The sequence below is a fragment of the Giraffa tippelskirchi genome, chromosome 3 (assembly GCF_054371585.1).
Source record: "Giraffa tippelskirchi isolate mGirTip1 chromosome 3, T2T-mGirTip1v1.2.pri, whole genome shotgun sequence".
Taxonomy (NCBI): domain Eukaryota; kingdom Metazoa; phylum Chordata; class Mammalia; order Artiodactyla; family Giraffidae; genus Giraffa; species Giraffa tippelskirchi.
The window spans coordinates 158,938,268-159,226,625 of NC_137277.1; the positions used below are offsets into that span (position 1 = coordinate 158,938,268).

The 288,358-nt window shown below is 37.3% G+C and overlaps 1 protein-coding gene and 5 long non-coding RNA genes across 44 annotated transcripts; 5 read left to right on the forward strand and 1 right to left on the reverse strand.

Annotated features, from left to right (window-relative positions):
* Positions 1-24,366: 24,366 nt before the first annotated feature.
* Positions 24,367-213,107, reverse strand: IKZF2 (IKAROS family zinc finger 2). Of its 39 annotated transcripts, none has more exons than XM_081582981.1 (11): positions 212,794-213,107; positions 207,098-207,282; positions 198,915-199,188; positions 197,000-197,066; positions 195,426-195,474; positions 194,524-194,628; positions 88,102-88,368; positions 81,469-81,636; positions 42,911-43,048; positions 34,415-34,558; positions 24,367-27,898 (listed from the first exon to the last, which is right to left on the reverse strand). In XM_081582981.1, the coding sequence occupies exons 4-11, from the start codon at positions 197,000-197,002 to the stop codon at positions 27,174-27,176; spliced, it is 1,599 nt and encodes a 532-aa protein (XP_081439107.1). In that variant the 5' UTR covers positions 197,003-197,066; positions 198,915-199,188; positions 207,098-207,282; positions 212,794-213,107; the 3' UTR covers positions 24,367-27,173. The 39 variants fall into 39 exon arrangements, with proteins under 39 accessions (XP_081439107.1, XP_081439122.1, XP_081439134.1 ...); XM_081582996.1 differs by lacking the exon at positions 207,098-207,282 and adding an exon at positions 212,015-212,134 and having other exon boundaries at positions 88,180-88,368; XM_081583008.1 differs by lacking the exon at positions 207,098-207,282 and adding an exon at positions 212,015-212,134 and having other exon boundaries at positions 88,180-88,368; positions 196,963-197,066.
* LOC145542966 (uncharacterized) lies at positions 27,183-31,253 on the forward strand. The gene is made up of 2 exons (XR_014080318.1): positions 27,183-27,446; positions 27,682-31,253. It is a non-coding gene; the product is annotated as an uncharacterized LOC145542966 (long non-coding RNA).
* Positions 56,234-63,625, forward strand: LOC145542967 (uncharacterized). Its single transcript, XR_014080319.1, has 2 exons — positions 56,234-56,299; positions 57,776-63,625. It is a non-coding gene; the product is annotated as an uncharacterized LOC145542967 (long non-coding RNA).
* LOC145542964 (uncharacterized) lies at positions 198,733-204,489 on the forward strand. The gene is made up of 2 exons (XR_014080316.1): positions 198,733-200,176; positions 200,841-204,489. It is a non-coding gene; the product is annotated as an uncharacterized LOC145542964 (long non-coding RNA).
* On the forward strand, positions 205,871-213,197 carry LOC145542968 (uncharacterized). Its single transcript, XR_014080320.1, has 2 exons — positions 205,871-208,007; positions 208,152-213,197. It is a non-coding gene; the product is annotated as an uncharacterized LOC145542968 (long non-coding RNA).
* A 2-nt stretch (positions 213,198-213,199) lies between these two features.
* Positions 213,200-217,848, forward strand: LOC145542965 (uncharacterized). Its single transcript, XR_014080317.1, has 3 exons — positions 213,200-214,801; positions 215,647-215,735; positions 217,233-217,848. It is a non-coding gene; the product is annotated as an uncharacterized LOC145542965 (long non-coding RNA).
* Positions 217,849-288,358: the final 70,510 nt, after the last annotated feature.

The window sequence follows — 288,358 nt, forward strand, 5'->3', positions numbered from 1 at the left end:
CTTTACCACTGCACCACCTGGGAAGTAGCAAAAGGTACACTGATGGTAGTTATCATCGTTGTGTGTTATCATAAAGCATAGATTTCTTAAATCAATCTCAAGCCATTAGATACTTTAATTATTTTTGTCTATATTTAACAAACACTCAATATATAGTATTTATTCACTTAATTCTTGTCAAACTCAATTAAGCTATGACAGTCTTTTCTGATTATGGTAATCCTTTTACTATAGTACAGATAAGGAAGTTGAAACACAGAACAGTTAAGTAACTTACCCAAGGTCACAGAGCTAGTAAGTGGCAGATTTACATTCAAGTTTAGACAAAAGAGCCTAACAGGCTACAGTCCATGGAGTGCAAAGGGCAGGACTCAACTAAGCGACTGAGCATGCACGCACGTCTGGCTCTAAAGTGAGTGCTCTTAACTACTGTGATATAGTTACTATCATAAATAATGCTGCAATGAATCTCCTCATTTCTTTTTTTTTTTTTTCTTTTTTGAGAAAATCCCTAGAATGGGAAGGCTGAATGCTGGCTTTTCAAATGCATTGGCAATTGACCTTCAAAAAGTTGATACTTTTCTTTCCCACAAGCTGTATATTTCTAGACCTTAGATAAAACTGAGCATTTTAATTTAAAATGAAATCTCCTGCTGTTGCAGTTCTCATTTGCAATCCTCTTGATTTAGTGGACTTTGTTCAGTCGCCTTTGAGCACCCTTGGCCTTGGGTTATTTTCCCTCACTTGCTTCTCATGCAACTGTTTGCTGTTCAGTGTGAGATCACCCTCTGCTACTCCCCTCTAACCTGTGTTAACATTCCTTCTCTGTTTCCTTCACTGATACTTTCCCCTGACCTCCTTTTTAATTTTAGTGTTTCTTAACTCTCCACTTGATTCTCTTCTTATGTTACAGTCTCCCTGGGAAATCTCATCCACCCCCATGACTTTAACAATTTAAATGCTAATACCATGCAAATCTTATCTCTTCCCAGACATCACCCCTAAATTCTAGACTTATATATGTAACTATCTGTTAGACATCTTTACCAGGGATGTTCTCCAGGCTTTAAAAAACAGAATATATTTAAAATTGAACTCAACATTTTCCTCCTAAACTTCCTCTTCATCTTGTATTTACCATTTGAATTTGATGTTACCATCACACAACCAAATATTTAATGTGAGATTCATTGTAAGCTAGCACTTACGTAGGGTAAGGATGAAGAGCAATGATTGTGAATCAAGTAAATCTGGATTTGAACCTTACCTATGCTACTTAAAATCTGAAAGACTCTGGAAAAGTTGTTTAAACTCTCTAAACTCCAATTTTATTTTCTATAAAATGAGGATAAAAATACCCACTCTGTAAGGCTATTGAGAAGAAGAAATGGGATGGTATATGTTACAGATGTTCTTACTGGAGTACCTGATACACTAAAACACTTAATAAAGAGTATTGCTATTGGGGGAATAATGTCTCACCTCTCGATAGGCAGGAAGTTAACCAAGAGCAATGAGAGGCGGTCCCTTCAGCTAACCATCCAATCACTTCCTAATCCCACTAAGAAATTTATCAGACCTGCAGCTAATATGCCCCCTAATATACTCCAAATTTGGAGCTAATATACTCCAAAAATAGTCAGGGACCATAAAAATCCCCCACCTGCTGACTGGTAGGACCTTCCCTACTCTAGCACACATGGCACTATCCTGTACTAAAGTAACCTTTGGTGGCTATTGGACTCATTAACTGCTCATAAATATCCCATGGATACATACATCTAATTATAACCAACCGAATTATGGGAAACACATGCGTGGTAGAGCATCTTGTTATATAACCTGCAGCTGTCAATCAAGAATCCCATGGATTATGCAAATGACCTGGCTTTAAAAACTCTGTATCCAAGCCCTCCAGGGCCATTTGCCTCCCTTGGCATGGCACACCTCTCTCTTGAGGTGTCTCTCTGTTCGTTCTTTGTGTGTGCATTCAGTCGTGTCCCACTCTTTGCGACCTGTTCTTTCTCTCCTTATTGATAATAAACTCTCTTGCAATGGGTAAGACCTTAGATTCTTCTTTGTCCTTACCAAGAACCGAGGCCCACCAGAGGAAAAGTCTCCAGACTCTCCTTCTGCTAACACTCTCACATGCAGTTGTTTTCTAAATCCTGTTGTTTCTAACTCTGTAACTTCACTCCAACAATCCTCTCTCTACCATCACTACTGACAACGCCTAATTAGGATCTAGTCATGTCTGCCTCAGTGATTGCAATTTTCTCTAACTCAGTGGTCCTCTCCATTTTGTCCTGACATCATCACATAGGGTGATGTTCACATATGATTCATTCCCTCAAATGCAGTCAATGTCAAGTATAATTCTAGAAGTGTAGGCTAGAATTCTATTCCTTTCTTTGCCATGCCATGAGAAACATACTAGAATAATAGTTAAGAGTGGTGCTGCTAAAGAGGGTAACTTAAATCTGCTCCCGTTTATTTCAGTCTGATACAAATTTGAACACTAGATTTTCAGTAGCAAACTGCTTATAGTACATCTGTGTGCAACTACATCATTGTCGAAAGCTTTGTGTTCACCAGTTTCCTTTCCTAGTTTTCTTACCCTACACTAATCCCATCTTCCTCTTTATTGTCAAAGTGAGCTAGTTTCTATTACGTAGACTTGACAAATGTTATGCATCTTCTATGGTGTAAAATACAACTTCCTTTGGTTTGGCACACAAGACCCTTCAGACCTGGCCCTGTTTACCTTCTTCAGGCTTTCCCCTTCCTATACTTCACCTTGTATATGACTCTTGAAACAGCAAAATAATGGCATTCTCATCTCCCTTTCTTCATCTCCCCCTCACTTCTCATCCCACTGTAGTCTGCTTGAGTCTCCAGATACTCCCTTGATGGAGACTTTCATCCTGGGAGCTCATGACCTATGTGTTACTAAGTCCATCGGGTATCTTCACTCAAAAGTGATGGACACTTGGAACACTCCCCTTCCTCCTGATTCTTTGGCTGCTCCTTTATTAACTGCATTTTGGGTTCTTTTTTTTTTTTCCCTACCCATACTACAACATTCTTCCCCAGGATGCTTTCCTATGCAGCTTTCTTTTATTTTTTTTGTTTTTCTTTAATATTCTACTATCTTTGGGAGATCCTCTTTATGCTTTTTGGTTTTGGTTTCAGTTACCATCTGTATGCAAGTATCAACAAATCTTTTTTTTTTCCTTCTAAGCCTTACCTCTTTCCTGAACTCTAAATACTCAGTTGCTATAGGACTTTCCCACTTGATGGTCTTATAAGTAATGTTACTTATATGTTACTTATTATGCACAGTGTCTCCAGAAGGACTTCATTATTCCCCTCACCCTCCCAAACCAACTGTTTGCTCATTCAAGTTGCACACTTCTATAAGTGGAATCATCCACCAAATTTCTAAGCCAGAAATCTAGGAGAATCTATACTTGATCTCTGATACTCTTTTATGAAACCTACATTTCAACCAGTTATCATATCTTGATTATACCTCATTAGCATCTCTAAACCCCACCACATGTCTCCGAATCCACTGCTACACCTTAATCCAAGCTGCCATCATTTCCTACTTAGATTAATTTATCTTCTTCCTCCAACTCTGCTGCTCACTAACTGATTATTCTCAACCCTCAACCAGTTATTGGACTCCAATTCAAATCTGATAATATAACCCTCATAACTTAAAACCCTTCAAGATAAAGTTCAAAGATTTAACATGATTGATAAGGCTTTCCAAGACTTGGGTCTGGCCCCTCCTTCCAGCCCAGATTACTTGCCATGTTCATTCTCACACTATATAGTCCAGCTACACTGAACTTTTTTCAGTTCCTCATATCTTTGTTGTTGTTTATATTTTGTCTTTGTTTTTATCTGCATAGGATCCTCTCCTTACCTGGTCTCTTCCTTTGCCTGGTTGCCTGGCTTAGTCCTACTCCAGAGCTCAGGTTCTCTAGGACTGATTATGTCCATCCACTATAGATTACTAAGGTCCCAGTACTTTCCCTATCATTATATCACATTTCTTTGCTAAAAGTTTTCATTGTGTATGACTGCTAGTAATTAGATGCAAATTGGGGAACTATAAAGTGCCATCTATACACCTTAATTTTTTGGCCTAGTACTTTAAATGTGCAATCATTCACCAGTTTTCTGATGTAGGGCTATGACTCTTGATTTGAAGACGAGTATGTTGACTGAGGAGTATGTTAGCCATCATTTTTCTTTACCACAGTGCTCTCTGTGTAAGTTTTAGTTTCACCTTACTCAAAGTGCAGTGATGACTTAGAGTGAAAAGTTAAAAGACTTTGCCAACCAAGTCTGAATGCAAAATTTTCTGGATTTTTTTTTTTTTTCTTTGAGTCTTTTCTGCTTTCCATCCTTTACCTGATTTTGATAGAAATGTTTTCAATGATTTCTCTTTACTGAGTCTTTCCAAAATACTCAACTGAATTTTCAAAGAAACAACTCTTTCATTTTACAGTCTATTTCACTGAATTATGTAAGCAGTGTTTAATTATATTACATGGTTACAATAATAAATCAACTGTCATAAATAGTTTGGGCATAAACACAACTCATTCTTGGCAAGCATGCAATTCAACCAGTGAGAGAAGCGTGTAGGCTTACTGGAGCACAGCCTACTAGCTGAGAGCTTTCACTGAACTCAGAGTATTAATCAGTTTGTTTTGCAAAGGCAATTGATAGTATTAGTTAGCCAAGTCAGTTAAGTGGAGGTCTGTTAAGAGTGCTCTCTTCACATTTCTCTCTTCACATTGACTGTATGCATTGTGAGGACAGGAGAAGTATGCATATATTAGAAACAAACCACCTCTTTTTTTTTTTTTCCACCATGATGTGTTCACCACCTTGTGGTGGCCACATAATAAATATTTGCTGAAGGAATGACTATACATAAATAGGTGGAATACCTACTCTTCATAGGTATTTCCTCCAGTATAGTTCAAGTGTCAACATCTTAATTTACAGACTGACTCCCCTGACTTACCTTTCCATCTTCCAAAGCAAAATGTATCACTTCCCTTTTCCTGCCTCCACCGTACTTGACCTCCACTTTCAACCTATCTCTTTTAAATACTCTTACAAACATTTTGTTTCTCATTGCCTTTAATCTATTGAATACCTCTTGTAGTCAGGAAATTATTTTTATGTCAAGTTTAGTATATAAATGGCAAATATAATATTTCCAAGAAAAATAAATAAATAGCTCTGCCATGTACATATACTTGTCATCACTTTAGATGAAGAACCTGAGCCAGAAAGATTAAATAGTGTAATATTACAAGGCAAATAAATCTTGGGGTCTCCTTGGTCCGTGGACCCCAAAGCTCATTTTCTATTTCAACTCTGTCTCCTTTAACCACCTAGTAAGTTAAAACCTCTTCCAGGAATAGAAGTAAAGTATTTCCTGGCCTCGATCAATTTTTGTTACTTGCCAGCTATCTGTGAATATTAATATTCTGTTTGCTCAATTCTTTTATAGATGCATAGGTGAATAGCAAGGAGGAAGTGCAGATGATGAATGGCAAGGAAAAATGATACAAACTTGAGCAATAAGGTGGAGTATGTGGTCTGAATTAGAGGAATGTGGAAATTGAGGTGGGAAAGATTATATAGAGCAAATCAGACCCAAGGATACAGATTTACCCTATGGCATTACTTAACCCATGGAATGAGAACATTCATATAAATTATCCATTCCATTGTTTCTCTCCATGGGGGATACTGTTATTTCCCCTATGTGGTTTGGGAAGTCTTCTGGAGTAGATTGATCTCAAGTGGTATCTTGGATAATAGGAAAAAAATAGCTTAGGGTTTGGAAAAAGAGATCTAATTTGCAGGCTGAAAAGTCAGTGTTATGGAAGGAACTGGCACAAATTAAAAAAGGCAAACATGGATGATGAATAGAGTGAAGAAAGTACCACTGCAATGTTGTAGTTTGTAGAGAAGCTCTGCACAATCATGCAAGAAAGGCACAATATCTTTATATTAAAGATTTTCCTACCTCCAACTCCAGACCACTGACTCTTAGAGTCACCTTTGACTTTGTCCAAATCAGACATGCCCAATACTCATCTTAGTTATTCAGACATCATGTCTAATATAAAATTTCTTAGTTGTCAAACTCATAGCTTCATATTTTTATAAAAATTCAGACATAAAATCAATTCTCCAGTTTTCTAAACACTTATAGCTGATTTACTCTCAGTATATTGAATAATGTAGCAGTTCAACAACATTTTGTGTTTTACCACAAATTCTTTCATAATCTGATTAAAACTCATCCAGAATATACTACTATCTTTTCTACTGCTACTCATTTTTAGCTTTATTCATAAAAGATGTATATCTTGTGGTTAATGTCTTCAATATCATTATCTCTGTAACATCATCTCTTTTATTTTTCTGTATTATTTATAAATTCTTAATCCACAAGCAAGGTGGGTGTGGTCAGTGGTCTCTCACTTTCCAACTATCAACTTATTTCAATTACTTTACCACAAATTTCCTTCCCCTAAAATAAAATTGGCTATCTTCAATGAAAATTAAAAATACAAAATTACCTAAAAAATAAAATAATTATAAATATTATCTCAATATATTTTATCTTCATATTTGTATCGCCAGATCATCACTTGTTAATGCCATAGGTTTAGGCAATTCATTAAACTCTTTTAAGTCTCTTGTCACTCCAACTAGAAAATGAGGTGGATAACAGCATCTACGTCATATGATTGTTTTTTGGATTAAAGAAGAAAAACATGGAAATCACCACAGTGACTTTTATATAACTTAATAAAAGGTAACTGCGTTCATTATTACAACACAGGATTATTTATATAGTTGAGTTTATCCATTAGGATAGATCAAATATCTGCTACTGAATCCTTGGAAATGTGGCTATTGAAATATGTCAAGTCCAAATTGAGATGGATTATAAATGTAAAATACAAACTAGATTGCAAAGGCCATGAAAAATAAAGAAGGGAAAATATTTGATAAGTTTTCATGTGCTAATATTAGGTATGTTGGAATAAATAACAAATACTATTAAGATTAATTTCACTTGTATATTTTAAATGCGGCTACTAGAAAAATTTTTTATCAACATATGAAACTAGTATTTGTGGCACATATTGCATTTCTATTGCACAGCACTATGATACATCATAATCACCAAGTCATGAATGGGTTTAGGTTTACCTAGAAGTACTGTCATAAATTTTCTATTTCAGGTGAAATGTTGATGCCCATAATTAACTTTATTAATTTTTATAATATACACACATTTAATATATGTTGAGACCTGTTATAAAGTATCATAGAAGATGTTCTCTGTTAGTATAACAGATTTTAAATAATGTATCCATTTTTTATGATGTGAAATTGTTTCCATATTGCATTTGTAAGTGTCTTCCTACATAGCTTGCAAAAAAATAATATCAGGCATCATATATTTTATGCATCCAGTTAATTTATATATGTGTGCATAGCTAAAGATTTATATGATAATAAATGGGAAAACTTAGTTAATTTTACTACAAGGCCGGGAGGTTACCAGAAGACCAATAATAGAATGTGGTTAAAAAGTGGTCCCAGAGAAGCCTATTTAAGTAAAAGAGATCGTCTAAAAGCTGTGTTGGGCTATAGGGTAGTTCTATAACTGTACATCCTGCCTTAGTGTGACCTTGAACATCATCTGACTGTGATGAAACCCCAGTTCCCAGTCGTGTGATTAGCTGGTAGTGGAGAAAAAAGACTTATGTAAATAAATTCACCGAAGCCTCGTGGTGAGGACTCCTGTTTCTGTCGCTGTAAATTAAGATGAAACGTCTAGCTCAAAATGAGATGATAATACATGGTAGATGTATTATCATGTAAGTGCAAACATACACCTTTTTTTTTTTTAACACATATATGCCACATTTATTTAAAAAAAAAAACAAACTAACTAAATGGTAGTCTATTGCATACATCAGAAAGAAAAACAAAAAAACTGCTGAACCCTTCATGAGAGGAGACACACATGACTGGATACCACACACCACCCCACTTGAGGGACATGGGGGTTCACTCTCTGGCCAAGTGGTGTCTGTGTCCGTGCCTGTTTGAGGTCTTTGGTTCTGCTCTGTGTTTCTCCTAGACACATTCAAATTCAGAGGAACTGAAAATTGAGGAATATTTCCCTTAGAATTTTTTTGTAGCACAATTTCAACCTTTTTGGTTATCTTTCTGAGAACTTCCCAACAGAATTTTCAAAACCTTTCTTAAATCCCACCTTTTCTATGAGGCTATTCCTGGCCCCAACACGTTTCACCAGGACCTGCATTTTGATTCTTTGTCACAGATTTTCTTTATAGTCATTTCTGTACATCTCATTCCTTCTATTGTTGTATGCATTCCTCTTCCTACACTTTAATCTCTTGAGTTTGACTTTGTGGTGGTGGTGGTGATTTGGTTGCTGTCATATCAAACTCTTGTGACCCCATGGACAGAGGAGCCTACCAGGCAAGAATACTAGAAGGGGTTGTCAATTTCCTTCTCCAGGGGATCTTCCCGACCCAGGGATTGAACCCAGGTCTCCTGCACTGCAGATGGGTTCTTTACTGACTGAGCCACCAGGGATGCTTTTTTACTGTACACTTTCTCTAGATGATCTCATCCACCCTGTGGTTTCATGTTACTATATATATGGTGTGTGTGTGTGTGTGTGTGTGTGTGTGTGTGTGTGTGTGCACGTGTGTGCATGAGTGTGTGTGTGTGTGTGAATGTGTATATATATATATATACATATATATATATATAGTATATACAACATATACTTTATATGTTACATTGTGTGAAATATCAAGTGGGGTTTATATGAACTTAAGCTTAGATCTCTCTCCTGATATTTAACTAGTATCTTTGATTCCCTATTAGACATCTCCACTTGGATGTCACATTGGTATTTCAACTTCAACTTGTTTAATATATTCCTCATCTTTCTACCCCTAAAATCTGTTTCTCCCAACTGTGATTTTGATGTCAATAAAGAAAGGGGTGATAGAAGGTGAGATGGTTGGATAACATCACACACTCAATGAACTGTAGTTTGAACAAACTCTGGGAGATAGTGAAGGACAGGGAAGCCTGGTGTGCCGCAGTCCATGGGGTCCCAAAGAGTTGGACATGGCTTAACAACTAAACAACAACAACAAAGTCGCCACCAGGTACTTACTTTTCTGACTCAGAGACTAGGCTATCATCCTCAATTTAACCCTCTTCTTCACCACCTACATACAACCAATCACCGGTCCCACACTTCTAGTTTTTAAGTATCTTTGGAGTCTAAGCACATCTGTCCATTTCCGGCCCACTCCCTTAGCATCAGTCACCATTACATTTTTACAGTATTTACTAGAGCAGCGTCTACTTTCTGCCTGGCATCCCTCCAACCTAGTCTCATATTAAAGCCCAAGCAACTTTGCAAATCTAACCATGTCACTCCCCAATAGAATCTTCACTAGTTCTTATTTCCCTTGGTATAAATTCAAATTCCTTGAATTAAAACAAAAACAAAAGCCCTAAAAAATGACTCTACTCACCTCTCCAGTTTTATCACTTGCTATGTCCCTATTCTCATCCTATACTCCAGCCATATTGAGCATGCAATTTCCTGAAGATTCAGTTCAGTTCAGTCGCTCAGTCGTGTCCAACTCTTTGCGATCCCATGGACTGCAGCATGCCAGGCTTCCCTGTCCATCAACAACTTCTGGAACTTACTCAAACTCATGTCCATTGAGTTGGTGATGCCATCCAACCATTTCATCCTCTGTAGTCCCCTTCTCCTCCTGTCTTCAATCTTTCCCAGCATCAGAGTCTTTTCCAATGAGTCAGTTCTTTGCATTAGGTGGCCAGAGTATTGGAGTTTCAGCTTCAGCATCAGTCCTTCCAATGAATATTCAGGACTGGTTTCCTTTAGGATTGACTGGGCTTCCCTGATAGTTCAATTGGTAAAGAATCCTCCTACAATGCAGGAGACCCTGGTTCGATTTCTGGGTCTGTCTGGAAGATCCCCTGGAGAAGGCAAAGGCTACCCACTCCAGTATTCTGGCCTGGAGAATTCCATGGACTGTACAGTCCCTGGGGTTTCAAAGAGTCGGACACGACTGAGCAACTTTCACTTTCTTTCTTTCATCATATGACTTAATGAAAATGTAAGGCAATATGCTCCTGAAGGTTACTGTTCACTTTTATTCTCTTTCTGACTCTCCTTAGTCCTCTCCCTCTTGTCCATCTGTCTGTTGGTTTCTCTCCACCCTTCTCTCCAGGAGTTTGTAAATGTCTTCCCTCTGCATAGAGTCTCCTTTCCTCTCTCACTTTTCCACATTCATTAAATTTACTTCTGTTTATCCTTTTGGACTCAGCTTAGATGTCACTTTTACTGGACTGTTTTTATTTTTTTCCCACTCCAGAGCTAAACTAGGTTTACCTTCTACTTATTTTCACAGCATTTTACTTTTACATTTATAGTAATAACTGTCCCTGGTGGCTCAGTTCAGTTCAGTTCAGTCACTCAGTCATTTCCGACCTTTGCGACCTCATGAATAGCAGCATGCCAGGCCTCCCTGTCCATCACCAACTCCCGGAGCCCACCCAAACTCATGTCCATCGAGTTGGTGATGCCACCCAACCATCTCATCCTCTGTCATCCCCTTCTCTTCCTGCCCCCAACCCTTCCCAGCATTAGGGTCTTTTCCAATGAATCAACTGTTCGCATGAGGTGGCCAAAGTATTGGAGTTTCAGCTTCAACATCAGTCCTTCCAATGAACAACCAGGACTGATCTCCTTTAGAAGGGACTGGTTGGATCTCCTTGCAGTCCAAGGGACTCTCAAGAGTCTTCTCCAACACCACAGTTCAAAAGCATCAATTCTTCGGCACTCAGCTTTCTTCACCGTCCAACTCTCACATCCACACAGACCACTGGAAAAACCATAGCCTTGACTAGACGGACCTTTGTTGGCAAAGTAATGACTCTGCTTTTAAATATGCTATCTAGGTTGGTCATAACCTTCCTTCCAAGGAGTAAGCGTCTTTTAATTTCATGGCTGCAATCACCATCTGCAGTTATTTTGGAGCCCCCAAAAATAAAGTCTGACACTGTTTCCACTGTTTCCCCATCTAGTTCCCATGAAGTGATGGGACCAGATGCCATGATCTTAGTTTTCTGAACATTGAGCTTCAAGTCAACTTTTTCACTCTGCTCTTTCACTTTCATCAAGAGGCTCTTTAGTTCTTCTTCACTTTCTGCCATAAGGGTGGTGTCATCTGCATATCTGAGGTTATTGATATTTCTCCCGGCAATCTTGATTCCAGCTTGTGTTTCTTCCAGCCCAGCGTTTCTCATGATGTACTCTGTATATAAGTTAAATAAGCAGGGTGACAATATACAGCCTTGACGTACTCCTTTTCCTGTTTGGAACCAGTCTGGTGTTCCATGTCCAGTTCTAACTATTGCTTCCTGACCTGTATACAGGTTTCCCAAGAGACAGGTCAGATGGTCTGGTATTCCCATCTCTTGAAGAATCTTCCACAGTTTATTGTGATCCACACAGTCAAAGGCTTTGGCATAGTCAATAAAGCAGAAATGGATGTTTTTCTGGAACTCTCTTGCTTTTTCAATGATCCCGCGGATGTTGGCAATTTGATCTCTGGTTCCTCTGCCTTTTCTAAAACCAGCTTGAACATCTGGAAGTTCACGGTTCACATATTGCTGAAGCCTGGCTTGGAGAATTTTGAGCATTACTTTACTAGCGTGTGAGATGAGTGCAATTGTGCGGTAGTTTGAGCATTCTTTGGCATTGCCTTTCTTTGGGATTGGAATGAAAACTGAGCTTTTCCAGTCCTGTGGCCACTGCTGAGTTTTCCAGATGTGCTGGCATATTGAGTGCAGCACTTTCACAGCATCATCTTTCAGGATTTGAAATAGCTCAACTGGAATTCCATCACCTCCACTAGCTTTGTTTGTAGTGATGCTTTCTAAGGCCCACTTGACTTCACATTCCAGGATGTCTGGCTCTAAGTGAGTGATCACTGTGGCTCAGTCAGGAAAAAAAAAAAAAAGCTACCTACAATGCAGGAGACCTGAGTTCGATCCCTGGGTTGGGAAGATCCCCTGGAGAAGGGAATGGCAACCCACTCCAATATTCTTGCCTTGAGAATTCAATGGACAGAGAAGCCTGGTGGGCTACAGTCCGCGGGGTCACAAAGAACTGGGCATGACTGAGCGACTAATACACATCATGTTTTATTCCTGTTTTCTTCCTCCCTGTAAGATAATTTCTTTGAGTACACAGTATGTGTCATATTCAATATTATGCCCTAAGCACACAATCTGACATATTGGAAGTATTGAATAAAAGAATGAAATCCCTACGCGTGCTAAGTCACTTAGCACTTAGCACAGACTAAGCCATGTCTGACTCTCTGTGACCCTATGTACTGCAGCCTGCCAGGCTCCGCTGTCCATGGGGATTCTCCAAGCAAGAATACTGGAGTGGGATGCCATGCCCTCCTCCAGGAGATTTTCCTGACCCAGGAATTGAACCTGCATCTCCTGCGGCTCCTGCCTTGCAGGAGGATTCTTTACCCCTGAAACACCAGGAAACTCTCTATAGTACTCAGCAAAGTGGCTTGCCTGCAGTAGGCATTCTAATCCCTTAAATTTTAATTGATCTTACTGCTGCTGCTGCTGCTAAGTCACATCAGTAGTGTCCAACTCTGTGCGACCCATAGATGGAAGCCCACCAGGCTCCCGTCCCTGGGATTCTCCAGGCAAGAACACTGGAGTGGGTTGCCATTTCCTTCTCCAGTGCATGAAAGTGAAAAGTGAAAGTGAAGTTGCTCTATCGTGTCCGACTCTTAGCGACCCCATGGACTGCAGCCCACCAGGCTCCTCCATTCATGGGATCTCCCAGGCAAGAGGACTGGAGTGGGTTGCCACTAGTGAATACAGTAACAGGAACCAAACATGCACAAAAGAAAAAGATGGTATAGAAAGGGATAGAGCTTATAGTCTCCTCAAACTTTCCAAGTAGATTCTAATGTTGGACACAGAAAACAGCAAAATTCTATAAAGCAATTATCCTTCAATAAAAAATAAATTAATTAAAAAAAAAGCATCTACATATTCTATCATCTTAAAGCTTCATCCTAAAGGCTAATTCTGTAGACATTTGCTTAAATTTCTCCAAGGACACAAGTGGTATCACCAAGAATCCCAGAATAAGTAACATTCACTGAGTCAGAATCGTAAAATGAAAATATGTTGTTCATATGAAAATATGTTGTTTCATACTTGTTTTTGTTCTTCTAGAAGTATTTACCAAGTAATTTCTTCAGAGTTCTCAAAAGAAAAACAAAAAAACAAAAAACCTTACATCTTCAAATGATAATAATTTACTTCCTTCACCTTGACAGAATCAGGTTTAAATCTAGGTTTTGAAAGGTGTACATGATTCCATAACTACAGCTTCTAAATATTCCATGTTTAATATTAATAAAATGATCAAGGACTTAGACCCACATGTAGCCTAACTTTACTTGTAGTAAAACATCAAAAGACCTTGCTGTGTCATGAATTAGGTGTTACTACATATCAATCAGGCCTGTTTCATACAGTGATAAATGCAGTGGGATAGGTCATTCATTCTTACTGTCATTCAGATGGCCAATGATGTCGCTGTCCTTGTTTCTCCGGATTAGTTTTATTATGGAGTTCGGCCATAATAGCTGGGCAAATGGGATGAATTTAGATCTCACAGACCAAAACAAATTTAGAAGTTAAAGCTCTTTTCCCATTCTAGACTATTGCATTTGTAATTTACACGGGCTCGAAATAGTGAAAGTAACTCTTACTTAAAAATGAGAAAAGTTGAAAGTCTTTGCTTCTGAGAAATACAAGGGTTATTTATAACTCAGCCTACAGAGAAATAAAGAACAAATAGTAGATCAATAGAAACCAGAGTTTACAGACTTAAAATATAACAAGTAAACAAATTATACTAGTGTATAATTATACTAGTGTATAATAATACTGGTGTATTATTACAGGTGACATGTGCTATCCAAAAGCAGAAGGCTAAGAGATCACCATCCCTAATTCTTAGATATGCCAGGTTACCATGGAACACTAGCATTGTCCAAAGATACTTATAAATGTCTATGTGGTGACTAATAATTGTAGTTGGATTATACACATTTTGGAAATGTGGCTGGCAAGGCATACTGACATCAGGCAAGAATACTGAAATGTGTAGCCATTCCCTTCTCCAGGGGATCTTCCCGACCTAGGGATTGAAACTGGGTCTCCTGCATTGCAGGTGGATTCTTTAACACCTGAGCCACCATGGAAGCACAATAAGAGCCACATGATCATACAAAAGAAAACACATGCTCTCCATTAACTTGGTCATTTGGGGAGGATTTTTTTTTTTTAAAAAACTGGGATTATTGTACCATGTTTTCTGAGTTACATACAGGAGTTTCAAATAACTCTTCCAAGCATATCTAACATAATTCATCTTAAAAAAAACCTACACCATGAAGATAATCTACGTTGATAAAACTATACATTAGCAAATTTTTACATGGCTTCAAAATCACACAATATCAAACTCTTCCATGTTAAGTTTTCTATAGTTTAGAAACTATAACCAGGATAAATTAAGAGGAGTTCAAAATGTAGTACAAAGGAGCATGTTACTGATGCTGAACAATATCATATTTAATATGGCGGCAGGTATCTCAGGATGTTTAATAATTTTTAAAAAGCCAAAACCATAGTTTTATAATTATGGCAAAGAATGGTTTTCAGTATACTATACTTTAATTATATAATGTCATGTGTACATTTTAGAATTTCAATTTTAAAAAAGTATATATAATAACACAGTGCTAATTCAAAAGGATTAAGCAATAGCTCACTTCATATCTCAAAGGCCTGAGAAAGCTACTCAAATTCTTCTTGGCGAATAAATGCTGTTGTCCCTTTACATATGCCTGAAGCAGAATTTTTCTCCTGCTCATTATGTGATGATCAAGTGATCACATTCTTAGCTATAATCAGACCTGTCAGAACATTAAAGAAGAAGGCAGAAGACTCTGGGCTTATACTTGTAACTTGGAAAATATATTAGTGTTATACATTGGTTATAGCCAACCTCTACCGTTTGTTAGGATGACTACAAAGTAATTTGGCTAAGAGTTTGGGAAAACCTGAGTCATTGACTGTCCCAGTTATTTTTTTTCCCCTGAGTGTTATCAAATGATAGTAATATATATGCATGTTACAATCTGATACAAATAAAACAAGAAAGGAGGTGGGGTGGGGTGGGGAGACAAAGGATAGACTGTTTGAAGTCCAAAATATCAAGTTACTTACTTACATCATAGAAGACAAGAGAACATGATGGTCGGCGTAACTACAGCAACCATTCCTGAAGACTGGGGAACTTGTCAGGTCAAAGCCAAGAAATTCCAGGTGGTTGTACATGTCTCAATCCTGAGGATACACAACATGAAGTTGGATTTTATCATAAATATATCACTCACTTCACGATCACTAGAGTTGAAACTGGGTTGGATCTTGGAAACTCCCTTATGTTACAGAATTAATAATGTTATAACTTAGTGGATAGATTTTAGCACCTGGCAAGAATAAGCACAATGTCCAGGCCACTTGCTGAGTTTTGTAAGATACCATAAAGTGACAACTTTTCTTTGCAAACACTTGAATATCATGGACGGTGCTTCCAGTACAAATATCTTCCTATTACTCATGACAAGTTAGCTCAAGGTTTTTTTTTTTTTAAATAGAGAAGAGTTGGAAAACAAAGTGTAAATACTAGACATTACATTCTGCAATAAGAAAAGAAAATGAGTATGGGGTTATGGATAGTGTGATTTAGAAACAGGCAAAGAATGCCATTAATTATGGGGGAAATTTGGTAAATAAGCAAAAGTCCACACTTGTAAAAATCAAGTATGAAAGCAGTCTTCAGAAGACCATATTTAGGATAATTGATCCATCCTTAAAATTTCTGCAGAAAAATTTTGATTCCAGATTATTTTTGCCCTGCTACTTAATGCTGTTTCTTAGCCTTCCTGACTGCGTCAAGGAGTTTTATCTGGAATCATTCTGTTTAAATATAACAATTAGCAAAACATTACTTATAAGGTATGTCTGTTGAAACATTATTTTTTGTTATCACTACCTTGTAATATTTGCTGTCCTTGTCCATTTGGGCTGATATAACCAAATACCACAGCCTGGGTAGCTTATAGTACAACAGAAATTTCTCACAATTCTGAAAGTCCAAGATCAAGGAAACAGTTTGTTCCCATTCTGGTGAAGGCTCTCTTCCTGGTTCATAGCTGGTGACTTCTTGCTGTGTGGAAGGGACTAAGGGGCTCTGGGAGGCCTCTTTTTTTAAGGGAATTAATCCTTCATGAGGCTCTACTCTCATGACCTAATCACTTCCCAAAGGCCCCACCTCCTAAGATCATCAAACTGGATTTCAACTTATGAATTTTAGGGGGGACACAAACATTCAGACTGTAAATTTATTGTTCCTGTTTATGAATGGGATTTATCAATCAAATGCTGAACAAATCTCTTTTGGAAATGAAACACTGAACTAAGTATAGCTGGACTAGTTTTAGCTTTTTCACTTATTGGGGGTGTTTATGAAGAAAAATCACAACTAACCTGAACCTATTTCATTATTAATAAAATATCAGGTAGATGACACTTTCCATGATAATTTTGAGAGTAAACCAATTTTGAGATAAAGCCATTTACAACTGTGCTAATTTTTAAGGTATTTTTTTAAAGGCACAGTTAAAACTCATATTCTGTTTGCACTAAATTATTTATATTAAAAGTGATTTTAAAAAGTGATTGTCCAGGAAGGGGAACACATGTAAACCCATGGCTGATTCATGTCAATGTATGGCAAAAACTATTACAATATTGTAAAGTAATTAGCCCCCAACTAAAATAAATAAATTTATAAAAAATAAAAAAAAAAAGTGATTGTACTTCAGGTTAATAAGAATTGTGACAGGATGAATAACAGGTATCGAATGGTACAACAGGTTATTTGAAACAAGTAGGGAAAGAGAAAAAAGGTTGGTATAGACGCAGATAAGGAGGGAGTTGTGGACACGGATGAGGAGGGAGGTGAGAAAGAAGCTGGAAAGAGATGTAGATGAACTATGTGACATCATGAGAAAAAACAGGGAGTACAGGAAAAAAATAGGACAGAAAAAAAAGGCCACTTACTCCCTACACTGGGATATTCCTCTTCCAAGAAACACGTCCACTTTGACTGCTCAAATGCCCCCCATTCTGATTTTGAATGGGTAATATTAGAGTTAGAAACTCTCCCATCATTTGCAAAAGCTGTATGGGTCACCATCTCTTCAGCTTTTATATCCACCAAACCAGAACCAATACATGGGCCAGGTCACTGAGACAATAGGGGCTTTATTCCCATTCCCTCTTGGTTAAATTCTCCTCCTTTCCCATCAAGGGATTTCATAAAACCCTCCCAGTGGAGACAACCTGATTCTGATCCCAATTTCCATTAGCTCAGGCACCGTGACTATGCTGCATAACTATTGTTTCTTTGCTTACCTAAGGCCCAGAAGAGCCCCAAACATACACCCTTACCTTACTTCATTTCTATCTTTGGTTCTTCCTGTGCATTTAAAAATCTTGCTTCTTTGCATATGTTCCAATGGGTCAGATGATCAGGCTCATACAGCTCTTCTAAGGGCTTCTAAAACAAACAACTCAACACCAATATGGGCAGTAAATGTTTTTACTGTTTTGAGGGATTTGTCCTGTGCCCTGACAAAACTTCAAGTTAGAAGCAGTTGGTCTGATATTTTGGGATAAAAGAACAGCAGTAAAGACAAAAAGAAAAAGGCTGTTTTTCTCAAACTGAGCATGTATCTATTTTCTGGGATCTCCTTTCACTTTCTCCATTTTAATATGGAATTATGGGCACATTATCCTGTTTGTCAATTCCTCCTCTCTGCCTGGTAGGCTAGTTTATGGGAGCACCTCCCTCAAGTTTTGTGTCAAACCACAGAAGGGGAGCAAAATTCAATTTTACCAGTTGTTATCCTTGTTGTTATCTCCAGAGAGAAGTTAAAAACAAACAGACAAACATGGGAAACTGTTAGAAGAGTTATTAACAAAACATGAGGTTTTGTTGAATGTTTCATGGATCCATCTTAGCACTCCCTAATAGCAAGAGTCAGAGTTGCTAAATGCTAAAAATGAACCTCCTTCACCAGGTGGCTCGCACCTTTGGGCTTGAGCATGTTGATAAAAAGTCTTACAAGCATATTAAGATTTCAATTATTTATTATTTCTCTGATGCTACTGCAATAGAAAAACCAAGCACAAATGGCAGGCTTAAAAAATCTTTTTCATTTCGCTTTTGTCAGTACTACAGGAGAATTTAACATTTCTGGCTGATCTTGAAGGAATTCTTCATAAAGTTAACACTGGGAGTAATTTATTAAGTTCATCTTTTTTATTTTTCTAAAAATTAGGGTTAGGGTATTCTGGATGAAAGGTTGGTCAATGAAATAATATTTCATTTGAATTTGTAGCTGTTTTCCTTCTCTGTGGCATGTGGAAGTGAAATTTTGGGGGAATGTGATAAATATCCATAAAATTCTAAAACTTATGAAGGAAAATTCTAATAGCCATCTCAAATGTGATGGTGGACTTTAACATGGAGTGGGGGATAAATGATAGCTAAAGCTCAGTAAAATGATCTTATAATCATATGTGCTCTTTTACATTCCCAGTTATGGGGACATTTGTAACAACAAACTTCTTATGTTAAAACAAACCATATTTGTAAAATCTGAGTCAATTATGACTCACGCAATGGTGGTAAAACATGAAGCAGAACAGACAACCCTTGTTTGCCAATGTGACTGAACAATCTTTATGACTTAATCCTTGATTTCTTGGTCTGACTCCTAAGAAAAGCTAGTTTTGAATATGGTGATTGACCATTACTTGGACTGCTTGTGTAATTCACTCTGTACTCCGGAGCAAATCACAGCTTTCTTCCCTCAGGGTTTACTTTTTTCTTTTGTAAATAGGGTATAGGCTCTGACATACATAATTTTAAAATTTGTTTTAAGGGTAAAATCAGATATATATGAAATCTGCCTGAAGAGAAAAGAGATGTCATCCTTAACAAACCGTAGATTATTCTGTTCTCTGCTCTAGTAGACTGCACAGTAGTGATGGAGGTTTCTGATTTCATGCATCCACATCTCTGGGTCAGGTAGTGTGACACATATATACAATGGCAGTGATAACTAAAGTCTAATATGATTCAACAGTTTTCTGTATTTGAACAACATGCTTGTGTACAGAATTTTCACCAGAAAGTTTTTATAGCAAACTTTTTATGTCAGAAGTTTATTTTATTGGTAAAATATTAAATAATATACAGAATTAAAAACTGCACTTACACTTCTGAGAAGAAATAAATCTTGGACAAATTATATGCTTGTTCCTGAGATTCCCTAAATTTATTCCAGTAGCTGTGCACTCAGACAGTACAAACCTTTATAATATAATCCTTTTCACAAAGTATTACAAAGTTTCTGCAGCTTCTTTAGTTGTACTCACATACACGCACTCACACATGCATATTACAACACTCATACACGTATACACAATACCCACATACATGCACAGAACATGTATGTGTGTGCATTAAAAACAGATGAAATACAAGTCCCACATTTTAGTCTGCAGTGATAGAACTGTTAGCGGAGGTCTCCAAATTGGTATATAGCAGGGTGACTTGTCACACAACTGCAAAGACTGTTTCAGTATTTCCATAGTAAACCTCATTTTCTGAGGTATGGTATTTGAGCCTTAAAAAAAACTACATTACACTGAGCAAACCTGACATACAAGGTCTGGAATTTTAATTTTACATATATATTTATATATATATATATATATATCTTTTTTAAACAATAGTTTTTATTTTCCCAAATTATTAGTTTGAAAAAAAAATGAGGTTTACTGGTTTGACCTATCTTTTTTTTTCGCTTCTAAAACTTAAAATATCCTAGAAACTGTCAAGCAATTAGTTTTTAAAGTAGTCTAATTACCTTTGGTATTGTTAAAGAAAAAAAAAAAATTCTAAAATGGCCAAGACATATACTGTACAAATGCAGTAACTGCCTTTAAAAAAATGCCAAAGAAATGTTACCTTTTTAAACAAAATATGTATCTACATTACAGCAGTTTTACTACAGGGACACAGATATAAAAAAAGAAAATCAGAATACTACATATAAATATGTAGGATATGAAAAATATCTCTTACTTAAGTGTATGAAAACAGGAGCGCTCCAAATATTTCTTAAAAATTTTCTCCAATAGGTGATAAGTGTTTAAAATTGAGCTAAGTGCTTTACTTTTATTTTAAAGTTTGTTTCCAAAGGAGAAAAGAGAAATAAAAAAATATATTAGGTTCTTAATTTAAAACACTGGACAAGGGTCTAAGGAAAAAAAATTCAGTCTCTAAGATCAACTTTAGGATACATTTCTCGGGCAAAAGATTACTAATTTCAACAAAAATTTAGTCTAAATAAAGATACCATGAGATTAGACCAGTAGTTTCCACATTCTCTAATCTTTTGACTGTGGTGTGTTTTTCTTTTTTCTTGTTGTGTCCTTTAACATACCATAATTTTCAAGGGTTTCTTTTTGTCTTTAACTAAAGAAAGAATAAGAAAAATAACCGTCATTTTTAAGACTTCAAGGAAAGTATTGCACTTGTACAGAAAGTAAAGAAAAACATATTTTAAACTAAGTAGCAGAAGCAATCGCTCTGGGATTGCAAATAACACATGGTCTAAAAGGTTCAACTATTAAGAGCAAATGGGGAGCCTGGAGAGCCCACTCCAAACCTGGAATATTATTATAGTAATGTTAAAGCATTTTCTCCCAGATGGGAGACAGTTAAGACTTTTTGCTTTCGATTTTTAACATCTTTCTAAATTCTTGCAAAAAAATTGTTTAATCTCTCATAACACACATTTTAGGAGAACAACCAAATCAGAACATAAGATCCAGCAAGAAAGGAAGGAAACATATCACGTTCTTAATGATTACATAATCTCTGAAGTCATATTTTAGATACCCAATATTTGAAAGTGAAAGTAACACAAGGGTTATATACCTTACTTGTTTTAATCCAACTACTTTTTTAAAAAATAGAAAACTACACTTGAATATAAAAACATGTCAGCAGATTATACAGCTAACAAAAATTATACACAAAAAATTAAGACTTAAGAGACCTATGAACTGGAAATAAAAACTTGACCTAATCCTCAAACTAGTAGGGGGAAAGAGAGACAGAGACAATGATGGAGGGAACATGAACAGAAAAAAAGAAAGGAGGTGGAGAAAGCAGGCAAAATTTAAGAGATCACAAAGAACTTCGATACACACAAGGGGACGTGATTTATGTTCAATATGCAAGAGTATACTTGACAAGTCAAAATGTTTTATCACAGTTTCAGAAACTGAACAATTTAAAAAACAAACAAACACAAAAGAATAACAAAAAACCCAGAGTCTTTCCCTTGTTACAGTGTATTCATGAAAAAAAAAAAAAATCCATTTCCAGTAAATTAAGTAGAATCCTGGTAAGTGCATAGTTGGGGAATCAGTGACCTCCACCCATTGAAGAAGCTTTTCTTACTGTGTGTCACTTGAGGTAATTTAAAGGGCCAGATTAACTGCAAACTGGCTTATCTAAACCTATAAGAAGTTTTATGCTGTACTTTATGTGGCTTAGCAGAGGGCCTCTAACTTTTATATTTTATTCACAATAAAAAGGACATCTTAGAAAACTAGTCATTCACGTACCATTTTGTATGGGATAAAGGTTAATTCACAATAAATTTATACAGAAAATATACAAATACAATGTTATGGGAGAAAAACCCCATAAACAGAATTAGGAACTTATTTTCAAAGAGTGTGTGTGAAAAATACCCATAAACTTACAGTACAGGCAAGAGAAAACTAAAAAGCTAGAAATATAATGTTACATAAAAAACCTTATGGAAATTCCAAAATTTTAGGTTTCTGCAATAAATGTAAAAATATTCAAGGTGTCATTATTTGGCCTAGCAATACACTATGATAAAAAGAAACACTAGCATATCACAGCTTCTTGGTCATATGACATTTGCTTTGAATAACAAGCAGCTCATTTTTTTAAAAAGCTGTCATATTCTAACACATCCATTGCAAGTAATACACAACCATGGTAGGAAACCATTTGAGATTATGCTTTGGAGAATAGCAATATGATATGACTCTTCAATTCTGTTTTGTTCAAGGAGAATTAATGACCTGCTTCTTTACATCATTCCACAAAACATTAACAGGTTAGAAGAGGAGGTTCTAAGACTAGTAGAACACTAGATTATAGGTGAAATTCCAAAACAACACTGTATTTTATTGATTCAAAATTCAAAAAGCCTTGTTTGATACTAGAACTTATTCTTCCTTAAAAACAAAACAAAAATACATACCATACCATAATGCAATTCACAGCTACAATTTCCCTCCACCTCATATACTACCTGCATTATCTTGTAATGGTATTCAGAAATACTATCAAACTAAAAAGATAGCAACATCTGGTTTCAAAGTTTTCTTTTACTTTAAGTAGATGAGCTGACAGTCTCTGTATGGGAAATTCCTCTAATGGTTTTGACCTAAGAACACGAAGATGAATTATATAGTAATTTTAAGTGATTTTTAAAAATGCATAATACAAGTGTTGTAGAACTAAACAGCTAACCAACACTCTCTCAATGCATTTTAAAAAGGCACAAACATAAATAAATTTTATAAGTATTTGATACATTAAATTCAGGATCTTAAGACCAGTTACTGTATATTTTAATTATTTTGCAGAAACTGGAGGTTTAAAAACATTTCTAAGATAACTTTTGTATATATAAACTTCAATTTCACCCCCCACTCTTTTTTTCTTTTGCCTCTGGGGAATTTTCTGTTTTAGAATAATTTTCATACAGATAGTAATTACTAAAATAATATATAAAATAGAACTAAAGATGATCACAAATTGTAACTTATCCCTTTTTGTAAAATGAATAATTCAAAATTAAAAAATAACACAGCCAATACCTCCTATAATCTAACTTCTGTCTTGAAACCAGGAGCATAGAGTTTTTCATTTGTATTTTTGCAGACTTTTCTGTTCTTTTTTCATCCACCTTAAGGAATCACTTTAGAGATAACAAAGTAAAACATCATTTTCATCTAAATGCCTCCACTGATATAATTTTTGTCAAACATTTATAAAATATCATAAAAACTTCATGGTTTTGTGACGTCTAAGACTGAAACACAAAAACCATAAATAAAAACAATACCGAGCTCACTATAACATTCTTGCCTTTCTCCATTTGCCAACAAATAAAAGTTGAAAACTTTTCCATATCTTCCTATTTAAGAGTAATTTGTGTTTTTTTACCTTTAGAGTTTATGTGAAATCAGCTTAAAAGTTTTTTTTTTGATTCATTGTTTTGATTTGTTCTGGAAGTACATGGTAAAGACTCAAGGTTTAAGTTGAACAGTTGTGACTACTCCTAAAGATAGGCTAGTAACTTTAATATTTCTCTATACAGTCTGATAAAGTAAACCTATTAAGTTGCTCAGGTATTAATCATAATTTTAACTTTCTATAGGCTCCTATAATACACCTGATTACTCTAATTTCTTTTTTTTATGAATTTTCTTTAAAAGAATGTGTATGTGTACTATGATGCATGCACACAGCAGCTTGTATGTATGTAGGAGATACAGTCCCTACTTTTAGCCAAATCTGAATCCTAGTCTCTCATTCTCCCATTTTGTCCCTCCAGAAAATTCACAACAGAATGTTTCAACAACTTGAAATCTCTTCCAATTTGCTTATTGGTCACTTTCACTATTGTAAAAAGCCAGATTATAATGGTTTTAAAAAAGTGATTGACCACTTTTAGAGAGAGGCAATACATGTCTCTTAACATGAGCTGGATATAAAATTCTGGGCAAAATTAGGGCAAAACAACATGATGAATTTTTGCCAAACTGGAAAATACAGAGGCTAACCCATTTTCATGCCCCTCAAATACTCTAATGTGAAATCTCACCTAAATAAACTGAGCACATAACTGTTATGTAAAACTTGATTTATTTGGTGTCTGACCCTCATATTTATTTTTAGGTGCAACCATCTTGCATATTTCCTTTTGTGAAGAAGCATGCAAATATAGCCATCCAAGTTTCCCAGAAAGCACTGTGTCCACAAAAATTTTATCTAACTTACACATTCGAATTGACCTTGTCATCATCTGCCCCTGCCACACCCTAAGCCATCTTTATCCCTAGTTGTTCCTCCTATGAAGCTAAGAAAGTACAAGTAATATACTGGTAGCAACTTTTTGAAAAAGGATTTTCAAGAAGATGGAATCAGAAAGGGAGAATGCCATTAGTACTGTCCTCAGGGGGTAACTCTACAATTCTGTAGGTCCACTGAATTCAGTTTCATCCCTGGCCAGGTAGGTACATGATTGTTCATACACTGAAAAAAAAATTAGTAAGCAGGAAAAAAATTCATAGATGATGCCAGCAGAAATTCACACATAGCCAAAATTATGAACATATTGACTGCCATCCAAATGTTTCCTTAAATTATAGTAAAACACAAAATCACTAACCTTAAATTATTTACCTCCCTCCAAAAGGAAAAAAAATGAAATTCCAATTATATATGAGTGGTTGGGATAGATGGGGTAAGTCTCAAAGACATGCTTCACCTATGAATAATACATTGTATGTTCACAATGTGGTAATGCACCAGAGCATGCAGGAAAAAAAGTGACAGTTAAGATTCTATTTAAAACATTTCACATCTCCGATTTGGTGCTTTCTCTTAGATGTAAAGGAATAGTTTGGGTATTTCTCCAAAAATAATTGGCACAGAGGGCCAGTGAAAGAGAGCTGAGTTGTAACCATTTTTTGCCTAGCTCTAGCTGTGTCAGTACTTAGATGTTGCTTACACAAGTGAATGGCAAACTGAAAATGGGTGATGAACAGTATTGGGGCCACACCTGCTTATCCATCATAGTTCTCTAGTGTTGCTAATTCTCACATCATTCTGCACTAAGAAACACGGTTTTAATATCCCACTGAATGGTTTTTTTAGAGAAGTTATCACTTACTGCTTAATGTAATTTTAACATTCAGAAAGGGTTTTCAGACAATCCAGTCATGGTCAGGCCTGTCCTCTCTAAACACAAGCAGTGAATTCTCCTTCCAATTGGGCCCCCCACAAATGAATTTAATCAGTTTCACTCAGTTCCTCCTCTCTAATCTGTTAGACTGCAAAGAAAAAACAGAACATCCATATAAATGAAATGAAAATCTGTCCACGAAATATGGCAACGTATATATGAATTAGAAGAAGAAAAATTCTTTAGTAAGGGACTGAGATTCATAAGAGCTTATATATATTAATAGTTTCATGTTTTCGAGACAGAAAAGTGTGGACATGAACACTTTAGCTTGGAGGTTTGGTTGCATTCTAGACTCCAAGAAGAGTAAAAATAAGTTTTTGTTTGTGTCTGTTTTATCTGTAATGCACCGGTTACAAAGAAGTTGCTTTTTCCTTGTACCGAAAGTGGTCAATATTATTATTGAAGAAATACTAGAATAAATAGCCCTAGTTCCATAACCTTATGTGGTTCAAGTTACCATACTTGGGTCAAATTAGCAACTGCTCTGAGGAGATTTTGAAAGAAATAGCCTGCAGCAAGATTTTTAAGACCTTCCATCAGAAGAATAAAAGATGAACAGACTATGGACAAAACACTGGGGGGTCAAAGCTTGAAAAATAAAACCAGTGAAAAGAGAAATACCAGAAAAGGGGTTTCTGAGTGGGTTTTTTTTCCCCCTACTGTTAGCCTAATTATATCGATATTTTTCTGCTGACTGGTTAACACTGATTAAATGCTGATAAAGTGACAATCGTAAGCATACTTTTTAGAAAGGACTACGTATACTATGCTGCCATCACATTAAAGTTGTAAAAGAAAACTTCCCAAACAAATTTAAGGAAAGTAGAGGTCCCTTCTGAAAACTACTGAATGCCTCTTAGCCACTCTTAGACCATATGTTATTCTGAAAACTAGATAAAAACACTATTTGTTAAAGGTGTTCAAAGTAAGGCTGCCAGGGTGTCTATAAAATGCCAGTCATCAAAACTATGGAAAAACAGTGCTTAAGTTTAGAAAAATAAGATCATAGGACCTCAGATGTATTGTAACTGTCCTTAACTACCTGTAGTTTATAAGTTTTGCTATATGGTACAGGGTACAACATACCATATTATAAATTCCACAGGGGAAGTAAACATAGAACCCACAACAACTACTCATCCAAGGAGTTATCATGGAAAATAATGTGTGTGTGTTCCATGATCTCTAGAAGAAAAACAATTTACATCTTGAAACAAATTCTTCTTTGACCAATAAAATTACTTATCCCATTTAAAACTGTGAAAGTCCAACCCAGAAAATGCTAATCTTTCCTGCCTTCGCACAATCCTGAACATCAGTGGCAAATTAGAATCCTTAGATGAATCTTTATGAATCAAGTGATTTTTTTTTTCTCAAAGCATGATATCAATACCTTATATCTATGCATGGCAGAAATGAACTGCTCTTAAATTTCCACACAATAAACAAGTCAAACTGTCAAGAAACAATGTCCCCTGTCCCTTCTCTCTTCCTTTTCTTCCTTATTGTAATCAGGCAGAGCAAATGACACTGCGTCCACAAAATAAGAATTAATGACAGTAACAATATTAACAAACAAAAAAAAAGGGTATGTCAACATCTGAGGAAGGTGGGATTGTAAGTGCAGTATTTCTTCATGTGCAGTTTGTTACTTCATAGGGGTCCCCTTTGGAATGAAAAGGCCTAGTGGAATGTGTGCTCCCCTCGAACAATGTGTGATGAAAACTCATAACGGTCCTGGCTTCTGTAGCCACAGATGTTGCATTCCAGTGGGTCCCGGTAGCCATGGCAACCCATGTGAATGGTGTACATGACATGGTCTAGGAAAAGCACTCGGCAGTGCTCACACTTGAAGGCTCTTATCTGTTCACCTTCTCCATTGAAGACCTTGTAAATGTCCTTCAGTGAGCCCTTAGGAGCCTTGGTGGTATCCAAAGCCTTGACATCCTCCTTCATGTAAGCTGGGCTTTGTTTTCTCTTGGGATTTAAGGCAGGGTTTCCTTGGTAAGACTGGTGGTCATCATGGCTGCTTTCTGAGTCAGTAGAATCTAGGCAGCTATTGCTGGGAGAGGCCTCTCTTTCCTGGGGTCGACTCTTTGGTCTGATGAGAGAGATAGGGCCATCCATGTTGTTTTCATGACTATCGGAGGTTTCCCTGCTAATGGGTCTTTCTATCCTATTTGGATGATAGACCTGAGAATAAGCTGAGCTTATAACCGGGGCCACCTCAGCGATTGTGCTTGGCGGGTGCTGCATCAGAGGGTGAAGGGCCTCAGCTCCAAGGTAGGTGATTGCATTGTTGATGGCTTGGTCCATCATATGAGACTGCATCAGCTCAGCCTCCTTCTCATATGTTAAGTTCATATCAAAGTGAATGTCTGGGTAGCTGAATCGCATGATCTTTTCGCCTGAATGGAAGAGGGGGAGAAAAGGAAAAAGGGAAAAAAAAAAAGAATACAACATAATGAATAGCTGGACTAAAGATATATACATACAAAATTAACTAATCACTTTCATTTTCCATAATATGGTATATCTTATTCTTTAGATCAAGTATTTAGGCTCTTTAATTCTGCTAAGACTCACAAATACTCTTAACCTACAGAGAGGATTAGTAATAAAAATGGCACAAGCCATTTGCACTTGTTCTAATGCCATCATGAAAATGCATATAGCCTGAAATGATTGAGTGTGTGTTATCTTATTTTCATTCTCTATCAAAGTTTCCACTTGTCTAGAGCTCAGAAACTATAGAAGAAAGAAGAAATACTAGGTAAAACTAGTCAGAGATTTACTTGTTTTTGCATATTTTAAATATCACTGACCAAGACTCAAAGATCATAAAAACGAGAGTGTTATGGTTATAACACCTGTGTTATCTCACTATCATGTATGGTTAATTTGGTTGATTTAGCTGCTATGTTAGAGAAAGATTATAGACCAAATATATGTCATTCTGGAAAAATTTTAAATGCCACAATTAAAATACTTTTAACACTTTAATTGATAAATTGAATGAAATTTAGGGCTATATAAAAATAAGGTATTTCCCAAAGCACTTACTTATTATAAACTTGAAAATGATTGTTTCATTGTTTTGCTTCTTGAAATGGATAATCATTCATTTTTACATCACCCCTTTCTTATTTAGACACATATGCTATTAATATATGAACACCCACTTTTAGTTTTCTATATATTTTCTTGACTGAGAGAGATTTGTAGTTTTACTTTTTAACATTTACCTCAACTAATTTAATTTTACTTCAATATTGTATATCAACATAATATCTAAGCTTAACCAATTAAAGAGTTTGGTGCATAAAACAGAAGTTTAAGTTTTTCTCCTTCAAATATTGCCAGCTTTGGACAGAGTATTTTATCTTTTAAAAATTCTGCCATTAAATCAATGTGTTCTCCTACTAATGCTTACTTTGACTAACATGTACACTGATCCATAGAACTGTATTCTGGAAAAATACTTTCATGTGGCTACTATTATTTCAGGTTTGAAGGAAGGTCTCCCAGATGAGAGGAAGGTAATGATCAGAGTAATGAAAATTGAAAAAAAATATGAGTAATTATTTCATAGCACACAATTAAGATACTGCAATGTCAAGAGTTTAAAAGTTAAGCTGTGCTGTGCTCAGTCACTCAGTTGTGTCCAACTCTTTGTGACCCCATGGACTGTAGCCCACCAGTCTCCTCTGGGGATTCTCTAGGTAAGAATACTGGAGTGGGTTGTCTTTCCCTTTTCCAGGGGATCTTCCCAGCCCAGGCATCGAACCCAGGTCTCCAACATTGCAGGCAGATTCTTTACCGACTGAGCCACCAGGGAAGCACAGTTTAGAGGATGTGACAGCAACTTAGGGATATTTATCATACAGTGTGATATGTGGTATGGGGTCAATTAAGGAATACAAAACTCACAGTGTTAATAAAAGAAAGCTTCCTGAAGAAAGTGACATCACAGAATGAATGTGATGACAAATGTTAGCCAAGTAAAGGAAGGGTAAGGGTTGAAGGAGCTGGTAGGAAGGCTCAGAGGCAGGAGGGCATGACTCATCCTAGGGATTACTAACACTGCATAAGGCTGAGAATGGAAACAGATGAGAAAGTTGCTATCTGATAATAAAGGGTTTATTCAAGAGCTAAGGAATTTGAAATCTATCCTGAGAGAGGTAAGAACTGAAAGGGTTAAACAGGAAAGTGACTAACTAGATAATTATTTAGCAAGATGATTTAGGAAGTTGTTGCTACAGGGATGTAGAGATCATGGGTGGCTTCAACTAGTAGAGTAGCAGTGGAAATGGAGAAAACTGGATGGAATGGAGAAAATTTTAGAAAATGTTGCTAGAACTTGTTGATTATCTACATACAGAAAGAGAAAAAGAAAGAGGTTAAGTATTAAGCCCAGGTTTCTGGCCTGGGAAACTTAGTGGATGGCAATGGGATAGAAAAGATGGTGAATTCAGATTGGGGAAGACTATGAGTAATAGTCATGTCTAATAAATACTGAGATACAGTCTCAAATTCAGGAGAGAGATTTAAGCTTGAGATACAGACATAAGAATCATCAGTTAATAGAAATTAGCTTCTGAAGCCATGGGAATAGATGATATCATAAAGGCATACATAAAATGTGAAAAAGAGAAGGTCAAAAATGGAACCAGGAAGAACATCAAGATTTTTACACCTGCCCATAGACTAGGGCAAGTGAGATTAGTTTCCCATGCTTAGAGAGCTCTGGGTCTCACTCCTTATGAAGGAATAAGGAATGTGCAGGGCCAAGGGAATGTGCCAGTCTGGAGCTTACACCCTAGACTATACTCTGGGTGCCCAGCATGCCAGAATTCTTTGTCCCAATGGCCCAGAACTTACACTGAGGGTTGCAGAGTCCTCTTCATAGGGTCCGTTCCCTGAGTACCAACTTTGTTGCTGGTAGATACAAAGGCCTGAAAAATAGTCAGTACACTACTCTTTATGTGCTGTGAGTGGGGTGGGGCGTGGAAAGAATTTGGATGTGCAGGCCAAAGTGTCTACACATGCATGCATGAGGCCCCTCTTTGGTGCTGGACACAATCAGGAGGGGGTTTAAAAGAGGGGACTGACTTCACAGCAGGGGAGTTTGTTCTGCTCATGCCTTCAAGGTCTGGGGAGGAACTCTGAGGAATCTGAGAATTCTATATTATTTGAACTCAGTCTTCCAGATTAGGAGGTTAGAACACAATAGTTTTTAAGCCTGGTTTATAATATTAAAATAATTAGGCATATGAATTGAGGCCTCCATTAGGACTGTTGAACCATTTGCATAACTGTTAGGAGGAATCCATTATGAAGATTGAGAAGGAGCAGTCAGAGAAGCTGGAAGAAATGCAAGAGAGATCAGTGTCACTGAAACCAGGGAGTGAGTGTTTCTAAGGGTATTAACTATTCAGTAGTGAAAATATGCTCCAGTTGTGTAAAATGGTCTGAAAGTCCTCTGGACTTGGCACTATAAAGAATAATTTCAGTAGAACATGAGGACAAAAGCCAGACTGTGTAGACTGGAGAATGAGTAGAAAGAAAAAAAATTATAGAAAGCAATCACAGAGAACTCTTGCAACAATTACATCTTTGAAGAGAAGGAGAAGGTAGGTAGTAGCTGGAAAAAGATCTGGGTTTGAGGTTAGATTGTTTTTTTTTAATGATGAGAATTTATCACATTGAATGCCAAAAGAAAAATGCCAATAGAAGGGACATGTTAAAAATATATGTGAGAAAGGGGGAAAACAATAGTGCAAGTTATTTGAAGGGCTGGGATAGGAGAATTCCAGGGAACAAGAAGAAGCATTAATTAGAAAGAAGGATGCTGCTTTCATCCATCAAAGAAGAGAGCATTCATGTGGGTGCACATATCTTACAGGATTAGTGATAGTTTAAATTATGTCAACTGTTTTTATTTCCAAAGAATCTAGATGTAATATCACCAAGGTGTGAGATACCTACCATATTTTGGGAGAGTAGATAAAAGTTGAAATGGTCCTACATGTTGAATATGAGAGAAGACTGTTCAGGGATGGATAAAAGGAAGGCCACTATACAGTAAGGGTGGGACAATTGGTATTTGAGATCAGTTACTCATTTATTTACAGCAATGCCAATTTGTAAGGCTGTGGGATTTTCTCTAAAATTACTAGCAGCTATGTAGATGCGGAAAAGAGGTTCAGTTGGCTTCATTAGAGGGTAGGCATTTTACTAGTCAAAAGACAGAAGGACAGTAAGACAACAGAGTCATGGAATCCAAACCAGATAAGAGAGGATGAAACAAATACACAGCAAGTTCAAGGATCACTGGCCTGGAGAGCTTGATAAAATCAAAGGAGAGTATTTAACTGAGGAAAGTGATAGAAAAATTTATAGTAAGTGAGGAATGATGATATTTCTCATTTCAAAAGGCATCAAAAAAAAGTACTATGCAATTGTTTGTTATACAGTTGACCCTTGAAGAACATGGGTTTGAATTGCACAGGTCCACTTATAGGAGGATTTTTTCCAACAGTAAATAGTATAGTACTGCATGATCCATGGTTGGTTGAATCTATGGATGCAGAATGGTGCATATGGACAACTGTGTGTAAGGAGAGTCATCTGTAAGTCATATGCAAAGTTTCCACTGCGTGAAGGCCATTGCCCCAAACCCTGTGTTGTTCAAGGGTCAATTGTGTATTACCACTAGGACAGAATCCAAATAAAGAAAAAAATATCATCAATTTCTAATAAAAATCTAATGTTCTTATTTTAGAATAAAAAAAATTTTTTAATGTATCCCTCTTTTCTAAGGGATGCAATTAAATCAAGAGTAGCATCTAAGTCATAGGAAACATGAAAACATTACAAAGATGAGAACTAAGTAAATTCAGAAAACAGAATAGTAATAAATTTCATCATTTTCCAATGACATAGACATTTAATAGACATCCAGCAAATTAATAAATTTTGTAAAACAGAGGAACTGGCATTTTAAAAAGGTTATTTATAAGCAGAAAGAAAGAGAGACAGAAGTAAAAGTGACTCAGGGCCCAAAACAGATCTGAGTATACTCTCGGGGCTAGTTTTAAACTGTATGTGCTGCTAAGTCACTTCATTCATGTCCGCCTCTTTGAGACCCTATGGACCACAGCCTGCCAGGCTGCTCTGTCCATGGGATTCTCCAGGCAAGGATACTGGAGTGGTTGCCATGCCCTCACCCAGGGGATCTTCCTGACCCAGTGATCGAACCCACCCACATCTCTTAAGTCTCTTGCATTGGCAGGTGGGTACTTTACCACTAGCGCCATCCGGGAAGCCCTAGTTTTAAACTGACCTAGCATAAACTATGATCGTTGGGCTTCTTTCAATGAACTTTGTCAGTTAACTTCTCCAGCTTGTCTTAAATGCATATTTTGGTGATTTGTTAGTTCTTCAATTTTAGATTGAAAAGAAATCTTCTCTAAGTGTTTACTGGAATAGGAGAATTTTATTACCCTTCCCCCTATGAAATAACCAAAGCAAAGGTTTTCTCTCAGTTACTACTCAACCCTCATAAAGATGTTCCACTATGTATTTTGACACTAGAATGTGAGAATCTGCTTATTGTTTTTATCTCTTCTAATTTTTACTCTATATAAGTCTATAAGAATATATATTATACATATAAATAATGAAAATTCTTTATATTGAGTCTGTTATTCATTCAGCTCTTTTTGAAAATAGCTAGATAATTCTGGAACTTCAGAGATAATTTACGACTATAGTATTATAGTATGCTGAATGATGCCAACTCTGAATGTAACAAAGAATATCTGAGGGCTTGGAAATGAAAGTCTAATATATCACACCTAATCTTTTCAGTTCAAAACATAAGCTACATGAAAACAAAGTTCAAAATATGAACTGTAGCTCCAAATATGAAACATCTTGAATGCAGATTTCTGAATTACTTATTTTAATGCAAAATTGAAAAAAAAATTTCTCTTCATTCTAGATTAAATACTCGGGGGGGAGGGGGGGATGTGTGCTCAGTTGTGTCTGACTCTTCGTGCAACCCCATGGATTGTGGCCCTCCAGGCTCCTCTGTCCATAGGACTTCCCAGGCAAGAATACTGGAGTGGGTTGCCATTTCCTCCTGCAGGGGAATCCTCCCAACCCAGGGATCGAATTCATATCTCCTGCATCTCTGGCACTGGTAGACAGATTCTTTAAAAGCATTAATTTTGTGGAAAGAAAATGGATTAAAAACCTGGCTAATAGGCTACATCATTTTCCGTAAGTATTGTTATTTGTTATTATACTTTATGTAAGTATGGGCCATGAGGGCTACTTTGGGTTTCCCTGATAGTTCAGTTGGTAAAGAATCTGCCTGCAATGCAGGAGACCCTGGTTTGATTCCTGGGTCGGGAAGATCCTCTGGAGAAGGGATAGGCTACCCACTCCAGTATTCTTGGGCTTCCCTTGTGGCTCAGCTGGTAAAGAATCTGCCTGCAATGCGGGAGACCTGGGTTCAATCCCTGGGTTGGGAAAAACCCCTGGAGAATGGAAAGGCTACCCACTCTAGTATTCTGGCCTGGAGAATTCCATGGACTAGCCCATGGGATTGCAAAGAACTGGACACGACTGACCGACTCTCACTTCCTTTATATAAGGCTTCATTTTGAGATAACAATAGAGTCCTATCACTCTTTCCTTCATTTCTCTTTCTTAGGCCCACATGCCTAAGGGTATTTAGTGTGTGTGTGTGTCTGTGTGTAAGGTCATACATACTTTGTGTGTAGTATAATGGAGAAAAGAGATGACCATTTATTTCATGAATTGAAACATACCATATATATTCATATATACATGGGAACATGCCTTTGCTCATTAAAATCAGCTTTTACAGAAATAAAACTCTTTGTAATGCTTACCCACAAACTTTTGTGGAGTGGAGCTTTTACGTTTTCCCATATTCCCTGTGAGCTTCTCTATGACAGCAGGTCTCTCAAAAGGCACCAGAGAAATATTGTTGTCCATAATAGGCTCTTGTTCCTTACAATCTTCCATAGGAGGTACTATATAAAACCATACAAAAAATGTAATCTGATAATTTCTGCAACATTTAAAAAGATGCAAAGCTGGACTTTCCACCTCAACATGTGTTATACAAACAAAAACTAGCATGCTAGAGTAAAAGCAATTAGACAGAATAACCTCTAGTGTTAAAGTATACTCTTAATTTTACACACACACACACACACACACACACACACACACACACACACACACAGAGGACTTGTTTTTATCCAAGACTCTCTTAGATCAATGACATACACTGTTGCCACTACTGGTGGCCAACATGTTCTTTTTTCTCATTTTATTCCTCTGAAAGTGTTTTTAACACTGATTAGAATCAATACTAACTTTAAGACTGCACAATTCTCAAGGCTTTTGGAGTTTATTTTTCTAAAACAATTTAAGCAAGTCAATTTGTTTCAGAGGAAAGCTTATACAGACACACAGAAGAGCAGCATATTTAATCAGTTTTTTTCACCCATGTATTTTCTTGTAGCAGATTTTCTATCTGATGAGCTGAAAGGGCTGTGAGCCCTGTTGGCTGTGGCTACCTACCTGCACAAAGCAGCCTTCATGAAGGAGATCCGATTCTGAACATGTCCGTGCATAGTAAACGGTGACAGCTTTATGATTGTAATTTATTTTAAAAAGAGCTCTTCAGCAGGATAAAAGAATCCATTTCCAAATTGGCATACTTGCTCACTAAACTACTGCTCTAATTCATCTGACATAAACTCTCCTGTGCTGCTCCCTTTTCATCCCATCTGTCTAAGTGGCTGTAGGTTAATATATTAGCTCATAGATACTGACATGAGATATTGATGTGTATGGTATGGACACAGAACTTCAAGTTATTTTTGAACAGAAATACTTTCAAAGGACATTTAACTAAAGATAGAGTAACACTGGAGACAGACTGCACGTGCGTGCTAAATCGCTTCAGTCGTGTCTGACTCTTTGTGACCCTATGGACTGGAGAGCACCGCCTGGCTCGTCTGTCCATGAGATTCTCCAGGCAACAATACTAGAGTGGGTTGCCATGCCTTCCTCAAGGGGATCTTCCCTACCCAGGGACTGAACTTGTGTCTCTTATGTCTCCCGCATTGGCAGGTGAGTTCTTTACCACTATCACCACCTGGGAAGCCTATCAGTGGATTAAAACCAACATTTGCAGAAAAGACCATAACTTATTATTTCTTGATTACTGTTACTTTTTAACAATTGAACTGTGTCAGCACTGTTTGGAAATCTAAAGGTTTCATATCAGGATATCTTGTTCATCATGCACTGTAAAATGATTTACAGAGGGATAGCTCTACTGTGTGAAACACAATGCATTATCCTTTATAGCGGCAGACACTAAAAGTAAGAAGGCAAGAGATTAAAGTTAAGAAAATCCAGTGCACAATTCAGGTGACCTATTTAATAATCAATAAAGGTTATAGATTTTGAAGAAATGAAAAATGGCATCAGAAGATGTTTTTGTAATTCAGACATACTTAAAGATATCGACATTCAATCTAAGTTTTGGGTTAACCTAGTATAGGCAGGTGGATGGGCCAGAAAAATTCAATCTTCAATCTCTATTTTAATGACAAGGGATCTTATAATTCGTAAATGTTAATTTGGAAAAATTTCCAAGATGAGACTTAGAAACAAAGAAACACTTGTATACTGATATAATTCATGATATACAAATGCAAAAAGAATGTCCTTAGACATTACTTAAAACATGTCCTCTCTTAGCAACAACTAAATAAGGAAAAAAAAAAAAAATCAAAGAATGAATGTCCATAGGAATTCAGATAAGGGGGTCCAGCAAGATATGGTGGGTATTCATATAATTAGATATAGATTACTGTCAAAATTTTAACTTTTGTTTTAGATGTTGAATTCACGGGCACCTACTACATCATCAAAAAATGACTATTTAATTGAAATGCAGGCCATGAATGGGCCCAAGATGAAGATATGTCATGAACCAAGATCCGAAATAAAATAAGGAAAGGAAAAAATGTTTGTTGTTGTAAATTTTGCTAAAAAATAGCAAAACTGGTTAACAGGGTTTGTCCCAAAATTGAATATACTAATTAGTTTTGAAATGAGTTGTCTAGAACTTGGCAGTTTTGCTCAAGTCTCACCTTGAATTTTCACATTTGCACACATTTAACACTCAAAACGAAACCTGGGTGTGGGAACTGTCCCACACCACATCCACCTCAATTCAGGTGATTTGTCCCAAGTTCAATGAAGCTCGTGTGAACTGAAAACTATGACTGGCAGAGCTCTAGTCTTACTTCTACTTCACAACAGACTTTTACATCTCAAATAATAGTCTTGCTTCTACCATACTGGCGATAATAAGAACAACAGACTCACCCTATATACTAAGTACTGTTTTAAGGCTTTCCACTCGATAATCTAATAATGCTTTCAACAACCCCCTGAGACAGGTACAATTACCATTTCCATTTTACAGATGAGGAAACAAAGACCCAAAGATGTAATTTTCTCACTGTGCTTTAAAAAATATTGTAGTTGATTTACAATGTGTTTTAAATTGAAGTACAGTTCATTTACACTTTTTTTTAAACTGAAGTATAGTTGATTTACAATGTGTTTTTTTTTTCAAAAAAATTTAATTGAACTATTTTCTCAGTGTTTATATCTAGGTAGAACCTAAGTGGTGTGACTCCAGAGCAGCGCTCTTAGTCACTATTTGAGTACTGACTTTGTATAAACAAGTTTGAAATACATTTAAGGTTTCCACTGAGAGAAGATCTGGTACATTTTTATATATTATGTAACTTATCTTCTCAATTATTTGCTTTCATGAATCTGGGTGCAACTCATCAAAATGTTTCTAGATATACATTGCTTGAAACACAAAACAAGTTCTCTAGTTAGTGATGTATTAATAGTATTGTGTGACATTCAACTAGGCTAAGAAAATATCAACTTCACTTATTAGAACAAATTTCATAACCAAATATCTTTCTTGACCTTGTTTTTGAAGTTATAACCAGCAAAAAATGTATTTATCCTTGCATTATTTCATTATTTCATCATATTGATAAATCACAAAGATAGAACCATACAAGTGTTTCCAACATTGCTATTTTGCCAAACAATCCACTCAAATTTCAAATTCCAGGAAGACACGGTCTGAAAGACCTAGACTAGGTCATATGTCCACATCCCCCAGAAGAAGGCAGGGCACTTAGACTGACAGTCCCACTGTGCCTTCACCCAATGGGAGAGGACAGCTCTTGACAGGAAAATGGAGGCTTTGTTAACTACAGGAGAAGAAGGGCAAGTATGATAAAGACAACACATGTCTTCTATTTTATCACAAATTTTCTCCATGTTGTAGAACATAAAAATAAACTTATCATTTATCTTAATTATAGTCTTGACAACAGTGGACGGTGCCCATACTTGAAATTACTCTTTCCATTTTCCTATCCTCTAGTCTCACTCAGCTTCATTGCACTTCCTTTTTTCCCCCCTTCTTAATGTGTCCTTGTCTTTCTAGATGTCTCATTCCATACTTACCTGTATAACCTTATAAAACCTCTTATTTTAGATTACTACCTATACAGGGATAGATCCCACATCTTTATTGCCTACTGAGACTTCTCTTAAGAGCTCAAGATCTATATATTCAACTTCTTTCTAGACAGTTTTACTTGGCTGTCTCTCACAGGTGCATAAAAGATAATGTGTTCAAAAACTGAAATCTCTATTTCCCTCCCCAAACTTTCTCTTATTTTCCTAATTTCCATCTCAGTGAAGAGCACTATCTACATGGTCATCCATACTGGAGACTTGTGGCAAATCCTAGATTTCTGCCCATTCATTCAGTCTCCTCCTCCCTCCTCAGATATACACTCATGGAGATACCAAATGTCTTAGATGCTACATTTATAGTTGCTCTCAGTGTTTTAAGGGTTCTGAATATTGATGGCTACTAAGCCTAACTCAACCAATCAGGAGACTGTTGCCATGGTCTACATGGTCTTATCTTGAGTCTTCTGATCTCCTGCCCACATTTCTAGCAATGAAATGTAAGCGTAATACTATTTTTGAGGATAAAGAATAAAATTCATAAAATTCTTTGCTTAGCACAATAGGTCCTTCACTGCCTCTCTCTCTCAGGCCTCATCACCTTCCAATTTTTCTTGCCTTTACCAACCAGGCTCTAATTATACATAAGTACTTGGAGGTTCTTAACCCACCATGCTCTTTTAGACTTCTATTTCTTCACACATGCTGTTCTCTCCACATGAAACACCCCGTTCCATTTATTTAGCTTGCTCTTCTGCCTTTCAAAACTCCACTCAAACATAATTTTCCCTAGAAATTCCTCTTGGACACCCACTGTGACTTAGATACCTGTCCTCTGTGCTCCCATAATGCCTATCACTCAGTGCTGTAACTGTTGGTTGACCGGTCTGTTTCTTCTAATAGTTGGTAAGTGACCTCAAGTAGGGACTGCATTTTATTTGACTCTCTGTCTTCAGATGATGTGAGACAAATAAGAGTCAATGGATGTTTACTAAACAAACATTTTGAAATGCTGTCACTCATTAGAAACCAGTGAAAGAAGCTTACTAGGAAGTTTATTTGTACCAATTATGCCTCTATCCTTACAGTAAAGAAATTCCCTTTATCAAATAATTCAAAACATAAACCTAAGAATATTCATTCTTGCTTTAAATTCATTCTTGCTTTAAACTTGGCCATCTTTCTGGTTCACACTTTCATTTTTGTCTTCAGGCAAGGAGGAAAAGCTAATTACATACTTCGCTTTTTAAAGCTTTTTCTTCAAGCTGAGAAGACTTGAAAAATGAGCATAAAATAACTTTTAAATAAGATAATCTGCCATAAAATGCAATTCATTATTATCTTTACTTCTAAAAGTGCAAGTCATTAATTTCCTCCTTTTTATCAAACTTGAGAACTTTTGATCCTAACTTGTAAATATATACTTTTCTCCTGCTGCTCCTCTTTATCTTTTCCTTGGCATTCTCACTCCTAGTCTCTCCTCACACTCCAGTCAGGCATCTATCCTATGTTCTACATTGGTGATGCTGTTTTTTAGAAGACCAGATTTGATTACCCCAGTGAAATTTAAAAACTGGATTAGCATGTAAAACTCTATCTCTGCATCACAATCTACCATTTTAGTCTCATTTCCTACCATCCCTTGAACTCCAACTGTGTTCAGTATCCAGAAACTTGTTAATGCTCATTTATACCTCTAAGTCTTAGCTTATGACAACTTCTCATCCTAGAATGTATACTTTTTGTGAATCTGATCTGTGCAATTTTTCTCATCCTTATGTACGGATCAAAAACTTCATTTAAGAAACTTTCCTTGATTTCCCCAGAGTTAGGTGACTTTTGCATCTGTGCTTCAGAAGAAGTGTTTATACACCTTTATTAGGGCATTTGCTTCATTTTGTTTATCTTTTATGTATTTTCTATGAGACTATAAATATAAGAACAAAACTATGTCCATGTATCTTTATGTACTCAGATCATTCCATAGAGCTTGGCACACAGCAAGCCCATGATATGTGTTTTCCTGAATTGAAGTGAAAGAAAGTCTCTTTGACTTCAGACTTCCTCACTAGAAGAAGCCAACATGGGGAAGAACATGTTTTGGAAAAGAGAGGCTAGGAAATATAACAATGTCAGTTACAAAAACGAAAGAATAGTCATTAATTTCAACAAGCTAATGGGTAACCACAGTGATGGCAACCCCCATATCTACAGCTAAAAGAAATAGGCAAAATAATAGACACAGTGTAATAGACACTGTGGCTCTGGCAAAAACGAGACACATGCCAAGCCATGTATATGAGACAGGTTAATAATGATCACTAGTAGCATTTTTACCTATATTGTCTCTCTTATGGCAATTATCAACTCCTACCTCAGACATTACACATGTTAACAAAAGGAAGCAGAGGTTAAGGATAATCTCAATTTATTATTGCAACACATTTAGAAAAAGTGCAGCATGAAATAGCAGTAATATAAACTTACATGGTTTATATTGGATGGTTAAAACTCCATCCATCATTGAAGAACAAATATTTGGGTCTATCAATGATACCAAAACCTATGAGCCCCTGCCACACAGACACACACACTCCATCTTGCTTTATCCCCTGTCCTACCCAGTACCCAAGTGTCTTTCCAATTTTCCTCACTCTTTCAGTTTCAAACCATCTGTAAAGGCATTTGCCTGTCAAAGGCTAAGCAATCTGGGGAATAGAGGTTGATGCTGAGGCTGCAATTGTTTAGAACTCTTTTCACCCCAGAATACATCTGTTAAAACTGTTTGGCACCACTGATTCTGTAGCTGATTAATCTCTCAACAGATAGTTACATGCTGACTATAATTACTTATGTATACCTTACCTCCCCAGAAAAATAGATGGCCTTTAAGGAGAGATTCTATTTCATATACACGTGTTTGCAACACAGTTTCATAAATAACTGTGAATGGAAAATTAGTTCATAAAACTAATAATCCAGTCAAATATCAAAATCACAATGAAAGAACATTACACAGAAAAATTAGAAGTAGTGCCATAAGGTGTCTTAAGAAAACTCTGGCATGCCCCAAGCCTCCATCTGCTACCTTGCCTCAAGTCACCTCTAAAAGCAACAATTTGAACAGAAACAATGTGCTCGTAAATGAAACCTCAAAGGTCTAAGTTAATGTCATAAGTAACATAACTTTATAGGGGTTGCAATATTTATTATTTCTTAATATTTAATTACCTGAAATAGTAAAAATAACTATTTATTGGGCTTTTATTGCCCATCCAATCACATTTAATTGTCACACCAAGACTAGGAGTGACACAGACACACACCACACAGCCAGACCAGAGTTGTTGGACTTCTAGGTCCGCAATTTTAACCTCAATGCTCTGGATCCTATGTTGCCATCATAAGCCCAGTAATGCAAGCTTACAATACCAAGTTTACAAAGACTTAAAACACAGGTTTTCAAAAATGTTAATTAACAATAATATAAAAACAAAAAGACTCATCCACAATAATGACAGAATTGATATTATAAACTACCTTCAATACAAAGAAAATTTTCAATTATTCAAGGTAACAAAATAATAACTAAAAAAATTCCTGACTCATCAAAAGGTAATCACTAGCTGTCCAATAAACACAACTCCACAGTTCCACAATTTCCCATAAATAATCTATCAGCTGTCTGTAAATACAAAAGAGATGCTTATATTTTAAAGGTGACTACAGGATTTCTCAACTGTACTAATTAATACTGACCAAATCTTTCCTAAATGAAAGGTATAAATGTATCAATAAGTTACCATTTTTGTATATGCTTATGTGAATAATAAAATCAGTCAGTATAAAAATGAAATTTGTAGGACCAAACAGATGCTCCAAATCTAAAGAATTAAAATTCATAACACTTTGTGAGGCTGACTGACTTAAAATTATTTTTTATTTTTTAGTTATAGAGAATTTTTTAAAGATTTTTTTGATGTGGGCCATTTAAAAAATCTACACGAACTTGTTGCAATATTTTTCTGTTTTCTGTTTTGTTTTTGGCCTAGAGAAATATGGGATCTTAGCTCCCCAACCAGGGATTGAAACTGCACTCCCTGTATTGGAAGGCAAAGTTCTAATCACTGGATCACCAGGCAAGTCTATGGTAATAGAGAATTATTAGTCGAATAAACCTGAGGGACTGCTTGCCTACTTGTTATTGTATATTGTAGAGGTCCAGATGTTTTGTTTGGGTTTTGATTTTTGTGGAGGGCAGTGGTACCTAATTTTGGTCTAGATTGTTTGCGATACTTGTAGAAAGCAAAATCAGTAACTTCCAAGATAAACCACAGACAAACTGGAGACATTTTCAATTATATCACTGATTACTTACCTAAGAGAAATGTAAATATACAAGTAACCAATTACTTATTTTAGAAAACCTATAGACTTACGTGAAACCATCTTGAACTATTTGATGCAGCGGATGAAAAAGACCAAACAGTACTGTACTTTGGTGTATTCAAGGCCATCTGCCATTATGATATTAATTCAAACACAGGCTATCAGAAATAAACTGGGTGTATCACAAAAACTCAATATAGCTTGTTTGTCCCAAAGCTGAACTCATTTCAAGCTCTTAAGAAGAAAATCCCATACAAAGTGAGTATGATCTACAATTGCTCTAAAACAGAGTAAAACTTAACCTTCATGCTGAAGGGTAGACAGAACTGTTTAACCCATAATAAACGACAAAAGCAGCAGGGGAGAATGAAAATGGTGAATGCCATGCTACCCACCATGGTGACTTATGACCTGCCCGGCAGCCTCCATGCTGACATTCTGGAGATAGTTGTGGCAGCGTTCCTTATGCTCCTCCAGTGAACTGCGCTGCTTGTAGCTTCGTCCACAGTAGTTGCACTTGTGAGGTTTACCCACTGTGAAGAGAACTCAGGGTTAGTGTGCTGTCAGGTCTCAATCCAAAGCAAAATTACCAGCTAACTTTTGATAGTCTGGAGGAAGCAGTTATATACTTTTCAGACTTAAATCTCTTCCTCCTCCACACTCTGATTTAGGTGATTAAAGATAATAAACTTCTACCAAGATTAAGCGACAGCAAACAAAGGCAGAGTGTACCTTTGGCGACAGGGGAAATACTGAATCAAAATCATGCTCTGACTGTCTCCTAGATCAGGAGAGGCTGATGATCAGTCTTCAAAGTATCAGATTCTTAACATTTACACAATTCTCAAAGCTTTGACTCATTCAAAAGACAAATCATGAGTGTCCTAGATACATGATGAGAATTATTTTTATTTATTCGGGGTGGGGGGGTGGTTAAGGATAGAGGATTTTACTGAGGGAAACTAAAATGCAACAACTCGAAATGTCATTGACTAATGAAAAGGTTATTCACCAGTACCAAGAAGACTAGAAAGAACTCAAAGGATGAGAAAAAGTACAGATAAAAGCAGAGTTTCTCTTTTCTTTCCACCTTGGTAATAACTATTCACACATGCAAAACTATGCAGCACAACAGTTTATTCTCCCACCGCAGCACTGTTCTTATATTACCAAGAATGTAGGTGCTTCAAGTCAAGGTTATTAATAACCACTGAAGCCCTAACGTATTTAGTTATACGACGATAGTGATACTTAATTATGTATTTCACATTCAGGAAGTGAATTATTTTCTAATAGCCATATCTCATGATACTGGTGAATTACTTCAATGTTCACATTAAAGAAAAAAAACTTTAAAAATTTAAGAAGGAAAAAACATACATTTAGGGAAAGAGATGTGTTTTAATATATGACTATTCACAAGGGTATCACAAAATACTCTGATTCTTTGTTTTGAATGGATGCAGAAAAACCATAAAACGCCAGGGGGTCTGTTGGCAGAGCCCTTGGTAAAGCACACTGAATCAGGTGAGCTGCTCTCATTTGACTCCCTTAGGAATCATTCTGTTTTGCCCAGAGGACAGACAGACAACTCTTTTTCATGGTCCAAGAAAGCATCCCTAATTCCAGGTCCCTTACAAACCCATGCTATGATACTGGTCATAAACAAACTGAAATACTTTAACAAGACACGGTATTCACAGCTACATAAAATTTCACTACACTGATTTAAGAAACCAAACAAACCTTTAGATTGTATTTGAGGGGCATATAAACTCATATCAGTTGTTTCACAGTCACAATTTTTTCTAAACTGTCTCAAAAAACAAAACTATCTAAGGCAGGATTAGTCATTTCTAAAAATACCAGGCAAAGTAACTTCTATTCATCAGAACCAAGAATTTCTGGGAAGTGAAAACCAGGTAGCTTTGTATATCATGAAGTGTTGTATGTAGCACTGTGAGAGAGAGCATTAGGAAATACAAGAAATACTTTAGTCAAAAACATTAGTGTAAATGATATAAATATATTTACAGGTAAGTGCATTCCAAGACATGTGGCTTGGGGCTACATATGACAAAAATCTTTGATGAATCTGCTTTGAACAAGTCTATTGAGCAATTAAAACTTAAGCATATACACTGTATTTAATAGCCCACTATAAACTAGTCCCACCAGCTCTGTCTACCCCTTTGTAAGTCCTGTTGTATTGTGTCCTATGATACCTATGTTTTACTGTGAACATATCCTCCTATAATTTCTTCCTCTTAATTCTCTAAGCAACTTGACACCTTTTTAACTTAATTAAAACATAGTTCCAGTCCACTTGCCCTGGTTCACAACTCTTTATAAACACACAACTCCCCAGATAAGGAAAAAGAGACAGTATACATTTTACCTCCTCATTGTAAAACTCTATCCCATCAGCTTCTCTTACTTTGTTATCAGTTTGTTTAAAAACATCACTCTCTTTTTCATCCCATCCTTGTTCTCTGTGAGTGTAACAGGTATTTGAGTAAACTGCTCTTCATTTCCTCAAATCTTCATCTGCATTCCATTCCAGCAATCCACATATTAGGTCACAGGCTGGACTTTCACGTCTCGTGTAACTATTCTATATTCAAGAAATTTGTTGTGTAAATGCCCCACTTTATCCTTCTACTTCTCTCAGGTGATACATCTTTACTGAAAGCCTACCTTGTACCAACCCTGGGATGAGGCTGGAGTGTAAAGTGGATAGAAAATTGCCATGGTGCCTACCCTCATGCAAACAACAGTCTACTGAGGAAGACAGACATTAAAGAAATACACAAGCAATATATTACAAATTGTAGATTCTATGGATCTAAAGAACGGTACGCTAGTATAATAGGGGTACCCTGATTTAGTTTGAGAAGGTTGGCCGGTATGGTCTGCCTGAGGTTGAACATTTAGGTTGATAGCTGAAGAAAAAACAGAACTTAGATAATGGGGATGGGGCGGAGGGCAGAGGAGAGTGTTTCCGGGAACTGCCGTCATCTCTTTCTATTTACTCTCATGTTCTTAGCTCCTTCAAAGTCTAGATTGTGTTCCTGCTACTCTTTTTGAAAATTATTTTCAAACATCATTAACAGTCCCTGCCAAATCCGATGGCTCTACTATCCCTACAAGATCATTTCCTGTTAGTTCTTTGATATTTCTTTGTTCTTTCTTTCAGTTTTACGGAGATATAATTGACAGACAATACTGTGTAAGTTTAAAGGGTACAGCAGAATGATCCACTTACATACACCATGAAATGATTACGATAGGTTTAGTGGACATCCGTATTTCCTAAAAATCAAGGTCATGAAAATATGGTTTATATTTATTCCCTATATATGATGAGTTTAACTGTATAATAGTTATCAACTCTATGAGTTAAAATGTATAACATAGGTATATACACAGAAAAGGACCGCTCTTTTGCTACTTTTCTTTTTACAATTATTATTTATACAGTCTCACTATCTGAAACAGCTTCATTTAGTATTACTGAAATTTTTTCTTTGAAAAGTCATCCATAGTCTCTGACAGGCTAAATCTGGTAGACTTTAATCATTCCTAAATCTTCCTAATTCTTTGGACTATCAAAATTTCAAGAGTCTTGAATCTTCTGATTTTAGCCTCTGGCATCAGTTTTTGGGTCTTTACTCCGTGGCTTCTCAACCTTCTCCTGCCTGACAAATATATATGAACCTATGGGTTTTGCTCTTAGAACAGTAGTCTCCTACTTTTCCCTCTACATTAACCCTTCATTTCTATGAAATATCCAAATCAAGTCTTGAATAATTTCCCCCTGTTTGGAAGCTTTTATTTGTCACAAGTATTTTAAAAGTGATCATGGTCATGGGAAACTATGACCAAGGACATAGTTTCCCCTCTGTGCTCTCACAGCACTCTGTCCACGTTACTTTTGATAATTGCATTGTAATTATCCATTTGATCTTTGCTTCCCTTATCCAAACAACAAGCTCTGTCATGAGGACAGAGGTTGTGTTTTACTCAATTTGGAATTATAGTGGTGGTGCAATGGTAAAGAATCTGTCTGCTGATGCAGGAGACGCTGGTTCAATCCCTGGGTCAGGAAGATCCCCTGGAGGAGGAAATGGCAACCCACTCCAGTATCCTTGCCTGGGAAATCTCATGGCCAGAGAAGTCTGGAGGGCTACAGTCCATGGGTCACAAAGAGACAGACAAGACTGAGCACAGAAGCAGCAGCATGTCTTGTATTATTAAACATAAGAGGTGCTCAGTATGTATTTGCTGAATGACTGCATTTTGAATTTTTCCTTCCAAATACCTTTGTAGCATGGTCTCATGCATATTCCTCAGAAATCTAAGATTCAACATATTCAACATTATCTTCTTCTATGAAATTAATTCTTTATTCTGACTGGTCTTTTGTGCAAGAATTACCATTGTTTTAATAAACCGGACTCACGACAAGGAACCACTACTGCTGCCTCCTACTTCATTTCTCACATCCAACTATTGTTCAAGTTTATCCCTCCCTTTTCACCCTCAGAACCAATATCTGAGTAAAAGTCTTCATTATCATGAACCTAAGTGAGCTTAATAAGACTTCAAAGCAGGTGTTCTCTTCCCTTGTGTATTATTTTACTCCTCTCCTCAACAATGTTATTGAACAAAGTCCACATCCCTGTACCTGGAATCAGCATCCTACTCTGGTCCAAATGGAAACATTCCATCTTCTATCCCAGGATCCAGCCAAGATTACCCTGTACCTTTACACTTTTGAGTCTTAGTTCTTTCTGGAATGGCTTCATACAACTTCTGCCTCTTGAAATCCTACTCATCCTTTCAATCTCCTAACCATGTTCTGTCCAAAAGCAATCTTTCTCACTAAAGACCTGTAACTGTAACACACTTGGGAAACTTAAAACATTCTGTCTTGAGTTATTTGCGGTTATATTTGCCTCATGAACAACACTGGTTTGTACTGCATGGGCCCACTTATATGTGATTTTTTTTTTTTCTGGATAAATATATACTACAGTTCCATAGGTTTCCCTGGTGGGTCAGTGGTAAAGAATCTTCCTACCAATGCAGGAGATGTAGGTTTGATCCCAGGGTCAAGAAGAAGGAAGGAAATGGCAACCTGGAGAAAGAAACGGCAACCCATTCCAGCAGTCTTCCCTGGGAAATCCCATGACAGAGGAGCCTGGTGGGCTACAGTCCATGGGGTTGTTAAAGAGTCGGATATGACTGAGCAACTAAAGCAACAACAACAGTACCACACAATCTGAAGTGGGTTGAATCCACAAATACGGAACCTTGGATATGCAGGACTGACGTAAAGTTATAGGTGGATTTTCCACTGCAAGGAAGGAGGGGTTGGTTCTCCTAACCCCTGTGTTGTTTAAGAATTGAGTTTCTTGAGAAATTGAAGTAATGTCTTATATCTTTGTAACCTCAAAGAGTTTAGTAAGATGATTTGTTCAAAAGCAAGGACTAGTAAGTGGTGTTTTCATGAATGACATCATTTCCTAACTTGCTAAATATTTTCCTCTCACTGGTTTTTGCTGAATCTTTTTCTAATTTTAAAAGCAATGCATCCACATAGAAAATTTTAAAAGTTACCAAAAAAATATTCATAATTACATCATTTCCACATAGGTATCTTTAACAATTTTATATTATCCTACTATAATTTTTAAACATGCACAGACATGTTATGAAACTGGGTTATTTTATACATTGTATCATACAATCTGTTTATTTAACTGAAAAATACATCTTGAACATTTCCCCATGTTATAAAATAATATTGTTAGTGCTCCCACTAGGTAACAATTTATTCCCCAGATTCTAGAATTATGATATGTTGATTTAGTTTGCCTTAGCATCCTTAGTCCTTTTCTTATTTACTTTAATAATTATTTTTTTCCTTTTTACCATAGTTATTATGCCCATACTTAAGAAAATAAAGTAGTTTTACAGGGCACTTAATAAAATAAGTCTTCCTCTCACCCCACCCCCATCTAATAACAATCTATTTCTTTGTCTTCTCTCTTTAGAGTTTCTATTAATTTGATATTAGACCTTCTATATTGATTCTTGAAATATCTTTTCCCTTTGTATTAACTATCCTTTTAGCATTTTAACTTAAAAAAAATTCCTCCATTTTTCTTTGAATCTTACTGGGAAGTATTTTCTGGCTAACATAAATGTTTATGACCTCTTTCCTTTTTCTTAAAAATAGTATTGTTTTCTTCATGGATATAACAACATTTATCTGAGCAAAATATTTTCATTTTAAAAAAGTTCTTTTTTCTATTGTCTCCTTTCTCTGGCTTTTTTTCTTTTTATATGGGTGTATTTGAGGCTTTCCCTAAGTGTCTTGTGCCTGAATGTTTATTGTCCATTCATATTTAATAGAGAGGCACAAAAAGGTTAACTGGAAGCCCAGGAAACACATGTGAGGTTTGTGAACTATTGTAGAGTGACCAAGTAACAAAGCAATCTTTTTATTGTCAGACCCCTAAAAATAAATATCCATGTCTTTTCTCTATAACCTTTCAATTTCCTTTGAGAAGATGCCTCCAATTTCCAGCCCCTGTGGGGCCGGGCAGGGGAGGGAGTGTTGGGGAATAAGGGGGATATGAAGCTAGATAGTATTTTGGAAGTAAGGCAAGATATGGGGCCAAGAATCTAAATGTACAGTTGCAGTCTTTTACATAATACCCCTGCTTTCAGTTTGCTTTACCCCTGTGCTTAGTCCTTAGTCACTCAGTCGTGTCCGACTCTTTGTGACCCCATGGATTGCAGCCCGTCAGGCTCCTCGTCCATGGGTCCATGGGGATTCTCCAGGCAAAAATACTGGAGTGGGTTGCCATGCCCTCCTCCAGGGGATCTTCCCAACCCAGAATCAAACCCAGGTCTCCTGCATTGCAGGCGGATTCTTTACCATCTGAGCCACCAGGGAAGCCCAAGAATACTGGAGTGGGTAAGCTATCCCTTCTCCAGGGGAACTTCCTGACCCCAGAATCGAACCAGGGTCTCCTGCATTGCTGGTGGATTCTTTACCAGCTGAGCTACCAGGGAAGAATTTTTCCCTACTCTCTACTTTTCCTGGAGTCCCTAAGGTAGAACCTTCCAATTCAATATCTCCAAAAAATAAATGCTATTTTCTTATAGTTGGTTGAATGTAGCGAGAGAGACTGGGCTGTGTGGTCTGTTTTGTATTCAGATTTTGAAATCCTTTTATATTTAATCCAGAGTTTCATCCCTACCATTAACAGTCCTGTTTCTTCCAAGCTCAGAGATTTTTCAGGATTCTCTAGCATCAGATGGCTTTGCTACTCATCTCTTTTTTTTTTTTTCCACTTTTATTTTTATTTATTTATTTATTTATTTAAATAAATTTATTTATTTTAGTTGGGGGCTAATTACTTTACAATAGTCATCTTTTATTCCCTTCTATAATCACTCAAAGTTCCAGAGCTTCTGGAACTCCCTCTATCTTCTTTCCAGCTTCCCCTTGGCTGCTATTCAATCCTTTCCATTGTCTTTGATCTTATGGGTTTATACCTCAATAAATGTCTACTGTGATTTCAGCAGAGCTTAAAGAGTAGAGACAGATGTAGGTTTTCATTTCATCATGTTTAGACATCAATAGACAATATCACCTTTAATTCTGGAATCCTATGGCTCTGGAAGAAAGTGCCATAACTCTCTATTTTGATAAATAGAAGCATGACATGTTATTAATGCTTAGCCTCCAAAAAGTATTCACGTATTTGTAAGACAAAGGAATGTGTGGAAATGTAAAACTGTTTCCTCTATTCTCTTCTAATCTGCTATTTATTTAACTGTTATAAACAAGATTCCCAACCCACATTCAACCATTATCATTTGCAATGATTCTTAAAGTATGAACTGCATGCTACCTTATATTAGAATGACCTGGACTGCTTTTAATGTGCAGATGTTTGGGTACCATTCAGTTTAGTTCAGTCGCTCAGTCGTGTCTGACTCTTTGTGACCCATGAACTGCATGCAGCATGCCAGGCCTCCCTGTTCATCACCAATTCCCGGAGTTTACCCAAACTCATGTCCATTGAGTCAGTGATACCATCCAACCATCTCATCCTCTGTCGTCCCCTTCTCCTCCTGCCCTCAATCTTTCACAGCATCAGGGTCTTTTCAAATGAGTCAGCTCTTCGCATCAGGTGGCCAAAGTATTGGAGCTTCAGCCTCAACATCAGTCCCTTCAATGAATATTCTGGACTGATTTCCTTTAGGATGGAATGGTTGGATCTCCCTGAAGCCCAAGGGACTCTCAAGAGTCTTCTCCAACACCACAGTTCAAAAGCAGCAATTCTTCGGCACTCAGCTTTCTTTATAGTCCAACTCTCAATCCATACATGACCACTGGAAAAACCATAGCCTTGACTACACGGACCTTTCTTAGCAAAGTAATGTCTCTGCTTTTTAATATGCTGTCTATGTTGGTCATAACTTTCCTTCCAAGGAGTAAGCATCTTTTAATTTGCATGGCTGCAATCACCATCTGCAGTGATTTTGGAGCCCCAAAAAATAAAGTCTGACATTGTTTCCCCATCTATTTGCCATGAAGTGATGGGACCGGATGCCATGATCTTAGTTATCTGAATGTTGAGCTTTAAGCCAACTTTTTCACTCTCCTCTTTCACTTTCCTCAAGAGGCTCTTTAGTTCTTCACTTTCTGCCATAACGGTGGTGTCATCTGCATATCTGAGGTTATTGATATTTCTCCCAACAATCTTGATTCCAGCTTGTACTTCATCCAGCCCAGTGTTTTTCATGATGTGCTCTGCCTATAAGTTAAATAAGCAGGGTGACAACATACAGACTTGACGTATTCCTTTTCCTATTTGGAACCAGTCTGTTTTTCCATGTCCAGTTCTAACTGTTGCTTCCTGACCAGCATACAGATTTCTCAAGAGGCAGGTCAGGTGGTCTGGTATTCCCATCTCTTTCAGAATTTTCCACAGTTTGTTGTGATCCACACAGTCAAAGGCTTTGGCATAATCAATAAAGCAGAAATAGATGTTTTTCTGGAACTCTCTTGTTTTTTCGATGATCCAGTGGATGTTGGCAATTTGATCTGTGTTTCCTCTGCCTTTTCTATGCTGAACCTAGAATTTATGGGAGTCCGCTGAGGTGCCCATGCTTAAGAAGCTTGCCAGGTGGTTGCCTACATACTGAAGTTAAAAAACAGTGGTCTGTAGAAACTCATAAATCATCATGTTCTCTAGGTCTGATACTGAGTTAAAATTTCTTAAAGTGAATACTGTTCTTAACTCTACCATAATGATTGTAATTATATTAGTAAGGGAATTAAAATTAATTTTGCTATATAAGAAATTTTGGAATTAAAATTTTAAAGCCTATTAATGAAGCATCATTTTATTACTGGTAATAATATTTAAAAAGTATTAATTTTGATATGGGAGTTTACCACTGTATGTTGATAATGTCTTTCGATAGCAATGATCCAGTTTAAACTTTGTATCAGTTTGATTTCAAACTGATCTGTGTGTCTGAATTTTAAAATTCAGGTGGAAAAACTTACATTGACCAATTTCTCTTAGACTGCTGGTCATGCTGCTGAAGTCTTTTAAGAGGATTATATAGTGTTATTTCATATAAGAAAGAATAGCATGGAAATTAATCATCTCTATTAGTAAAAGATAAATGATTTGCCAGGGTATTGATTGTGGGAGACTATCACTTTAAGTACACAATTCAAGGAGTCTGGAAGTGTATATGTTGTATAACCATCACCACAATTAAAATATTTTCATTTCCATCACCCCAAAAAACTCCCTTTCCCACAGTTGGCTCTTGGAAACCACTGATCTGCTTGTCAGTACAATTTTGCCTTTTTTAGGATTTCATATAAACTGAATCATGCAGTATATAGTCTTTTCTTTGTATTTTAGTTTCTTTAACTCTGCATAATGATTTTGAAATTCAACAATCCTATTGTATATATTGGTAGTTTATTACTTTTTATTTCATCATACGAATACTCCACAGTTCATCCATTTACTAGTTTGGGTGGTTTCTGGTCTATCAGTACGGTTCAGTTGGTCAGTTGTGTCTGACTCTTTGCCATGCCATGAACTGCATGCAGCACGCCAGGGCTCCCTGTCCATCACCAACTCCCGGAGTCCACCCAAACCCATGTCCATTGAATCAGTGTGGCCATCCAACCATCTCATCCTCTGTCATCCCCTTCTCCTTCTGCCCTCAATCTTTCCCAACATCAGGGTCTTTTCAAATGAGTCAGCTCTTCGCATCAGGTGGCCAAAGTATTGGAGCTTCAGCTTCAACGTCAGTCCTTGCAATGAACACCCAGGACTGATCTCCTTTAGGATGGACTGGTTGGATCTCCTTGCAGTCCAAGGGACTCTCAAGAGTCTTCTCCAACACCACAGTTCAAAAGCATCAATTCTTCGGTGCTCAGCTTTGTTTATAGTCCAACTCTCACATCCATACATGACTACTGGAAAAACCATAGCCTTGACTAGATGGACCTTTGTTGGCAAAGTAATGTCTCTGCTTTTTAACATGCTGTCTATGTTGGTCATAACTTTCCTTCCAAGGAGTAAGCGTCTTTTAATTTGCATGGCTGCAATCACCATCTGCAGTGATTTTGGAGCCCCCAAAATAAAGTCAGCCACTGTTTCCACTGTTTCCCCATCTATTTGCCATTCTGGTCTATGGTTACTAGGAATAAAGCTTCTACAAACCTCTGCAGGCAAGTCTTTGTGTATATGCATGTTTTTATTTCTCTTGGTTAAAACCTAGAAGTGGAATTCCTGGGTCATATGACAAGTACCTGATTCACTTTCTAAGAAACAACTTAACTGTTTCTCAAAACAGCTGTATCACTGAGCATTTTCATTATAAACTTCTTCGTAATATATCTGCATTATAGTTCCCTACAGCTGTAGGAGCTTTAGCAATGTCCTGTTTTCATCTTGGATGATGGTAAATTGAATGTTCATTCTTTGTACTGGTTAACCTTGGCTAGAGGTTTACTCATTTTATTGACCTTTTCACAGAATCAGCCTTTGATTTCATTGATTTTCTCTATTTGTTCTTGCTTTCATTATTATTTCCTTTCTTAATATACTCTAGACTTATTTTACTCCTCTTTCATAACCTCTAAAGAAGCAAGTTTAATTGGTTTGAGACCTTTCCTCTTTTTTAATACAAGCACTTGATTCTATATGTGCTCCTCCAAGTACCACTTCTATTCTCATCACGTTCACATTTCCTTTATATTCCTGAACATAAGTACCATATTTATTATAGCTGTTTTATCAACCCTATCTATTAATCCCACAATTTGGTCATTTCTGGATCTCTTTCAACTGACTGATTTTTCTACTGACTGTGGGTAATAATTTCCACCTTCTTTGCATATCTCTTCATTTTTTAATGGGTAATGGACATTGTAAATTTTACATTAGTAGGTTCTAGATTTTGCTGCATTTCTTTAAAGTATGGTTTACTTGTTCTGCCATGAAGTTACATTACTCTGATTCAGTTAGATCCTTCTGGTATTTGCTTTTATCAAGGCAGATCTAGAGAACTCTTTCATCTCTAGGCTAATGTAGCCTCAGGACTATGGCAGTACCCTTCTGAGGACTTAACTCAATGCCCTGCACATGACAAAGTCTTTCCACATCTGCTGCTGAGAATGAACTCCTTTTCAGCTCTGTAAGAGCTCCAGGAATTGTTTGGCCTTCTGTTTTCTGGTGTTTCTTTCCCCAGCTGCAGGAAGTTTCCTAATACCTATAGGTAGATCATTATTTAACCAAAGAGTAAAAGAAGGCCCTCTGAAAAACTTGTTTTGTTTCCTGTGCAGTTTCCCCCATCTGATACTCTGCCTCGCATGTCTAAGTACAGAGGTCTCCCTGAACTCTGATCTCTGTCTCCTCACAGTAAGACTGCGTAGCTCTATTTGGGTTTGCAGATTCTGCACTGTGGCCTAGAAACTGCTTCTAGGAAGTAAGCTGGGGTTATCATAGCCCTCACTACCTTTGTTCTCCGTGTCTAAAAGTCATATAATATATTTTGTCTGGTATTCTAGTTGTTCAAAGCAGGAGGGTAAAATCTGATCCCTAATCCTTATCATGATTGGAAGCAAAATTTATATTAGTGTGTGGTGTGTTTAGTCGCTAAGTCATGTCTGACTCTTTTGTGATTCCATGTACTGTGGCCTGCCAGGCTCCTCTGTCCATGGGATTTTCCAGGCAAAGACACTGGAGTGGGTTGCCATTTCCTTCTCCAGATTTATATTAGCAATTAGGTTAAATACAAAGAAATGAAATACCAGTAACTTTGTAAGTTTTACTGTGACTACACTTCAGGTAACTGAAATAAAGTTTCTTATAAATGTAATTCTAAGAATATGTTATAAAACCAAGTGTCCTAAAACACAGCAGAGAGCAGGGTCAATGTTCCAACCATCTCAAAAGTTAACATATAGTCTCTTCTTTGACATACTGTTCCTCACAAAAATCCTACACTAATCAAAAAGGAAAGAATTATCACTATAATCTGTCAGAGATATACAGACTACTGACCTGAACAAGGAATTAAAAATAAAAGATGCGGTAAAGAGAACTTGAGGCTTCCCTTGTGGCTCAGTGGTAAAGAATACACCTGCCAAGGCAGGAGACATAGGTTCAATCCCTGGGTCAGGAAGAACCCATGGAGAAGGCAACAATAACCCACTCCAGTATTCTTGCCTGGGAAATCCCATGGACAGAGGAGCCTGGCCAGGCTATAGACCATGAGGTCGCAAGAGTCAGACATGACTTAGTGATTAAACAACAATAACAAAAGAGAACTTGACAATTCTGACAACTATTCAGTTAGAAAAATATTTGCTAGTATTTTCTCCATCTGTCATTATGAGAAACTAGAAATAAGAAATATTGCACCTATACTCCTAAGAATCCCACATACCTACCCAAAAGAAAGAGCAAATCAAATAGCCATAAAGAATTGTGAAGTAGAAATGTTTACCATAAATTCATAGGGTGTTATGAAGTTACATAGCACAACCAAGTCTTGTTCACTTATATTTTCTTGAAATATGTCACTTCAAGAGTAATCCTAGTGAAACCTATAAAACAAATTACAGTAGCACTAATTCAAGTAGTAAAGGTTTTATTCTTTATATAGATGTATGTCTGTTTACACATACAGAAACATGCTAAGAAACACATCTATATACAGAAAATATATTTACCATTTGTCATCAAACACATAAAATCAGGAACACAGCATTATGCACATATCACATTCATTTTCCTTTAATAAAACTAAATATAGCCATTTCCTATAAATAAATGCTCAAAATAAATTTGGTATATTTTTCTCGGTCATTTCTTGTGCTTTGTTGCTCAGTCATGTCCGACTCTTTGTGACCCCATGGACTGTAGCTCACCAGGCTCCTCTGTGCATGAGGATTCTCTAGGCAAGAATACTGCAATGGGTTGCCATGCCCTCCTTCAGGGGATCTTCTGAACCCCATGGATCAAACCCAGGTCTCCCACATTGCAAGCAGATTCTTTACTGTCTGAGCCACCAGGAAAGCTGAATATTTCTTACAGAATTATAAAACAATCTAAAGAAAGATAAGCCCTGAAATATGGCAAAATTGTCATTAATTTTTTTTCTGTTTTTAGTACCCATAAGTTATACTTGACTGGTGGAGAACATGACAACCCATTCCAGTATTCTTGCCTGGAGAATTCCATGGACAGAGGAGCCTAGTGGGCTACAGTCCACAGGGTCGCAAAGAGTTGGACACGACTGAAGCAACTTAGCACGCACACACAAGTTATACCTGACCTGAATTAGTGGTCAGTTTTACTGTATGAACCTTGAATATAAACAATTTTAATGTTCTTGATCCCTTCTGCTATATTGTTGCCTCAGAAAAGGTTTTACCAATTCATATTCAGTCTAGTAGTATATAAGAGAACCATTTCACCATATTCTCAACAATGAGTACTCTCATTAAAATAATAAATTCTCCACTAATTTGCTAGCTTGTGACCCTTGAGTTATAGCAACGTACTCCTGGGACCTAGAAGCACATTCTTAGGCAGGCTATTTTAAAGCAAGATAGGCACAGGATATTTTAAATTTTGAGGGAAAATAATAATACTCAGCTGACTGATTGGAATAATTGGAATAATAACAGCCGACTCATTGGAAGAGATGCTGATGCTGGGGAAGATTGAAGGCAAAAGGAGAAGAGGGTGGCAGCAGACAAGATGATTGGATAGCATCACTGATTCAATGGACACAAACTTGAGCAAACTCCCGGAGATAGTGAGGGACAAGGAGGCCTGGTGTGCTGCAGTCCACAGGGTGTAAAGACTCGGACACAACTTAGCAAATGAACAACGAAAATGAAAGTTAATTATGCAATAGCTGGGCATTTCATAGAGATTAATGACTAACAAGGAGTGGATGGCCCAAAGTACAGCCAAGGACCATTAACATCCACTGGCCATTAATTCCCAGAAAATTCCCAGCATCAAAGTCATTATTGCTATTATGAATTGAAAATGGAAAAGAAATATACACATATGGATTTTTTTAAGGATGATGCAGTTTTAATTAATATGTACAAGACATTCATGGAGAACTTAATTTTTGTACATTATCCAATCTCATTGCTGTTCTCATCTCTCATGGTTCCAAAGAAGCAGGCACAGCTTAGCGACTGAACAACAACAAATAATACTCAACACCCCTCAGGTGCCACGTGAATTACTTGCTCACAATTTCAACATGACATCACATTACATTTCTTTCATTGACATCATCTTTGTCAAGCTAAGTTTCAGCAGTTGCTGCAAGACAAGGCAAGTACCCTGTGAAAATCAGTGTGGAACAGGAAATGAGAGAGATCATGTTGAACCCGATTCCCAAATTGGGGAAGTTGTGCAGTTCCCAACAAGGTGTGCAATCCCATTAGTAACCACGACTGTTGGAAGAATGAAATGAAAACATTTTGTCTTTCAGTTTAGTGTTAGTTGTTTAGTCATGCCCAACACTTTGCAACCCCATGAACAATAGACTGCCAGGCTCCTCTGTCCATGGGATTCTCTAGGCAAGAATACTGGAGTAGGTAGCCATTCTGTTCTTCAAGCGATCATCCCAATCTAGGGACTGAACCCAGGTCTCCCTCATTGCAGGTATATTCTTTACTGTCTGAGCCATCAGGGAAGCCTCAGCTTCCTCAATTTAGGTATACTATTTTTCAAATGGCTATTAAGTGGTTGGGACAGAAATACTTGAGTCGTTTTGAACTCGACTACTTAATAAATGAAACTGTTAGATATATATATTTTAGGACTAAAGGTACTGGAAAATCTTACTGAAACACCAAGGGCACTGTGAACCAAGAAAGTTTTGGGAATCTCTGTGCTAAACAACTTCAATATAATCATATTTCCTTTTAACTTGCATTAGTGAAACTGAACATTCAACAAAAACACTCATTTGTATGCCATTCTTTCAAATTATCTATTCAATACCTTTACTTATTTATCAATTACATTATTATTGTTATTGTCTTTCTCATCAATTTGTTCAATCTCTGTATTTATTAAGGCTAATAAACCTTTGACTTACTTCTTACAAATACTTACATTATGGCTTTTTGATGTTTAGATGTTTTTCATTTTTATGAGATGAAACTGTTAGTCATTTTCCTCTCTGTGATTTATTTCACTGTTTCAAAATTCTGCCTGATACAGAATTTTTGAGAAATATCTACAACTATTTTTCTAAACCTTTAAGAAATCTTAATGACTCTAGATTTTTTATAGATTAAGCAGAAAGAGAATATTTTAGGAAGAAAACAAATTCCTATCTGAAAGTGAGCTATTTTCCAAAGAGAACCTGTTATGTTAAATCATTTCAGTATAATTAGGTGCCCATCAAAAATTATTACAGTAAAATAACTTTTATGTCTGAAGGCAGAGATTATCAATGACAAGGAAGGAGAATGTTAGATATTCAAATATATTCATGAATTAGTACAATTAGGTGGACTTCACAGAGATCCACAATGTATATATGAGGATACAAGGTTCTTTTAGATGATTAGATTCAGTAACAACCAAATAAAATCTGTTTAACCCAATGTTTTTCCCAAATTATTTTGAATATAAAAATATTTTATAATACTTTTAATACAATAACAACTATTAATTTCCCAAGTAACTATTTTTCTATAGATGTACACTGAGCACCACTGCACAATGATAATAAAATAGGCACACTTTGCCATAATTAATGTATTTTATTGTTTGTTCTTTTATAGGATTTGCCAAGTATTGAACAAGGACATTTAATTCTTTTATCATTCATTTAACATACATTTATTGAGAGTTTTCAAGTGCAGTGGATACAACCCTGAATAAGACAGACATTAGCCTTGATTTCACAGAGCTGACATTCTTTAACCATTCAAATATTTCCATTTGCTTTCTAATGTAGTATGATTAATTTTCAAGTTAAATTAAAACCTTAGTATAAGGACACAGACACCATGGAAAATAGTATGTAAGTGTGGATGAGTCTTTTAAATGAAAACTATCACAGATAATTGAAAGCAAGATAATCTTTTATTTTTAGCTCATGGTGGAAAAACAATAAGCATAATTATAAAAAGAAAAAGTCTCATGTAAGGTTACTTTCATAAGAGTGTATATTGTTGACATCTACTTTTCTATCATTCTGTTTAAGTAACAAGTTTCACAACATCACTTTAACTGGACACCTGAAATAAGGAACCTAAATGGAACTGAACAAAATATACACTGTAAAATATTTTGGCAGTGTTAACAGTTCTGATTTTCAGCTCTTCTTTATCATATAGAATGTAATTACTACTTATTTCTATCTCTGACTATAAACTACTTAAAAAACAAAGATGTTAGAATCTCAGAATTTCTGTAGCTGTTAAAAGTATATACCAGTCAGTTGTACACCACACATATTTACCAACTATCTAAAGTGTGGTATGTACAGTTACAATAATAACCATAATATTCATATACCATTGAACTCAGAGGTATGCCTACTTCTTGCATAACAATTGTAATAATAATTATTTAACTGATTGATGGATGAATAGAAGAAAAGGAGCTACTGAAATTATAAACATGAAAAAGTTATAATACAGCAAGGACATGGTAGAAGAGAAATCTAAGACACAAGACAAACAGATATATTTGATACTGTTTCAATATTACAAATATGCAAAACAGTTATTATGGGAATAAAATAGATAAAGCCAAAGAAGAACTTTCTGGGCTTATAGAATAAATAAATAATCCCATGACAGAAGTATTTCTTTTTGATATGATTTCTATTCTCTTTAAACTACTTTTCTTATCTGATTTTCCAATATTATAATAACTCAGGAAAGTAAGCAAGGCTTTCAAATATTGTAATAACACAAATAAGAAAGAAATTTGGTTATCAAAGAGATCCAATTATATTCAAAGTAGGTAACCTGTTATAATTTATGGAGTATTCACACAGGATAAAGAATGATATATATACATATATCCATACTATGGTTTCAACTTAGTTTTCTAATAAGAGCCCTAACACTTACCACCTATGTATGAACCCTAGGCTAAGCTAAATAAGGGACTAGTCGTACCTTAGTCATAGCATTTTTGTGAAAATTATAAAAATATGCATATAGAAAACTTAACAAGGTACTTAACATAGTAGATGCTCAATAAATGACAACTTTTCTTCTGCCTGTAGCCTTCATCAGCTTATACATTATATAGTTAACTTATTATGTTTATTATTAAACATAATAATTATCAATCTTGCTTCATTGAAAGGTTAACTTTCACAGGGCAAGATATTTTTTCTTCATTGCTGTATCTCAAGCACCTAAAAAAATGCCTGACATATAAATAAGGGCTTCTCAGGTGGCACTAGTGGTAAAGAATACATTTGTCAATGTGGAAGATGCAAAAGACACAGGTTTGATCCCTGAGTCAGGGAGATCTCCTGGAGTAGGAAATGGCATCCCACTCCAGTACTCTTGCCTGGAGAATCCCATGGACAGAGGAGCCTGGTAGGCTATGGGCCACAGGGCGCAAAGAGTTGGACATGACTAAAGTGACTTAGGATGGATGGGTGGAGAGCATTTTAAAATTTCTTCACATGGTACCAAGGATTTTCAACTGAGAGAGGCCATCACTTAGGTGTGTTATGTTTATTATCCATAAGTGAGTTAAAAGGAGAAGTCTTGAGCTACATATAATTTCACAAGAAAAAAAAATATATGTATGTATACTATGTAATTGACAAATGTGAAAAATATGTATTAGCTGACTCTATAGAAATTAGAATAGGTCAGTGTTTTCTTTCCTTTTCTTTTGATGAGAATTTTTTTAGAGTAGGTACATTATACCGTAAGACCCTCATCATTCGATTAATCAACAAGTATTTTTTGCCAAACACCATTCAAGGAGCTGGGAACACCTTAATAAGTAAGACAGAAGAGACAGTCTCAGAAACTTATATTCAAGTGGAAGGAGACAGGTAACATAGGCATAAACAAACAAAAAAGATAACCACAGATTCTGATTCAAGTTTTATAAGACTCTAGGCTAGAGACAGCAAGACAGAGGGGAGCTAAGAGGATGCTTTAGATAGGGTGTTTATGGAACCCCATTATCTCCAAGGAGACAGCACTGAAGCAAATATCTGAAGGATAATCAAGCAACCATGCCAAGAACTGGGGGAAGAGGTGAAGGTAGAGACGTCAAGGGTCATTAGTAGAAAACCCCAAGAGTAGGATAAAAATTAAGAAACCTCAGGCAGCAAAGAACACAGAATGAGGGGTAGAGCGGTATATGCTTAAACAGGAGAGGTGGGCAGAACTTCTACTGGCCATGATTAACAGCTTAATTTTATTATAAGAACAATGCAAAGCCATTAAAAGATTTTAAGCAGAGAAATAGCATGATTTAAACTGTGCTTTAAAATAACAATCTGGCTGTTATATGAGGAATAGATTGAAAACAGGGGTATGGCGGCTGAGAGCAAGGACTCTGGAGTCAGGGAAAACAATCCATATCTGAGCTTTTCCTGAATATATTGGGAATCATGTGAAATATGCACATGTAGTTATAATGGTAAGATTTTTACTATAGCATAGCATAATTCTGAAAAGCATTCTCACATAGATACTTTATTCTATTCTTAGATTTATTTTATTCTAAATTTTTATATGTCCTCCAGCATTATGGGACACTTTTGTTTATTTAAGCATGATATGTTTCTTTGGTTTTATTATGTTGAACATTTTTGTGTGCTTGTGTGTGCGTGTTTAAAATCTAATTCAAGCAAGAAGCTCAAACCTAGCGCTCCGTGACAACCTAGAGGGGTGGGATGGGGTGGGAACTGTGAGAGAGGTTCAAGAGGAAGGGGACATATGTGTACCTATGGCTGATTCATGTTGGTTTATGACAGAAGCAACTATCCTCCAATTAAAAATAAATTAAAAATCTAATCTAAATAATACATTGTTGGCGAAATGTAAATTTAAAAAGTAATGTAAAAGAATAATAAACTTACTAAGATAAAACTTGACATAAGGGATCATACACATAATATTCCAAACTATAGATTGTGGCAATATTAGCATCTCTCTCTAAATTTGACTCTACTTAACTGTAAAATAAGCCCCTTAAAATAGTGCTTGTCACAAAATAAGAGCCTGTTAAATGTTAGCAGGTAATTTTAATTTTTACAATAGCCTGACATTTATCATCTGCTAGGAAACATAACCATAACTGATCTCCAGTAATTTTAAAAAACTAACTTCCTAGTTAATGTAAGAATTTTCAACCGAAAGCACCTGTAGATTCTTTCATTCATTCAATCGATACAGTATAAGGGATACAGATGCACAAGAGAATACAGTAATGTCTTTCAAGATGCAGAATTTAGGATCTTCCATTTTTATCATATGAGTATTATCACCATATTTTTTTATAATTTAAAGAGAAACCATGTTGATAGATGATTTATGATACCTTAAATAAAAATTTAATTATATCCTAAATATATTTTATATAACAAATGATACTGGGTTATAATATTTACCTCATTTGTATGGTTATCTGCCATTTGGGAATTTTCTTACAAGATTTGGCAAGACAGTACAGGCTGTGGATGAACAAGTTTCTTTGACTCACATGCATGGATCAAGTAGGAAAAATAAAAGGAGAGGGTGGAGGTTAGCTTACAAAAAAAAAAAAAAAAACCCTCAACAAAACAGAAAACAGTGTGATGTGCCTTTTTGGACACTGGGTGAGTAAAGAAGCTGGCGTGCTGCCCTTACATTTTTGCCATGGAGTTCCAAACATGCCAGGCCTGCAGATTTCGCACTGTGCAAGGAATAACATGAAATAGCCACAAGCTCACACCGTCCACAGTAACAAACAAGTAGGATGCAAAACTGAATTACTAAAGCTGTCTGCAGAAAACTGAGAATGAGAAATAGGTCCATGGTTCCTGCTTACTTCTTTAGAACTCCTGAGAACAGAAAAAGGTAAGGAGGCAAGGTTCCAGCAGTCAACTAATCTGACTTGGTCTTTGAGCCAAAGTGGAGAGCTATATCAGATGAGAATGTGTTAGAGAAGAAAGACTGCTTTTCCATTACTCCTTCTAGAAATAAGTGTCTAATTAAAAAAAAAAACTTTTTATTTTATATTGGAGGAACTCCCATGGACAAAGGAGCCTGGCAGGCTACAATCCATGGGGTCGCAAAAGAGTCAGACAGAACTTAGTGACTAAACAACAATAGCCAACTAACAATGCTTTCGTAGTCTCTGGCAGGCAGCGAAAGGACTCAGCCATATGTATATAAGTATTGTTCTTCCCCAAACTCCCCTCCCATCCAGGCTGCCACATAACATTAAGCAGAGTTCCCTGTATTATACGGCAGGACCTTGTTGGTTATCCATTTTAAACACAGTAGTGTACATATGTTGATCCCAAACTCCCGAACTATCCTTTGCCCCCATCCTCCTCCCACTCTGAAACCATAAGTTCTCTAAGTCTGTGAGGCCGTTTCTGTTTTGTAAATAAGTTCATTTGTGTCATTTCTTTTTAGATTCCTCATATAAAGGCTATCATACAATATTTCTCCTTCTTTGTCTGAATAAGTGTCTAAAATTTAAAGAAGCATGTTGTGTATACTGCTGCTTGAAAATTTAATGCTATTAAAATTTTAATTTCTTTTATGAGGAACATATAAGGAAGAGTATATAATGATTATTTTGGGGAAAATATGTTCTTCTGGGTAGAAGTCACATGAATTGTCACTGCAGCTGGCCTGACTGAAAGTGGTTTCTCCCTCCATGGGCAGGGTGTTACATGTGTGTTTGAGTCAGTAATGAAGACACTAATCCCATTCCCTCTCTTCAGTGTTTATTGCAAAGCATACAGAGAGGCTCCAGGGGCTAAGTGTCAGGACTTGATGGGTGAAATCAGCAGAGCACAGTTATGCAAATCAAGTGTGCAACTGACACTGCTTGTGTAATTATCAATGTAATCCTCCTCTATCAACCACCTCCAGGAAGGAAAGGAGGGGTAGAGGGTGGGGAAAGTTCACACTTGGGAGATCACCCAGAAATTGGGCCAGGTGCCAGGTCTACAATCAGGTGAAAACAGTTTCTTCTCAAGGGAAGTCTGCAGTACAAATTATACTACACTTTATGCACCATCACAACTATGAATGAGCTGCACTAGACTCAATTTCTATAACCAGCAAAATTTAATCCAATATGTCTTATCAGTATACTGGTCTTTGACTTAGATTTTTTAAATGGATCTCTTTAGCAAATCTGGCAGAAAAGTCATGGTGATCTGGTTTTAAAATAATGTCAATATGGAAATAACTGATAATGATAGTCTTTTGGCCACATACCCAACTTTCAGACATTTAAACTCCTTCTTTAACAAAATAATCAGTCCTATTAATATCTAAAGGTCTATAACCTGTAGCAAATCCATGTTATAAAAAGTAGTTCATATGTAACAGAAACTTAAAGTACTTAATTATATACTTGTTTACCTCAAAAAATAAAGTGGGATAATATTTAAGCAAACATTGAAGGATTAGGGGGAAAATTTTATTAGAAAAACAGAGTGGAAGGCAGAGGAGAGACAAGAGGGGAAGGTAACTTAAAAAAATATATATATATATATAAGAAGGAAAGGGGGTATTTCAGGAGACAGTTAGTGATTATAAATGCCACACTGCTTTGGAGGACAGTGGAATGGAATTACTGTTTATTCCACAGTTTATGGAATTACTGATCAGGCAGGAATTTAAGGAAATGATGTGACAGCCCCTTAATAAGGAATGATAGTATATCTGAAGGCATAATCACTCTTATAGCAAATTAACAGATTGTCCCATATGAGAATACAAAACTAGAACATTTGACATTCACTTGTTTAACAATATGGTCAAAGGTTAGCACTATCTCAAACCTAGCAAGACGTCACTTTTGAACTTCATATTCAAGAAACTTGAAGAGAATGAGAAAGCTATATTTTCTTACCAGCTTCTCTGACAGCATGTAGTTTATACTTCAAAAATGCCTGCTAGTTGGTTTAATATTTTACTAATGTGAATATCCAAATATATTCAAAAGCATGGAAACAGTCCTTATGTAAAACAATTAAAAATGGTGGATGTTATTGTTTTAACAGATGGATTCTTATATGTCACATCTGGTCCAGTTGCTTTTTATAGGACAAAATAGCTTTAACCTGACAATTAGATATAAAGAACAAACTTCTTAAGCAAAATTCGTCAAACATTGAATAGATTACAAAACTGTGTTGTGAAAATCAACATAATTGAGGCATTTTGGAAATAAAGTAGGCATCTGTTCAGAATAATGTAGGCTTTTGATCCTAAGTCAAAAGACGGTGACACTGGATTGAACCCGCATCTCCTGTGTCTCCTGCATTGGCAGGTGGATTCTTAACCACTAGCACTACCTGGGAAGCCCAAATGATCCTAAGTCAAAAGACTGTGACACTGGAAGGGTCCTCAAATAGCTCTTACTCTAGGGTTATATGCTACAGATATATCACATAAACTAACTTTACAAAGTGTTTATTTTTAGGTGATGTATTCAAGTAATTATATAATAAATACTGATTTAATTGAAAGCTAAAATCAGAAAAAAAAATTCCTACACTTCTCTGCTTACTCAAGGGTATTTTATTTATAGATTTCTGAACAATACTTCGATGTTATAATAAACAAGGAACAAGAGACAATGAATATGCTTCCTTGGGATATTAGGACTTTTCACTTTCAAATGAAAAGATTCCCTTTTTAGCAATGACTTTTTTTTTTTTGGTAAGAATGTAAGTGTAGTACAGGCTTTCCTGGTGACTCAGTGCTAAAGAATCTACCTGCCATTGCAGGAGACCCAGGTCTGATCCCTGGGTCAGGAAGATCCCCTGGAGAAGTAAATGGCAACCCACTTCAGTATTCTTGTCTTAGAAATCCTCTGGACAGAGGAGCCTGGTGGGCTACAGACCACGGGGTGGCAAAAGAGTCGGACGTGACTTAGCGGCTAAACAACAACAAAGCCGGGTACAATTTCATGGCCAAAACTGAATTTTAGATACGGCATAAAAACATTTGAGACCATGAAAAAGGCATTTTCACTTACTTTTTTCTCTTTACAATTTATACAAAGGAATTTATAAAGCATATATATTACATGAGTTTCCATACATTAAAAACACATACTCTTCTATGATATTTTAAATATGTAATTTGAGCACTGTATTAAAGTACATGAGAAATATACCTGAAGTGCTAATTAGGAAAAAAATATTCACCTTTCATTCCTCCTTGGTTTACAAAATAAGTATGGTGAGTATTGTTTTGATTAATAGGGGTCCAGGGCTTAATTGAAACACTATTTCCCCAGTGTACTGGGTAAATAAAGACAATTAAAAGAAGTAATATATAACGTATGAAGCACACTAATTAAATTTCTAAGAATGAAAGGACTATAATCACTTGTTAAACTAAAAATCTAATAGACAAAACTAGTAAAATAATTTTTTGTAGCAGGGGCACTGATTCTCTGATTCGTTACTAAAAATTGACAGAAATACCATGTTATATTATAAACTTATACAAAGGGAAGTAGGCAATTTGTGTGGTAAATCTAAGGTTAATGGGTAGAGTTTACATTTTGCCAACATACTGCCATAAAATAAAGCAATTCTAATGAAATACCCAGCATCAAGACCAGTAGAATAGCTCTACACCATAATAAATGAAAATAGTTTTAAAAAACAAAGAAATAAACACTAATGATTGTTGTACAGACAAAATTTAGATTGCATTATTTCACTTTTTTTCCCCTGAATGGACAATATTTCAGAAATGAAATATAGCACTGCCATAACAAATATAAGAAAAGTTCTGATTTTTCCCATTATTATCTTAAGTTGGGAATAAACTTTAGGAGTTGTTAACAGGAATTATCTACTCCTGAGAAAAGATGATCATATCAATCTATTTCTAGAAATAATATTATACTGCTTAAAAATTATTGTTAGAAAACAAACTTTTCCATGTCAAATGCTGGAAAATACCACCAAAATATCTGTGCTCTTTAAGGAGCCCAGATTTATCAATTATTTATAAAATTGGGCATCCTTTCAAAATTAAAAAATGTTATCAATGACTGTAATCAAAATTTAAAACAAGCAATCAAATCAATTAATCAGGGCTTTGTACACTTAAGCCCATCTTTCATTCCAGTGAGAAAAATTTCATTCAGGTACTAACTGATAAAAGAGAAGGAGGGAAAATTCAACACTGTTTTACACCTCCACTGGTATTCAGCAACACAGAGAGAGCTTTTTCAAAAATATTCTTTAAAAAGAAATATACTTTATGTGAACAAACTATATCTGGAATTAGAATGAAAAATCAGAAACTCTCTATATCAAGGTTTTCTCTGATATTTATGTTAGCAGATAGTTGTAGAGAAGTGATGCTGGTCCTATGCAGGTCATCTGAAAATCTTTTAAGACCTCTTCAATTTTATGCAAATCTGTTTTGAAAGTTAAAACAAACAACAGCAAACGAACAAACAAAAAATAAGTTGGGAGTGGAGAATACTCTATTACCCTGTAAGGTTTGGTCTCAGTGACTAACGAGCAGCAAAATCCCAGGAGAAAAGATAACGAATTATATAATATGAGCAGCACAGGGAGATTAAAGATTAAGTGATATGACAAAGTCACACAGCTAATTTGCAATGAGCCTATTCTTAAACCCAGATGTCTTGACTTTTTGACTTCCAGATAGTATTCATTTTATCACTTGGAGTTAATTTTACAGAGTTTAGCAGTGAGTGAGTGAGTGAAAGTCGCTCAGTTGCGTCCAACTCTTTGCGACCCCATGGACTATACAGTCCGTGGAATTCTCCAGGCCAGAATACTAGAGAGGGTAGCCTTTCCCTTATCCAGGGGATCTTCCCAACCCAGAGATCGAACCCAGGTCTCCCACATTGCAGGCAAATTCTTTACCAGCTGAGCCACAAGGGAAGCCCAGAGTTTACCAAGACAGAGGATAAAATAAACATATGGGGTTGAATCATTTATTCCATAGCATGGAGTACAGATTTTGGAGTTTGACTGTCTTGGTTTGAATCCAGGCTCTGCCTGTATGATTTCTCTGTGCCTCAGTCTCCTCACCTGTAAACTAGGAATAATATTAACAAGAAGCTTTCCTGTCTCTTCAATCCTTTGAAAAACACTGAAATGCTGGTGCTCACAGGCTGCTCTTTGGTATGCCCACATAGACACTTCTGGCAGTTGAACTGGTTACTTACACTGAGTCAGTTATGATTCCATCCAAACTTATTTATGCCAGCTGTATCTATTACTATAATTAAATAAATTAACCAAATACACATATTCTAATAAAATAAGTACAGAAAGAAAGTTATTTCTATAAAAACTAATTTTACCACTCTGGAAAGATTCAATAAAAATGAGTTGAAAATAATGCTGATAAATTGGAGGTAGGCAAAGGAAATCTTAAAAATTAGTGACAAAAATCTGATAAATTTAATAGAAGTCTGATTGTTTCACAAGGTCTTCAAGTTTTTAAAGAAACTGAAAATGGAATTAGAGATGATGTATTATGAGTGTGGTTTAGGTCAGATAAACTACATGGAATTCCAAAACCAAATTCCTCACCGAAAGGAAAGGGCTTGGCCTTTTTATCAAAAGCTTCCCATATTGCTAGATTTACTGTTTTTAATTGATAAACTACCTGGTTTTGCTCTGTCAGGTAGGAAATTTAATTAAATGAATAATCCATAGGATGTGCCTTGTACAAGGCTATAGAGAGTTCAATAAATTCCAGACATGACCTGTCATAACCTAACTATTGGGATTATACATCACAATCAAAACACTGCCTTGTGTCCTCTAGAGCAGCGGTCCCCAACTTTTTGTACCAGAGACTGGTTTTATGGAAGACACTTTTTCCACAAACCAGGGGTGAGGGTATGGTTTCAGGATGATTCAAGCATGTTAACACTTGTTGTGCAACTTATTTCTATTATTATTAAGATCATCAGGCATTAGATCATGGAGGTTGGGGACCCCTTCTCTAGAGTATGCAAGAGTATTCCAAATAGAACCTTTCAGTTTGCATGGGACTTTATAGGGCTTTTAAAAAAAAAAAAAGAGGAAGAAAGAAAAGAGCTAACATTTATTGCTGCTGCTGCTGCTAAGTTGCATCAATCATGTCTGACTCTGTGCAACCCCACAGACGGCAGCCTACCAGGCTCCGCCATCCCTGGGATTTTCCAGGCAAGAGTACTGGAGTGGGTTGCCATTGCCTTCTCCGAACATTTACTGAATGTATACTATAGTGGATGTATCCATCCTAAAGGAAATCAGTCCTGAATATTCATTGGAAGGACTGATGCTGAAGCTGACACTGCAATACTTTGGCCACCTGAAGTGAAGGACGGACTCACTGGAAAGACTCTGATGCTGGGAATGATTGAAGGCGGGAGGAGAAGGGGACGACAGAGGATGAGACGGTTGGATGGCATCACCATCTCAACGCACATGAGTTTGAGTAAGCTCCGGGAGTTGGTGATGGACAGGGAAGCCTGGCGTGCTGCAGTCCATGGGGTCACAGAGAGTCAGACATGACTGAGCAACTGAACTGATACTGAACTGATACTGATACTATATCCCAGATATTTTTCTAAGTGTTTTCTCATATTTCTCTATGACATCTAAAATGTCATAGAGAAATATGTAAGTGCACATCAAAACCAACCTCATTATTAACCAATCTACTGGAAGGAAAATGTTCTAATCTAAAACAAAGGAAACAAAGATGCAGTATGAATACTCTAGAACATAACAGCTAACTAAAGAAAGTAAAACAATGAGCACTCATTACCCATAGTAAGGGTTGGTACGGAGGAGGAGGAAGCAAGTTACTTTGTACTAATAATAATATTCATACACTGAAATTCAAATTAAAATCATTACATTACACTTAATACCCTATACTAGTAAGTTTAAGCACTAGTTCTTATATTTAGCTTATCTGTGACATATTCTCTTTCATCTCCATAGCCATTTTTCACCTTTTTCTGCTCTGCTTCTGCAAAAAGCTAATTTCTATCAGCTTCATCCATAGGCTCCTTTGTCTCCTGGCTTCTGGTCATGCTCATTTAACTAAGGTATTAGCAAAGAGACAGTAAAGAAGCCGCCTGCCAATGCAGGAGACATAAGAGATGCAGGTTCGATCACAGGGTTGGGAAGATCCTCTGGAGAAGGAAATGGCAACCCACTCCAGTATTCTTGCCTATAGAATCCCATGGACAGAGAAGCCTGAGGGCTATATAGACCATGGGGTCACAAAAAGTCAGACACGACTGGGTGACTAACATACATCAGCAAAAGAGGAGAGATGGAAAGAGTGAGGCCAAGCTGTTTTTTCCTCAGTCACAGGTTAGTAAGGGTATATTCCTCCACTGAAAGTCAGGTTCGAAACCATCTCCTACCTCTCCTAATTTCAGTGACCTCTTCCAGATGGCACAGTTGGTAAAGAATCTGCCTGTTAAGGCAGGAGACACAGTACATGTGGGTTCGATCCCTGTATTGTGGATACATCTCCTTCCCGACAGGAGATGTCGGGAAGATCTCCTGGAGGAGGAAATGGCAACCCACTCCAGTATTCTTGCCTGTAAAATTCTATGGACAGAGGAGCCTGGCAGGATGCAGTCCATGGAGTCACAAAGAGTCGGACATGACTGAGTGCAAGCACACACACACACACAACACACACTTTAGACATGGGATTGCTAATGGCTTCCTAATGCTGCAGCCTTAGAGTATTTCAACTGTCCCTTGTTGGTTTCTTTTATGCCTACTCATTCTCCTGTAAATTTTAGTGATTTGTCAATGGCTCCTGAAAATTTTAGTGATTCGTCAATGTCTCCTGCATGTTCTCCATTTGAGTGTCTCACTGCTTTCCTATCAAGGCCCTGATGCTAGTTATTGGTAGCAGGAGTGGCCCAAGGCCTCAGAGAGTCCACAAGGCATTTTGGCATTGAGTTTCTCACGCTTGAAGAGAACAGGAGGGCCACCTATCAGGAAGTTAGTGAAATCCTAGAAATTCTATGCATGTGCTGGCAACCTGATTACTCAGATTATCACCGATGGTATCATAGAACTAAGTGCAGATGAAAGGAAGACTTCTGGAGCTGTGGTCTTTATTTGCTAAAAGGACAGTAGTGGTGTCTGTGTGAAGACTGTAGTGTTACATGGCTACTTCTGTTAGCCCAAAGGATTATATGAAGGAGAAAGAACAAATTGAAGGTCCTAAATGTTTAAGTTCAAATGGAGGTGAAACAGTAAAGTTCTCCATTATCTTTAAAACAGTCCTTATTTACTTAAGGCTCAGGGTAAATAAGGCTGAAGATCAACTCCAGAATATGATTTGAAGGGTGATGGGATTGCTGTACTGAATAAAACGGGCAAAACCAATACCATTAGGTCTTTTTCTAAATCTACTCTTAATAATTTTATTTATTTTTTAATTTACTGTCTGTGCTGGATTTTCATTGCTTTTCTCTAGTTGTGGCAAGTGGGGCTATGCTCTAGTTCCAGTGCATGGGCTTCTCACTGTGGTGGCTTCTCTTGTTGCTGAGCACTGGCTCTGGGGCATGTGGGCTCAGTAGTTGTGGCACACGGGCTTAGTTGCTCCATGGCATGTGAGATCTTCCCAGACCAGGGGTCAAACTGGTGACTCCTGCATTGGCAGGCAGATTCCACACCACTGGACCACCAGACGGGCCCACGGTTAGTTCCTGATAATGGGGTAATGATGGGGAAAGAGTGAAACACATGTTGATACTATGTGATGAAATATTGAGGCTCAGAATGTTGAACTCTTAAAACCCTACAGAACCTGACTTGCCAGAAGACACATTTGTCTTCACCCTTCCCCATTCCATTTAAGGAAACCAACACTCACATAAATCAGCATTCCCATATAGTAAGGGGACTTCCAATTGGTTCGGAGAATGGCAGTTCTTTTCAGAACTCATTTCTATTACCGTTCACAATCCCCAGGCTCATGACAAGTTAGATCCTAATATAGCCAAAGTCAAGGGATATCCAGGAGGTGACAACCTTATACACTGAAATAACTGCAAAGCTTTACCAATTTTTATCAGTAGGAGTCCAGTTAGCATGTAAAGGAATGGATTGATTCTAAGGATTTTAAATCAAGAAGGTGAACTACAATGTTGGATCAGGCCAATTTATCTATAGGAACATTCATCTGAGATTTAGTATTTTATTGTCTTGAGCAGGTGGGAGTAACTGGATAATTGAACCTTTAATTCAATGATAGCTTACATAGTAAAAAAGTTGAAATGGCAGAATGTTCTTGGCATAGCGAAGTAAAATTCCAAAATATCAAGAAAGTAAGAATATTGGAAAAGATCTATCATAAATAACAATACCGCACAAGGGCCTGTGGGACACCTCCTTCACCAAAGAATTACACTGGTGAGAAAATAACCAGCATGTTTGAGAAGCTTCCTGGTAACTGTCTTCTCTAGGCTGGAGAGAACAATGATAGATGTTGCAAACAGATCTGAGCTTCTTATTTTAAAGGTATCTATTGTGATCTTCTGAGATGGCAGAAGCTATGTGGTAGAAATTAATTTCAGGAAGGTGAGGTTACCTTACCAAGCCACAGGGATGAGATGAAAATCAATGTGTTTTGTGCCACAGGGTTCTATGGAAATGGCTAATGGGTTTCAGATTCTCCAAGAATGAAAAAGACACTTAGAATACCAAGCTGCTAGCTGTCTTACATGGACAGAAACACTCTAGGTCATATGGGCAAAAATCCAACTTCAGTCACCATACTGGGATTCATGATCTCTTATCCACTGCCTAGACCTAAGTATATTCACATATCCAGAGTCATATAATTTTAGGTGGAGACAGAGTCCGTGAAACCTGGCCATAGCTGTATGCTATGAATTTTCCTCAAAGCCATTTCAGAGCCACCTGTGGCTATTTATGACAGTGACTGTGAACTGGGAGAACGATAATACCAAATCCTTCCACAGGTTATTAGACAGTTGTATTATATTAGCTCTGAATTGCCATTAATCCCTGGAACCCAAAATACGACTGTGGCCCACCAAAGTGGGAGCTTATGGAGGCCAAGATATATATGGAGACTTCACCCAAGCCCATCTTACAGCATGATAGGAATAAGTGCACTCAGTAATGGAAAGAATCCTTACATTGGTTCCCTGACCCAGGGTAGGAGGGCTATTATAAAGACAAGAACAGTGCTGTCTAATGCAAAAGGAATCACATATATAATTTAAAATTTTCTAATAGCCACATTTTAAAAAGGTGGAATTAATTTTCATAATATATTTAATAAATACCATTTCAACATGTGGTATTAACCATACGTGTGTGCTCAGTCTCTTAGTCATATCGGACTCTTTGTGACACTATGGACTGTAGCCCAGCTGGCTCCCCTATCCATGGGATTTCCTGGCAAGAATACTGGACAGGGGTTGCCATTTCCTCCTCCACGGGATCTTCCCAACCCAGGGATTGAACCTGTGTCTCCTGTATTGTAGGCAGATTATTTACCACTGGGCCACCGGGACACCCATATGTATAGGTGCTTAATAGCCACAGATGACTAGTGGCTACCACACTGGAGATCACAGCCCTAGAACTGTCACTTCTTCCAAGACAGTAAACTAAAACCGAAAGATGCTGGGGTGGTCATTCCTACTACAAATCCATTTAAACTGTTTGTTACGCTAATGCAAGACCTAGATGGTTCCGTGTATGAATGAAGATTTAGTTACACCAAGATTTAGTTACACCAGAATGGCAAATACAGAAGCAGTTCCAACTATAGTATCTTTGTTGAAGAATATTAACATAGCCCCTGACACCATGTATGGAACTACCAACTTAATTTCTTTTAAAAGTAATTCCTTATCAATAAAGATAATCAGAAGCAGTTTGCCGTTACAATGCAGGGACAGCATACTTTCACCATCTTACCCTGAGGCTAGGTCAACTCGCCTCTCTTTGACATAGCACTGGTCATAGCAAACACTCTCTTCCAACAACACAAGAGAAGACTCTACACATGGACATCACCAGATGGTCAACACTGAAATCAGATTGATTATATACTTTGCAGCCAAAGATGGAGATGCTTTATTCAATCAGCAAAAACAAGACCGGGAGCTGACTGTGGCTCAGATCATGAACTTCTTATTGCCAAATTCAGAATGAAATTGAAGAAAGTGGAGAAAACCACTAGACCTTTCAGGTATGACCTAAATCAAATCCCTTATGACTATACAGTGGAAGTGAGAAATAGATTTAAGGGACTAGATCTGATAGACAGAGTGCCTGATGAACTATGGACGGAGGTTCGTGACATTGTACAGGAGACAGGAATAAAGACCATCCCCAAGAAAAAGAAATGCAAAAAAGCAAAATGGCTGTCTGAGGAGGCCTTACAAATAGCTGTGAAAAGAAGTCAAGCGAAAAGCAAGGGAGAAAAGGAAAGATATACCCATTTGAATGCAGAGTTCCAAAGAAGAGCAAGGAGAGATAAGAAAGCCTTCCTCAGCAATCAGTGCAAAGAAATAGAGCAAAACAATAGAATAGGAAAGACTAGAGATCTCTTCAAGAAAATTAGAGATACCAAGGGAACATTTCATGCAAAGATGGGCTCAATAAAGGACAGAAATGTTAGGGACCTAACAGAAGCAGAAGATATTAAGAAGAGGTGGCAAGAATACACAGAAGAACTGTACAAAAAAGATCTTCATGACCCAGATAATCACGATGGTGTGATCACTCACCTAGAGCCAGACATCCTGGAATGTGAAGTCAAGTGGGCCTTAGGAAGCATCACTACGAACAAAGCTAGTGGAGGTGATGCAATTCCAGTTGAGCCATTTCAAATCCTAAAAGATGATGCTGTGAAATTGCTGCACTCGATAGGTCAGCAAATCTGGAAAACTCAGCAGTGGCCACAGGACTGGAAAAGGTCAGTTTTCATTCCGATCCCAAAGAAAGGCAATGCCAAAGAATGCTCAAACTAACACACAGTTGCACTCATCTCACATTGCTAGTCAAGTAATGCTTAAAATTCTCCAAGCCAGGCTTCAACAATACATGAACCGTGAACTTCCAGATGTTCAAGCTGGTTTTAGAAAAGGCAGAGGAACCAGAGATCAAATTGCCAACATCTGCTGGATCATCGAAAAAGCAAGAGAGTTTCAGAAAAACATCTATTGCTGCTTAATTGACTATGCCAAAGCCTTTGACTGTGTGGATCACAATAAACTGTGGAAAATTCTTCAAGAGATGGGAATACCAGACCACCTGACCTGCCTCTTGAGAAACCTGTATGCAGGTCAGGAAGCAACAGTTAGAACTGGACATGGAAAAACAGACTGGTTCCAAATAGGAAAAGGAGCACGTCAAGGCTATATATTGTCACCCTGCAATTGTACATGCAGAGTACATTATGAGAAATGCTGGGCTGGATGAAGCACAAGCTGAAGTCAAGATTGCCAGTAGAAATATCAATAACCTCAGATATGCAGATGCTGCTGCTGTTGCTGCTAAGTTGCATCAGTCGTGTCCGACTCTGTGCAACCCCATAGAGGGCAGGCAACCAGGCTCCTCTGTCCCTGGGATTCTCCAGGCAAGAATACTGGAGTGGGTTGCTATTTCCTTCTCCAATGCATGAAAGTAAAGTTGCTCAGTCGTGTTCGACTCTTCGCGACCCCTTGTACCGTAGCCCACCAGGCTTCTCCCTCCATGGGATTTTCCAGGCAAGAGTACTGGAGTGGGTTGCCATTGCCTTCTCCTGATATGCAGATGGCACCATCCTTATGGTAGAAAGTGAAGAAGAACTCAAGAGCCTCTTGATGAAAGTGAAAGAGGAGAGTGAAAAAGTTGGCTTAAAGCTCAACATTCAGAAAACTAAGATCATGGCATTTGGTCCCATCACTTCATGGCAAATAGATGGGGAAACAGTGAAAACAGCGTCAGACTTTATTTTTCTGGGCTCCAAAATCACTGCAGATGGTCACTGCAGCCATGAAATTAAAAGATGCTTACTCCTTGGAAGGAAAATTATGACCACCCTAGACAGCATATTTAAAAGCAGAGCCATTACTTTGCCATCCAAGGTCTGTCTAGTCATGGCTATGGTTTTTCCGGTGGTCATGTATGTTGGACTATAAAGAAAGCTGAGTGCTGAAGAACTGACGCTTTTGAACTGTGGTGTTGAAGACTCTTGCGAGTTCCCTGGACTGCAAGGAGATCCAACCAGTCCATCCTAAAGGAGATCAGTCCTAGGTGTTCATTGGAAGGACTGATGTTCAAGCTGCAACTCCAATACTTTGGCCACCTGATGCGAAGAGCTGACTCACTGGAAAAGACCCTGATGCTGAGAAAGATTGAGGGCAGGAGGAGAAGGGGACGACAGAGGATGAGATGGTTGGATGGCATCACCGACTCAATGGACATGGGTTTGGGTGGACTCCGGGAGTTGGTGATGGACAGGGAGGCCTGGCGTGCTGCAGCTCATGGGGTTGCAAAGAGTCGGACATGACTGAGTGACTGAACTGAACTGAACTGATGGCAAAGAAATCTTGTTCATGTTGATATCTCACATAACATCAACCTGGGGCATTACCTTCATGGTTTTATACTAATTGGATTTGGTGAGCCGGAAGTAGTAAACACTAAAATGTCTCATTAAGATATATGCGGGAGGATAGGAGGTGATCTCTATGAACAGTTTAGACACCTGCAGCACTGGTGAAATTTCTGGGGCCCAGCGATGCAGGCATGTGGAAACAGAGCCTCTACAGTAAATGATAAGTTGCTATACCTTGTACCTTTCATCATGAAGGAAGAGGCAGAAAATGTGGTGTCCCCTCTTTGAATTTTAGAAACAAGATATACTATGTTTGGGTCTTCTGCTCTAATGCACGTATTCGATAATCCACAAGGCTGTCCACCTTGAGAGTGGACTGGGGCAAGAAAGGCCTACTGGGACTGCAGTATACCTCTCCTGCAATGAAAGCTGCCATGTAGACCTCTGGCTCTAGGATCCAGCAATGCCATGATTTTTGGAAATACATGTGTCAAGCAAAGATGGTATGTGATGTAATTGTTACTGCAGCATTGGAGTGCAGATCCCCAATGGAGGAAATATATGTGATCTTCTCAATAATGATCTGCCATTTGAAAAGCAGATCCTAATTTGCTATTGGACTCTTGTTAAGACTGAGTATTAGGACGTGAAACTCCAAATGACTGTGTGGCTCAAACTATACAAAATGAACTATGTGTTAATCTGATTCAACATACAAAATAAGATGTGCACACGAGCATTTCATTATTAAATGAAATGGACCACACAGGTCTGGGGAGTATATACTTTCCAAGTATATACTTCATGAGAAAGTAACTCATGTGTCTCTGATACCTGCCGCTACTGCTTCACAATCTCTCACAATCTGGCCTCATGGGGTGTTCTCAATGACCAATTAACATAGGATAAAACTGCATGAATCCAGCCTGTGAATGGACTGCATGGCATTTGGTACTAGCTGCAACTATTGTACTAGAGGCCCAATGAAGAGGGCTCCCCCTAAATCCTAGTAGTGAAAAGATAACCTCTCCGGCTGTACAATTTGCATGTAAGAAAAGATAGATGAGGAAATGATGGATGGCATGGCCATATAGTCAAGGACTTGGAAAAACAAGACTGGAAGATTGGAGATAGAAGGTTGGGGGGAGAGTTATGCATATGTGACTCTCAGAACTGGTACAGTGTGACAATATGGTATCTTACGTGAATTTCCTCCAGAGGGCATCCATTGTGGAGGAGGCTCTGAGTAGTCTGGAAAAGATTATGTGATGGGTGACTCAAAACAATCAGATAATCTATACTATGGGTATCAGATTCTTTACCTGGCCACCCTAGTGCCTGCTTAAGTGGCCCACGTACAAAGTGAAAAGAGGGGCAGTGATGGAAACTCTATAGACTTCAACAACATAGATTTCCCCCTCTCTGTGACTAATTTAACTACCACAACTCCTGAGTTCACCACCTTCCAATGGGACCCTGATATGGCACTATTGGATGGTGGATTACAATGGACTTCTTTCCACCTGAAGGAGGGAGAAATTTATTCTCATAGGAATTGATAGATATTCAGGATATAGATTTACTTCCCCTTCCTTTGGTGCTTTTGTATGCTCCTCCTCACCTGGATGTAATAGAATGCCTTTAAGAACCACTACAGTATTCCTTAAAATATTGACTTTAAGCAGGAAATTCTTTTCAAGGCAAAGGAAATATAGCAATGGTCCCAAACCGTTTCTAGATTTCACTAGCCATATCTCATGCCACATTATCCAGAATCATTTGGCCAAATAGAGTATACTGGCTCACAAGTGGCATGGTTCATGTATGACTGCTAGCTGGGAGAAGTTTGAGTATGTTCTATAGGATATGATAAATGCCTAAAGTCATCTATCTCCCCCGTTGCCACAGTGCATAAGTTTGATTACAAAGAGGTTAAAGTAGTAGTGGCCACAATACATCATATAATCCATTTAAAGGGTTTTCGCTTCCTGTGCTGAAACCTTGGGATTGCTGGCTTTGGAGATCTCAATGCCCAAAAGTTTCCACCAGGGATCAGAGTTCTGTTACTGTTTTATTGACAGCTGAGACTACTCCCTGCCTATATGGGGGCATTTCAAGCTGCTGAATTAACAGAAAGAGAAGGAGGCTATTGGCTGGTAAATTTTCCAGATTACCAAAATGATTTGGGGTTGTTGCTATATGATACGGGCAAGGACAAGTAAGTTAGAAGCTCAGCAGATTTACCGGGACATCTCTAGCAAAAACTTGCCCAGTAATTCTGGTTATTGAAAAGCTATAGTGATCCAAGGAAGAAAAGGTCACCAAATACTCAAAATGTTTAGGAATTAGGCTGTGGATCACCCATCAAAGAACCTTGTCCAGCCCAGGTGCTAAAAAGAGGGTGAAAGTAAGGGGAAATGGAATCAGCAGTGGAAGAAGAAAGTTATAATGACCAACTCGAGCTTTCTGATCAGTTAGAGAAGGGTGGACCTTGGCAGCTATCTCTTATGCTTCATCTATTATGAACACCGTTGGTGATGGCTAGTATTTCAAATTCAAAGTATGTCTGAGCTGATATCACACCTTAATGAAGCAGTAGGTGGATGACACCCATCTGTCCATTTCATCTCTCTATTAAACTCTCCTTATTAGCCAATTTGAGCATATCTATTTATATATCTGCAAAAGCCATAACTTAGTATACTAAATTGCAAAATCATAATGGCAATTATAGAGACATATCTTTTTTTTGAACCTCAAAGTAGCAAAGTATTTATTTACAAAATTTACAGTTTCATAGGGAATGCCCTTAGCTGTCAAGTGGTTAGGACTCTGTGTTTTCACTGCAGGGTCACAGGTTTGATCCCTGGTACAGGAACTAAGATCTTGTAAGCCATATAGAATAGTTAAAAAAAAAAATTACAATTTCTTAGAAACAGCTTTGCTCTGTGCACATAAACTTTATAATTATACTGAACCATATAAATTATGGTGTCTGGCCTTGTCAAAGCCAATGTAAGGGGTTTACTATTGAGCACCATCTTTCCCTCCCCTCACTCCACTAGACACCAAATAGGAGCCCCAAGATGAGCCATGCCTGCCTATATGTATAAAAAAACTGAGTGTAGCTTAGCTGCCCAGCTCAGTCTAATACGGAAACCAAGGTGTCTTGACTTCTTAGACACTACCCACAGGGATAAACCTCTTAAAAGAGCAAAAAAGAAATCAAGGAGACAGAAATTGAGATGAAGGTTAAATGCCTTCTGGAGGTGTCATCAGACAATGAACCTTCTAGAAGCAATCTAGCAGTCACCAGGTAGAGTAAATGTATACACCAAATCACAATACTAAACACAACACAATTCTGTAAATTTTGTAAAGAGTGAAGTACATGCTTACAGCTATATTTTTGCCTCAACTTCATTCCCATGGAAAGCTATGTTTTATATTAATATAATCCTTGGTCAACTGACTAATGCTTTAATAAGCCAGAGCTCATGGCCAGCTAAAGGAAATAACTTTAGGGAAGAATATAAAGCACATGCTTAAAATATTTTAATATTCATTAATTTTATTTTTTAACCAAGTTAATGTCTAGAATAGTTTTACATATTTCACATTCATGTTAAAAAACTGGGTAAAGCCTTAAGGATTAACAGGAAAAACGTAAAGAAAGATAATACAAGCATTATCTCACAACCCACAGTACTCTGTCAATTTGTCAATGTAGATGAAGATATCACTTTCATCATATCTTCATATTAAAATTAAATTTTAATATGTCATTATGAACAGAAGGAGCATATAAAACTCACTTGAGAGTATTCTATATTAATTTTCCACCTTTAACTTCTTGGTTATGGCAATTCATGCTAAAAGTCAAATGAAATTCATTCAGATTTCTAATCATTCTTTTGCTTTTATGTACTATATTCTGGTATTTAAAAAAAAATCAAACAGTCTAGATTTTTGTAATGATGATTTATGAAGCAGAGAAAAGTTTCAGAGAGCATCCAAGACTATAGTTTGAAAGTTAAAGAAACACGGAGGATTAAAATTAAATATAAAATACTCTCACAGCCAATTTCTTAATGAACATAATATTTTCAAATTTAAAATAGTTATATTTGACACCCTCTGAAGTCCCAGCCCAGGTACTCTATCAGTCAAAAAAAAATCACAGCTTTCCTCTCCTCTATGCTAACATCAACATGTAACTATATTTTTTACTGGGTTTTCCATTATTCTGGATTAACCATAATTACTTCATTAATAATTATAAAATTTAAAAATTATAGAAAATTTATGTAACATCTGTTTTCATCAATGGCTTGAAACTCTTCAGTTGACAGTACTCCTTTCTGCCAAGTCTATAAACCTAAAAAAGAAGGGCCAAATGCATCCTGCAAAATCTGTCAGTTATTCAATGTGTACAAAAAAAAAATCATCTACCTCATTCTCAGCTATGCACCAAAGCTATAAGTTACTTTGAATTATTCTATAGCACACTTCTGAATTCCCACATTTTAGTTTTCTTCTTAAAGAGCTGGTGGCACTTACCAGAGTGGGTCCTGAGGTGTCCTGTGAGGGCGTCCCTTCTTCTACAGGCATAGCTACAGAAAGGACATTTGAACGGCTTCTCTCCAGAGTGTAACTTTATGTGTCTCAGAAGGTTGCCCTTCTGAGTAAAAGAAGCTCCACACTGGTTACAATGGAAGGGACGTTCACCTGCAGAAGGGTAAAGAGGTGGGGAAGATCAAGTAGGTTATGTGCAAGTGACTAATTGGCTCTACAGTGTTAACCAGAGCCAGTTCTCTGTGCTGAGAATGTCCATCTCCCTCCTATGTCCTCTAAACCTTTATCTTCCTTGAATTTGCTTTGCTAATACCAAAGTCCCAAACTTTAGGTCAAGTGCCCTTTCCTTTCTTCATATAAATTTTACAGGATTCTTGTCACTGACTGAAAAGAACAACAATCAGAACTTTGGCCACTGGTTGAACAACTAGGTGCCATCAATTAACTGGTTTTACAGGTTGCTTTACATACAATATTTCAAACCACAGGATGGCATTACTAATTTGGTATTAATAACTTCCACTTACAAATAAACAAATGGAAGTTCAAATATCAAAGCATCTGATTATAGTCACAGATAATAGGTACCGGAGCTGATCATGACTCTTGGTCAATCTGACTGCAAAATTTTGCTCTCTTTATTGTACCATATTATTATCTCTTAAAAAAAATGACAAACTTTGAGCTGAAAAGGACCTACAGTCTGACTCTCTAGCTGATCATTTTCTTACTGGGGGCCAAAGAGGTTCAATGAATGAACTGGGTTACAAAGCTCATTATCACAAAAATCTCAAAATAGAGCTTAGGCCTATTGATTTTCCCAGTCACTAACAATAAAACCTGTGGCAAAATTTCCTGATAGAATCAGAGAAAATCCAAAAAAAATTATTCGCCCAGATATTTCCCGTACATATATTCTCTTTTTCTTGTGAAAATAATTTATTTGATGGGAACATTTTATACTATTACTGATATTGCTCTAAAATTGTTTAAGCCAGAATTATCAGTTGTCTGTCAACCAATAGCCATCAATTGGCTGTCAACAGAGTCATCAAAAGTAAAAACATGTAGTTTGGTGAGGGTGTGAAACTGGCAAGTAGGATCAAACTAATAACATCACCAAACCATCATGAACTACTCCCTTTAAATATGTCTATCTCAAGATAGACATAAAATAAAGTATAAATATATAAATAACACAAATATGTTAAAACTCAACACTAGAATAAGAATTAAATTAAAAAACAATTCCCTTTTGGTTGAACTAGACCATGTCTGTACTTGAGGTTAGATAATGACTATAATTTTAATAGGTCTCAAAAAATTTTACACTGAATTTTCATGTTTCTCATCCTTAGCTGAAACATTCATAATAACAGTGAACAATGAAACCACAATATATTTGGGAGAGGCCTTTAAAATAACACAAACTCAATGATTCTTTTTATTAAAGAAAGCTAGGAGGAATAAATAAAATAAACTATAGTCACCTTCTAGCAGTTACCACTGCACATTCTATCATATAGATTATAAAGCCTAAAGAAAAATTGACAGATCAGATGTATCTTGAATTCTGTAGTGCTTGCTCATTTCGGAATTTAATGAGATATATTCCAAAAAAAAGTAACCTGTGTGTGTGTGGGTACCAAATTTTAGGTTCTTTTCTTTGGAGATCTTATGATGTAAGTTTACAAAAAGTCCCTAAATTGATGGTTGAAAAAGAATTATCCATAATGTTAAAGTTACCTTAAATTTTATCTAGTTTAATTTGTTTGATTCATTTGGTAAAACTGAAAAATTAGCACTAAATACAGGTTAAAATGGAAACATTTAACTTAAAACCTCTCATATGATATTTTATAAAATAATCAAAGTTTAAAAATAAATCTAATTTTGGTAAATCATTTTTAAAATTTTATACACACAGACATACATACATATACAACTTAATTCTTTGACTTTTTTCAATGGGCTAACAGCCTAAAGGTTTTTAAAATCAGAATATTCTACTTCCCACTCCTGTCATGGAATTAGTAATAAAAAGGAAAGAGGATTTTATTATTGAAATTAACTTCTTAGAGAGTAAAAAAAATAGCAAATGCAAATTACACATCTTAATAAAAATATTTGATTTAACTTTTGAAATCTATGTAAGGTTTCCCAGGCAATAACAAATTAGTACTCAATAACTTTAAAACAAATTAATATTTTGACCAAAAATATTTGAAATCACATTTGCCTTGGGAAAATACTCCTGGTAGAATGCTAAATTTGATTTTATTTAAGCCTCCTGCAATCTTTGAGTTGAAATATTTTAAAATCCCTAATTTAGGCTACTGAATTCCTCATTCAAAATAATGCTAATCTGAAAAATAACAGTAAGGATCACTTTTTAAAAATAACTGTTAATTCACTTAATTATGAGACTAATGACAGGATAATTTAGTTGTTACATTTACAAAATACTCCAGATATCCTCAAATATTTTTAATAAGAATTATTTCTGTATTTATATAATCATCCTAAAGGGGTAGGAGAAATGTCTAATTATAGCCAGAAACATTGCCCTGTTGCTGAGTAAGTCTTAGTGAGAAGGCGTTTGCTAATTCTGTTCCCATGGCCATGGGAAGGGAAGAAAGAGGCATGAAGAAGGTAACGGTCATGAGCCCACTTTTGGTAAGAGGAAAGAGACTATGGCAATAATGCACTTTGATTTCAAGCAAATGAAGCTTTGAGAAATAATGATTTTCCTGGCCTACACCTTACAGAGATATGTGTAAAATTATCTGATAATTAACTGAAAGGTTCAGTTGACTAACTGTATTGTCTATGTAACTTGAAACAATACACCTCAGTTATTTTTTAATAATTTGTTTTTCTTTTAATACATAGACTGAATCAATTGGTCCTTTTCAAGTTGGTTTAAATATATATTAAATATTACATATTGTCTAAAATATACATATTAATCATATTCTTCACATGTAAACAAAAACAACTTTCAGGAGAAAGTTACAAACTTAATAAACACATCAGTAACACTATAGGGTAAATTCAATTCAAAAACATTAAGTAGGCTATTGTATCTGTGATAATCTTCTGATGTGTGGGCACTGAAGTCTGGATTAAGAACTCTGGATTCAGGAGAACAATTAAGATGTAGTCATGCAGCCACATTATTGTTCATTTCCATCCTAAATCCATTTCTTTTTTTTAAATCAATCTACTCATCTAGTCAAGGACCATTTTTATACACTGAGTGAAGTTATCTACTATTCTTATTATGGAATAAATTATATTTCAATATTTTATGTATTTTCATAAACACATTTTTAGATTTATGTTTATTCAATTGAAATGCAAATATACATGCATCAGTTTACTTTGGTGAATCAAAGGCAGAGGGTATGCCTGTGTTGCTGGAACCACCACCTACAAATACGAAAAATCCCAACTATGTGTAGAGAGGGCCTTGGAGCAAGAAAATGGCTCCACAAAGCTGCAATGGACAAAATATGGTGTTGAAAACTTAAGTTACAAAGATGTGAGTACTCTACCCCAAAGAGAGGCAAAATTAAGAATATTCTATATTTATAGTGTTTGTATCAATTTGTGTTCATTCATGAATTGATTTACTACCCCTACTTCTTTTCTTCTCACTCCGTTCCCAGTGAAGAGTGCCTGGAGTATCCGATGACAATATTACCTGATTACCTACTAAAGTAGCAATACCAAAGAGGTAACACCAAGCCGTTAATAAGGCACTGGAATTGACACTTTAGTAGAGTATGAAAGAGGAAGAAAAAGAAGTGAATTAGAGCTGATACTCCATGTCATTTTAACAAATTGGGTGATTGATTGTGTATTTTTTCCACTATCAATTTTATATTAGACATTCTGTGAGCTAAAAACACAGAAGCTTATGTTTCTCAAAGGGATTTAAGGATTGAAGACAGTGTCTTTTATACTAGCAAGCTATAAATAGTTGGTGAAAGGGGGAAGTTCTAAAATGAAGATAGTTCATCAAATTAAGGAGAAAACATTTGCTTAATGTCTATATTTCAACTACATTTTTTGCCAATCTAAAGAAACACAAATAGACTTTCTATTCTCACAGTGCTAAAATGGAATTGAAAATGTCATGACCCACTAAGACACATAAACTGGGTCATCAGAAATACACATAAAAATGGCTAATTTAAAGACACATCACAATTTCATGGTTAACAATGTATGGCAGGTAGCTCAAGCACCTCTATGAATTGCTAGTAACTTTCAACAAAAAACCACCCAGATCTGAGAAAAGTGTAAAAATTTCCCAATACTCTAATAAATATTTATTAATATTAAAAATTCATAGCGTTTCAAGAATATTTTTAAAAAGTCTGTTTAGTCTATTTCCTTGCCTTTACCAGCTGAGTGAATCCTATATTCCCAGGACTCATGAAAATCTGTGTAACTATTTAGAAATAGTTTCCTGGTGGCTCAGACGGTAAAGTGTCTGCCTACAATGCGGGAGACCTCGGTTCAATCCCTGGGTTGGGAAGATCTCCTGGAGAAGGAAATGGCAACCCACTCCAGTATTCTTGCCTGGAAAATCCCATGGACGGAGGAGTCTGGTAGGCTGTAGTCCATGGGGTCGCACAGAGTCAGACACAACTGAAGCGACTTAGCAGCAGCAGCAACTCTACTTTACCATAGTAAATATTGAATGGACAGTACAGTAGGTGGGTAATTATTTCTGTATTTATAAACCAACAATCCTCATGAAAGTCACTGTAGATACAGTGAAACATCAATTAACCTAAATTTTCAAGAGTACACTCAGATTTTTTGAATGTTCTAAACTCAAACCAAAAAAGGTTTATTAAAAATGTTACAAAAATTTTTAAAATATATTTTTCAGCCTTAAAATACTATTTGCAATTCAACTGAAAAGTCACTCTACTAATTTTATTGAGTTTCTACATTGTTAGGTGTGAGATGGAGACATCCCAAAGTGTGTTATCTCCCTCAATATAATCTCTCTGAGATGACGGGTACGTCAGAACTTTGTGGATCTCTTCTTTTAGAACTGCAGTTAGAATAACTTCATGAGCATAGAAACAAAGTAGACTCATGTTTTACAGTCTTTTTCTTTTTTTCTTATCAAACATGATACTTAGCTTGATCTTTTAATTTTTTCCATGAGACATTTCTAACAATTAAAAGAAAAACCATCTTCACTAGTAATACAAATATTACTATAAATTCTAAAAAATATTTTAAAAATATGATGCTATTTAAAAAGGAAATTCAAAATAAAAAGTAAAAATGTAACTGACTGTATGGCTGGATAAGAGTGTAGGCCCTGAAGTTGATGATTTCACTTAAGGTACAGTGATTCTAATGTGTAGTTTCTCACTGTAATGAAACTATCAGCCTTAGAGTATTGATACACGAAGCACAGAATATTTGAACAAAACCACTTTGGACATCAGGAAACACTGAGCCTAACCTCAAAATGCTCTTAACTACATAAGGGATGATGGATAAATTACTTAACTGTTTTGGGCTTCATTTTCTTCATATGTAAATGAGAAGTTTGGACTAAGAAGACATCAATGTTCCCAGGATCTCTCATGTTTTAAGCATCTACTTACTAAATTGATTACTTAGAAGTCTTTTAAATCAATGTCTTTACTGTGATTTATCTCTCTTCCAAAAGAGTGTCATATTTTAAAACTCTGAGTGTATGACTTATTACTATTTTGCTCTATAATACCTCTCTGAATTATAGTTAAAGCTATCATTACCTTTAAATCAAATTTCACAGGAATTTGAAACTTTTTAAGAGTCAACGATCCACCTACTTTATCACAGTATCATTTCTTGTGTTTACATCAAAAGGAACTTAAATTTTTTACCAAAGGATTTAGAGATTTAAATAAAGCCTTCTCACTGAGTTGGTTTTTCACATTACTCAGATGTCTAAAAGTATATTAATCTGAGGTCCTTTTCCTCATCTGATTCTATGATTACACATTCCTACCACCCTTTGTTACATTCTACCCTATGTTATCTCCTTGCAGGAGTTATAGTTAAAAATTAAAGGAAAAGGGTGATGACCTGGAACTGGGGAAAAATAAGTATATGCCTCCTACACAGACCCATGGAAGGCAAAGACTGATTGAAAATTGAATTTCAAGAAGTTAATTAGATAAGGTGAAAATGATCCACTATTATATAAATGCATGAGGACCACATTATAGGATAAACGTTTAGCTAGCAAACTCTATTCTCTGCCCATGGGTATGGTAAAATATGTATAGGAGTACAAAAAGATCAAGTTACACAACGAAATTCTCCTATACCTTTTGAACCCTCATCATATTATTGCTATATTAAGAACTGTGGAAACTGAATCCCAAACAACTTTTTGATATGCTATTCAGATCTGAAGGCTGGAAGTCAAGACCCAGGCTACTTGCTGCTTTACAGCAATCCAATACTAGCAGAATTCTGAAAAAGGAGTTTCACCATTGCCACCCCTGAATAAAAAGGAAAGAGAATAGATGTCAGGTAATATCAACATCAGATGTCACAGGCAGTCATCAGGTTATTCTTTCAGCTGCTTACCAGTGTGACTCCTTTTATGTACCATAAGCACATTGGGCCCAATGCAAACCATGCCACAGACGTCACATTTCAGTTTACCATTCGGAAGCCGGATTCCTCCCTCGCCTTGAAGCTCCTGGACTTTCCTGTTGTCGGCCACCTCGCTGCTTTCAATTAGGGGTTCTTCTAGGCTGCTACCCTCATCATGGCCCCTGATCTCATCTTCGCGGCTCAGGGGTTTCCTGTCACACTCTTCATCACTCTGCATTTCTAGCTTTACTGAATTTGCTGTAATTTAAAGAAGAAAGGAAGACATTTTGAGTGCATGTTATATGTTGTCACCTACATCTCTTTCCCACATATTGCCATTCTATTAACATGATTGGAAATACTGTAGAATACAGCATATTCTCTATAGAATAAAGTCCATCCCTCATGCAACATTATACGTGCTTTGCTCCAAGTTATTCCAGTGAAGCTTTGGTATGAAAGTGAAGATGACCTAGGGAAGCTCAAGGTAAACAGAATGATGCTTTATTTTTACACACATGTTTTTCTTAAATTCAGGGGTACACTTTTTAAGCAAGTCATTAAACAATTGGTATTGTTAGACTTTTGAGTTTGTCACTAAGGTGACTGAGACTGAGACAGGATTATGAAAGGGACAAGATGAGATACTACTTAACCCACCCCACTGAGCTACACCTATTCTTAACATAACAACACACACACACACACACACATATACACACACAATTCATAGTCTCTGTTTTCCATTAGAGCACTTGTGTAAACCTGCCTTTGAAATGAGCAAGAGAAACAACTTGGGATGCTAAGCCAGCAAATGTCTTGGACACATGAAGTCACCCAGGCAAGGCAAATATTCTAAAAATCAGACTAAATACATACAGTCAGTTGACAGCTATATAGATGAAGGGCAGAGTACACAGAACTCACATGCTCTTAAGCTACTCTGCTTTTTTATTTCCTGTGTGAAAAAAGTTCTCCATAGAACATATTAGTCTGCAAATCAAAGTATTCCAACTTTAATCTATGCACACCAAAAAGCAGTGAATGACAGGAATGGCATAGCATGCGTGCACGCACTTGTGACTGTTAAGAAATTTAATGCCTTCTGTTTGCTGTTTTTGGATCATCCCACAGAAAAGTTGGAATTTTGTTAGCACAGCCCTCATGCTGGATAGCTGACAGAGTCCTTTCACAGAGCAGAAGCAAGCTTTAAGAGAATACCAGGTTTTATCCACTGATCTTGAAAATTTCTCAAGAAACCATATCAAAGTTACTAAGCAAAACAAATTATTTGGTATTACTTGAATAGAGGAAATATTTTCATAAAAAGGAAGTACATTTTTTTTTACTGCAATTGTTTTCTTAGAGAAACCACCCCTTCTCTGCCTCATTGTTAGTTCTTATGATAGGTAGCACATACTATCAAAATGACTCCTCCATACTCCCTCCATGGAACTCCCCTGTGAGCCACAGGCAGTGTGGTACAACGTGGGGATCACTAGTTTAGTTAGGAGAACTGGCTTTGACATTTACCGCAGTATAATCTTGAACCAGTTATTTAACCTCTGAATCTTATGTCTTTCATTTACAAAGTGGAGATGAATTCAGATTACAGAATAAAGTTTAAGCACAATAGTTTAGCTACTAAGAGCAAAGTTTCTAGCAGTGGCACTTAGTATTATAAAAGGAGTGTCATGTTGTGCATATTACTAAGTTCTCCATGTCCTCTATAAAATCGGAATGATAATGGCACCCACTTCCTAGGATAGATGTAAGCATTAAATGTCTAAATATAAAAAATGGGCTTACTATTATTTTTCTTTGGACAAAAGTGCTCTTTTTATTCCATAAGGTTTTTGTAAAGATCAATTAACTTAACAGTACGAAAACTAACCTAAGAACTACAAAGGGATATACAGCCTCTTTGCCTCATCTCTAATAGAATATGTATACCTTGGGTTTTACCCTATTTACAAATTAGCACTGCTTTACTGGGTTTTGAGAAGAGTATGGAAAATATTTTTCCATCTTAATATTTCCAATATGCTAAGACATTTGTGGCATACAAGAGGTATTTCAGGTAGTATTCCCTGAAGCATTTTAATTAATTGATTAAGAATTTTCTTTCTTTAAGTTGTTTCCTTATACGTTTAAAGAATCCATTAACAGAGTAACAAAAAATTAATCATCATAAAGGATTAGATTTAGAAAAGGTAGAGGAACCAGAGATCAAACTGCTGACATCCACTGGATCGTCAAAAAAGCAAGAGAGTTCCAAAAAAACATCTACTTCTGCTTTAGTGACTATGCCAAAGCCTTTGTGTGGGTCACAACAAACTGTGGAAAATTCCTAAAGAGATGGGAATACCAGGCCACCTGACCTGTCTCCTGAGAAATCTCTATGCAGGTCAGGAAGCAACAGTTAGAACTGGACATGGAACAACAGACTCGTTCCAAATTGGGAAAGCAGTATGTCAAGGCTGTATATCGTCACCCTGCTTATTTAACATATATGCAGAGTACATCATGAGAAATGCTGGGCTTGATGAAGCACAAGCTGGAATTAAGATTGCCAGAAGAAATATCAATAACCTCAGATATGCAGATGACACCACCCTTATAGCAGAAAGCGAAGAAGAACTAAAGAGCCTCTTGATGAAAGTGAAAAAGGAGAGTGAAAAAGCTGGCTTAAAAACTCAACATTCAGAAAACTAAGATCACGGCATCCGGTCCCATCACTTCATGGCAAATAGATGAGGAAACAATGCAAACAGTGAGAAACTTTATTTTCGGGGCTCCAAAATCACTGCAGATGGTCACTGCAGCCATGAAATTAAAAGATGTTTGCTCTTTGGAAGAAAAGTTATGACCAACCTAGACAAGATATTAAAAAGCAGAGACATTACGTTGTCAACAAAGGTCCGTCTAGTCAAAGCTATGGTTTTTCCAGTAGTCATGTATGGATGTGAGAGTTAGACTATAAAGAAAGCTAAGTGCCAAAGAATTGATGCTTTTGAACTATGGTGTTGGAGAAGACTTCTGAGAGATCCTTAGACTGCAAGGAGATCCAACCAGTCCATCCTAAAGGAGATCAGTCCTGAATATTTGTTGGAAGGACTCATGCTGAAGCTGAAACTTCAATACTTTGGCCACCTGATGCGAAGAACTGACTGATTTGAAAAGACCCTGATGCTGGGAAAGATTGAGGGCCAGAGAAGAAGGGGACAAAAGAGGATGAGATGGTTGGATGGCATCACCGACTCAATGGACATGAGTCTGAGTAAACTCCAAGAGTTGGTAATGGACAGGGAAGCCTGGCGTGCTGCAGTCCATGGAGTCGCAAAGAGTCAGACACGATTGAGCGACTGAACTGAACTGAGCTGAAAGGATAAAAAATGAAAATTATGTCCTTTTCTACCTAAAGTTCACCCATTCCTCAGTTCTGGTCTCAAAATCAACCATAATCCATGTTGTCTATTTAGAACTGTGTGTGTACATGTACGTGTATAATACATGTTATACATGTTATACATGTATAACATGTATTTCTTCAGTTAATAATATCTGTTCAATATTTTCCACATTAGTACAAAGAAATCCAGGCTGCTCAGGTGGCTCAGTGATATAAAGAATCCTTTGCAGGAGCTGCAGAAGATGTGGGTTCCATCCTTGAGTCAGGAAGATTCCCTGGAGAAGGAAATGGCAACCCACTCCACTATTCTTGCCTGGGAAAACCCACGGACAGAGGAGCCTCGTGAGCTATAGTCCATGGGTCACAAAAGTGTCAGATACAACTGAGCAACTGAGCACACAGGCACAAACACAGAAATCTACACTGTTCTTTTCTAATACCTGCATAAAGTCTATTTTACAAACATAATATATTCACCCAGGCTATTAAGATTATTTCTTTAATGCTACTATAGACATTATTGTATAATATACCACACAAAACTGTTAATCTGATAAAAACTAGTTATTTTACTTTAGACTTTTAATCTGCATTTTTTATTGTGAATGAAGTCGGGTATCTTTTTCATGTTTAAATGTGTTCTCTCTCTCTCTTTTTTTTAGAAATGCCTATCAAAATTCTTTGCCCATTTTTCCACTAGGTTGTCAGCCTTTCTCACTGAATTTAAATGCTTTATATACTAAGGAACTTAGCCCTGTGTCTGATATGTATTGTAAAAACTTTGGTATATCTTTTCACTCCAGGGTATTTTTTTGGCATGTATGTTAAATTTTTTACATTTTGAATTTTAACATTTTTGTTAAACATATTTAAGCCATAACAATTATGACTTCTGGATTCTGTATCTTGATGCAATAGTTTTTCCATATTCCGAGAAATTCTTCCATTTTTTTCTGAGAAGGAAAACTTTTCTAATCAGTGTAAAAATACTACTGGTTACCCTACATAGTCCCATGTTTCATTTGTAACTGTCACATAAAGGAAAAATTAAGAATAAAAGAAAACAAATGAAAATATGACTTAATGTAGCATGATTTCATATACCAGCCTGTGAGCAAATTTTCCTGCACATTAAAGTCATGTACTAAAGATCACAAATTTCATGGCAATGCTATCACTTACATTCTTGAACTAGTCAACATCTGATAAGCTGCCTTTAATGAGTATAAAGTCTACCCACATTTCATTTCGGGAACTGAAGAACTGTATATCTAAAAGAGGTTAAGTCTGAACGTATGGGCCTCTTCAATTTGAAAATAGTACAAAATTATGACTTGATGTTCTACTAAATTATCATCTTTTCCCTAGTGAGAATATTAGAATATGGACAGTAAAACAACATTAAACATTAGTAAAAATGTCATTTAACAATTTATCAGGGCTTCCCTGCTGGCTCAGTGGTAAAAGAATCCGCCTGCCAATGCAGGAGACATGGGTTTGATCTCTGGTCCAGGAAGATCACACATGCAACAGAGCAGATAAGCCCAAGTGCCACAACTATTGAGCCTGTGCTTAACAGCCCAGGAGCCTCAAATACTGAGCACCCACAGGCCACAACTACTGCAGCCTATAAGCCCTAGAGCACATGCTCTGAAACAAGAGATGTCATCACAATGAGAAGCCTGTGCATTGCATCTAGAAGGTAGCCTCTGCTGAGGCATGCAGAGAAAAGCCATGCAGCAATAAACCCAGCAGTAAAAAATAAATAAAATTTAAAATAGTTTAAAAAGGCCAGTTTATGAGATATTACCATTACGGTTAGAACTTGGTTTTCTATCTATAGAAGAACATATTTGAGATGAATATCCAAAAGCATAGATTTACTAGAACTAAATATCAAAGTGGTAAACTATAGTAAGAAATTAAGAAAACTTTCTAAGTGAACAATGCAAAGAAATAGAGGAAAATAATAGAATGGGAAAGAATAGAGATCTCTTCAGGAAGATTAGCAATACTAAGGGAACATTTCAAGCAAAGATAGGCACAATAAAGGACAGAAATGGTATGGACCTAATAGAATTAGAAGATATTAAGAAGAGGTGGCTAGAATACAGAGAAGAGCTATACAAAAAAGGTCTTAATGACCTGGATAACCACAGTAGTGTGATCACTCACCTAGAGCCAGACATCCTGGACTGCGAAGTCAAGCAGGCCTTAGGAAGCATTGCTAGGAACAAAGCTACTGGAGGTTATAGAATTCCAGCTGAGCTATTTCAAATCCTAAAAGATGATGCCGTTAAAGTGCTGCTGTAAATATGCCAGAAAATTTGGAAAACACATCAGTAGCCACAGGAATAGGAAAGGTTAGTTTTCATTCCAACCCCAAAGAAGGACCGTGCCAAAGAATGTTCAAACTACTGCACAACTACATTCATATCACAAGCTAGCAAGGTGATGCTCAAAATCCTTCAAGCTAGGCTTCAACAGTACATAAACAGAGAATTTCCAGATGTACAAGCTGAGTTTAGAAAAGGCAGAGGGACCAGAGATAAATTGCCAACATCCACTGGACCATAGAAAAAGCAAGGGAATTCCAGAAAAACATCTATTTTTGCTTCATTGACTATGCCAAAGCCATTGACTGTGTGGATCACAATAAACTGTGGAAAACTCTTCAAGACATGGGAATACCAGACTACCTTACCTACCTCCAGGAAACCTGTATGCAGGTCAAGAAGCAACACTTAGAACCAGACATGGAACAACAGACTGGTTCAAAATTGGGAAAGGAGTATGTCAAGGCTATGTATTGTCACCCTGTTTATTTAACTTGTATGCAGAGTACACCATGTGAAATGCCAGGCTGGATGAAGCACAAGCTGGAATCAAGATTGCTGGGAGAAATACCAATAACCTCAGATACACAGATGACACCACCCTTATGGCAGAAAGCAAAGAGGAACTAATGAGACTTGATGAAAGTGAAAGAGAGTGAAAGAGCTGGCTTAAAACTGAACATTCAAAAAACGAAGATCATGGAATCTGGTCCCATCACTTCATGGCAAATAGATGGGGAAACAATGGAAACAGTGACAGACTTTATTTTTGGGGGCGCCAAAATCACTGCAGATGGTGATTGCAGCCATGAAATTAAAAGACACTTGCTCCTTGGAAGACAAGCTATGACAAACCTAGACAGCATATTAAAAAGCAGAGACATCACTTTGCCGACAAAGTTCCATATAGTCAAAGCTAAGGTTTTTCCAGGATTCTAGTAAGGATATGAGAGCTGGACCATCAAGAAGGCTGAGAATTACTTTTCAAGCTTATTTTCTTGATACAAAATGAAGAATGTAAAATTCAAGCATATCCATGTGAAATTATACACATTTTTATATACTGAGAAGCATTAACAGTTTAATGAAAACAATATTTTGTCAGAATAATTAGCAATGAAAATAGGATTGAAATAAGATTTTAACTGATCAATTTGTTCTTTGTTATTCAGTATTGTAGCCACAAATAACTATGATAATATAGATAGGTGAATATTTTCAATGAAAAAATAAAATGTTTATTATAGGTATCTTTTTTTTCCTTTAACTTGAAGGAGATGATACAGTTCACAGTTTTAAATAAAGAGGAGTCAAATTTTAAAGTATCAAAAAAAGCTACACTGATTCTTTGTTACACTGATTCTTTTAGTACACTTGGAGGTTTGTAAACACAATTAAAGGATAATAACTGTTGACTGAAAAGATTTTTATAATCAATTTTATATAGATACAGCTTTGAATATATTTCAGGATAAAATATTCCACATACATAGTTATGAAAAAAATTGCTTCATAATGCAAACATGTTTAAGGATTAAAGATTTATCCCCTTCTTTATGCTTTCCAACTACTATTCTTGAACTTTAGGATATAGCTTATAGATTCTATAAAAATGCATGTTTTAATCATCTCCGTTTACAAGTGATCACCCCAATGCCAAGAGGTCAAGCGATTCACATAAGAGCTCTTATAAATGATTCCCAGGCCACACAAATTTCAATAATAAAAGCTTTTTCAGGAACCATACGGGATTGTCTACACTCAAAGCCTTCATAATTATCAGTTTCAAGATACATACTACTAAGTGGATAAAGTTACACTGGACTTGTCTTAAATTCAGTAGCATGGTATTAAATAAGAAGATAACCTAATAAGGGTATTTACAGAGCTAAACACATATAGATCACTGCTTTTTTTTTTAAAAAAAAGGCAGAAAACCAAATGGGGAAAAATCATGCTGTTTTGTGAAACTGTTAAAACACATTATTTTAATTCAGTCTATTTCATAATGAAGTTTTCATTACCACTATCATCATACTTTAAAAACTAAAGACAATTCAAAACGTATACCACTTAAAAATGAAATGCACAATGCTGTTACATACATTAATAGACCTCACACAGTAAAGCTCATCCACTTCAACCAAGAAGACACAAGGACCAAAATGAAATCTGTTTAAAATTCATTGAACCAGCAAATATTTATTATGTGCCTAATATTGTGTTGCCCAAAAAGTTTGTTTGACATCGATACTTTGCTAAAATTGATTATGAAGGTTTAAGACTAAAAGCTGAAGAATATTTTTCACTTAAAGAAGAAACCTGTATTAGCAGGATGGTATGTACCCAGCTCAAGAAAGAGTTTATGCGTAAAAAGTACAGGAACTATTTTACTAGCATGTAATTTGGTTACATACTGAATTTATTGACCTAAATAGTACATAAATGTGAAGAAACTTTTCCTTAGAAACTCCTATTTTTTATTAACTCGACCAAATTACCCACTTATGTAAGATGGTAAGAAAGCATATGATTTTGCAATGTCTGGCACTTTATGGCTTCAAATAAAATTCTCAGTTTTTAACATCTGGGGGAAGATCACTTTTTTACACACATGGAGAAATATATTCAGTTAATTTTGAATTATAAAATTTAAGGAATAAATTATATCCTCATCTTTAGATGAGCTTTTCACAGATAATCCTATCATTTGTTAAATGTCAAGTTTGACAAATCATAGAAACCAGAACGTAAAATACCATTATTAAAATATTTTTAAAATCTAAATTAAACTTTATACAACTTAAAACTTTATTATTAGTATGAGTTGATTCTATTCATCCATGAACAGATTATTGAAATTTCCTAGCCAGGAAAATAATGCAAAGGGATTATGATTTATTTCCTGTATTTGAAAGGATACAATATTTATCTTATGGAGTATAAAATAGGCCTTCTATCTTAATTACTATTCACTTAGTGATTTATTTCTGTTTAATTTCCAAATTATAATTTTCAACTCAATTTTTAAGGAAGTAAGTAGTCAACACTATGGGAGCTAAAGAAATATTTCTTTCATGCTGCTAATAATAAAAGATAGCTAAAATGCCATTCTTATCCAGTTGGGGAAAAAAATCTTTCAGGTGTGATGTGTAAGTAGACTTTCATATGCTTGGTTTCTGCTGTGTGAACATTTAAGAGGACACTTACATTGTGTTATTACTTACAAGCATCAATTTCTCCAGGGCTACGCCAGATACTTGAAATGGTGTTATACACACTAATTGAATCAATATGTCTATCTAATAATCTGTTGAAGTTGCCTCTGAGCTCATACAAATCTCATTTAAACATTCAAAAAAGAAACACCAAACATGATTAAATTCATGTTAACAGCCCAGCAGCTGTTTAAACAATGTGTTAAAAAAACAAACTGCTTTCCAAACTCTGATGTAAAGCACAATTATTTACTAACAAACTTTCCAGCCATCTACACAATTAAAGTAAAATCCTCACAACAAAAATTAAGGTATGTGCAATCATTTTTCAAAAAATTTCCACAACAAAAATTTCAAACAATATAAAAACTCTGTTCCTTTTAACTGGGAATAAATTAATACATACATCTTACAAAACAGCTCCCTCATATCATCCTTCAGTTCAGTTTCTGAGTCGTGTCCAACTCTTTGCAACCCCACGAACCGCAGCATGCCAGGCCTCTATGTCCATCACCAACTCCCAGAGTCCACCCAAACCCATGTCCACTGAGTCGGTGATGCCATCCAACCATCTCATCATCTGTCATCCCCTTCTCCTCCTGCCCTCAATCTTTCCCGGCATCAGGGTCTTTTCAAATGAGTCAGCTCTTCACATCAGGTGGCCAAAGTATTGGAGTTTCAGCTTCAACATCAGTCCTTCCAATGAACACCCAGGACTGATCTCCTTTAGGATGGACTAGTTGGATCTCCTTGCAGTCCAAGGGACTCTCAAGAGTCTTCTCCAACACCACAGTTCAAAAGCATCAATTCGTCGGCGCTCAGCTTTCTTCACAGTCCAACTCTAACATCCATACATGACCACTGGAAAAACCATAGCCTTGTCTAGACGGACCTTTGTGGACACAGTAATGTCTCTGCTTTTTAATATGCTGTCTAAGTTGGTCTTTCCTTCCAAGGAGTAAGCGTCTTTTAATTTCATGGCTGCAATCACCATCTGCAGTGATTTTGGAGTCCAGAAAAATAAAGTCTGACACTGTTTCCACTGTTTCCCCATCTAGTTCCCATGAAGTGATGGGACCAGATGCCATGATCTTAGTTTTCTGAATGTTGAGCTTTAAGCCAACTTTTTCATGCTCCTCTTTCACTTTCATCAAGAGACTCTTTAGTTCTTCTTCACTTTCTGCCATAAAGGTGGTGCCATCTGCATATCTGAGGTTATTGATATTTCTCCAGGCAATCTTGATTCCAGCTTGTGCTTCCTCCAGCCCAGTGTTTCTCATGATGAACTCTGCATATAAGTTAAATAAGCAGGGTGACAATATACAGCCTTGACATACTCCTTTTCCTATTTGGAACCAGTCTGTTGTTCCATGTCCAGTTCTAACTGTTGCTTCCTGGCCTGCATACAGGCTTCTCAAGAGACAGGTCAGGTGGTCTGGTATTCCCATCTCTTTCAGAATTTTCCACAGTTTATTGTGATCCACACAGTCAAAGGCTTTGGCATAGTCAATAAAGCAAGAATAGATGTTTTTCTGGAACTTTCTAGCTTTTTCGATGATCCAGTGGATGTTGGCAATTTGATCTCTGGTTCCTCTACCTTTTCTAAAATGAGCTTGAACATCTCGAAGTTCACGGTTCACGTATTCCTTTAAGTATTCATTTTAGAAATGGTTGGAAAAGTCCAGACGTTGGTGTCACTCAACTGCAGCTGAGGCATTGGGGGTAGCATTCTAATTCTGCACATCACATTACCTCATTTTCTTTAAGTCCCTGCTCTCTCTCTCTCTCCTTTCCCCAATATAGTTAGATTAAATATTTCTTAAACCTACTAGAGTAACTTGATCAAGACAGTCCTGGTTCTGAAATACGATTACTAGTCTAAAAGCACTGTAGAAGAAAATTACTCTGCACTTGATTGAAGGAAACCAGGGTCTTTACCCCCCTTTCTGCCACTTAACTAGTTCTGGGACCTCGGGAAATTTGTTTATTTTGACTCAGCCTCCTGCATCACCTGAAACATGGGAAAAATAACACTTGACGGTCCTGAAAACAGAAGCCTAGATAAAACAGTCTCTACACTGAGGATTTAGAATCCTTTTAATAATTGTAATAATAGAAAAATAATTTATAATTCTTATTGATTTAAAACAATTCACATGTTCTCATTGGATACTCAGAACCACAGCAGACTATAGGTAGGACAGACACAGATAAATGGAGGTTGGTTGCTAAGTAACTTTCCCAAGGATGCTAAAATAGTAAATGATAGCAATCCAAGATCTTCTGCCTTTTGTCTTCGCCATCTTCCTATGACACGATACTACCTGTCCAATTAAGCAAGTAACTAATATTAGTATTACATTTAGAAAAAATATCAGTCCTGAGCAAATAGATCTTTCAGATGCCCATCAGTTGAAGAGGATACGAGGAATTCAAGCACACATTGGTCAGATAAAATAAAAATATGTTTCCATAAACTGAGGTATAGATGAATACTTTCAAGTCTGGGAGGCTTGTGCCTACTCAAATGAAGTACTTTTTCATTTGTAGATTTACTTTGGTCTCAAGGCAGGGACAGGTTCATGTAGTGCAACAAGTTCCTGAAGAGTCTGCCAATATTCAATCCTTTTCCTGATCCCTACTTTTTCTATATTCCCTGTCATGTCTTACGGGTGGTAGGTAAAGACAGCCATTTGAGGAATAAGTCGCTATTATCAACTTTAATCTCTAAACCAACAGTTATAGAGGATGGCATTTTAGGACTTCCTTTGTGGTCACATTTTGACAGTCTTGTGTCAATTTTTGTTACAAAGACAAATCGTATCTATGAGTAGCTCATGCAGTATTTCATTTGCATTTAAAGAGATCATCACAACAAAATAAATACCAAAAAAGTACTCTACCTCCTTGAAAAAGAAAAACCAAGTAAAACTAAGGAGCTGAGACTTGTGACCCCTGATGCTCTCCCACAACACACATGACCTTCTACAGCAGGCCCATCAGCAGACCACACACCTTTATTGACCAGCACAGTGGCACCACCGCAGCCCAAGGATGAAATTGCTATTTTCCAGCAGACAACCAGTTCATGGGAAACGTACAACGTGGAGAAAATAAGCCTAGTTTAAACAGAAATGCCACAGGCAAACAAGAGTCTATTCTTTTATCCATCCTTTAAATAAATGACCGCATTTGTCAAGTCCCAGAGATTCAGTATCTGCCATGTCTTGCATATCCAACTTCTTTTTGTTGCATCTTAATGGGCAACACAGAACTCCTTTTAAGATCGCCCATGTCCTCTCACCCGGAACAATTTCAACAACTTTCTAGCTGGCTCTCTTTTCAGGTTTTGCCACACTCCGCACCCCCCAATTCTCTTCCTAAAGCTGAGCTCACGTTATTCTTTTAAATGTTTTCCCTGACTGGACTGTTTGCTGCCTACAAATTAAAGACAAAGGTATCAGTGTGGACTTTAAGGACGTCCACAGCACAGTTCCATCATTGCTCTTGGTCCTATGTCCTATTACTCCCTTAGTTATTCATACTTTTTCCAGTCATTCTTCCTGGAACTTATCCCATACATCTCTATTTACTTTTTTTTTTTTTACTGATCCTTATTTTTTCTAGAGTCTTTCTCCTACTTTTATCAATGTCAGCATATCATCAAAGCTCATTGTGTGTAAGTCACTTCAGTCATGTCGGATTGACTCTGTGTGACCCTATAGACTGTAGCCCACCAGGCTCCTCTGTCCGTGGGATTTTCTCCAGGCAAGAATACTGGAGTGGGTTGCCGTGCCCTCCTCCACGGGGTCTTCCTGACCCAGGGATCAAACCCAGGTCTCATGTCTCTTGCATTGACAGGCAGGTTCTTTACCACTAGCACCACTTGGGAAGCCCCTCAAAGCTCACTTATCTTCTACCTTTTTTCATGAAGTATTCCCTGTGCAAAAAGATACATTACAGTGATTTCATTCATGTATTTGCCTTTAACTCTACATTCCCTGATAGCTCAGCTGGTAAAGAACCCACCTGCAATGTAGGAGACCCAGTTCGTTCCCTGGGTTGGAAGATCAGCTGGAGAAGGGAAAGGCTACCCACTCCAGTATTCTTGAGTTTCCCTTGTGGTTCAGCTGGTAAAGAATCTGCCTGCAATGCTGGAGGCCTGGGTTCTATCCCTCGGTTGGGAAGATTCCCTAGAGAAGGGAAGGGCTACCAACTCCAGTATTTTGGCCTAGAGAAATCCATGGACTGTATAGTCCATGGGGTCACAAAGAGTCGAACATGACTGAGTGACTTTCACTCACTACATTCCCCATGGTATAAGATTTTTTTAAAGAAATGCTTTATTCACAACTGTAAAACTGTCTTCCCCTTACATACACTAGGTGCTCAATAAATGTTCATTGAACTCTTGTTGCAGCTGATTTACCTATCATCCTTCTTTTTTTTTTAAGTTACAGAGACCGCACATAAATAATTATAATAGAGCTAGGTATTAAACACAAATCAGCAACATAACATTAATTAAAGGGCCACTGCATAAAAGAAAAGACTTTAAGTGCATTACATACATCACTGATATAATCATAACAGCTGCTCTGTGAAGTATATAATACTACCTTCATTTTACAGGTGAGAAAACTAAAGCTCAAAATGGGTGAAGTAACACATCTATTCAGAGCCAGATCTGAAACTAGAACTGAGTACTAAAGACCAAATTCTTGCTATTTCCCCTGTGTCATCAAAAGCAAAAGCAGTTACCAGTTACCAGTAAAGGAAAACAGGGATTCAGTATGTTAAGGAAGAGTAACTTTGGATCGATGTGTGCCATCTGCCATTTTCTCTACTGCATGTAGAACACAGGTGTAGTAGTTTGCCAGCTTTGAGTAAAGAGAAATTTGTCTGAGAGACTGTTCTGGAAGAAGACCAGCTTCCACTGCCAGATTTTCTGAGCATGGATTTTATTTCATATAAGAGCAATCTACTTTGAACTGGTGTTTGGCAACCATCTGCTTAACATAACTGTGGGAGGTTTGTGAAGCAAATTACATTCTGAAATTCTCTCTTTTAATAAGGGGAGTACAAATATTCTAACCAAACTTCTGTAAGAAATAAAATCATTACTATAAAATCCAGCTGAGTGGGCATATTCTCGAAGGGATCCACACATGCGATTGCCAGAGGTCACTGAGGACGCTTAAACCAGGTCAGAAGGCAGTGCCGCCGGCACGCTAAAGAGAAAGAGATAAGAAATGGAGCAGGGTTTCCATTACGGGGCAAGAATGACAGAGGAAAGAACCAACGCCAGGAGATGCACTTCATCAGCTTTACTGAGTCTGAACAGAAGTGACAGGAACCCAACGGCTTTCCTACCCTGAGTTCAAGCATCCCTGGGTGCCAAACCCACAACAAACATCAAGCCTACAGAAGTTCCTTCCCTGATGTTCTTTCATAAACACTTCATTATTTGTGTGAAATAAAGAAAGTCAATATTTGGCCCTGAGATGCAGAGGACTGTTTGCTTAAAAACGTTAAATCAAGAAAATGTATCAAGCGGCAGCAAAAAAGAAAACATAGTTGTGATTAAGAAAAAGGAATCTGGACAATCACCCAGCAAATTTTATTTTCTACAGTGTAGCAGCGCTATTTTTTTTGGGTTTTTTTTGCAATGTTCATACCTGTTTCCTACCCCTAATGAACAGACACTTTACTGAGTCTTATAGAGTGAATCTGTTAAAAGATAAAATAATTACAAAGCAGCATAGGAGGTATTAGGTGACTAATAGAAATGGGGGATTAGAATACCTTTATTTAAGTACATATGTGAACATTAAGAAGTCATTTAGCAACTTCTCCGGCAGCCCAGAGGCTAAGACTCCATGCTCCCAATGCAGGGGATCTGGGTTTGATTCCTGGTCAGGGAACTAGATCCTACACGCTGAAACTAAAGAGTTCGCGTGCTGTAACTAAAAGCTCTTGTGTGCTGGAACTAAGATCTAGCGCAGCCAAATAAATATTTTGGTGAGGAAGTCATTTAACACTGTCCCTGTTTCCTACTATGTAAACTGAGGATAATTAACCTCTATATAAAAATCATAAAGCTTGGGAAGCAGAATCTCTTTAGTGCAGGCAGAGAGCCTATGGCTAAGAGATTCAGTATTCTAGAGTTTAAGGTCAGGTTCTTTCATTTATTAGCTACACGACCTTAAGAAACCTCAAGAAACCTCTCAATCTCATTTTTCTCATCTATAAAGTCAAGATAATGATATTACCTGCCTCTTAGGGCTGTTCTGAGCATTCAATACAACTGTATATACAACAAACTTAGGGCTATTTCACTTCTTATCAATAGAGTTATCATATTATAAAACATAGGACATGAAATAAATGTAACTGCAGGAGTTTTTTTACTACAGGGAAGCACAGGGATGACAGAGAAGGCTTCATGAAGTAAGTGGTATTTAAGACAGTACTTACAGGTTGGGTATGCCATATATAATAAAGAGAGAAGGTAGGTGGCACTTAAGATGGGGGCAAGCATAGACAGAGGAAAGACATATGAATACATGTTGGTTTTGAATGACACTATTTTTTTCTGGATTGTATATAGTCAATGGGTAACATGAACAGAAAATATTTAAAATTAAAGAGTTTAAAATAGAATGATGGGGATTAATGGGGATTAATGGTTATAGGCAGAAACTTAAAAGACAAGTGCTATCAACTTATTAGCAGACTGTGTTTCAATAACCACAGTATGAAAGACTGTGAAAACTCCTTAGAATTGCTTCGTTTATCCATTCAAAATTACTGAGCACCTGCTCTGTGGCAGGTACCACAATGCAGCCAGTGAATAGGACAGATATGGCCCTTGCATTCATGGCCTTTGTGACATTTATACATATATATATATATATATGTATGTATTCCTTTTGCTTTTATATATGGGCACCTATGCACAGCAAAATATAATGATATGATATACAATGACTTGTAAGCCTTCCCCCAGCATGTGCTACTACTATAATATCTCACTGCAAAACGTAGAGCATAAGTAATCAAACAATACTTTCATAAGATCACTGCTTCAAAAAAAATAGCTTCTTCTGAATTGCAAGTAGTTATTTTAAGCATGTCATTCAGCTGTGAAACAAAGTTCTGATCACTGAATGTGCTGTCTGTTTCCATTTCTGGAACATCCTTTAACCAGCTTTCTAAAGTTCATAGCTAAAGTATATGAAACATACTTAAAATGATGACATAGTTTGTTCTATGTATCGTAGAAAGCAAATTAAACAGATGTGTCTGATATCATTAAAGGGCATACAAATAGCTTGTTTTAGCTTGTAAACATAAGCTACTACAGCTATTAGATGCAAAAGTGCCCCTTATTCATTTAAAAAATATTTCCTTTAAAATACTTGATACTTTCCAATCATAAGACTAATACTTATACTAATAGTTTTATTTCTTCACCTCTTAACTTATGATTTTGTGCTGATCTTGCATCTCTGTCGCCTGTAATTGGATGTGTTACCTTCTAAGAGACTTAGCTTCCTCATCTGTGAGACCTAGATAATGCTACTTACTTGTGCAGATAAAATAATTAAAAGCCTATCTGCCTGAGGCCATGATTCTTGAGGTCCCTTCTGTCTATGGTATATGTAATTTATAGGATACAAACAGACTATCCTTGAAATTTTATGTAAAAAATGATTTGTGTAATCAGTAAAATAATTAGCTACTTAGTATCTCAATATAATATTCTCTATCCAAAGAATGATTGCCAAAACTGAAAAATAAAGTAGCTTAAGAAACTTACACCCTATGTTTTCTTTTAAGAGTTTTATGGTTTCAGGTTTAAAATAAGTCTGTAATCCATTTTGAATTTAGTTCTGTGCAGGGAGTAAGACAGTAGTCCAGTTTCATTCTTTTGCATGTGGCTGTCCAGTTTTCCCAGCACCATTTACTGAAGAGACTGTCCTTGACTCATGTCTTCTCTCGGCTCCTGTGTTGTAAATTTACTGACCATACACGCATGGGGCTTTTTCTGGGCTATTTTATTTCCATTTGTGTCTATTTTTTTTTTTTGGTAATATCATACTGTTAGGATCCCTAAAGCTTTGTAATATAATTTGAAATCAAGAAGTATAATGCCTCCACCTTTGTTGTTCTTTCTCAAAGATTGATTTGGCTATTCAGAATCTTGAGTAGCTTAATACAGATTTTAGGATATTTTTCTATTTCTCTGAAAAGCAACATTGGAATTTTGATAGGAATTGCATTGAATCTGTAGAATCCTTTGGGTCACATAAACATTTTAACAATATTATTCTTCTGATCTGAGAACACAAAATATCTTTCCATTTATTTGTGTCTTCCTCAATTTCTTTCATCAATGTTTAATAGTGTACAAAGTTTTCAATGTACAGATTTTTCACATACTTAGCTAAATTTATTCCTAACTATTTCATTTTTTTTGGTGCAATTATAAATGGGATTGTTTTCTTAACCTCTCTAATAATTCATTGCTAGTGTATTCAAATGTAACTGACTCTTGTATATTGATTTTGTACCCTGCAACTTAACTGAATTTGTTAGTTCTAACAATTTTTGAGTGGAATCTTTAGGGTGTTCTACATATTGATCTGCAAATAGAGATAATTTTACTTTTTTTCTTTCTGATTTGGATGAATTTTATTTTATTTTTTTTAAATAAAGTCAAGATATGGAAACAATCCAAGGTGTCTTTCAATGACTGAATGGATAAAGAAGATGTGGAATATAACTACAAGGGAATATTCAGCCATAATAAAGAAGAAAATCCTATTTATAACAACATGAAAATAAGTCAGATAGAGAAAGACAAATATCGTATTTGTCTTATTCACTTATATGTAGAATCTAAAGTAAGTCAAATTTACAGAAACAGAGAATAGAATGTGTGTGCCAGGAGATGGAAGGAAGAGAAAAATATGGAGAGATTAGGAAAAGTGTACAAACTTCCAGCTAGAAGATGAATTCTGAGGATCTAATGTATAATATGGTAACTAAAGTTAATAACACTGTTTTAATTAAAATTTGCAAAGAGTGTAGAACTTAAGTGTTCTGACACACACGTAGATAAATATGTGAGGCATGGATGCATTTATTAACAGGTTGAAGGAATTCTTTCACAATGTATACATACCTCAATCCATCACTTTAAATATCTTAGTTTTGTCAATCCTCAATAAATATGAAAGAGATTCAAGAAGCTTTGAAAAATAAATAAACATGTCTTTATACAAAATATGTTCCTGCATTTGGGGTTCAGAAAAAAATCTAACTTTTATATTTGACTTGAAAACAGCATACCTGTTAATGTATTTCTGAAGATCACAAGTAAGAGCTTGTTCAAATGTGTATATATGAGTTCCCCTGGTGGATCAAATGGTAGAGAGTCTGCCACAATGTCGGAGACTAGACTCGATCCCTGGGTTGGGAAGATCCCCTGGAGAAGGAAATGGTAATCCACTCCAGTATTCTTGCCTGGAAAATCCCATGGATGGAGGAGCCTGCGGGCTACAGTCCATGGGGTCGCAAAGAGTTGGACATGACTGAGTGAATAACACACACACATAGTATATGTACTGCAAATCAAGTTGGCCTGTGTGTAGGATGTTCTCTATTAAGCAATGAATGTTAGCTACTTAAGCAGAAGGTAGTGTAATGTGATGAATGTCCCATCTCCATGTGTTTCCTTCAGCTGAATATTGGCTGGCATCCAGAAGGGGAAAAAAAAAAGCTAAACAAACACAACATATTCAAATCTTAAAAAAAAAAAAAAAAAGAAGAGTACTACAACCTTCACAAAGAGCACAAAGTCCTTGACTCAAATAATGCTATGAAGACTTCTTTGAAATTTTCTTCTATTCTACAGTGTCCCTGTCAGGATGTGAACCCTGCCATTATGTATAGCTTGCGGCTGTTTGCAAGTTTCCTCCCCATCTGGGACTAAGAGGTAAACTGCAGGTTTCCAGGGATGGGGAAATGCATTACAGTACAGATTTCCTCAGTACTTCACATGAACAGTACAAGCCCAGGGATACCAGCTATACTTGATCCTTCCAACAACTGGTCACCAGGTTTTATACATACTAAGTTTCTGGAAACGTACTACAAGTTGTTAGTTTTAGAAGCCTAGAATTTTTCTTTGCTTGAACCTGACAGGGCAGTTTCACTTCTTTTCCACTTTCAAAATGAGTGAAGTGATTTCAGGGGCACAAGAAGACCCAAATCTAGGATTTTTGTCACATGTGTCTCACAGCTCACTGTCCTCTTCTCAGTAGGCTGCCTTTTTACAAGGCAGCACACACTTACCAAAAGTACCTCATTCTGTGGAAGCTGTCAGCAATTACTGTGATGAACTTTAAATCTTTTTCCTCTAACTACTATAGTAGTCCAGAAATAATGACACGACTTCTCCCTCCTTTAAAATGTCAAGCTGACCACTCAGAAATTGAAGTGAGGTTTCTCCAGGAAGGCCCAGATGATAAGACGTTTTATGAGCCTTCCATTTCATCTCTTGTTCCATTACTATGCTGCCTTCACACCTTCACAGTGTAGCAACACCTTCTGGGACAAGCCGAAACTAAAACAGACCACAAAAGCTCCCACCTGAACGAAGTTAACAGTATGTGCCTGGCAAGTGTAAGCTATACATATTTTTTTCTTTCTTTGATCTGACAGTATCATTTCAATTAATTTTATTTTCTTCCTTTAGTGCTATTTCTAATAGTTTAAACATGCTGCATGATTAATTTGCCTAATGGCAAGGTACCTTTCCTTTAATTGCACAGTAATATTTAAAAAATATATATACCCAGTATACTCTGTTATTTTCATGCATTTTAGGGCTAAGTTTATCTTCAAATGTCTGTTTCAATGTTCATACTTGGAGAGAAAAAAAAAATATCTCTCTGAAATTTGAACTAACATCCTTAAACTCATGAAGCTTTAAACTCCCAGGTGACACCAGAATTATAGATTTTCAAGGTTAATGGGAATACAATAAAATCTTGACATGGTTTTTCAGATAATACAGAAAGCACATGACATAATTTTAACTATGCTCAATTTTGGCAAAGAGAGCTACATTATTAAGAAGGAGATGTACAGAGATCAGATTAGGTTTAAATGGCATATCTCACCCCTTTCCCATAAAAATAAGAGATAAGCAAATCCATTCAATCATTGCATCTTCAGAGAGTGCAATCTACACACTACATTGCTAAGTGTTGGAGATATATGTTAGGGTGAAGAAGACAAGCTTGGCTTATGATGGAGACAGAGATGATACCAACCATGTAGGTTGTTCTCCAAGAGGAATAGAGTGCCAGGGGAACACAGGTCTCAGTGACAAGTACAGAGTTTGAGAGGAGGAAAAAGAAGACAGGAAAGCCAATGATGGTGTCCAGGCCTCTCAAAATAGCACTCCAAAAAAGAAAGATACAAGGATCTCAAAGGTTAAATCCAGTATCAGTGGGGCCACAGGAATTCATTCATTATGTGGGTCAATTTGAAATGGCTACTAGCCATGGAAGGAGTAGATGAAAAGACAGAGCGAAGTACTAACATTTGGTGAAGGCCAATTTTGTTGAGTGTTGTCAACATTAGCCATTTAATTCCCAAACAGAACTTTCTGGTAGTTATTAGCTTCATTTTACAGAAGAGGAAGCTGAGGATGAGGACAACATCATAAAGCTGAATAATACTGTGCCTCTGAAACCAGCCTAATACTCTTAGAATATATTTCACTGGTTACAAAGGGAACCAAATAAGGGGAGGGGAACCAACTTCCACACATATGGAAACCAAAGGGAGGAAGAAAAAAACTTCTACAAATATGGGAATTCAAAGTTCATTCTCTATTGATGGTGCCATCCTCAGATGTATTTTACTGAGTATTCTACACACACGTGTTTGTTAGAACTTGACCTTAGAATAGTACAGAGTAAAGGTACACAGCACTAAAAACACAAACTCATTTACTGAGTAACATGTAAATAAGTGAAATGCAACAAATTACACCAAAGTAGAAAGAATCTGCATAGACAAGGAACAGAATGCAATGAATGAGTCTAGGAATTAGAATTTTATGCCTGATTTTAAGGTGGCAAAAGTGTAAGTGTTCATCACTCCACAAGAATGTTTGGGTATAACTTTTGCCCCAGATACTTTGCTAAGCACTAAAAATAGAGTGACAAAATCAGAGAGAGTACTTGCCTTCATACTCTGCTCATGTCAGGTGGAAGCAAAGGAGGACAGCAATCATTCAAGAGTATGTTTGGAGGGAGTCAGCATAATGGCAAAGAGTTTAGAACAAGAGAGGTTCAGAGCAAGTCACTAAAATTCCTGGAATTGAAGACTTGCAGCCCTACCATATACCCTTTTATCAGAAATCACTTCAGTTCATTACTGCTTTAATTATGTGAATTTTTCTTTTCAGCATGTAAACAACTAGGATTCCCAGATGGCTCAGTGATAAAGAATCTGCCTGCCAAGGCAGGAGATGGGGGTTCGATCCCTGGTCCAGGAAGGTCCCCTGGAGAAGGAAATGGCAACCACTCCAGTATTCTTGCCTGGAAAATTCCATGGACAGAGGAGCCTGGTGGGGCTACAGTCCATGGGGTCACAAAAGAGTCAGACAAACAAACAACAAATGCAAATAACAACACAAAGAGATGAAGAAACAACAAATGGAAACAACCAAAGCAGAATATTTACCACTGAAAAATATACATTTAAGTAGTAGCTCGTACGTCTCACTAATAATTCCTCGAGTTCCTTTACCACATATATAAACAAATTGTCTAATTGCCTTTTCCCACTATGAAGGTAGCCTGACAATTTGAGCAAACCCTAAAACTAAAACATACACACACAAAATTTGAATGAAAACCTAAAACAAAATCCACTCTATTCACCATCATTAGATACAAGATCTCTCTGACATGTAATAGAACATTTGGTCAAAAAGTAATGGCTGGGCTACAATTTCTATATGCTGATAATAATTACTGCAAGCTTTCACTATGCTGCCATTTTCCCAGTCTTAATGAAATTCACTTGTCAGTTCCATTTTGAAACAATGAATTCTGGCCTTGCATGACAAGGGTAACATTAAAATCTCTTTTCTTTACCTAATCAAATCAGCTAATACTGAAAAAAAAAAAAAAAGAAGAAGAAACCCTTCTAAGTAACTGGTCAAAAAAGATTAGTTTTCCTGTTTCTTTCCTTTGGTTTTCTTTCTCTTTCCACTGCTGAACTCTTCAAATATTACCATCTGCTGCTTTAAAAACAAACAAACAAACAAAAAACAGTTTGTTGCCAACTAGTATATTGAGTAAAACCAGCCAAAATATGTAGTACTATACAATGTTAGGGAGTAATGTGGTAGATAGTCTAGAATTTACTTCTACTCCAGCTGTGGGCTTTATTAGCATTATCTTTCACTGGTATTGAATCTGTCCTATATAGTGGAATGTCACAAAGCAGCTCATTCTAAATCAGAGAAGGCAAAGAAACCTGTCTCCTTAGCCTGACTTTAATTATAAATGTCTATAAAGCCTTAGTGAATTTTAGCAGATAAGAGAAGGGGTTATTATTTATTTATCTTTTTATCTCTATTCATAGAGTATCTTTTCAAGTCTAATACACTAGACTTTACATCTTCTATTGTTCTTATTTTGTGCTTTTCTTTAAGTGTTAAACATGGTAACCCAATATAAATTAAATATGGCCCAGAAAGTGAGGTGAAACTTCAACTCAAATGACACATGAACCTGATAAAGTCTAGGACACTAAAACCTATCCAGTTAGACTCTGAATTTATATTCTTTCTATATATTTTATTCTGCTTAACATTGTAACATACTCTCTAATGATGCCTAATGTTTCATTTACTCATTAATTTACTAATGCATAAAAGTAACAAACATTAAAATACTTATCACTCAATACTAATATAGTTCTGTCATGGGTGCAAGATGGCAGAAGGTTTACAAAGGATTAGAAATAAATATTTTCCTCAAAAACCTTAAAATATTTCTTAAACAATAATGATAAGTCCATACTCTTCATGATGTGGGGAAAGAAGAAAATCACATTTTCCATTCCTTTAAGAAACATAACAAACAAAGGTCAATAAAAGAAATGAATGCAGTTAATATGGTACTAGGAAACGATACACAATAAACCCATCACAGGACTAGAAAGATGCCTAAATTCTACTACTTGTTAGTGGTGGGCTTCAGTGAGTAAAAATGAAGGTAAACATTTTGTATCTCAGTTTCCCAATGAGTAAATGGAAACAAACTAACTCCATATTTCCCAAGGGATAACTTTACAAAAGTCAAACAGAAAACACTTCCAGGGAAGTATTATACAAATGTTTTATCATAATCATGAAAATGTTTTATAGTTATGATCAGAGTTATTCAATGCTTGATGGGTAAATTGATAGAGAGCACATTACACCTTTGAAGGATGTACTTTCTATACCACAAGAAAAGCAGCTAGCTGAAATTCAATATACATTTTTACCTTTCTAAACTGCAAAGCTCATATTAAACACATAGATTTTAAATCAGGAAAGTGAAAACCACATTGACTTCTAAAGACTTAGAGGTCTGTACAAACTCATAAATTAAACAAATCCAGAATGAAGTGAAAAACTGTCTCTAAAACCAACAAAATCTACAGGTTGAGAAAAAACCAAATTTTAATTTTACTTATTAATCCCCAGGGTTCAGAAACATAACTATTTGATCCAGTTCCTATAACATTTTCCCAATCATGTGACTGTTCAACATTCTCTCAGACTTAAAAAAGTAACAGTAATTTTCATTATTTTGTTGCAAATATCCAGAGCATTGATCTAAATATCAGACCAATTAACACTATAATAAAATAGCAAAAAGTAAGGAAAAAGAACTTGGATGAGACAGACCCATCTCTAACTAAAAACATGAACAAAGTAAGTGTTACTTGTTTTTCATGCTTTCCCTTCACTAGTAACCTAATATAAAACAAAATATAAAGAAACAAAATTATTCTAACGTGTTTATAAGTATATGGGAGTTTGTATGGCACGATTTGTGTACATTTCTATGAAACTGATACCCTATTATTAACACGATTCAGACAGTTTCACCTAAAAAAATACTGAAATCTACACTGCCTTATTCTGATCAGTTCAAAAAGTTTTATTTTGTTCTGCTGGTTTAATATAGCCTTATCCATATTTGAATGTATGTTTCATTCCCATTCATTAACACTAAATATGAAATAGTAGATCTCACTGGGAAAAGTTTCCTAAAAGTAAGGCCATGTATTAGTGATATAACCCATTAACACATGCCATGTATGTTTATGTTCATTAGCAAAATGGTCAATTAAATACTTAAAATCAGCATATCAGCAGCAATATTCAAAATTAACCAAGAAATAAGAAAAAGGGCTACTCAGCAAAAAATACATATATATGCTCTATGTGACTTAAATGTAGGTAGATGTTATGACAATGTCATTAGTAGAAGTGTATTACATTTTTTTTTTTACATTTTCTCTGGATTTCATTTAAAATATATTATCTGTTGACTGTCATTTGACAATTCTAGTACAAATATTGCTTTTCTGAGGTATTATAAAAACCTTCTTTAAAAATAAAACTAGTATCCTCAAAGGAAATAGCTGATTAATTTTCCTTAATTGACAAATACTAACAAAATGACCATTAGGTAATGTATACTAGAAACACTAAACTTATTTTAATCCTCCTTAGGGGTGAAAAATAGACATAAAATGTCTTCATGTGACTTCTATCTGGGTATAATTCAAGCACTGACATACAATCTGAAGAATATGGAAAGACAATTTATGATCTTTCTTCACCTGGGATGAATGACTTCCCAGGTGGCGCAGTGGTAAAGAATCTGCCTGCCAAGGCAGGAGAGGCCAGAGATATGGGTTCAGTCCCTAGATTGGAAAGATCCCCTGGAGTAGGAAATGACAACTCACTCCAGTATTCTTGCCTAGAAAATTCCATGGACAGAGGAGTTGCGAGCTACAGTCCATGGGGTTGCAAAGATTCAGACACAACTAAGCATAGACAACCTCAATCTCAAAGCAAACACTAAAAATACACCACCATCTAGGCACTGGGCTTTACCAAATTTAGGTTAATGGCACACAGCAAAATGCAGAAGAGATGTGGCATTACAGAAATTCACGTATACATTTTAAAGAACATAGACACACAAAAACTATTTTTTAAATTGCTATTTGTAAAAATCAATACAGATGTTTTCCAAACCTTTTCTACACATGAGAACATTTAAGCTAAAACTAGATTTTTGCAAACAGGGAGAAAAAATGAATTAAGCCTCATACAACCCAAGATTCTTTTCAGGAATGAACGTGTCATATAATTATCTCACAGTTTTTTTACACAGAAAAACCCACTTGTAGATAAGATGTTCCATTTGTTCCAAAATACAGAAACATGAAAGGGTTCCAACGACATAATGTCATTACTAAAATAATAATAGAATTCCTAAATATAAGATATACATAAGACACAAATGAGACAGAACTATTAGGAAATAATGTGTATTAAGCATATAATGCTAATCTGAAAATTAAATGACAGCTTGTAATTTAGTTTCACTGACACAGCATCTATGGATCTATTCAGTATTTGTACACTACAGTCTTTTAATTAAATCAAATGAGATAATGTATGTGAAGTACTTTTTAGCTCTAAAGACAAATGTATTAACTACAGTTATTATGACAGTTTTGGAATTAAATATTTAACACATCAATGAGGGGAAATGGAATACTGTCATTTCCTTTCCTCAATACTATGGTATGGTTATTCATTTTCAAATGTTCAGGAAAATTTCTGTAAGTTATTTTAGATTAAGAAAAGCCTGCAACACAGCCCACTTCCACATCCAATTCACTTTAAAAATCCTACAATTCACTGTAAAAAATCAAGCATATGAATTTACAAAATCAGGACACATACAATTAAAAGTCTTCAAGGAATATTCTGGTTACCTCAGAATAAGAGCTGGTTACATACTGTTAAGGCTGTCTATTGTCACCCTGTTTATTTAACTCATATGCAGAGTACATCATTCAAAATGCTGGGCTGGATGAATTATAAACTGGAATCAAGATCTGTAGATGACACCACTCTTATGGCAGAAAGCAAAGAGGAACTAAAGAGCCTCTTCATGAAGGTGAAAGAGAAGAGTGAAAAGCCTCACATAGCTTAAAAGTCAACATTAAAAAAACTAAGATCATGGTATCTGGTCCCATCACTTCATGGCAAATAGATGAAAGAGTGGCAACAGTAGCAGATTTTATTTTCTTGGGCTACATTATCACAGCAGACAGTAATTACAACCATGAAATTAAAAGACACCTGCTCCTTTGAAGAAAAGCTATGACAAACTTAGGCAGTGTATTAAAAAGCAGAGACAACACTTCACCAACAAAAGTCCATATAGTCAAAGCTATGGTTTTTCCAGTAGTCATGTGTGGATGTGAGAGTTGGACCTTAAAGTAGGCTGAGCACCAAAGAATTGATGCTTTCGAATAATGGAGAAGACTCTGGAGAGTCCTTTGGACTGAAAGGAGATCACACCAGTCAATCTTAAAAGTAATTAACCCTGAATATTCATTGGAAGGTCTTTTGCTGCTGAAGCTCCAATACCTTGGTCACCTGATTCGAAGAGTGGATTCACTGGAAAAGACCCTGATGCTGGGAAAGACTGAGGGCAGGAGGAGAAGGAGGCAACTGAGGATGAGATGGATGGATGATATCACTGACTCAATGGACATGAATTTGAGCAAACTCTGGGATATAATGAAAGACAAGGAAGCCCAGTGTGCTGTAATTCATGGAGTTGCAAAGAGTTGGACACAACTTAGCAACTGAACAACAACAACGTAAGAATTGTTGGGTAAAACCAGATTGAAATTGTTAAGGAAATCTGAAAAAAAAAAAATGCATAGCTTTTTCTAATTTTTGATGAAAACATTTAAAGAAAAATACACACTTTATTTAAAGGCAGAATTTTCCCTTATACAGATTTTGTCTGTTTACATTATAATGGAACTTATACTTAGATAGCTTCATATAGTTCAGAGAAATTTTTGAAATCTGCCATCTCATTAGACCTTCACACTACAATATAAGGTGTAAGTATTTTCAAAATACATATAAAGAAACTGAATCCCAAGAAACTCAATTGACCTGAGTAAAATTACAAAATAAGATGAAGAGTCACAACTTACATTTTGTTAGCTGTTTGTTTATTTTTGAGCCAAATATTGGGCTTTGTCTTCTGTTTTAAAAGTAAGGCCAGAAAGGAAATTTTACATTTTGGTGAAACAAAGTGAGTTGCTACCTAATTTTGATCATTAAGTCAATTATCTCCTTCATAAGAGTAAAAATTATTAAAGGAAGCCTCAACTAAAACTAGAGTCAGGAAGATCTGCAGACAGAGCTCTCAAGCTGTACCACTCCTCATCAGTTACCCTAAGAAGGAAGTGATGGACCTTGCATCTCAAACAGGAAAGTGCCTCTACTTTACTACAAACAGGAAAGTGCCTCTACTTCCCCTGCAAGAGGAAGGAAGATTTTCTTCTTGCCCAGTAACAAGCTCAACCAGTGAGAAATGCCACAGCTTGGCCAATGAGAAGCCATCACCACCCTGAACTCCTACCCCACTGAACTTTATTTTGTAACACCTGCTGACAACTCCTAGTTCTTGATATAAAAGCAAGTTCCCCTCCCTGCTCTCTGGACATCCTGTGCTTCACCACAGCTTTCATTTCCCAAATTGGAATTCCTCTGGTCATTCCTGAAAAAAATTCATTTTGCTGATGAAATAACTGGCTTTGTTGAAGTTAACATTACTCAGTGTCAAAGGGGATGGAAAAAACTTTCATAGGTACTCTAATATACAGGTTTTTGTTACGTTTAAGATCTTAATAACAAACTGGGTAATCTTAAACTCTAAAAAAAAAACAATTGCTTTAATGTTTTGTTTTCCAGAGGTAAAGAGTTTATTTTTCTCCTCTCCCTTAAGCTGTCTATAACTTAGAGCAATTTGGTAAAACACACCTTTGTAACAAAGGTTGAAACATTAATCCTTTTCTCCCTCCGTGATCCCTCAAAGGTTCTGAAACTCTTGTTAAATGTTCTTGTTTTTCAGAATAGTATGTATTTGTGAAGAGCCAACTCACTGGAAAAGACCTGATGCTGGGAAAGACTGAGGGTAGGAGGAGGAGAAGGGAGTGACAGAGGATGAGATGGTTGGATGGCATAACTGACTCAGTGGAAATGAGTTTGAGCAAACTCCGGCAGACAGTGAAGGACAAGGGAGCCTGGCATGTTGCAGTTCATGGGGTTGCAACTAGTCATACATGACTTAGTGATTGAAAAACAACAAAGTATTTGCATTGGTTCAGTGGGAGTCTGTTCCCCTTGTAACAGGACGCCTAATGCACCTGTCTATTGCTTTCTGTGACACGTGGCTGTTAAATGTGTTACAGAAGTCAATACTGACATAACCATATATTTAAACAGACTTTTGATATGTACTAATATTATGTCTGAGCATTGGCTGAATGATGTTAATGTCTCTGTACCAGTGAATGGGTCCGGAGACACTGTCAGTTATGCAAATCTCCTGGCTACATCTTTACATACGGAGGTCTTGGTAAGGCCTTTATGTTTAGGCAACTCACTGCTTTGACAGCAAGAGGATAAAAGGACAGTGTGCACTTGCTGCATTTACCTTCCTGTTCTCTTTTCATAACAAAATAGAAGCATCCCACTGGTCTATCTCATTAAACCTCTATGATCACCCTAAAGGAAAACATCCAAGAAGCCTATGTGATTCTGGGTCTGCCTCCATAGTTAGAGCTTTCTTTCTATAGATGGGAATAAGTGCCAATGGAACAAATGATCAGAAATGTCTCCCTAGCATTAGGAAAGTTGGCCAATTCCACAGCCAAAGCAGTTTTAGCTCAGCAATGATATCTGACTCAATGGCTAAAATAGTGTTGGATAATAATATAGCACTTGATTATCTACTTGCTGAGCAAGGGAGTGTCTGTGTGATAGCCAACATCTCCTGTTGCACATGGAAAACTGCCTCTGGAGAGGTAAAAACACAGTAAAATTAGGAAACAAGCTACAGTAAATTTCACTTAACAACTCATGGTCTTTTGATCTATTTAGTTTCTTACCCTCAGATCTGGGCTCCTGATTTAGAACCATCACACAAACTAGGTCAGTTGTCTTGTTTTTAATCTTTCTCTGCATATTTGTTAAGTTCTGTTTCTGTACCTACTATTTGATGAACTTTTGTAAAAATGATGTACCTAAGAAGGTGAGCCAGTTTAATACTTTGAGATGATTCAACATTTATGACCATGACAAAATACAGACTGGATAAGACATGCCTGAGAGTTCTCCCAACTATCTTTCCTTGTTACTCAAATGTGGCCTCAAGCCATTTCCAGTCTGTGCACTTTTCCTCCAACATGGGACATGCCAAGCAGGAAAAGTCCTTTCTGACATAGAGGGACAAATGACTACATGTTGAGAACCTGACTTTTTTTTTTTTTTAATTAGTTTATGTATCTATTTTTTAACTTTACAATATTGTATTGGTTTTGCCATACACTGACATGAATCCACCATGGGTGTACATGTGTCCCCCTTCCAGAACCCCCCTCCCACCTCCCTCCCCATCCCTCCGGATGACCCTCCCTCCGGGTCATCCCGGTGCACCAGCCCCGAGCACCCTGTATCATGCATCGAACCTGGACTGGCGACTCGTTTCGCATATGATAATTTACATGCTTCAAAGGCATTCTCTCATATCATCCCACCCTTGCTCTCTCCCATAGAGTCCATAATACTGTTCTATATATCTGTGTCTCTTTTGCTGTCTTGCATACAGGGTTATCTTTATCGATTTACTAAATTCCATATATATATGCATTAGTATACTGTATTGGTGTTTTTCTTTCTGGCTTACTTCACTTTGTATAATAGGCTCCAGTTTCATCCAGCTCATTAGAACTGATTCGAATGTATTCTTTTTAATGGATGAGTAAATCCTCAAAGATGATGCTGTGAAAGTGCTGCACTCGTATGCCAGCAAATCTGGAAAACTCAGCAGTGGCCACAGGACTGAAAAAGGGTAGTTTTCATTCCAATCCCTAAGAAAGGCAATGCCAAAGAATGCTCAAACTACCGCACAATTGCACTCATCTCACACGCTAGTAAAGTAATGCTCAAAATTCTCCAAGCCAGGCTTCAGCAATACGTGAACCGTGAACTTCCAGATGTTCAAGCTGGCTTTAGAAAAGGCAGAGGAACCAGAGATCAAATTGCCAACGTCTGCTGGATCATCTAAAAAGCAAGAGAGTTTCAGAAAAACATCTATTTCTGTTTTATTGACTATGCCAAAGCCTTTGACTGTGTGGATCACAATAAACTGTGGAAAATTCTGAAAGAGATGGGAATACCAGACCATCTGACCTGTCTCTTGAGAAACCTGTATGCAGGTCAGGAAGCAACAGTTAGAACTGGACATGGAACAACAGACTGGTTCCAAATAGGAAAAGGAGTATGTCAAGGCTGTATATTGTCACTCTGCTTATTTAACTTATATGCAGAGTACATCATGAGAAACGCTGGGCTGGAAGAAACACAAGATGGAATCAAGATTGCCGGGAGAAATATCAATAACCTCAGATATGCCGAAGACACCACCCTTATGGCAGAAAGTGAAGAAGAACTAAAGAGCCTCTTGATGAAAGTGAAAGAGGAGAGTGAAAAAGTTGGCTTAAAGCTCAACGTTCAGAAGACTAAGATCATGGTATCTGGTCCCATCACTTCATGGGAAATAGATGGGGAAACAGTGGAAACAGTGTCAGACTTTATTTTTTGGGGCTCCAAAATCAATGCAGATGGTGATTGCAGCCATGAAATTAAAAGATGCTTACTCCTTGGAAGGAAGGTTATGACCAACCTAGATAGCATATTTAAAAGCAGAGACATTACTTTGCCAGCAAAGGTCCGTCTAGTCAAGGCTATGGTTTTTCCAGTGGTCATGTATGGATGTGAGAGTTGGGTGATGAAGAAAGCTGAGTGCCGAAGAATTGATGCTTTTGAACTGTGGTGTTGTAGAAGACTCTTGAGAGTCCCTTGGACTGCATGGAAATCCAACTAGTGCATCCTAAAGATCAGTCCTGGGTGTTCATTGGAGAAGCTGAAACTCCAATACTTTGGCCACCTCATGCGAAGAGTTGACTCATTGGAAAAGACCCTAATGCTGGGAAGGATTGGGGGCAGGAGGAGAAGGGGACAACAGAGGATGAGATGGCTGGATGGCATCACCGACTCGATGGACATGGGTTTGGGTACACTTCGGGAGTTGGTGATGGACAGGGAGGCCTGGCGTGCTGTGATTCATGGGGTCGCAAAGAGTCGGGACACGACTGAGCAACTGAACTGAACTGAATATTCCATTGTGTATATGTACCACAGCTTCCTTATCCATTCGTCTGCTAAGGGGCATCTAGGCTGCTTCCATGTCCTAGATATTATAAACAGTGCTGCGATGAACATTGCGGTACACGTGTCTCTTTCAATTATGGTTTCCTCAGTGTGTATGCCCAGCAGTGGGATTGCCGGGATAAGCAATGCTTTCAATAAAAGTTCTTAATCAAAAGGGGGAATGTGAAGTTAATAAAGGAAATCTCAACTAATATTAGAGTCAGGAATACCTGCAGAGGGAACTCTCATGCCCTACCACTTGTTATCAGTTCAGTTCAGTTCAGTCGCTCAGTCGTGTCCAACTCTTTGTGACCCCATGGATCGCAGCACGCCAGGCCTCCCTGTCCATCACCAACTCCCAGAGTCTACCCAAACCCATGTCCATCGAGTTGGTGATGCCATCCAACCATCCCATCCTCTGTCGTCCCCTTCTCCTCCTGCCCCCAATCCTACCCAGCATTAGGGTCTTTTCCAATGAATCAACTCTTCACATGAGGTGGCCAAAGTATTGGAGTTTCAGCTTCAACATCAGACCTTCCAATGAACACCCAGGATTGATCTCTTTTAGGATGGATTGATTGGATCTCCTTGCAGTCCAAGGGACTCTCAAGAGTCTTCTCCAACACCACAGTTCAAAAGCATCAATTCTGCAGCGCTCAGCTTTCTTCACTGTCCAACTCTCACATCCATACATGACCACTGGAAAAACCATAGCCTTGACTAGACAGACTTTTGTTGGCAAAGTAATGTCTCTGCTTTTCAATATGCTATCTAGGTTGGCCATAACCTTCCTTCCAAGGAGTAAACGTCTTTTAATTTCATGGCTGCAATCACCATCAGCAGTGATTTTGGAGCCCAAAAAAATAAAGTCTGACACTGTTTCCACTGTTTCCCCATCTATTTCCCATTAAGTGATGGGACCAGATGCCATGATCTTAGTTTTCTGAACGTTGAGCTTTAAGCCAACTTTTTCACTCTCCTTTTTCACTTTCATCAAGAGGCTCTTTAGTTCTTCTCCACTTTCTGCCATAAGGGTGGTGTCATCCGCATAGGAAAAGGAGTACGTCAAGGCTGTATATTGTCACCCTGCTTATTTAACTTATATGCAGAGTACATCATGAGAAACACTCAGCTGGAGGAAACACAAGCTGGAATCAAGATTGCCGGGAGAAATATCAATAACCACTTGTTATCAGTTACCCTTTAACAGGAAGAGTTGTACCTTGTATCTGCAACAGGAAGATGTCTTTACTTTATTCCCCCAGAAGAAGGAAGGAAGATTTTCTTCTTGTTCAGCAACAAGCTGAGCCAATGTAAAATGCCATATCTTTGCCAATGAGAGGCCACTGCCACGATGAACTCTTACTTTCCTTCAAAGAACTTTCATTTAGAACATACCTCCAACTCCCCACTTTCCTTATGAAAGCAAGTTTCCCTGCTTTGTTCTTTGCATTTGCCTATAGACTGCCATAGTTTGCATTTCCTGAACTGCAATTCCTATGACTATTTCTGAATAAACTCATTTTACTGGTGAAATAACTGATTATTTATTTTTTTCAAAGTTGACATAATATGGGCCAGATAGAAAATCCACAAACAGAATGAGACTCTGTTGTAATTTCCTGCTATGCCAAGGTTATCCTTCTCTCCCATGTCAACCTCACAGCCAAACTGTATTCTCTAAGAGTTTTCTGTTTCCAGATCTATGAAGGACTACAGTCACATGATGAGTACTAACTTCTGAAATAACAGGTTGATATAAAAGGACTAGTCCATCATCATGAGGTTAAATCTATTGAAAAACTAAAACTACTGCATTTCTTATTTTTTTGTTTTCTTTAACTTTCTTAATTCTGTGGTGTGAGGTTAAGGAATATCTATGAGCAACAGGCTTCATCCATAAATCTCCATCGTAAATTTCTTGCACACTACCAAGAGAAGAAGCTCATATCATCCCACCACAATTGGGCAGGATATGTTTGCCAGTTCAAACAAAACTGTGTAAAATGTGAATAAAATATCAGAAGTTTTTTTTTCCTCTTTTACTTCCATTTTACTAAAAATACGATGGACAATAAGGCATCTAATTGACCATGTTTTCCCCTCTCCATTTTGATGTCTAGTGTGTCCTTTCCACACACATCCTAAACGAACAAGACTCTGTATATGCTTTCTTATCATCTGCCCCAATCAAAATCCAACTATCATTTCCTTTGTTCCCTGGAACCTTACCAAAAGCTTTTAAGAAATCAACTACTTAATTTGATAAATTGATGGGCTATTTCTAGCCCCCCCAAAATTCATTAACACTTAAAAATCACTTGTGCCCCAATTCAACTTCCTATAACTTACAACTAGAAAGTTCAAAGGAACAAAAGGAATAAAGATACTCTTAAGAAAAAAAAAAGCACCAAGTTTGAGCTACTCTATACCCTGAGTTATCTATAAAGTATAAATATAAATATATCTGGTATATTCAGTTCTAATGTGGTAACAGGTAAAGTGTCAGAGTTAGTTGTTCAGTCATGTCCAATTCTTTGCGACCCCATGGATTGTAGCCCACCATGCTTTTCTGTCAGTACAATTTTCCAGGCAAGAATACTAGAGTGGGTAGCCATTCCCTTCTCCAGTGGATCTTCCCAACCCAAGGACTGAACCCAGGTCTCCTGCATTAGAGGCAGATTCTTTTACCATCTGAGCCACCAGGGAAATCCTGTAATAGATAAAAGAAAGTCTTTTTTGTTTATCTAGTAATTTATGTTTTATTAGTGATAAACTAATTTTATTTATTCCAGAGAAGTTGAAGATTTACTTTAACATAATTGTTTGCAGAATAGCTAAAAAAAAAAAAAGACTATGAATTGATAACTACTGAAGCTAGGTGATGGATGCATGAATGCTCATTAAACATCTACCTCTCTATTATTCAAATTTTCCATATTAAAAGTAAAGAGAAAATAGGTAAGAAAATCAATCAGTTGATCAATCAGTCCAGGGAAAACAGTTAGAAAAGTGCAGCAAGTGTAATTTAGAAATACAAGAACCTTGAAAATGACTGGAATAGAAAATAAGTGATCAAACCTTTAACAATGTACAACAGTAAGAGATATGGGTAAAATGCAAGTGACTAAACTGTGTGAAAATAAGTGAGAAGTAGTAAATAGTTAGAAAATACTTTCAAAGAACTGCTTAAATATAGTAAAATTTCACAGACCTCATGGATACTTTTAAAAGCCCAATATTATCTTTGAAACTGAAAATTTAAGATAAAATGTCTGGGTTAGTCATGGTAAGGAATGATTTGATGATAATTTACCAAAAACTACACAATGCATATCACTGACTCAAAATCCTAACTAATTTTGATCACATTAATAACTGAAACACACATGGAGGAAAAATAAAACCATTTACTAAGTTCTCTCCATAATCCTAAATTTAATTGAAGATGAAATGCTTGGTATAGTCTTGATGTATTCTTAAGTTATTCCTGATCATTAAAAATTCCTTTCATAAAGAGTATTTTCTAAGTGGTAGGCTGGATTTTTTAAAATGTAAATTTATTAAAACTGATAAAAAATAATTAGAACTCTTCTTCATTTTGCAACATTTATTAACCTAGGCAAATTTATAAGCTCAGAGGCTAGAAAGATGAATGAGGCAGAACCACTGCCCACACAACTCAAGAGCAGAAATATCAGGCCTGGGAAGAGGCAAGAAATAGTTCAGGAAGACTTACAATACACAGAGATGGTCAGTGTTTTCCAAGGACTCAAACTGGGACATGACCCAAAGGTACAATGAAATCAAGATATTAGCCAGAATAGAAGGGAAAAAAAAGCATATGAGTATATCATTATTAGATTCAATCCCACTCCATTATCCATAATACTCTCAAAGCAGATGCAAGACAGGTGATGGGCAATGATCCAAAATGAAGTAGCAGAAGTCATTCATTCTTTTAAATATATACTGAACTACAATGAGCTCAAAGTCTAGTAGAGACAGAAAGTCAACAAATAATGAGAATACCGTGGGATGCATGCAAATAGATAAGCGGACTTAGATACAGGAGGAAGTACAAATAAAGGGAGGGAAGACCAAAGAAGGCTTCCCAAAGAATATGACAAAACTTCATCTTAAAACATGAGGTTTGCCAAACTGTGTGGGAAGACATCCAGGAACAGGGAAAATTATGTATGAATGCAGTATGAGTATGAAATAATAGAGTATAAACAATTGCTGCTCTGAAACTAGTTATGGGGAAAGGGCAAGAAACTCAAAACCCTGAAAGCAAACCACACACTCAGGTCCTAAGGACCTGAGGTACCAAGTTCAGACCAGGACTAACAAATGTAATTCTCCACCACACAGCTCCTAATGTCCTCTCTGGTTAGGGTCCAGAATTTGAGCCTGTTAAGGATATTCAGCTGTTAAAGTCAGAGGTCAGGCTATAAAGTCAAGCAGATTATTAAATATACTGTAATGAGAACTAAACTAGAACTAAACTAAACCACAGACCCAATAAAGGCATCTAAAGAAGTAATGGAACACAGAATCAAGTTACAAGTGAAGCTGACTATAAGTTATCCAGTAATTATGAAAAATCCAGGATTTTTAGTAGCATGCCAAATGGAAATTCACTTTTCTAGTTTTATTCTACTCAGTGTTATGCACTACATGTTAAAGCAATCTGCCAAGAACTCAAACAACAGTACACACATATATATATACATACATATACATACAGGACATGGCAACCCACTGCAGTATTATTGCCTGGAGAATCCCATGGACAGAGGAGCCTGGCAGGCTACAGTCCCATAGGGTTGCAAAGAGTTGGACAAGACCAAAGTGACTCAGCATCGCACAGCACACATATATTGTATGTATAAATTATTGTGCTAAGTTCAGGTAATAAAAAGTAATGATAAAGAATGATTCTTACACTAAAGAATCTTACAGCCTAATTAAGGAAATACAGCAACTATCTAAATAAATGAACACATACACAAAGTACGATAAGTGTCAGATAGGTGTTTTCTTTCATTTACCAATATATTTTTTTCACTAGCTCATCCTGTGATGTTATATTCACGTCAGAAGTGATGACATTTATAATAACAGGAAAACTGATAAAAGTAGCAAAATCTCACTATAGAATGAATGCCTATGATGGTAATGAAGCAAATCCTTGGACTGAGTTAATTCTAAAACTCTAAGTCTATAGAGTTTGGCTCTTATATTCAGAGTCGGCATTCACATCACTCAAATTACTCAAAGCCCTCAATATGCAGGATGTGAAGGAATATTTAGAACACAAAAATTTACCTCTTAAGAAGCAACAGATAAAAGTGTCCTTATTCAAAGTTTGGTGTGAGTATATAAATAAGAAATACCTGCTGTCAACTTTATATGAATACTAAAAGGACATACATTTTAGAGACACTGTTTTGATGGGATTTTCAACAAATTAACTGACTATATTCATAAAAGCTGGGGACACTTTCACTACCTTTGTTTAAGATTTTCTTTTTCCTTCTGAAATATGTTTATAAAATATAATTTCAAAGTTGAAATTTTATTTTGCAGGGTTATTAGCAAGCCATTTAAGTTCCCCAAAACATTGTATATTTATTTTCCTTGATATTTTTGTTTCAGACACGGAATGACTGACTGGTTCAAAATTGGGAAAGGAGTATGACAAGGCTGCATACTGTTACCCTGCTTATTTAATTTATATGTAGAGTACATTAATGTGAAATGCCAGACTGGATGTATTAAGATTGCTGGGAGAAATACCAACAACCTCAGATATGCACAGGATACCACTCTGATGGTAGAAAGTGAAGAGGAACTAAACAGCCACTTGATGAGAGTGAAAGAAAAGAGTGAAAAAAGCTGGCTTAAAATTCAACATACATAAAACTAAGATCATGACATCTGGTCCCATTACTTCATGGCAAATAGAAGGGGAAAAGGTAGAAGCAATGACAGATTTTACTATCTTGAGCTCCAAAGTCACTGCGGATGGTGACTGCAGCCATAAACAAAGATGCTTGCTCCTTGAAAGGAAAGCTATGACAAACTTAGTGTATTAAAAAGCAGAGACATCACTGCCAAGAAAGGTCCGTATAGTCAAAGCTATGGTTTTTCTAGTAGCCATATAGAGATGTGAGAGTTGGACCATAAAGACTGAGCACTGAAGAACTGATGCTCTTGAATTGTGGTGCTGGAGAAGACTCTTGAGAGTCCCATGAACTGCAAGGAAATCAAACCAGCTAGTCCTAAAGGAAATCAACCCTGAATATTCACTGGAAGGACTGCTGCTGAAAGCTGAAGCTCCAATTCTTTGGCCACCTGATGCAAACAGCTGACTCACTTGAGAAGACTCTGATGCTGGGAAAGACTGAGAGCAGGAGGAGAAGGGGCGGTAGAGGATAAGATGGTTAGATAGCATGACTGACTCAATGGATATGAATTTGAGCAAACTCTGGGAGATAGTGGAGGACAGAGGAGCCTGGTGTGTGGTAGTCCATGGGGTCTCAAAGAGTTGGACACAACTTAGCAGCTGAATAATCATAACCATTTTATACTTCCAATAGAAGATAATAAACTTTTCAGCCTTCAGTTAAAATGAGCCATAAAAGCAAAACAATATCAAAAACTATAGCACAGAAAGTAAGAAATATTAAAGTTAAGTATTAAAAATTCTCTGCTTTTACAATAATTGAAGTTTAAGTAACCTGCACAAGCTCTAGGGGAAAGAGCAGATTTTGAAGTAAGTTAGGCCTCAGTTTAAATAACAAATCTGAGGCTTATCATTTACCAATTATTCAAACACCCCTGTTGAAGCCACTGTAAACTGAACACATGCTGTGGAATCAAACCATCTTGATTTCAAATCCCAAAGCTGTCACTTACAGCTGTCACATACAGCAAATTAGTTGGCCTCTGTTTCTCTCCCCTAGAATGTTTCTCCAGTTTAAAAAACTGAATGGCAGGTACTTCCCACAGATGCTTTCCCAGGATTAAATGGTGTAAAGTATATGAAATCACCTCACCTAAGGCCTACCACATAATGGTACTCAATAAAAGTGGCTTCCCAGGTGGTGCTAATGGTAAAGAACCTGCCTGCCAATGCAGGAGACGTAAGAGATGGGTTCAATCCCTAGGTGAGGAAGATCCCTTGGAGCAGGGCATGGCAACCCATTCCAGTATTCTTGCCTGGAGAATCCCTTGGACAGAGGAGCCTGGTAGGCTACAGCCCAAAGGATTGCAAAGAGTTGGACACGACTGAAGTGACTTACCATGTATGCACTCAAGAAAAGTTAGTTCTCTGTTTCTCTCCTTGTTCAAAGGATTCTCCTAACCTATAGTTTGTTCACCCAATATTAGTTTGGCTCCTACCATCAGTGTTATGTACTTAGTAATTATTTTTATTATAGTTAGGCACACAAAAATAAACATGTATGAGATCTAGAAGCAAAACAAACAAAAATATCTTTGAAATAATCTTAAAATGATAAAATATATGAATAAAAAAGCATTTGTCACTTTAAAACAGAAGTACACTTGAGAAGAGAACAATTGTGACTTCCCCCAACCTTAAGATTCTTAAAGCTCTCAAGGAAAGATACGTGATGATGGCAAGTATCACACCTATCTTAGTTATCTGATGTCTTCTCAACATCAAGGATGGTATTAGGCATATAGCAGATAGTGCATTTGCACTGCTGTACATATCAACACAAGAATGAATGAACATGCGAGGAGAAATAACATTCTGTAGCCATTTCAGATACTGCAATAATCAGATAATATAAGATACCTATGTTTTCTATGTCTGAGGAAATAAAAGAAATCCTTGAAAACATGAAAAAAATGAATGAAGTGTAAATGACATAATAATTCTCTTTCCTATGAGAAACTAAGGTACTTCAATCTCAGTAAGTTCTTGCTATTTATTTATGCAGCCTTTAGCATTTGAGAAAAACAGGTCCCTTCACCATCTCTTCTTGAAGTCTTTTCTAAGTTGCAACAAAGCCCCAAGATCTTGTTGGAATGGTCATTACATGAAAAAATATATTGCTACCACTTCTCTAAACTGAAAAATAGCAATAACATAAATTTTGGGGAAGTTGTATTTTGCAACTTTTGCAGCAGCTCTTCTCTGCTTCCCCACCACACACTGGTATAACGCGCTTTGCTCACGCAGTATTCCCTTTCATTGGATGTCCTTGTTTGTCCTCATTGTCCTGCTTTCACCATATTAGGTACAGCTCCAAATCATTTCCTTAGAGAATATCCCTTTCTAATGAATTTTGGCAAAATTAATGGGTGTTATCAGAATAGTGAATCTACACCCCAACTGTAAGGGCAGTGATATGACTTAACTGTCTTTTCTATTAAACTCTGACCTGAGAACAATCTTATTCACCTCTGCATTCCAGGCACTTAACACAGTGGCTGACACATACTAACATGCAGAAAATGTTTCCTGAATCCAACTGAATCCTTTTCCAAGTTATCTTTCTGATTAGTTACAATAACACTTAGAAACAGGTGATAAAAGCAATTGTTCTAAGAAGCGTTTTTTAAAGTAAGAAGTTGAACTCCTTTTATTAAAAGGTGCTAAAGAACAGCTATTTTGTGGATTATATATATTATCAAAAATAGAAGCTTCGGGACACATTCTTGTTACCAGCCAAATTTGCCAGTGAGTGAAGTGACACCACTGATATCTTAAAGGATGAATGGCATGTATCAGTTCAGTTCAGTTCAGTTCAGTCGCTCAGTCGTGTCTGACTCTTTGTGACCCCATGAATCGCAGCACGCCAGGCCTCCCTGTCCATCACCAACTCCCGGAGTTTACCCAAACCCATGTCCATCGAGTCGGTGATGCCATCCAACCATCTCATCCATACTAACATATTTACATCAAATATTAACATAGTTCACTATGATTTCATTCAAATAAGGCTGTGTTAAATAAAACCCAATTAAAGACTTTATTCATCATATTCTGATTCTAGAAGACTATTTTGAAATCTCATTTACAAAAGCTAGTGGAGAAGGAAATGGCAACCCACTCCAGTACTCTTGCCTGGAGAATCCCCATGGACAGAGAAGCCTGGTGGGCTACAGTCCATAGGGTCTCAAAGAGTCAGACACAACTGAGCAACTAAACAAGCACAAAAGCTAGTAAAACTGGAGTGTATTCATCAACCTGTGAGAGTGTAACGTGCAGGTTTCACTCTGGTGTAATAAAAGAATGAGAGAGTAGGTATCTACTCAGCAAAGGTGTTGCAGCATTAATGATAGGGAAACTGACCTGAGAAAAACATTTGAAACCCACAACATAATCAGCAGAATGAAGGAGACGACATGATGCAGAGTTAGCCTGCTGGTCAATATAATGTACTCTGTTGAAAAATTATCTTATCCTGATGCATAACCTCTGTATGTTTTGTTGTGCATACAGAAGAGCAGGTCTCTGTTCTCAATTATCCCGAAGGAGGTTGCACCTTGTTAATGATAGGTGTCAAGATCTCCAAAAGAGATGGACTTTACTCACTGGAAAATGTTGAGACTTTCCGGGATCACTCTGGCCAAGTTCTTAAACTTGAGAAGGCGGTGATTAAAAGTTAGCAAGCGGCTCTGTCTTGGTGAGATGTGGAGTAAAGTATAATTGCTAATCCAAACAGCAAGCCACACCAAATATTAACTTCACCGAATTACAGATCTCAAGACTGCTCAGAATAGGTATCATCACCCCATTAAGAACAGGAACTCCCTGGACTTAGAAAAAAACTTCTGAATTTTCACCTGAACACTATACTAATATCTTAGGTTCTTTAATATTCAGCAGTGCTCCTCAGTATTTAAATAAAACTCTGAATGTAAGCATGTAGAATCCAGGGAAAGAATCTCTGGAATGCTGTAGCTGTTTGAATAGTTCCTATCCTGCAAATACCTACATCCAAACAGGAAAAAAAAAAGGGCTGAGAGAAAGCTGCATAATGTTACTAATTTACTAGTACTACACTCTCTGAAAATATTGAACAGTGCAAACTAATATAAGACATGAGGTGTGATTCACAAAAAAATAGACTAACTTTCCATAGACGAGAATTCACCTGTGGATGCAGGTAGAAGAAGTGATCTCGATGTGGTATTAACTTCAGGTAAGTGACAGGAGTCCTCTTATTTTTCACACAGAAACACGAGCCACAGCAAGGGGCGGCTCACCTTTCTTCCATATCCCCACAGATGTTGTCTGGAGGTTTCTGGACTTCCTCAGCAGAAACTACTGGGACTAACCACTCACGCCGAGCGATACCCCCCACCCCTTATACAATCAGGCATCGGTCCAGCAGCCCCTGGCTGTGCTTGAGCAAAGAATTTTAGGAATGGGGAAAGGAATGGCCTGTTCCCTAGAGAGGTTAGCCTGGAATGGGAGTGGAGTGGGGAGGAAAAGGGGGCACCCTTCACATCCCCGTCAGTCAACTATTATTAACTATTATGCTGATGGAATGGAATCTAACCTTATACTGGCCATGTCTGGCCCTCTTCCAGGTTCAACGGGATGGGCAAAGGAGAGACCGTGGTTTTATTAAGTGATCAGGCTTTTGCTCCTTCGAGATCTCTCTGTTCATGTAATAGAAAGAGTCTTAACATAATATTCTCTAAGATACATTTACTCTGTTCCGAAAATAGTTCCATAATAACTGGTACGCTTGAAGTAATCTTGGGTTTAAAACAAAATTTAGAAGAGGTCAAAGGAATGGAAAACCTGAGCAAATCAAAGGTGTTGATATGCAACGTGTGGTAAGATTTAACCCTAGTAGAGCAGCCAGAAAAAAGCAAAAGTGATCTAAATACTGTCTGCTTCTGTATTTGACTCATTATTTCTGTGGGAATTTTGATCTGCATAAAGGTAAGCCAGATCTTATGAGACAACAAATACCAACTCATATCATGACCATATTTCCAATTCAGAAAACCCCTACAAGGGCTTATAAAATGCAGAATACTGATTTTAACACTTTGCAGTTCTTTGGGGGTACAAAAATGCAACTAATTTTAATAAGAAAAGATCTCTTTTATCTATATATGTGTAATAAACATCTATTATTATTTTTTCATTCATACCTTGTATCATTGCTAAATATTTCAAATCAGTTTGAAAAATAATATTCTGTTTGTCAAAAATAATCATAATGGAAGATATTTACATTACCATTCACATCTCAAACACTGTACTAAGATTTTCACAAATATTATCTAATGTAATCATCAAAACAATGCAGTCATTAAGTAATATTATCCCCATTTATAGATGAGGACACCACATCTTAAAATAGTAAATAACTTAGGCATATCTTCCAATTATTAATAATAAGAAGCAAAATCTTGGAGACTAAAGATTTAGAAAAAAGAAAAACAGACAAAGATAGAAGAACAATCAGGGTCCACCACACATAAAACACTGCAACATGTGTCATCAGGAAAGTCTCAGCATGATGTTCCAATGTCTGGCAGGTTTGGACCTCAATTACATTGTAAGGAATTTCATAATTGCCTTGCCCTGGAAGAATATTCTGGCTCTCCAGTGCTTTGGATATGACCCTTTATTTAAAAGTCAAGACTTCTATCTTCATGTCTCATAGAAATGAATCTCAAACTTCCTCTGTTCAAAACAGAGTTCTTCACTTCAGTCCCCAGATCCAACCCTCCTCTCAATCCACCTATATCAGTAAATGACATCTCTATTCACCAGATTGCTTAGGTCAAAACTAGTGGTTATTCCTGACACCTCTTTTTCCTCCACTTGCCACTTCCAATCCTTCAGCAAGTCTGAAAGGTTCACACATCTGACATTCCTCATGCTCTCCTCTGCTCCTGCTTGAGTTGGTTGATCACCATCTTGCACATAGATCACTTTCCCCCAGGTCACCTAAATGTCACCTTGTTTGCACAACTGCTTCTTTTATCCATGCCCCACAAATTATCCAGAATGGCCTTTTGGAAATATTTATCACCCCATAATTTTCTTCTCCTCATTTGAACTATTATTAGTCGCACTGGTCTTGCTATTCCTCTAATATGCAAAAATTTTATAATTCCAAAGAACAATCCTAAAACATTGTAACTCAGTAAATCTAGTGCTCTACGTAATAGGATACTTTTGGCTTACAGATCTGGGGCCCCAAAAGTCATCTCCACTCTCATGACCCAATTCTGCTTGCAACCATTCATGAGCATGGAATCTTCACCCCATAAAGAAGAGAAAGGAAACTGAATTAAGGGTTAGTAACAAAGAACTATAGAGGCCAAAGTAGTCTTATATCTGTTACCCATGGGACTCCTTGTCTGAGATTAAATGCTTATAGTAGAAGAATTAGGGCCAAAAAAGCTATGGAACTTCATGAGAAATGAAATTCTGCAAAAGAGATTATGACCAGAAACCTGTAAAGAGGCACTTTGTGATAATCTGCATACTAGCAGCCTTTGTTCAAGGCCAGATGACATGGTATGGCACAGAATTGGCGCCTCCAAAAAAAAAAACAAAACTCAGAAGCCACATATGGAATCATTGATATAAGCACTGGATTTCTCCTGATAGACAGTGACAACAAAGGTCTTTGTCAATGAACTTCTTGTGTTGCAGATGTAGAGCAATAATGGCAGTAAGTCTATGGTAGTGACAATCCAGAGAATGACTTCCAGTCATTTGTGAAGTGACAGTAGACTCCCAAAGGAGTTGATAACAAGGAATAACATGAAGAAGGTTAATTTCCATGAACCAGGAGTGTGGGGCTGGTAATGGGAATCCCAAACCACCTTAATTTGCTTACTAAAGTCTATGTGGAGTAGCTCCCCTTGGCTCTCCTGAGCCCGCGCAGCCATCGCTCCTTGGACGTGGGGTTGCTCCTCTCGGCCGCCGCCCCTGACGTCAGACATGGGGTAGCTGAAGTTGAACGGTTGTATGAAGACCTACAGGACCTTTTAGAACTAACACGCCAAAAAGATGTCCTTTTCATTATAGGGGACTGGAATGCAAAAGTAGGAAGTCAAGAAACACCTGGAGTAACAGACAAATTTGGCCTTGGAGTACAGAATGAAGCAGGGAAAAGGCTAAGAGAGTTCAGCCAAGAGAATGCACTGGTCATAGCAAACACCTTCTTCCAACAACACAAGAGAAGACTCTACACATGGACATCACCAGATGGTCAACACTGAAATTAGGCTGATTATATTCTTTGCAGCCAAAGATGGAGAAGCTTTATACAGTCAGCAAACACAAGACCGGGAGCTGACTGTGGATCAGATCATGAACTCCTTATTGCCAAATTCAGACTGAAATTAAAGAAAGTAGAGAAAACTACTAGACCATTCAGGTATGACCTAAATCAAATCCCTTATGATTATACAGTGGAACTGAAAAATAGATTTAAGGGACTAGATATGATAGAAAGAGTGCTTGATGAACTATGGATGGAGATTCGTGACATTGTACAGGAGACAGGGATCAAGACCATCCCCAGGAAAAGAAATGCAAAAAAGCAAAATGGCTGTCTGAAGAGGGCTTACAAATAGCTGGGAAAAGAAGAGAAGTGAAAAGCAAAGGAGAAAAGGAAACATACTCCCATCTGAATGCAGAGTTCCAAAGAAGAGCAAGGAGAGATAAGAAAGCCTTCCTCAGCGATCTATGCAAAGAAATAGAGGAAAACAACAGAATGGGAAAGACTAGAGATCTCTTCAAGAAATTAAAGATGTCAAGGGAACATTTCATGCAAAGATGGGCTCAATAAAGGACAGAAATGGTATGGATCCAACAGAAGCAGAAGATATTAAGAAGAGGTGGCAAGAATACACAGAAGAACTGTACAAAAAAGATCTTCATGACTCAGATAATCACGATACTGTGATCACTCACCTAGAGCCAGACATCCTGGAATGTGAAGTCAAGTGGACCTTATAAAGCATCACTACGAACAAAGCTAGTAGAGGTGATGGAATTCCAGTTGAGCTATTTCAAATCCTGAAAGATGATGCTGTGAAAGTGCTGCACTCAATATGCCAGCAAATCTGGAAAACTCAGCAGTGGCCACAGGACTGAAAAAGGTCAGTTTCCATTCCAATCCTAAAGAAAGGCAATGCCAAAGAATGCTCAAACTACTGCACAATTGCACTCATCTCACACGCTAGTAAAGTAATGCTCAAAATTCTCCAAGCAGGGCTTCAGTAATATGTGAACTGTGAACTTCCAGATGTTCAAGCTGGTTTTAGAAAAGGCAGAGGAACCAGAGATGAAATTGCCAACATCCACTGGATCATCAAAAAAGCAAGAGAGTTCCAGAAAAACATCTATTGCTGCTTTATTGACTATGCCAAAGCCTTTCACTGTGTGGATCACAACAAACTGTGGAAAATTCTGAAAGAGATGGGAATACCAGACCACCTGACCTGCCTCTTGAGAAACCTGTATGCAGGTCAGGAAGCAACAGTTAGAACTGGACATGGAACAACAGACTGGTTCCATATAGGAAAAGGAGTACGTCAAGGCTGTATATTGTCACCCTGCTTTTTAACTTATATGCAGAGGACATCATGAGAAACGCTGGGCTGGAAGAAACACAAGCTGGAATCAAGACTGCCGGGAGAAATATCAATAATCTCAGATATGCAGATGACACCATCCATATGGCAGAAAGTGAAGAGGAACTAAAAAGCCTGTTGATGAAAGTGAAAGAGGAGAGTGAAAAAGTTGGCTTAAAGTTCAACATTCAGAAGACTAAGATCATGGCATCTGGTCCCAACACTTCATGGGAAATAGATGGGGAAACAGTGGAAACAGTGGCTGACTTTATTTTTTGGGGCTTCAAAATCACTGCAGATGGTGACTGCAGCCATGAAATTAAAAGATGTTTACTCCTTGGAAGGAAAGTTATGGTCAACTTAGACAGCATATTAAAAAGCAGAGACATTACTTTGCCAACAAAGATCCGTCTAGTCAAGGCTATGTTTTTTCCAGTAGTCATGTAGGGATGTGAGAGTTGGACTGTGAAGAAAGCTGAGCACTGAAGAATTGATGCTTTTGAACTTTGGTGTTGGAGAGGACTCTTGAGAGTCCTTTGGACTGCAAGAAGATCCATCCAGTCCATCCTAAAGGAGATCAGTCCGGGGTGTTCATTGGAAGGACTGATGTTGAAGCTGAAACTCCAATACTTTGGCCACCTCATGCGAAGAGTTGACTCATTAGAAAAGACCCTGATGCTGGGAAGGATTGGGGGCAAGAGGAGAAGGGGATGACAGAGGATGAGATGGTTGGATGGCATCACTGACTCGATGGACATGGATTTGGGTAGACTCCGGGAGTTGGCGTTAGACAGGGAGCCCTGGCGTGCTGCAGTCCATGGGGTCGCAAAGAGTCGGACACACTGAGAGACTGACCTGAACTGAACTGAAAGTCTATGTGTCATTTTCTGGAAGTCATAGGCTGGTGATATCCTTAACACTTCGATTCTGCCTATGGCTGAGGTATAATTTTTTTCCTCTCATTTTTAAAGCCTTCTAACTGAGATGAAACAAACATGGCCTTTTGTGTTACTAGTTACAGGCTCATTTCACATTTTTATTTGATATTCTGGCCATATATACAGAGAATTAAGCAATGAAATGGTTTTATATCATTCTTCATTTTCACCAAGAAATCAACCAATTTTAAAATTAAATATTTTTTTAAAATTATAGATTTAATTAAGATGAAGGTGACTGGGATTCTCATCAAGAGGGGAAATTTGAACACACGCACACTATAGGAGACTGCCATGTGAACATGAAGGCAAAAATCAGGACCATGTAGCTACAAGCTAAGAAAAGACAAAGTTTTCCAGCAAACCACCAGCAGCTAGGAGAGAGGCATGGAACAGATTCTGTCTCACAGCCCTCAGAAAGAATCAGCTCCATGAATACAGTATTTTGATCTCAGACTTCGAGCCTTCAGACTATAAAACAATCAATTTCCATTGTTTAAGTCTTCCAGTTTGTAGTACTGTGTTCCAGCACCTTAGAAAATTAAAACAAGCTCAGATAAGGTCAAGGAGATGCAAAAGTTATCAAGAAACTACTAACTACTGTAAGAACGTTTTGAAAGATTATAGAGAAGAGGAAAGGGGCCAAAGCACCACTGGTGGGGTAATTCTAAAACTTTTAAAGTCAAAGGACGTGAATTCTGCAAATCAGATAAGTAAACTTATGATGAGCCCATTAAAATTAGTAAACAAATTAGTTGTCTGTGCAACAACTTTTTTAAAAGTTCTAATATGGGTTCACTAAGGATAACACTTTTCTTGTTGATTCAATTAGGCTGGTAGATTAAAATACGTGGAGTTTGTTCATTCTGAACTTACAAATCTGAAGAAAGCTCTCCCAATATTCTTAAGATCAAAATGGAGAAATACACAGGAAATAACATGTGAGTTAGGTACCTTCATAACAGATTAAACAACCACATCCAAAAAGTGTTGATTAATGAAAAGATGTTAACTTGAAGAGAAGTCTCAAGTTGTATGCCACGGGGCTACTTTAACCAGATTGAAAAGAAATATGCAAAGCATGTTTGTCAAACCTGTGGATGACAGGAAGCTGACAAGGATACCTGATCCTCTGAATGGCTGAGTCTAGATTCCATAAATCATCCAACTGAGGAACCACTAAAGGAGTTAGAGATGTTTAATGAGGAGATAAGGAGCAATGGAAGGTAGGTACCAAAGTTCAAGGGTGGATATACGGAAGACCTACAGCAGCAATAAAGTTCTTGCAGGAAGAATTTGACATCTTAGTGAAAGAAAGAATATTTCTCGCTACCACTATCACTCTAGTTCTAATTACTATATTTTACTGAACTATTATTGCTGGTTTCCTCATGTCCACTAGTTTCTCCATTTTTTCTCTTGCATTTGCCAATCCATTTTCTCAAAACAAGCCATCTTTAACACATTATAACCAAAATGACTTGCTGTGCCATTTTAAGGTTTGATTATGGTCACATTTAAATTGTTACTTTATAACAGGCTGGGACTCTCACTGGCACTTAGACGTGCAGTCTACAAACCATACTGTAAGGAGGACTCAGGAGCATTAATCAGTTTGCTACCCTCAAGGCTCCAGTTCTTTTATCACCCATCAATGCTGTTCTCATCTGTCATGGCACCATCCTAGCTCCCTAGTCAAGCCACAGTGGCTTGATGATCAGGTTTTACATGGTGCCCAGCTCTGTCATGGGTGCTCTCACTCTGTGATTCACACTTGAGTATAATCGGCTGCTCTTCCTCAGCATCCAAGCTATCGTGATTATATCTACACACCTTTCCAACATCAGTGCCATGAACTCAAAAGCTCTTTTTGGTGTTGGTTCCCAGCCTGAGTTTTGACTTTCTGTCCTCAAGGAAATTCTTCCTCAAGGTAATTTTATTTCACAAGTCCCACTGCCCTTTTCTGAGACCGAGTTTTGGGTGGGGCTACACAGCTCCATCCCAACAGAGACCAAGAACTAGTGTTCTATCTCTCCCAGGAAACTCTAAGCATCTTGTGTAAATTGACCTCCTCCTCCCCAAGAACCAGCTTTACAGAGCAGAACACACCTGTATTCTCAGGGAGTGGCGGCCTTTTATTAATGAAGTCAGAAAGCTTTCTGTTCTAAGACGATGGCTGTGCTCTTGCTTTACATTTGCTTAACTAAAGAAGTCATTTAATTAATACAGAAAATCAGCCTTTCTAAATTAAAAAAAGTGCCACCCCCCTCCAAAAAATATCCATAATTCAAATCCTGCCAACTCAGGCTTCAAAATTTTTCAATAGCTGCTCATTTGCATTAGGAGAAAAATCCAAACTTCCTCCCACGATCTACAAGAAAGTATTTATCATATGGCTCCTTCCTACCTCTCCGGTCACAACATGTCCTGTCCTTCATCTCACTCACAAATACTAGGCCCAACTGCCTTTTTTCAGGGCATTAATCAACAAAAACACTGTTCTTCTTCCTATGGGCCTTACACACATATATACTCCACTGCTCTGAGTTTCCCCTCCTTACCTTCTCTCTAGCTAAAAGTTCACATCTTCTAAATATTCAATATAAACTAAGGTCCTAACACTCTTTCTCTTTGGCCTCCGATACTTCTTTTTTTTCATAGCACCTGTCACAAAACATCATTACGCATTTCTGCATGTGCTTACATTTTTTTATATTTTCCCCACACTGGAGTATAAGCTCTTTTAAGGCCAGAGCCATGTTTGTTCCATTCGTTACTACAGAATAAGTTAAATGTCTGGCACACAGTAAACAGCTGGAAATACTGTATTAAATAACTAAATAATAACCAAAGGTGTCCAAAAACAGAACCACCAGTTTTTCAGCCTTGAGAGACATCTTCATTGTACATCAAAGGTTTTGCAGAAAGGATTGCTGACTTAGAAACATCAACTAGGTGAACTTTAACTTCCTAGTTCTAGAACTAATGCTTTGTAAGATATAGGCTGATACAGATTATAAGAAGTGAAGGTCATGATAAATCTAAGAAGTGACCAAAGGTTTCAAAGCTGAGGTAGAACTTAAAGGAAATGGCTAACTTGGAATGGCACAAGATAGAGAATTTCCGATAATTTTTCAGGGAAACAACGAAAAGGAAAATGAGAACACCGTATGTGAGGAGATCAATCTGACTTCTTTTAAGAGAGGCGTGAAATACCAAGCAGAATGGTAAGATCATTTGATAAAGGGTTTGAACTGAGCTCTGATTTCCATCTCTTGGTCAAAGGAGTGCTAAAGTTAGGAAGAGTCATCTGCCTAGGATGAATATGTTAGAGAGAAAAGTAGCTAAAGGTAAGCGGCCAGTGAGAGGCTACTGCTACTGCTACTGCTAAGTCACCTCAGTCGTGTCTGACTCTGTGCGACCCCATAGATGGCAGCCCAGCAGGCTCCGCCGTCCCTGGGATTCTCCAGGCAAGAACACTGGAGTGGGTTGCCATTTCCTTCTCCAATGCATGAAAGTGAAAAGTGAAAGTGAAGTCGCTCAGTCGTGTCTGACTCTTAGCGACCCCATGGAATGCAGCCCACCTGGCTCCTCCATCCATGGGATTTTCCAGGCAAGAGTACTGGAGTGGGGTGCCATTGCCTTCTCCGGAGAGGCTACTAACCCACCATAATTATTATGAAGTAAAGACTAGGGTGACAGTCTTCATAGCTGACCATTACATACATTGAGACCCTGTAGAGAGGCTGCAGCTCCCACAAGCACCAGCAGAAGAGAGCTGGCAAGGAACGAGCAAGAGCTTCAAGAGCCCAGACAGGTACTTGGCATTTGCTGGGAGTTGGGGATGAGTTACCAGCATTGCCACCAGGGGTACCATCTCTCTTAAAGCAGTCTGTGCCCCCAGTGGCCTGGAGAGGAGTTTCATAGGAAGACGGAGGCTGCTGTGCATAATCTGAGACAAGCTAGCTGGCTAGCTGATAGCATATTAGGTGAGGCGGCACTCATCAAACTGTCTTTGTGGACAGAGTCTAGATACTCGTGGGACTTGGGGCTAAAAGCTATTTACCAAACCTGCACTAAAGCATTTTGGTATTATAGCAACCAGCAAAGCTATACCTGTGAGTGCTGGGGTCAACGTCAGCACTGGGAAAAGAAAGCTTAAAGTGAGACAAGCAGGAGCAGGATGAGAGAGATCAGGATTAAACCAAGAGAATTCTTAAAGGAAAAAAAAAAAAAAAGAAACTAGAGGAAAGGTATGAGAAACAAGATTTAGTGATGAGTGATTCCAATATTTCAAGCCTAAAGAACCACTTGGAGTTGAGGGTTATACTAATGACAGATATTTTGGAAAGAGAATAAATTTGAGTATTTTGAGCTTAAAATGTTATTTATGGTTATTACTAAACATCTTAAATACAGCTAGAAATATTAATCTTAAGTTCAGACCTGAAGTCAAAGTTTCAGACTTTGGGAAAAACTAAGGAAAAATGAGGATAAATGTCAAAATTGCAGATAAGCTCTTTAAGTGCATGCATGCTCAGTCACTCAGTCCTGTCTGACTGTTTGCAACCCATCAACTGTAGCCCACCGGGCTCCTCTGTTCATGGAATTTTCCAGGTAAGAATACTGGAGTGGGTTGCCACTTCCTACTTTAGGGGGTCTTCCCAGCCCAGGGATCGAAGCCACATCTCCTGCACTGGCAGGCAGATTCTTTACCGCTGAGCCACTTGGGAAGACCAAGCTCTTTAAGTACTGAACATCATAAAGAATGATTAATAGAGAAATATCTTTTAGAATAAAGTAAATTAAAATCAACCAAAATATACCACAAAATTAAACAACTATGGTGCTACACAAGCACAGAATAAATCATTCAATAAACCTAATATTCATTTAAAACAGCGATCCTCAACCTAGGAGGCACACTAGAATCATGCATGTAAATCATTTAAATACATTGATTGCTATGGACTAAATAGTATCCCTCCCCTTCCAAATTCATATGTTGAAGCTCTAACCCTCAATTTGATGATATTTGGAAATGGGGTCTTTGTAAGATCAATGGGTTTAGATGAGGTCATAAGGGTGAGGTCCTCATAATGGGTATAGTGTCCTTTTAAGAGAAGACACCAGAGTTGTTTTCCCTCTCCCTCTACCTTATGAGGACACAGTGAGATGGCCGCCATGTGCAAGCTGGGAAGATTCTCTCAGCACCAGACCCAACTATGCTGGTATCCTCATCTCAGACTTTCAGCTTCCAGAAATGTGAGAAACTAAATTTCTTTTGTTTAAGCCACCCAGCCTAAAGTATTTTGTTATGGCAGCCTGAACAGACAAATACACTGATATTTGACCAGTTAAATGAGAACCACTGAATTAAATCATATTCAAAGGTTACAAAAATAAGTGTATCTAATTTAGTCACCCAACTAATTTAATTGAAATATTTTAGTAGGAAGATCTGTGACCTAGGAAAAAAGTATCCAGCACACAACAAGCACTCTAGAAATGACTGTTACATGAACAGATACATGGATGAATGAGAAATGCATACAAGCATAACTAAACAAAATGATCTTGTGAGAAAACACATATGAAGTAAAATATCACAAGATGAGAAAATACAGAAACTTAAATACTCTTCAATGAAAAGATATATGAAAATAAAGATTTATCTAGATAATGAAAATAGTTGTAAACATTATTGAAGAGTAAATTACATACACTTATTTTCACAAACTTAATTGCTAAAAGATTGACCCTAAAAATAGGTAAGAATATCTAAAAACATCTCTAGGAATTGTGACTCAAGCCTGGGCCCCCCAAATAAAGCTTCAGATAATTATATATAAACTATGGTTTTCCCCATTGATTACCACAGCAATAGGTTCTCATTATATAGACTCAGTATATACAATATAGATAAACCAGCATCCACAATCTATCCCTACTTTTAACATTCTAGCATGTCTCTTTCTGTTGTTTCTTTTCAAAGAGAGTTGAGACCACAAATGGATAGATAAATATGTATTGTTATCCTTTTCAAAGAGTTGAGATGGTATATAAATAATACACACATATATAATACACATTGTATCTATTATTTACTCCTCTAAAATAGTCTAATCACTTCCCATTAAGAAAATCTTCATCACATAATTTTCTAATGTTACATAACACTTCTTTTTATGTAGTAACCATAACTTACTAAGCATTGTTTCCAAAAACAGTTTCCAATAATAAAGCTTCTGTGAACATACTTATGCTCAAAATTCTGTTCATATTTCTAATTAGTTTCTTAATATTAGAGTATTAAAGGAGGCATTAGTAGGTAAAAAATCATTATGGACAATATACAGGTCTTGATATACACTATAAAATTTCCTTCCAAAATGAGGTACCATTTGTACTTCTCTGAGTATGTGTATTGTGTGAAAACTACAATGTTACCAATAGTGTTATCAATGAAACCAATACAACATCAGCAATGTAAAATAATCTCAGTAATTTTAATCCTTTTTTAAGTATCATGGATGTAACACGGTATTTCATTTTTAAGTGTGTATTACATGCTTGCAAACAGAAATGAACATTATTTTTCTTTTTCTAATTTTTAAAACATTATAAAGATGAGTTTATCACACAAGTCATTATCTCCTAAAATTAAAAACAAATTTTTGAAAACTGCCAACTTAATGTCAGTCACTGAAAGATGGAACTATTATTGTTTTCATATTTTAAGACTGAGATAATACATTGAATATGTGGTAAAATCAAGGCTGATGGCAGACTTCATAACAAGACGGTTTACTGTACTCATTTAGTACAACTGTGGAATCATGTTAGATGTTCAAGTTAAATATAGGAATTCTAGAAAGATTCAGTAGTTGGAGAGAATCAGACTTGTAATATAAATTGATATGCAATATTTTAAAACATTTTATTAGTGAATAATCATATCTAAAAATTAAAGTAAAATTCAATCTCTGCTATAATTACCAGATAGATAAGAAAAAAATAAAACTCTGCACAGTTAACCAAACAGTTATACTGTATAATATGTATCATACCAATTCTCTTTCTCAGGACTTTTTTAATCACAATTACTTTTGCTGACGTATATTTTAAATCCATCAGGTTCATACCTGATTTAATATTTTTCAAGTACCCAGAAATCTCCACATTTATTCTTTCTGTGCAGCACATGAGTTACCTTAGGTAACTTTTAGAATCAATCATACCCATGAGATTCTATGACTTAGTGAGATATAATCAAATTTAATTAACAAATGCTTACATCCTGATTTCTTCATAAACAAGGGGAAATAGTGATTCCTACACTAGAGAATATTGTATTCTAGACTCCGGCACAGATAGCACACAGAGGCTTGATAAATGTGAACCCCTTTCCTTCACTCCTATTCTCCCACCCTTCCCTCTACCAGTATATAGTTGATGACAAATCAGTTATTTATGTATAATTAAACATGATAAAATATGATAAAAATTACATGCTCCTTCATCAAATATCTTTATACTCCATTACTGTTAGATACAATTTGCCAACACGCAGGATCATATCTAAGGACACTTTTCTGACTCAATATTGAAAAACAAAAGACACTGTGAATTATACTTTTTTTTCAGTTAACACATAGTAATTAATCCCAGAAAATCCCCAAAGTTAGGTCAACTATATCATTCTATATTGGTGGTTCTAGTCCTTCACTATGAGAATTATCCAGGGAAATTAAAGGATCATTATAGATGCCTGAACCCACCTCTGAAAATTTTTAATAAATTGGTCTGTGGTGGGGCCAACCATTCGTATTTTTTTTAAACATCCCCAGATGATTCTAAGGGCTTCCCTGGTAGCTCAGCTGATAAAGAATCCATCTGCAATGCAGGAGACCCTGTTTTGATTCCTGGGTCGGGAAGATCCCCTGGAGAAGGGATAGGCTATCAAGTCCAGTATTCTTGGGCTTCCCTGGTGGCTCAGATGGTAAAGAATCTGCCCACAATTCCAGAGACCTGGGTTTGATCCCTGGGTTGGGAAGATCCCCTGAAGAAGGACATGGCAACCCACTCTAGTATTCTTGCGTGGAGAATTCCCACGGACAGAGGAGCCTGGAAGGCTACAGTCACGGGGTCGCAAACAGTCCCATTCGACTGCATGACTAAGCACAACACAGCATAGATGATTCTAATGTGTAGCCAGAGATAAGAATCATTGATCTCAACTCAAAAGGAAGTAAATTACAGAGGAGTAAAATCAAAAGAAGCAAAGGAATAAAAGCAAAGGAAGACAGTGAAGCAGCTGAGCCTAAGAATCCAAATCTCCACTTTTAAGAAATGTAAGAAAATTCTCACTCTAGAGTCAAAAGGGGTTTGAGTCTGATGTCACAAAACCTGAAAATATTTAAACACATTATTGAGGCAGGAACTACATTAATCTCCATTTAATCTCATACAAGATGCTGATGGTCAACAGTCAGCTCCCTTAACTATTGCTCCCTTAACTAATATTTACTTTGCTTCTTACTCTAAAAAAACTAACAAACAAAAAACCATTAAAGACTAACATAAAAATTAGCAATCACTTTTCATTACAGAAGAAGAAATGTCTTCATAACTAAGTTGTTCTGATACAAAAAATGAACAGAGTAAAATATGAACAGAATCACTGCCTGAGGTGATGGGCAAAGAGTCCCCAGAGCAAAGCACTCTTTCACTCTGTCCTGGTTAAAACCTGTTTGTCTGGGGATTGGCTCAGTTGCACCAGTTCCAGCTTCCCAGCCTTCCAAGGCACTGACGCACTGATGTGACCTCAGTCATCTCTTTGCTGGAGCTGGATCCAACTAACAAAATCCAACACATGCAGGCACTTGTTTCTCCATTTTATCCAGTGCCTTCAAGAGCAGCACAGAACCAGGAGTCAGTCATCCCTTCTAGTCTCGCCTTGGATAGTTTTTATCCTCAATCTCTATAAACACTCTCCAAAGGTGATCAGGCAGATAAACACATGAATCATCAGCAACAGAATGATCAAATGAAGACAAACAAATTATAATATTAGCTAGTTGGATTATAGAGCTTTAGGGAAGAAAAGCACCTGGCATACCAACTAAGTTTACCTATCACTGATGAAGATCCAAAGGCTTATTTTGCTGAGGACTCTACATGAGGAAAGTCATACCTCCTCCCTCGCACCCCTCCTTCCTTCTTTTCATTTGCAAAGATAAAGAGAAAACAGATTATTAAAGAAGTGGAAGAAGGAGAAAAATACTTTAAGTATTGCTTTATGAGATGCCCATACTATATACATATATCTCAAGAGCTGGGTAACTGTGTCCCCATGATGAGTTGGAAAGCTTTTCAAAAACCACATCTCATCTGCCTTTTGAGATGAAAGATCCTATCTTATGAACAGTATCAACTATAATTTGAACACATTATCCCTAAAATTTTGCACTTATCAATAACTGGTAGGAACAGAGGTCAACATATATCATGAAGACTCATCTTACTCCTGTACCCACTTACCACTGGAGCAAACACTTGAATTTTCCTTTTCTATACCTAACTAGCTCCTGTTTTTATAGCACAATACACATAAAAAATTAAAATCTACTAAAATTAACATAATCTCTTTTCTTCATTACTATAAAAGAATGTCCTAAAAACCTGAAACATAAATTAGAAAACACCATATCTGATTCTAACATACAAAATTTATGTGTTTAACAACCCCTCCCTGCGATCTTCAACTTTAAAATGAGGGCAATACGAAACCCAGAGGTTTCCCAAGTGGCCCTAGTGGTAAAGAATTCACCTGCCAATGCAAGAGATACAGAAGACACAGGTTCCATCTCTGGGTAAGGGATATCCCCTGGAGAAGGGAATGGCAACCCACTCCAGTATTCTTGCCCTGGCGGGCTACATTCCATGGGGTTGCAAAGAGTTGGACACGACTTAGCAACTGAGCACAATATGAAACCCACCAACTGCGATTTTATAGCATTAAATGAGATAAAGCAAACCTCTAGTACTTGGCACATTCTAAGACTTTAATAATGATATTTATACAGCTGGTAGTAAAAGCTCTACTCTTTTAGATGCCATGAAGAGTTGGCCTTCATTTTCATTTTAATTTCATTCATAAAAATCATGTGGTATTCTACACAGGTAGGTTAATGATATAAGTTGGTTTGGGGTATGTTTATATTTTAATATATAGCATTTAAGGTAACTTACATGGAACTTATAGGTGTCTTTCCTTATGTTATGTCCTCTAAAGCAATGTTTGTCAAAGGATCTGTGAAGGGCCACTTTTTAAAAAAACTTCTAATTTGTCACAGACAAATATCTTTGTATAATACAATAAAAGTAAACCTGAAAAAGACAAAATACAAGCTCCAAACCTGTATTATTCTTCCAATCATTTTTAAAAGCTTTAAACATTAATTTCTATATTTATCTCAAGGCCAACTGGTAACAACACTTCCTGGCCCATAGACTGCACATTAAATAGAACTGCTATAAAGAATATCTGATATTAGGAATGATGGATAGGGACTGCTTTATAATAAAACCAACTAAAATTAAAAACTAGCAAACCTTCCATATTGATGATGTTTCATTTACATAGACCTCAATAATTCAAATGGAATATTAAAAAAATAAAATAAAATAGCCAGTATACCATTTTGAGCCCTGCATAAAATCCACATCATTAATTTACTACTTTGAAAGGCTACTGAATGAAAGAACTAGATTTTAACTTAGTATTGATTTAGTACAGAACAGTATAGAATAACTTTTATACTGTAGAAAAGTCACTAAATAAACTATGAAAAACAACCAATAAGAGCAACCTCTCAGGTTTACATGCAAATTATTAAATGAAGTTCTTCACACTAATCTAGCTACAATATATTTTAGAATACTTGGTGACCTTAACAAAACCTGTTGCTGTTCCAGACGGCACTAAAAAACAAACAAACAAAAAAAGTGCTACATATTATACCTGTATAGAGCTAAAGAGAAACCCCAACAGTATAAAGCCAATAAAGTCAATAATATATTTTAAAAGTTCAGTTTTTCTTATAGAATGTGCTGTGCTAAGTCACCCAGTCGTGTTAGACTATTCACACCCCATGGACTATAGCCCATGAGGCTCCTCTGTCCATGGGATTCTCCAAGCAAGAATACTAGAGTGGGTAGCCTTTTCCTTCTCCAGGGGATCTTCCCAACCCAGTGATCGAACCCAGGTCTCTGGCATTGCAGGCGGATTCTTTACCATCTGAGCCACCAGGGGAGCCCAAGAATACTGGACTGCATAGCCTATCCCTTCTCCAGGGGATCTTCCCGACCCAGGAATCAAACTGGGGTCTCCTGCCCTGCAGGCAGAGTCTTTACCAGCCTAGCTACCAGGGAATCCCTTCTTAAAGAATATATAATGTTTATTATGTCTTTTCTATGGTTTCAACACAACCTCTTATCAGTTTTGGCACTAATGCAAATAACAATATAGACTCTACCTATGCAGTCAAACTTTATTAAGGCTGACCTTTTATATATGTATATTTTATATATTTATGTATTTTATACACATATAAAATGAAGGGAGAGAGATATCCCTTTATTAATGAAATAAAAATCACCTGCATCTCTATCCCTAATAAGAGAATAACACAATAAAACAAGATGAGTTAGAGAGAAAACATTCTTATGTCTATAATGACAAAGTCTGGTTTGTCAGTCAATCACTTCATAACTTTCAGGCCCACCTAAAAAAATCTCAGAAACCAGAAATGTTTTCATTGGTTATTTACAAGTCCAATGGGCTATCCATCAGGCTACAGAGCCACTTTTGCTGGTTATTTAAAACACTATACAGTGCATGGCATTAGAAAGGAAGGTAAAATGTAATCTCTAAACTAGCATTACTGGGACCACCCTGGTGGCCAGCAGTTATGACTCTCCACTTCCACTGCAGGAGGTGTGGCTTCAATCCCTGGTCAGGAAGCTAAGATCCCACATGCTACCGAGTGGCCAGAAATAAATAATAAATAAGCCAGCATTGCTCATTATTCCTCCCATCCAAAAGAACTTTTCTTCTTTCAGATGTCAAACTGAACATTTCCTTACCCAAGGTAGTCCAGAAGAGACCAGGAAGAAAATGGAATAGATACCTTCACTCCAATGTGTCTTAAAGAATTCCCTAGAGAAAGGACTTATGATATATTGGATTTCTTCACTTTTGAGGTTTTTCTAGTGACTGCATTCACTACTAATTATGAAGATGATTCTAAGGTTACAAAAACAAATGAGTTTCAGATGGAAAAGAGCCTTCCCTAGGTCCAAATTAAATTTATATTTCAGTTCAAAAAGCAGTGATTAAAAATGCTTAATATCTACAATTGAAAATAACTTTTAAGACCCCAGTGTATAAGGTCACAATAAGCTATCAAAAAATAATCCAGGGCCTTTGAAAGCACTTTTAATCAGTCTCTGTATTCCCTCATACACAGACTAGAGTACAGCTTGTTCCATGTTTGATCCAAGATGCTAATGATAGTAGCTGTGGCAATGAAATCAGTAACACAAATGATACTACTGCTGCTGCTGCTGCTAAGTCGCCTCAGTCGTGTCCGACTCTGTGCGACCCCATAGACGGCAGCCCACCAAGCTCCGCCATCCCTGGGATTCTCCAGGCAAGAATACTGGAGTGGGTTGCCATTTCCTTCTCCAGTGCATGAAAGGGAAAAGTGAAAGTGAGGTCGCTCAGTCGTGTCCGACTCTTAGCGACCCCATGGACTGTAGCCTACCAGGCTCCTCCGTCCATGGGATTTTCCAGGCAAGAGTACTGGAGTGGGGTGCCATTGCCTTCTCCCAACCCATAACCAGTTACTAGTATTTAAAATTGACACTTCGAAGAACAGTGTCACCATTCAAGCCAACAGCAAGTGAATTCCAGGCTGTAAACCTGAATTTGCTGCATAGATTTTTCACTTTTTTTGGTAAAACCAAGAAAAAAGTACATACAATAAATAGTTTTAAAGTTGTGGCAATTTTTTTTTCAATTTTATTTTAATTCTAATTTGTGATTGTCATCTTTCAGATGGAACAGATATACAATCCTAGAAATAACTGACGATTTTCTGTCCCCAGGAAAGCCAAGATGTGGTACTCTTAGCAGTTATCACGGTATCTGTTTGTCCAACTTTTCTCCAGCTGGAGCAAAGGTAATAAACTCTTGGAGCATAAAGTGAAAAAGGAAAAAGAAAAAACTTGCAGATTGAATTTTCAGCGCTGAATTAAAATGCACTGTGTGGTACAGTACTTGACCATAAAATGCAATTCTAATAAAAATATACCAGAGCCCTTCACAATTCACCAAGTTGTTTTTCTACCTCTAGTTTGTTTCTAACATAAAAACATAAAGGCATTTTAAAGAGAAATATTAATAAGGTGTCAATTTCTTAATATACCAGTAACTCACCATCAGAAACTAACAAAAAGAATGCATAAGGACCCAACAGTGTGTGTATACTCAGTCCTGTCTGACTCTTTGTGACCCTATGGACTGTAGCCCACCAGGCTCCTCTGTCCATGGAATTATCCAGAATACTGGAGCAGGTTGCCATTTCCTACTCCAGGGGATCTTCCCAGCCCAGGGAGTGAACCAGCATCTTCTGTATGTCCTGCACCGGTAGGTGGGTTCCATACCACTGAGCCATCCGGGAAGCCCATAAGGATTCAGAGCATAGAGTAAAAATTTTTGATAAGACTATATATATTATTTTAAAGAAGGAGGCCTCAGTTCTATTGAGTTTGTAGAAAAATATACTGTTGATTTACAAATAATGAAATACCTGACTCTTTCTGTCACATCCCAGCTGCATCAGAGGAAGAAAAAAAAAAAAAAAGCAGTGCTACCTCAGCATTCCTCCACTACTCTACAGCAACATGCATGAAGGCATGGAGATAGGGACAAGCATGATCAAGAGGGCAGAGGAAAACGGATTTTTTTTTTTTTTTTACTCTATAATACTGTGGACTAGACAGTAATGGAAAAATAAGAGAGTAAGAGAGCATGGAGGCAAGAAAATAATTGCAAGGTCAAGCCCACAGAGTAGTCACAATAATGACACTATAAACAATAACAATAAGAAACAACTGAGCTCCTATACTGTTCCCAGTACTACAGAGGAGGCTTCAACATACACCTCATCTAGTTCTGACAAAGTTAACTTCTTCTTACATAGGTATAGCACCTGAAACTCAGAGACATTAACTTATTTACATAAGGTCACAGAGTCAGTAGCTAGCAATGTTTTGGAGTAAATGATGACAGATTGTGATCAATGATGATAGACAGACATGTATATGTGTTTATCACAGCTAACAGAAACACCTGGATTTTAACCTATGACTATCTCCAGAGGCTGAACTGCCTAAAAAAAAATTCTTATTAATGCTTACAAAAGATAACCTGATTTATGCTATCAATAGACTAATATGGAGAGGCTTAATATAAATTTAGCAGGCACTTAATGAATGTACATTCAATGAAAGAATAAATGAAAGAGGGCATCTGGACAAAAAATGAATAGGCTTGGTTTTTTAAATTTTTTTTAAGGAAAGAAAACTCTTTAGCCTTTCTTAATGTTACCTTTCTTCCCTGAAAGAAAACGTTTTCTTAAAACTACATCTTAATCTTCAATAAATGTTTGTTTTGTAAACTTTGGAAAATTAATACAGTATTTGAAGGTAAAAAGAACTATCTTAAAGTGTACATAGATTTGCTAAAGATGTTGGAACAATTATTACAGGAAAAAAAACACTGTAAAATTCTTTATTAATCACAAATAAGGTGTTCAGATTTATAAGGAAGATGTTAAAATTGCAAAAAGAATGGTATATTTTGAAATGCACTAAATAAAAGGAATGCTAATTATATCCTGTAAAAGGCACATTCAGAATATGTACATATTTTCTGCATAAAATTGTGTTTTGTTTTCTTTATTTTGGTGCTCACACAATTCAGATTTCATTTGCAATATAAATAAAGTAGAAGGAGAAAAAAAGGGTTAATATTCTACGCCTTGCAAAAACCCTTAGGCAAAAAAAAAATTATCAGCTGGGTTAAAACAGAACCTGTTAGCCTATCTCTTAGGCTACCCCACAGTCGCCTTAAAGACTTGTTTTGCTGTGGTTTTGAACCTGAGCGTGATCCAGACCACGGCTTCCAACGGACCGAAAAAACAAAGAATTAAAAGGCAAATACAACAATACACCAAGGGGCAGAGACAAGGCTCCCTCAGCCCATTCTGTAACAAACTTGTTGCCAGGCCTGTCTGCACCATCCTAACTTCTGTGTTTCTCTGGCCTTGAGCCAAGAGTATCATTTTACTCCCAGTGAAGAAAAAGAGTTTCATTCTTCCAATCTTGTACTACTTTCACCCCGACCTTGTAATCTTGTTTTTCCACATTTTCTAACTATTCAAACAAAAGCCTTCCCCCCTAAAATATGCACAAAGGATAGGGAAAAGAGGAGAATAAGAAGGAGGTGTTCTCTTGATAGATGGTACTCATAGTACTGGGTGCTTTTAAACACTGATAAGGACAAGCTGAAAGCAGGGACTCTGCTTGCACCCTGTGAATTCAGGTAATGTATCCATTGTTCCACATCGCTATGGTCTGGTGACAGGAACCCCAACTAGAACAAGCTTGCCCTGCATTTTCCTTTGCATTTAGATGTCAACTTCGATAAGGTCACACCTTAAAAGATCCACATAGCATGCAACACACAGATAGCAATAAGGCCTTCAGCCATTCCCAGACTCAGATAAGCCGGTAAAAAGAAGAGGAAATCAGGACAACATTCACAAATGCAAACAGATTTACACAGCCATCCAATTTGTAACTACCACTACTTAGATCCTTCCTCACACCAGGGACCTCAGTGGAGCCAACAACATACGTCGTGGAAAGACTCCACTCCTCTCCTTCCCTGTCTATCCCAGAATTTTCTCGAAGGAGCTCACTGCTTTGCCTCACTGGTCTCCTTGAAGGAGAATCCAAAAGTATTCCTTCATGGCTTTGTTTCTTTCCATTCCAATGACTCCCTGAAGTGGCCAATTCCTGACCCTTTATTCCCCTGAACCTCCCTGAAGATTTGACTCCTCTCCTAGTGCAGAGCCTGCTCCCATGAGCTACCCATAGAAACCAATTCCCCAACTGCCTTCCCTCCCAATCATTCCCCAAAGATCCAATCCTCTTCTCCCCTGCTGTTTTCCTTTCCACCTGCTCCCTAAAGAATCTGACATCACTATTAGTGAAAATACACAAGAGGTTTGGGAAGGAAGGGGGAGAACACCACTGAAGTGAAGGAAAGGGGACACACACACACACACACACACACACAGGATGAAGGAATGATATTCTAATTCCTGAACTAGTTTTTCTCTTATCTGAAAGTTTTGTTTACATACATTGCATCACCTCTGATCAACTCAAACTTTCCCAAATCATTGGATGAAGTGATTTTATCTAAAACATTTCAAGAAGTATAATAGATGTGTGGGTATTTCCCTACCAAAACAATACAGTTTACAGAAAGTTTACCACCTTATAAAATTGTCACAAAAATCAAGACAGTGCAAACAAAGATCCTTCTTAATCTATCAAACACTGAAAATCAAAAATCTAGGGTGAAAAGAAAACCTCTTCGGAAAAATTATTGATAGACTGGCATCATGCTCAAAATCTCTATTGTTAGATTGCTATGCTGTAGCTTACAGTTTAACCCAACTCTATCAGAAAACTATTTCATGGTAACATTGGGACTAAGAGTTTAGAGTTTTGAAACAACTTCTTTCACACTATTTAATTTTTGCCTGCTTTAGATAATAAAACATCACTGGGGCAAAAGATAAATGTACTGTCTTTGAGAACATTTTCTTCATACTTTAATAATCAGAAATATAAGTGATTCCATTTTTCTTTTTAAAGATATAAATTTACCTAAACTTACTTTACTTAGTTAAATTGTTAAACTTCCTCATTCACTACTTTTTTTAAAAAAGGTGTACAACTATAATGACTGAAAATAATAAATCAAATAATTACTATTTAAATATGTTAACATTGATACTATTTAAAATTTTTTCCCATGGCTTCTTAAAAAAGCAATTTATGGAGAGAGGGGGCCAAACTCTTTCTAAATGAAAAGGTGGTCTAACCACTCTTAAGGAAAAACATTTGCTTTTAGTAGATTTTCCATTCTGATACCAAATATCTAAAAGCCCTTTGCTACCTGGAAAATCTAAAAGTATCTTAATTCTCATTCTCACATATCTTGTTCACACTTAGTACCAAGATGAACACGTTAAATAACACGTGTTCTTAACATCTGATTGATATATAATACTTGAACAACAGTACTAAAAAGTATCTGTCCCATTTTAAATAGTTTTTCAGCTAAAATATTTTTAAATTATAATGTAATTTTTATTCAAAATATCCATTGCACTCATCCAGTCATAAGGTAAAGAAGAGATACATCATGCTGTCGATAAATGAGAAAAATAATAAATTTCAAAATAATTATATTATAAGAAGGGCCGAATTAGCCTGTGCAGATTCAGAAACACTTAGGGTTCTCTCAGATACATACAGAAAGGTCATCACAAAACACCTGGATTGTTCATAAAAGACAAACAAAATAATGGCCCTCTGAATATTCTTCATAATCCATTGCCCTTGAAAACTTTAAGGCTCAGCAAGACAAAAAAAAGGAAGAATTATTTCTTACTTGGGTGAAATTCATTACATGTATGTCAAGAGATGATAATTATAAGGTCTCATGACTTTAAGGTTGTAGCTTTTGAAAGAGGGGAATCCTTGATCCCAGACATACTGCATGCTTTATTGCTAAGTATGTATGCATTACATACATTTTTCCAGTTCCAATAAAATCTCAAAATTCTAGGTATACAATTGTCTCTAAATAATTCTCTCACTATAGAAAGAACAGATTTAGTCATCTGTAGTGAGAACCTAACTTGAACTTAATAGGTAACACAAGTGAATTGTGATTCAAGTTCAGATATTACAAGAACTATATTCCTACTTTCATGTGCCAGAGGTTTCAGTGATAATTTAGATAATTTGATACTTTATGTATACATATATATATCTTCCTCAGGAATATAAAGGGGAGAAAGAAGAATTAAACATACATTGCACGTATGTATTTCTATACTCCCAAGAGAGATAATATAAAAATTCTAGGCCTTTCATGACAACACTTTTGAGAATTTTCAAAAACAACTAGAATATGATAGAGCATAATACAGCCTGAATTAGAGGTCAAAAGTCTTGAAATTTATCTATTTACTTGGACAATTCACTAACTTTTCAGTGTCTGTTTTTAAATCTCTAAAATGAAGGGGGTTGAAATATCTCTCAAAAACTATGATTAAATAAAATGAAAAGTATCAGGGGCATGATCCTAAATCAGGCAGACAGTAACATAAAGACAACTGGGACACCAAATTGAATTGTCAGAAGGGTGGAATGCATATAAATTGAGGGGAAAATGATTGAAATTGCTAAATAAAACCCCACAAGACATCCTTTTCAGTAACTCACTGAATATTCCCCAAAGTATTCATAATGAATGTTATGTCTGATGTGAACCAGAACAACACTAGCTGCTGAGAAATGAGATAATGAAAACTATATAAGACATGGAATTATTTCATTAGAGACTAGGGCATTTGTTTAAATTGAACAGAAGTCTGGCACACCTTTACTCATTTCTTTTAAATTTTACCTATGCTTGCATAGCATGAAATAATGGTCCTTATATTAGTTTAATATACTGCTTTTATCATCCCCAGTGCCCTGTGATCCGTATTGAGTCTCCACAAGCAGATTCCAATACATGAAAAGACATAGAGATCACCTTCTGAAGCACCCTGAGTGTGGCCCACAATTTCAGAGAGCTGAGCTACACGCTGAGCTACTGAACTGATGTGACCTGAGATCTGATCCCACTTCAGTAGCCAACAGGCTACAGTGGTAGTGTTACTTCACCAAAATAAACCCCTCCTCGATGTGAAAATGTGCCACGAGTGCTTCCAGGTGCCAACTTCTACACTTCTGGAATAGGATTCCACTAACAGAGGTAATAAAGCTTTGAACTGTTTTTCTTTACGAGACATGTGTATTAGGATCCTACTCATCCTAAAATCTAGCCTCAAAGTAGATATAAAATCATACTGTTTTTTAAATATTATACATATATGCAATACCCGCTTATTGTAGAAAATTCAGAAATCTAAAAAAGAATAAAACAAATATCATAATTCCAACACTGAAAGATAACTACTGTTAACATTCAATGCATATTTTCCCTATCTTTTAAAAAGTATACATACAATTATAAGTGGGTTTGTATTTACAAATTTGAGACCCTATTAAACAAACTTGTGCAGCCTTTTACATTTAGGCTGTATCTTATCCTCTCCAGTGGATATCCTGTTTTTATTAAACAATCAACCATTATTTAAAATATTTCAAAGAATTTAAATGGAATAGCTAATTTTTCACATCAAATATTCTATTCGAAGAAATGATTTTAAAAGTGATTTTAACAATTGAGTCTATCAAACTTTCAGTAAAGGAAGAATTCAATTAGACACAAGCTTAAAATTGTCATTGTAATTGTAATCAACTCCCCTTTTTTCATTCAAATAAAGTAAATTTATCATTCAAATAAAATGAATTGGATAATTATAAATATTCAATTATAGGTAGGGGCAAACTGTACACACTGCCTAAATAAAATTCATCTTGGAATTTAAGGGTTGCATATCATGATTAATATAACCACAAAACTAATAAGTGCTTATATTCAGCATCTACTATGCTAAGTTTTTTTCAATGGCATTCACTCTAATCTTGACCACAACCGTATGAGACAAGTACATATTGGTATCTTTTTTACACATTAAGAAACCAACTTTCCAAAAGGTTAAATAATTCTCACAGCTAATAAACGAATCATACCAAAACATAAGATGTAGCTCTTGAATCCCATATTGAACAGATGTTCAATTTTCTCATTTCTATTTATACCTGTATATTCATATTTATTACCTGTATTTTAATGTTAATGAAAACAAACTCTTAACATCAGCACTATTACCATCATGTTACAGCATGCCAAACTGACAATATTATACTTCAAGAAGATAAGCATAAGCAAGACAAAATATATTCAGAGAGTTTTAATAATATTGCAGTTTTCAGAGTTACATTATATAATATGTTATATAATTATATATCATATAATATAATTACATTATTTAATAATGTCCATGAATGTTTAAGATTAATTCCAGTCCTAATTTTTATTTAACTGTTTGTTTAAACTACCACTTACACATATTTTTGGATAAAGGTTGCTTGATGGTATTAAAGTGTAGAAACCAAGACAAATGCAACTAAAATTATTAAATGTGTACGGTAAAGAAAACTATTAACAAATGATTTGAATGTGCAGAATTTACATCTAAGTTGTGGAGGGAAAGCAAATGAATGGATTATGCTAATCTCTTACAGTCCCACTTGGATGGAACCATGGGGACGATGTTTTTAGTACCACTTGTGAGGAAAATTACGCTTCAGTAGGTGATACGGACTGTATGATATACCTGTCAAAGAATACAGTGGTTCTTCCCATTTTTAAGTCCTCTTTTTCATGTTCCTTAGTTAGAAATATGACATAATTAAATAAAACATCTGTTAATTTTGAACTTTCCCATTACCAAGTCATTGCTTGTGATCATTTTTCAACTAATTGATTCTCTGAGGTTTGTGAGTATAAAATCTCATCATCTGTAAATAGTGATGGTTTTATCTCTTCCTTTCACATTTTCGTATCCTCTTTCCTTTTATCTAACTGCATTGACAGTTTCCTCTCAGTTCAGTTCAGTCGCTCAGTCGTGTCCGACTCTTTGCGACCCCATGAATTGCAGCACGCCAGGCCTCTCTGTCCATCACCAACTCCCGGAGTCTACCAAACCCATGTCCATCGAGTCAGTGATGCCATCCAACCATCTCATCCTCTGTCATCCCCTTCTCCTCCTGCCCCCAATCCTTCCCAGCATTAGGGTCTTTTCCAGTTAGTCAACTCTTCGCATGAGGTGGCGAAAGTATTGGAGTTTCAGCTTCAACATCAGTCCTTCCAATGAACAGTTTCCTCTAGTACAGCATTAAATATTGGTAGAGAGAGTGAACTGGATTTTGTCTTGCTTCCAATTCTGTTAAGCATGCTTCATACATTCCTATCAATCATGAATTTTGAGCTGATATAAATATACCTTATAACACTGAAGAAGTCTCCTTTCAATCCTATTTTATTGGATATGAAGAATGGTTGTTAATTGTTCATTGTTTTCATATGTCTTTTCAGTGTCTATAGAGATAGGCTCATGTGATTTTTCTCCTTAGTTTAATATGATAAACAGCAGATTACCTACTACGGAACTATTTTTGTATTGCTGAAATAAAACCCACTTGTTGACAATGTATTACTACTTTAATGGAACCTAGACTGTTGGTTGACTTATTTTTTAAGAATTGCCACTTATTTAGGGTCATTTTAATTGACAGTATTAAAGTGCAAGAGACCAAGTCTTAAAAGTGGTAAGAAATTCCCAACCAGAAAGATTTGAGGAAGAGGACTTGAATTTAGATTTGGGATTAGATAGAACTTAATTAATTACATCGGATTGTTGCAGGTCCATTGGTTAGGAACTATGGAACTAACATTTTCAGTTCTACTCCTCAGGAAAATTACATGCTCAGCAGAAGCCTTTTAGCCTAATACTTTGTAGGGAATTTTAAAAATGTAACAAAACATTAATTCAACTTAAGAAAGATATACTGAACATATATTTTTTTCAAGGCATTGACTGCTCTATGGTGTAGTTCAGTGGCTTACAATTTTTGACCTAGATGCACAATAAGAAATACATTTCTGAGTGTATATGTATATACAACATATATATGTATATAAATATATCTGTATATTACACGTTTAAATATATGCATATGGTTATGAAAAATAGTTTCACAGAATATTTATATTTATTACATGGAATGTACATTTACTACACACAAATACATATATTCTTTTCCTTTTTACTCCATATCATTTTTATTTAACTTCTAGTTAAAAACACTATATTGATTTTGCAACCCACTAATAAAATACAACCTGTAATTTTGGAAATATTGTCATACTAGTCAAGAACATGGACTCTGGAGCAATATAATCTAGGTTTGAAACACAGTTCTACTTCTTAATGGCTTTTAATTGTAGCTCCGTGTCTCATCTTTAAGATGTGGGCAACAGTGTCTACCTACGAAGATTAAACGAGTTATCCTACAGTTAACAAAAGAAAAACAGCATCCATAAAATATAGAAACTGAGGGGAAAAAATCATTAAAAATATAGATTTCCTAAGATCTATTAGAAATAATGATGAGCATGTCAATATGATCTAAACATCTCATCTGGACTGTGCCTTCCCTCCCAAAGCCTTGGAAATAATAAATACTTGTTGAATTAAATAAGCATTAAGATTTATCTTTTATTCTCCCTTTTATATACAGATGCACATAAGTCCTTTTAAGGACTTTATAAGCCAGTAACCATGCTAAGTATTTATAATTTACCAGTACACTATAAGAGCTTCCCTAGTGGCTCAAGCGGTAAAGCATCTGCCTGCAATGCAGGGAAAAACAGGTTCGGTCCCTGGGTGGGGAAGACCCCCTGGAAGAGGAAATGGCAACCCACTCCAGTATTCTTGCCTGGAGAATCCCATGGACAGAGGAGCTTGGCAGGCTACAGTCCATGGGGTCCCAAAGAGTTGGACACAACTGAGCAATTAAGCACAAAGCACAGTATACTATAAAGAAGTTACCTACACTGTAACTCAAATAGTAAATGTAGTCTTTTCCTCCAGATTTTCAAATCTATAAACTTGATGATCAAGAAACGCTTCTATGCTGTTTCTTAAAGACACTTAAAGGACATTCTAGCTTATTGTCTATCCCCTAACTCCTTAATATTCTGGTTGAGACCCTCGACGTAACTACAGGTATCCATAAGGAACTTAGTGATCCAGTTCCTGAAATCCACGGGTTCAACGTCTCTTACCCAGAACGCCTACCAGCGAAGCTTGTGGCACTAAAAGAGGTGGTAAGAACACATAGCCTTCCTTCTCTAGATTTATATGTTAATTCTTAGGGGATTCAAAATGAAGTGGAGATAGCACAGAGCAAATGTCTGTATAAAAGTATGTAGGTATCCAGTGGTCATTCTCACAATAATAGAAAAATATGAATCCTTTTGTTTTATACACCAAGACTAACAATGCACACCCATGCTGGCTCTGGGCATGTCTGTAACAAAGGAAAATCCAGAAGCTATACAGTGGTGCAACTCTAACTCAGCCTGAATGGTAGGACAAAAGGACTCTAAGTTTTACAGTGTGTGCATGTGAGCTCCATCATGTCCGACCCTGTGATGCCGTGGACTATAGCTCACTAGGCTCTTCTCTCCATGGAATTCTCCAGGCAAGAATACTGGAGTGGGTTGCCATTTCCTACCACCCAGGGATCAAACCCATGTCTCGTGCATCTCCTGCACTGGCAGGCAGATTCTTTACCACTGCACCACCTGGGAAGCTCAATTTTTACAGTTCAGGTTAGTTCAATCGCTCAGTCATGTCAGACTCTTTGCAACCCCATGGCTACCTTCAATCTTTCCCAGCATCAGGGTCTGAATCAAATAAGTCACCTCTTTGCATCGGGTGGCCAAAGTATTGGAGTTTCAGCTTCAGCATCAGTCCTTCCAAAGAATATTCAGGACTGATCTCCTTTAGAATGGACTGGTTTGTTCTCCTTGCAGTCCAAGGGACTCTCAAGAGTCTTCTCCAACACCACAGTTCAAAAGCATCAATTCTTTGGCACTCAGCTTTCTTTATAGTCCAACTCTCACATCCATACATGGCTACTGGAAAAACCATAGCCTTGACTAGATGGACCTTTGTTGGCAAAGTAATGTCTCTGCTTTTTAATATGCTGTCTAGGTTGGTCACAACTTTTCATCCAAGGAGCAAATGTCTCTTAATATCATGGCTGCAGTCATCATCTGCAGTGATTTTGGAGCCAAAAAAATAGAGTCTCTCACTGTTTCCATTGTTTCCCCATCTATTTGCCATGAAGTGATGGCACCAGATGCCATGATCTTAGTTTTCTGAATGTTGCGTTTTAAGCCAATTTTTTTTCACTCTCCTCTTTCACTTTCATCAAGAGGCTCTTTACAGTATTTTTACAGTATTTGGGTGTAAAAGCAACTTAAATCCAGTCTGGAGGATAATATTACCATATTTCCTCCTTAACTCCCAGCATTTCAGGGTCTCTTGAAAGTGCACTTTGAAGCCAACGAAGAATACATATTTATTAGTCATGGGTTCACTTTTCCATCAACTTGCTGGAATTTGACCAGTATACATAGCAAATGATACTAATAATTATGCTACCTCTGATAAATATGTTACATTAACATCAAGTACAATCTCAAGAAACCCTTTAACTATACAAGTGTGTGTTTCTCCACAAAACAAAGAGAAACTCATGTTTAAAAGTTAACATTTGAAGTAAAACGTTTAGTTTTTTTTATTCTCTCTCTCTTTTATTTTCCAATTGTATCTGTTGATATTTGGAACATTTTTTTCCTAATTGAGTGGAAGGGGTGAAGGACGGTATTTGTTTTAGATGTTCCTAAATCTGACTGGGATTATGGTCTTAAAATGTTCATGTATTCAGCAAGAAAGGGCAACGGGCACCCAAATTTGAAAGAAATAAAAGTAAACGGGTATTTTCATACTTATCACAAGAATGGCGAGTGCGAGCAGGCTGGCAGAACTCTGTGACCCACTGAAGCTGTAGCACTGCCCACTTCTTAACATGCCTCTAACAGTCCTGCCTGACACATCTGATGGGGTCTTGCACTCTGTCCTTCCACATCTTCTTGAATTCCTTCAACATTAATGCCCAATCCAAAACTCAGGTTCAAATAACAGCTGATTGCTAATGACAACAATGGGATTTCTTGGAAAAAAAGGTATCTTCTTCAGAGAAATCTAAAATTTAATCTGCATCTAAAATAAGAGGGTGTATGTATGTGTCTATGTTATAGGAAAAAGAGTTTTTTTTTATTTTTTTTACTTTGATGAGAACTCTGACCATTTTGATAGGTCCTAATGGTAAATTGAAACAGAAAAATTAAAATAGTATTTTTATTAAATACAATGTTAAGTAAGAAAGGTCTCTTTTTTGCTTATTAATACTCTAGACTTTCATGTTTTACCCTTTGATTTAGTCTTGGATGGGCTTGAGAGATGTAATTATTAGTGATCAGATTGACTATGTGATGTACAACATCATATGAACCAAATGTATGAACTGTCATGAAACAGAGTATCTGAAAAAGAATGTGAAAATCAAGCTCTGAGATTCTTAAAAAGTCTCCAGAAAGGTGTAAAGATCTGATCCTCCACAATGTCTGGTTTAATATGATTTTCATCAATCTATAAACCTCTGAAGTAAAAAAAGCATAAGCCCTCCTGGGAAAAGCTTTCTAGAATTAAACGAAATACATATTAACTCTTAATACTTGCAATACAGTAGATTCAACTGAGCACCAAGAAGGCAAAAATAACAGCTTAATTAGGTAATGGTGGGACATGGTAGCTATGAAAAAGCTGAAGGATAAATATATACAATCACACATATTATTATAAATCACATTTCATGTTGCTACATATTTCTTCAACTAATTTCATTCATTCAGTGTTCAGTAAGTTTACTGAACTTTAAGTTTATGTAAGTCTCTGGCCTAGGAAAATAAACATTTGTATATCTTACAGATGAACTAGTCTTAATCTGAGGTAGGAGGAAGGGAAACAGACTGGAGAAGAAACTCAGACATTAGCCCCCTGGCAAATAAACCCCATTATCTGGATGAAATTCTATAGGCTTGAAATAGTGGAGGAATTAAAGCTCAGATGGAAATTTTCCTTTTATTTCTTCACCACCTTGGGAACATGTCTGTTTTCAGAGTGAGTTCTCTCAAAATGATAGGAGACTAATTGGTGCAGGTTCCTGAGATAATGGAAGCTCGCCTGGCTAACTAGGCATCCCGCCCATCAACTCTGGATCCACATATCTTCTGAATTACAATCAGAGACTGGGGTTCACACCCTGAAACCAATCCATCACTCTCATCTCCTGCCTTACAAATAAATTAAAGGGATAGTTGAAGGGACTGCATAACTTAAACCATGTGGATCTCAACAAATATATCCCTTTTACTATCATGGAATAGTCATATTGGCATTAGAGCAAGGTTTTACTATCAAAACCAAAGATAACAGAAATGTTACCTGCCAAAGCAGAAAACCCAGAAAGCCTAATTATTCACATGGCATAACATTAATAAATACTTAGGTCTTATTTAAATTTACAACATCTTAGAAATGAATAGCTATCTCAGAATCACATTGCTTGGGTGTATGATGGAAAAAAATAGCTGTGTTGCATTAGAACTTTCTTACTTTATACACAAAAAATCAGGGTGATACTCTTAGATACAATAATGTACTACCTGAACCTCTTTTACTAAGAATAATAGATGATACTTTATTGACTTTCTGGTGAATAATGCTTTATTTAGGAGAAACAAAATCATATTATCAACATCTTAATTGGTAAACTCTCCAATGGTTACAGAGCACAAAAATGATCTACCGGTAGGTTCATTACCACAGAATGAAATACTCAGTAGCTGTTAAAAATCATGAGATAAACACACACACACACACATACATACATATATGTGTGTACATATGTTTAACACATGAACAAGGAAACTGTTTAAAATGCATACTATTAAGGAAAAAACAATTAAACAATAGGCAATCTTTAAATATATGATCCCAGCTACTCCTGTGTTTATTAAGGCATAGAAAATAACCTGGATATACTTATGTTATTAAATAAATTACACGCAAAGCATTTAGAAAGGCATCTGATACACAGTAAAGACATATAAGAATTTCTGCTATTATTATTTTGATTGTGAGATGAGTGCTGTACCCCTTTTTTTACCTAGGCTTATTTTCCTTTTCTCCTTAATTAAACTACATTCTTTCTATAAAAAGCATTAACAATAAAATACATTTTCCCCCCCTTTGGCCATGCCACACATCATGAGGGAATCTTAGTTTCTCAACCAGGGATCAAGCTCACTCCCCATGTAACTAACAGAATCCTAACTACTGGACCACAAGCAAGCCCAGAAAATGCATATCATTAAAATATACTTTATTAAATCATGATTTTTCACATCTAATAATCACAATCCAGGAAGACTAACTGATATCATAAATCCTTCACAGAACTGATATATCTCATAATTTTCACTCAATGACACTTCAAGTTCAATAAGAAAAAAGCTCAGAATTAAAGGTATATAGGAAAGAGAAGAAACAAACATTAGTTTTAGATATCTGTGTATTCTATGCTGCACTATGAAAGACATTAATTTCCAATGCTCCTGACCTCAATCAAGGAGTAAATGAGCCATCATCATTCAACATTGCCTCCCCAACACAGAAAGCCACAGGAGCCACTGCCATTCATCCAACAGTTATGTAATAATAGCATTTCACAATCACAAGATCCCTTACTATGTGCCCCAAACCCTGCTAACAGCTTCATGCTTCAGCTCATGTAACCCTCCCAACAGCCTTACAAGAGAAGTGTTCTTCACAATCTTTAGAGTGGAGGATGAGGAGGCACAGAGAGGTTAAGTAACTTATACAAGGTTGCACAGCTCATAAGTAGAGCCAGGATTTCAACCTAGGGAGAAGCTAGCCGAAGCTAGACTCTAACATCAAGTCACAAGTTGAGCATCAGCTCTGCGCAAAATGTTAGGCATATCAACACCGTTGCCCTGTTAAGGTCAGGTTCTTGAACAATTACTCTCAGTCAACCCTCTTCCAACTCTCAACCAGAGCCCCTACCTCGAGCACCACAGTCACCATAACTGCATTTAGCACTACTACCACCAGAACTCCTGACTATACAGGGAGAAATACATTCCTCAAGTTCTGATTTGTGATTTGAAATGTTATTTCCTCAGAAATGGCTAGTCTGAATAATTCTATTGATCAGATAAATGTCACATTAACTAAGCTTTATCAATGGTTATTCTGGAAATTTAACACCATTTTACCATGGTTTCAAATGAAAAGTACATTCTTTTATCCCAACATTTTACTTTTAAATTATCAAACAAGAAAAAATTGAGCTTTACAACATGTGTTGATTCATGTAACCACCACCATAATCAGGATATGGAACAAAAATATATTTTTAATAGAAAAGAAAAAGTGGTTTATAAACAGACTTAAAGACAATCCCCCCTGTTATATTAAGGACTTCCTGTTCTGTGTCTTCCAACTAACTGACTAGGTTATCCCTCTTTCCCAGGAGAAATGCATTGGATACCAAAAATAGAAAAATTTGGTATATTTTTGAAAAACATATTTTTACACCTGAGACGATATCATCTTTTTATGTTTGTGTGTTAGTCACAGCTGTATCCAACTCTTTGCAACCCCATGGACTGTAGTCTGCCAGGCTCCTCTGTCCATGAAATTCTCCAGAATTTCAAGAATATTGGAGTGGGTAGCCATTCCGTTCTCCAGGGGATCTTCCCAACCCAGGGATCAAACCCCAGTCTCTCACATTTGTAGGCAGATTCTTTACCATCTGAGCCATCACAGAAGCCCCAATTTCATCTTTATGGATATTTAAAAGCTGTCATTTTAATGGAAGCTTCACCAAAACAGATGTGATTCTTTTCCATAGCAGTGTTTTGACAAATGTGGAAATTATTAAATTAAGCACACATTTCCACACCACACATGACAGGGCACTGCTTATCCACAGAGAAGGGCTGGGCGGAGGTCTACTGTTGTAAGATTATCAAGTACATATTTCAACAGTATCTAAAGACATTTGTAAATGTATCTGATATTTATAAAACTGTACCCACAAGTTCTTTATATTGAAACAAAACAAACGAAAATAGACAATACCCACTCCAACAAACTGACAAGGGTAGTTTCAAATCTTGTTGTGAGCTCAAGCTCTTGTAAGGCTTTACAGATACCACCTGGGAATTTTCCTACCCCCAAAATTTATTTGGCACAGGGTCAAAGTATGGCCAGGGGTTTCCCAGGTAGCTCAGTGGTAAAGGATCCGCCTGCCAACACAGGAGAGGCAGGAAACGTGGGTTCAATCCCTGGGTTAGGAAGATCCCCTGAAGAAGGAAATGGCAACCCAAGCCAATGCCCGGGAAATCCCATGGAAAGAGGAGCCTGTCAGACTACACTCCATGGGGTCACAAAGAGTTGGACATGACTGAACATGTGTACACACTCATGCAAAGAATGGCCAAGAAGTCACTTTCAGATCCTAATACTCTCTAATTTTTTTAACCACAAAGTTCGTCTTTATTGCTGATATTCTGTGCTCATAGGGGGAAAAAAAAAAAAAAATCTCAACACAGGTCAAATACACTTTGGGCCTGGAAAAAGTTACTTTAATGTTATGAATTCTATAGAAAATAAAAGGAAAATATTCATGGGCCCCAAACTTTTCCTCCATATCTTCCAGTATGACTGGATGCCTGAAATTTCCATGATTGAAAATGTATTACAACAACTGAAGACTGCATTTCTAGAAAAGCCTCTATCTAAAGCACACGTGCTACTATAAGACAACTGTAGTACATTAAACTACGTGACTCTAAAAACTTGGCTTGAATGAGTTTGCCGAATTTTTCTATGACAAGACAGAAAGCTGAGAAAAGGATTCCTGCTGCCATAGACAGGTTTTGATTTGGATAGAGTGGGATAGTGGAGCCACGTATTAGCATCACACAACCCTGAAAGGGAGGCAGGATGGAGTGGGGCAGTGAAGCAACAAGAAAGCACCACAAGGGAAGTGGGTTTCTAAAAGGAGTGCGAAGAAAGAAGAAAGAATAGCAAAAGGCCCAGAGACAATTCAAATGCTTCACTAAAGCCAGCCTTATCTACATAACCTTGATTGGGGCACCAGTGGCATGCCCCTTCCTGCTATGTTCTAAGTACTCTTCCCACCACAATCTTTTTTTTTTAATGAAATAGGTCAACTTGACAAAGGGCAAATGCCTGCGCTGAAACAAATTTCCCTAGGGTTAGCCAGAGGAAGTTTCATTAGAAGTCTAAAACCATGAGCCAGCACAAACAGGACAGATGCAAGTGTGGGAGAGAAGAAATATGAGAAGGACAAAGAATAAAGGGTGTACCACTGTTATTATTCTGTTGCGGATGACACATAGCAGGAAGTCCATAGGACTGTGGACTACTGTGAGGCCCAGCTACAGACGTGTATCCATACTGTGCTCAGTCGTTCAGTCATGCCTGACTCTTTGCCACCCTATGGACTGTATGTAGCCCACCAGGCTCCCCTGTCCATGGGATACTCCAGGCAAGAATACTGGGGTGGGTTGCCATTCCCTTCTCCCAGGAGAGCTTACTGACCCAGGGATCAAACCCATGTCTCTTAGGCTTCCTGCATTAGCAGGTGGTTCTTTACTACTACAGCCACCTGAGAAGTCCTTCATATCCATACCACATACTTCGTATTCATACTTTAGTGCCAAACTACAAGAATAAGCAGGAAGCGAAGCCTAAAGAGGCTTGAGTGCTGAGGGCAAAATTATCCCCACAGATCTAGGTTCAGATGTCACCATCCTTTATAGATTCCTACTGCATCCTGTTCACATCAGGGCAGGTGAAATAAGACCAAAATTGGCCTTTCCTACTTGATCTTCACCCCCAACCAAAGGGGACTCCCTCTGTCCTTCCCCAAATGCAGTTCCACTACCATCTACTTTATGAAAGCTCATCCATTCTCCCTTAGTCTTTTGATCATAAAACATTGGAGAGGGATGCACCTATTTTGTACCTGGTGCAGCTGCACGATCACGGGTTCAGAGGAGATGAATAAGACATAATCTATGCAATGGAGGATCTCAAAGGCTAATATGGAAGACAGGCATAAAACAGTAACAGTAGAATGCAGTAGATACTATAATAGAAATGCTACAGGATTACTGGGGAACAACTAGAGCTTTAAAGAAGCAGTAAAGTTTGCTCTTTAAGGACTGGGAGTTTCTTGGGAGTCAAGGAAAAGGGACAGAAATTCCAGGAAAAGGGAAGGCCTTATGCAAAGATAAGATAATTTGAAAGAAACTGTTATGTTCCAGACAGACATGGCAAGTGTCTGTGTTTGAATCATGGTGTATGTGAAAGGGAACTTCAGGAAATGAAGATTAATAAACTGTGTTACTTAATAAAGGATATAGTATAAAATGAGCTTCCCACATAGCACAGTAGGTAAAGAACCTGCCTGCAATGCAGGAGACCCGGGTTTGATTCCTGGGTCAGGAAGATCCTTTGGGATAGGAAATGGCAACCCATTCCAGTATAAAATAATATAGAGCTGATAAGCCCTTTAGAGGTAAAATGAGGCTTGCCTGATACCTCAGATGGTAAAGAATCTGCCTGCAATTCAGAAGACTTGGGTTCGATTCCTGGGTTCGGAAGATGTCTTAGAGAAGGGAACGGCTATCCACTCCAGTATTCTGGCCTGCAGAATTCCATGAACAGAGGAGCCTGGTGGCCTACAGTCCATGGGGTCACAAAGAGTCAGACACAACTAAGCAACTAACACTTCAACACATTGGAGGTAATATAGTTCTTTATAACTCCCCATAGGTAAAGGGAGTCATGAATGTTTTAAGGAAGGAGAATGATGAAACAGATTTGTACTAAAGAAAGAAATAGATGACAAGGCTACAGAAAGAAAATTATTGATTCTATGAATCTAACTAGAAGGTAGATGACCTCCAATTCTTCTCCCAAAAAATAAGTGGATCCTCTGCCTTAATTACATGGATATATTTGGGAAACTGATGCTTGTTGACCACCTCAAATTACATCTAAAATATTCAACTGACATTTAATTTTTTATATATTTATGATTTCTACCTGTTAAGTTTCATTCTTTTTAGAGGAAGAATGCACTTTTTAGAGGAAGAACAATAAATTGGTTTCATGCTCTGTGATTCTGTTTCTATCTTTTCTATTATTTCTATCGATTCTCTTATGTTCTCTGATTCTATTTCTCGCCTATTTCTACAGACTATTAGAGAAATGTAAGGTCAAGTAGGTAAGTATTTGCACAAGTGCATTTAAAGCAGGCCTCTCCTCTTTCCTTTTGGCTGCAAGTCATGGGGATATGGCATCTTATCTTAGGCAAATCAGTACTTGGGTGCCAAACTGTACCATTACATATATTTCTTACATTCAGTAGTAATTCAGTGTGGAAGCTGGAATCTCTGTGAAACTCTTTAGCAGATCACATAGGCTATTCCAATATTTTTTTTCTAACATTCAGAGCTGTTGCAAGTGAAAGGACTCTAATGAAATTTTTGCGATTATTCTTGAAAGAGCTGCTTTTAGCAGACGGGTCAGCTACTCTGAGGTACAATAAAGAAGCAGTGGCCTTTTATAACCACAGCATTGCTTTAAAATGATCATCATTACATTTTTGTATAGACCACTAAGTAGCACAGTATCGGTTACCATTCTTAAGAGTTCCCTCTCAGTTTGGTTAGAACTGAGCACTAATCAGCTGTTGAAATCTAAACTGATTATTTCAGTGCTGAAGTGTCAACAGATGCACAAGAAGCTCCCAAGCTGAAACAGGAACGTGTGTCTGGCTTTTGTAAACAGGCTGAAGGAATACAACTGACAGAGAAGTGGAGAGGGAAAATATTCCATCTTGGAAAACGCAGTGTGAAAATGTTGCACGTGGTTTTGTTAAACATCCCAAACAAAGTAACCCTGAAGGCCAAGACACAGGAAAAGGATCAAAGGCAGATACAGAAAAGAAAAAAAAAAAAAAGAAATGAGAAAAAAAGAGTAAAGATCTTTTGCCTGCTGCAATAAAGCAATGGAATATATTTTCACATTTTTTAGCTTTTTCTTGAAAAGAACAAGCTCCGCCTTTCCTTTCCCCCATCCCCTGAAAACTCTAGGGACACAGTCTGGCATATTCTTCTTGTATCATCACAGGAAAAATAAGAGACATTTTAGTGTTTGATAGTAATGTGCTGTAATCCTCCAGCTCCTTGGAGCAATCACTGCCTTTTTTTTTCCAAAGCAGTCCTTTCCAGTTTCCTGCATAGATATTATTTGATAGTGTTTCCTAAACTTGCCTGACATCAGAATCACAGACTCAGAGGTTTCTTCCTTGCTGATTCTGATTCAGTTCACCTGGAGTGAGGTGTGGGCCTCTAGTTTTACAAGCAACCCAGATGATTCTTGTGATCAAACAAGTTGGGGAGACAGGGTTGTATGACACAACTATTTTTTTTTTTGTGGTTATATCATTTTTTATTGCTTATAATGTTGCTTTGTCTATGGTAACAGTGGTAATAAGGCAAGTAACTTCCCAAATATGACCGTTACTTTCTTTTTTTTTTCTTAATGAACAAGCTCCAAGTTGTTTGCTTGTTTCTTTTGGCTTGGCTCTCATACTCAGTAAGGACACAACTATTTTTAAAATAACTTGGGTAAGAGGATTATCCTTTCCTGAGAATTTCATGATGCTCCTTGCCATGACAGCAGACCCAATGGTACTATATGAACTTGCTGAAGTACCCTTAACAAACCTGCAGTGGCATCATTAAATGGGCTAACAGATTTCCTGAACATATATCCAATCATTTCTCAGCTAGGGAATCCCCCATTTAGATAATTCTTCAAGATAAAGCAAAGACATGTCTGACAAACCCTCACCTGGCTAATCAAGAAAAATTCCCAGGACTAGTATATCTAGCTTTACTTCCCCCACCAGTATAGCTCTGAAGTTAGGGTCTGCTTCTCCCCAAATGCTCACACACAAAGCCAGCTAATTTCCCTATTAAATGTGAGTGAGTCACCATCCTAACAGTTTAGATTGCTAAGGTGCACATATTGAAATATATGCTTTCCGGCACAATTCCATATCCAATTACAATAGTAAATCCAATAAAGACATAGTGAAACTGCCACTCAGGCAGGGAAGAAATACAAAGTCATAAGCCAATTTAAATATTGCTAATGCCCTGGGAGGAACAACTGTGGGTGACTACAACCCCTGTCAGGAAGTTTCATCTTATCTTTTTTCACCTAGGAATCTTTCACAAGAAATTTCAGCTGGAAAGTTTTGGTTAAGTTTCCATATCCTAAATTAAATGAGTGTCTGAAAGATGATCCCCTTTTTTTTTTTCACATGAGTTTTGCAACATTTTCTATATGCCCTTCCCTTTTAAGTCTTACAGCAACAAGTTTTAGGGGAAATAGTAATGCTAAAAAGTCAAAATTTTGCATTCCATTTGAAATGGAAACATAATCAGTGAATTTCTATCTTCAAAACATGCTCAGTTTTCAGGCAATGTATTGTCTTAATCTGAACTGTCGAAAGACTTACAAGTGATTTAAGGGTAAAATAACTTACTTTTGATTTTATTAAGATGTAACTTACTGAAAATAAAGTCAAGGTTTTTTATTTTATTTTTTGTTGCTTAACCAAACTTAAATGGTTTACTTGGGCAGAGATGGAAAAAGACAGGCTATATATGCTAACTATGGCATTATTCCTCAGAATAAATTATGACAGTCTTTTAAACTTGGGGCCAATTCAAAACTCTAAAAACCCACAATGATAACCTAGGATTACAAGCACTAACACAGAACAAAACATCTAAAATTCCCCTGAGATGTTTAGCTTGTGTCTTTGTAAAAGGCAATGACATTCCAGAGAGGCAGATGAGGGCTCAATATAAAGAAGGACTTTCTAAGAATCAGAGCTGACCAACAATACCACAGCTTCTCTCGCAGAGAAGTGGTCAAGCAAAATCCCAGGGACCACCTGTCATGCGTGCTGCCAAGAATATTCTTGCTTTGTTTAGGAAGTTGTTCTAAATGACCTCTGGGGTCACTTCCAAGTAAAGTGTTTGATGCACCAAGGTTATTTCAGTGGTGAGATAAAAGACATGGGTGTAAACACATACACACACACACACACACACTTGCAGACCCAGAGCAGAACTTAGAAGCCTGATATTTTTAAATGTGATTTTATAGGCAAAAAGCAGAGACTGAATCAGCCACATCCTCAAACCATCATTCTGCAGAAGAAAGGGAAAAAAGTTCAAGTTTATCCCATCTCAGGATGTTCTCTGAGTCAAAGAACAAGCCCAGGTTCTTGGTGACCTCCAGCATACTCTTTAACAGGTTGCCATCCATCTAGTTCTTGGGACAGACTGGGAGCTACAAAATGACAACACATTTGGATATATAATTGCTCATATAAAACACAGATGTCATGAAATGAACTTGTCTCTGCTTTCAAGCATGTTTCAGGTTCTCGCGTAAGAGAAACTTATTGTTTCCTGAAAAAGCGTACCAGAAAGCAAACAAACAAAAAGAGTCCTGGACTTCAGCCTTCTTCAGGGTAGGCCTAGCCTGTGAGTTTTTTCTAGACAATTCAACTTGCTTATAAGCCGACCAACTCAGAGATCTCCGCCAGTCTTGAAATAAAGAAGGAGAATTCAGGTCCTATGTAGGCAGCTCCTCAGCTCATTAAATAACCCTATAAAAAACATCCCTTCCTATTAAAAAACTAGCACCTTTGATGTAATTAATCAAACAACTTTTAAGTAACACCTTATTTTTCTTTCTGTGTTCTCTGCTTGCTACTTATATCTTTTAGATACCTGATCTTTTCTCCTAAAAGAATTATGCTACAGGGATAGCCAGATTTCATGGTGTAACAATTAAGATTCTGTAAACCTCTGAACTTTATTGAAGTACTGTACTAAATACCTTGAGAGTTTCTTATGTGATTTACCAAGATGAACCAGTGAAATAAAAGCAGAAACAGGTATAAAAGCTACATTTTCTGTCATATTTAACTTTTGTAAGTTTTAACATCAACCAGTATCTTCCCATTAAATCTGCCTTGAAACATGGACCCCAAGTAAAATCTTTTTAATTCTTTCTCCTAGTTCTTAACAGAGATTTTAATTATAATTTCTCCTGGATGCTGAAGCACAAATGCTCTTCATGGACAGAAATTAAACACACGCATTCCAACTAACAAACATACGAAATAATGTTTAAGTAACCATAATTGAGATACATCAAATAACCTTAGATACAACAGTGTAATCTTACTGGTGGGCTTCCCTGGTGGCTCAGCAGTAAAGAATCCGTCTGCCATGCAGGAGACATGGGTTCAATCCCTGGGTTGGGAAGACCCCCTGGAGAAAAAGAAGTGGTAACCTACTCCAGTATTCTTGCCTGGGAAATCCCATGGATAGAGAAGCCTTGCAAGTTACAGTCCATGGAGACACAAAACAGTCAGACATGACTTAGCGACTAAACAGCAACAACAAATCCTATTGGTATTAAAAGAAAAGGAAAAAAAAAAAAAAAACAGATGTGGTAGTTTATATTCTAGCTGAACTAGCAGTATGCTGAACACACTAGAATATACAAAAATTATGGCAGAATAATTAAGAAATCAGTAACATGAGAATCAGATGACTGGGATTTCTGGGCAGTAGGGCTTTTACATTTCATTTTTATCTTTCTCTACTTTTTAACTTTCTACACTGCCCCTCTGCCACTTTTACTTAGAATCTTTATTTAGACTACTCTGCAGCCTCAGACCATGGCAGAATTTTGTAACACTGGCCACATCCCCTGTGGGATGAGGCTCACTACCCACACCCCCTCGTCCCTAGCACTATCATACCATAACACCAAAGTTCCAGCTCGGAACTTACGTAATGGATGGTTTCAGAGCTGACATTTCCCCCACCACTTTTCTTCTTTCTTCACATCCTTATGTTATTTGTGCTGATTTTGGCCTCTCTTTCTCTAAAATATAGGCTGGTTTGAGAGCAGGGTCAATGCTGATTTTTTTAATCCTTGCTTCCCCTAACGGCACATAGCACACTATTTAACAAGTATGAGTGACAAATGAATGTTAGATTTGCTTTTTATGAGAATAGTATAGCTTCGTGGTTATAATTTTATTTTAAAGGGAAGGAACTACCACACTTTCCTGGTCACGTATGTTTGGTAATAAATCACCTACATGTTTGCCTAAAGAAACGCTGAGGTCCTTAAAACTTATAAGTAAGTTATTATTAAACAACTAAGTGAAAGATGGAGAAAAGGACACCAAAACATTGAAGGTAGTCTAAATAAAAATTTCAAATAGTATGAAAATATGCAGCCTTTCATGAGGTATGCCATATGGTGCGAGGGAACACAGGCAAAGAAAAAGGAATTGGATTGAAGAAAGAAATGTTATAATAATCCCCTCATTTCCAATAGTGTCAACTACAATTAAAAAAAAAAAAAAGGCATTGGTTTCAGCTCCGAGTACACATTTATAACAGTGAATAGGAACTACACATCAGAATGGAATGATTATTGATTTCTTAATGGATTACTGCTGCAGAAATTTACACTCACCAAAAAACCATCCATCTTTGGGTAATAATTATAAACCTATCACAGTACATACAGCATTCTGACTGAATTGAAACTTACTGCTATCTGCCGGGAAATGACCAATTTTCTATTTCTCCAGCTCCAACCACAATACAGAATGGTGAGCAGACACTTACATCAAATGCTATTATAGTACATGGTAGCAGCCACAACATGCACCATTTGTAAATGGCTATTAGAGAGGTAAACAATCAGGTCCTGTTGGACATTTTTCTTATAATTCATTAGCTATGAAAACTGTAAATAAAATGGGCATTAGGCAATTACACTTGTCAAAGGCCTATCATTACTGGCAGGCTGTGGAGAAGGGGTCAAGGGCAAACAGTACATTAGCTGAAGTCATGCTGTTCTGACTTTACATCCTAATTTCAAACCTCTCCCCAAAGCGACATCAGAAGTACCAAACCACTAAGCTACAGAGGTTAGGTCTCTTTCTAAACACTAAGTGCATTCTTAGTGAATTGCATTTTTACTAAATACCAAGTGGAACCCCATTACAGTTCAAATATTATTTTCCAAAAAGAAAACTCCAGTATGTCAGTTCCACGTAGCAGGCTTTCATCACTGAATAATTATGTAATCCAATATTAATGAATTAAGTTTCTAATTCTCATATTTTCCAGCTGTAGGGTTTCAATAACACCACTTCCTTCCAGATAGTTAATCCCATTTTGAACATCTTATTGATCTATATTATGGAAAGATAGTCACGGAATGAAGACAGTTAACCCAATCTGAATAAAAGTAATCTGCAATCAATAGTATCTTGTTTTCATGTTCTCTTTAGATTCTAACCTATTATCAGAATTTTTGGTTAGATATATCAATTTTGTTTTCTAAAACTTATAACATGTAATTTTTCTACCCAATTAACTAACTTAAAAAATTGTATTTCCAAAACATTCAAAGAACTAAAGAAATCAATTTGATTGTTTTTATGAAAGAGTCTTTTTCCTAAGTACTAATAGACTATTAAATTACCATGATAATCAACCATAATAATTAAAATACCATTAAGTATAATATAAAATCAAATAGAAAAGCTAAATAAAGTTACCAAAATAAAACAAACTTGTGAAACACCACAATGGATTTGTGAAACAGTGAAATTTTCAGATGGCAAATCTGTTTAGTGGAAAAGAGTATTCTAAATGTTATAACAATCAAATCAGAAAAAAAACACATATTATCTAAAGGCAAGAGATAATTTCAGACTGACTTGATACTAATTATATTTCAAGTAAATATCCTGTGATGTCACTTCAGTCATGTACGACTCTTTGCAACTCTATGGACTGTAGCCCTCCAAGCTCCTCTGTCCATGGAATTCTCCAGGCAAGAACACTGGAGTGGGTTGCCATTCCCTTCACCAGAGGATCTTCGTGACCCAGGGATCAAACCCACGTCTCTTATTTCTCCTGCATTGGCAGGTAGGTTCTTTACCACTAGTGCCACCTGGGAAGCCCAAGTAATATCTTAGGAATCATATCTAAGAACTGTAAAAAATCATATGCAAATATTTATAACCTACAAGAATAATAGTTAATTGTGCCAGAAAATGAAGTACTTTATGGAAGTTATTACATTCATTTCTTAAAACCTTATGACAGGTATTATGATCTACAGCTGAAGAAACTGAATGTAAAAAATACAAGGAACATTCCCAAAGTCACATAACTAGAAAACAATAAAATTTCAGCAGTTTCCTACATGCACCTTAAAATAAGGAACAGAAGCAGAACTTGACCCCAGGTCTATGTAACTTGAAAATCTCAACCACTTTCACTGGACCCCATCCCAAAACATAAGGACAGCTGCACCCACAGGGACAGCAGTGTTCCAGAACAAACAGGTACCCAATATTTATTGTAAATGAACAAATGAATGAAAAGAAGGAATGAGCATATTATGCAAGGGAAGCAACACCAGGCCAAGACCAAGAACACAAGGAAGCACTCCGCTACTCTCTCCCCATGTGACCTTGGGCCCCAATACACAGATTTCTACAATACAGACTTTGGAATAGATAGTACAGTATAAAACATTATGATTACTATACTGGTGCATTCACATGCACAGGTGCACACGTGTGCGCACACACACACAGACACACACACACAATTCTATCTATGGAAGGGAAAGGACAGGAATTCAATGAGACTTTGAATCCATATTTATCACCTACTATGGTCCTGGCCCAGTTCTGAGTGTTGGGTTACATCAGTCACCTAGACAAATGTTCTTCAACTGCATGGTGAGAGATGAGACAAATAAATTAGATAACTTCAGATGCTGTAACATATAACAAAATAGAATAGGGTAATGTCACAGCTGTTGGGGTAGCTCAGATGGTAAAGAATCCACCTGCAATGCAAAAGACCCGGGTTCAATCCCTGGGTCGGGAAGATCCCTGGAAGATCCCCTGGAGAAGGGAATGGCAACCCACTCCAGTATTCTTGCCTGGGAAATCCCATGGACAGAGGAGTCTTGTGGGTTATAGTCCATGGGGTTACAAAGAGTCAGACACGACTGAGCAACTGACAATGTCACAGAATGCCTGAGAGGGGCTTATTCATCTAAGGTGCTCAGGAAAGGTCTCCTCAAAGGAGCGACAGATGAGTGAGAACAAAAATGAAGAAGGCTTTGTGCAAAGTTATGAAGAGTGTTCCAAACCCTCAAATGGGATTGAACTTGCCATGTCCAAGGAGAAGAAAGAAGGGAAGTACTTTTTAGAGTTTAGTAGACAAGAAGAAGAATGGAGGAAGGGGAATCAGAGATAGAGGCCAGAGCCATGTCCTATGGGATCTTGTAGATTCTGGAAAGGAATTTCAACTTTATTCTGTTTTCATAGGAAATTTTTGTGTTTAAAGCAATGTCTGGTTATAATCTGGTCTCAGTTTCACAATGTGCAGGTCTGACTATTGGGCGGATTATGGGACAAAGAGAAGAAATAATGGTGGCAGTAAGACCAGCCATAAATTTTGTAATATTTTAGGTTTAGAGGATTAGGAAATGATGGTAGTTCAGACTAGAGATGTAGGAGTGAACATTGTGAAAATTATGTAAATTCAAGATATATGTTCGAAGTGGAGCCAACGGTTTCTGATGGACTGGATGCAGAGTTTGAGGAAAGGAACAGTACCAAATACAGACTGGAAAGTCAAAGTATCGGCAGTAACTAAAGAAAGAAACTGAGAAAGAGACCATAATCTGCAGATGGAAACATAAGGGCTGCTAATGGATGAAGGTGAGTACCAGATGTTTTCTGTTCACTGAGGAATTGATAGTCACTGATTACAACACTTCCAATGAAGCCACTCCCTCTCTCTATTTCTTTCTCTCAGACAGGAGCAATAGATGTTTTCTCACTTTTCTATCAAAAGCGTGTAGCTTTCTGATGGTAACTAACTGGACCATTCCCTTTATCTCAATAACCAGTAACCCAGAAAATCAAAACACATGGTAAAAACATAAACTTGGAAATAAATATTAATTACCATGCCCAGGGTCTCTCACAGGCAGCAAAGAAGTAAAACATCAAATTCAAAGCATGAGGGCATTTTAAAGCGAAAAAAAAAAAAGGCTTTATTATACAGTGAAAAATACAACTAATAGGCATCAATTACCAGAGATATGTCCATCCAGATCCAAAACATCCATGAGCTCCACATTTGAAAAGCAAGCAACTGGTGTAGTGCTGAAGTTCCCCACCATCCTGAAGAGCCACCCAAGTAGGTAACAAGGCACTCTAATTAAAAATAACCTTTCTAGCAGCAAAAATATCTTACAATCATTCAACTCCAACTGCTCACACAATAAAGAAAAAGATGGCAAACAGAAAATTATAGATTAATTATTGCAAAGAGTTGGACACGACTGAGCAACTGAACTGAATTATCGTAAAAGGTTCTTTTCAGCATAAAAATGCAGATGACCTGTTATCTTAAATTCCTAAGATAGAGACACAAGCACTTTCAGTTCAATTGGGATCAAGTACATTGCTTTCCCATATATGCCAGCTAAATATTATGGGCTTAATTTACAGAACCTCAGCAGTAAAGAATCTGCCTGCCAGTGCAGGAGACACAGGTTCAATCCCTGGGTCAGGAAGATCCCCTGGAGAAAGAAATGGCTACCAATTCCAGGATTCTTGCTGGGAAATCCTATGTACCAAGGAGCCTGGCAGGCTACATACAGTCCATGGGGTTACAAAGAATCAGACAGGACTGCACACACACACACACACACACACACACACACACACACACACACACACACACACACACACACACACACACACACACACACACACACACACACACACACACACGGGAACAACACTTCATGAGCTTCCAAATACACACACACCCGCACCCACACACTCACACACCCACACACCCACACACCCCATACACACACACCCCCAAGGGAACAACACTTCATGAGCTTCCAAATAACATACAATTTTGTTGTAACCATACAGAAAAGGAAAAACCAAAGCTAAAGAAGCAACAAAATGATTACTTCTTAAGAAGAGGATGTTACAATGTAAACAATGAAAAGCATGCTCACTGGGCCCAGTCATGTCAGACTCGGTGGCCCTGTGGACTATAGCCTGCCAGACTCCTCTGTCCATGGAATTTCCCAGGCAAGAAGATTGGAGTGGTTGCCATTTTCTCCAGGGGATCTTCCCAACCCAGAGATTGAACCCATGTCTCTCATGTCTCCTGCATTGGCGGGCAGATTCTTTACCACTAGCACCACCTGGAAAACTCAAACAATGAGAAAACATAATTGTCCAAGCTATTAAATACACTGCCTGAAGGGAAGAGTTGACTTACTAGAAAAGATCCTGATGCTGGGAAAGACTGAGGGCAAGAGGAGAAGGGGATGACAGGGATGAGGATGGTTGGATGGCATCACTGACTCAACGGACAAGAGTGTACGCAAACTCCAAGAGATAGTGAAGGACAGGGAAGCCTGGTGTGCTGCAGTTCATGGGGACACAAAGAGTTGGACATAACTTAGCAAATGAATGACACCATAGGAGTGATTACTAGCAGAGGTCTGTAAAACTAGATAACAATTGATTACTCATTTAACACTGCTTGGACACCCTTAAAACAATTATTTCAAGAAAGGATACAGATAAAAACCAAAAAAAATTCTCCTAAAGGTTGGATAGCTGACCTTAAATACTGTTATAATAATTATATCATGGACAAACATGGTAAGTATCGCAGTTGCTCTAAGAAATTTGCAGTCTGGCTTCACTATCTGTCATAAGCAAAACTGTGCAGACTTTCAAGGAAAAGGCATTCGATTCATGGGTTTTTAAACAATTTTGGGGATTTACCTACTGCTTAAGTGCTGAATAAAAACAACAGCCATAATACTCCCATTTTCATATGTGTCCACTCAATGGCTAGGTTATGATTTGAGATATCTTGAATCATAGAAATTAGAAACCTTCGTTAGATATAATAATAATAACTTTATTTTTATTGAAATATAGTTGTCTTACAATGTTGTATTAATTTTTGCTCTATAGCAAAGTAACTCAGATGTGTGTGTGTGTGTGTGTATATGTACCCACACACATATTCTTTTGAAAATTCTTTTCCATTATGGTTTATCACAGGATACTGAGTAATAATTTTGAAACTATAAATTTTCTCAACAATACTTCTTACTTCATACTACTTAACAACAAATAACCAAAATGACTTGGGATAAATTTCAATTTATATAACATACATAACATGTTTATATTATCTGTTTATTATACATATATATAAAATCAAGATTCCCTACAGATCATTTAGAGTCTTTATAAAATCTATCTCAGTAGTGTAGAGGAACACTGGCCTAAAAAGATACATTTTTACGAAATCAAGTGAGGCTTCTAAGCACTTGAAGTTTTCAGTCTAACAGTATTCTGCTTGGATGAGTGTTGAGAAGAGAGTTTAAGAGCCTAAGATAGTGCTAACTTTAGACCATTTATTTTAAAACTGCCTTGTGGGTAAAAAGACTAGCTGGGTGATGTATCCTTAGGACAGATTGCTGAAGGGACCAAACTTGTGGGGTTAATCTGACCAATAACTTACAGAAATAACTGAATTACATCTCTAATGTGTCCAGCCAGATAAGCAATTCATGTTAACTCATAATGTAATGAAAAAGGAACAGGCAAGCTTCTTGATTGAGAGACACACATATAAGGCACTGTGCTAGCTAACTTCTGTGGAAAAGAGAAACTAATATTTCTTGATATGTGTTACATCCTGTGATAGAAGCTTGACTGAAGTTATTAATTGTCACAACAACCCCAAGAGACGAGTACTAACTTTGCCTACTTCTTGTGCTGTTGCTGTTGTTTAGTCGCCAAGCCATGTCCGATTCTTTGCAACCCCATGGCTTGTAGCCCAACAGGTTCCTTGACAAACAAGGAAATGGAGACTAATACACAGCATAAGCTGAATCACAAACTCAAGTCTGATCAGCAGTCAAGTCAGGCTCTGACCACTACCCTCAGGCTGTGGAGATTATAGTCATTTTCCCTGCCCTCAAGGAGATTCCAGTCTTACAGGGGAGATAAGATGTACACAAGCAATGGAATAATGGTACAAGATAGGAAGTGATAAAGCCTTTCTAGTTTTTAGAGAGGAAACTATTTGGGGATAATGAGGGTCATTTAGTGTTAAGGACTGATTGCACAGTCACTATGCTCATAGGAACCCAGACCCAAGAAGAGGTAAACTTCAGACATGAAAAGCAAAACGTGTAATTTTAAATGATCTCACTGGGATTTACAAAGATTTCTGCATCTTTTAGCCAAACGACCTATGAGTAATTTATTTATATGTACTCAGCTATAAAATCTTTTAAAAGAACATCCGCTTTTCTTTTTGACTGTTCACAAGAAAAGAGAGGGAATAAAAAGGACATGACTGGGGTCTGATACATAGTTCTCAGAATTCCAGATATGTAATAGAAAGATGGGTAGTAACCTTGTAGGACACACAGCTCTATGAGTATGGAAATTCATTGAATTTCAGAACCACACTGGGAATTCCCTCCCCAAAATATCTAGTAAATAAGTAAACAAGGCCCCTCTCTGAGCCAGGTCAGGAGAGAGGCACACTCGGCAGTCAAATTCTGCCACCAAACACATCTTTGGAACTGCCATCCTCGAGTGAAGTGCGTTCCTACCGCATAATTACCATTTCAATTACACCCCTCACAAACAGAACAGGTCTATTTGTGATTCGCATTAATTAGGTAATTTTAGTTTCATTTCTTTAGTAATTGATTTGAATACAACAGAATCAATAATTGCCTCATATCTGCACACACATTTCTTTTCAAACAAGGATGACCTGACAGCACTCAGACAGATGAAGAGCAAAAACATCCAGTGATCAGGTATATCTTGGATTTTATCGGCAATAGCTCTGGACTACTTTTTTTAAAAATGGTTGTTGATTAAAGGCAGACGAAAAGCAGAGTCTTTCGAGAAGACTATTGATACAAATGTATGTGGGATCTTTTTCTTGGTTATTTGATTCAAGTTTTTTCTCATACTCTTTTTATCTAACAATCAAATAATAGCCACAATCCCACTTAGCTTACCACATGCCAGTCATCATTCTGGAGACTTTACATACATTATTTCTTATGCTCGCCACTTCTCTGACAAGGCAGATTATTAATATCCCTATTTTACAAACTGAGACACTAAGAGATGAAATATCTGTCTAGAGGTCACACATTTGATATATATCAAGGCTCAGTTTTTTTATACTACATAGGAAGGGGAAGAAGAAAATTCATCCAGACCTGTATTTTTAAAACTATATGTTCATTATTTTCTAGTAACAAACAAAATGCTTAAGTAATGCCAGGAAGACATTTCTGTGAGACTGCTTAAATAAATATTAAGATCAAGTTTTAATGAGCATATTTTATGTTAGATGTGAAAGCATTCTGAATAGTCTAAAATATTTTACTGAATAGTCTATTTTATTCAAATATATTACTTTTAATAGACTTAAATCTAATTTATTCTTAAGCCAGTTAAACATATACCCTGATCTTGTTTCCATTATTTATGGACTTAGCAAACTCTCCCTTCAACAATAATACATGTGTAAACTTCATCTCACATCTGATCATTTTTACTGACGTATTATCACAAGGTTAATTTTAGAAGAGTATTCCAGTGGGTAACAGTTAACCTCGGAATTCTAAATCTCTGACAGGGCATGATCTCAAGAAAGTCTTTTGAAACAGTGCTTGTGTCTTAGATACTTCAGGAGGAAAATGGAAAAACGAGAGATCAGAGAAAAACTGGATGCAAACCCCATCTCATCTGCTCAATATCAAGTTCCTTCTTCATTGTCACCTCCCATGAGAGTAAAAAGAAAAAAAGCAGAAAAACTTCTTAATGTTTCTGGCATGCTTATGGTCTCCCTAAGTCCCTAATGCCCTTTCCCACTGAAGGGAAGTAAAAAGGCAACTGGGGTACAAGACCAAAATTTACTGCATCCATGATAATTTAGGAACAAAAGATACCTCTCAGACACGGCACATATTTCAGTCACTTTTGTAAAAGATAAAAACGATAGATTATTAGTCTGAGAAAAGATAAAAACAATAGATTATTAGTCCTAGTCCAAGATGGTCCTCAGTAACACCCCTGGTTTACAAGAGCAAACAATCTATTCTAGGTACTACCGGCTTCTACTACTAAAATCTTCCCATCTTTTTAGTCTGATACACTTAGGAATCCAGTTCTTCTAACTGGTCAACCCCCATCTTTCACTCTATGGCATTCAGACATCTGAAAAACTACACTTCTTTCTATCGACCATCAATATTTATCTTCTACCAGAAACCACCTTAATCTTATGGCTACATTCTTCCTCATCCAAGCAGAAGGTGACTTCTTTAAGTATATATATTCAGGTATTTATTTATGCTTTCTTAAAAAAGAAAAAAGCGAGGGGAAGACCCTATTTTTCATTTGTGTATTCCTTCTCTTGGATCTGCTAAATCAGTTTGGTGGCTTATCCCTAACTTCAGGATTCGCCACTGGTATTTTTTTCTTTAGCTAGCTCTCTTCTCTGTTCTCTATACTTCACACCTCTACTCTTTGCTTGCAATAAGTAACACTCAATGGAATTTTAAATTGATGAACATGAAAAAGAGACTGTCTTTTAAAAAAGAAACTTGATTGTAATATACAAGGTAGAATGGAAAACCTAAGGATAAATTTTAACTTACTCTACTTACCTTTCTACTGGCATCATAATGCCACATATCTACATGTATTTCTACTGGCATCGTAATGCTACGTGTTCTGGCAATTGCCAGAAGTGCACTTAAAGGTACATTATTTACTTTATAGTATCTCATGCTTTGAATGAATATCACCCAAAAAATTTCAGAGCATGAAACTTTGTTTTGAAATTCCACTATATCAGAGCCATTAAGAAAATACACTCAGACTAAATCTAAAATTATATCCAATAAGTCTGTTGACAGCATTTGCAATACCCCGACTTTAGTATTGGTCATCAAGTAAAAGATCTTTTATAAAAGATCCAAATAATGCAGAACTATTTAGAATAAATAATAAAACACCCTATTTGCTGTCACATAACCCAGAGTGAACACTACCAACAGTCTGATCTTTCCTTTCTTCTTTCCTTCTTTATTCTTTGCTTTCATACACACACACACACACAAGCTTTTAAAACATAAATGGCACTCTCTTGCACATAAAGTTCTATGAAAGCAACTGTTTAGTTAACTATAGTTTCTCTGATTTGCTTAAATTCATTACCAGTTATTACACTCAAACTCTGAGACTAAAACTACTCAAATTCATAAAAAAATGTTTTATGTAAATAGCCTATGGGAAGCACAATTTATGCAAAGATAATTTATTTTAAATTATGTTCTCTTGGGGAGGAGGAGGTGTGTCTTTTTTGTTTGCTTTTGTTTCCAAAAAACTAAATCCAAAAACTGTCATTAGGTCATTAATTTGTCATAGTTCAGACAGATGGCAGTATGTAATTCATATTTCGGGGGTTTAAAAGCAGCAGACTCACAGAAAATATCTCGTATTTCTTTTTCTAGTTCTCAATTATGTTCAAACAAAATCTATTACCACTTTTAAACATTTTGCAAACATTCAGCAACATAATATATTCAAAGCTACATTAGAATCAGTGTTTTTAAGTATTTATAATTTTAAGCAGTACCTAGAAATGATTAGATACTACCTACTTATTAACAATACCTAAAAAAATTCTTAAATGCACAAATTCTAAGCTCTATGTGATATATGGATGATGTAAACAATCATTTCTAGCAAAAATAAGTGAATCTACTTCAATCAGGAATTAAACACAAACCTTCAACCCTAAAAGGTATATACATGCTTCTTCTCCAACAAAAAAGGTAATGAATGTATTGAAAACAAGCAATCTACCTCAGACCATCTAGATTACAAAGGTATTGAAATAAGTTTGATTAAAAGACTTGAAATACATGTCTTATAAAAGAAATATATTTTCATATGTAAATATTACTTGCTAAAATGTTTTTTTGAACAACAAAAACAAAACAAGTCTCTTCATAAAAATGACCATTATGGGGAATGTTTTATATAGTTTCAAAAATCAATAATAAAAATTCCTCTTTAGAATTCAACCAGAAATTCAACAGAAACAGCAGTTTCCCAGCACTTCAAAATATGGCCAAGCCCTGCATACTGATGTCTCAGTAAGTAGTAGGTAAAGTTGACACCATCAGGTGTAAGGAGAGCTACAGCTTCCATGATAATAAGAGAGCAATGACAAAAATGTCAAAGGTGTAGACACCCAGAATGTTAATTTATTAGAACGTGACTTTACACTGATTAATTATATGCTCCTCAAAATATCTGGAGAGCATAAGAAAAGTTAATTGAAACATTCCATTTTGTACATGCAATTTTAAATAAGTGATAGAGAACTGATTCTAAAAGTATAAGAATGTGGCTTGAAATCTGTAAACTCTAAATATGCCATATAAGGACATTAGTAATGAAGACGATGAAGATGACTATAAAATATTCATGGAAACATTTACACTAACTTGGATTCTACTGAATATGAACTGTATGGTATCAAAAAACTTAAAAGACATTTAGAATCTTGAAGATCATCAGTTTGGATCTAATCTGAAGATTACAAAATCATTTTGAGACTGAGACATGGTATAAATACATATCCTAACAAAGAAAATGACAAGTAAGATGGAATTTCAGAATTATTTCAACATCTAAGACATCAACTTTCCAAATTTCCTCGAACAAATCAGAAACACATTATTTAAATACACATATGCAATATGCTAATCACAAGTAGTTTCCTAATTTCAACAAAAAATTACTGGACTTCTACAACGACCCACTATGATACTGTATACTGGGAATAAAGAATATTGGGTTAGCCAAAAGGATCAGTTAGATTTCTCCGTAACATCTTAAGGAAAAAGCCTAATGAACTTTTTGGCCAACCCACAGATAAGAAACTGCCATTTTCTGCAGAGATTCACATCTGGAAAATCTCTAATTAACTTCTTTATAATCAATGTACAGCCCCAAAATAAAGCTGTGTGCTTTGAAAAAATATTCTTAAATTCACACTCAGCAATTAAGACGGGCTTCCCTATTAACTAACCTAAAATACTGTAATTTTCTATAAAATCTCATTTGCTGTGGTTGAACTACTTCCAAGATTTCATGAAATTAGTGTGATGTTTATTTCTCCTGACCTATAACTAGAAGCTCTCCAAGACCCCAGCTTATATAAGACATCTTTCTCAGGTAGCAGTGTTCCTATCTTCATCTAAAAGTGAAAATGAAAGTGAAGTCGCTCAGTCGTGTCCAAATCTTTGTGACCACATGAACTGTAGCCTACCAGGCTCCTCCGTCCATGGGATTTTCCAGCCAAGAATACTGGAGTGGGTTGTCATTTCCTTCTCCAGGAGATCTTCCCGACCCAGGGTTTGAACCTGGGTCTCCCACATTGTAGGCAGACGCTTTACCGTCTGAGCCACCAGGGAAGTTCTATCTTCATCTAAAGCAGATATTAAAACCTCTTAAATGGCTGCCCACATCACACATCAACATTTCTGTGAATGGAAGTTTGGATTTATGGTAATAGTAGTTGGATAACCTTTATAGTATTATAAGATTGCTTTTATAGAGTTAGGCTGTAAAATCAACATTTAACAAGCCTAAGCAGAAATGTAAAATGTACACTAAAGAAAACAAATGGGTCCTAGGTTAGCAAGAATTGGTTATAATCTGATTATACGTATAAGTTAAAAACTGAATCTGGAGGATTTAGCCAAGGAAGTCAAGAAAGAAAAAAAAAAGACTCAAAAGTATTTTTGTTCAGCCTATATCTAGGGAATCTAAATTTATGTCCATTTAGGGAAGAAGGAACTACACAGAAGACTTCAACCATAATGATCCAAATGGCAGTGCTATCTCTACTGTGAGGCTGAACGTATTAGACTCTCTTAGTCTGATGCCGTTAAACAATTGAATGATATAAGTGACTCCTTGTGTTTGGATTCCTTGCTAACCAAATGACTTTTGTTGCTTTACCCATATAAGTCAGTTCACAAGAAAAAAATGATTTGGTCAAGCCAACTGGAGTGATCAAGATCTTACACTAGTTGGAGGTTTGTTTTATTTTTAATGAAAATACAGACATAAATTGGCATTCCAATTTTAAACATCAACCTTGTAAACTTGTTTAATGTGAGTCAACCATGAGATATGGGATCACTCTATGTGTGCCACTAATCAAGTTTTGGAACTCACAAGGCTGAGAACCAAATACTAGATTATAAAAAAATTTCTTGAGGAAATGGTCTCCTGTGGGAATTTATTTCAGAAGCTCGCTGTATTTTCAACTTTGTTTCATTGTGCATCTTCAGATTTATATGCTTTTGAAGAATTATCAGGCATAAAAGGTGAGAAGCCGTTCATTTATCTACAATCGATATAAATCATGGTGAGCACATCACACTTATTTGGTTCTAAATGCAAGAGGATCATTAATATCGCAAATAAAATATGAATTCATTTGGACCTTGAAAGATAACATCCTCCCCTAAAAAAATCCCTAACTTATTTTTGACGCCCCAGCGTCAGCAGTGCATTACACAAAAAAACATTAATAAAGGTTTGCTGTATCAACAATTGAAAGACAAAAATATCTCTTTAGCGAGTTCTGAATCTCTACATTAAGGAAATCTCAGACGAAGTTCTTTTCATCATCAACATTCACTTGAATTTTCATGATGTCTTGGGTAATTAGAGCTTACATTTCTAAGATGGAGCTCTATAATATATATTTGGAGGAAATAGATTAAGATGTATGCTATACCACACTTTTTCCCCTACATTCTTTTATCCCAAGAAGCATAATATCATAAACTTTAAAACAATTCTATACCAAATAATTTTCAAATGATATATATCATGTTGTTTATTTATCGCAAAGTTTTCAAAAAGGCTCTGCTTAAAATCATGAAATTCTTTAGCTAGTAACATAGCAGAACTGACTAGTACTTTTAAACAAATCTTTCCTCATGTTTTAAACCATGTATCTATAGATGAGAAATAGGTTACAGAATAAAGACAAACCATTATGGTAGAGGACTTGGAGTATACGGCATACATTAGCCTTATGATTTTTTAAAAATATGTAACCATCAAAGTTATGATATTATATATATCACAAAATTTGAAGTTGAAAGGCTAGCATGTTTTGCTGGCCTTAAAAATCAGAGTCAGTCACAACAACTAACCCAACTTCTGCATGTGTACGTGCTCTGTCACTCAGTCGTGTCCAACTTTTTGCAACACCAAGAACTGTAGCCCATCAGGCTCCTTTGTCCATGGAATGCTCCAGGCAAGAATACTGGGGTGGCTTTCCATTTTCCTCCTCCAGGGGATCTTCCCAACCTGGGGATTAAACCCACGTTTCCTGCATTGGCAGGTGGATTCTTCACCACTGAACCGCTTGGGAAGCCCTTCGTCCAACTTCAGACACTAGCATAAAAGGACTCCATTAAGCAAAAGAAGTTCATTATAACCTATGCTCCTGTGTTTCAATATAGAATTTTGATTTTATGGGGGCAGTTGGGAAAATATGGTCAATGATGAAATGTTGAGAATTAGTTAGGGAAGAATTTTTTTTAAGAAATACTAAACTATTGTTAAAGTAATACAGGAGGAAAAGTAACAAGATCACAAGCTACATATTAGATTTCACTAATTAGGAAAATTCACACTCAGTCTAATCTATCCTCCTGCCTGATTGCTAGCCTCTCCCAAATTCTACAGGTGCTTCAAACATTCTGTATGCAGAATTAAACTAAAATAAATCTTATCCTGGAAACCTGCTTCACTATTTCCTATCTTCCCTAATGGAACCTACTCCATCTATCCATTAATTTAGAGAACATCATCATGAAATTTCTCCTCTCCTTAACCCTTCTATCAGAGAAGGCAATGGCACCCCACTCCAGTACTCTTGCCTGGAAAATCCCATGGACAGAAGAGCCTGGTAGGCTGCCGTCCATGGGGTCGCGAAGAGTCAGACATGACTGAGCGACTTCACTTTCACTTTTCACTTTCATGCATTGGAGAAGGAAATGGCAACCCACTCCAGTGTTCTTGCCTGGAGTATCTCAGGGACGCGAGAGCCTGGTGGGCTGCCGTCTATGGGGTCGCACAGAGTCGGACACGACTGAAGCGACTTAGCAGCAGCAGCAGTAACCCTTCTATACAGGTCCTGTCCACTTTAAGCTACTATTTCCCAAATCCTTCTCTTCCTTATTATATGCACTACCACTAGCTCTCATGACTTTTCATTCCATTACTGCAGAAGCCTGTTAAAGAAATCCCTGCCTCTACAATATTTTTACTCCCATTATAGCTGGTATGATCCATGCCAATAAGAAGACTAAAGTCATCAGCTTTGTTTAAACCTTGTGCTCCCTTGAAAATGAGATCTGAGTTTTCTCTTATATAAGATACTCCATTATCTTGCCCTGATTAATTCTCCCGAGTCATCTCAGGCTTCAGATTCCAAGATTCCAACTTCACACTCCACAGATACCAATCTGCTTTACTCTCCAGAACATAATCGTATTATTTCTCAGCTCCCATTGTGGGTTCATTGGTGAACAAGCCTTCCACTTCTCTCCTAAATCCTATTCATTTAGTAAGTCTCAGCTTAAAGAGCCTCTCCCTCCAAGAAGTCTTCTCAAGCCAGTACCACTCCTTGCTCTTCCATAATAATAAGAACACTGAGCTTATCACAGAATACTGCCTTGTTTAGTCGTTTCTTTAAATTAGAGTATGAGCTCCAAGAGGACAAGAATAGTGTACCATTCACCTCTGAATCTACCCCACGGTGCCTGACACATAAAAGACTGCCTACAAATATTTGTCGAATTAATCAGCTAGAACAATATAGCAACATGTCAAATGCCTATAAGTGACAATTATATTATAAGTTGACCTCAAATTTAAAACACCTAAACTATTACCCTCAAAATGCACAATTAACAACAATCAGGCCTACAGCTTGATCAGGTATCATCAAATGAGAATTTATGGTTCTACCACAAGCAACAAATGAGGTGAAATTTTAGATACAGATTTTCAAAGAAAAAAACTGATTCTAGATATGGCTAGGTTACTCTATTAAGAGGACTTATTCTATTCTTAATAACTGGTGTCTTTACAGTACCAATGCTGAGCGATGATTTTCCTGACATGTAATCAAAAATGTAAAACCATGCTCAGGAACACTGAAGCCCAATAAAAAAAAATTCTGCCATACAGACAAACTCTACTTCTTCTAACCCAAATTTTCACAGATCTTTTAAATAACAAGGGGTCTTTTTTCCTGCCAGTTTTACCCTAAATTATTAGAAATGCCTATTTCTGTTCCATAGACCTCTGTAGTAAAATGGAAACAGCAAAAGACCTGAATTTCAAACAAACATGGATTTGAAAAAAAGCTTTCTTATGAATCATGGACTGGTGCAAAAGCAATGTGCCTGCTCTGAGTGTCAGAGCAGTGATTATTTATTAGATGTTAGCATGTGTCAGGAAGTGTGCTAAGTATTTTGTATATATTGCCTCATTTAAACCTCACAATAGTCCACTGAGGTAAGGATTGTTTATCCCCAAGCTACAGATAAGGAAACTGGAGCTCAGAGATGTGAAGAAAAATGACTGAGATCACACAGCAAATCAGTGGCAAAGCAAGGCCATGTATAACTCCAAAGCCCATATTTTTAACCACCTGCAATCTATTACTTCTAAGCCTCAGTTTTCGGTATTATAAAGCGGACTATCCTCACAGAGCTGTTGTGCAGATTAAGTGAAATAAGAGGGATGCGCTTAGTATAGCACTAGGCATCCTATATATACTCAATAAATTATACTCCCCTTCTCTTTCTCACTCCAGTGTGATTAAGCATTTATAATAAAGAGAAATAGTTCCTAAATACTCTTTACCTATTTCAACTCTTTACCTATTCCTGAGCCTGATTAACTCATAAAAGGAAACTACTACCAGATCACTAAGTATAAAATATACTTATATCTGTTCATATAAACAGATATAAAGGAAAAAGGCAAAGAAAAACAACACGATCTACCTCATTTTAGGACTGTCACACGGCTACTGATTTTTTAGAACATTATAAAATCAAAATATATTGATATTCAAAGTGAGGAGAGAAGAGCATGGGACCAAGAGATCTGAATTCCTGACAGCTCGAAGGAAGAGTCCCAAAAGAACCTAACCAATCAAGTTACAGTTTTTCAGTGTATTTTCATTGGAGAAGACAACTTTAGACAAAGACAGAGGCAATAAAAACACTTCTACAGTGAGCTATTTTGTTTCTCCAAAACAGACATTTATTCTTATTTCAAAGCAGACTTAAAAGATGGGGAGGAGGCAGAATGAGGAGCAAAGAAAAAAAAAATACAGCAATTTTGCTGTTAATTCCCTGCTCATACATACTTCCTTTAGTTCCTTTCTTTTTTTTTTCTTTTGGTTCATGGCCATGACACCGCTGATAGCTATAACAAAATCAAGTCAAACTTTTAAAAACAATTTCCTACCAAGTAAAAACTAAATGTAAGGTATGTTGAGTATATATACAAAACTAAGTACTACAATTGAAAAACAAAATGAGCTTTTACATCAACTCCATCTGGTGTTATATTAGGGTGTGTCCTGTGGAAATCCAACCAAGGGTGACTGCCAAGCTAAGCTACAGAAGACAACTCAGAAAGCTGGTGAGTCTCAAGAAACAAGCCATATTTTTAAAAGTGCATTAGAGCATCTGCTTAACAAGATTATCTGTTATCACTCCACCCTCATAATAACCCTGTTCTACTCCTGTAATACTGTTTTTGTCACTAAAACATGGGTCAGTTCTGGACATGGTGGGCACCCTTAGATAATGACATTTCACAGATAGCAGTGATCTAACTAACCCACAAGGTAGTATCAGTGTCCCATTCCTGACGACTTCATCCTTTTCCCAAGGAACCTTAGAAGACAACTGGTTTCTTCAAGCCTCCATTTCCACACAAGAAAAATAGAAACCATAATATACTTACACTTCACAAGGTTCTAAAAATGGAAACCAGCTAAGAAAAAAAAAATGAATGTGAAGCACTCCGAAAAGAATAAACTAGATTCGCTGACCTGATTATTGGTCAGAGTCTTGTAAAACTAGAATTACTACTTCTTCCAATTCCACACATGCCACTTGGCCATCAAACTGACTGATAAATGGTATTGACTGCAAAGTGGATCCATGTAAAGGTTTTAAAGTAATAGGAAAAAAATTTGTGTCACAACGCACTTTCACACCATTAGCTATCTCCAAAGAAAATTTATTTACTGGCATTATAAAAATAGACGATGATAGGGAAAATAGGATTAATTACAATTTTTTGAACCTTGAAACCCTTTCAAAATACTCAGCAGCAGTTACAGAATAATCTGAAACCAATACGGAAACAAGTATACAAGAGTTGGAAATGAGCTAACCCAGAGACAGAAGGAATCACAAAATAAAGTCTCATCTGATGGGCCGAAATACAATATGGATTATTTTTATATTGTTCCGTCTGAGTTGTCTGTCTCAGATTCTTAACTTCCAGATTCTATTTTTAAAATCACTTAACACTGTGTATTTCCAGTAGCCATCAAGGCACAGACTGTCATCCCTGACACAGGAGATTGTCAGCAGACTCAATATGTACACTAATGATCTCAGGCAACAATGCCCATCTTCTTATCAAAGAGATCCTCATTCTAGAAGAAAAAGTCCAAATTTCTCTAAGAAAATTCACTCGAAAACATAGGAAGTAGTCATTACAAAACGTTAAGTTCACGAATACCTCTCACATCTTTTTAAGATTATCTTACACGCTGAATTTTAAAACCAAAGACTGTCAGGTATTGTACATTTTTAGTTTTCTCCCAAGTCACCGATGCTCTCTTCTAGCACTGTCAAATAATGATAGCTGCTGTCATTATTTTTTATACAATAGCTGGCAGCAAGTTGCACAGGTACCCTTCATCTTAGAATAGTCGTCAAATAACCCAAACAAACGACTATGACCTCAGAATACAACTGACCACTTTCCTACAGTGAAAATAAGTGGGTTCTCACATGGCAGTGTTACTTTACTGCTAGGACGTTAGTTATCTCATAAAAATCAAAGATTCTATTTCTCTTATTTTTTTAAACTGTTTCAAAATAACTTTTCACCTCTTACACATACACTCCTGTCCCCTCCTTACTGCTGCAGAGCCTATCTTATTCTATCTATAAAGGTTTTCACATTTACTTTCAGCTCTAATACTTTCAATCAAAATTGCAATTCTGTTTCTGGAAGTCACAGCCCTTTCGGAAGACTATTTGAAGCTATTAAAGAAATGCAGAAAATAAATAAGATCTTTTCACAGAATAAAGTCAGCAATGCATACAAAGAGATTTAGGTAAACTAGTGATCTCGGCCACAAGTGATTTGCCAAGTCACAAATGGACAAATCATTATTCCAAGTCACAGAAAAACATCTGAGTGACCAACTATAGGTTTCTTATTCTAATTAACAGACAAGAGTCTCTCTCTTGTGCTATTTGCTTTGGCAATCTAAAATGCTGATATTCTCCTAGATCTAAAAGAGAGGAAAAATGGGTATCTTCTCCATCTAACACCTAAGTGGGTAACCTAGATACTGTAAATAGAGGCTATATAAAGGATGCAACAGACAGCTCTGAAGTGAGAGCCAAAATATTTAACCTGCAACTCTTTGGAAAAGAACATGAAAACACATGCAGCTTAGCCAAAAACTTGACTAAGATGGAATTGCCACAGGCTAGTAAGTTTTAAAAAAAGAAGAAACAAAAACAAAATCTCTTTACCAAACATAATTTTACTGTTGTTGGGTGAGAAAAACTCAAATGTCAAAAGCACATTTCTTATTTGTCCAAATTGATCATGCCTACAACTCTGCAATGTTTATTCAAAATAAATGAGTGAACTGCCTTTTAGAAAGGATTACTTAAAAACCAAAATCAAATTCACAAATAAAGGACCTAATTAACCAATTAACAAGCATTTTCCTGCTGATATTCTAGTGGTGGCTCAGGGATAACAACGTCTGATTACCTATTATTACCTACCCCTTATATTCAGTGTTTCTAAAGACAATATTAAGCTAAATATTAAGCTAACAGAAACTGCACACCAATCTATCTTTATGCTTTAGAAAATTAAATGAAAATTATCTGAAAAATAAAAATCTATTCTGCCAAGGACCTAGTAACATTAAATGTTAAAATGTAAAAATTATACTTCCTATATTGCAAAAGTATGTAACTTTTATCAAATTAATAGTCAACTAGCAAAAAAATTAATGCCACAAGATCCATTACAAGAGATTAGCACTATAATTTAATATACATTCCCTTACTATTAATTTCTCTTCCTACGTGATAAAGGAATTTCAGTGACTGCTTCTAGAATGAAATCTTCCTAGGAAGTGATTCCCATTAATAAAAATAAAGAAAACTTAAAAAAGTACAGCAAGTTTTTACAGCTCAGTCAAACTTTCAAGTCAATAGCTAGAGTCACTTAAGGGTAACAAACTGCAAAATGTATTTACCAGTACTTTATATACTGTTGCTTATAATTCAGAAGACTTAACTACCTATGAAGCTAGTAACTTTACAATAAACTCAAGTTTTGAAAGCTATAAGAGGGAAGTGGAAAGAAAAATTTGTTCTCTCAGGATAATCAGAATTAACATATTAAGATTATGCTCATAATTCATCATATGATTCAGTTTTCTTGTTATTAAATCTTCTTTATAAAGGAAAGAAAATGCCTTTCCTTCACATGTCACCCAAATAGAAAGCTTTTAAATTAAATTGCTTTTAGATGGAAGTCAGATGTCCTTTCTATATAAGAATATAACACATATCAGAAATAAAAGGGAAACACAAGATTTCGAATTAAGTTTAAGTAGGAGTAATAAAGCATTTGCACTTGACAACTTATGAAACATCATAATTAAGAGAAAACAAACCAAATCCTTAATAAAGTATTTGTCATCTGTCACTGACAGCATGCAAGTTGCTTTTTTATTACACAAAAACAATGTTTGCTATATCTTGATATAAATGACTCTTTATTAAAAATAGTAGCCAAAACTATTCCAGCAAGTTCAAAACATCCTTCCAAATTTTCTCAGTTCTTTTCTGACAGCCTAAAACAAAATGCTTTCACTTTGTCAGAGAAATGGATGTAAATGAGTTCTACAAATTTTCAGTCACATATTACTTTCAAGGCTTTGGACGAGAAACTTTCACATTTTCTTAAAAAAGCAACTAACACTACGATTCTACCACTAATGGATTAGCTTTGTGCCAAAGCAATAGAAGAGAATTTTTTCCTTTCCTTTTTTTTTTTTTACTTGAAGTAACATGTTTCCATATTTTTTTTACTCAACAACAAAAAATAAATCATCATAAACCTGGCAAATCAAAAGAATAACCAGCAAAGCCTAACATTTCTTACCTGATACAGGTAAGCACCAGCTCCCAAATGCCACCTTGGGATAGTTCAGACTAGTAAGGAGGCTCATGTTTTATGATACCAAAATGAGCAGGAATAAATCTGTGTTGTTCTTTCTTTAGCAAAATCTATAGCAGCAGCTACACCACAATGTGAGTGGACCCCACAGACCTAACAAATTCAAGTCTATCACTAGAGAAATAGGAAAAAAAAGCATAAAATGAAGACTTACTGCTTGTCATGTGACTTGGTGAGGCATGCTGTCCATTGGGTGTGCTTGAGGTGAGGTCAATTGCCATATTGGAGTGCTCCCTTTCAGGTGAAAGCTCATTGTCACCTGTTTTCACAAAATAAAATCTTTTGGTCTCTATTCACTGTCACCTAACAACTAATTACCAACTTTGTAATCATATATGCAAAAGCATGCATAGTCTTGAAATTTTAATGAAATACATTTCTCCCTCAAAAAAATTATAAGGAAAAGTTATTTAGAAATATAAGATAAATGAATGAAATGACAAAAAGCCACAACCAGCACACAATAAAACATTTACAAGATTTCACTACCACATTCATTTTAATTGTAAAATAAGGACAAATGGAGTAGTTAATTTCTAGAGTATCTTCTACTGAAAAAAATTTTTCCTTTAACATCTAACTTAATCATTAAGCACCTGGTATTTTTAATGAGTATCTCCAAAACGTTGGCCAGAGAGTTGGATGTTTGAGAGTTTGCTAAAAAAAAAAGTCAACTTAAGAGAGCTAATTTTCTTTCATATTGTGTGTCTGAAAAATTAGGTTACAGAGTACTAAATATTTAGTACATGCCATATTAGTAGACATATATGTAACCCAACCTAGTCTAAACTTAAGTGAAAAAAATCAAGTAGGAAAGTTTGGATCTGCTAAACTATTACTGACTTAAATAATATCCTTAATATGGCAAGTATGCATCTCTAGTTCCTTCTTATTTCACTTTCCTGCTATTTTCTCAAACTCATTTACGAGGTGAAACTGTGAACAGATAGTAAGAGTATACAATTCTTGATAAAAATTTCCAATTCAGAAATTAAAATACAGGTAACAAACACGCTTTTATTTACCAATAACAGATGAATGAAAACGAATACTTACACGTTATATAGCCATCAATAGCCTCTGTTTCCATAGTCAACGTGCAGCGCTGCAATACAAAAGATTATACGCTTAACACAAGGATTCCTTTCAGTCTCTGCCATTAAATGCTTAACTTATTTGAAGCTCCAAGCAGTTAGCCCACGTTGCTGCGGCTGCAACCTGTGCCCAAGAAACATACTATGGTGTACTGTATGTGCTCATTTGCAAGTCACTGAACTCTTTCTGCAAATGATCTGATTCCTGCTGGAGATAGGATAGGAAAGATAAGTGTGCTGTGAGATGGGCTGTATCGAGAAAGTAATGACTCTTTTCATCAGAATTTACTCAGTTTAGAGGGAAAAAAAGAGGAAGGGGATACAACTCAAATGTGCCCGCTTTAACTGGGACTGAAGTATTTTAACCATTCACTACTTCCTACAATCAAGCTGCAGTCTGAGGACTTTCCGAGTATACAGATAGCTCTATTCACAATTGTTGCAAGTTGGTTCATCATGTTCTAACAGGGAGGGGGGAGGACAAACAAACAGAGGAAAAACAAAACAAAACAACTTCGTGCCCAAGTACCTCTGGAAGGTTTCTGCAGCAGTTACCCAACTGCCCAGCTTGTATTGACATTTTAGCCAGCCCCAAGTTCTGTGTGAGCACCTGTTCAATATAACCTTAATTTACTGCCAGACCATGGTTGGCTACTAATGCCGAGCCTACTTAATACTCCAACTTGAAAAAATTCATACACTTTTTGCTGAGGGGAAGGGGATCACTTTTGTAAAGTTTGGGGAATTATTTTCATGCACCAATGACACAAAACAAGAACTTACTTCTCAGAAACAAAAATAAATTGTATGAGATGACACCCCCTAGCTTTGATTCCACATAATGAAAAGATCGATAAGCTAACTGTATTCTTTGAAGAAAATAGTTTAAAGAACTGACATGTCCTGAGATGATTTTTACTTTTTTTTTTTTCCTTTGGCCCTGGTCCTTTTTGCCTTTAGTTTCAAAACTCTCACTGCACCAGCAGCTAAATTATTCACAATGAGCCATTTCTGTATTGATCGCCAAGTATATTTAGCCCTGGCTCCTGGAATTTCTCCATTACTTACTGGAAAACAGGCAGCTTCACTTCTTGTCTCCAAAACCACTTCCCTTCTCCCTCCCCTCCCCTTCACCACCACCCTCCCTACCCCCCCCCCCCAAAAAAACTTTTCTTCTTTATGGAATAATCAGATCAAATTCCCAACTCAGTCACTACACAGCACTTAAATTTCAACCTGCTGTACTGTTACCAAATTCTTTCAAATTATGATTACATAAGGCTTTAAAGAAAGGCATCCATAAAGTTTAAAAGGGGAGCAGTTTCTTCGGATATTTTACAAATGAGTTTTTCTCTTTAAAAATGTACACATTTAACACACACATATTAAGAAAGAAACGTCAGGGAGAAGCGAAAGAAGTCTGCCCCATCAATGAAAAAATTATTAACCCTCAGAGAAGGAAAGAAAGAAAAGGAGAAAGAGAAACGAAACGTACATACAAAAGAAATTGTCCTTTGATTAAAAAAGATTCATCACCATTTCCAGCTCTGTCGGGAGATCTCAGCTTCTTCTAACCCCTCAAAGAGGAGGTGACAATGTCGTGCTGAAGATAAACGGAGAGAGAAAGAAAGAAGTTTTTTGTGTTTCCCCCTTCTCTCTTTCCCTCCCTTGCCCCTTCCAAGCCAAGCCCCCTGCAGAGTTCAAGGCGAGGAGGAAGGAAAAGCACTTTACAGGTGGGTCATTCCGAGCCCAAATCCAGCAAACAGATCGGCTGATAAACAAAACCAAGAAATGAGAGAGAAGGAACACCCCCCTTCTCCTCCACCACCACCTCCTCCTCCTTCACCCCTCCCCCTCGTCCCTTTGGGATGGTCTAGTAGGAAAAGTCACTAAGGAATGGCACCACGTACTTTCAGGAAAGAGGAAAAAAAAAGAGAGAGAGAGAGGTCAGTCAGTGCTACAGCAATGCGATTAACAAGAAGAGAAAAAACTTGATCCACCGGTTCCTTAAGAATCGACCAAAAGCTAAGACAAGAAAACTGAAAGAAGGGGGGGTGGGGGGTGGATAGGGGAGGGACAGTCAGGGGGAACCCAGCAAAGAACCTAGGCCAACTTCACAGGACTGTTTTTCGCCCTTGGCAAAATAATAATAATAAATTAAATCTTAAGTCCCATCTCTTTCGCACACACCAGAACCTGTCAAAGTGATTTAACCGCTGCCTTTTTACGTGTCATACCAGCTTGTTGTTGTTTAATTCCAACAGGATTTGGATATTCCCTTCTAGCTGGGATAGATACACAGCTGCAATTTATTCCAGGCTACCCCAGCTTTCTTGAAATTCAAGTTAAAACAAAGCAAAACAAGTCCAAATCCATGACAGCTACAGAGATGAGAACTGATTAATCGATTAACATCCCAGAAACAGATTACAAGCAGGGGACGATAAATTAAGGCAGAAGACATCATCTTCAACCCGATTCCCTGACGTCCTTTACAGAAATCATTAGCCTAATCATAACCACAATGCATCCCTCCCAGAGAAAAAATATCTATAGTATCTATATCTTATTATTACTGGTTAACAGCAACAAGTCATTTGATCACACCACGGTGCAAAACGAGATGCTATATAATTACACTTAACTTTGAAAACACTCCCTCCCCCTTGCAAATCAGATACACATATTTATATATAATCTATGAATCAGAAGACAAATAAAACAAGAGCTGTTCTTCACCACGCAAAAGCCAAGCGGAGATTTACCTCAGCAGTGCATGCAGTAAAATAATCCCATCACCCTTTTGTTTGTGTTTACTGTTAGTGTGTCCTCTCTCTTTCTTTCTTTCCTGTGCCTAACGTGTGTTTGTGCACTGCAGTTGGTGGTGGAAACTAAGGCAGTGGATCTGTAGCTAAGGGTAATCCTGTTTTTACTTCCTCCATCTTCAGCGAGAAGCAGGGTTAGCCCGGGACAGCTGGTCAAACCCCGAGAAACCGATCCGCCGGAGCCAGAGCACATCTCCCCCGCCGGCCGGGCTCGCGCAGACGCCCGCGGGCGGAGGGCGGGCTGGCGGCGGGCGGCGGAACCCGGGGCGCGGGCGGACGTGCGTGCGCGCGCGCGCGCGCGCGCGTGTGTGCGGGGCCGGGGTGCTTGTGCCTGTGTGCGTGCGTGTGTGTGTATGTGTGTGCGCGCGTCTCTGCGCGCTGGGCCGCTCGGCGCGCTCGGCAATCGATTACAGGACAAGTGCTGCCCCGGCGGCTCCGCGACGCGCTCCCTCCCTCGCGCCCACCCGCGCGCCGGGCCGCGTCGCCCCTGGCCGGGCGCCCCCGGACGGCGGACCCCGCCCCCCAAGCCTGGGCGGGGGGTGGTGGGGGACCAGGTAGCCCGCTTCCGAGAGTGCCCCGGCAGCCTCCCCCATCCATTCCCCCCCCCGAGTCGTAATAAATCTCACGTTTTCTGCCGGCTGGAAAGGAAGAATTGCAGCGACCAGGGGAGGTTCATTTCGGCCTCGTGAAGTTTTCTTTCAAACTGGGATTTGTGGTGAGGCCGGGCGAAGGGCGCGGGACCGCGATCCAGGCGCGCGACGCGGAGCTCCGGGTTCGGCGTCCTGGCCGGAGTCTGGGTGTGCGCGTGGACCCACCCACTCAGCTTCGCAATAAACTATGCGGTGCGATTTCAGAAACCGGCGCCCGACCGACCCGGACTCGGAGCAGGAGAGAGGGGTCCTGGGGAATGGATTGAGCAGGAAAGTCAGGTCTGAGATGCAGCTCAACTATTACTATTTTGAAAGTGCTTTACAGTGCAAGTTTAAAATTAGAGTGTCTACTTGCTTTTTCTCCCCCCGGGCATGTGGCACAGCCACCACAGTCAAAGGAACGAACGGGTGAGGGTCTAGAAAGTTGTTAGGAGTAAAGTGTTGTCTCTCAGTGTCATCAGTTAGCTGTAGCGCGGCTTTTGTATTTGGGAAGAACTTCTGTGAATCGTCATGAGAAGAAAAAAAAAAACACGTACGTTCTTTCTACAAACAGTCTCATGTAGCATCTTTCTTGACCACAGTTGCAAAAAGAGGGAATAGAGACTTCTATAATTAAAGGGAAAAGGAAAATGAAAGGAGCTGAAAATACTGAACTGTGTAGTCTGGATGGCTTAAGTTTGAAAACACGTGAAATTTTCAGCACTGCCAAACAGCATTTCTGAGAAACCATATCACAGATTGTGTAGAAAATCAATGCTGAAAGAGTAGGAGCAGGCGCTGTACTCCTACTCCTTTGAAGAATCCCAGAAATAGTTGCTGAGGTTTTTTTTCTCTGCTGAGGGAAGAGAAATGATACATTGAAAATAAAATCGTCAACTGTATCTTAAGCATCACTCGATATATATCTGGGAAATTTTGGATAATGTCTTTAGATTCAGAGACTGGGAAGGAATTCTTTTCACCTTGATACACACTAAATCATGGACATCCTGTGACTTGTATAATCTTTATTTAATATTTTTAATGAATTACTTTTTTAAAGTTTACTTCATTTGTTGGATTTATTAAACAGCTGTACCAGGAAGCTTGTTTTTTAAATCATGGAAAATGGTGGTTGGTGCTGTGCTGCAAACATGATTAAACAGTTTTCGTTGGCGAGCAAATCTTTTGGGCTCAGGCTAACAACAACTTTTAAGACGATTTTAAGAACAGCTGTGAGTTATGTGATGGTAAAGCAGGTTGGTTTTTTTTTTTTTAACCGATCAATTATCTAAATAAAAGTGATTTTCCTGAAGTTATATTTGGGAAAGACCATAGAACTCCACAAATCATTCTAATCATCCAAATAGCAAAAATTTTCATCTTAAATTATCATACAAGATTGAAACGTTATTCATAATATATAAAATTCCCAGTATACAAAGGGTAACATAACTTCTCTAGACTAAGCCAAAGTGTTGAAAGTTGTGAAGGTCCTTAGAAAAGATGAATTAAAACATATTCAGAATTGAGATAGTTTAAGCAATTTAATTCTGTAGTAGAAGTGGGTTCGTTGTGAAGTTCTAAGGAATCATCTTCAAGTTCCCCAAAGCCACCACAGCTGATACAGTCTTTGCCCCTGGCTCATTAGAGCTTAATTTAGCTCCCTTGAAAGCCTATCCTTCTCCTGAGTTCCTTTCATTGGCTCCCTAATCACCAGAGGCACAATCTCTCCCTCTAGTGGCTAAGTATTCAGACACTTGACACTTGATGGCCCTGTCTCCCCAAGGATGGGAGATTTGGGCAGGAGGCAGTGATTCCCAAATTTTAAAATGGCAAAGATCTCACTGTCATTTGTGAGAATTAGATCATTTGGGGAAACTTCCCTCTTCTTAACATCCGATGTTCCTTTCTCATTTGCAGATCATGGTATATCAAACTCATGCCAAAGAAGTCAAGCTTATGTTTACATACAAAGACTAGGGTTCCGTTTCATCCTTTGCAGTAAAATAATCCTGGCTCTGAAACTCAACAATTCCACTTTTGGAAGGAAAAGAAAGAAAGTGAAGTCGCTCAGTCATGTCCGACTCTTTGTGACCCCATGGACTGTAGCCTGCCAGACTCCTCCATCCATGGAATTTTCCAGGCAAGGATACTGGAGTGGGTTGCCGTTTCCTTCTCCAGGGGATGAAACCTTTGTATAAACTGGAAATTCCCTTTGTTCACAGTTTTTCTCAACATTGTTTGTGTAGGTCAAAGGATATCTATATTTCCAGCCTTTGCCATAACTGCACACATTTTTAAAGTACTTTTATAGTTATACTTTGCACAAAAATGTATCCCAAGAAAGTACAGTAGTATGTTCATTGGCTACTATGTCCAGTTGGATAAATTTTCACTTTGGGGGTGGGTTGAGGAGGTAGGGAGAAAAAGTACCCCACCCCTACATTTTTCATATAGCTAGTTCTTTGTCCTGCCTTCTGTCCCATCCTATGAAACTCCCTCCAGACACCGATCCCTGTCTTACACTGGCATATTTCTTTCATTATACATTGTGTAAATATGTTACTCATTTGTTGAGTTTTTAAAAGAAAATCTCTGCCCCGCCCCCCACTAGAATGTCATCTCTTTAAGGACAGATTATGTCTGTCCTGCTAACTGTTGTTTTCTCAGAATTAGCACAGGATTTGACAGGAGTTGGTACTCAGTAACAGCTAAATGGATGAATATGGAGCTAGTTCCATACTCACCTAGTTTCCATGTGTTAATCTGTTTTCATGGGCCAAAAAGTATATAAGATCAAAGATACACTCTAATTCCATAAATAATTTGATCAATTCTTGGCTCATAAGTCATGTTACAAATAACATTAACAGGTTGACTCTGTCTTATGACCCATGTGAAGAATGTAGATACCTTAGTAGACAATATAAAGTTTTATAAGTATGATTAGTAAAATTGGTTAAAATAATTTTGAGTAAAATATATATATGTGACCCCTCTGTTTCATAAATTATTTCGTGTTAATACCTGATAGTTCATAAACCAGGCTATCAAAGAATGTAACAGATTTAATTCTATAACTACTAAGTACAGTTAGCAAAGAACATTTTTAAAAGACAGTAGATTAAGGGTGGGTACATCATGAGGTATTAGTACTGTTCTCTTCAGAGAGTTTACTTTATCTGTTTTAGATTTAAAAGTCCTAGTACCCTTTAAAAAAGAATTAGAATAAAAGTTCATTTTTGTTTATTCAAGCAATTAACTTTATGTTTTTAAGTTTGGATGTTATTTTTAGCAGAGGGCAGAAAGGGACAATTTGAAACACTGCAATACTTTCCTAATATCAAAGAAGACATTTTTGGAAACCGATTATTTACTGATTTTTTTTTTTTGTTTAGTTGGTTTTATTGTGGTAGATTTAGAACATAATCAACCAGAGAAGGTGCCCTAAAATTATTTGAATTCCTGAAAAAGTTAAGTTTGCCAAGCACACATAGGCACAGTGTTTTAAATCTGATTGCTTGTTTTATTTTGTCAGGTGGTGGTGTTCTCTTTGAAGTGTTGTTCTCTTTTTAAGCAGGATATGGAACAATGGTCTCACTTTCTCCTGTCGACCTAGATTGGCACTATGAAGAAGCAAGGAAGCCATAAATGGAACCATAGTTTCAAAGAAAACATCCTAAGATATCAAATCCATTTCATAACTAAGGAGTGTTAATATCCTCCAACTTTGCCTCAGTGACTACAATGATGGTCTGGGGTCTGTCCTGCTGGCATATGAGTTCCACATCTTAGGGGTCTTCTCATTCCATCCACCTTGAACAGTAGTTTCTTTCAACAGTTCTTAAGAGTGTCACTTTGCAATTTGATAAGGCTCTTGTGCAAATACTCATGTCCCTAGAAAAGGTAACATTATGACTTAAATTCACAGTCCAGTAGAATATCAGATTTCTTCTAGAAAGCACATTTTGATGTAGAGCAGATGATAAGCTATCTCTATCCCAAGTGAGAATTATAAATCGTGGGAGTTAAACTAAGACCAAGGGGATAAGACAGGAGAGATTTCTGGGGAAAAGAAAATGAAAGTATACATTTCTAAATATGTCTTTAAAAACTTCCATTGTTGCTTTAAAATGTAGATGTGTTCAGCATTTGAAGAAATGAGTACCATCAATGGAAAAATGAAGGAACTTTGAATTTGGACCTGTGCAGATAGATGACACTTGTAAAACAATTGCAAAAGGCATGGGGAAGAAGATTCTTCTAGGAAGTCATGAAATCATCGAACAAAGAAAGTATATTGAGGTTATTGGAAACCTCCAATTAAAATATTATTGCAAGGAAATAAAAAGATGATTCAAATTTTGAAGACACAGCTCATGAATGGAGAATAACAGTAAAAGGAGAATACATTGTCTCATGAGCATTACTTTAGATACAGAATAATAAACACCCTCTTAGTGTAAGAGGAAAATCAAAAGTGATCATTTGACTTTGGAATTGGAAGGTAAACATAGGGCCAACTAGCCTAGAGATCCATAGCATCAATAGTTGGATTCTGCTGGAGATATTCATAGTCGAAAGCAAAGTGATGGCAGGTTGCATCTCAAGAGAAATATTTGGTAGTCAAACCATTCCCAATAGGCATATGATCCTGATTTTTTTAATTCTGTGAAAAGCTCACAGAATTATATGCCTGGTGTTTGTGAGAAGCCTCAGCTCTTTGTAAAGCAAAATTCTTTCACGGTCTAGCAAAGTTTAATTACAGGTTTAAACAATCCTGTATGTGTGTGTGCATGCTCAGTTCTGTTCAACTCATTGTGACCCATGGAACTGTGACCTGCCAGGCTCCTCTGTCCATGGAATTTTGCAGGCAAGAATACTAGACTGGGTTGCCATTTCCTCCTCCAGGGTACCTTGCCAACCCAGGGATTGAACCCAAGTCTCTCAGGTCTCCCGCATTAGCAGGCGGATTCTTTACCACTGAGTTACCTGGGAAGCCCCCAAACAATCCTGTATAGATGGAAGAAAGTAGAACTTATTAGCAATAGAAAGTGTAGGAAAGAATCCAGGCATTCAACCTTCCTCTTTTTATAGCCAGATAGTGGCAACCTAGGGAATTAAGAGCCTTACAGGGATAGATATGGGAAGCCGTTTCCTGCCTGATGACTGACTCTGAAAGAGGGCTTGAGGTGTGGAAGGAGGGAACTGAATCAAAGTCACTCTCAGGTAGTAAAGTCAAATGTCATCTAGTTTTCATGGCTTGTGGTTTAGAGAAAGGTTAGCTCAAAATAGAGGCTAGTTTGGCATTCTAAAATGTCCCACGACATGAAATATGAAGATGAGAATAGCACCATCAGAACCTCTCCCCCAGCAGCTCTACTCAAGCTTCATAAAGGTACAGAAAACTTGACGTCATGGTGAGGTGCTAGACACCAGGGAAAGTCCCATTTAGTAGACTAAGGATATCATCAAATGTCCTGTAACCATATTCCAGAAACTGCTTCATTGGAAAACTGTGTCTTTCAAGTGTACTATTTTTCAGAAATAAATCTTCATGCAGAATCTACAGCACTTTATTTTTTATTATATTTTTTATTCTACCTTGTTCTAGACTGATTTAAAGTAGCTTATAAGGATATATATCTACATTTACATAATTGTATGTGCTCAGTTGCTCAGTCATGTCTGACTCTTTGCAACCCCCATGGACTGTAGCCTACCAGGCTCCTCTGTCCATGGAATTTTCCAGGCAAGAATACTGGAGTAGGTGGCCTTTCCTTCTTTAGGAGATCTTCCCAAACCAGGGAATGAACCTACATCTCTTGCATTGCCTGCATTGGCAAGTGGATTCTTTAACAATAACACCATATATTTACATTTATATAATTAGTAAATTATATACAGTATTATATTTACATATATGATATTAAATTTAGAGGTACAAGAAGAAAGTAAAACATGTGAAAACATAAAGTGAGAATAGTACTAAAGCTACATATAATTCCCATGTAAACATTTCCTTAAGTCAGGCCACAAAATGTGTAGCTTTCTAGTAGCCAACTATTATGGACTCTATGGGAGAGGGCGAGGGCTAGATGATATGGGAGAATGGCATGGAAGCATGTAAATTATCATATGTGAAACAAATCGCCAGTCCAGCTTCAATGCATGATACAGGGTGCTTGGGGCTGGTGTACCAGGATGACCTGGAGGGATGGGATGGGGAGGGAGGTGGAAGGGGGGTTCTGGAAGGGGAAAACATGTACACCCATGGTGGATTCATGTCAATGTATAGCAAAACAAATACAATATTGTAAAGTTAAAAAATAGAAAATAATTTAAAAAAAAAGAGTGAAAGGACAAGTGACTGTATTCCAAGTTTTAAGAAAAGAGTGAATAAGCTTGGTATAGGTTGCTACAAAGAATATGGGAGAGACTAACTTTAAAAAAAGTATGGAAAATTGATGGGTGAAATAGAGGAACTAGTTGAGGCTGGTGACCACAAGTAAGCCACCAGTGTGCTCCATACTGTTAACAATAGCCGGTCTCACAGTCTAGGTATAATCTGGAAACGAACCACAACATGTATCCAGTGTAGAAATTCCACCAGGTAGGGAGCTGGAAGACTGATCAAAGATGTTTAGTTCAAAGAAATAGATTGAAACAATGAACGATTGAGTAAGCTATACAGAGAAGGATACTAATAGATCAGGTACTGACCAAGAGTGAAGTAGAGCAATACAGAGAGCTTGGATTCCATTGGGGTTGAATAACTGGTATAAGAGGGAATTCTGAGTGACACATAATGTAAGTATAGAGGACTATGAAGAGAAATTTGGTATCTCTGCTGAGGACAAGATAGCAGGATCCAGACTGGAGGCTGAGAAGTCCTGACCTCTAGAATGTGGATTATGAGAAAAGTGACAGGATAATCAGGAGATTATTTTGGGTCTTGGGAGAACAGGAAGATACTGAACTAGTCTTTGAAGAGTGAGTCCCAGGAGGCAGCTAATAAATTACAGCAAGTAGGAGAGGCAGTGAAGAGCAGCAGAAAAGAAGGAGCATCAGAGGAAATGGAAATTATAGTTAGGGTGACCATGGCATCGAGTTTACCCATAACAACCCTAATTTACACCTGTGATCCCGACACAGTTATTAATAGTGCTATATTTTACTCTTAAAAGTGCCCTTGTTTCTATGTGAAGTAACGTGTTCCCCCTGCCTTAAACGGGAGTAGTAGCCCCAAGGAAAAGTTCTTTCATTTAGGAAATAAATTATTTTTAAATAAGTGAGAAAACATAATATGGATTTGCTTATTTTTGTTTGTTTGTTTTGTTTGAAAGAAGAGTTCCAAAGACTATATAAGAAAGATTTGGAAGGGGATGAAGTAGTGTGTAGTCATGTATGGATGTGAGAGTTGGACTATAAAGAAAGCTGAGCACTGAAGAATTGATGCTTTTGAACTGTGGTGTTGGAGAAGACTTGAAAGTCCCTTGGACTGCAAGAATATCAAATCAGTCAATCCTAAAGGAAATCAGTCCTGAATATTCATTGGAAGGACTGATGCTGAAGCTGAAACTCCAATACTTTGGCCACCTGATGCCAAGAAATGACTCACTGGAAAAGACCCTGATGCTGGGAAAGATTGAAGTTGGGAGGAGAAGGGGACAATGGAAGATGAGATGGTTGGATGGTATCACCAACTCAATGGATATGAGTTTGAGTAAACTCTGGGAGTTGGTGATGGACAGGGAAGCCTGGCAGTCCCTGGGGTTGCAAAGAGTTGTACACGACTGAGTGAACTGAACTGAAGTGAAGTAATGGAGCATTGAATCAGAGGAGAGGAGATACCAAATACTGGTAGTATTTGAACTGAGAGTACAAAAGAAATGTGTTGATCACTGGAGCTCCCATCTCCATTTCAATTTTCTTACCAACTTTCTGACTCCTTTAAATTGGAATCAGATGAACAATGAGGCCTTTGGAGGTTAAATATGCCTGTTATTATCTATATCTTAACTTTGTGGCCAGAGATTGTAGCAGTTCTTGTTTTACAAGATGAAAGATTCAGGTAATAGTTCTTTACAAACAGTTAACATTGTCCAAGTTCCTACAGATCATTGTCATAAAATGGCCACTAGTTTGGATGATAGCTTGCTTATATTAATACTTGCACTTATGTTTCGAGCACTATTTCCTCTGAACTTTGACAGATTCGGCTTTCTCTCTGCCAACTCAATTCCATTGCTTCCTTCAAAATCAGGGTAAGAAAACAAGGCAGCTTAAGGCCTCTGGATCACATAAAGCCTGGTTTATTCACCAAAGTCACTGGATTTTGCCAACCATTATACACTGAGAGCTGATGGCAAAAGGATAAGAGAAAATAAGTCAGACGACAATACCAAAAATCAAATAGAAATTAACAGTCTTGATAAAAGCAAAATATTCTTATATCTGTTTCTCGTCACAGCCATAGGCCAAAATGTGCCTTCAAAGACCAGCATAACATGTAATCAAAATAGAATTGAAGATTCTTTTCTTAAAAAAAAGAAACAGTTTTACTTTCACTAAAAACAGAAATCTCCATTATAGATTATTCAAAGGAGACCTTTAAGTCAATGAGATAATTTGTATTGAAGTCGACAAATAATAAAGGATAATACAACTGAGACATAAAGCTTGCCAATGTAGCTTATAGAAATATAGATAAAGCCATTTCCCTGAGCTATAGGTATTCTTCAGTCATCTTGGTAAATAAATATGTAAGTTAAAATGAGTGGGGTTTTTCACTTTCTAAAAATGTTCATTTTAATTTACAAATAGATTGTCCATAGGAATGCTTAAAGTAGAAAGCATACAGCATTGATTCAAACTATGAATCATTTATTTAAAAATGTATGCACAGTTTTTCAGAATTACCTCATGATAAGAAATCAGTCTCACTGCCTAAAACTGTGATTCACAAACTTGTTTTCTGTTTCTAAGCCATCCACATGGCTTTGAAATATTTTTCTATGTAGTTATGTCTTTCATTGCATGATAAAATTCAAAGCTGGATGGAGAAGGCAATGGCACCCCATTCCAGTACTCTTGCCTGGAAAATCCCATGGACGGAGGAGCCTGGTAGGCTGCAGTCCATGGGGTCGCTAAGAGTCGGACACCACTGAGTGACTTCACTTTCACTTTTCCCTTTCATGCACTGGAGAAGGAAATGGCAACCCACTCCAGTGTTCTTGCCTGGAGAATCTCAGGGACGGGGGAGCCTGGTGGGCTGCAGTCTGTGGGGTCGCACAGAGTCGGACACGACTGAAGCGACTTAGCAGCAGCAGCAGCAGCTCCTTACCTTCCCACTCCATTCTAAATGAATATCAGAGTATTGGAAGTGATGTAGAGGTTCAAAAAATGTTTCCTATAACAATGTCTTTCAAATTCAGGTTGTAACCCATTTATGGGCTACATATTTAGTGTGTTATAACCAGCACTTTTTTAAGAGATGAAATAGAATGGAACAGAGTGACCAGAGGTTCTGGTGCTACTGAAGGAAAGAATGAATGCCTTGAAAAGTTCAAAATTAACTAAATATATGTGCTTTTATCATTAAATACTAGAAGCAGTTAAGATCGCTGGTTTCAGGTGAGCTTTCCACTTAGTTTAGCCATGTCTTATCTTAAATGTTTGATAGGAGTCACTGCTGATCTTCTGTAATTTTTTGGTTTGTCAACTGGAAAAAAGAAGTTCTGTTCAAGGCTAATTTCTGGTTACTGTTGCTATTGTTCAGTCTCTCAGTTGTGTCCGACTCTTTGCAGACCCATGAATTTCAGCACACCAGGCTTCTCTGTCCTTCACTATCTCCCGGAGTTTGCTCAAACTCAGGTCCGTCGAGTCAGTGATGCTGTTAGAAGTTGATCATTGGTTGATCCTCCAATAATTTCTAAAAGAATTTAAACTCAAATCCAGAGAACAATAAGATGAAAACCTATGTATAACGTAAAAGAAAGCAAAGGGGAAAGAAAAAAAATTTTTTTTTGGTTCGAAAAACCTGCAGTTGAACACAAAGCATACTTCTGAATTCATGGTAATCAGGCAAAAGAGGAAACTTGCTATAGATGATATAGTCCTAATTATCTAAGAAGCTGTGAAATCAGCAGCCCAAACGCACTACATTTCCCAGCTCAGTGCTCCAAGACAAATTTGACCCAGCTGATAGTGACAAAAGTGCCTTTGGTGCCACAATGATCCAGAGTCTTCAATTCAGAAGGCCTAGGGTCAGATCCCAGCTCTGTCATTTATTGTGACTTAACAGTTGAAACTGTTTCTTAAACTCTATTTCCTCGTCTGTTAACAGTGGATACTAATGATATAAATTAACTCATAAGGTTTTTTTTTAAATAAGAATTAAATGAAGTAATATTTGTAACTGATCAAATCAAGGCTGAGACCAGCTCTGCTCCCTGGTAAAGGTTATATTGTGTTTCTTTACTTAATTAAGTAAGCAAATATTCTGAGTGGCAGTTTTGCAAAAGACATTCTGAAGTCAGTGTGATTGCAGTTAGGGCAATTAATTATTAAAATGACATAAAAGCTGACCATTGCTTTGTATCTTATGTTTCTATTGAGCTCCTTCTCAGTATTTTTATCTTTTTTCATTTTTTAAAAGGAAAATCAGAAAAATAAACATATTCTCTGCCACATCAGTCAAAATACCCATATGTCATGCTTGTTCTTCAAAACACCCTCCTCCTAATAAAACATGTCAGATTCAGACTTTTTTATATGGACCTCAGCCAACTGAAAACTAGAGCCTCTGTGTCATTGACTTGAAAAACCTCACCCAGCAACAAACGACTCAACTCAACCATACTCAGGTCTGGGATGAAAAGTTTAGACTTTGCAAATTATCTCCCCCAAAGACTAAAAAAGAATGCAGTTTTTGTTTTCTCTTGTTGGGAGTCTTTAAGATGGAAAATTTTGACTTGAACATTTTTAATGAAATCAAAGACAAAAATCTGTAGACAAAAGCTTTGTGTATGAAATGACAAGGTATTCACTCACACCTTATGCATAAACTGCTCTAGTTATATTGAATCATTAAACCACGTTTTGTATTTGTGTCCTGGATCTATGTTTCTACCATACATTATAAATACACACTCTGTAATTTTATTTAGGTTAACTTATTTAGGCATCTACTATCAACATCAATAATGTTATTTAACTCACAGTAAAATCTGTTTTTTCATGGGTCCTGAGAAATCTATATGCAGGTCAAGAAGCAAAAGTTAGAACTGGACATGGAACAGCAGACTGGTTCCAAATTGGGAAAGAAGTACATCATGGCTGTATATTGTCACCCTGCTTATTTAATTTATATACAGAGTACATCATGAGAAATGCTGGGCTGGATGAAGCACAAGCCGGAATCAAGATTGCCAGGAGAAATATCAGTAACCTCAGATATGCAGATGACACCACCCTTATGGCAGAAAGTGAAGAAGAACTAAAGAGGTTTTTTGATGAAAGTGAAAGAGAAGAGTGAAAAAGTTGGCTTAAAGCTCAACATTCAGAAAACTAAGATCATGGTATCCAGTCCCATCACTTCATGGCAAATAGATGGGGAAACAATGGAAAGAGTGGCTGACTATTTTTCTGGGCTCCAAAATCACTGCAGGTGGTGACTGCAGCCATGAAATTAAAAGACACTTGCTCCTTGGAGGAAAAGCTATGACCAACCTAGAGAGCATATTAAAAAGCAGACATTACTTTGCCAACAAAGGTCCGTGTAGTCAAGTATATGATTTTCCCAGTAATCATGTGTGGATGTGAGAGTTGGACTATAAAGAAAGCTGAGCACCGAAGAACTGATGCTTTTGAACTGTAGTGTTGGAGAAGACTCTCAAGAGTCCCTTGGACTGCAAGGAGATCCAACCAGTCCATCCTAAAGGAAACCAGTCCTGAGTATTCATTGGAAGGAGTGATGCTGAAGCTGAAGCTCCAATACTTTGGCCACTGGATGCGAAAAATTGACTCATTTGAAAAGACCTTGATGCTGGGAAAAATTGAAGGTGGGAGGAGAAGGGGACGACAGAGGATGAGATGGTTGGATGGCATCACCGACTCAATGGACGTGAGTTTGAGCAAGCTCTGGGTGTTGGTGATGGACAGGAAAGCCTGGCGTGCTGCAGTTCCTAGGGTTACAGAGTTGGACATGACTGAGCGACTGAACTGAACTGAACTGAAAATCTATTTTTTCATGTGTCTGTATCTTATCTCCCATAGTATACTAGAGAAATTTTATAGAAAGACTGAGTCTTTTTCTTTAGCATCCTTATTTCTTTATAGAGTGATTTATACAGATTTGGTATTATCATTTTTAATAAAAATTATCATAGAGGTGAATCCCTCATCAATAATATAGTATAAAATACTACAATGCTGCTTAATCATTCATTAAAAATCACTTTTAATGCAATTTCCTTTTTCTTTTTCTATTTTCAAATATCTATGCCTTTTAAAAAATTTAGGCCTTTGACTAAATCAACCAAACTATTACTGCCTTTTGCAGTTGTTAAATGAACATCTCGTTGTTTCTCCTAAATCTTTGCAGTGTTTAGAAAAAGCCTATCTCTTAAGTGTTTTTAGTCCTCTTCTTTAGAGATTATATTATAGTATTTCAGTTCACATTGTGCACTTCTAGCATTGGTGTCCATTTAGAGTACTGTATCCATATTATATACTTTTTTAAAAGTGAGCTTATGTCTTAAAATAGTGTATGACTTCAATGTGATCACAGAACTAAAACTAGGATTAAAGTCTAGCTTTCAGAAACACCTGTTACTTATTCTCAATTTCTTTTAACTAAGGCTAGAGAACATGGTGACTTTTAATTTTTAATCTTTAACTTCTATCTATTTTTCTTTTAGGTAATTTTAGTATTTTTACCTCTCAGTGAAACTGACAAATTAAGTTTTCATTTGAATGGAAATAAAAAGTTACTTTGGACATTAAATTGAAAGTAAAATTAAATGTATAAGCATATGCTACTTAATAGTAATGCCGATTTATAGCTCAATATATTAATATTTTAATCTTACCTTTTATGTTTTCATTTAAAACATTGTTCTATGGTAGATTTCTTTAAGAGCAATATATTTTCAGAATTGTTGGAATTGTTAGTTCACCTCCTTTCCACTCAGTTCATATCTTTCATTTAGCTACATTAGAATTAAAATTTTTATTAGGAAATCCATGTTGCAAGTTGGATGGAGTTTTTTTTATTGCATGGAGAACTTTATTATAATTAATTCATTTTTATTATTTAAACTTTGATTAATTCTAAGAAACATTTAAGGTTATTGTGGCAGACTGATTTAAGAATCTGAAGAATTAACTTGGGAGGGTATCAATGACCACCATGGTATAGGATTAAGTTTAAAGTGACATAATGAAAGCACTGTAATATATTTTGACACAACTCATTCATTTGATATATTATTTATCCTATCTATATATTCCAGGAGGTCCAAGTCATAAACTTTGAATATCCTTTTAAAAATCTCTAATAATTGAAGTGAAATTAATTGTGATGTGAAATAATAAAATTGTAAAAAAAATTACTATAGCTTGCAGGTTATTGTTACTGAGCTTTGATTCTTTACTAAAAGCTGATATGTTGCTGCCCATCTCCATAGACAGAATAATGTGTGTTTTAGGAAAATTATCCAATGTATCTTAAAATAAGAACCAGAAGATCTTTTCAGTAGAACTAATAAATATTGCTTACTTTTATAGTTAACAAAGCAATTTTTATAGAGACGTATCTAGCTAAGTACAATAACAACAATAGAGGAAAAATCAAAATCTCCCTCATTACCTGCTTCTGTAATTGTGCATGCAAGTATGTTTGAAGTCTTTGAAAAGCAAGATTGTGCGGCTTGAATACTAATTTTGTGAGTACTGTAATTCACGTCTGCTATCCATGTTCAAGCTGGTTGTGCTCTGAGGAGCAGCTGAAGCTTTATGGAAAACTTTGTAAAACATTCTATTTTGATGCAGTTCTTTTCCTTTGCATCATGTGCTCTGGGTATTTTTCTTCTTTTGTGTCTTATTTTGAGAACATTTGTATGAAAACAAGATCTTTGTTTCTTACAAGCACATCTGCTCTTGCTGCTTATAGATTACGAGTGTAATCATCCTCTGTGACATCATAAACATTTCCATGGCAACCCATTGGGCTTACTTTTTTTTTTTCATATAATAAAATGTTACAGTCTGTCAGCAGCAGTGAAGTGTTTGTCTCAATACAGATACATAATAACTTCCCAGTTTTCTGCATCCACTGCCCATGGCCTGTTCATTGCAAAACACCGAAGTTTTCATCTATTGCAATGAATTCCCTTAAAGTCCATGAGACTGTTAATTCCAGTTATCCTCAATTTAGTGAAAGAATAGGATGCTTGAGGAAACAAATTCTGAGTGACCAACTGTATTATACAGGTTTGGCTGGTATTAGTTCAATAATGGAGGAAATACATGATACTTTGTATTTTATGTTCTGTAGTAAATAATGATATAGATTTGAATAACAGCAGAAAGATATTGAAGCCTTTTACTTGAAATGATTTTATGAACAGTTTCTACATCCACTCAGCCACTTCAGTGCTGTCACTACTGTGATAAAATGTAGCTATGAGAGACCTCAGACCGTAATCATATGGATAGTAAGCCAAGGCTACTAAAGAGGACAGGAACTAGGAACAGACTTTCTGACATGTTCCACTACATCAATATCAGTCAAAATTATGAAGTTTTAGTCACAACAACTAAGCAATCCATAAGAAAATATTTATTGAGTACTTGCTATGTGCAGAGCACATTTAAGGTAGTATATACATAGTCCCTGAACTTCCAGACCTTCCTTGAGATTAGTGCCTGATTAACACAGTATCAACAGTTTCCCCCCAGTAGTACTTGGTGCTGAGGGCTTTCCTAGTGGCTCAGTAGTAAAGCATCCACCTTCCAATGCAGGAGACACAGGTTCGATCCCTGGGTCTGGAAGATCCCCTGGAGAAGGAACAGAGGAGCATGGCAGGCTACAGTCCATGGGGTTGCAAGAATCGGACACAACTTAGCAACTGAAACAACAATTTAGTTTTGAAGTAAATCCTTTCCTCTTTTATTTTAAGCAGTCCCATTTTATTTTAAAAAGTGTACGTGTTTGAAATGAACCACATTAGTTCACATTAGTTCAGGATTGTTGGTGAGCTGAGCCCGAATAACCTGTTCTGTGTTGAATGCTTAAGGACATTTGGAGAGAGAGCTGAAAAGCAGCTGCTCTCTGGGTGTGCTTAGACTCAGAATGGCAGAAAGGAGACTCATGATCCTGGGTATGAAGCAAGTATCAGTTGGACAGGTAGCAAACACACAAAATCATGAGTCTAAAGATAAGTCAGGGATGAGAAGATGAGCATGGGGTTGGATAGAATCACCAACTCAATGGACATGAGTTCGAGCACACTTTAGGAGATAGTGAAGGATAGGGAAGTCCAGCATACTGCAGTCCATGGGGTCTCAAAGAGTCGGACAGTACGTAACAACTGAACAACAGCAACATCTAAGGACAAAGCATCCAAATCCAAGGAAGAAGGCCTAAGAGATCTACCTAAGCAAAGGCAGGGCAGGTATTGGGCAAAGGTAGTAACATCAGGCAAATGGCAGAGGTCTAGGGAATAGGGTGTCCAGTGCTGTAGAGACTGAAGCACATGAGTCAGCAATCCATTAAAGCAAGACTGAGCTCAATCATGGGAGAGCCTTTCACCATGTACCAGAGGACATGGCAGGAGTCAAATGAAGAGGATCTGAAGTGTTCAATGTCCCAATGAGTGAGTGTAGTTTTTGCATATTTCACATACTTACTTATTTATTCACTCATTCAGTGACACTTTATTAGACACAGGAGTTAATAAAACTGAGTTAAGCTTATGAAACACATTCTCCTGGGTGAAACAGACAATGAAGAATTCAGCAATTAAATATATAATGAATATCTGTTTTACATGTCATGAAGGAAATAAGCAGTTGTCATAATAATAAAGAATAAAGAAGCGAGGGTGGAGAGGTGTTACTTAGGTCTCACCGAAGGTCTCTTAGAAACTATATATAATATTGATTTTTTATAAAATCTTCTTGACCCTACCCCTCTCCACCATGGCTTACCAACTTTAAAACTATAACTTTAACATACACATCCATGGTTAGTTCTAGACCCAGATGTTGTAATTAACCAGTGGCCTCCTCCACCAATGATTCCCCACCACCAACATCTTTAAGTCCCTGAATTGACCCTTGTGTCTGTCCAGTCTCCAGGATCAGCTGACAACCTGACTTGTCTTGTTGCTACTGAAGTCCTCATGATGATAAATCCCTGTTAAAAATAGCTTCTTATTAGGGTAGAAGTTTCTCCTATTCAGAAGAGACTAACATAATCAACAAGCCTAAATATCTCAGGGGCTTAACACATTAGAATTTCGTCCCTTGCTCAAAGAATTTAGTGAGATTCAGGACCTTTCCAAATCTGCTCAATCATCTCTTTTGGGGATTGGAGGTCTCTGCCAAAACCTCTGCTTTTCCCTGGCGAACAAGGGAAGAAAGACGGCAGAGTATCTATGGGCCAAGCACAGTGCTGGTGGGCATTCTTACATCTCTCTGCCCACATTCCATCTGACAGGTCTCGGTCTCATGGCATATCTATCTATAAGGGAGGCTGGGAAATGTGGTCTAACTATGTGTCCTGAAGGAAAAAAGAAATAGGTTTTGGTGAGTACAATATTCTATCTCTTTATTTAACAAATATTCATTTCACTCTTTTTCCCGCACAAAGAGCTTACTCATCTCTCCCTAAGTGAGCTCATCGAAGGCTCCATCCAGTCACTGAAAGACTGTGCTTTGATTGAACGAATAACTTGCTCTGAACACAGAAAGAAGGCAATGGCATTCTAAGAAATACGAAAGACCAAGGAGCATTATTAACATATCCTTTTCTCTTGTGCTGTCTTTCCCTGTATTAGCCAATCACTTACACAAAATGATGTCATAGAAGGAAAGGGAAAGATGGAGCAATCATAGTTCCTTCTTTCATTCCTTCCTTACTCACCAGTGAGCCAAAAGTAGTAAAGAGTATTGAAGGAATGTGCATACATGGATAAGCAAAATAAAATCAGTTGAATTCAGAGTATGCAGCATTTCCACTGTTCTGGCAGGAACAAAATGCATATGCATGCTTGAGCCACAAAATAAGAATTGTGTAATTTCAGTAATTCTACATGAGTTAAATGCTCTCATATTTGTGTTTAAAACTGGCATGGCACAATAGAGAGATGAGTAGTAAAACTAACTATTATTTAGAATAACATTAAGTAGCAAATATAAAATACCATTAAGTCAAAAAATGCTGTAAAAGAAAGGATGAGGTTTTATATTTTAGTATCTTTAATGCAGTGGTCCCCGACCTTATAGGCACCAGGGACTGGTTTCATGGAAGTCAATTTTTCCCTGGAACAGGAGTAGGGGATGGTTTCGGGATGACTCAAGTAGATTTTATTTATTGTGCACTTTATTTCTAATCTAATGCTGCTGCTGATATGACAGGAGGTACCAGTCCATGACCGAGAGGTTGGGGACCCCTGCTTTAATGGCAACTTTCCCCTGGGGCCCTACATTTTTATTTTGCAGTGGACACTGCAAATTATGTAGCCTTCCCTAGGTTCACTGAGCTGCGTCCCTCCCTGAGTATAACTGCAATAAAAGCTTCCAGTCAGAAAAGGAATAGGATACACACAGCTGTCAGTGACCCACAAAAATGATGAATCCTTTTGGGTAGGCACTCTCTACCCAAGGCCGACTGCCGGAGATGCAGTTTCTCGTTCTGTCCCTGAATCTTCTTTCTGTGACCCTTGGCTCATATCTCTGAGAGCTTTTTCCTTAGCCATTATCCTCAGCAGAAGTATCTGAGATGGTTGTTGAGGAAGGCCCTTTCCTTGTGGACTGTGAAGCTTTGGTATCTTTCTTCTTGTCTAAGGGTGGTTTTAAGGGGTTCAATCCCTGGTCAGGAAACTGGATCCACATGCTGCAGCTATACCTAGTGTAGTCAAATAAATTAAAAAAAATAATAATTTTTAGGAAGTTTCTGGTGTGTTCCCTTCCAGTTATTTCCATATGCCAAGGTTTTTTGTTTAGTTTTGTTTTACTAGGCATAGTTATTAAACTTGCCTTATTTTCTGTTTCTTGATCCCTATGTTTTTCCTTCAATTTAAGGGCAGGTACCTTGAGGCACCCAAAAAAGATGTCATTTTCATTATAGGGGACTGGAATGCAAAAGTAGGAAGTCAAGAAATACCTGGAGTAACAGGCAGATTTGGCCTTGGAATACAGAATGAAGCAGGGAGAAGGTTAATGGAGTTTTGACATGAGAACTCACTGGTCATAGCAAACACACTTTTCATATAACACAAGAGAAAACTCTACACACGGACATCACCAGATGGTCAACACCAAAATCAGGTTGATTATATTCTTTGCAGCCAAAGATGGCGAAGCTCTATACAGTCAGCAAACACAAGACTGGGACTGACTGTGGCTCGGATCATGAACTCTTTATTGCCAAATTCAGATTTAAATTGAAGAAAATAGGGAAAATCACTAGACCATTCAGGTATGACCTAAATCAAATCCCTTACAATTATACAGTGGAAGTGACAAATAGATTCAAGGGATTAGATCTGATAGACAGAGTGCCTGAAGAATTATGGATGGAGGTTAGTGGCATTGTACAAGAGGCATGGATGAAGACCATCCCCATGAAAAAGGAATGCAAAAAAAACGGCTGTCTGAAGAGGCCTTACAAATAGCTGTGAAGAGAAGAGAAGCGAAAGGAAAAGGAGAAAAGGAAACATATACCCATTTGAATGCAGGGTTCCAAAGAATAGCAAGGAGAGATAACAAAGCCTTCCTCACTGATCAATGCAAAGAAATAGAGGAAAACAATAGAATGGGAAAGACTAGAGATCTCTTCAAGAAAATTAGAGATACCAAAGGAACACTTCATGCAAAGTTGGGCACAATAAAGGACAGAAATGGTATGGACCTAACAGAAGCAGAAGATATTAAGAAGAGGTGGCAAGAATACACAGAAGAGCTATACAAAAAAGATCTTCACAACCCAGAATATCACGATGGTGTGATCACTCACCTAGAAGGTGAAGTCAAGTGGGCCTTAGGAAGCATCACTACAAATGAAGCTAGTGGAGGTGATGGAATTCCAGTTGAGCTATTTCAAATCCTAAAAGGTGATGCTGTGAAAGTGTTGCATTCAATATGCCAGCAAATTTGGAAAACTCAACAGTGGCCACAGGACTGGAAAAGGTCAGTTTTCATTCCACTCCCTAAGAAAGGCAATGCCAAAGAATGCTCAAACTACCGCAAAATTGCACTCATCTCACACACTAGTAAAGTAATGCTCAAAATTCTCCAAGCCAGGCTTCCACAGTACATGAAACTTGAATTTCCAGATGTTCAAGCTGGTTTTAGAAAAGGCAGAGGAACCAGAGATCAAATTGCCAACATCCTCTGGATCATCAAAAAAGCAAGAGAGTTCCAGAAAAAACATCTGCTTTACTGACTATGCCAAAACCTTTGACTGTGTGGATCACAATAAACTGGAAAATTCTTCAAGAGATAGGAATACCAGACCACCTGACCTGCCTCTTGAGAAACCTGTATGCAGATCAGGAAGCAACAGTTAGAACTGGACATGGAACAACAGACTGGTTCCAAATAGGAAAAGGAGTACATCAAGGCTGTATGTTGTCACCCTGCTTATCTAACTTGTATGCAGAGTACATCATGAGAAATACTGGGCTGGATGAAGCACAAGCTGGAGTCAAGATTGCCAGGAGAAATATCAATAACCTCAGATATGCAGATGACACCACCCTTATGGCATAAAGGGAAGAACTAAAGAGCCTCTTGATGAAAGAGAAAGGAGAGTGAAAAATTTGGCTTAAAGCCCAACATTCAGAAAACTAAGGTCATGGCATCTGGTCTCATCACTTCATGGCAAATAGATGGGGAAACAATGGCAGACTTTAGTTTTTTTTTGGCTCCCAAATCACTGCAGGTGGTGACTGCAGCCATGAAATTAAAAGATGCTTACTCCTTGGAAGGATAGTTATGACCAACCTAGACAGCATATTAAAAAGCAGAGACATTACTTTGCCAACAAAGGTCCGTCTAGTTAAGGCTATTGTTTTTCCAGTAGTCATATATGGATGTGAGAGTTGGACTATAAGGAAAGCTGAGTGCCAAGAATTGATTCTTTTGAACTGTGGTGTTGGAGAAGACTCTTGAGAGTCCCTTGGACTGCAAGGAGATCCAACCAGTCCATCCTAAAGGAGATCAGTCCTGGGTGTTCATTGGAAGGACTGATGTTGAAGCTGAAACTCCAATACTCTGGCCACCTGATGCAAAGAATTGACTCATTTGAAAAGACCCTGATGCTGGGAAAGATTGAGGGCAGGAGGAGAAGGGGACGACAGAGGATGAGATGGTTGGATGGCATCACTGACTCAGTGGACTTGAGTTTGTGTGAACTCTGGGAGTTGGTGATGGACAGGGAGGCCTGGTGCGCTGCAGTCCATGGGGTCCCAAAGAGTCAGACAAGACTCAGCAACTGAACTGAACTGAACCTTGAGGCAATCAGCAACAATAAGGTATAGTGGAAAAGGCTCTCTCTTAATCTGGAAGGGGTTGTTTGGGAAACTTCACTGGCCTTTGTGATTCAGGGTCATCTTTTTACTTAAGGTCCCAAAGCTATTCGCATTTCAACTATGGAAGGCCCTTGTTCCATGTACTTTCTACTCATGCCATTCTCCACCTGAAAATCAGCCCAAACTCACCTGAGCGCATGTCTTTCTTGGGTAGATAGTGGCCAATACACTATTGCACTGAAAGTTCCAACCTCTTTCCCTAGAGCTACAGACTCAGTCATTTGTGGTTAGCATTCCAAGTTCTCCCATGACAGCCTTACTGAAAATGTGCAGAGGCATGGCAGAACGCTCCAGACATCCCGGCAGCTTTAGTGTATATCTTCACCTTCTCCTGGCCAGTCACTAAACCACTGTCACTTATCTTGGGGTTTTGTTATAACAGCAGCAGATGTCAAAGAACCAATTTCTTTGTTTTTTATCTGTACAGGATAGCTGCAGTAACTAAACACTAAAATCTTAGTGCCTTAATATACTAAAACTTACTTTTGTTCATATAACACATTATTATAGGTTTATGAGGAGTAAGACATACTATGCTGTGATTAAGAGAACTAGGCTCCCTCCATCTTATTTTATGTTGTATTACCAAAACTTTTATTTTTTAATATCTTGGTTTAAAACTTTTTGTTGAAGCAATGAAAAGGTCTGTTTAGAAGTTCAGTTTAATACTTATCTTTCACAGCTATCACATCTGAAAAAGAGTTCCTCATCATCAGAGGTAGAGCAAAATGGAAGAAATATATATTTTCCTGCACAAAAAAATACGATATTCAGTTTTCAATTCTGTTCACAAAATCACACAAAGATTTTTTTGAAATTTGACTTCTAAATTTAAATTTCCATCTTCCCTGACATTGATTAGTGGTTTTTACAAAGCAATTAGAAGGCTGACTATTTTAATTTTGACAAGTGAATTTCAAACTCACTAAAATATTTTTAAGCAAGTCAAAAAATTCTATTTTTAAATAATCTAGGTATGAGGATTGAGAAGTATTTTTAAAGGTGGCAGATTTATTTACATTATTTAATCTACAAAAAATTATATTGAGGTCATTTCAGAAATTCCTTTTCAAAATATACCTTCCATAGCATGACCTTTTTTGAAATAGCAATTATTATTTTATTCATTGTTAAAACATTACCTCCACCATGAAGGAACTGGTGATTTAAATGTTTGCAAGTGTCTATGGGCAGTATAGCAACAGAAAATATCTCCGACCAGAAGCTGAGTTTCAAAGGAGATTTGGCGTGTAGCCCATTGAACTCAGTCTTTCAGGGCACAGAGGACAGTGTGAAGGGGTAAAAAGCTTAGATTTAGAGGAATCAATGAAATATATCTGGCACAGCTATACTACTACTTACTGGTGTGCTGTGACCTGTAAGAGAATGAAAGTGAGTGAATGAATGAATGGGAGTACCAGTGACAAGCCCTCCAGCTGTGGAATTCCAACACTTTTCTCAGAAAAGTTCTTATTTTTGTATTAATAGATGATAAAAGACTGTTGCGATCTCTAATGGAGCCTCTTCTCTAAACAAATTGGGAAATACAATGACATGTAGGTGAAGACAAATTATCATTTTGATTACCAAAATTTAGGTTAGAGAATGTAACAATGTGGGAGCTGAATGGGCAGGCTAACAAGACCCCACAATGAGCAGACTTACCTGTTTAGTCTAGGCCTTACTAGGCAGGGACCGGCCTCCTCAAGAGAGAAGCCCACTCAAGTAACATTGTCTACACTGGGTTCGAGGAAGAGAGACTAAGAAATGGCCTAGAAAATCCCGTCTCATAGAAGCAACTCATGAGAAAACAGTGATCCCCTCTTCCGATGATCACTTAAATAGATCTAGGGGGATGCCAGGGTCAACCCATGTATTAAATATCAATAAATTTAAAATATATACTTATTTATTTGGCTGCATCAGGTCTTAGTTGCGGCATGTAGAATTGAGTTCCCTGCATGCATGTTCAGTCTCTAAGTTGTGTCCAACTCTGCCTGTCCACCAGGCTCCTCTGTACATGGGAGAATACTAGGGGCAAGAATACAGGAGTGGGTTGCCATTTCCTTCTTCAGGGATCTTCCTTACCCAGAGATCGAACCTGAATCTCCTGTATTGGCAGGCAAATTCTCTACCACTGAGCTACCTGAGAAGCCCTCTTTTAGTTTCCTGACCAGAGATCAAACCCAGGCCCCTTGCATTGGGAACTCACAGTCTTAGCCACTGGACCACCAGGGAGGTCCCCTAATGTCAGTGTATGTAAATAGATTTCTTTCCTAGATAAAAAAATACCTACAAATTCTAAAGTTTTCTTCCTTTAACCCCAAGAGGTTTTTATGCAGACCCTTAAGGGTGTGCATACCCCACTTTCAAAACCACCTGGTTAAACACTACTCTATTGGACCAGTGTTGGCAAGTTTAGTCCTATCTCAGTTCCTGGTAAACATCCCAGTCAAAGGCAGAAAGAATTCTATACCCTGTGCTCATGTTCAGTCACTAATTCATGCCCAACTCTTTGTGACCCCGCAGACTGTTGCCTGTCAGGCTCCTCTATCCATGGGATTATCCAGGCAAGAATATTGGTGTGGGTTGCCATTTCCTCCTCCAGGGGATCTTCCTGATTGAGAGATTGAACCTGTGTCTCCTGCATCTTCTGCACTGGCAGGTGGATTCTTTACCACTGAGCCACCTGGGAAGCTCAGTGCCCCTCTAATATGATTGGACTCTCATCTAGGCATACCAGAATCAGCTTTAACTTAGCCCCACTCACAGACAAGCTTTAGGCCCATCTTCTACTGAACATGTTCTCTGACTCTTTGTGGGTAGCTTAGCATCAACCTGTCACCACTGCTCAGCTCTAAGCTGAGTGCTATTGACAGGATGTCAGCCTTATGATTATATATGAAGGACAACACATGTGTCAATGCACTTAAGTCTCTCTTTAATCTGGTATGAAAGTTAGAGCTACATTCTTTTTTTATCTGCTTGACTCTTGGCAAATCAAGCAAGAGGTTTTAAGAAGAAACATAATGTAGTTTATCCAATGAATATAATTTTAGGTTCCTACCCAATAGCTTCTTAATAAGAAAAGAATCTAAAACAAGAAAACTAAAAAGGGAGATATTAATAAATGACATCTGCAACTTTCTTCTCTTTTTGACAGGAAGCACTTTTAAACATAAACTTTTCATTTAAGAACAGAAAAATAGTTGGAAAGATAGTATAAAAAGTGGAGGTATAATTTCTTACCCAGTCTCAAATCCATTTAAAAAATTTTTTGCTAGTTCATTTATTTAGTTAGATTGGTTTGCTTTTTTTTTTTTTTTTTTAATCATGTGCATGTAAAATTGCTTCTGCAAATCAGGGCAATATTTTCAATATTTGTGTAAGGAGATACCACTGCTATATTCCAGGGATTTAGGGTAATAGAAACACCCTACTTAGAATTCAGAGCTATGACCTCTGACCTTCTTAAGTAGGTTTAGAAGAGCTTAAAACTGCCCCTGTGGGCAAATATTTTAGGAGTTGACGAGCATTCAGCTTCACTTAAGATGCAGCTTCTCATCAATACACCCAAGAGACTGACAATCTCTATTTGTTGCTTAATGATAGTGAACCTGGAGTCTACTGGAGTTCCTTGTCAGCCCCAGGACTAAAAAGGAGAGTCATTTTGAGGCGAAGATAATCTTTGAATGACTCAGAAGGTCACTAGTCCTTTAAAGAGTTTGCAGTAGCTTAGAAACTTGTTGTCCAATAGCCCAAAGAGGAGAATGAATGAACTTAAAATGAGGGAAAGTGATTGCCCCTTTGTCACTGAAACCTCATGCCTTTGAAATATAAATTATTTGAGGGCAGAGGTGCTGATTCTCCATGTAGAAATTGTGTCTGACACATAGTTGACACTCAATAGATACTTGTTGACTGACTCACTCTGAAGAAACTTAGCAAACCCTACTCTGTATAAAGAGTAAGAAGAGGCTACTGAATTGTCAACATAAGAAAGAAGCCTTAGCAGGAAGAAATTCATGACTTTGCATCCTATTTTAAAACCTTCGGATTCTATAGGGAAGATGTATACATGGTCCAAGAAGCAAACAAAATACAGTAGCCCCTGCATAGAACACAGAAACTATTTCTTACTGAAATCTAGAGCATTTGAATGTTGGGTATAGTTGAGAATGGTCACTGGCTAAGAGAAAACTGAACATAGGAAGGCTTGTCAGTAGATGTCAATGGTGCTGATCACACGTGGCAGTAGTAGGGAGATTCTGATTACCTAGGATGGCTTTGACAGATACTTGTTGGAAGACATGACACTTGGTATAAAAAGATGCTTCTTTGGACAATTCTCATTGATTCTCTCTTTGCACGCTACCCGTTGCAAAATATATATGTTGATATATCATGTAATAATTATTGGCATGCTTGACAAACCTAGACAGCATATTAAAAAGCAGAGACATCACTTTGCCAACAAAGGTCCATATAGTCAAAGCTACAGTTTTTCCAGTAGTCATGTATAGATGTGAGAGTTGGACCATTAAGAAGGCTGAGCACTGAAAAACTGATGCTTTTGAACTGTGGTGTTGGAGAAGACTCTTGAGAGTCCCTTGGACAGCAAGGAGATCAAACCAGTAAATCCTAAAGAAAATCAACCATGAATATTCATTGGAAGGACTGATGCTGAAGCTCCAATGCTTTGGCCACCTGATGCGAAGAGTCAACTCATTGGGAAAAAACCCTGATGCTGGGAATGATTTAGGGCAGGAGGGGAAGAGGGTGATGAGAATAAGATAGTTGGATGGCATTATCAACTCCAATGGACTTGTTGTTATTGTTGTTGTTCAGTCACTCAGTCATGTCCGACTCTCTGTGATTCCATGGACTGCAGCATGCCAGGCTTCCCTGTCCTTCACCATCTCCCAGAGCTTGCTCAAACTCATGTCCATTGTTGTTGATGCCATCCAACCATCTCATTCTCTGTCACCCCCTTCTCTCCTCCTGCCCTCAATCTTTCCAGCATCAGGGTCTTTTCCAGTGAGTCGGCTCTTCACATCAGGTGGCCAAAGTATTGGAGTTTCAGCTTTAGTATCAGCCCTTCCAATGAATATTAAGGGTTGGTTTCCTTTAGGATTGATTGGTTGCATGTCCTTGCTGTCCAAAGGGCTCTCTAGCTCTTAAGAGTCTTCTTCCAGCACCACAGTTTGAAAGTATCAATTCTTCAGTGCTTAGCCTTCTTTATGGTCCATCCCTCAGATCCGTACATGACTACTGGAAAAGCCATAGCTATGACTATTTAGACCTTTGTCAGCGAAGTGATGTCTCTGCTCTTTAATATGCTGTCCAGGAGCAAGCATCTTTTAATTTCATGGCTGCAGTCACCATCCACAGTGATTTTGGAGCCCAAGAAAATAAAGTCTGTCACTGGTTCCATTTTTTCCCTATCTATTTGCTATGAAATGATGGGACCATGAGTTTGAGCAAACTCCAGGAGCCAGTGAAGGACAGGGAAGCCTGGTGTACTGCAGTCCATGGGGTCGCAAAGAATCAGACACGATAGAGCAATTGAACAAGGTCAGTGTGCACCAAGGGAAAGTATTTTTTGGTTTTTATGTAACCATCAGTTAAGCCACATAGTAATCTCTTAGAATAATAAATACCTTTTATATTACGGATATCTTCTAATAATATTTACTATTTATTGGGCACTGACTAAGTTCTCAGCGGAGTGTGAAGTATTTTGCTCTAATCTTAAAAAAACTCATATGTTGATAATGTAAGTTCCATTTGAAATATAAGGAAATAAGTCCTAGAGAAAAGTTAAGAAAGTCCCCCATACTCACACATCTAATAAATTTGGACTGAAACCTAGATTTCATTGATTCGAGAGCCTGCAAGCTTGATCGTTATGTTAAATTCATATAAATAAAGTGAACTGTGTGCTTTGTTATTATATTGTTTCATTATTCTGCCACTAAACAATGTAGCTTAAACCAAATGTATTATAAACATGTGAATTAGGGTTTGCTGTCTTAGAATAAGTTATTCTTCATTTCCTTCATTCAACATTCTGTACTTTACCTTTCTTATCTATTTAACACTTCATAGAGAATACAAAGAAACATAAGACACAGAGCCTGCCCTCAGGGATTCTATGTCCTTGAGAATAAGAGCCCCTCCATACACATGACAAATTAATCATAAAATCTATATTAAAGGTTCCAGAGTGAATTGTAAAGACACATGTCACAGGTGTTCAGAAGAAACAGGAACCACTCTATGCTTGAGTTGACATGGATAGTTTAATGGGGGTGGAAATTGAATGATTCCTTAGAGTGAGAAGGACTTGGGTAGATACCAAAGTAATAACCTACTTCTCTGCCTCCTTCTACAGAAAGGAGGGTGAACACTGATTACAAAGTAAAAATAATCACTGATGTATCCATAGGGAAGTAATTAAACTAGTTTAAGTAGAAAGTATAATTTGTACTGGGAAACAGTAAGAGAAGAAAAAGAAAATTATGAACATGTGAGAAAATCCTTGAAGGGCCAGTCAAAGCTTTACTCTTGTTGGGGAGGGGAAGGAACCTGGGGCTTAGATGGTTGCAGCAAGAAGGGTTGGTTGTGCAGCAACATGGGCGGATTCAGAGATTGTCATACTGAGTGAAATAAGTCAGACACAGACAAATATCATATGGTATTATTTATACGTGGAAACTAAAAAAAAGGATATAAATGATTTACAAAACGGTAGAGTCATGGATATAGAAAACAAATATATGGCTACCAAGGCATAAGGAGGGAGAGAGATAAATTGGGATATTGGGATTGACATATACACATACTGCTAAGTATAAAATTGATAACTAATAAGGACCTACTGTATAGTACAGGGAACTCTACTCAGTACTCTGTCATAGCTTTTATGGGGAAAGACTCTAAAAAATAAAGAATGGATATATGTATACATATAACTGTTTTACTTTGCTATACACCTGAAACTAACACAACATTGTAAATTGACTATACTCCAATATTTTTTTAAAGGGGTCCCTGGGCTGAGTGAACTGGAAGGGATCAAATAACTAAGCTCTGGGTGGAGGGAAAATAAATAAGAAATACAGTGGAAGAGGGACAGATGATAGGTAAATTTATAGTCAAAGAGGGAGAGGATCAAGACTGAAATCTTGGTAAATCTGAACCCTATGAAAATGCCATCTGTAAAAAGTTGGTCATGTTGGTGGAGCACCATTATAGAGAAGACATATATTTAATGGACTTAAAGAAAGCAAAGAATTTTAAATGCATTATATAATGTGAGCATTCAACAAATAGTCTGTAATTGTTGATGACAGTACTCAGTTTATTTGTTTATATTTTTTATTGGTGCACATCACAGCATGTGGGATCTTAGTTCCCTGACTAGGGATTGACCACAGGCCCCCCTGAATTGGAAGCCTGGAGTCTTAACTGCTGGACTGCCAGGTAGGATCTGGTACTTGGTTTTAAGGACAAAGAGAAAAATGTAAGCCATACTCTGAAATTCTAAAAATAAAAAGAAAGAGTCAGGTTTACTGGGGGAAAAGGGAGGCAGAGAGAAAAAAGGAAGTGCAAACAGTTAAAAAGTGGTATATTTGAATCCTTTAAATATCAAAGGAAGTAAATACAGTAAAATGATAATGATGAGTTAAAGATCTGGAGACCCAAGGACCAGTCAATTTCTCTTTTCTCCACTGAGTGATATGAGAAGGGCAAACAAAGATGTGATCTACACTAGATACTAAAATATGCTGTGATATTTTCTAAAAAAAAATCTGGTCTTGTTTAAGAAGAATGTGATGAAATAAGATCATAAAATGATTATTTCATTTAACATTTTTCGGTGACAATTACACAAACTGTGCAAGAGAATTTTAAATAAGTGAAATTTTATAATACACAGCATCAATAGAAAGAATGGGCTCACCGTGGGAAATGGAGACAAAATCATAAAATCAAATTTGAGAGTTGGGAAGATGTGGTGGGGGAGGGGGTGGGTACAGTTCATAGCATTGCGAAGAGTCGGCCACAACTGCACGACTGAGCATGCACTTGATTAACAGGAGTTAGGGTAAGAAGTTAGTTCCAAGGCTTCTGAAGATCATCACAGACATTTCCAGGGATAGGATATCAGGAGAGGCAAGCCTCTCCACAAACATGGACAGAGAAAGATAAGTTTCACTGTCTTGAATAGAATGCTACTGTTTTGAAAAATTTTGACTTTGAGAAGTTCCTTGGACATGTGGGGATGGAGGTGGGGTGGGGAACCCTTCCCCAGTGGCTCAGAGGGTAAAGAATCTGCCTGCAATGTGGGAGACCCGGGTTTGATCCCTGCCTGAAGATCCCCTAGAGAAGAGAATGGCTACCCACTCCAGTATTCTTGCCTGGAGAATTCTATGGACAGAGGAGCCTGGTGGGCTACAGTCCTTGGGATCGCAAAGAGTCAGACACAACTGAGTGACTAAAACTTTTCTCTTTTTCACTTTGGATGAGTGGAGAATGAAGGGGAGATTCTTCATGAAATATAGGAAGCAAAACAACTCTGCCTCTAGGAACGATGTCCTCCATATGAAACTAAATGTCCATCTGGGAGACTTGAATAACTGACATTTTACTGCTCCTTCAGTCCAGTAAGGGCTTCCCTGATAACTCAGTTGGTAAAGAATCTGCTTGCAATGCAGGAGACCCTGGTTCGATCCTGGGTTGGGAAGATCCACTGGAGAATGCATAGGCTATCCATTTCAGTATTCTGGCCTGGAGAATTTCATAGACTATCAGGTTGCAAAGAGTCAGATGCTACTTTCACTTCTCACTCCAATAAATTGAATATAATGATGTCTTTAACTTACTAGAAGATTTTTAAGTGTCCCTGATGATTGTTGTATATTTCTTTCTTTCTTCAATCATCACCACAAATGCTATTTCTTTTAAGAAGGCTTTTGTATGGAAAGAAGTGTGTGTATGGCTGCATGGAGGGAACTCTAATGGAGTAGTTGGTTAACCCCAAGGATTATTTCTGCAGTACCCATCATCTAAAACTCACATGTTTTCACTGAAATTAGGCTCATCTAGCTCCTTTAAGGCTGTAGTTATTAGTGATATCAATCTGAGTGATACAGTCATGAGTCCCCTTACAGTACATTGGTTCATGGATAATGGGTCATGTGAATCATAACCTAAGCCAACCTACTACGTGGAATTCCCCAGCTCAGTTCAGTTCAGTTGCTCAGTCATGTCCAACTCTTTGTGACTCCATGGACTGCAGCATGCCAGGCTTCCCTGTCCATTACCAACTCCTGGATCCTACTCAAACTAATGTCCATTGAGTCAGTGATGCCATCCAACCATCTCATCCTCTGTCATCCCCTTCTCCTCCTGCCTTCAATCTTTCCCAGAATCAGGGTCTTTTCAAAAGAGTCAGTTCTTTGCATCAGGTGGCCAAAGCATTGGACTTTCAACTTCATCATCAGCCGTTCAAATGAATACTCAGGATTAATCTCTTTTAGGGTGGACTGGTTGGATCTCCTTACAGTCCAAGGAACTCTCAAGAGTCTTCTCCAACACTACAGTTCAAAAACATCAATTCTTTGGCACTCAGCTTTCTTTATAGTCCAACTCTCACATCCATACATGACTACTGGAAAAACCATAGCTTTGGCAAACGGACCATATCGGCAAAGTAGTGTCTCTGCATTTTAACATGTTGTCTAGGTTGATCATAACTTTTCTTCCAAGGAACAAGCATCTTTTAATTTCATGGCTGAAGTCACCATCTGCAGTGATTTTGGAGCCCCCCAAAATAAAGTCTTTCACTGTTTCCATTGTTTCCCCATCTGTTTGCCAAGAAGTGATGGGACCGGATGCCATGATCTTAGTTTTCTGAATGTTGAGTTTTAAGCCAAAATTTTTCACTTTCCTCTTTCACTATTATCAAAAGGTTCTTTAGTTATTCTTCACTTTCTGCCATAAGTGTGGTATCATCTGCAAATTTGAGGTTATTGATATTTCTCCTGGAAATCTTGATTCCAGCTTGTGCTTCATCCAGTCCGGCATTTCTGCATATAAGTTAAACAAGCAGAGTGACAAAATACACCCTTGATGTACTCCTTTCCCGATTTGGAACCAGTTTGTTGTTCCATGTCCAGTTCTAACTGTTGCTTCTTGACTGGAATAAAGTTTTCTCAGAAGGCAGGTCAGGTTGTCTGGTATTCCCATCTCTTGAAGAATTTTCCAGTTTGTTGTGATCCACACAGTCAAAGGCTTTGGCGTAGTCAATAAAGAAGAAGTAGATGTTTTCCTGGAACTTCTTGCTTTTTCAATGATCAAGCGGATGTTGGCAATTTGATCTCTGGTTCCTCTGCCTTTTCTAAAACCAGCTTGAATATCTGGAAGTTCACAGTTCATGTACTATTGAAGCCCGGCTTGGAGAATTTTGAGCATTACTTTGCTATCCTGTGAGATGAGTGCAATTGTGCAATAGTTTGTTCATTCTTTGGCGTTGCCTTTCTTTGGGATTGGAATGAAAACTGACCTTTTCCCGTCCTGTGGCCACTGCTGAGTTTTCCAATTTTGGTGGCGTATTGAGTGCAACACTTTCACAGCATCATCTTTTAGGCTTTGAAATAGCTCAACTGGAATTGCACCACCTACACTAGCTTTGTTCATAGTGATACTTCCTAAGACCCACTTGACTTCAGATTCCAGGATGTCTGACTCTAGGTGAGTGATCACACCATCATGATTATCTGGATCATGAAAAACTTTATTGTATAGTTCTTCTGTGTATTCTTGCCACCTCTTCTTAATAAGTTCTGCTTCTATGAGGTCCATGCCATTTCTGTGTTTTATTATCCCATCTTTGCATGAAATATTCCCTTGGTATGTCTAATTTTCTTGAAGAGATCTCTAGTCTTTCCCATTCTATTGTTTTCCTCTATTTCTTTGCATTGATCACTGAAGAAGGCTTTCTCATCTCTCCTTGTTCTTCTTTGGAACTATGCATTCAAATGGGTTTATCTATCATTTTTTCCTTTGCCTTTCACTTCTCTTCTTTTCACAGCTATTTGTAAGGCCTCCTCAGACAACCATTTTGCCTTTTTGCCTTTCTTTTCCTTGGGGATGGTCTTGATCCCTGTCTCCTGTACAATGTCCTGTACTATGCCCATAGTTCTTCAGTCACTTTCTATATCAGATCTAATCCCTTGAATCTATTTCTCACTTGCACTGTGTAATCATAAAGGATTTGATTTAAGTCATACCTGAATGGTCCAAAATCACTGCAGATGGTGATTGCAGCCATGAAATTAAAGACGCTTACTCCTTGGAAGGAAAGTTATGGCCAACATAGATAGCATATTAAAAAGCAGAGACATTACTTTGCCACAAAGGCCCATCTAGTCAAGGCTATTGTTTTTCCAGTAGTCATGTATGGATGTGAGAGTTGGACTGTGAAGAACGCTGAGCGCCGAAGAATTGATGCTTTTGAACTGTGGTGTTGGAGAAGACTCTTGAGAGTCCCTTGGACTGCAAGGAGATCCAACCAGTCCATCCTAAAGGAGATCAGCCCTGGGTGTTCATTGGAAGGACTGATGTTGAAGCTGAAACTCCAATACTTTGGCCACCTCATGCGAAGATTTGACTCTTTTGAAAAGACCCTGATGCTGGGAAGGATTGGGGGCGGGAGGAGAAGGGGACAACAGAGGATGAGATGGCTGGATGGCATCACCAACTCGATGGACATGAGTTTGGGTAAACTCTGGGAGTTGCTGATGGACAGCGAGGCCTGACATGCTGTGATTCATGGGGCTGTAAAGAGTCGGACACGACTGAGTGACTGAACTGAACTGAACTGAACTGAATGAAGATAATGGCGACGTCCTTCAGAAGGTCCCATGCATGCACTGCTACACTCCATGACCCTAACCCTGTAGCAGACCACTGCTTACCCACACCTCCGCCGGAGACTCCTGGATACTCACAGGCCAGTCTGGGTCAGTCTCTTGTGGGGTCACTGCTCGTTTCTCCTGGGTCCTGGTGCACACAAGGTTTTGCTTATGCCCTCCAAGAGTCTGTATCCCAGTTCTGTGTAAGTTTTGGTGGCTCTATGATGGGGTTAATGGTGACCTCCTCCAAGAAGGCTTATGCCATACCCAAATCTGGTGCATCCAGAGCCCCTGTCCCTGCAGCAGTCCACTGCTGACCCATACCTTTGCAGGAGACACTCAAACACAGATCTGGCTCAGACTATAAGGGGTCTCTGGGTCCTGGTACACACAAGGTTTGTTTGAGCCCTCTGAGCATCTCTGGTGGGTATGGAGTGTGATTCTAAATGTGATTTTGTCCCTCCTACCATCTTGTTGGGGCTTATTCTTTGCCCTTGATCGTGGGGTATCTCCTCACAGTCACTCCAGCGCTGCACAGCCGCAGCTCCCCTGCTCAGAGAGATTGGTTAAGAGTCAGTAGAGAACTTAAATGATTCAATAAGAAGGAAGTCCAAGACTTCAGTTAGTGTTTGGGTAAGAAATTTAGTCAATCAATCATTCTCTCATGCTTTCTTTTTCTCACTCCCAGCCTCTTATTGTGGTTATTGGTAATTTTGTAACCACAAGGTTAGCTAGCCTTGTAATAAATTTGCCATTCTAGAAAGAAAACTGGAGAGAGAAACAGACTGCTCATTGGTGAATACCATAGAGCTGCCGGATCAAGCCTTGCCTGCAACTTCTGCTAAAAGTGATATTTTTGAGTCTGAGAGTCAATAAATTGCTCTTATTGTCAAGGCTAGTTAAGTATCATAACTGGTACACTTTCTGAATTATATTTATACTAATCCTACTAAAATGTTTTATTTTTGCCATTTATCTGAATCTCAACATGTGCTGTCTTGCACTGAATTTATTTAGCTATATTTCTTATCTTTCTGCATAGTTTTTGAGCTCCTTGAGGGCAAAGACTGCAATTTACATATTTCCATGTTGCTCCTAGCTTTCAAAATACTGTTTTGCATATAGTAGTCCTTAATAAATATTTGTAAAATTAATAAATCAAACATGAAAATGTGCATTTGATCTCATTAGCATCATACTGTAGTTAACACATATTAATGATTCTAAAACTGTTAAATAAACAGAATATGAAAACATCATTGTTTTATTGTTTCATATTTTGCTTGTTTTCTTGTTTCTCTTCCTTGCTATAGGAAAGGCTGTGACAGGAATTTCTGCTTTTCACTTTTTCCCTTCAAACCACAAAAATTCCTAAGATGTCATGACAGTTCATCTAAAGTTCTAAAGATTAGCAAGAAATAATCAGTGTTATCAGTTTTGTTGATGTAATTCTAGCCAAAAGCCAAGTAGCTTGACATTTTATTTAGCTAATGTCGTCTTATCTTAGGTAGAGGAAAGATTTACCTTAGGATTTGGATATATTGAAGACAGTTCAGTTCAGTCACTCAGTCGTGTCCGACTCTTTGCGACCCCATGAATCGCAGCACGCCAGGCCTCTCTGTCCATCACCAACTCTCGGAGTTTACCCAAACCCATGTCCATCGAGTTAGTGATGCCATCCAACCATCTCATCCTCTGTCGTCCCCTTCTCTTCCTGCCCCCAATCCTTCCCAGCATTAGGGTCTTTTCTAATGAGTCAACTCTTCACAACTAAAGGCCCAAAGGAATCTGCTGTGGGTTAGCGGCTCAGTCCTATCTGACTCTTTGTGACCCCATGGACTGCAGCCCACCAGGCTCCTCTGTCCATTAAATTGTCCAAGCCAGAATACAGGAGTGGGTAGCCTATCCCTTCTCCAGGGAATCTTCCTGACCCAGGGATTGAACCCAGGTCTCTCCTATTGCAGGTGGGTTCTTTACTATCTGGGCCACCAGGGAAGCCCATAAAGGAATCTGGGTGTGTGTGTTAGTCGCTCAGTTGTGTCCGACTCTGTGACCCCATGGACTGTAGCCCACCAAGCTCCTCTGTCTATGGAATTCTCCAGGCAAGAATACTGGAGTGGGTTGCCATTTCCTTCTCCAAGGGATCTTCCCGAAGCAGGAATTGAACCCGAGTCTCCTGCATTACAGGCAGATGCTTGACTGTCTGAGCTATTAAAGTTACAACGGACTCTACCTTGCTTTTAATTTAAGCCTTGACTCATACAAGATGCTTGACCTTGGCAGTCTTAATTTTCTCATCTCTAAAATGGAGATATTTATATTATCAATCTTTTAAGCTTGTGATAGGATCAAATGAGGTCATAAAACCAAAGCACCTAGATTAATTTTAGCTATGTGCTCCATCACATCCAACTGTTCAGAGCCCTGTGGACTGTAGCCTGCCAGGTTCCTGCCCATGGAATTTTCCAGGCAAGAATACTTGAGTGGGGTGACATTTCCTCTTCCAAGTGTTCTTCCCAACCCTAGGATCAAACTCATGTCTCTTGCATCTCCTGCATTGTCAGGCAGATTCTTTACCACTAGCGCCACCTGGGAAGCCCAATTTTAGTTATCATAAATACTTAACGAGTACTGTTTTTCTTTTCCTTCCTCTTCCTCTCTTTCATCTTCTTCTCTTCTACTTCTTCCTCCCTCCCCCCTTTTTTTTGCCCTATCACACTGTTTCTTTTAAAATATTTATTTGTTTGTTTGCATCGGACCTTAGTTGCAGCATTCAGGAGTTTCGTTGTGTCAAGAAGGATCTTTCACTGTGGCCTATGGCATATAGACTCTCTAGTTGTGGCCCACAGGCTTTGGAGCATGCAGGCTCAGTAGTTGAGGCACATGGGCTTAGTCACTTCTAAGCATGTGGAACCTTAGTTTTCCCACCAAAGATTGAACATGCATTACCTCCATTGCAAAGAGTATTCTTAACGACCAGACCACCAGGGAAGTCCTTCTGTTTGGATGTTATTACCATCCAACTTGGGAAAAAATTGTAATTTTCCTCCATGTTAAAATTACTTTTTCTACTTCCAGTTTCAATTAAGCATTATGATAAAGAATCCACCTGCCAGTTCACAGGAAATCCCAGAGACTCAAGTTCAATCCTGGGTTGGGAAGATCCCCTGGAGTAGGAAATGGCAACCCGCTCTAGTATTCCTACCTGGAAACTTCCATGGAGAGAGAGCATGGAGGGCTACAGTCCATCGAGTCACAAAGAGTCAGACATAGCTGAGCCCACATAGGTTGTTACTTCAAGATTAAAATATGATCTTCCCCCTACCCGGTTTAGACAAAACCTGTTTGGTCACTTTTTCAGTCACATGTCTGTGCAAAAAGTCTACATATGAGAATATTAACAAACGAGAGAGCCCTAGAAGAGAGTATCAAAGTTACAAAAATAAAATAATTACAGAAATATAAAGTACTTTTTCAGTAAGAGAAACACAGTGGTCTTTAAAATACATTTAAGACAGAAAAAATTTTAATTCATAAAAAAGTAGGTTTTTAAAAACTAATTTGATTTTTATTTTACCTCAGTGTTTAATAAAGTTAAATTGTGTAATTACCTTTCATTGAAATTTTCATTGCAATAATTATATACTCACATACAATTATAAGAAATAATACAGAGAGAGCCCTTAACACTTTGTTCAGCTTCTCCTGTGGTACCACTTTACCAAACTATAGTATAAAATATTATCACAACCAGTATATTGACACTGATTCAATCCAGCCATTTTATTCAGATTCCCAAGTTTACTTTTGCTCATTTGTAAGTGTGAGTACATGGTGTGGAGTTCTTCAGGATTTTCTCACCTGTATTCACAACTATAGTCAAGACACTGAACCATTCCAATATCACACCCTGAACCAGTCCTTCCTATACTTACTTTTTGAACAAACAGAGGAAAATTAGAAATTAAGCACCTCAAGAAATGTTAATTCTACTACTAGATTAGGAAGGACCAGGTTCATTTACAAATGATCATGTGCTTCTGATGTAAATTTCCCTGAGCAACACTCAGGAACATCTGACTATGTGTTTTTGCAAATGCGCAAATACTTTTCTCTAGCATCTCAATACCTATCTATCTCTGTCTAGAATAAAATCGAAAATGCAAGGATTCATTCATTTATTTACTCCACATTCAATTCTCGTTTATATTAATTACAGGAATCTGGTGGCTCACACCGTAAAGAATCTGCCTGCAACACACAGGAGACCCAGGTTCGATCTCTGGGTTGGAAAGATTCCCCGGAGAAGAGAATGGCTACACACGCCAGTATTCTTGCCTGGAGAATTCCATGGGCAGAGGAACCTGGCAGGCTACTGGCCCTGGGGTTGAAAAGAGTCGGATACAACTGAGGGACTAACACTTTCACTTTCAATATTTTAACATCAACCAAGGAGGGACTTGCAATCTGGCATATTCACCTCAAACTCGTATACCTTTTCAATACAGCATTTTTAGGGCGTCCCCGGTGGCTCAGTGGTAAAGAATCCACCTGCCAATGCAGGAGATCTGGATTTGATCTCTGGGTCAGGAAGATCCCCTGGAGAAGGGAATGGCTACCCACTTCAGTAGTCTTGCCTGGAAAATCCCATGGACAGAGGAGCCTGGTGGGCTACAGTCCATGCGGTCACAAAAGAGTCAGACATGCCTTAGCGACTAAACAACATTTTACCCATATTTATCAGACGTAAATGACATTGAAGTCCATTTATGGAAATTATTAAAATTAAACATATGCTTTATATGGTTTGTATTTTAAGTCAAAAGTTATTTACATGTACTTTTCATATATGATATTACAATATACAGATTACCAATGCTTCCTTGGTGGCTCAGGGGTAAAGAACTTGCCTGCCAATGCAGGGGATGTGGGTTCAGTCCCTGAGACAGGAAGATCCCCTGGAGAAGGAAATGGCAACTCACTCCAATATCCTTGCCTGAAAAATCCCATAGACAGAGAAGCCTGGTGGACTACAGTCCACTGAGTTGCAAAGTCAGACACAACTGAGCATCTATAAACAACAACAACTGTATCCTCTAGGAATAAAATTGTAGTCAGAAATGCCTATCAACCAGTGAATACATTGATCAAGGTATGAGAAATTACAGAAAACTTGAAATTGATGGCAGCAAAAGGAAAATGCAAGAAGATGAACTTAGAAGGTGTGCTATGCGTCCTTTAAATGATCTCAGTGCAGAGAGACCAGGCATTCAGGAACTACTTTGGAGAGTACTTGCCCAGCTGTGCTCCCTTCCCAGTCATCGGTCTGTCAGCTGAGGAGCTCTCCTGAGGTTTTCTCACCAGGAAATGGAAATAAGTCCATTATTTGTAAGAGATTAAATATTGATCACAATTTTATATTTATTTCATATTAAAATCTATATGTAAGTGCTTCATTACTGAGTTCAGTTTCTGTATGATTCTTCAGTTCAAAAAGCAACATAAGAAAGTTTGCTTCTACTGTCAACATAAAAAAATTAATACTGCATCACAGAAAATGTTGACAATACCATTCCATGACATTTTGCAAGGTGTGTTTGATATTTGTGTCCTTATTCACTCAGTTGCATCTGACCCTTTGCGGCCCCATAGACTATATATAGCCCACCAGGCTTCTCTGCCCATGGAATTTTCCAGGCAAGAATACTGGAACAGGGTGCCAGTTCCTACTCTAGGGGATCTTCCAGATCCAAAAGAAATGTTGAGGAGTGAATGAATGGCCAACATGATAAAATATTGGAGGCAAAAGAGCCCACAGGAAAATGAACATGAGTGCTATAGTCAGACTGTAAGAATTCTTGTCTGTACTGCTGAGCAAGCAAAACACACGAACTCTCTGTATTTCAGCTTCCTCATTTGTAACATGGCAGTAATAATAATAATAACAGTTATAAAATCTGTTGTTCAGGTTAAATTAGTTGATACATGTATAACACTTAAAAGTTTCCCAAGTACATGCTGATTGCTCAATAAATTTGAACTCTTACTAAACAAGACATACTGTTAAAAGTAATATCAACTTTTTTCCTGAGTATCTTAATTATGTAAAATTATACTGAGAAATGACGTTTACAGTTGTTCAAAGAGCAATCTCAGAGATCTTGCAATAATACTCTGAAACAATCATTGAATTTGTTGGTTTTCCTGTTTGAATCACTGTCTCTTTTACCATAAGAATTAACAATGAGCAACCCAACTCTGTACTGTAGAATTACAGAGAAACTCATGTAAAAGTTTGCCAACTAAATCTACATATTCCTAAAAGGGGCTGTCTCCAGAGATTTCAAAGTGCTGCAAAGTTTACAAGTAAACAGTGAATATAGTGGAGAGATTGAGGTAAAACTGAATATATAGGCTGTGAGCCCTGATATGATATTTCATTTTCCTTTTATTTTCTCTGTCATCATTTCTCTACTCGACATTTCCCAGCACCTTGCTGTCTGTTATTGCTTATTTATCATATACCATATTTAATACCAAGCATGACATTGTATTGATCAACCCATTATGTCTTTCCAGCCTGTCCATCTCCTCTGTTCTGATGGTTTTACACATTAGCTCTTTTCAATGATGGTGTAATTTGATTCAGAGTCTCCTGGTACCTACTATTTCTTGAGAATGTATTAGGCACTTCAGTATGCTGCTTTAATTCTTTCTGGACAAACAGAAGTAAGGTTTTTCTTTTTACTTGCTGACCAAACCTTCTCACTCTCCTTTGCAAGCTTTTCTTCCCCTGCCTGCCTTTTATGTGTTTTTCTTCATGTTTTCATCTTAAATTCTCTTCAACTTCTATCTTCATAGTCTGCTTGTCTGATCTCCTCTTCAATTGCTCCAGATATAGTCTATACAATCAGCTAAGTCGCTTCAGTCGTGTCCGACTCTGTGCAACCCCATAGATGGCAGCCCACCAGGCTCCACCGTCCCTGGGATTCTCCAGGCAAGAACACTGGAGTGGGCTGCCATTTCCTTCTCCAATGCTTCAAAGTGAAAAGTGAAAAGTGAAAGTGAAGTCGCTCAGTCGTGTCCCACTCTTAGCGACCCCATGGACTGCAGCCTACCAGGCTCCTCTGTCCATGGGATTTTCCAGGCAAGAGTACTGGAGTGGGTTGCCATTGCTTTCTCTGAATCTATATAATAAGTGACTCCAAAATCTAAACCCTAAGCTAGACCTCTCTATTGCTGGCCTTATGAAAACTCCATGTGGATGTTCTACAATCGTCTAAACTCAGCATGACACACAGAACTGATTAGCCCCCAAGTCAACCCATTCCAGAGAATGACACCCATAACTATGTATATTATCCTTAGCTTCTCACTTCAATTATCTCCCCAGCCAATCAGTCACCAGTCTCTGATGAATCGATACTAAAAAAGCTTTCTAATTTTTTCTTTTTCCTCCATCTCTATCTCTAAAACCTTATTCCAAGCCACCAGCATCTCTTGCTGAGATTATTGCAAATCTTCCTAAGTGGTTTCCTGCCATCAAAATATTTTCAGGGATGTTTTAAAAATAATCTTTCTTAAATGGGAATCCAATTGTGTTACTCTTCCATTTGAGAATCTTTCAATAACTTCTTGCTCTCAGATAGAACTACATCTCTTTGTTTCAACTCCTAAGTATCCTCATGACCTGGCACCATCTAGGAGACAAGTTTTTTCGTGGTGAAAACATACTTTGGGATTACATGTCTGGATTTAGATCTTAACTATTTATTCACCCATCCACCCATCCTTTATTGAGCAACCATTGCATCCCCAGCACTGTTCTTGCCTCTGAATGCAGTAGTGAAGAAAATAGACAAAGCCTGCCCTTTGGGGGCTTTCATTCTGGAGGCATAAGACAAATAAATAACAAGAGAACATATATAGTATGCTGGATAATGATAGAGTGCTCCAGACAGTGGTTGTGATGAGATGTGCATATTTGGTGTCCATCAGAGTGATGAAACAAAGAGGGCAAATCTCTGAGGTAGAGAAGTATTGAACATACTCTTTTCCTCCCTTAACTTAAATCATTTTCTTGAAGCTAAATGTCTCTGGAGGACTTTAATTTTATCTATCTTAGTATCTAATAGAATCTGTATCTGCTGCCTGGAGAAGAGCTGTAAGGAAATGAGTAGAAACAAGATGACGATTTAAAAAAAAATTTTATTTTATATTGGAGCAGAGTTGATTAATAATGTTGTATTAGTTTCAGGTGTATTGCAGCATGATTCTGTTACACATACACATCTATTAGTTTTCAAATTCCTTACTCATTTAAGTTACTACAGAATACTTGGCAGAGTTCCCTGTGCTATATAGTAAGTACTTGTTGGTTATCTATTTTAAATATAGTAATATGTACATCTCAATCCTCAACTCTGATTGGGTGGGTGATGATTAAGAGGCTATTTGCAATTCCAGGACACAGATGCAACTGGAACAGTAATGGTGGACATGGTGAGGAGTGGTCTGACTGTGAGAATATTTTTAAAGGAAAGCCCAGATGATGATGATTTGATTCAAGTATTGTGTGTGTGCTTCGTCGCTCAGTTTTATATGACTCTTTGTGGCCCCATGGACTGTAGCCCACCAAGCTCCTCTGTCCATGGGACTCTCCAGGCAAGAATATTGGAGTGGGTTGCCATGCCTTCCTCCAGGGGATCATCCCAACCCAGGGCTTGAACCCTGGTCTCCCACATGGCAGCTCGATTCTTTACCATCTGAGCCACCAGTGAAGCCCAAAGTAAAGCCCAGATGATTATGATTCGATTTAAGAACAGTAAAATACCAGAAAAGGAGGGGAGGCATCAGGACCACTTGAAGGTCTTGACTTGAGGAAATGCAAGTGGTAGAGCTATTCACTGACATGGGAAAGAATGAAGGACAATCTTTTGGATTTCAGAGGGAGAATCAAGGATCAAGAATGTGTTATGTTTGAGATGCGTGGTACATATCCAAGTGGAAATGTTAAATAGGCAGCTGGATGTGACAATATCAGTTCAGCTAAGGAGTTTGGACTAGGCTATAACATTGACTGTCATTGGTAATTAATGATTCTAAAGCCATGGGCCTGAAATGAGGATACCAAGGAATGAGTGCTGATCAGAAGTGTGCTAATACATATTTAATGAGTGACTCTGTATAAAAAAGTGTATGTAGTATATACACATTTTTACATACTACCCTTTGACTTGTTTTCTCTAATTTGCCACAGTTCCCATGACGCACTAGGCTACACATATGTACTTAGACAGAATCTAGTCACTTATTTGTACTATTTGTCTGGCCATTGTGACATTGGAATTTGTTAAACAGGAGTAGTTTTTCATTCTGAGTCCATTTCACTGTGTTTATTTACTTTATACTTCATTTCATGCAATTTATCTCAAGTGCCCCAGCGCTGGTAAGACCTTGTATCATTAGTGCCAGGTTCCTTAAATCCAGACCAGTGTCAATTTGGGGAGCAAAAGGACAAGTTAGGAATTCTCCACTTTGTTAATTTGTTTTTCAGTGTATGTAAAGATTACTTTTCATTACCTTGATGTTTCTTCTTTTGAACCAAGAAGTTGGTACACTGTATGTAGCTCCTGGGGTGTGTGTGGCTTAAGAGTTGTCTTTCCAAGAGGAATTACTAGGTTGCCTTGAAATGACTAGGTTGAATACGCTTTGGGTATTGTCTTGGGTAGGACAATATTGGTATGTAATGAAGATTAATGTTAGCTTTGATCAATCTTCAGAATTAAGACCAAAGGTTGCAAAAGATTTTTAAAAATCATTTTCCAAATATAGAAGACACATCTTTCCTTAATTTTTTAAAGTAAAGCAATAATTTCAAGTATAATAAAAAAGAGTCACAAAAGTAATTTATTATGCAAATGACTCAGAGTAGAAAAGTTATATTCTGAACAGTCACAAACCAGTTTTGTTGCTAGGTGAATATAAGGATCACAGGATTACAATTGGATGCTAAACACTTACTGAGTTAATTGCCCCCTCACTGAGGGCAAAAGGATCGCTTTCAGCCATATGCCATAATTTTTTTAATGATTATTTTTCTTGACTGGAAAATGTATGAAATATAACTAGAAGGCAATGGAAAATACTTCACATTAAAACCAGAATCATCACTTTCTAGTCAAATAGAAGTCATGATTTTCTCTTTTTCTTTAATTCTTATCCCTCTTTCTGTCATCTTTGTTCTCACATTCTGCTCCACCTGCCTCTCCTTTCATGGGTTTACATGTCTTATGATTTTTTTTCTTTTTTCTGCAGAGCATAGATATAAATTCCTGTGTAGCACTCAATATTTCCAAGACCTAGGATGTTCCTTGAGAGGTATGGTACTATTTTGAGGTAAGTTATAGCATAAAACTGCATTAGCTACCTCATTTGTGAAAATTACACCAAATTCCCAGATATGTGGTAAGCAGTTCCTGGTAAAAACACAATCCTAATGGCTTTCATAATTGATGTTTTCAAAACCAAAAATAATTCTGACCATGTTGCATCCCCCTTTTAGGACGTGAGTGGTGAAAAAGGATTCTGTGTTTTATGAGGTTTAGTAATATTATATTTAGACTATTTTGCTGCTGTATTTCTGTAGCAGAAAGACTTAAGAAGTGTATTTCTTATACTAGTTTCTGAAACACTAATGGAGTGTATGTATTTATATATATACACATTTTTCTACTTTTATTAATAGAACCACAGGAATATATTTTTGTGGCAGATGATTCCACATGGAGTATGCACATTTTTCAGCTAGTAGTTTATAGCTTTAAAAGAAGACATTGCTACACTATTCCGTTTACCTGTTTCAATAAAATGTAAGATTCATTGAGGGTTCTCTTAGTTAATTTTCAAATTATTTTTGTCCTACTCCAGAATAGCTTTTGGAATTAAACTTTCCACAATGCTTATTGGTCTACACATTAATTATAAACTGCTTGACCTTAATCAATTTCTCTTCTGTTAGTCCAAATTTGTACTTAATGTTTAAATAACTTAAGGTACATGACCTAACTCATGCAAACTTCCATTGACTTTTACTGGAGTCGGTGAAGTTTTGTCAGACATCCAGAATCTAATTTGTTGCTCCATCCCAGAATACAAACTATAAATGAGAAACTGGTGAACTTTGTGCTGTCAAGCAGGTTAATGTTCTTTTAATGTTTTTCCTGGTCTCACTGGAATTTTTTGATAAATCCATAGCATTTATCATGACATTTAGATTCCTGGTAGATAAGTATTAATTTATAATAAATACAAATACTTAGTGAGTTTATTATATAAATATTAACATTGCCATCTGTTGTCATCATTATTGTTTTTCTTTAACGTTCGTTCCTAGGTACCCTAGTTAAATGAAGTCTGTGTACAGAAACAATTCATTCTTGTTGATTGTTCATTCCTGAAATATTTAGGCAGAGTTTGAATGGTGGTATTGGATAGCTGCAAAACATTCCTCATGTAGATAGAAATGAATTAAAAATTATCTAAAGTAGGATAATCACAAGGAAGCTAACAAATGCAGAATTCTAGTTGCATAAAGGCACATACTTTACCGCCAATCAAAAAAAAGGACCTCTTTGATCAAAGTAAAGAAACCACAGGGGTAAGGTGAAGTGAGATGGGGGACAGGTTGCTTATTTTGGAAATGGCACCAAATAGAGACCACAGACATCCCAAATTGTCTTCCAGATATAGAGTTGAGAAGCGAATTAAAGGAAGATGCTATATTTTGTAGAGTGTAACAGTCTTTCAGGAAATAAAGGAAATTCTGGCAGCAATCAGAGGGACAAAGATTGGAGCTGCAAGCTGATTCAGAAAGGATGGGGCCTTGGAGCCTCTTTCCCATCGTGGTTCAACAACATTCCAGGGCCCTGCTGGCATCCCTGGAATGTAAAGTGAGCACCCAGCCCCTCCTCACTTTGTTCCCCTGATCTGGCTTTTTGACAGTAGCCTGAGTTCCTTCAGCTGAAGAAGGGAATCTCCATCGTGTAAAGGAGTAGGTCTGAAATGGAGAGGGACAGGAGTAAGGAGACCAAAAGAGGTGGAGAAGGAAATAGCAACCATAAGGCAACAAATTAAAAATAGAGGAATCAGCATAAAGCGTGGAAAACCACTAAGATGACAGAAATAAGCTTGCTCTGCAGTCAGTCACCCAGGGGTCCCCATCCTGGAACACTGATTCTTATTAAGTGTGTGCACATCTCTTAATCTGTTTGTGCCTCAGTTTTCTCATCTACCACATGAGGATAATAAATGCCTTATGTGTGAGGATTAAATGGTAATATGTCACTTATATAAAAAAAGGATTGTGACAGCACCTAGCACATATTATGTTCCATAAATGGTGATTGCCTTAATTACATTAAATAATTAAATATATTTAGTTTAAATTATTAAATTTAAATCCTATTATTAAATCTAAATGAAAGTGGCTTTCAACAATTCATTTCTTTCTCATTTATTTAAAAGATGTACCCTCAAATTAAGTTGAAAACAGTCTCTAGGGTGTATAAAAGAAAGACAGCTGAAACAAAACAACTCAGAAATTAAAAGAAAATGAAGAGTATGGTAGAAAAGCTGATTGATACTACCCAGACACATTTAGTCCATGTAATATTATCCTAACCAGAGGATAAAGGTCATAGTCTTCATCCCTTAACACTGGCCTGTCCCTGGCTCCAGCCGAAGGAATCAGAGATGGAACCAAGGACAATCAAGCCATGGTCTGGCTAGTGTCCTGTGCTGTGTCTTAAGCTGAAAAAGGCTTTGGAAAGTAAAGAGATTCGTCTCTTAAATTTGGGGAATTAGATGAACTGAGTGTAAGAGTGTTGGAGTGAATCGGTAACTCCTTGTAGCCTTAACTGACTATAGTTATAGAAGAGATAAATTTAAGGACGCTTGTCCTGGGCTTCCTGGTGGGGAACAGGCAGCGAAATGCACAGATAGTTTGTCATTGTAGCAGGAAGAGCTTTCTGCCCCGGCTTCCTGCTCAGAGACCACTGAGGGACAGCAGCCGAGTCCTCTATTGAACCCTATTTCTTTGGTTAAGATTGGGACCCTGACAGGGAATAATGTTATACTAGGGAATAGTGTTGTCCTGGAAAATGGAGGAACTGGCCATCCTTGGAACCCTGGCCTCTCTGAGGTGCTTTCCTGTACAGGTTCCCTCCCTTATGTGACGAGACTTCCCTTTATAAATTCATCCTGTGACCAAAGCTTGGAATGCAGAATGGGCTTTTGGAAGTAAGCAAAAGCAGATTAAGGAAGAAAGGCCGTTTACTGGGAGTTCTAACTGATGTTTCCCTTCAGGGCCCTGAGGCTTAAGCTTTTATTTCTAGAAGAATGGGGAGAGGAGGAGTTAGTCCCATTTGTTGCTAAGCAACCAAAGCTTTGCAGGCCTGTTCTCGGGTCACGTTTACAGCTATTGAGAATCAGTGACAAGGTGGATGAAGCGATGCACGGAGAAGCCTCCTCTTTCAAAATTTCTGGTGCTGTGTTTTAAACGATGGAGTTTTCAAGAACAGAATTGGAAGCCTATCACAGTTCTTCAAAAATGATGTTTTTAGAAATAAGGCCTGAGAAGGAGGGGTACATTTCAGACTTAAATCAATAACAGGGCATCATATCTCCCATACAAAGTCCAAGACCTATACAAAGGATGTCAAGAATAAACTTAATGAGTAATATAGCAAATCTGTGTGAAGACAAAGCAGAAACCAACCAACTAAATGGAGATGAAAGAATATCAGAATAGAGGGAGAGACATTTCATGTCCTTGATGGGAGAACAGATACTGTAAAGGTGAGAATTTTATGCAAATTTATTTGTAAAGAAAGATGCCACATAGATCCCTTCCGTTTGTTTTTTTATTTCTTTTGTTTTTTTACATGACAACACAATCTTCATTTAATTGGAAAACTAAATATGTGGAATTACTTGTAAACATTCTGAGAAATCAGAGTAATGAGTAGGACTTTATCAAAGACATAGTAAACCATATTGTTAAGGTGTGACAATTGAAACAGTGTGATATTGTGTAAAAACAGCATAGGAATAAATAGATAGATCAATGGAGGAGATTAAACAGCCCAGAATCAGACACAAATCGGAACTGAGCAAGCACTGTAGGTGACAATTCGAATCAATGTATTGAATGGATTTTCAAAAAAATATTTTGGGAAAGTACATTTAAAGTGTACAGAAAGTCAACCTATAACCCAGCAATACCACTTTGAGGTATTTACCCTAACTGATGAAAACGTATGTCTGCAAAAAGACATATAAAAATCTCCACAGTAATTTTATTTATAATAGCCAAACACTGGAATCAGCTCAAATGTCTACCTTCAGGATGACCAAACTATATTTATGCAATGGAATACAATTGAGCAGTGAAAAAAGGAGCAAACTATAGATATATATAGCAAAATCTATAAAAACGTTATGCTGAATGAGAGAACACCCATAGAAGAACAAATACTCTGTGAGTCCATTTTAATGGCCTTCTAGAACAGGCAAAAGTAATCTAAGTAATCACAATAGCGCCGGTTTCTGGTGGGAGTTGTTGACTGGAAAGGGGCAGGAAGGAACTATCCAAGCTGATGGAAATGTTCTATATCTTGATTTTGGTGTGCTTACATGGTTATACTCCACTGCCAGACTCTTTAAACTATACCCCTGAAGTCCATGCACTTCATATACTGGAAATTAAATATCAATAACAGCAACATATTGTTAAGAATTGCCACATATAAAAAAATAAATAACATACAGAAAGCATACTTTTAAAATGACAGAAAATGAAGGCATATTAAAGAATCTTACATGAGGAGCCTCAGAAAATAAGAGAGAAAAGACATTATAAGGTCTAAGGGTTTAAACATTTGGGGAACATAAACTTAGAGCATAAGGTGTATTATAGATGGAAGGTTGTAACTAAGAAGGGTTCCTTGACATTGATGAGAGAGCTTGAGAAATACAGTTGGATGATGGAGGAAATGTATCCTGCCACTAATCACGAGTTTGTCTGTCTAAGTGTATTTCTTGAGGTGGAGGTTTATTCCTAATGTGGAGACGCATACATCAGATTTTCAAAATTTATAATACCATTAAAAAATTATATATTTACTTTTGGGTCTTCACTGCTGCTAGGGCTTTTCTCTGCCTTCCACAGAGCTGGGGCTGCTCTCTAGTTGCGGTGCACATGCTTTCCTTTGTGGTGGCTTCTCTTGTTGTGGAGCACAGGCTCTAGGGGCATGGGCTTCAGTAGCTGTGGCTCTGGGCTCTAGCAGGCTCAATAGTCATGGTGCACAAACTTAGCTGCACTGCTCATGTGGGATCTTCCTGGATGAGGGATCAAATTCAATCTCCTGCATTGGCAGGTGAATTCTTTACCACTGAGCCACCAGGGAAGTCCAATACCACTTATTATGAGTAAAAATAATGTTTTAAGTAACTTCTCTCTTTCTTACCACATGAAGCATTGTTTGTTTGCTTGCTCCTTGAAGTATTGCACACTAAAGTTTCTAGGTTCAGTTTTTTTTTTTTAAGAAGCATATTTGTTTCTTAAAAAGTTCAAACAAGTCTGTATATTGTTGTTCAGCTGCTAAGTTGTGTCCAACTATTTGCAACCCTATGGACCGTAGAATACCAGGCTCCTCTGTCTTCCACTATCTCCCAGAGTTTGCTCAAATTCATATCCATTGAGTTGGTGATAGTATCCAACCAACTTATCCTTTGCCATCCTCTTCTCCTTTTCACCTTCAATATTTCCCAGCATCAGGGTCTTTTAAATGAGTTGTCTCTTTTCATCAGGTGGCCAAAGTATTGGAGCTTCAGCTTCAGTATCAGTCTTTCCAATTAATACTGTATAGGAACTTATTTGTTGGAAATCTGTATTACCCCTAGTATTATGCGGCTTTTGTCAATTATATTTTTTAATCTTTTTTTTTTTGCTTCCTAAGAAGTAAAAAGTATATTTAAAAATATGCAAAGTTCACTTTTTATGAACTTAATACTGTCTGTTGTGTCGATCCCACAACACATCCAAGATGCTAAAAATTCCATGCTGGCATTTTAAATGGGAGTGAAATAACATGCTAAATTACTTTGAGCAACCCTGGTGCCAAATGATAAAAAATTAATTTTTAAAAATTTATCATGAGTCCATTGAAGTACAAACATTTAGTATTGAAGAGGAAAATACTTTTGCCTTTAGTATTGAAGAGGAAATCAACAAGAAAGGAATGATCTCCCTGGTAGCTCAGATGGTAAAGAATCTGCCTGTAATGCAGGAGACCTAGGTTCGATCCCTGGGTCAGGAAGATCCCCTGGAGAAAGGAATGGCAACCCACTCCAGTATTCTTGCCTGGAGAATCCCATGGACAGAGGAGCCTGGCGGGCTACAGTCCATGGGATCACAAAGAGTCAGACAGGACTGAATGACTAACACACTGTATATATCAGACTCTCCACCACCATATCATTTTCGTTGTCCTTTGGAAAAAGGAAGATGTGCAGCCATATCTTCAAGTCTGCATTCATATGTTTGATGAAGTGTTTTGGTGGTGAGGATACAGCAAGAAGGGGCTGGGAACTTTGTAAGAGAGGGAATTAATCAGAGGAAATGAAGTGTATAAAGGGTTATATACCCTGTGGAAAGTCAGTTCCAAAGTGTGGAAGCCAGAAAGAGCAATGAAAACAAACACAAAAGGTTGAAGGATGAGAATTGTTAAGTGTAAGGGAAGTTTAGTGTTTGGGAGCTTCATTACAACCACTGCTTATTCTCGCCCCCACGCCCCCTATCCAGCAGAAGTGCATTTTTTTTCTTTTCTGAAGAACGCATTGTTTTGTTTTTATATATAATTTTAAAAATTTTTGGCCGTGCAGTGCAGCATGCAGGACCTTAATTGCCTGACTAGGGATTGAATCTGTGCTCTGTGCTCTCATCCAGTGGAAGCATGGGGTCTTAACCACTGGAGAGAGAAGTCTCTCTCTGTCTCTTTCTCTTTTTATTTATTTATTTTTTGTATCATTTTAATTCATGACATTTTAAGGTTAGCACTATACACAAAAGTTATATCATATATGCATTATTTTTTGAAAGATAAAAATTGTTCCTTCAAATATATTATTCAGTTCAGCTCATTCAGTCGTGCCCGACTCTTTGCGACCCCATGGACTGCAGCACGCCAGGCCTCCCTGTCCATCACCAACTCCTGGAGCTTGCTCAAGCTCATGTCCATCGAGTCGGTGATGGATGTCATCCAACCATCTCATCTTCTGTCGTCCCCTTCTCTGATAGATTTAATATTAGCCAAGAAGTTCAAAAGAGAGATCAAAGCAATGCTGGTTGTTTAAGATGTTAAGACATTTACAAAGAAGCAAAAGTCTAAGAGTAATTTAAGCAATTCAAAAATAAAATTTAATATAAGTATACATTTTTAGATCATAATCAATTAAAATTGGAAGTGAACTCATGAAATTTTTCTGAATGTTTTAGATAAAAGTTTAGTCAATAATATGTATAAAATGGGCACAGGATTTAAATCACTCCTCCTGTTTCTTAAGTTATATATTTGTGTTTAAACAAACATTGACCCTAATAAGTGTATCATAATCATGTTGCATTAAAATAACTTTTAAAGAATTACAAAATAAATTTATATTAAGACAAGCATATGTACATATGACTAATGAAAAATATTTTAAGTTTTCAGCAAAACTGAATAGCCTCTATAAATCAGTTTGATACATTTATTAACATAAAAGCTTGTCTTTAATTTTTTAATCTTTTAGGAGATCACAGTTTCTCAATCCATTTATAAACTGCTTTTTAACAGGCAGCTGAAAAAATTTTCCACTGCATCGTCCTTTTTTTATGTGGTAAGATTATCAGCAACTTTAGACATTTAAGGTCAGACTTTCTGATTATTACTATACTCGTTTAATACATCTAATTTGTTATTTAGAATGCAGACTTTCCCTTTAAAAGCATTCCCAAATGAATACATCCACAGTTTTCAGAGACTGTAAAAAAGAAAATATGATTTCTTATTTTGAGGTAACTGATAAAACTACTTTGTAAAAAAGTTTGGTGGAATATAACCTTTTAACAAAGGTAAGTTTCCAAACTTGAGAATGTCACAAAATATAAAGGTTAGGTGGAAATAACTATGACTGTATATCCTAAGCACATTTTTACCTATTAATGAAAAAGTTCTAAATATAATGTTTATATTCTCAAAATTATCAATGGGTTTTAAACAAAGTCAATGATTAAAATGTATTTTCTTCTTTTATCTAGGAAATAACAACTCTCTCTAATCATTTGGGAATATAACTTTGTTTCTTTGATTCTCACCTTGTATTTGTCTACTAATTAATAGTGTTCAAAGCCCTTTCATTTATGTATTTAATTTTACCATTATGTAAAATTGTTTTAGAAAAGGCAGAGGAATCAGTGATCAAATTGCCAATATCCTCTGGATCATTGAAAAATCAAGAGAGTTCCAGAAAAACATCTATTGCTGCTTTATTGACTATGCCAAAGCCTTTGACTGTGTTGATCACAATAAACTGTGGAAAATACTTCAAGAGATGGGAATACCAGACCACCTGACCTGCCTCTTGAGAAACCTATATGCAGGTCAGAAAGCAACAGTTAGAACTGGACATGGAACAACAGACTGGTTCCAAATAGGAAAAGGAGTACATCAAGGCTGTATATGGTCACCCTGCTTATTTAACTTATATGCAGAGTATATAATGAGAAACGCTGGGCTGGATGAAGCACAAGCTGGAATCAAGATAGCTGGGAGAAATATCAATAACCTCAGATATGCAGATGACACCACCCTTATGGCAGAAAGGGAAGAAGAACTAAAGGGCCTCTTGATGAAAGTGAAAGAAGAGAGTGAAAAAGTTGGCTTAAAGCCCAACATTCAGAAACCTAAGATCATGGCATCTGGTCCCATCACTTCATGGGAAATAGATGGGGAAACACTGGAAACAGTGGCTGACTTATTTTTCTAGGCTCCAAAATCACTGCAGATGGTGACTGAAGCCATGAAATTAAAAGACACTTACTCCTTGGAAGGAAGGTTATAACCAACCTAGATAGCATATTAAAAAGCAGAGACATTACTTTGTCCACAAAGGTCCATGTAGACAAGGCTATGGTTTTTCCAGTAGTCATATATGGATGTGAGAGTTGGACTATAAAGAAAGCTGAGAGCCAGAGAATTGATGCTTTTGAACTGTGGTGTTGGAGAAGACTCTTGAGAGTCCCTTGGACTACAGGGAGATCCAACCAGTCCATCCTAAAGGAGATCAGTCCTGAGTGTTCATTGGAAGGACTGATGTTGAAGCTGAAACTCCAATACTTTGGCCACCTGATTGGAATAGCTGACTCATTTGAAAAGACCCTTATGCTAGGAAAGATTGAGGGCAGGAGGAGAAGGGGACAACAGAGGATGAGATAGTTGGATGGCATCACCGTCTCAATGCAGATGAGTTTGAAAAACTCTGGCAGTTGATGATGGACAGGGAGGCCTAGCATGCTGTGGTCCATGGGGTCATGAAGAGTCAGACATGACTGAGCAATTGAACTGAACTGAACTGAACATTGTTCAGTGGAAATACCATCCTCCTTTTTCAGATGTGGAAACTGAGAACTATTTATTCTATCGATCATTATATATTAACTAACTTTTATATGCCAGACACTGTGCTAGACTCTGGAGATACAAAAGTAACAAAAGCTATCATTTTTGACTTGAAAGACTTGGCAACAATGACAGTGGAGTTTGAGCATTGTAAAGATAGCAGCATGGATGAGATGTGCTGGGACTACATAGGAAAGAGAATAAATTAAAAATTGGATAAAGAAAGCCATCTTAAAGATGAAGGCTGAGCCAAGTGTCATGAATAGATATTAGGCCAAGGGGATCAGTGAAAGGATGGGATTGTTTTTATAGAAGACGCAGACTGGGCAGAGGCACCAGTGACAGAGTATATTGCCTTCTCTGGGAACAGCAAAGAGGTCCTTTTTAGGTTGGGATGGAAGAGGGGAGAATAAATGGTGAGGGATGGGGAAGGGAAAGATATTCAAAGACTAGATTATAAAAGGACCTTGCACACTATGATAAATGGACTTCATCCTGAAAGCCGTGGAAACCTTTTCTGAACCAGGAAAACTCATCAGACTTGATTCTTTGAAGAAAACACTATGGTTGTAGCTTGTATGGGTAGATTATATGTTAGTGAATTTATTTGTCATGAAGTGATGGGACCAGATGCATGATCTTAGTTTTCTGACTGTTGAGCTTTAAGCCAACTTTTTTACTCTCCTCTCTCACTTTCATCAAGAGGCTCTTTAGTTCTTCTTCACTTTCTGCCATAAGGGTGGTGTCATCTGCATATCTGAGGTGATTGATATTTCTCCCGGCAATCTTGATTCCAGCTTGTGCCTCTTCCAGCCAAGCGTTTCTCATGACGTACTCTGCATATAAGTTAAATAAGCAGGGTGACAATATACAGCCTTGACATACTCCTTTTCCTATTTGGAACCAGTCTGTTGTTCCATGTCCAGTTCTAACTGTTGCTTTCTGACCTGCATACAGGTTTCTCAAGAGGCAGGTCAGGTGGTCTGGTATTCCCATCGCTTGAAGAATTTTCCACAGTTTATTGTGATCCACACAGTCATCATGGCATCTGGTCCCATCACTTCATGGCAAATAGATGGGGAAACAGTGTCAGACTTTATTTTTTTGCATTACTTTGCTAACAAAGGTCCGTCTAGTCAAGGCTATGGTTTTTCCAGTAGTCATGTATGGATGTGAGAGTTGGACTATAAAGAAAGCTGAGTGCCGAAGAATTGATGCTTTGGAACTGTGGTGTTGGAGAAGACTCTTGAGAGTCCCTTGGACTGCAAGGAGATCCACCCAGTCCATCCTAAAGGAGATCAGTCCTGGGTGTTCATTGGAAGGACTGATCTTGAAGCAGAAATTCCAATACTTTGGCCACCTGATGCAAAGAACTGACTCATTTGAAAAGACCCTGATGCTGGGAAGGTTGGGGGCAGGAGGAGAAAGGGATGAAAGAGGATGAGATGGCTGGATGGCATCACCGATTTGATGCACATGAGTTTTGGTAAACTCCAGGAGTTGGTGATGAACAGGGAGGCCTGGTGTGCTGCGATTCATGGGGTCGCAAAGAGTGGGACACGACTGAGGGACTGAACTGTACTGAGTCTTTTTTGGGTGACTCATAATAAACCAGATACAAAACTGGTAAGGGTCCAAAGTAAGGGAGGAGTAGATGAAAGAGAAAGAAAAAGATTATTTGAGTTTATTTAAGACATTAAACTCTTTAATTTGATAATAAATGGCTATGATTCATAGTGTAAATAAGTTGAAATGCAAAAGACGTACAAACATCTTGTTCAGATGTGCAGCCATTTGTTAAATTCAACATGACAGTGGGTTTTTAGATAGAATGACTGTATAAGAATAGTCCAAAAAGTTTTTTTTAATTAAATAAATAAAATAGGAGGCTTGTATCATAAAACATTAAAATACTCCAAAACTGTCAAAATAAAATATTGTGGCTCTGATACAGAAAGACTCAAATCAATGGGACAGACCTTCAAAACAACAATAAACATGGGTATGTCAAAAAGCATCATGAGCAAGATTAAAAAGCAAACCACAAACTGGAAAAACACATTCAACAGACAAGAAAGAGTGGGCTTCCCAGGTGGCTCACTGGTAAAGAATCAGCCTGCCACTGAAAGAGATGCAGGAGACGTGGGTTTGATCCCTGGCTTGGGCAGATCCCCTGGAGTAGGAAATGGCAACCCACTCCAATAACTTGCCTGGAAAATTCCTTGGACAGAAGAGCCTAGTGTTCTACAGTCCGTAGGGTCCCAAAGAGTCAGACATGGCTGAGTGACTGAGCGCATGAACAGAGATACGAGAAAAATAAGGAACTTATTCATAACCTTAGTGAATAAGGATCTCTTGGAATTACACAAAAAATGGATAATACACTGACAAAGGATATACACTTCTCCAAATATAAGCAAGTGGGCAATAAGCATATGGTCATTGGATAACGTCCAAATTTGTTCTTATATAGAAAAATGACAAATTAAGACAATCACATGTCATTTCTACATATTGAGTTACAAAATAGTAAAGAAAATAACTTGGATGAGTATGTGTGGAAGTGGCCACTTTCATATATTCCTCATGAAAGTGAACACAGGATAGGAACTAAAACATGTTTCTGGAGGGCAATTTTGACACTATGCATTTGCACCTTAAGACTGTGCTTTAAACCATTCCATGTTCGATGCATGTGACAAGGGCTCGGGGCCGGGGCAGTGGGATGATCCAGAGGGATGGGAGGGGGAGGGAGGTGGGTGGGGGGTTCGGGAAGGGGAACACATGTAAACCCATGGCTGATTCTTGTCAATGTATGGCAAAAACTATTACAATATTGTAAAGTAATTAGCCCCCAAGTAAAATAAATAAATTTATAAAAAAAAAAAAAAAAAAAAGACTGTGCTTTAAGTGACTTCCATGGTGGTCCAGTGGTTATGAATCTACCTTCCAATGCAGGGGGTGAGGGTTTGATACCTGGCCAGGAAACTAAGATACCACATGCCGCAGGGCAGCTAGGCCAGCGCACCACAACCAGAGAGAAGCCCATGTGCCGCAATTAAGAAAGAGTCCCGAGACTCCGATGGAATGATCCCACAGGCAGCAACTAAGACCTGATGCAGCAAAATAAATAAATAAAAGAATGTACTTTGACAAACACAACATTGTAAATCAACTAAATTCCAATAAAAAAAATTATCAAAATGTGCTTTGACTCAGCAGTTCCAGATATAGGAATTTATCCTAAAGAAACATAAATATGTGAAGAAATTTAGTGTCTTTGCTTGTGTTCTCTGCCCTCCCCCCATGCAGACCCTAAAACAAAACTTTGTGGGTGTGTCCTTTATTAGAGCAGGACCCCAGGGAGCAAAGTGAGGATAAGGGAATAGAGGAGGGGAGCAGGGCCAGCACAAGGCTGCATTATTGACTTGATCTATTGACTTGACTATTATGGGCAAGAGGTTGCCCGATATCACAAAATCATCTGGGAGGCTTCACACTTTGTGAGAATAAGTTGCTCTCACTTCTTCTCTGAAAGAGGAGCTATCCAAGTCAAATTTGCCAGAGACCCCTTCAAAGCGAAAGACACCCATGTCTCTACAAAATCTTAATATAAGAAGACAAGTGGAAAAGAAGAAAACCAAACCAAAACAAAGTAAAGCACCTTACAAACTCCACTGCTGCTGCTGGTCCTGAGACTGTGATTGCTATTGATCATTTCCCTTCTTCACCCCCAACTCAAAATTTCTCTCACTCATTGCCAACACTTGGCTCTCAGAGTGGAAAGAGATCTAATATAATCAACCTGCTCAAAATTAGTTGGCTTATCTCCTCAAGGAATGATGCTATATCACCTGTTGATTTCGGCTGCTGGTAGGTTGGTCATTCAGCAGTGGTCAATACTGCTGGTATTCATTTAGGTGTTGCTTCTCCAGGTAAAGCTAGCGGTAAAGACATGACATGACGTGAAAGTCGCTCAGTCATGTCCGACTCTGTGACCCCATGGACTGTAGCCTGCCAGGCTCCTCTGTCCATAGAATTCTCCAGGTAAGAATACTGGAGTGGGTAGCCTTTCCCTTCTCTAGAAAGTTGAAAGTTTAGTCGCTCAGTTGTGTCCGACTCTGCGACCCCATGGATTGTAGACTGCCAGGCTCCTCCGTCCATGGGATTTTCCTGGCAAGAGTACTAGAGTGGTTGCCATTTCCTTCTCCAGAGGATCTTCCTGACCCAGGGATTGAACCCAGGTCTCCCACATTGTAGGCAGACACTTTACTGTCTGAGCCACCAGGGAAGTCCCAGGGATTGAACCCAGGTCTCCCTCATTGCAGGCAGATTTTTTACCATCTGAGCCACCTGGGAAGACCCAGCCAGGCAAAGCAGGAAACAAGATACACAGCTTTGACCCCTAGTTTCAGAAGATCGCCTGGAGTAGGAAATGGCAACCTACTCCAATATTCTTGTCTAGATAATCCCATGGACAGAGGAGCCTGGTGGGCTACAATCCATAGGGTCCCAGAGTCAGACATGACTGAAATGACTTAGCACACTGCACAGCACATTCAGTTAGGTCATACTAATGAAAGGAAGCCCATATAGTTGAGTCTACATGTAGCTTTGGACTCTGTCCCTCTAGCCACTGTATTTCTAGTACAGCTAGTACAGCTAAGGAGAGAGTCAAGTTGATATCTACAGGGACAGTTCAGTTCAGTTCAGTCCAGTCGGTCAGTTGTGTCTGACATTTTGTGACCTCATAAACCAGGCCTCCCTGTCCATCACCAACTCCCAAAGTTTACCCAAACTCATGTCCATTGAGTCGGTGATGCCATCCAACCATCTCATCCTCTGTTGTCCCCTTCTCCTCCTGCCCTCAATCTTTCCCAGCATAAGGGTCTTTTCAAATGAGTCAGCTCTTCCAATCAGGTGGGCAAAGTATTGGAGTTTCAGCTTCAACATCAGTCCTTCCAATGAACACCCAGGACTGATCTCCTTTAGGATGGACTGGTTGGATCTCCTTGCAGTCCAAGGGACTCTCAAGAGTCTTCTCCAACACCACAGTTTAAAAGCATCAATTCTTTGGCACTCAGCTTTCTTTATAGTCCAACTCTCACAACCATATATGACTACTGGAAAAACCATATCCTTGACTAGATGGACCTTTGTGGACAAAGTAATGTCTCTGCTTTTTAATGTGCTGTCTAGGTTGGTCATAACTTTCCTTCCAAGGAGTAAGCATCTTTTACTTTCATGGCTGCAGTCACCATCTGCAGTGATTTTGGAGCCCAAAAAATAATGTCTGACACTGTTTCTATTGTTTCCCCATCTATTTCCCATGAAGTGATGGGACTGGATGCCACGATCTTAGGTTTCTGAATGTTGAGCTTTAAGCCAACTTTTTACTCTCCTCTTTCACTTTCATCAAGAGGCTCTTTAGTTCTTCTTCATTTCCTGCCATAAGGGTGGTGTCATCTGCATATCTGAGGTTATTGATATTTTTTCCCAGCTATCTTGATTCCAGCTTGTGCTTCATCCAGCCCAGCATTTCTCATGATATATTCTACATATAAGTTAAATAAGCAGGGTGACCATATACAGCCTTGATGTACTCCTTTTCCTATTTGGAACCAGTCTGTTGTTCCATGTCCAGTTCTGACTGTTGCTTCCTGACCTGCATACAGATTTCTCAGGAGGCAAGTCAGGTGGTCTGGTATTCCCATCACTTGAAGAATTTTCCACAGTTTATTGTTATCCACACAGTCAAAGGCTTTGGCATAGTCAATAAAGCAGAACTAGATGATTTTCTGGAACTCTCTTGCTTTTTTGATGATCCAATGGATGTTGGCAATTTGATCTCTGGTTCCTCTGCCTTTTCTAAATCCAGCTTGAGCATCTAGAGTTTCACAATTCGTATACCATTGAAGCTTGGCTTGGAGAATTTTGAGCATTACTTTACTAGCATGTGAGATGAATACAATTGTGTGGTAGTTTGAGTGTTCTTTGACATTGCTTTTCTTTGGGATTGGAATGAAAACTGACCTTTTCCAGTCCTGTGGCCACTGCTGAGTTTTCCAAATTTGCTGGCATATTGAGTGCAGCAATTTCACAGCATTATCTTTTAGGATTTGAAATAGCTCAGCTGGAATTCCATCACTTCCACTAGCTTTGTTTGTAGTGATGCTTCCTAAGGCCCACTTGACTTCACATTCCAGGATGTCTGGCTCTAGGTGTGTGATCACACCATTGTGATTATCTGGGTCGTGAAGATGTTTTTTGTACAGTTCTTCTGTGTATTCTTGCCACCTCTTCTTAATATCTTCTGCTTCTGTTAGGTCCATAACATTTCTGTCCTTTATTGAGCCCATCTTTGCATGAAATGTTCCCTTGGTATCTCTAATTTTCCTGAAGAGATCTCTAGTCTTTCCCATTCTGTTGTTTTCCTCTATTTCTTTGCATTGATCGCTGAGGAAGGCTTTCTTATCTCTCCTTGCTATTCTCTGAAACTCTGCATTCAAATGGGTATATCTTTCCTTTTCTCCTTTGCTTTTCATTTCTCTTCTTTTCACAGCTATTTGTAAGCCCTCCTCAGACAGCCATTTTGCTTTTTTGCATTTCCTTTTCTTGGGGATGGTCTTGATCCCTGTCTCCTGTACAATGTCACGAACCTCTGTCCATAGTTCATCGGGCACTCTTTCTATCATATCTAGTCCCTTAAATCTATTTCTCAGTTCCACTGTATAATCATAAGGGATTTGATTTAGGTGATACCTGAATGGTCTAGTGGTTTTCTCCACTTTCTTCAATTTAAGTCTGAATTTGGCAATAAGGATTTCATCTACAGGGTAAGTCACCTTATTCTTCATGGTGAATGTGCTTTGGAGGGCACTAATGTCAGACACAAACCTGGTGTTTTGTGCCAGGTGTTATAGGTTTCATTGTGTGCCTCTTTCACAGATATACTCGTCACCAGTTTCTAAACTTCTTTTACTGAAAAACCAGCCTAACCATTTGCTACTGCCTGCTGCTGCTTCAGCTCCTAAGTCGCTTCAGTCGTGTCGACTCTGTGCGACCCCATAGATGGCAGCCCACCAGGCTCCGCCATCCCTGGGATTCTCCAGGCAAGAATACTGGAGTGGGTTGCCATTTCCTTCTCCAGTGCATGAAAGGGAAAAGTGAAAGTGAAATCTCTCAGTCGTGTCCAACTCTTAGCGACCCCAAGGACTGTAGCCTACCAGGCTCCTCCGTCCATTGGATTTTCCAGGCAAGAGCTACTGCCTAGGGCTCCATATATATCCTTACCCTGGGTCACTTTTCCTTCCATTAGTATTGAACAGTCAAGCATACTTTTCATAGTCTTCCTCCTGGGAGAATTTCCCTGCACCAGTGTCATTTAGGGAATTCCTCTTTGGTGCTATAACACCTATCTGTTCAATTTTAGCTAACACCAAAATATTGTACTGACCCATCTGTAACCAGGTTCAATTAATTCCCTCCTCCATCAGTTGATGGAGAAGAACTTTCACTCCCCTGAATCAATACATTTGAAATGATAAAGAGATATTTGTGCAACAGAGTGGTTGATATAAGGTGTCTGGACAATGTGTTCATATCTTTCCCTGAAGAGGATATCCTAACATTCCCTAGATCAATGGACCCCTTCAAAATTTATAGATGCCGTAGGGTCCTGAATTTTGTGGGTTTTATCATCCACCCTGGACAGCTGTGGGTCTTTCTAGGGAATGAGCTGCTCACCAAGTTCAATTAGTGTGATGGCATTTATAGAGGAGGTTAACTAGTAACCTAACCTCAGAAATCTTGTTATGTCAATTCAGCTGTATTCTATTCATAGAAGCTGTCTCAAGCCTGCCCAGATTCAAGCTCCCTCCTCTTGATAGAAGAGTGCTGAGTTTCTATAATAACATGTGGGGTAAGAGAGAATGTTTTGGTCAGCTTTGGAAAATATAATCTGTCACATGCATCCTCTGGACTCACATCATAAATACTTTTTTTCTATCCCTTTCTCTATGAATGACTTTTGACTACTTTCTTAACACCATTCCAAGGAAATTCTGGCAAAAATAGTCATTTGCTTTAGGATAAATCTCAAGGACCTGTCCCAGGAGATTATTAAGACCAGCTCCAGATATACCTAATATACTTGGAATCCTGATTTATGGGTTATTGATGTGCACCCCTACGTCAAAAAATTCTATCTAATTCATATTTTTATTTCAGCACCTTCATCACCATGTTTACAAGCCATTTCTACATATTCTCCTGAATTCTGCTAATATGTATTATTAAGGCCTTACAATTTCTTGGTATTTAAGCTATTTCTACCAAGAGCAGGGACTATACATGATAGCCACTCAGAGATCTGACCCTGGTTATTGTCCTGGAGACAACAAAGCATTTCAAGGGCAGGTCTTACATCATCTTCTAAGGCCCCAGCCTCAGGAGGGATCATTACAGTTTCTTTCTGCCAGAAGAGTCCATGCTTATGACTGTTCCAGCAAAATGGCAGATTTAGGAGAATAGGAGGGTTTGTGATCCTCAGGAATTTCCATCCAAAGTTTCCCATTTTAATTCTCAGGTCCAACCCTTTACCTACATGGGCCCTGATTCTGATATAGAAGGTTTGTTCAGATGCTGCCCTATAATCTTATTTAAACTCTGCCACCCTTACAGTTGTATCCTGAGCCTAACTTTTAGCTGAGAGGACCATGTAGCTGAAGGTGATGAGACTCTCCTTCAAAGTTGCCATTCCTGAATTTCACAGCTTGCTAGAGTTGCCAATTGGCTATTATCAGGCTTCATTTTTTTAGTAAAGTTTTCTAACATAGTTAACAAAAACTAGCATATTCCACATCCTTAAAATCATAATAGTTATAGTTATAATTCCTGCCGTACCATTCAGATGTTTCACCTTCTACCTATACCTCATCTCAATCAACCAAAGGAGAAAACCTTAGCAGTTGTGATACTATTGCATAACAGGGATTCTATCATCTGTGTGTGTGTGTGTGTGTGCATTGTGTGTGCTCATTAATGTCTGACCAATGAGTAAACCAGCTCCAAAATCTCATTGTGGGGATTTGATTTCAAAGATCATTTCTGATACCATCTTTCTTGATTTGTTTTCTCCACAGAGCAAAACCTAAAACAAAGGCTTAGGTATATGTGGTTTATTTGGGAAAGTTTGGACAACGGAAATAAAGAGGAAAATCACTACGGACAGCTGTTTGCTAAATCCTGTAGGACCAACTGAGAAACCTTATAAAATTCATATTATGTCTACCCACCTGGGATAGGAAGATGGTAAGCATATATCCACCAGTTTTTATTCCTATTGTGTCAAAATTTCATTCTGTGAGGTGTGAGCACCAAGCTGTATACTTGGAATCCCATGACTTAGAGTCAACGGAGATTCCCTGGGATAAGACCATCAGAGGCTCATCACAGATAACCAAGGCAAGATGATATCTGGCTACATCTGTATGGAGCTGGTCACAGCCTGTACCGTACTGGTTGCCTCAGAAGTGTCTGAAGAAAAGACAGGTAAGAATAGAAAGATCTAAAGGAGTACTTAAGAGCTGTCCAAGACTATAGTCATAAGAACTTTCATCATATCATTAAACAAGTGAAAGAAGGTAAATTCTCATCAAGTTAGGATATGTTAGATAAATTGTAGTACATTCAGTCAATGAAACACTGAACCCCTGAGAAAAACACAGTAATAGAAGGCTATATCATGATATAAAAACATTTATAATAATTTTAAATTGGAAAATCTGGTTTTATAACAGCTATGTATCAAATAACTTTAAAATATCAATTCCATTTTGCCTAAATCAATAATTTTCTCATTCTTTGAAATGACTAAGATTTATATATTTGTTAGTCTTTCTTTTCCCCTATGTCTTGCTATATTCTCCTGGGTTCTACTCAGACTGCAGAACACAATACTTTCTCTCTAGAAATTATTTCTAACTTTCTATCAATAGAGAATTACTATTATTATTATCTTCCTTCTCTTCCTTCTTTTTTTCTCATTCTTCTTGTTCTGTTTGTTCTTGTCCTTCTTCAGAGATATTACACCAGAATAACAGAGGATGATGTCAATGTTTCTTCTGGGTGAAAGCCTCTTTATCTAATTTCTTATCATTTACTTTGCCTGTTGTATTAGTCAACTTGGGCTGCCATTATGAAAGACTGTGTAGCATAAACAATAGGAATTCCTATATAAACAGGTAGCTTAAATGATGGGGATTCCCTAGTGGCTCAGTGTTAAAGAATCTGCCTGCAACACAGGAGGCCTGGGTGTGCTCCCTGGGTTGAGAAGATCCCCTGGAGAAGGGAATGGCAACCCACTCCAGTATACTTGCTTGGAGAATCCCATGGACAGAGGAGCCTGGTGGGCTACAGTCCATGGGGTCACAAAGAGTCAGACATGACAGTGACTAAACAACAAGCTTGAACAATGGGAATTTATTTCTCACAGTCTGGAAGCTGGGAAGTCCAAGATCAAGGAGCTATTCATGTAGATTCCTAGTGAGGGCTCTCTTCCTGGTTTGCAGATAGCTGCTTCTTGCTGTATCCTTAAATGATGGAGAGAGAGAGGAAGCAAGCTCTCCGGTGCCTCTTCTTATAAGGGCACCAATCTCGTGAAGTCCCTACCCTTGCAACCTCAGCTAAACCAGATTACCTCTCAGAGCACCCTCTCCTCCATTTCCAAATACCATCGTACTGAGGTTATAGCTTTAACATAAAAAAATTTGGAAAGACACACTTCAGCCCATAGTACCTATTTTATAGAATTTTATAGATTTTATAGAATGATAGACTCTTATTCCAGGATGAAATTTAGAGGGAATTCAATTCAATCTTTCACACAAAAGTAGTGATCCAGGCTATAAGATTCCTAAGAAATAATAGTATTACTTTACATTTAACTTATTAATCTTTGGGCATTGGAAATTTGCCAGGCAAGAAGAATCTTTTCAAAAAGTATATTTGTCTCTTAGGATGAGAACAGTCCTGAGGAGTAAGTAATTTTAAAATCTTAATAACAGTAGTAACAAGTGCTTATTTTGCTCTTACTGTGTGCCAGGCATAATTTCAAGCACTTTAAAAGTGTTAACACATTTAATCCTCACTCTAATCATATAAGTTCTATTAGTGTCCTTATTTTACAGAAACTGAGGCACAGAGAGCTTAAATAACTTGCCCAAGGTCCCATGGTTAGTAAGACTTGGAACTGGGGTTTGAAATCTAGCCATCTGGCTCCAAAGTCTATATTCTTAAACATTACATCAAGAGAATAATTTCCAGAGCTTCCACTTTTATTTCTTTCATTCTCATTTGCCATTGCTTCTTTATTTTTCATAAGGTTTCTATGATCTCTAGGCCGAATGAGATTCCAAAAATAACAATTTTAATTTTCAAATCGAGGGCATGATTTCTAAATGGACCAAGTTATTTTTGTGAACCCTACATAAAATTCAGGAACAGAACTTTGGGAAGGAACTTCCAGATGGCAGTAAATCTTCACAGTTCAGTAATTAAGCCTTTTGAGAATGTTACTCTGTTATGGAGCCACTGCCTGATTAACTGTACAATATCAATTATATCAAACGGCACTACTTTAATTCTGTCAAAATTTAGAGAAATCTGACATGCTGACACGAGACTCTGTGAAGTGTGATAATGAGCTGCCAAGTGTCATAAAGTGCCACGGTGGGGGTGGGGGGTGGGCAGCCTTGCTTTCAAACTAAAGATGTTTTTTATCTTTATTCATATTACAGTATGCTTTATTAAAACACCATGAACATCCAGATACACATGCTTGTCCAGTTTGAAATAAATAGTCTAATCTTTTTTTTTTAAGTTTTTATGAATGAAGTTCAAGTGATAATAGTCACACTCACAGAAGAAAATAAATATAGCATGTATTTTGAGAAAGATTATATACCTATGAAATTAGGCCCTTAAACCTCTTGTTCCTTCATTTCTGGGAAGAATGACTCTCGGAAAGTTAACTGTAGCTGTGCAAAATTTAAAAGTTTGACTTGCCTGATTTTATAGTGATAGACACTTATCTGGTCATTAACGACAGATCCAGGCTGGTTAAATAGCAAAGCCAGAGTTATTAAGTGAGAGGATCTTTCAACAAACTTTGGCTTTCTTGAAAAGAAATGCCCTTTTCATAACTTTGTTATAAATACAGTAGCTATCACCAAATGTAAGAGGTTAGGGTTTTGTCGATGGAGTAATAAGAAGAGTTAAAAGGCACTGGCCACTCTGTTTTGATTGTTCCATCATTATTTTAAAGCAGTATTTAAATATTTTAACTTCCTCCCTGTGTCCTGAGGTAAACAAAAGCTACCCTGTATGATGATTTACAGAGATGTATAAATGTCCTTAATGAGCACCTTACCATGGAAAAGTCATTCCTTTTCATATAGTAAGTGACCGTTCCTTTCTGAACAATAACCATATCCATACTCCTGGACCTAGTTTTTACCTTCTTTCATGAATTTCCAGTTACCTCTTGAATATTTCCACTCGGAAATTCCATCATTCTCTGAAACACAAATGTCCAACCTACCCTTTTTCCAGACCCCTCTCTACTGATCTTCTTCCTCCTTTTCATTTGATTTAAAATGAAAAAAAGTCATTGTTTTTCAAGTCTGTCACAGTTGAAACCTCAGAGTTGTCTTTATTTTTTATTTGGCTGACTCACTTTTAGCATTCTATGGATTTATAGCCTGGTATTGAACCTTCTGAACTCAACAAGACACAAACACTATAAAGGTTTTTTTTTTCTTGAATCACTGCTCATATTGAGTAAGCAAAACTTTGCTCTCCGTTAATGACAGTTGTAGAAGATTCCGTTCTCCCAGAGCTCCCTGTACCAACATAGATCAAGTTTTCCTTTTTTTCTCTTCAGATTTTACTTTTCAGATCCTGTGATTTTCTCCATGGCTACTCTCTGCTAATCTTCTCTTCACCTGGAAGGCTTCTCTTCTTAGGTACCAGCAAGATGGAGGAAACTTTGCTTTTGTGTTTCCAGGCAGCCTTGAAATGATAAACAGTAGAAGACTGATACCTTACCTTCTTGTCCTTGTTCAGTTTTCATTTTCCAGTTATTGTTTCTTGACTCTGATAGCTCAGGGGAAACAACCGATCCATTGGCTGAACTAGAGGAGAATAGGTGTCACTCCATTTTTGGCAGACACTTTCAATTTTTCGTGAATGATTTTCTTGGGGTTCCTCTCTTATAGGTCTTTGGGAAAAGAAGCACTCATCCTATCCCATAGAAAGGGAGGGTAAATAAAAACCACAACACTTCACTCCTCCTGCATTTTCTCTTATATATACAATAAGGCAGGTTGAAGCTTGGATAATAGTTGGGGGGAGAAAAATGCTGCTTCAGCTGCCACTTAAGGGTACCTAGCTCGTACTAGACTCTCAACTATTTGTCACTTTAGTTAGAATAAGGTTACCTGAGGTTTCTTTTTCCTGAACTTTGAAGTCTTTGTAACCAGTTCTGGGGCAACAGAGTCCTACTTAAGATCTTATTGCAAGTGATCAAGCTATCTTGATATTTCCTTCAAAGTATTTTTCACATTCATAATAGGAGCAAGAATGTTATCTTAAGAGCCTGCACCAGACTTTTCTGTGTAAATGTGTGTGTGGGGGGGGGGGCTGTGGAGGATGTCATGGGAAACTGTCTTGTTTCTTAGATGCCTCAAAGTAGAATAGATTAATACTTTGCAAATAAGAGATATAGCCAACCTCTCTCTCTGTTTTCTAGTAAATAATTGTTCACACTTACCTTTAGCACTTCAAGATCCCACAATACTCTCTGAAATCAGGAAGTATATTTCAGTAATGACATTTCCCACGATCTTCCGTGGCCTACAGTGCTATTCAAGAATGTTGGTGGTTTCTTATACATTTCCTAATGAATAAAAGAAAGGAGTACACAGTGAACTCTCCTGAAGGACATAATGGGAACGCGGGTGTGCAGGACACAAGATTTATCCACTGTCACACTCTGATCTTCTTTAAGCTTCTGAATTCTTTCCTCTGCATTGTGTAAAGAAAAGTCTGGACTTTCATCCTTATTAGACATAACTCATCACTGGGTTCAGGTTTCAGTTAAGCAAACAACATCTAGATTCAGCTATTGAAACAAACATTAAACTCATAATCTCTGACAAGTACATCATATTGATAACTTTGGTCTGAGTCAACGTTCATTTCACTCCACTTGATCTAATGTTGTTAGAATCCACATTCCTCAGAAATCTGTCAATATAAATTAGAAAAATCTCAGTTTATTTTGTATGGTCAGACTTTGTACTTTTCTCTGAGGCACGGCTGGATTTGACTGTGGTTATGGAGCAAGAAATGGTGGCCCACTCCAGTATTCTTGCCTAAAGAATCCCATGGACAGAGGAGTCAGGTGGGCTATAGTCCATAGGGTCACAAAGAGACAGACATGACTGAAGTGACTTAGCATAGCATATGGGTCTAGAGACATTGAAGCCTGTTGAAGGGTATTGAGAAGAATAAACTTTACTTTACAAGGTATAACTGGGTTACCAAAGCTATTACAGGATCTTCAAATGAGGAAGTGGTTGTCTGCTCAGATAATAGAGGAATGATTGCTTTTGCTGGCAAGGTAGGTTCAGAGACATTTGATTACTCCAAGCCCTTCTTGTTGTCTGGTTATACTCAGAAGTGCTCATTCCATGTTTTAAGGTCCATTTATCCATCATCAAATTCTTCATTTCTTACAAAATATTTGTCAGGGCTGTTAATCCAAGTTATATTTTAATACAGTAAAATACTTACTTAATTGTTGAAGTTAAGTTCCAGCCATTTCTGCATTAGGGCTAGTTACCATTCAAGACAAATTTCTAAACAAAGAAAATGAAACTCTGCCACCTTCAATGACTCTTGTTGAAACAACTATATATTAAGGGAGAAACTGAACTAAATAGAAAGAATTAAAAGCAAGTAGCAATATTGGGCCAAAAAAGTAAATGAATAAATAAACTTCTAAACCAGTTAAGGGAAAAAAAGAACAAAGAAAAATCATTTGCCCAGTAGAAGGCAGGGAGAGTAGGGAAAAGAAGCAAATAAAAGGCACAGTAAATAGAAAGTTTGAATAATATGGTTGAAACAAATTTAAATACATTGGATAAATTATCATAATGTATTATATATTAGTAAAATTTGCTAGTTAAAAGACAAAGATACCCAAGCAAATTTTTTTGGAAGCCAGCTATATGTTGTTTATAGGAGATTCATTTAAAACATGATTGTGTAAAACATTCACTTAGAGCATGACTGAATGTGTAGGTATAGAGAAAGAAATATCACAAAATAATTATCAAAAGTAATCTGGCATTAACAAAAAAGAAAATAGAATTTAAGAACAAAATTAATAGTGTCAATAGGGTACTTATTTAACTATAAGTTTCAATTCACTAAAAAAATAAAACATTTCTCAGTTTAAAGGCATATAATAACATTACCTCAAAATATACAAAGTAAAAGTTGACAGGATTGTAAGAAAAAATGGACAAATTCACCATCATAATTGGATAATTTAATAACTTCTCAAAAGTCAATAAATTCAAGCCAAACAAAGCAAAAAGTGGTAATGGTAAAGAAAATTTGAATAATACTTAAAAGTTGATCTATTGGTTAATTATATAGTCTCAAAACAAAGAATACACATTCTTCTCAATCACATACAGATTATTTATAAAAATAAGCCATCTATAAGTTCAGAGGAAATCTCTATAAATGACAAGAAATTTATATCATGTAGGCTGCATTTTTAGACCAAAATGGAATTAATTTATAAAATAAATAAGGAAAGAAAGCTCTTAGGCCTATCTCAGCAAACTAATATTAAATTCTAAAAAGTTGTCGGTCAAAACATAAACATAAATAATAATGCAAATTATGACATCTAGAACTGGATATCAGTGAATGCATTGCATTAGAAATTTGTGGACCCAGTTATATGAGAGATATTTTTATCTCTAAAATTATATAGCTATATACCTAAAGGAAAACAGGAAAGATAGAAAAAATAATGAAGTAAGCATTGAATGAGGGAATTAGACTAAGAACAACAAAATAAAGCCAAGAAAGTAGAAAATAATAAGAAAAACACATATTAATGAAATGAAATGCAAAGAATAAATAAGACTGATAAAATAAAAAAGTAATTGAGACTGGAAAATTTTATTGAGAACAAAAAGAGAATGTACAAATAACCAATATTAGGAATACAAATGGGACATAACTAGAATAAATGAATGATGTGTATCTGTTGGTTTATATGAAGGTACAGCTGAAAAATAATCCTGTGTCTTCTACTAGTTCTTCTTTGCTATTCATTTGATTCATGCTTGTTTTGAAGCTATGAAGAACTGTTGGATTCTCTTTATTTATTTATTTATTTTTATTTTTATTTTTTTATTTTTTTTTATAAATTTATTTATTTTAGTTGGGGGCTAATTACTTTACAATATTGTGATAGTTTTTGCCATACATTGACATGAATCAGTCATGGGTTTACATGTGTTCCCCTTCCTGGACCCCCCACCCACCTCCCTCCCCATCCCATCCCTCTGGGTCATCCCATTGCCCCGGCCCTGAGCCCTTGTCTCATGCATCGAACATGGAATGGTGTTCTGTTTCACATATGATAATATACATGTTTCAATGCTATTCTCCCAGAACGTCCCACCCTCACCTTCTCCCTCAGAGTCCATAAAATTGTTCCATGCATCTGTGTCTCTTATTCTGTCTTGCATATAGGGTTATCGTTATCATCTTTCAAATTCCATATATATGCATTAGTATACTGTATTGTTGTTTTTCTTTCTGGCTTACTTCACTGTGTATAATGGGCTCCAGTTTCATCCATCTCAGTAGAACCGATTCAAATGTAATTTTTTTAATGGCTGAGTAATATTCCATTGTGTATATGTACCACAGCTTCCTTATCCATTCGTCTGCTGATGGACATCTAGGTTGCTTCCATGTCCTGGCTATTGTAAACAGTGCTGCGATGAACATTGGGGTACACGCGTCTCTTTCAATTCTGGTTTCTTCGGTGTGTGTGCCCAGCAGTGGGATTGCTGGATCATATGGCAGTTCTATTCCCAGTTTTTTAAGGAATCTCCACACTGTTCTCCATAGTGGCTGTACTAGTTTGCATTCCCACCAACAGTGTAAGAGGGTTCCCTTTTCTCCACACCCTCTCCAGCATTTATTGCTTGTAGACTTTTGGATAGCAGCCATTCTGACTGGTGTGAAATGATACCTCATTGTGGTTTTGATTTGCATTTCTCCAATAATGAGCAATGTTGAGCATCTTTTCATGTGTTTGTTAGCCATCTGTATGTCTTCTTTGGAGAAATGTCTGTTTAGTTCTTTGGCCCAGTTTTTGATTGGGTCGTTTATTTTTCTGGAATTCAGCTGCAGAAGTTGCTTGTATATTTTTGAGATTAATTGTTTGTCTGCTGCTTCGTTTGCTATTATTTTCTCCCATTCTGAAGGCTGTCTTTTCACTTTGCTTATAGTTTCCTTTGTTGTGCAAAAGCTTTTAATTTTAATTAGGTCCCATTTGTTTATTTTTGCTTTTATTTCCAATATTCTGGGAGGTGGGTCATGGAGGATCCTGCTGTGATTTATGTCGGAGAGTGTTTTGCCTATGTTTTCCTCTAGGAGTTTTATAGTTTCTGGTCTTACGTTTAGATCTTTAATCCATTTTGAGTTTATTTTTGTGTACGGTGTTAGGAAGTGTTCTAGTTTCATTCTTTTACAAGTGGTTGACCAGTTTTCCCAGCACCACTTGTTAAAGAGATTGTCTTTTCTCCATTGTATATTCTTGCCTCCTTTGTCGAAGATAAGGTGTCCATATGTGCGTGGGTTTATCTCTGGGCTTTCTATTTTGTTCCATCGATCTATATTAGGGTTAGGGTTAGGGTTATGATCCTCTACATAGAAAACCCTAAAGACTCTACTAGAAAATTACTAGAGTTGATCAATGAATATAGTAAAGTTGCAGGATATAAAATTAACACACAGAAATCCCTTGCATTCCTATACTCCAATAATGAGAAAACAGAAAGAGAAATTAAGGAAACAATACCATTCACCATTGCAACAAAAAGAATGAAATACTTAGGAATATATCTACCTAAAGAAATAAAAGACTTATATATAGAAAACTATAAAACACTGATGAAAGAAATCAAAGAGGACACAAACAGATGGAGAAATATACCGTGTTCATGGATTGGAAGAATTAATGTAGTGAAAATGAGTATACTACCCAAAGCAATCTATAGATTCAATGCAATCCCTATCAAGCTACCAATGGTATTTTTCACAGAACTAGAGCAAATCATCTCACAATTTGTATGGAAATATAAGAAACCTCGAATAGCCAAAGCAATCTTGAGGAAGAAGAATGGAACTGGAGGAATCAACCTGCCTGACTTCAGGCTCTACTACAAAGCCACAGTCATCAAGACAGTATGGTACTGGCACAAAGATAGAAATATAGATCAATGGATTTTCTTTAAATGGCACTACATCAGGGCCCTTGATGAACCGTTGCAGAGGCCTTTGAACACACATGTTACCGCTCTTTCTGGTATACCTTCAAATATAACTGTAATGTAGTGTAGCTGGGATTCTGTATTAGCCTAGCACAATTGTGAAAGAATTGAATTTGGGCGATATGTGCAGAATATCCTTCTTTTTCTTTTCTTTTTAGAGTCTAGATAGTCTTTCATGATGCCTTTTTTCCAGTGTTGAAGGACTTGTCCATTGAGAGACTTCTCAGGCAATTCTCAATTTCCTCCTCCATTTACCAAGATTAATCTCAAATAACTGCACAGTTAGAAATAAAACAAATTTCTCATAACTCATCTCAGGTTAATATAATAACTCTTCTAAGGTTATTTGCATATAAATAAGAGCTAATGATTTTAAATGAGGTAAATTACATTTTAATGGAATTATAGGCACCAAACAGAGTGAAATGGGCAAAGTATTTTTAAATGTATGAGGGTTGTAAATAGTAAGTACTCAGAAACATGAAAGTTTTACAATTTGAAGTTGGAATTGCAAAAGTGATGTCATAAAGTTCTAAAGGCAGGGTTTCTAACTTACCCCAGTCCATGTTTTATGACTCAAAAATACATACAATTTGTTCCTAGAAGAAGTGTTCTTGGAAAACTAATGAGTACAAATCCATTTCCATAACTAAAATATAACAGGTTTAGTCCATACTAAAAATCAAGACCAGCTTTCTTTGGATAATCTTTTGTTTGGCTAACACAGAAAATGGAACAGCTAGAACCAGTTTGGGCAAGCCCAACATCTAAATGAGTCACCAGAAGCTATAATGCTAATCTTTTTGAAGTAAGTGTTTTCCATTCAGGTTTGTTCCAGGGTCAAACAGAGTTGCAGCATTCCAAAAAGAAACATGGAACTACTTCCTTGTAGAACATTTTGTCTTCATGTCACAAATATTGATGCCTATGGTCAACCAACTGCTATTTCCTGACAAGAATGCATGTCAAGACTATTTTCTCTATTTACATTTCACATGAAGAAAAGAGTACCATCCCTTGAGAAAGCTGTTTCTTCGTTAGGGTGATTTCCATATCCAATCATTTTGTAAGACCTGAAAGTAAAGAACAAGGACAATTACGAAGCAATTTTTGTGAAGTAAAAGAAAAAAGACTATCAAAATTTCACTAGGAATCCATGACAGACGAAAAATTAGAACTTGAGCATCTACATATGTGAAATATACCATAGCTTGAGGATCATATCCCCTAATTTTTTTCTAGTCTACAGGCTGATACTTCTGTGTTAACTACGAAATCTTATCAATATGTAATTATTTAAAAGAGAATAAGACTATAACTGCATATTTTCTAGGTATAGGTATATATTTTTGAGTATTTAGTATCTCTCAGCCACTGAAAACACATCATCTCAGTTAACTCTCATATGACTATTATAATCATCCCCATGTTACAGATGAGGAAAATGAGGCTTAAAGAGATTGGATGGCAGGACTTCCAAAATGACAAGAATGAAACTGCTCTCCAGGAAAAAAAAAATACTAATGGGTGAAAATTATAAAAAGCATTCATTTAAACCTCTGGAAACTGTCCTAAGGGCATTTAAGCAAATGGGGAAGCATTCATTCACGAAAATCTTCTAAGTCTCAATAAGAACAATGAGAGTCTGTAGCAAATTGAACCGTGCCTCACTCTATTATTCAGCTGGGTGCAGTGAAAACTCCATCACAGTGTGTGCATCTGAAAAGGGGCTCCCAATCTTTAGCTCCCTGTCTGGGGCTATGTTATCTCCGTGTGAGGAGCAGGCTGCCAGAAGTTCTTATTTCTTCGTGGTCCACAGTGTAAAGTAGGCATGACTGAGAAGACCCACTTTCTCACCAAGCTCCCATTTCTAAAGCAGAAGCTCTGGCCCAGGCACAACAGATGAATAATATTGAGTTCATGATTTTAACCTTTCTCACCCCACTTTTCTTCTCCCAGTTCACTTATAGAGTTGAAATCCCATGTTGAGAGGGTCAAGTCAAGAAAACTGGGACAGCTACCACTTGCTTCCATGACCACTTGTAGAACAGGAGTATCATTCCTGGGAAAGCAGACCTTTATCCTAGCATTGGCACAGTGGCGCTTTGGCAGAACCGTAAGAGAGGTCACAGGGAAGAAATTCTCTCCAGTCTTCTCTGGGGGGACTGATCTTATTTGGAACAGAGTGAAGAACTCCTTACCTAAGGCTGTTATCATTAACAATAGATCTTAGTGGAAAGCGATGAAGAGGAAGCTGGTAGCTTTGCTGTTGCCATTTAGTCACTAAGTCGTGTCTGACTTTCTTTCAACCCCAAGAACTGTAGTCCACCAGGCTCCTCTGTCCATGGGATTTCCCAGGCAAGAATATTGGAGTGGTTGCCATTTCCTTCTCCAGAGATCTTCCTGACCGAGAGATTGAACCTGCATCTCCGGAATTGCAGGCAGATTTTCTGCTGATGAGCCACCAGGAATGCCCAAGCAAAATGGCAGAATAGTCAGAAGTTTAATAGAACCTGGGAAAGAGACAACCAAGAAAAGCCCTCGTAGGTTTAGAAACAACTCTGGGAGTCAGAAAAATTGTGCCCATCGTTGAGGTTGCACATACTCAGGAACAATTCATCTCAAATCCTTGGTACTGGTGCTTCCTCTCTTTTTTCAACTTTCTCCATGTGTGAATAGGAGTGTCAATAACTTGTCCTATATATGCTCCTCCAATTTACTTTGAGGGCAAATAATTTGTTTTCTAGATTCACTGGTATAGAAATAGAGAGGAATTCTGTGGGATCATACCCAGTGTTTTAATCCTATCTGATTTAAATGATATGGTTGATGAGATTTGGGACTTTTGAGCTAGTAGATGGTATTTTGGACTTTGAGTTGATGCTATAATAAGTTGAGGCTTTTGTGGATTTGGGAATGGGAGGAATGTATTTTGTATATGGGGAAAAAAAATATATATATATGAATCTTTGGGGGCCTATGGCAGATTGCAGTAGGCTGAATAATAGTCACCACAGTATGTCCACATCTTAATCTCTGGAACCTCTTAATGTTACCTTACAAGGCAAAAAGGACTTTGAAGGTGTGATTAAATTAAAGCTCATGATGGGGAGAGTCTCCTGGATTATCCAGGTGGGCCTAATGTAATCCTAAGGGTCCTTAATAAAGAGGATGCAGGAAGTCAGAGAGGCAGGTTGACAATGTGTGATCAAAGCAGAGATTGGGGTCATAGAGCCATGACTCAAGGAATCCCAGCAGCCTCTAGAAGCTGGAAGAAATAAAGAAGTGATTCTCCCCTGGGACATCCAGAAGGAAATAGTCCTGTTGGCATCTTGACTTTAACCCAGTGAAACTGACTTGGATATCTGGTCTCCAAAAGTGTAAGAGAATAAAACTGCAATATTTTTAGCCACCATGTTTGTGGTAATTTGTTATGGCATTCATAGGGCTCTATGACTGTAAATATGCAAGCAATTATATAAAAAGTATAAAATTTCATATTTTCTCCCTCCTTTTCTTAACTAATTTAAAAAGCAATTCTCTTATTACAGTATAAATGTAATTGTATTGTTAAACCTATAACATAGAGAACTACAATATTCTTGACAATAATAGCATAAAGGAGGAGGGTGTGAACCAAGCTCTATTAGAATCAGGAAATGAACCAGATGATAACGGACCTCTGCCAGAAAAAATATAGAGAATGCAAAAGATACATAAGAAGGTTAAACTAACAAACTCTGTAACTGCAATATAAGCTAGGTTTTCTTTCTTCTCTCAGTTTCTTTAAACAATATTAGATTATATAAACTAATGATTATAGCAATGTATTGTTAGATTTGAAACATGTATAGACCCACTACATATAACTGTAATAGCACCAAAAATGTGGAGAGAGAATTAAGATATATAAGAACAAAGTTTCTACATTTTATTGACACTAAGACAGTATAAAGCTGATATAGATTCTGATAAGTTAAAATGTAGTTTGTAATTCCTAGAACAGCTACTAAGAAAACAGGACAAAAGTATAATTCAGTTCAGTTCAGTTGCTCAGTCGTGTCCAACTCTTTGAGATCCCATGAACCATAGCACGCCAGGCCTCCTGGTCCAGCACCAACCCTGGAGTTCACCCAAACTCATGTCCACTGAGTCAGTGATGCCATCCAAACATCTCATCCTCTGTCGTCCCATTCTTCTCCTGCCCTCAATCTTTCCCAGCATCAGAGCCTTTTCAAATGAGTCAGCTCTTCGCATCAGGTGGCCAAAGTATTGGAGTTTCAGCTTCAACATGAGTCCTTCCAATGAACACTCAGGACTGATATACTTTAGGATGGACTAGTTGGATCTCCTTGCAGTCCAAAGAACCGTCAAGAGTCTTCTCCAACACCACAGTTCAAAAGCATCAATTCTTCGGCACTCAGCTTTCTTTATAGTCCAACTTTCACATGACAACTGGAAAAACTATAGCCTTGACTAGATGGACTTTTGTGGACAAAGTAATGTCTCTGTTTTTTAATATGCTGTCTAGGTTGGTCATAAGTTTCCTTCCAAGGAGTAAGCGTCTTTTTATTTCATGGTTGCAATCACCATCTGCAGTGATTTTTGGAGCCCGAAAAAACTAAAGTCAGCCACTCTTTCCACTGTTTCCCTATCTATTTGCCATGAAGTGATGGGATTGGATGCCATGATCTTAGTTTTCTGAATGTTGGGCTTTAAGCCAACTTTTTCACTCTCCTCTTTCACTTTCATCAAGAGGCTCTTTAGTTCTTCTTCACTTTCTGCCATAAGGGTGGTGTCATCTGCATATCTGAGGTTATTGATATTTCTCCTGGCAATCTTGATTCCAGCTTGTGCTTCTTCCAGTCCAGCATTTCTCATGATGTACTCTGCATATAAGTTAAATAAGCAGGGTGACAATATACAGCCTTGACATACTCCTTTCCCGATGTGGAACCAGTCTGTTGTTCCATGTCCAGTTCTAACTGTTGCTTCCTGACCTGCATACAGGTTTCTCAAAAGGCAGGTCAGGTGGTCTGGTATTCCCATCTCTTTCAGATTTTCCACAGTTTATTATGATCCACACAGTCAAAGGATTTGGCATAGTCAATAAAGCAGCAATAGATGTTTTTCTGAAACTCTCTTGCTTTTTCAACGATCCAGTGGATGTTGGCAATTTGATCTCTGGTTCCTCTGCCTTTTCTAAAACCAGCTTGAACATCTGGAATTTCATGGTTCACGTTTGCTGAAGCCTGGCTTGGAGAATTTTGAGCATTACTCTACTAGCATGTGAGATGAGTGCAATTGTGTGGTAGTTTGAGCATTCTTTGGCATTGCCTTTCTTTGGGATTGGAATGAAAACTGACTTTTCCAGTCCTGTGGTCACTGCTGAGTTTTCCAAATTTGCTGGCATATTGAGTGCAGCACTTTCACAGGATCATCTTTTAGAATTTGAAATAGTTCAACTGGAATTCCACTAGCTTTGTTCGTAATGATGCTTTCTAAGGCCCACTTGACTTCACATTCCAGCATGTCTGGCTGTATGTGTGTGATCACACCATCGTGATTATCTGGGTCATGAAGATCTTTTTTTGTACAGTTCTTCTGTGTATTCTTTCCAAATGTCATTAAAAGAATTAAAATGTTACACTAGAAAATATCTACCTAATACAAAAAAGGCAATAACAGAGGAATATAGGCACAAAAAAGAATTGAGACCTGTAAAAAATAAAAAGAAAAATGACATATAAATCCAACCATATAAATAATAACATTAAATGTGATATTATTAAGTAATCCAATAAAACAAATAGTTACATTGTATTACAAGAAACAAAACAAAACCGAGATCAAACTATATGTTGTCTAGGGGATGTTCACTTTAGATTAAACAATAAAAATGTAAGTCAAAGGTAAAAGGATAGAAAAAGATATACCATGCCAACATCAATCACAAAAAAGCTAGAGTGGCTATATTAATATCAAACAAAATATACCTTAAAACAAAATGTATTACTAGATATAGAGGGTAATTTAATAATGATAAAAGGGTTGATCCACCAGGAAGACATAGCAATTGTAGACATATTAGTTTCTAACAGCAGAACTCCAAAATATGTAGCAAAAACTGACAAAATTGAAGAGAAAAATAGAAAATCCAACAATAATAGTTAAAAACTTTAATATTCCACTTTCGATAACTGATAGAAAAATTAGACAGCAAATCAAGAAGTGAGAGTATTATTCAGCAATAAAAGTGAAGTATTGTGTTAAGTGAAAGAAGCCTGGCACAAAATCACGTTATACGATTCTGTGTATATAAAACATGAAGACTAGACAAATTTATAGAGATAAGAAGTAGATTAATGGTTGCTTGGGTCAGTGAGGTTTGCAAAAGTTCAGGGGAAGAATGGAAATTGATAATGGATTTCTTTTGGAAGTGAAAATGTTCTAAAATTAGATAATGAGGCATGCATAACTATGAATAAACTAAAAAGTATTGAATTGTACACTTTAAGTGGGTGCATTGTAAGGTTAGTGATTTATATACCAACAATGTTCTTGAACGGAGAAGGAAATGGCAACCCACTCCAGTACTCTTGCCTGGAGGATCCCATGGACGGAGGAGCCTGGTAGGCTACAGTCCATGGGGTCGCAAAGAGTTGGACACAACTGATCGACTTCATTTCACTCACTTCACTCACTTCATACTTTATCACGGGAGAAGGAAATGGCAACCCACTCCAGTATTCTTGCCTGGAGAATCCCAAGGACAGAGGAGCCTGGCAGGCCGTGGTCCATGGGGTCACAGAGAGTTGGACACGACTGAAGTGACTGAGCACTGAGCAACGTTCTTGAAGAAAAAAGATACAATCTGAGCTGGGCCTGGCAAACTTCACCCCACAGGCCAGTTGTGATCCCTTGCCTGTTTCTGTATAGATTGTGAGTTAAGAATGTTTTCACATTTTTTAATGGTTAGAAAATTAAGAAAAGAGTATTTCACAATGTGCAAATTATATGAAATTCAAATTTCCACGTCTATTAAAAAATTTATTGAAATATACATATACACATGGTAAAGTAAGATTTCTAACGTTATTTAAATATTAAGTTGCAGGCTTGAATTCAAACTCATCTAGATTGAATGTAGATCCCTCTAGTACAATCGTAACAAAAGTCCTAAGCCATAGTCATAGAAATGAGACTCAATTCAGATAGATTCTGAGATGCAGAACCATCACCAATATCCATCACTGGGTTATGTGTTGGGAAAGGGGTCACAAGTGTTGACTAGTAGAAATTTCATGGGGAGGCAAAGGCAGGAGAGTTATAATGGCCTTACTTTCTACAAGGAAATTCTTGAACTAAAGAGTGAGCTAGGAGATGCTCTTTACATTAACATACTCTGACCCCATGAATACATAAGACATGAATACCCTTTCCTATGGAAGTTTGCTATGCAGCTCTGTTTAGTATTTCTTTTGATTGTTGCACCTTCATGCAAGGGATTCTTGCATCTATGTGAACAGTTTTATACCAAATATCATCTAATGTTTTTTAGTGAATGAGTTCTTTACTTACCCATGAAGATACAGTTTTCAAGAATATGAACAAACTTTTACAAAGTCTAGGTGGAAGAGTTGTAGTTTGAAACCAGGTCTCTTGAGTCAGCGGAGCCTGTGCTTCCTTACTGCACCATGAAGTTCTCACAGCATCCCCAAAAAGGACAATCAATATTCTAATTTTTTTCCTTACTGCAAGGAAGAATATGACTTTTTGGTTACTGAATGAGCTGTATCTACCTCATATGTGCTTTTCTTCATGTATAATCATATGCAATATATTCAGAGCTGTTTTGGCACCTATAATAATTCTCTTGTCTTTTCTTGTGAGCATCTATTTGTATTTCAAAGACACCTGTTTGAGAACCATCTGAGGCAGAGACTTATTTCTACAGGATCCAAGCAGGCAGCATAAATGTATGCAGTAGGTCAGGTGTGGGACAAAAAGAAGCAATGTTGTGGGAGAGAGAGGCAGTGTCTGCACAATATCCATTCTTCTTTTTTGTCCTAAACAATAGAGCCTCAAATTTTATCTGGGTGCATGATTCCTTGGAATAAGGCCTTCATTTCAAAGCCCTCCTTGTAGCTACAGATTGTTCTGTGTTAGAGTTCTTGACAGTGGTATGCTGGACCTGGCTGTGCTTGGCAGAGCCAATGATGCACATTGCTCCTAATTTTTGATGTCAAGTTGGAGGCTTGAAATCAGCATGGCAGGAGAATTTATACAATGAAAATTACAGGGATGTTTATCAAACATTTACTAACACACTACTGGTTTGAAATAATGAGCTGTAAACTGCATTACTCTCCTTGAAAAATATCTTGCATAAGCCTCTCACCTCTTCTTTCTTGCTTCTTCCTTCATCTTGCTGCTTGGCATGAGGAGGTGATAGGTGGTGCTAAAGCAGCCTTCTTATACCATGGAGGTAGGTCCTTGATGACTTCACAGAGAAATACTATTACACATTTGTTGGCTTTCAGAGGATGCTGATGCAGGTGGTCTAGGGACCACACTTTGAGAACCCCTATTACTTTGGATTTTTTCTTTCAGGCAGTTGAATAAAACAAATAACTGATACTGTTAAGAGATTCTGGTGAAATAGAATATGCCTCATCTGAATGCATTCATATTCAAAATTTTAAAATATAGAGCTGATCAGTAATACACATCAGCTGGCCTAATTAAGCTGTAGAACAGAGTGAAAAGAGCTAAAATCTTGACTTACGTGAGGCACTCTACTGTCAGCAACTCCCACTCCAAGAGAATGAAAAGGCAATGTATGTGTTGTTTTTGTTAGCTGCTAAATCATGTCTGACTCTTTGCAACTCCATGGACTGTAGCCCGCCAGGCTCCTCTGTCCATAGAATTACCCAGGCAAGAGTACTGAAGTGGATTGCCAATTCTTTAGGGGATCGTACCAACCCAGGGATTGAACACGCATCTTCTGCATTGGCAGGCCAATCCTTTACCACTGAGCCACCAGGGAAACCCAGTGTATGTATAAAAAATGAAAGTTGTCAGTAAAATAAGTTTGAACAGTGAACAGTGTGGAGATTGGAGTAGACATACCCACTGCATGCCTAGAACTTGCTTAGATTGTTTTACACATCCATGCACACTGGCTCCAGGTGCATCTTTCTTTTCTAAAAATGTTTATTTATTTATTTATTTTGGGGTTGTAATGGGTTTTGATTTCTGGGCTGGAGATCTCTCTAGTTGTAGAGAGAGGGGCCCGCTCTCCAGTTGCAGTGCACTGGCTTTTCATTGCAGCGGCAGCTTTCATTGCAGAACATGGGCTCTGGGGGAATGGGCTTCAATAGTTGCCGCATGTGGGCTCAGTAGTTGTGGCTCTCGGGCTCTAGAGCATGGGCTCAGTAGTTGTGGTTCACACGCTTAGTTGCTCCGTGGCACATGGAACCTTTCTGGATCAGGGAATCGAACCCATGTCTCCTGCATTGGCAGGCAGATTCTTTACCCCTAACCCACCAGGGAAGCCCCACTCCAGGTGTGTTTTCTTTCTTAAATTGCCAGCATTGTGTCTCTGTTGGAGGGTTGGCCTCAGGTGGCTAGAAATGGCTTTGCTCCACTTTGTTCAAAGTACTTGGGAATTTATATTTACCCAGGGGCAGATATTAACCAATGATTGACAGTTGCAGGGATATAAATATTCCAGCTGTGTTGCCTTGGTCAGGATGAATCTAGATGTGACCAACACTGTCTTGAGACATCTTTTGTGGGACAGAACCAGAGTTACCCTCCAAAGACTGTTTAATTGCGCACATCTGCTTATTCTCCTTACCTTACAAGTCCTATTTCTTTACCTCTCTACCAATTTTTCCTGGGAAAACTTCCTTTTAATCATATTAACATGAATGCTTGTTTCAGAGTCTGTTCCTGGGGTCCCAACTTAAGACAGAGATAATAAGAATTTTAATCTTCTTCCTAGAAGGCAGTGGAAGAATAAAGATCAGTCATCTTATCCTATCTTCCTTGAGCTTCTCCACTGAGATGTCTCAAATATCTAGATGTGCTTGGAAAGAAAATAAACTCATTTGGTAAATCCACATTCATTTAGGAAGGTGGAGATATATATATCTTAACTTTAGAAGAGAAGCCAGACCCAGAGATATATTAAATTAAAACAGCTAGGCTGTCAACTAATAATGTATGAGTTAGGCTGATTTACTTTTCTATGAACTGCTTGTCCATCCTCTCCTAATTTTAAAATTCAGTACAGCTGTGAGTTTCATTAAATGTTTATGATCCTATTATAGGATATATTTTTAGCTTTAATAAAAGGAAGTTGATAAAACTTCATTATCTGTCGTTTCAGTGGAAGACTAAAAAATCTAACATCTACCAAGTGAGTCTATAATATATCATTGTAAATCTTCTATTTCCCAAACCTTTGTCTCTCTCTGACATCAAAGATAAATGACTATTACTAGAATTAATATCTCTTACATATATCATGATTCTTCAACACTGTTAGCCAAAAGGCTGTTATGAAAACTCCACTAAAATAGAATTTGATTTTCTTTCTATAAACTGAAAGGGTGACTCTGATTTTTTAGTACCTGTAGTGGAAATGTCTTTCTTCCATATTAATTCAGTGGGTTTTCTGGAGAGGAATAAAATTATTTTATATGTGACAAAGGAAATTACAAAATATAGTGGCAAAACTATTTTTTTTCTTTTGAAAACCATGATCATTTAAATCGCTTAGCTAGAAGAGGTTACTATCACTTCCAGACTCTGAATCTTGCTTTAAAGTGGTTTGAACTTGGTAGCAAAATAATACAGCTTAATTGACCTAGGGTGAGCTGTTAAGAAACATCCTCAGGATATTTGAAGTGCTCCTATTTCTCCTATCAGACACAAAAGATAATTCTGTGTAAGTTTGTGTATAGTATTGTGAGTTATACACATAATTTCCCTAGAAATGTGTGTCCATGTAAAAGCTCCTGTAACACTTGCTAGGGAACTAGTTTCTAATGCTAACATTATTAAGGTTCATTTTGGATTGGAAGGAAATGAATTTGTAAGATATTTAAAACTGCTTCTATACTTTGCAGCTAGTGAAAAAAAACTAGAGAGTGGCAAAAAACAAAAGAAAGTATTTGAAATTTAGTTACACATGAAGATTCTGTGAAGCAAATATTTTATATGATTACTTACTACATCAGCATCAGTGATAAGGTATTTAACTTCTGGAATTGTGACATTTTTATTTTAAAAATTGAATGAGAATTTGCATACATAGGCAGAGACGAACACCAGTGGCTCACATTAAGTTTTAGAAACTTCTTGGTTTTTGGATATATTCCAACAGAAGCAAAATTGGAAGATAATTAAAGAATATTTACCTCTCTTATATCACTTAGGAATTTAGAAATTTTTATGCTTTCTCTACTCTTTTCCACTTTGAAAAGTTTGTCTTTGGGAGCAAAGATGAATAGATCAATTCACAGTAAGATGAAAGTCATTAGCTGTGGAAAAGATGACATAAAAATATAATGCCCTGCAAACTGTCTACCAACCTGTTCACTGAATTTCTTTAATTTTTACTCTCCATACTTCCCTCTTGTTCTAATTTTCCTACTTAAGTTTTTCTATTTATTATGGAAGCTGTCTCAAACTGATTTTTGACATAAGATTGAGGTATGAATACAGAAATAAAACTAAAATAAGTGATAAGTGAAGATTTTTACAATGATTAGCCTCATCTCAGTTTTAGAGATGAGAAAGTTAATAAAACATAGAGGTAAATAATTTGCTTCAATTTACTGGAAGTAATTTTAGCTGTAAATTAAAACCTAGAACTTAGCACTTCTGATTCTGGACCTAGTAATTCTTTCAATGGAAACTCCAGTTTTTCTGAGGACATCTTTGAAGCCAAATTGGTTGTAATGATCAACCAATTTTTTTGATTTTAGAAGGCAAACAGTTATCTTTCTGAAACATATCCCATTCCAAGTTTGAAATCATAGGTCTTAAAAATAGGTGGTGTGCTTTTATTCTGCTATTAATCTCTTTCTTACTGAGGATAAACCCCTTGTGGGATAGAATGCAGGTAGATTCCACCATATTAGAGGGCTTACAAGAAAGAAACACCTCTTGGCATGGTTGATTAAAAAAAAATTAAAAAGAAAAACAGGGTAAAATGTTGAAAAGAATTAGGCTTCATTATGCCAAAATCGTTATTTATCCATCATGTCATTATCAAACCATCCCACAAGTCCCTGTTTGCAAATTTTTATTCTCATAAATGAAGTATATAGTAGGCCGTAAAATTCAGTTTCCACATCATCTTTGATTTTGTTTTAATATAAAGATCAAATGAGCGAAAGTATATGAGTTTGTTTGTATTTAAGATTATATCCTATTTGAAACTTGAGGGCTTTTCCTCAATTTTTAATTTTCTCAGACTTCCTGGATACCCAGGTTGACTTTCTCATGTAGACTTTTAATATCAAATGTAGATTTTGATAACATTTTCTTTGTAATATTCTGTTCTTTTTTTAAAGCTGATGCTTACATTTAAAACTAGAATACTTTTTAAAAAGTGTGCCAATGAATTACACTTATGGCAAAATAATGATTGAACAACCATAGGTAATTGGTGTATAATCTTATAAATACAGTGTTATTAGAATTAGAGAATAAAATTGTTGTATTTCCAAGGCAGGGAGAGAAAAACTAATACAGAAGAAGCTGTTTATAGGTTTTTCTACTGAATAGTTATTTTCCTGTTGGTGAGATTGCTTTTAGAACTAGTGTTCTATTTTTATTATTCTCCTTTGCCTATATTTGACATTTTTAGAAAGTTTTTTTTTCATCAGAAACTATAGAATTTGTGTACACTGCTTTCACATTTATTTTCTAGAGTATTCATTGCATAAAGGAGAAGTTTTTATGTCACAATATCTAGTCTTTTATTCATTCTGAATCTACCACTATTACTATAACTAAAGCAATACCTGTAGAAACTCAAAATACAAAATGATAAAAAGATATATTTTAAATTTACCACCTCTTAAATTGAAGGAAATGATTAACTAAAACATGTTATTGATATAAACTTAAGGCTAAATATCATTTTAACTATTGATCACATGCTGAAAGCATTGCTTTCAAAAAATAAATTTAAAGAACTAACTGTTTAACTATAGTCAGATCATTTAGCATTTTTAAGCATCATTTTTTCAAAGATATTATGAGGTATTGAATTAGATGAATTTCAGTCTCTTCTTACTTTCACCTTACAAATGACTCTTCTTTCAACATTCTCACTTAAAAATTATTTAGGATAAATAATAGGGAGAGAGGGTATTCTGCTCCTTGTATTTATCAAAACCTAATATATTTCTGAGGGAATTTCATTAGATTAATCTGGTCAGACCACCTGTGGGTTTTTTTTTTTTTTTTTCCTGTGCAATATCTAGGGGCCAGAGCCATTGAAAAACATAAATAAACAAAATGAAACTGAGGTTGTGACATAAGGAAGTAAATATGACCTGAGAGGTCAAGAAGGAGGGATTGTACTATCGGAATATACCATGAAAGGATAGGAATACCCTTGACTTAAAAGAAATATTGACCTTAATAAAAGCCAAAGAGCCAGTTATTTTACTAGCAAAATGAGTTTACATAGAAAAAGCAGAGACTTGCAATCTAGGACGAGCAAACTGTAGTGAGTCATAGGGGAGTCTGAAGAACAGAGAAGAGGGGCTTGCTTTTAAAAAGGAAAGAAGAAACCCCCCCTGGGAAGACTGTGCTGGTAATTCAGTGGCTACAGGTGGTGTGCAGCTTGTCAGAAGGAAATGTTCTTCATTCTAGGGTCTGAAATCTGCGGTGGTGAGCCAGGCATGAGAGCTCCCCCTTCAGGACTTCCCCACTCCATTTTAGATGAGGTTTCCTTCTTGTATTTTCACAGAAACAGGGCTTTTATTATGAAAGGTGGAGAAGAATTGAGTGGTCAAAAGACATATTCCTCATGAAAATCTATAGAATGGTGGAGAGAATTTGTATGAAGCTAAAAGGAGATTAGAAACAAACTTTGACAGTATATCATTAGTGGTTATCAGGATTGCTTGGGCTCCTATCCTGACTATGTCACTCATAGTTTGGGAACTCTGGAAAATTCATTTTAAACTCTCTTTAAGCTCTTCAAATTCCTCACCTATAGAATATGGATGATGATGCCTTCTTCACAGGGTTGCTATGAGGATTACATGAGGTTAAACATGAAATTCCTGGCATAGACGAAGTACTCAATAAATGTGTACAATTGTTATCACTGTTGGACATGAATTTGAGCAAACTCCAGGAGATAGTGGTGGACAGAGGAGCTTAAGTGTGCTGCATAGGTTGCAAAGAGTTGGACGCAACTTAGTGACTAAACAACAACAACAACGTTATTATCACTGTAGGAATGTTCTAGAGAGGACCTGACCACAGAAATTTAATAGATTAAATTCACCTAGTGACAGAGCTAGACTTCAAATACAGATTTGGTTGAAAAATCTCATTTCTTGAGAGCAGAGCATGTGATAAATTCTTGTCTTATCTCACTGATAGTTTCACCCAGTAAAAGGTAAAGAAAGTTATTAGGAAAATTGGTCCAAGTGACCCATGCATTTGCATATCAACTGCTTAAAAAATCAGAACAAAGTATTGAAAAGAATCAGTGTAAGTTCCCGGGAAATTACTGACAGGATCAGGTTTTAAATTGGCAAAATACGAGAAGAAAGGCCACATACTTACACATTACAGTGATACTGACTGTCAGGATAATGTCAGAGGTGCTAAAGTCTAAAATGAACTGTGATATATGAAAAATGTTAAGGTTAACAAAAAGTTTTAAATATGTAAGGGAATTTCCAGGAAAGCAGAGTTGATATATGTGATGTATATTCTTCGGCAAAAAGCTATTAACGAGCCAAGCTTGACGCCTACTGGTGAAGGAGGTGCTCAAGCCTAATTGCTATTTGGTAGAAAAGGGATCGAGACCCAGAAGCCCTTCCATCTGAGATTCAAAATTGCTGACATTCATTGGAATAAGCTGAAGTAGTCTTAACCCTGGGCTTGTGTCATATAAGGGCAATTGCTCCCTAAGATAATGTTAGCATCAAGGTAGGAAGAAATGGTGCTAATGGGCTGATCCCTATGCCAGGTCAGGTGGGTGAGTTAGAATGATGATCCTGAATCCATAAGGGAATAGAATCCATGAGGGACATTGAACAGATACTGTCCCTATTAACCAATGGGCAGGCTATGTAAGGCTATCCAACAAGTCTGAACACTGGAACAGAGGCTCATGGTAACAATGAGAAGAGTGTTTTGACAGTCAAGGCTTCACAAAACCATAATGGGCAAAAATGGCATTTATCGTTGGCAGCCCTGGTAAAGTTTTAGCAAGCAAGGAGACAATGCTCTAGCACTAGCCACATGGAAGCAAATTGAAGCATCACTTTTATGAGCCAGATTTCACACAAAACACTTTTGGGTGTGGTGACCCTGCCAGTATCATGGCTACATGCTACCAAGAAGTGACCATAAATCCTCCAGCTTCAAGGGGTTATGTATGAGCTCTGGCTTGAGTATTGAAGGAACAAAATCAAGCCTGACTCTTGGAATATAAATAAGCATGGGGAGATTCCATCAGGGAAGGAGAACAGAGGCTCAACTTCCCATTAAACTAGGTAGATATAGTCTGGAGTAGTCCTTCTCAAACTGTAATGAAGGACCATTCCCTACTCCCCTGCTCTTCATGGACAAATACCTTTGTAAAATAATGAAAGTGAAAGTTTAGTCACTCAGTCATATCCGACTCTATGTGACACCATGGACTGGAGCCCACCAGGCTCCTCTGTCTGTGAAATTCTCCAGGCAGGAATACTGGAGTGGATAGACATTCTCTTCTCCAGGGGATCTTCCCTCCCAGAGATTAAACCCAAGGATCAAACCCAGGTCTCCTGCATTGCAGGCAGATTCTTTATCATCTGAGTCACCAGGGAAGCCCTTGTAATAAAAATGAATTACTTGAAAAAATAAAAAAATAAAGCCTTATTTTTAAATTATTAGATTCAACAAACATAAAATTAGAATTCAGTAAATATAATCATAACAGACATGACCTAGGGGAATAATAATTACAAGTTATACATACTGTTCATTGAAAGTATAAGTGTATATAGAGACGATTAGAGCCCTGAACAATATCTCAGTATTGAAAATGGCAATGCATAAATAGCATTGTGAGTAAATGAATGAGACTGTTTAGGCCAATGGTGCTTCTCCTGTTTCTCCTGAAACGTACCTTAAAGCCTTGGAAAAATGAGGCTGAACTCATGTGGTCACATAAAGCATATAGGGAAAGGAAGCTTCTCTTGCTTTCATTCTGTTTGTGTACCTGAGTGTGTGTGTGTGCATGCATACTATCAGAAAGAGAACGTAATTACAACCCACATTACTAGTATTCTCACTCTCTTGATTTCAACTAATTGAAGATGGCATTGGAAGCCTGGAAACATATCTTGTTTTACATAATATAGGTGACTAGAAACTTGGGTTAATTTGCAGGTATGTCAAACTCTTTCATGAAGAACCTGTACTGTGATAACACTGGCATGCCCACATACAGCCCAATTGGGAGCCTGATTTTTAATGTCGAAATCCTCTCACTGTATTAAAATGCACTATTCTTAATATATTACCCTTCATGATAAAAGGAGTTAACACTAAATTTTATTTATGCAAGATTTTCATTTTACATTTACTTTAATGAACTGTATCAAATTTTACGGTTACTGTTTTTCAATTTTTTAAGACTCACAGGACATTGGGAATGTGCTGACTTGTCATAAGGAGCACCCAGCAGCGAAGAGTGTGATCAGGTGTGGAACTCTGGCTCACCATCATGCCAAAGCAAAGGTCTTGTCAGGCAATAAGAAATCAAGATCTTCCTTTATCCCTTTGCTTGATGCCATCTAGACAATTTGCCTATCCGTATGACAAAAGACGTCACAACTTTAAAATGCTGGGAATGAGGAGAAATAAAGCACATTTATAGATGCTGTCTGCAAGCAGAGAGGTGGGAAGACTAGCGTGAATGCACTCTATGGCCAGAAGAACTGGATTGTTGGAGTCCTGGCTCCACCACTTGTTTTAGACACTAGGTCATGTCTGACCCTTTTTCACCTGATAGACTGTAACCCAACAGGGCCCCCACGTCTATGCCATTTCCCAGGCAGGAATACTGGAGTGGGTTGCCATTTCCTTCTCCAAGGGATCTTCCTGAACCAAGGATTGAACTTGTTCCTCTTGTATTGGCAGGCGGGTTCTTTACCACTGAACCACCGTGGAAGCCTGGTTCAAATTAATGTAAACTTAAATAAAACATGCAGAAAATCTTTCTTCTATTACATTGAGCATTAATACACTATTGGAGGAAATGAGATCTGCTAGAGGTTATTCAGTGATTGGCTATCTGCCTTTATTAATGACAGGGGAGATAATCGGCCCCAGTGGTGTGGGGTCCACACCAAGGGCTCAAACCATGTTAGCCTTTCTGGAATAGCAGCAGCTGGTATTTATTGAGCACTGGCGATGTAACATGTGACGAGCTACACACTAACACAAATTATTGTCTCTCTTAATCCTCATAACAACTGTGTAAGATAGGAACAATCAATTTTTTTTTTAAAGAAGAGGAAATAATAATAGAGAAGGAAAATAATAATAATATTATTATTAATAAGAAAATAATAATGGAGAAGGAAATGGCAACCCATTCCAGTGTTCTTGCCTGGAGAATCCCAGGGACAGCGGAGCCTGGTGGGCTGCCGTCTATGGGGTCGCACAGAGTCGGACACGACTGAAGCGACTTAGCAGTAGCAGCAGCAAGTCATTTGCCAAAGGCCAAAATGTTACTAAATTGCAGAGCAAGTATTTCAACTTGACTGTCTAAAACTGAAGCTCCTACTTTTATACTAGTCTCTATCACCTCTTGATGACTTCTTTTACATTTTCCTAACTTGTACTAGGAGCAACACTGTAAGTCTCCAGTGGCTTCCATCGAGTTATCCTTCCCTTCTTTATCTGATCATTCACCTGAAAGAATTTGGAAGTAAACTCAAATTCAAAATTCCATGGACAGAGGAGCCTGACAGGGTACAGTCCATGGGGTCACAAAGAGTCAGACACTACTAAGCAACTTTCACTTTACTTTTACAAATTCAAAGAGGAAAAAGTTGA

Excerpts from the sequence above, each read along its gene's own strand:
- IKZF2 (XM_081582980.1), bottom strand. Across the intron at positions 194,629-195,425 it reads TATTGATGGCTATATAACGT|GTGACAATGAGCTTTCACCT; the intron begins GTAAGTATTCGT and ends TTGTGAAAACAG. Across the intron at positions 34,559-42,910 it reads GCAGGTCATAAGTCACCATG|TACCTCCTATGGAAGATTGT; the intron begins GTGGGTAGCATG and ends GGTTTTATATAG.